At 45.6% G+C, this 288,358-nt stretch overlaps 4 protein-coding genes across 13 annotated transcripts in view; all 4 read right to left on the bottom strand.

The window, feature by feature from the left end:
• Positions 1-9,758, bottom strand: part of BTBD3 (BTB domain containing 3) — a 10,303-nt gene extending 545 nt beyond the window's left edge. Inside the window, exons 1-4 of the mRNA XM_068186301.1 lie at positions 8,938-9,758; positions 8,291-8,381; positions 7,675-7,793; positions 1-3,767 (exon numbers count right to left, since the gene is read on the bottom strand). The exon at positions 1-3,767 is cut by the window's left edge and continues 545 nt beyond it. Of these exons, the coding sequence (XP_068042402.1) occupies positions 2,735-3,767; positions 7,675-7,793; positions 8,291-8,381; positions 8,938-9,254 (1,560 nt within the window). The 5' untranslated portion in view covers positions 9,255-9,758 and the 3' untranslated portion in view covers positions 1-2,734. The remainder of the gene's footprint in view (positions 3,768-7,674; positions 7,794-8,290; positions 8,382-8,937) is intronic.
• Positions 9,759-75,440: 65,682 nt separating this feature from the next.
• On the bottom strand, positions 75,441-78,599 carry CENPA (centromere protein A). Its single transcript, XM_068182983.1, has 4 exons — positions 78,386-78,599; positions 77,474-77,565; positions 76,202-76,279; positions 75,441-75,582 (listed from the first exon to the last, which is right to left on the bottom strand). Exons 1-4 carry the CDS (start codon positions 78,453-78,455, stop codon positions 75,448-75,450), a joined length of 375 nt encoding a protein of 124 aa, XP_068039084.1. The 5' UTR covers positions 78,456-78,599; the 3' UTR covers positions 75,441-75,447.
• A 15,253-nt stretch (positions 78,600-93,852) lies between these two features.
• On the bottom strand, positions 93,853-160,074 carry RIN2 (Ras and Rab interactor 2). Of its 9 annotated transcripts, none has more exons than XM_068186292.1 (13): positions 157,243-160,074; positions 155,687-155,818; positions 133,912-134,006; positions 125,519-125,613; positions 118,622-118,814; positions 118,287-118,398; positions 116,313-116,385; positions 114,261-114,352; positions 110,037-111,161; positions 102,449-102,754; positions 99,453-99,584; positions 97,190-97,353; positions 93,853-94,283 (listed from the first exon to the last, which is right to left on the bottom strand). In XM_068186292.1, exons 3-13 carry the CDS (start codon positions 133,966-133,968, stop codon positions 93,966-93,968), a joined length of 2,667 nt encoding a protein of 888 aa, XP_068042393.1. In that variant the 5' UTR covers positions 133,969-134,006; positions 155,687-155,818; positions 157,243-160,074; the 3' UTR covers positions 93,853-93,965. The 9 variants fall into 9 exon arrangements, with proteins under 9 accessions (XP_068042393.1, XP_068042396.1, XP_068042394.1 ...); XM_068186295.1 differs by lacking the exon at positions 157,243-160,074 and adding an exon at positions 156,556-156,665 and having other exon boundaries at positions 155,687-155,813; XM_068186293.1 differs by lacking the exon at positions 157,243-160,074 and adding an exon at positions 156,556-156,661.
• Positions 160,075-164,666: 4,592 nt separating this feature from the next.
• On the bottom strand, positions 164,667-280,698 carry SLC24A3 (solute carrier family 24 member 3). 2 transcript variants are annotated; one of them, XM_068186299.1, is made up of 17 exons: positions 280,495-280,698; positions 262,577-262,714; positions 224,984-225,060; positions 217,226-217,300; positions 213,144-213,228; positions 211,219-211,322; positions 199,783-199,857; positions 195,463-195,488; positions 193,825-193,878; positions 192,119-192,264; positions 189,398-189,558; positions 188,566-188,833; positions 186,816-186,982; positions 185,895-186,009; positions 184,926-185,038; positions 175,723-175,788; positions 164,667-174,763 (listed from the first exon to the last, which is right to left on the bottom strand). In XM_068186299.1, exons 1-17 carry the CDS (start codon positions 280,631-280,633, stop codon positions 174,614-174,616), a joined length of 1,959 nt encoding a protein of 652 aa, XP_068042400.1. In that variant the 5' UTR covers positions 280,634-280,698; the 3' UTR covers positions 164,667-174,613. The 2 variants fall into 2 exon arrangements, with proteins under 2 accessions (XP_068042400.1, XP_068042401.1); XM_068186300.1 differs by having other exon boundaries at positions 192,131-192,264; positions 280,495-280,696.
• Between the last annotated feature and the right edge of the window lie 7,660 nt (positions 280,699-288,358).

The raw sequence follows: 288,358 nt of genomic DNA, 5'->3' as shown, positions 1-288,358 counted from the left end.
ACACCTACTGAAGTGCCCTGATGTCCCAAGGTGAGTGGCACAGGCCACTTTCTTACATCCCAGTACTTGTTAGCATCACAAAGTGCTCAGAAGCAAGTTATGCTGTGAGCATCAAAAGGTGTTTTGGGTGCCTTTGTTTAATCACCCACACTTGAAACCTTTCCCTGCACCAGCTCCCAAAACCCAGAATGGATTCAGAGGAATTAAGCTAGAGGTTGCTTTCATCCTACTTCGTCAAAAAGACAAAAGAATCAAATTAGAACAATAATTAAATAACAGCTCATTTTCTACATATTACAGCTACAGAGTATTCTGATCTCTGAACTTCTCTTCCAGCCAGCAAATGTAGCAGATATGTCACCTTTATTTGCAGATAAGTCAAAACAAACAATAAATTCAAGTGAGAACCCAAGACTAGGTAAACCAATGCAGTACTCTCTGACTTGTTCCACCAGCTGTGGCACATTTTTTTTACCAAACAAATTGGAATGCAGCTCCCTACCACAACCTGTCAATCTGCTTATCATTCTGAGTAATTACATCTGCATCAGCCACTTGTTGTACAAAAATTAAATCAGCTGATTAGCATCATTCTCTGCTTTGAAATGTATCTAAATAAATGGAACTGCTGCTCAGATGTTGGCTAAAGTAGATGACCGTTACCTCATCACAATCTCAGATTGCTTTCTACGATCTCTTCAGCAATCCTTTCTCCACTCCATGCCATTTACACTCTTGTCTATTTTCAGTTGTAGATCTAAATATAAGTAACTGCAGGTTTTTATAAATCTCTCCCTGGGAGTTTTCCACAGAGCATTCTGTTTAGATTTCACAAACAGTCTGGATTATGTACATCTGTTACAAAAACCAAAACATTTTTCTATGTATTTTGAGGGTATTTACATTTCAGAAAGAGAGCTGCTTACACACATGTATGTATGTATGTATACAAAACATTAAACGCTAAGATGGATGAAAGGCATAAATCCTGTGGAGTACTTTTTTACCTGGCTCTCTTTTTATTACCTAGAGAGAAGATCTGGGCTTTGACTACACTCCACTTTTCCTTACTGCAGATGGTATTTTGGACACTACAAAGATGTATTTTGGCACTTTCTGATGGCCGGGGGCCAGGATTCCAACCATCAAACAACACTTAGAGTAACAGTATTGAACTGGTAAAATAATATGAGAAAAACATTTTTATTACAGAACTGACAAGTGAATTTAAGGTTATGCTACATTAATGTGTTGATATACCACAACATTAATCTTCAGCAGGTCTAAAGAATCATTTGGTCCTCTCATTTTGTTAAAAGGTACACAACAAACAGAATCCATTTCAGAGGTGAGGCAAGATGCTTTACAATGGCCAGTGTAGCCTTTGAGGAACAACTGTCCCAGTGCAGTGATGAAGGATTTTCTCATGTTTCAATAATACCTGTAGTTCTTATTTATACTGGTTTCCTCCCCTCATACAAGGAGTATCCCTCATACTTTTGCAAAAATGATACTGACACATAACTTCCTGGGGGAAAAAACTCAGGCAAGGAAAAGGTTCTGGACCACATAATCCTCTGATTGATGTGTAGCCATAAGCAATTGCAAGAGCTCCAACAATAACCCATTCGCAGAGACTTCCTCCCTCTCACTGCTATTGGATGGTATACACTAAGTGTAATATGACCACAGTTGGGAATCTTCTGTCTTTGTCTAAATTTCAACTGGTAATAAAAAGAAAAAAAATCTCGTCTTAGAGAAAAAAATCCAAGTCAAGATTGATACATTCTTTTGTTCCTCTAAAATCTGCCTCTACCATGTTTAGGAAGAAGAAAAAACCCAAACAAAACAAACAAAAAATTATCCTGCATCACATGATTGATATAAATTCCCATTTATTTAGCAAGGGTTCAAATAAATGCCATTTAAAGAGCAGATCAACTCCAATGTAGCAAAACCTGGGTCATGGGAGTAGAGTTTCAAGAGCTGCATACACAATTTGAACACGTGCAAGTACTTCCTTGCCTTCAAGGTGGGATTCCTAGAAAATGAACTCCAAGGGTAACTTGCCAAGCCCACATCCCTTTCTCACTGTGAGCACGTCCATGCACTGGGGATAAGGCCAGTATGCCATGGAGCTTCCTGAAAGATGCTTCCTTCTTCCCATCTTCCCCTGGAGCCATGCCAAACAGCTGGCTACAGGAGAATCTCACAGGATGAAGGTTTTAACTTGTGCTTTTTCTGCTTATAACTGAAGGACTTCTTCCAGCCCCCATGGTCAAAAGCAGCTTGGTTTACTGGAATCTCTGAAGTCTGCAGAGCAGACAGCAGAGAGAGCTATAAAACAAGACTCTTCATTTTCTATCCCTACCTCCCCAATACAAGCAGAAAGCAGAAAATGGAGAAAGAAAAAACAGATCAATGAAGACACTGTTTAGTGAGATACAAGATCTGGTGATTCACCAGTGCATCAAAGAAAGGGTCAGCATCACCAGCAAACAGGCACCCCTCTTACAAAGCCTTTAAAACTGACTTGTTTCTAAGAGCTTCCAATTTAAATATTACACTTAATCACCAATGATGCTACAGGTATAGCAAACCAGGAACTTGCCCACAGCATTCAGTTACATATTCCCTGTACTGATCACATATCTACAGATAAAAGCTAAGAATCAGTAGGCCTGAACCAGACAGGTTCTTCATAGCAAAATGCCTTGTATCCACACACTCCCATTCAAGCGTAAAATATGAGTTCGGGAATTTGTCCTCCCTGTACCCCTGTGCCATTTGTGCTGTCCGAGGAACACTGAAACTGAACAGTCACCTTCCCACACTGAACTTCTGTCATTCCTTCTTGTCCAAAATAGCTGAGTTCATTACCATCCAGAATCACACTTGCTGTGTAAAAGGTGTCAGGCTCAATCTGCACTGGATACTCAAACCACACAGGAAAAGTGTTACTAGAACCATCTGAGAAGTATTTACTTAAGTTCTGGCCCAGGATAACTCCTTGTCGCTTCAGTTCAATCTTAGCACTGTACTCTGCCGACCCACAGCTGGAGCCGTAGAGCCCAAAGCCAGCAATAAACACTCTCTTATCAACAGCAAACTGGATGCTATCACAGCGGCCCCGGTAGCGCCACTGGTTGCTGCGATAAGCGCAGGACTGGAAGCGGTGGCAGCGCTGAGGGACGAGGCCTTTGCGGGGCTTGCTGACAAACTGCAGCTCCGGCTTTTTGGCAGCCGTGTACCAGAGGAAGATGTCGTTGGTTTCGTTGAGAGTCAGGATCCCGGACTGAGCAGCACCGTTGGCAAAGTCGTCGAGGGCCATGGTAGGGATGCGGATCAGGTAGAGAGCCTTGCCCAGCACCTTGCGCTTGTTCTCTATGGTGGCCGTCAGCTCTTGTCGCTGGCACTCCACTTCAGCCCAGTTCAGAGCTGCCTCAAAAACAACAATTTCTTTGGCATTCAGAGTCTCCCTTCGGAGAATGCTTTCAAGTGTCTGAAAATCAATGTCACAGAAGCCCTCAGACTTCAAAGCAAGCTCAGCTTGGGCATCAATCACTTCCCAGCAGCGCTGGGTCAGGTCAGGTTCCTCGAATAAGCAGCTCTGGGAGAGCAGCACACAGGCATTCTTTGCACTCAGACTTGTCTCGAGAAAGTTAACACAGGCACGGGCCAGGTGAGGGACAATGTACTTCTTGGCAGCATAAAGAGTGGCCAGGACAGTGTCTGCGGCCAAATCGATCTCATCACAATAGATGTACCTGAAATAAAGCACACAGGTGTAATGCTGCTGCTTAATGCAACACCAGTTTGTCAACAACAAACACATACAAAATCATAAAAAAAGAATATTTAAATGACTCCACAGTAAGATCAAGCAGTGCTTTGGGGAGTATTGATTAGGCCCAGAAAGAAAGCACCAAAAAAATTCAGCACTTATGTTAAGACCATGGAAGAGAACAGGTTTAAATCTAAAGTGAACCAAACTTTCCATTTGGAGTGCATGCTATGAGACAATTGTTTAAAAACTGTGGCCCCTGCAGCTCTGTGCTCCTTCCGTACAGGTCTTCGCTCCCAGGCAGGAGCTCCTGCAGGGCTGCCTCATCGGCTACCACAGGAGCCTGGAACATGTGTTATCAAGAGTCCTTGGACTGCATGTCCCCTGATGGTGAACTGTGGTTTACTGAGCTGTATGGACAAACACAGGAGCAAGTTTGCAGAAAGTAGCTAGGTAATCTAAGAAGAGAAATGCTATTCAAGTATATCAGGTGCTATCCATTTCTGTAACTACTGGATTGGGTTCTTTTCAGAGGTGGCTTTTTTGTTTGATTTTTTCAAAGGGTTACGAAACATATCGGAAATGGAAGATTTTCAGGATTTTAATGCTTACAACATCCTAACTCAACAAGCACAGCATTTTCACTCAGTCTCACTGCATAAGGATGAAAAAACCTTTATTGCTATGGCAGTGTGGTGGAAGAGATGAAGGTGAAATTCTATTTGTGTGACTAAACTGCTGGGATTCATTGCTCAGAGAAATGAAGCATTGTACAGTTTGTTCTTTTCAATATCTCATACTTCAGGGCTCCATTTGCAGCTGGTGAATGCAATGTGCTAAAATCATGCCAAATGCAATTTCACTCTTCACAGGGATAAGCAAGACTTGATGGTTATGGCTGATAAAATTGTCTTCCTCTAGAAAAGCTTAAGTTGTATGCAACCCTGTACTAATTAAAATTTTCTAGTTAGCAGCCTTCCCTACACAATGAGTTTTCTGCAGAACAGATGTGCCTATAAAGAGGAATTAGTGCCTACACTGATCTGATTATAGTTGTAAATAACTATTTGTATTTTTGCAGCTGTAAGATAGTATCCTCCATGCTGCACTTGGAAAACATGCACAGAGGAGATACTGCTCCAGCAATATAAAATCTAACAGGTTACAGAGAAAAAAGAAAACTTACATAGAGCCAAGCTTATTTTTAGTGTTTACTACTTGGTTTTAGCCTATTTGTGAAATCAAAGAACCCATCTGTATATCAATGGTTACAGGCTCAGCTCCTTTACTGCCCCAAAAAAATTCCATTTTCAATTAATTTGTTTTTATGATTCTCCTCATTGCTCTTCTACTCTTTCTTCCCTTCTATTATTTCTCTTTGCCTGCTAGTACAACAGAGAATGATGACATCTGTTTTAAATTTAAATAGTTCAAGAGTTGCTATTTTAATATTCCTGAAAATAAAGAACTAATATAACTGATGTACAGCAGACACAGCACAGATCAACTATCAGCAATATTCCACACCTCTTACTCTGTCAATGCACCTCAGCTCTGGTTTGCAATTACTGATATTTCGGTTTCACCCTGTTCTCAAACACAGGATTCTGTCAGTCCGCAGGGTTTGATGGTTTAGTAACACATTCAGCCTGGGATGAGATGAGATCACAGTTCTAACTTGAACAGTCAAGACTGAGATAAGATATAATACATTAATGCACCAATTCAGTTTGGCAGCTAGACTATACATTTAACCCTGTTTGTAAAACTGTAGAGAACACTCAAAGCAGTTTTACTGGGAGAATAACTAATGTCTACCCGTGATAGGATTTCCTATATTACACCTGGCAATAGCTTGTTTGTTGTCAGAATGCCCACTGTGTAATAAAACACAAAAAATATTTATGCTATCAGAATTCATTGGCCCAGGGGTAAACAAACCAAACTTCTTGAGCAAAGATGTCAAAACCAAAAAACCCAAGCAAAATATATTTTCTGACAAAGTTTATGATGCAGAAAGAAGCCTGTGAAGGAGAGGCTGCTTTGGCACAGCTAAAGTCTTTCTCTCTGTAGCAACATAGCCTTGCCATCCATGGCTCACAGCAGCTGCAGGAAACTCTCAGGGACGGTTTCCCAGAGTGAGAGGAGTGAAGAGGACAGTGGCTCCCCCTTAGCTCCACATGCAGTGGATCCTGTGATTAGGGGACGCTGCACTGCTGAGCAACATCCCTGTGCCTTCCCTGCACCACCATGGCCGCACCATCCCGGTGTTGCAGACACTGGGGCACTCTGCAGCCTCAGACACACTGCATCAGGGAAGGCAGCACTGGCAAGGTTACCTCAACAGCCACACAGACCACAAACTTTTTCTCTTCTTTACGGTTTTTTCAATAAAAACTGAGAAGGTGAAGAATCCCATGGTTCTGGCCATGCTCTCATAGATAGTTTCCTAAATTGTCATGGGCTAAATAATATGCCAAGACCTAGATGTCAGTGTTAATACTCTTTTCTAGGCTTGCTTGCTTTCTGCACACATTTCTTAATGATAAATTCTGAAAGCATTCAGTTTTTATACAGCACATCATGTTTAGCCACAGTGAAATAGATTTGCTGTTCAAAAAGAAAGAGGGGCTGGAAGAACCCAAGTATCTTGTATTTGTGATTTGTAAAATTCAGCATGAAAGTAAAGTGTAAGTCTGAGCTCTGCCACAAAATCAAAAAGGCCCAAAGCAAAGATCCATAACACATCTCCCCACCTAATGTCACATCTTAACTTTATATTCCATGTCTACAGAACATCTGTGGAGCTCTTCTGGCAATTACCAATATTTGCACAGAACATTCCTGATGTTGATGATAACCTCTAAGAACTCTATATGCAACTTTGAATGTTCATCTATGATGCCAGTGAAATGTTAAAAATGAAAAAGATACTCTTCTGTAATCACAAGTTAATCAAAACAATCTATGAAAAACAATAGATTACTAGCTAGTGATTATATCATTACTTGCAAGAAAGCCTGCAGCATATTAAAGGGATCACTATCAGATACTGATGTATTTTTTCTACAGGAAAGCAACAGCATTTATTTAAGCTGAACGAAAAAAACCAAAACTCAAAGCCATATCATTTCTGTGATAGGGCATTTCTCCTCAACAATCAGAGTTTATAGATACATTTAAGAACAATTCAGCAGGGAAGCTGCTGCACTATGCCCATTTAGGAAAGGAGAGCATTTCTTATGCAGTTTGCAAGAAGAAAAATAATGATCATGTAAATTGACTTGTTTTCCTTGTTAGATAAAACCCCCTATTCATGTAAACAGCCTTTTTATCACTTTTCAAACACATCAATATGACACATAAGGAAAAAATTATTTTTTAGAGGCTATACTGAATAACTTAGGGTCATTTTTCTAAGACAAGACCTGTGTACTGCAGGTTTATAAATGAGCTGTAATGATGTCAATCTACAAAACTATCAGTTTACTGGGTCTGAGGGGGCTTTATACATGCATTTTTAACTTTCCTCTATGCTTGCAAAGTTGAAGAGTTGGTTTGGGGTTTTTTGTTACAGCTGACAAATCTTTTTAGTAACTCCATTCCTTTGTGTAACATATAGTGACAAATCAGATCAATAGGCATTACAGTACACAATGCACCCAAAGATCCCCTGTCAAAGTCATTATTTACAACTGCCTACATTAGTCTAATATGTGTGTGCCTGGAAGTACGGGGGAGAGCAAAATTAGGGGAAAGGTTAAAACACAAAAAGAGGAATATTTCAAGCGACTCCTTTCTTTCTGTTTATATGCAACTTCAGCTATGACATTGGCAGCGTATGTATACATCAGAAAGGAACACGTATCCAGCAGATGAATGATGCTTACTTCAGCATGGCAAGAAAAGCAGCAGGCTCAACATCTGGTATACGGATTTCATCTTTGTCCTCGGCAAGCTCTCCATAAAACATTGCATGGAATACAGAGCTCCCAACAGCCAGGACATACTGTTGAGAAAGGGAAATCTTATTTCATGCTTTGAACTGAAAACACTGCCAACACAAACAATGTGGGAGAGCCACTCTGAGCATACTGGGCTGCACTGACAGGCTCTACAGACACGCTTCAATAAGAAATGAAGTCCAAGTGAAGAACAAGTTACACGTTTTCCTTGTATTTTACTCTCCTGGGCACAGATGCATTAGCTACTGGAAAACGCTCACCTCCCCACAGAAGTTAATTATTTCTAGGAAATCTCAAGAGCAGTATTAATCAACAGCACAAAGCAGTATTCCTAACTTTACTGCCTTAGCCCAACAAATGTGCTGTTCAACCAAAAACACAAAGAAAAGCCAGGGAGAGATTATCCCACTGCATGTGGCCTTTCCAAACACAGACTGCTGCCTGTCCCAGAAAAGCTGAGCCTCCCACGCTCTGTCCTGCTGTAACTGTGGGAGCTCTCTCTGGTCTCCCCACCCAAGCCGATCATGCAGCTGTTGCTTACTTTGTGTCCTGGCAGCCGCTGGGTCCCACCTGGTGGCCCGACCACAAAATGAACATCTGCCATCAAGTCATTGTTGAACATCACTGCATTTCTACAAACAGAGGTAGCATGTTAATTTGTGGCATCCAGGAACTCTCTCTGCATGTCTCAGACCCAAGAAATTTGATTTTTTAACAACTTCAAGTTGCTTGTTAGCAAAAAGAAGCAGGTCACACTTTGCTTCCAGCTACTTTACACATCATTGCACAAATATACCAGAGAAAATACTAAGGAGGTAAAAGTGTTTCTGATGTGTGCAGGTCAAATAAAATAAACCCCCAAACTTCTGAGAGCTTCCAAAGAAGTGGAAATCAAAGTCCAGAGCATTTATCACTGAAAATCCCCACTGAGGTCTAAAAGGAAATCTTTATGTGTATGCTGCAGCTTTCAGCAACATTTTTATTAACTCAGATGCTTTGGCTGGAAAAGAGATATTAAAATATTTTTCCATTACCAAAATTCTTATTTCACACACACACATACAGGGACAAAAAAGCCCAAACAAATAAAATATAACCATGTTTTCTTCAGCAAATAAATGCATTTGGGACATTTTACTACTTTTCACCTCTCCATTCAAACACCAAAAAAAAATGCCCTGAACTTACCTCTCTCTGATGGTTGGATAAAGTCCTTGCCAATTAGGTGCAGGAATAGTGTTGTTGTTATTGAGATTTTGCTGATGGTACTGCTGGACAGCAGTTGTATTAGTATTAGCTGGTTTCTTTCGGGGAAAAATATCAGCAGCCATCTTCTTCTTCTTTTTGGTCTTCAAGGTAATGATTTCATAGCAAACTGGAGGCAATTTGCTGTTGCTACTGCTACTTCCTTTCTTAGAGCTCTTCTTAGACCTGCTCTTGACCGTCTCTGGAAGCATCAAGAAGAAGGTGAGACATTTCATGTTCTTTCCTTTCTCATCTACCATCAGTATATCTGTGTGTAAAGACTGACAGCCTAACTAGCTAGGAACATTTAGGAATGTATGTGGAAGCTGTAACACCGAAAGCAGCAGAGCTGAGAGTCTGCTTCTTTTCCAGCAAGACAAGGTGACCTTTCCAGCACCCAGAGCAGGAAACTGAGTTTAAGTTTGATCCAGTACTTGAACCGTTAAATACATCCCCATCATTCCTGCCAGCTTTCTTTCGTTCCAGCTTTCCCCGTCAGGAATGGCCTGGCAGCGCTACAGCCCGGGCAGAGGGCAGGAGGAGCGCACGGTGGCAGTGCCAGGCTGCCGGCGAGCCCAAGTTGTGCGGGAAGGGCTGGGAGCGGAGCAGGACTGGCAGCCGTGCGGCCGGAGCTGGCAGCGCGGAGCCAATGGCTGCAGCCACCGAGCGCGATTGGGCTCGCACACAGTGACACCTATTGTAGCCTGCGCCGCTCCCACGTTAAAGCCACAGCAGCGCTCCCGCAGCTCCCACGCAGCCGGCGGCAAGGATGGAACCAATGGCACAGGCGGCTGCGTAAGTGCACGGCTGGCCGGGAGTGCGTGTTTCTGTGTGTGTGCGTGCTGTGTGTGTGAGCTCTCCTCGGTGCCGCTGCCGTTTTCACAGGCGAAGCAGTAAGAAGTTGAAATCAGGTAGAAAGATCTGAGTCTATTGCCGTGGGAGCTATTTCCACGGGCATTCGATATTAGCACAGCTTCCTTTGCCTCTAGCATTCCCACAAATCCCTCCTGTAAGAGCTGTTCAGCGAGTGTGAGACAGATACCAGAACCGAATTAAAGCAGTCAAGCAGCAGCACAGGCAGCGATGCAGCCAAACAATCCCTTTCAGCGCAGCTTCTACTCCAGTGTAACATGAACAGGGATGAGGTCACAGCTTCAGCTTTAACTCCTTCTGTTTCCAGATAACATAACAGCCTTTGACAGGGGTCCCAAATCACTAAGCAGTGCTAATTAAGCCAGCTTACACCAGACATGGCTGCACCATACCAGAAGAAAACTTCTAGATGTGTAATCAGATTGAAGCAAACCAGAGTGAATATTTTTAATCAGTATTTTAAAGCATTAAATGAAAGGGTCTGAATGATTTTGAGAGTCTCAGGCAAAAATCACTCCTTGAGATGCAAACAGTCCGATTTTATTCACAAATACTTTCTGAAATAAACAGGATATAAGCTATGCCAACCAAACCATTTAAATAGGAAATAAGTCTATTTGTTAGCCATTAGTTTACTCAGAACTTAAATTTATATCAGATTTCTTTAATAGCAGGTCAAGTGTATAGGAAAAACCACCAAGTAAGCATAGCCATTTAAAACAAAAGCAGGGAAATAAAAAATACTTGGTATGAAGTATCAACATATCATACCTTAAAATACTCAACACCTTAAAATACTGGGGAGCAGATAGTGAAAATATGATTTCATAATTACTTTCAGGTTTAAAGAAAAAACCCTCTGCTTTCAAAGCTAATTTAGTTACATTTTGCCTTAATTAGTTTTGCTGGACAAGAGTACAGCAGGGAAATTAAAGTGATAAAAGGTTGGTGAAGAAATCTTGCTGAAGCCCCTGACAAATCTGCCACTGACTCAAACAGAAATATTCCTCAGGCTATTCATTCAATCTCCATCCCAACTGCTTGAATCACAGCTGTGGCTGTGCAACACACTCTCAGAATGTCTTTAACCTGAGAATATGCTGGTATTTCAAAGATTACCAGGTCTCCTTGGGAGATGCTCCACACCACGCACTCACTGCACACCCCAGCCATCTGGAGGCTTAGCAGCAGTGGTTGGGGATGATGCCATTCCCAGACACATCTGTCCTCTCTGTCTGAAGGCACTGCTCATGGAAGGGGGAAACCGAGGGAGACGTGTCCATGTCTCAGCTGCTACATTTCACAATCCAACATCTTAGTGAAAAATCTCCTTGACTGCTGCTTTAAAGGAAGATGGTGGGTTATGCGTGAAAGGCAGAGACACGTTCCTAAATACATTGAGGGGAGGTTATGTAACTTACAAAGAAATTATTTCTAGCAACCTTTTCTTTCTCCTCCACACACTTTCTTTTTTATCTGCAATAGACTGATTAGAAAGGGAAACTAAAAACCTAAACCATATTGAACTGCAGAGAGGGAAAAGAAGGGGTAAAGGAGAAGAAACTCATCCCACAGATGGGATCTTCTAACTGCTCACAGATGAGTTTATAAAAGGAACACAGCAGGTATTCCCAGCACAGAATTTGAGTTTGTTGAGTTTGTGTAAGTTTTTTTTTCCTCTCCTTATGTAAATTTCCAGCCCTCCCAATTACAACAATAACCCTTTTGCCACTGCACAGGAAAACATTTCAAAAGGAAGAAATCTTTAAAAAACCTCTTAAAGACACAGAAAACCATAGACTCCAGAAAATCTGGTTCTCAGCACTGCAGTTGGCAGAAGGCAAAAGACAGCAGTGTTTGGGAGATTTGATTGTCATTCCACAAATCCATTTTATAGACTCCCAAAGTATATATAAATCAAGGTCTTGGCATATTTCTTCAAACCAATGACCAGGACAAATCCAAAGATTTTACACACACACACCACATAAGGTCACTGGGAGGCTACAGGAGATAAAGAGAATGAGGGACAGACTGACCAGTTAACTCCATGTGGGAAAGAAAGACTGTGAACGTGAATCCACAGAAATCCACCAACCTTTGAGTTCTGGAGAATACCACACAAGCACAGCGCTTTGTGCTTTCTGGGAAAGGAAAGGAGAGAGAAGCTGCAGCTGAAGCATGTTCTGCCTGAACTCAGAAGTCAGACAGAACCCATTAGACAAGAAGTATCTGCACAACAGGATAAAAAAAATCAAGCCCAGTAAATAAAAAGCCATCTTTGCCTGCTCTTAAGCCACCCAACAAAGGCCAGTCTACTCTAACTAGAAAATAGCACAGATTCCAGAACAAAATCTAAATAGATTTAGATTTTCATGAATTCCTATGAAAAACTACAAACCTCTTACAGGTTCATACCACCTTCCACTGCACTTTTTTTCCTGAGTAGTAAGTTACGATCACCTCAGGAACTAAGTATCATAAACTACTCATTAGATGGATGTGAAACAGGAAAAACAACCCCCAAAGAATTAGTGCTATTCTCTGTAGGTACAGAGTCTGTGGTAATTGGGAGTGGGACTGTGGCTGAACCTCATCCCCAGTGGGTACAGCTGTGAAAAGCAAGTGAACAGCATTGCCAGCAATGAGCCATGGAGTGCCCAGGTGCACTGAGCAACCACCAAAGGGAACAGAGGGCACACAGGTGCAGTGCATGAACACGAGGGGTACAAAAGGTTGGGCTAAAGAGCAAAAAGGGCAGATACTTACAGCTTTCTGCTGTGATAGGATGTTACTCTGTATGGGCAGATGCCTGAAGCCTTCTGCTGTGGTATGGTGTTACTCTGTATGGGTTGAAGCCTTCTGATACTATATGGTGATACTCTGTGTATTGTGGCCGTCTGGACTGCTGCATGTGCTGCGGCATATGCTGCGACAATTCTCACTATTCTTTCTATTTTGGCAGCAGCTTTCATTTCCTTTCATACAACGGTGTTTTGTTGTTTTACTATACAAATACTGATAATGAATTTAGAAATCAATACACTGGCAGTCAGTAAAAACAACCCATGAACTACTGCCTGGTGAAAGACCAGGCAAAATTGCCAGTTTAGATCAGTCTGTCTCCAATAAGAGGACCAAGGAAGGTCACCTTCTCTGACCCATAGATCTACCTGTTTCTGAAATCTTATTACAACGTGTTTCTAATCTTCTTCAGCAAGTCTCACTTTTCTTCATTAATTATATATTAAAAGAACTAAACTTGCTATACACAACCGAGAAAAAGGGAAATACAGTTCTTCAAAGGCACAATTATTTTTATTTTACAAGCAAAGTAGTCATATGAGAAATATTTCAAGTTAAAGTATATAGGAAATTCCATCTTAAATCTTTATGCTGGCCTAATGCATGTTCAAAATGCCAGAAGAATTAAGCAAAAGACTGTATTCCCAGTCTGAGATACTACACATCAAGTTACATGCCCCTTCCAAAACATTAGGAGCAGGTTACAAGCCCTTGGAAATCAGTTCCTGACTAAACATTGTGAACTGAAGCAGCAATTTTGCTGTTCAAACCCAAGTGTGTGCAACACACCTGCCATCCCAGCTTATTTATCCTTTAAGAACATAATATACCTGTGTGGCACAGGAGTCACAGTACAGCCCAGCTCTCGGCACAACTTTTAATTGCATGTTACTACTATAATTACACCTTTCTAAAGGTAACTTCCAATAAGGAAATCAGTTTAATTTCCAGACCTGATGGGAGTGTTCTTCCTTATATTTCATCAATTTCTCCTGCTGCAATAGCAGGGATACCAAAGAGTTTCTATCTTTTTTCTCCTTCTAATAAGCTGAGTTTTTGTACATCTCTCATTTACAGGCCTGTTCCTCATGTAGTAACATGAGCTACACAATTCTATAAAAAACAAGCTTTCATTAAAATTCACAATTGTTTATTATAACCACATCATGGATAAAGGAAAGAATTCTTAGTAAGCAATGAGGGAATGCATACATTTATTTTTCTGTAGAATTGCCAAATTCTACAGAAGTCAAACTTCTAACTTCTTTGGCAGTTACTACGCCTATGCAGTATTAGCATTGTTTAAATCCTGAATTTCCCCCTATGAGGAAACAAATTTCAGATGACACATCTTGACTAACCAAAATAAATACACAATGTTACTCTTCAACAAATCTACCTGTCTGTCCACTGCTAGCTTTCATTGAATTTAAGTTAACTTCAAGCACTCATTTTAAAATGGAATATACATGTTCAAAAAGTAACTAAACCAACAGAAAACCTCAATAAACCAAACCCACACGGCTGTGGTGCTTCTTCTGTTTGCCTCTCTATGAATTATTTAGTCACTTGGAAGAGTCATTCCCAATCACTATTCCAGCCCTTCTGTTTGTAAATACAAATTTGGAAAGGGCACTGATAGCCCTTACCCTTCATTTCCTCAAGTAAAAAAATGCATTGCAGTGGACAAAAACTTCCAATCTCTCTCCTAAGTTTCTTATTGGCAGCACTGGAAGAAACCAAGATGGCATCTACTTCTGTCAGCTGCATGGAAAATGATGTTAGTCAAGTTTTGTATAGAAAAAAAAAAATAAAAAGGCAACCAAAAGCAGGAAGAAAGATGGGCAAAATTGTAAAGACTTTCAAAGAAGCCAAAATAGATGCTAAAAAAATCAATTACATCCCAGAATAGCAAAGAGCTGTGAAAGAGTAGAATAGTATCAAAGTAGAATTGCATCTTGAACCAAGACTAGAAGCTTCAAAACAAAGTCAAAAATAGTTAAATACTATTTTTCTATAGAACTCATGCTACGCTAGCAACATACTTGTTACCAAATATTCTTAACTGCTTAGTGTTTATGAGGATTTAAATACTTTGCATAACATTATCCACTAAGATAGCTTTTACTTTTTCTTCCTAAATGCCCTTAATGCTTCAAAGAAAACAAAAGCAGAAAGTCCCAAGCAGCCTAGTCAAAAGGTAAACACCAACTTGGATAAAATAGAAACCTAAAGAATGAATATCCACAACTACTTTTTACTCCTGTAGTATTTCCTAGCATACAGCTGATACATGGTATTTGTTTTAGTCTCTCTATCAAAGCAGCCTTTCTATTAAATATTTTTAATATGTCCTTAAGCAATATCCATTTTGAGACAAAGCAATCACAACAAAACATATAACATTAATATCTACTCCTATGTTTACTTACAAATAAATGTGCACTTTCTTTGTATGGATTCCATGTCACTTTCCATGAGCCTGTTCCTGCCTCAACTGCAACATCTCCTATTCTCATTTTTTCCTGTTACCTTTCTTGCTTAGCTGCTTAAAGTCTGCAATTTAACTTCAGTGAGAGGTTGAACAACTTAATATTTATGTCCCAAACACTTTGGTATGCTGGGTCTTTTTCTTTTAAGTTAAAGGTTTTGTTCCCTGATGGACCAAAATAACATATGAGTGAGAAAAAAAAAGTTCAGAATTTTCTTGTATTGTCATTCTGATTTGAAGACCATGCCTGCTGCAGGAATGATAGTCCATATAAACCACAACTGTGTCAAGGAAGGCCTACATTTAGACAACCTGCAGTGAACAATATACTTGATCCCATTACAGTGAATTACCCCACAGACATTCTCTTCTGGGCATATGGTACAAAATAATGTCAAATGCTTCATTACAATATAAAATATATAATTGGACAAACCTGCTAAGAGATATTCCCCAATATCATAGTTTTGGAGCTGTAGGAAGAAAATAGAGCAAAATTTGCAATGCATTATATGTGCAGTAACTTGTTTATTGATAGTTCAAAGTAAAACAAAGAATTATAAATGAACTCTGTGAAGAGAAAACCTGCAACCACAAAATGATAATTCAATTCAAGGTTACAGGAAATAAACTGTTTTGCTACTAATTTAAAAGAGACAAGTTATGCATTTGTTTTTCATCATGGCTACTCAAGCTTGTCCACTTTATTTCACATACAGCTTTGCTCTTGACAGTCTGTGGGGTCAAAAAATAACTTCTTTCTTAGTGGCTTTATTTATTTATTTATAAACATGATATTGCAAACCTGAAAGCACTCAACCCTTTTCCTAAAGCAAAGGTCAGCTTTAATTCTACTGTGCCTCTTACCAAAACTGACTGACAAAGGAAAGCTCAGATAGCTCAGGAAATTGGTAATGAGATACAGTGGTTTGCATCTCTGGGTCACTAATTCTAAATTGACTAAGGTCAACAGTAATCAAAAGTCATTAGCATTTAATGATCTTTCAGTGCCCTGTGAGAAAGAAGCTAGTGATCTTAGCACACTTCAGAAAAACCACCACTACAATCAGCACTCACATGCTGCCTGCTTCAAGGCAGAGGTCGGATCAGATGACTACAGACAGAACTTCCAATCTTGCAGACAGATCTCACCTCTGTAGACAAACCTTTTACTAATTTTAACTTGGCTCACAAACCATTATTTTCAATGGTTAAACTAATACAGGAATAGTTAAATTAATACGGGTTCTCTAAAGGGCAGGCTGTAAGCTGCCTGCTTCTGCTCCTTCACATCAGCAGCTCCCAAATGTCTTTGTTCCCCTGCACACAGTAAGTCTGAAGAATGCAAATGCAAACAGGCCCTTCCTCAGAGAGGAAGGTTCTCACTTGTGAGAATCAGTGGCATCAGAAGTAACTACTCCATGAGTATCCACAGAGGAACTGCATCACAGTTAATTATGTTGGTGTATGGCTCAAGGACTACATTTTTCATGTGCAGGTAACCTACATTCACCACATCACACCATTGTGTTGAAGCTCCCAGTGGGACAGAAGGGAGGAGAGGATATTGCTATGGTGCACAACCACACCTGCTTTGTGGCCTGCACACTTCAGTCTCCTGGGACTGTCATGGCAACAGCACCTTCAACAAGGGTAAGGAAAACAGAGGGGACTTTTGGAAAGCTTAGGTAGGTGTTGTAATGTGTGGGTCTATAATGGAAAACCACATTGTGCCAATCCATAGTTTTACATCTAGGCAAGGTTAGGGAACATGTGGCTTAAAAACCCCACAGCAGATGAACAACCTGTGTGTTTACAGCAGCAGAGCATCACAGCTGGCAGCATTCAGTGTGTTAAATAGGAAAAGTCTGGTACAGCATCTTGTTCCCACTGCATTTGAAATTACAGAAAAGGAAAATCATGACAGTGAAAGAGGAACAGGTCAGTCCATTGGCAAACCAAAGAGAAATGCATTCTCAGCCACAGCAGCTCGCACTTCTCAAAAGTGAGAATTAAAACCAATGATTAACAACTCTAGCAGTAATTTTACAATTGTCTGCTAGCCCAAATTTTTAGGTATGAGAGGCTGATTGCTGCTAACCTGAGCCTAATCCAAATAGTTCAAGGAATGGAACAGGCATGACATCCATTAAACTGCACTGTCCTGAACTGCCACACATTAGAAGCTGTGTATCTTGTTACTTGCCCTTAACTGATTCCAGACTCTTCCAACACACACAGCCTCTGTTTGAATCCACAGGGAGATAAAGATGGTCCCAAATTTTTCTCCTATCCACTGCTTGCGAAAATCAGATTTTCCTTTGCTGCACATAATTCAGTCACACTTGCCTTCCTTAGTAGTCAGTTATGCTTCAGTACTTCCATCAGTTTCTCCTCTTTACAAGTGAATGGCAGCTACTGCACCATCATGAATCTTCAAGAAAAACACATACATACTCCTCAAATTCTGATTTCAGAATATATTTTTGTGCCTTAAGATGTATTTGTCTATCAATGTTAGGATATCTTAAATGTTCTTCTTCACAGTCACTCTGTGACACATCAGAACTGCAGTAGAGAAAAACTAAGGACAGGGCAAGTGATCAAACAGAACAGCATAATTAAGGAACTGTATAAGATAAACATAAATACCAATTTGTTTTATGTATTATGAACTTCTATATCGTATGAAAACCTTTACTTTTCCTGAGTATACATGGGGTAGTATCACTTTGGTCTCATAGAAGTGCAAAGGCAAAGAACTCTAAGGAATCCTCACACCTCTCAGACAAGCAAACATGCCCCCTGCCTGAAGGACTGCTTTCATTTCATACTCTCAGAAAACCCTTGCAACCGAGCCAAGACAGGACAGCTCTAATTCCAGAGAATGTACTTTTTAAAGAAAATTGCTCCTTTAAATTGCTTTGGATGTGAAGAGGAGAAAGTGTAGCTAGGGTGGTAATGGAGTGTAACCTCGTACATAAGTATCCCATCACAGAACGATATTACCAACAAGTCATTCAGCCTGGTACTGAAGTGGTACATGATCCTCTAGTGAAATATTTTTTCAGGATATCAGGTAATCTTAGGGTACAGGGCTGGACAAGGTGATGTCTCTAGATACCTTCCAAATCTGTTTGTTGCTGGTCTTCACCCCACACAGCCAGGACAGACACCAGATACTCACTGACTGCCAACCAGCTCCCCAGTGTTTTAAAATGCAAACACTTTCTAGATGTTGGACTGGCCTAGTTTTCACAGCAGCTTGCTGAGATATCAAACTCAGAGAGGGCAGCAGGATCAGAAAACAGATGAGCCAGGACCCAAAAATGGGAATTTTGCAAATTTGAATGCAGTGATGTCATACTTAAGCCTCCCCTCTCAGTTTCCTGACACACACATAAAAAGTGCTTTTGTAACCAAGGTATGGGATTGGAATTCAACCTAATGGCAGAAAACGCAACCTCTAACAACTTCCACCACAAAAAGCTTGTAATCTTATCCTTCCAAGATTCCCATCTCTTATATCCCTCTTTTGCCTCATCCATCAGCCCTCTGAGATAGAAACTACTGCTTTATCGCTGATTTAAGTGCCTCACAAAACAGAGCTTCCACACCAGCTTAGGTACCTGAACATTTGTAAAACGGAACAACAGCCAGCCAAGTCCGGAGAGTTACCAGAGACATTATCGCAGCAGAATCATTTTGAATTATCAGAGAAAGCTAATGCTGGGCATAAACAATATTCTGCTGCAAAACTTATTTGCACCAGTTTCTACAACAGGTGATCTAAATTTCTTCTGACAACATAACACATGGCCTATCATCATCAGACTTCTGTTTTAAGTGAGCCTACCCTAGGACAGCTGCTTTCATTGTAACTGTTTGGTAAATTTAGAAAAAAAAATTGCCCACAAACTCTAAGAAGCAAGTTGCCAAAAACATAAAAATTATTGTTGCTACTTGCATTTTCCCCCCCCGGCCTTAAAGGGTAAGCTAAATGAATCCCACCTTGCTTCTGGAAGGTGTTTCCTCTGGGGCAGAGCTGAGGATGACTGGCAGGGAAACACAAGGGAATCGATTGTGCAGTTAGCTTTAGTGTACTTACTGTGAGGGATTTAAAATGGAAAAAAAAAAAAGTAAGTACTACAGTTGACATTCAACTTTGGCAATCCTGCAGAACTTAGTTCAAATGATGGCCATAAGAGATTCGATTTGCAAAGCCAAACTACCCAGTAAACCCCAGATACTGTGACATCCTGCACATACCTTCTGTAGGAAATGGTGAAACCAGTTCTCTCCCACTAAAATAAAAGCTATTTAGAGCCTAACTCTGGCATAAAACTTTAAGAAATACCAAATAAAGTATTGTACACCTATAACCCAGCACCATCTCTCTACAAAAAACAATCAAAAAAAAAAAAACAGAGCACAGATTAAAATTTAACACACACATCACATGCTGAAAACAAAGTACTGTGAGGACTAACTACAAAGCAAAAAATCCACACCAGCACTTCTCAGATGAGACAGCCTGTTGAATTAGGCATGTTATTAACCACACTTTAGGAACACTTAGGTATCTTAACTTCAATCCAAACTTTTCCTGGAACTCACAACAACCCACTACTCTCTCCTGTTTTAAAATGCTTCAGCACTCAGGAAACACTACAACGAACTGAACTTATAATCGAAGTTCACAGGTGGCTTTCTCCAAACAAACAGGAAAATGGTGAATTGTAAAGGTGTGGGCCCTTAGGTGAAACTAGCCAATCTTCAGAGACAGACAGGTACATCAAGAAGTTCGGCCAACAGCGTGGGGAAGCGAGGAGGTATTTATGCCAAACCGGGTGCAACTATTAATTGTTCCTCCGGGAAGGTTACCGAATTAATGCTTAAAGTACTTCTTTTTACAAAAGAAGCTTTACTTTAAGCAGGAGAAAAGCCCCAAAGCCCAACTTTTGGGCTGCCTCCCGGTGGAGGCTCCAGCCTGGGCACAGCCGGGTCCCGGGGCTCCTCCCGAGCCTGCTCCACGGGGTCACCTCCGGCACCACCGCGAACCCACCCCGCCGCTACACAAAGGGGGACCGAGGGGACACCGACACCCGCCCGCGGACACGCACCGCGACTAGAACCAGGCAAAGGCCGTGCCCGGGGGGCCCTTTGTGCGAGAGAGCCAGGCGGCCGCTCTCCCCTCACCGACGGCCCGCGCTCCGCGGCGCTGCCGGCGCTCAGGTGCGGCCGCCCCGCCCCGCCCGCCCCGCCCCTCACGGCGGCGCCTCGGCGGGGCGCAGGGAGCCCATTCCCCGCCGGCGCCGCCGCGGGCCGGGAGGGGAGCGGGATCCGCCGCCGCGGGCCGGGAGGGGAGCGGGATCCGCCGCCGCGGGCCGGGAGGGGAGCGGGATCCGCCGCCGCATCCCGGAGGGGTGCGGGCGGCCCCGCGCGCCGGCCCCCACCCCGCACTGACCTGAGGGCGCTGCCGGGGCGGCGCGCGCGGCCCCTCCTCGCGCCGGCGCGCGCGCGCGGCCCCGCCCCGCGGGAGCGCGAGGAGCCCCGGCCCCGCCCCGGGCCCGCCCCGGCCCCGCCCCGCGGGAGCCCCGGCCCCGCCCCGGCCCCGCCCCGGCCCCGCCCCGGCCCCGCCCCGGGCCCGCCCCGGGCCCTGCGGGAGGGCGTTCCCCAACAAAGGGCGGCCCCGGGGCACCGCCGCCTCCCTTCTGAATGCCCTCGGATTGCGTCAGTGTGCTGCGCGTTCATTAACAAGTACGCGTATTAAAGCTTTTCCTCAAACTCGTTCACAGGCTCCAAAAACTGCTTAGCATAGCTCCTCCTCGGATGCGCCTTTTCAGAGGATGCGTATTTCTCGGCTGTGACTTTAGTCCGTTCTTGTTGTCACCTCCAGTTCGGGCTTTGGTCTGTATTCTCTATGCACAGTGGGTGCTGATGATTGGCGTGTCAGGAGCAGGGCTCTTCACCATGACTGTTACCCCAGCCAAGCAGGCATTTCAGCACAAGCACACTGTATCAGTTATTTCACTACTATGTCTGCGTGTAGTTAACAACAGAAATTAAAAACCCTGTCTCTTTATAAAGTAACATTATACATATAGCATCCATTTTAATATTTGCAAAAAGCCAATATTATAATACGTATTTGTAACATCTCAAAAAAAGTCAAATACTTTTATTTTAATTAAAAATTCTGTTAGTGCCTGAATTGAAGCATATTCACGCTGCACATATAAGTTGGGAGACAACTAACACCTTTCTTTAAAACAAAATAAATTAGAAGCGACCTTTTTTTAAAATTAGGAATCTCATGGAAGTTCAAGCATATTTATGGCTTATCGCAACCAACCTGTTTGAGGATTTGCCCTCTAAGAAAAAAAGTGATCTGTTTTTCTGTATATGCAGCAATACCTCTGAAGAAGAGAGCTCACTTAGACAGCAGCTTTGTTAGATTAAAAGTTATAAGGAAAAATGATTGGTAGTTGAAATCTTTGTTTGTTCATCCACTGTTATTCACAACCTCCAAGCAAAAAAAAAAAAACAACCAAACAACAAAAAACCAAAAACCCACAAACAAAAAAGCCCCCAAACAAACAGACAAAACCCAAACAAATAACCCCCAAACCCAACAGCTTAAAGGAGAAACTCCTCAGGTGGCTGTATCCACATTTCATCCCAGGGCAAAAAACAGGCAGCCAGAGGGAAGAAACACCCTTCCCCATCATGTTTATTTGTTTTTTTTCCAAATAAACTTAATCTTACAAGAAGAAATTAGTGCTATACATCCTTCCTTGCAGGAGCTGGTCCTATCCTGCTGCTCTTAGGGTGGTTAGGTTAAAAAAAAAACAACAAAAAAAAAAAAAAAAAAACACAAAAAAAACTAAACAAAAAAAAAAACAAACACGAAAAACCCAACCCCAAACACCAAAACATTTTCTTTTTGAGCTGCTGAAAAAATAATCAAGAGAGATGGAGCATTTTCAGGACCAGCGCCCAGGATTATCCAGGATTTATCATATAAATAAGGGATTTCTCATAATGCCAGTGTATGTAGACACGTGGGAAATTAAAATGCATTGCTAGCATTTATTTTTAAAAGCATAGCAAAAGGCGTTGCTTGAAGCTTTAGGGCAAGTTTGGTTGTTTTTTTTTTTTTATTATTTTCCCTCTGAAGAAACAATTATTTCTGGACTGCTGCTGTGTTCCAGCTTTAGTCTCCTGTGAACACTCATTGCCTATATTATATACACATTATTCTAGCAGATAACTTCACAATGTGAAATTAGGCATATCTGTGGATAATCAGCACTTTGCTTTTCCCATTTTAATATTTTAGCTATTAAAATAGAGAAGAAACCAAACAGCAACAATAATGACTGTACACACAAACACACTTTATAGCTGTTATGGATTTTACCAGCAAAGGACACACTTTAAACTGCAGTGTGTAAATGATCATTTAATTGGGTCTTGGGAAGCCAACAAAATAATCGTTGTGTGAAGTGAACTTAAACACACTGTGGGAAAACACTGCAATTTTCCATCCTTTTTGCAGGCTGAAGGTAAAAGGCCCTTTTGCAATGGGGGTAATTTAGATGGGCAGTTGTGGGGAGAAGCCTTTTCCTCCAGGTTAGAGGAGATTATTCTGCAGCCTGAATTCAAAATCCCATAGTAGGAAAACATATTCTGGCTTTAATTCCAGCACACACAGGAGTTAAAAGGTGAAGTTCTGGAACTAGATCGTCTTTAAGGTCCCTTCCAACTCAAGCCTTTCTGTGGTTCTATGATTTTTCTGCACATACATTTCTGATTGAGAGGCAGTTAGGGGGGCCAAACTGGGGACTCCACTCAGTAACATTTGTTTTGATTTTTTCGTGCTCCTCCTGCATTTCCCGCCCAGTCTTTTTTGGCTGTGCACACTGGCTTGGACCATGACTGCCTAGCTTCCCCTAAAGAGCCCCAGGCCCAGGTTTAATAGCAGTATCAACACGGAATTGCAGTCACCACCACCCTGTCTGGTTATCTGTCTGGGTTACACACACCTCACTGTATTTCTCAGGGATGCCTTTACTTCCAAGCACTGCAGTCTGCTGACAAGTTTCAGCTCAGCTCCAGAGCAAATGAACCGCCAGATAAGCCACACCTGGCCAGAGCTGCAGCACTGGGGCACCAAAACCATCTTCCAACAGAGGAGTTAAAGTGCCAAGCTCATGGTGCTGCTGAGTGTTTGATCTCTCCCTGTGCTCTCACCCTCAAGGGTGGCTGTGTATATAGAACCTTTATAAAACAGCTCATGAGGAAGGTGAGCCATAGCCCAAGAGCAGCTGCAGAGAAGGCCTTTGGAACACTCCTTCGTAGCTTTGGGGTCTTGCCTCATCCCAGCCCAGGTTTCTGAATAAGATCCAGCATTACCAATGGCAAACCAAGGGCCGCACTACCAGGGAAGGTAAAACTCAACTCTCCTCAACGTGTTGAGGAGAGCTGATCAAAGGATTTTAGCTTGTAAATGATCATTTAATTGGGTCTTGGGAATTGGGATAGGTTCTGCTCTGTGGTGTTGGTGAAAAAAAGCCAAGTATTTGCATTGAGTCACATTCAGACTCATCCGTTCTTGTGTCATGGGTCTATTTTCCAGGTATTGAGCAGTGCTTTCCAAATACTTACTAACTTGAAGATCCATTTAAATATTCATTTTCCAGTTGAACTTGCATGCTGGGTAGGTTCTTCTGAGTGCTCCAGGGTATAATTAGTTCCTCCAAAAGCTTCTTCCTACCAGACACTTTGCTAAAACCACATCTCCCCTCCTCCCCATCCTCAAGCTTCACTGAATTTCTGTGTACAGCCTCCCACAAAGGTTATCATCTTATGTTTAATAGTGGGGAAAAAGACAGCACACAAGATTTACTGCAAATGGAAGCCATTACTGGAGCAGTTATCAAATGAAAGAACAATACAATAATGTCTAGTCATAAAGATATGAAGAGCTGCCTGTCAAAGACAAACACCTGACTTGTAAAATTGGCCTGTACAGCTGCTGGAAGCTTTTCGCAGGCAGGATGAGATCCTTGCAGCATGTGGCTAAGCACCCAGGTGTTTTGCAGCTATATGGGCTAGCAACTGGGTACCCACACTGGGACCAGCTGGAGGGAGATGCCTTGACATTCCAAGGCCACAGGACATTTCTACGAAGCAGAGCCAGGGGGATCAGCTCATCACATTCCAAATATCCCCAATGGGGTTATAACATCCCCTGCATTGATTCAGGCATCGGATGCCTCTCAAAGCCAAATCTGTTATCTCCAGCTCCAGCTGTAGCACATTGAGGCTGCTGACCCCAATTTTTTGGTTAAATATTAACTAACTAATAGCAGATAGTGTTGACTTTTGTCTGCCCCTTGACCCATAAGGTCAGGTCACACAGGCTGTGAAAGTGCAGCTAGAAGACACTGATTTCCAGTCTAGTGTATGGAGACAGATTTTTCATCATCTTTCCCAGCCTTGCCCTTCTGCCAAGAGCTGGGGCAGAAACCCTTTCAGGCTTAACCAAATGGTCATTAACCTTTCCAAAATGAAAATATATGGACAAATTGGTACCAGTGCCCTATCAAGGACTGTCCAGCTTCTCTCACCACACACACTTAGCTCTTTCCCCATCCCCAAGAAAATCACTGACTTTCATTAACACAGACAGTTCTCACAAGGCCTTTTCCACCAGACATGGTTTCTGTATCAAGCTTCTAGACTCCATTACAAGAGCTTGTGCTTCTCCTGCAGCCTTTATAGCTGGAATATGTCACCCTTAGGCTCCCGGTACAACAGTCCAGGTGCTTTTTAACCTTTTCTCCTCTGTCTCAGGAGGGTCAATTATACCTGTGGCAGCCAGAGGTGCTGCCTCTGTATTTGGTGAGTGCAGTGCCAGTTCTTCTGGTTTCTGGATGTGAAAGTATTGACCACTGTGACTTGTAAAAGTTTCAGACATGGAACAAAGCCCGGCGGGAGCTGTCCCAGTGCTGGCTGCTAATAGAGATGGTCAGCTTAGCCTGACAACAGAGAAAACCCCATCACAGCCTTGCTAGTAATACTTGCTTTTAGACAGCATGAAGATTGATTCCTGCTGTCTTTAGCCAAAGCTAGAGAGCTTGAGAAAGAGCTGAAGTCCCTGTAGTAATTTCAGGAGCATCTGCACTTCTCAAACATGCCAGACTAAGGTGTTTGGTGAAAGTCAAAGGGTCCAAACCCCAAAAAAGCTGTTTTTCAGCATTGTCTTTTGGAGACAGAGTTCAAAGGTTGTCTCAGAGGGAGTCCCTATGTCCCCGGAGACTAAAAAGCATGGAGGAAACCTTCGTTTAACTGGAAACTTTGTCTCAGCCATCTGAAATACAGAGAGACACCATTGTCTGAATGATAGGTGAAAAAATTTCTGCTTCCATCAGTAAAAAATATAAATCAAAATATGAGACATGTTTTTGTTGTTGCCACGATTAAGGGACCACAATCTGTGGTCATGTTTTTTTTCCTTTCTAGCAGAGTTGTCCATCAAAAAGGGGAAGATGGGAACCTGAGATTTTCCAGATATGAGTGGGCTGCAGCACACCTGTGGTTTTCCCCCTGACCTTGGAAATATAGAGAATTAAAATATCTTCTCCAGTCGCTGATGAGTCGTGCCTCCCAAAATCTGTGGCTGTTCAAGCCTGCCTCAAGGTCCTCATAAATACTCTTTAATAACTGGGAGGGTCTCTGCAAGCAGCTGCTTGCAGGATGTGATGAAAGAGCTGCACAGGTTTCCCCAGTTTCTGGCTGGTCCAGCCCACAGAGGCTTAACTTGCTTCTGAGTTCTGATGATGAAATTAGCTGGTGCTTAATGGAAAAACTAGACAGGAAAATGATTATTGAAATTTACTGCAAAGCCCCAAGGCAAGATGAAGAGTAGTATGTAAAACTGTTTGAGGATATTAAACCAGCAATGGGGAAGGGCAGAGTGTTAATAGAAGTAGCCCTAATTATCCCAACTTACAATAGGTGCACCCTGTAAATTATTTCAAGCATCATTCAAGTGATTACAACAACTTTGACCCACCTCTTCTTAAATAGAGTGCTGTAATTATTAATACTCCTGTATTATCAGGAGCTGCTGGAAACAACAGATCAAGTCATTTATTGCAGAGCAAAAGACTTGTGCAGAACTCTCGCACTTGGTAAATTTGTGCACGTGGGTTATGGACCAAGCAGGAGGCGGAGGATATGCAAAAGGGTGCACACAGCCTCTACACAGCACGTGGGAGGGGGTATGGATGAATCTTAACATCCTGCAAAGTGACTTGAGATCATATGTGCCTGGTTTGTCCACCAGAGATATCCACTCACTCTTCCCCATCCATCCCTTTGCGTATTTTTTGATGACAGTGTATTAACGGGTGGGTAGTTCGACCTCAGCTCCATGGGGAGAGCTGATAGTTGTGATATTCACTGGCTTTGCCTCCTGCTGAGTAAGTGTGTATTTTTTAATCCCATCCTTTTGGTGTCTGGGGGAAGAGAACGGGCTCCCTGCTCCTTGATTCTGTGCAAGAGGGGATGGATTAGCCCTGAGTGAGGCATCTTGAGAATTGTGACCGTCTGGCTGTCATTAGTTTGACTTTATTTGATAAAAATGGACAAATGCAATAATTAGTAATTAGTAGAGCAAAAACTCCTAATTAAAAAAAAAAAGAGAAAAAAAGAAAATAAAAAATATTACAGTAATCGGGGATGGATTTTTAAATTTTTTTGCATGACTTGAAAAAACCCAATAATTAAAATCAAGGCAATTTTTATTCATAGAATCATGAATCATTTAGGTTGGAAAAGACCTTTATGATCATAAAGGCCAACTAACCTAAAATGGCCAAGCCCACCACTAAACCACATTCCCAAGCTCCACATCTACGTGTCTTTCAAATCCCTCCAGGGATGGTGACTCCACCACTCCCCTGAGTAGTGTCTTCCATGCTTAGAAACCCTTTTGGTGGTGAAGAAATGTTTCCTAATATACAATCTTATCCTCCCTTGGTACAACTTGAGGCCATGTCCTCTTGTCCTATCACTTGTTACCTGGGAAGAGGCAGACTCATTTTCAGGCAGTTGTAGAGCGATAAGGCCTCCCCTGGGCATCCTTTTCTCCAGGGGCTGAACACCCTCACCTCCTTCAGCTTCTCCTCACAAAATTTGTGCTCCAGACCCTCCACCAGCTTTGTTGCCCATCTCTGAACATGCTCTAGCATGTCTTCAATGTCTTTCTTGTTGGTATTTTTATTCTTGTATTGGTTACCTTGTCCTTGCACCACAGAGTTCTTCTATTAATATTATTTGTAGCAGTATCCTTGTACCCTAGAACAAGGTTAGTCTCATTTTGCAGCAAGCTGCTCTATGGTCCCTGAACCTGCTGACCCATCCTCCACTCTCTGCTCCCCTCTTCCCTCCTCCTGGTTTGGGAAGCCACGGGATGGCAAATGCTTTGAGTGTGATGGTCCTGCCATAGCACCACCAGTACATGGTGGACGGCGCTGCCACCAGCCCCTGCTTGGGGGGAAGAGGGACAACCACCTTTTTGTCCATTTCATAAGAAAATCCACAAAATTCCTTTTAAAAAGCCACGTAACAAAGAGGATTAATGAACCTGAAAATGAAACCCATTGGCTTATGGGGGCTTTTTTTCCTCCAGTCTCCTGTGGTTCAGCCAGTGAACCAAAACTCCCAATCATTTATGACTGAGTTACACCAGTACTCAAGAATTAAATGCAATTAAATATGTGTATGCAGCCCAAGAGCAAGGTAATTTCTCTGTGAGCTGTCTTGCTGTGCATTAAGAGTTGCTGCTGGTAGGCTTGTCACCGAGTTACATTATTTCCCCTGAGATCAAAACAAATCAACATTTCCCCACTTGGTGTTTTTGAAGACGATGTTTCAGTAACAGCTGAACAGCAGGGTCTGGGAAAAAAACAGGAATATAGACAGAATATTAAAGGAGGAAAAATTCAAGGACTATAAGAACTCACGGAGAAGAGATGAAACAAATTATTATTATTATTATTATTATTATTATTATTGTTTTAAGTTATTTGGTTTAAAATGATACCATGTGTGGTTTTTCATGGTCAGAATTTTAATACAACTACACCATTCCCTTGCAATTTATCAGCCCAAAGTAATTTGATAAAACCAGACCAGAATATGGCCAGGGAGATGGGAGAAAAGAAGAGCAGGAGATTCAGAAATGAGGGGACCAACCTCTAAACATGCCAGATTTCTTGTTCTGAAGGAAAAATCACAAGAAAAATATAACTGCGGGTTCTCAGATAAGATACCTTGCAGCGTATACAGTTCTTCCATTTAGGGACTAACCAGGACATTTTATTGCTGGTTTTTTTCTTTGATTATACACACTTCTCTAAGAGGTCAACATCTTAAGATATCATCTTTTTTTTACAATGTTCTGGGAGCACTTTTGCTGTGCTTTTCCTCTGTCAATCTTCAGCTTTCTTCTTCTGACAGTTGCTGGCTTCCCTAAATGAAGGACAGGCTTTTCTGCAGTGAAAGATGCTTTTTCCTTTAGGGAAAAAAAAAAAGTCAAAACACAGAACCAGCAGGGGGATATAATTGTACTCATCACCTGCAGACAGATACATTCCAATTTTTATTTGGTGTTTCAAGGATATGATAAAAAGTCTAATTTGCTTATCTGGTTTAATGGAAGAAATTGAGATGGTTTACTGCAGGTGCATGAGAAACTGTGGGAATAAGGATCCCCACAGACTCTGGTTGGACTGATACCCACAGGGGACATCCCTCCTCAGTCAGGACAGTCTCCCATCTCTTGCACTGCCTGGTACCCATAATCAGTGTGCTCCCAGGGTTTTACAGGTCTGGAAACCACTGAAGGAGATAGGGCAGGCTCTTTGCTAGGGCCCCCTCTCAGTTCTTAGGGTGATCATTGTTCACACCACGCAAATATCAGCTCTATTTTATCTCACTGGGAGCAGGACAGGTCTTGGGATGAACTTCAGCCTGGGGGTACTGTGGTAGCAACACAAGCCTAATTTATTACTTTATAATAAGTGTCTGTATGCATTATTTTTATTGTCCTTAATGCTCCTGTTTGCAAACCTCTTTGTCAGATTTGGTGTGACATGCAAATATCTTTTAATTTGATCAAATAAGCAATGAACCCCATCTGGCTCAGCTGGCTGGAGCACCCTCCAGCCAGAGCAGCTGTACTGCCATACACTTGCAGAGATTTTGGCCCACATTTTGCTATAGCTGAGCCCCAGACACCAAAAGCTAACATTGATTTTCAATTCTCCTAGTAACAAAAAATGGATTTTTTTTTTCCATGTAGGCAGGTGGAAGAATGTTACCACCAGAACAGCTTTTCTAAGCATGGAACTGGGATATTCAGCCTCTGGCAGCCTGCATGGTAAAGAGCATGGTCCCACAGAAATTTGGGAAAAAACCCCAAACTTACATTCAATAGAAATGTTTCCTCATATGTAGAAATGCCGTTTAATTGAATCTTGGACCTACCTGAGAAGAAATAAACTCTACCCTAGCTGAAACCAGGACGGACATAATTCCTCACAAATATTTTTCTGGCATGACAAGGCCTGCATTTCAAGCTATTTTCCCAGTATATATGCATAATGTAGTGTGTCTCACCTGGAATACATAGAAAATTAGTTACATGTCTTTCCATGTTTCTGTCAGAAGTATCTTAAAATTTTTTAAGCTTAAAGATGACTGAGATGCAGGACAATGGCAGAAAATGCCAGAGAGTATCAGTATGCACAAAAATATGTTTTTTATGATTTTATAAACAATTCAATTAAATTAAAACTCCCTCCTTAGCTCCCAGTGTCAGGCTATTTATAGGTTGTGGGCAAAGGAGAAGCTCCTCTGACAATCTTGTGTATCTCTTCGCTTTTCAAGACTTCTCCACAAATAGTCATCCTGGTGCATGTTGAAGCAGCCTATTTTTGGTAGACCCTTCTCACAGTAGGGTCTTATTAATTTATTTCAAAGAGTGCAATAAATAATAGTAACGAACACCACCAGCTAACATCTGCTGCACAGGACCCAGCCACCAGGTCCAAACTGCAGGTGCAGAATTGAGGTGAAAGGTGATAGAAGATGGTGGGAGCAGGGCAGAAAGCAGACCTGAGGGAAGTGCTGGAGCCTTGCCATTATAAGGAACCTCTGCCCATGGATGACGGCTCCAGCCAGCTGGGAGTGGCTTCCTTCCTGGACAGCAAATCTGCAGGTTAGGTATGAATTCAGCTAGAAAAATCTGTGACACTGGGAGTGACTCCCTCATGCCAAATTTGGCTAGAGGTCTCCCACTAGGTCACTGGTAAGGTTCTTCTCCTAAATTAGCTAGATCTGAAAAGGGCAAAGCCGTGCTCTGTACAGCTGCCAGTGTGGCAGTAGACAACATGTGCATCTCCAGGAAAGAATATTTTCATAATTATGATAAAACTGATACTGAGTTTATTCACATAATCAAAACATCTTTAATAATTCACTTCCCATCATTCCTGCACAGTATTCAGGCTATAAATAGCTGTGTTTTAGGTATCAAAGACATGCAGACCATCCTTCCCATAGTCTTCAGTGTGACAGAACTCCAGCAGGGATAGTGGCTGCTGGACATAAAGGGAATGTCAGTCATGCTTAATTTGTCATCAGTATCCGGCTGGATGGACCTGATACGTGGGGATCAGTACCAGGAGGGACCCTTTCATCCTGCAGTGAGGCATTTAGGGTGAAGACAGATAACTGGTGAAGTATTTCCTAGCTGGTCACCCAAGGACAAGGAGCATTTGAAAGGCAGCTAGAGATTTTCTTGGCCAAATATGCATTAGAAGGAATGAAGAAAAATAAATGTTCAGTGGAAACCTTTTCTAAAATAGTGATGTAGACTGCCTAATCTTTATAAATGCACTGGCTAAGAAAACTGATTTCCTCTAAGTGCTTGGTAATGGAAAAGTACCAGAGGTTTCAGATGAAGATCAGGTGAGTTCTGGTTCTGGGGAAGATTAACTCCACTAGAGCTGGGAGTTTTTAATGACACATCTCCCATTAAAGACAGCAGACACAGGGCTCAGTAGCGCTTTTGCCATCCCAGTTGTTTTGGATATGAGCCTGAGCATGCAACACAAATCCTGATATCCCTGGGACAACCCCTTATATATCCACAGCAAATGTACAGTCCTGTTGGCCAAGTCCTTTGTTAAAGAACTTGCTGCTGTGGAAGTTACCATAGGATCAAGGAATATCCTGAGCTGGAAGGGACCCACAAGGATTATCAAACCAACTCCTGTTTTGGCAAGAGTGAAAGGTGGCACCAAGGTGCTGCTGCTTCCCAGGTGATAGCTGTGGGTCTGGGACCAGTAGAAAATACAAAGCCTCATGGAGGGTCAAAGGCATGTGCTGATGGCAATGGTTGTGACAGCCAGATGTCCATAGTGCTGCCAAGCAAAACACAGCCACAACACTAAGTTATGCTCTTGGGCAGAGGACATCATAATGCAGAACACTGTGATTCCTGGAGGGCCCATGCTAGATCTCAGTGTTGTTCTCATGTATTGCTCACCCTTAGCCTTTGGGAGTGAAAAATAATAAGTGGATGCTCTGCAGGGCTTAAGCAGAATGCAGCTGCAGCAAACCAGTTTCTCCCAGTCCCTAGGAGCTGGGTGGTCTGAAAACACTGGAGTCACACACAGCATGCACAGCACCTGCTGGACAGTGTGTGCTGGCCAGATTCCTAAATACTCCTCTGTGCTTTTGGCTCTTAATTACTGGATTACTGGTGTTTTGAAGAAAACCACTGGATAAGATAAATATTAACCTGTTCTAAGGAAAAAAATATCACAATATAATTTGGGTAATGGCAGTATTCAGGAAGACTTCAGAGGTGCAGCCTCATGAGCTCCAAGATGGAGCAATTTCTTATGGAAAGAAGGAGCAACCTGACAGCGTGGGCTACATGCCGTTTATCCCCTTTAATGTGGACGTCCCGTTGCCACCTACCATCCAGGTCTCTCCCAAGATGCTGGGAATTGCCATGGGCGTGGAACAAGTGCTTGCCCTGTGCCTGATGAGTGTCCATCAGCAGCAGATTGATAGAAAGGAGAAATCTGCCAAGATCAGCAAACCGACTGGGACATCAGACCAGGCACCCACAGCCACTCTTTGAGGGGCACTTTGTACACAAACTAACAACTCTGCTACACTTCCGCACATCATTAGGCTAATGTGCTGTTTAAATAGAGTCATCAATCATTTTGTTATTAAACCCCTTTGTGTCTGGCAACAAATTGATGGGAAACGAAAGCATTAGTAGGTTGTTTGAGTATTATAAAACAGTACTTGTAAAGCTCCCACTGCTTCAATGGAAGGTGAAAAAGCACAGAGAAACTAATTTATTGTGCCAAAACAAGCCTCTGAAAGTGCTGTGACTTGAATTAACCCATTGAGTTGCCTTTTATTTGTACTGACATGCTCCAGACTTCCAAGCATGCATTTGGGTTGCATTTGCAGCTTTTTTTTCCTGCAAATGCTGAAACTTGCAAGTTAAAAAAAAAAAAAAACACTAAATAAAAAGGAAAGCTGAGAGTCTCACGAAACCAATAGTTCCAGTAGCTTGTACATTAAGAAGGATGAACTAACACTAGTCTCCTTATTTCAGAATTAAAACACTGTATTCTTGCTCAGAGCTTACTGAGTACTTAAAAAATTATATATTTCTGCTTTTGTTCTTGGGTATCTTTATTTCAGTAAGCAGTTGCAGGGAGCTACTCTAACAGTGCCCCACTTATTTCTGTACTGAAGATTTGCACTTAAACCACAAATAAAACTCTTCTGTCTCACAATCCATTGTTAAGTTTAACTTCCATATTATGGTCATGGGTTTTTCAAGGAAACCACAGTTTGTGCATCACATCCTGTATGAAACACATTTTGACTTTTCCCAGGAAGCGGTTAAAAATCCCATTTATTAGCCCTGTCAACAGCAGCTGTCGAAATACTATAGCCCAACTTGTTCATTCCCACAGCTGTAGCTCCTCAAGGAGAACAATGAAAGGTCAAAGGCAGTGGCTGCCCATTTTCCTGCACTGAGGTCTAAGTTGTTCCTCAAACCTTATCAACTACAATGGGAGAGCACAGTCCTTAGCAGCACAGATCAGGTGAAGACATCAGTTGCTCACTCTCCCTTCCAGCATAAAGGAAGTGTCTTTAAATGGCCTTAGATTGAGCTGCATTCAAAAAAAGGGAAGAAGAGATTTCAGAATCTTAGAATATTCTGAGTTGGAAGGGACATACAAACATCAGTGAGTCCAGCTCTTAAATGAATGGCCTGTACTCACAGCCTTGGAGTTAGCACCAGAGCTGGGGCCTCCCTGCCCAAGGATGCCAACACATAGATGCTCACTAAGATTCAGGAGCAGCACTTGGACTGTACAAGCACTTGGAAATCTCATGAGGGCTAACAGAAAGGTGAAACAGTTTAGTCTATGAACCTCTTGGGGCTGAGGGAAGAGAGCTCCACAGGCTTCAGTGCAGAATCATGAACTGGTTTGATTTGGAAGGAACCTGAAAGATCATCTGGTTCCAATCCTGCTGCCATGGCCAGGGACCCTTCCACTAGACCAGGTTGCTCAGATCCCAATCCAACCTGGCCTTGAGCACTTCCAGGGATAGGGATGAACCGCAAGGTAGGAAGAGACTCCTGCCTTCTCATGCCAAGAAAATTTTGAATATTCATCCTGTGTTTGACTCTGCTCCAAAAGCCAATGGAATCAGCTCTCTGACTATCAAGGGGCTCTTCTACTTACACAGCAGCTTGAATTATATAAATGTGGGAATATGGGAAGAAAAAGGCTTTTGAAGCTTGATTGTCTCACTCTAGCAGATGAGAAACTGCAGACTTGTCTCCTTCCTAAGCCCTGCCAAATTAATTCTCTTTTGCCTTCAGCTCCAATTCCGATGCAGACAGCATGGCCTGGCCCTCTGGCAGAATGCTTGGGGAGGATTAGGGCTGGTCACCTTGAAGTGGCACACTTCAGACAGTGGCCTTGCAGAGCAAACAGACCTTCATTTCACACCAAGAGGACAGCAGAGCAAATCGAAAAGCTCTGGGAAGCAATGCAGGCAGCATCAGTTTTCTGCCTGTCTACTGTATGCACTAAAGACAAAACAGCTCCCTAAACCTTGGCATGCTATAAAAGTGCCAAAAGCAGAAAAAAGAAGAGACAACTATTGCACTACTATCCATAACAATTTTATGTCTCAGAATCCTCTGTGTATGATTTTTTCTTTAATAAGTATTGGTATGCCAGAAAGTATCATAAAAGAGAGAGCATCAGGGATAATATAATGTTGGGGAGAGGAATGAGTAAGAGTGAGCAGGCCCTACGATCTGGAAAGAGAGCTGGTTCTCAGATATTTGAGGGTGGAAACCACTTTTATTTTAATTTTCTGATTGAAGCCAACAGCCCTAATTCTTCCTTCCTCACTAAGTAGACAAGTAACCATGACTAAGTCAATTTGGTTGGAGACTAACTAATGAAAGAGAAAAATCTCAAATTAACATTTCCACTTGTAACATTAATTTGGGGAAGAATTAAGGTGGCTTGGGTGCTTACTTTTGCATTTCTACATCTGTGAGTTTGTGGGCCCCACGTCGGGCAAATCCCTGAGGGCTCCCCTGGCAGGGGGAAACCCCCTTGAAGCAGTTCTTTGTTAGGAAAAGGAGACGCACAGGATTTTTTCAGTCTTCAGGTTCTTGTTTTATTGTTATCTTATCATGACTCCAGCACACTGTCTGCACCCAGACCTTGCATGAGGAAAACAGCACAAAATGGCTAACAACCTCGTGTTGCAAGGCCTTTTAAGTCTAATCTAAAACTAAACTATACAATTAAGGAGTGACACCTAGATTATTTCCCTTTCTAACCCAATAACTGACCCCTAAAGGCCCGCAATGCGGATTTTTCTGCTCAATTACAAGATACCACCAAAACCCAAGAAGAAGAAGGAAGAAGAAGAAAAAAGAAAGGAACTTGAGACAACACCCTGCATCCTCCATATTGCATCTATCTACAATATGCTAAAAATCCTGAAATCTAAATTTCTCACCCATGTGACACACTAAACTACTCTCTACAATCTATTTCACACTTTTGTTGTCTCTGGTTTACTTGGAGGCTTAAGAGGCCTTCTCCATGAATGAGGGTCAAAGCCAGTGTTCTCCTGGGAGTCAGAGCACACCAGGGCAGACAGGGGGATATCCCCCTTGCCCTGGGTTTCCACATCCATCTTAGCAACTTTGGGCTTGTCTTTAAAATGCAACTTAATTTAGGTTTGAATTCAACTTCCTCCATGTGTGTTTTCTTGGGGCTGGAGCATCCCTGTGGTGTACTTTACCCATAAGCTCAACCCTAATTCTCTCCATGTTGCTTTCTAGAGCTGTAAGCAAATAGATGGTGTTAATAATACATGCTCAGGCCGCACACTGTGCCCAACCTTGCCTCCTAACAGAGAACCCCTTACTTTATTGCAAATAAGTGTGCTAGCAAATTGATATATTTTCCCATTTATTTTTGTTTTTAGAGGAACGGGATTAGCGAAGGAAGCAGATGCACAAACATCACAGAAGCTACTGGTAAACAGGAGCACATGGGACATTGGCTGGTAAGATCTGCCACAAAGTCATCACTCACTTGTGTCCTCTGAAATATTAATCAGCTGCTGTGCTGGTAGTGCCATTGCTGCCTCCACACTGAGCTCATTCCTGCTCTATTCCTTGAGGAGGTGGCTGTTCCCGGATGGAGCAGCTCTATGATGTGGCACCCGGGGTGACTTCAAAGTAAATGTGAATTTATGAAGTTCTTTTTCTTGTGGAGTCTTTAGGCTCAAATATAATTAGCTAAAAGCCTTTTCTAATACCATCATTCTCCCGATGGGGTGCCTTTCTGGAAGATCAAGGTAAAACCTTGGCTGATAAAGGACTGAAGGTACAGCCAGAGTTAAGCATAGGGAAGGTGGTTGCTACAGCAAGCAACTAAACCACTCTGTCCTTCCCAGCTGTGCCCAGGCACTGCAGCCCCTGCCCCTCCTGCACTTCCACACTGAGGATTCTTCCACACTTTTCAAACATGGACCAGCTTCACAGTGAAGATACGTAGTTAACAGACCTGATTTTGAACCCATTCTGTGTGTGACACAAACAGGCATTAAATCCTCAATTCTGAAGGCACCAGCTCCATGACACCCTTGCTCTGCCACTCTGTGCTGGCTGTGCTTTGATGATTCAACACTACTGAAAGTCTCAAAGTAAAAAGGCAGGAATACACCACAGCTCTGCAGGCTGCTTTTAGCCTGACAGCTGAACTTCTGACACTCTGGCACTATTATTTTTGTCAACAATATGAAAGATGGTAATGTGAGAGCAGGGCGTGGAGCTGGTCTGCAAAGGACACTCTGATCACCTGCAGGGGACTTATCTCTGTAATGCAGTGAGTAAAACTTCTGGTACCTGTGCTTCTGTTAAAGGTAGATAAGAAAAAGTCCCCTTGGAGTAGGACTGCCAGCAACTAGAATGTGCAGCTATCTAGTTAGCCAAGCTCCTCTCAGTGGAATAGTATTTCTTCTCTACGGACCTCCTTTGTGCTCATTCCCTGCTCCCACACCTGCACCTCAACAGTATGGGCATCTCCAGGTGAAAAGAGCACAAGGGAGATCTGTAGCATTATGGGAAGAACTGACCTCCTGGAGGACTTGGGGCTCACATCTCACTGCAGACAGCATTTTGCCTTCTGAAGTCCAGAGCTTGCAGTGCTCACGGTGATGCTTGCCAGGCTGTGGTATTTCTTATGGCAGACAACTGGGTTGAAGCACCTGTGTGCTCTGCAAAATACAAATTGATATGATAATTCAGTAAAATTACACCTTGCATCCACTCAGCGCTATAAGGAACAAAAGCTCAAAAGCTGTTTGTCCAAAGAAGCTGGGACTGGGCCAGCTTACCCAATATTTATCAAAGCAGCAATTCTGGTGAACCCTGTGTAAATAAGGGGCCATTCCTCGCTGATAATCCAATAAAGGAATGTGTGCCAGACACCAGGGAGCCCCAAGCTCGGTGCTGTAAGCCCTCCTCATTATGGATCAGGTCCAGGAGTAATATATGAGAGTCCCCAGACTGTCTTCAGGGGTTCTTAGCAACTCACTGCTGAGATGAAAAAAAAAAAAAAGAAAGCTGAAAAAAAGATTCTCAAAAGGGTTTGAGAAACAAAAAAGCCCTGATTGTCTTACTGTGCAGTGGAAACCTACTGCAGCCAGTGAAATCTAGAGAAAGTTAATATTAAAATTAAAGTAGAAATATATTGCAAGATGTCTAGGAAACTCACAGAGACCTCCCAAAGAATACTGAAGTGAGAGGAAAAACTGAGATCCATATTTTTACGGTACCCATGAAAATGAATAGAAATCAGGGATCATCCCCCCACTCATCCCACCACAACCAGGGTTTTCAACACATCCAACATTACCCTGGGAGTCTCCAATAGCTCCAGCTAGTGATGGAAGATGCTGGGAGGACTTAAGAAATTACTCAATCTAACTAAATGCTTTAACAAGGGAGATGGTTTGGTTATAAAAATATTTCTGCCTGAGACTAGGAAGAGTTAATCCCCCAGTTCTGCACAACAGCACAGGATTTTTTAATTCTTTGCCTTTTTTTTTCCTTCCTTTGAATGGGTTTGTTTGTTTCCCCTTGGAGGCTGCAGTCTCACACAATAGGCAGATTTTTCAATTAAGCCATTTTTTTCCACTTTTAGTCTTCAATGGAGCCCAGGTGCCAATTATTTGCTGCTTGGTTTCTGCCTTCCTTTTCCTGCCTGTGGCTTAACCCCTTTCTCTCCTTCCTGCTTTTGGGGCTGTCATTGGACATGCAGGTGATGCTGATGCAGATGGCTGTCATGCAGATGGCTGATAAATAATTATCAAACAGCTTGGGAATGGTCTGTATCAGGTATCAGTGACATTAAAAAATGCAGTCTATGGCCCATCCACCAATGAATTTAGCAACAGGTGGATAGTAACTAATAATCTTTCCTTTGAAGCCCTCTTCACAGCATATTTATTTATAAAGTGAAAGCATTTGGTTTTTATGTTAAAAAAATACTACATATCAGCAACAGCCAGCTTAAGTGAGCATGTCCTGATTTATTTCAGGAAGACTGACAAAGACATCGTAATGGTTTTTCTTTGAAATCCCTCATGACCCCATCACATACTGGGAAGGCAGCTCAGTAAGTTTTAGCACACAGCTGCCATCCTGTGCTCGTGGAGAGCAACCTCTCTAGTTGTCCTGTCGGGATCTGCGGTATTTAAATGATCCCGAGATTGTCAAAAGTCTCTGTCTTTCAGCCCCGCTGCCACAGAAGGAGTCGTAATTCGTCTGTGCTGGTTTTCAAGGTTGTTTATTCTTTCTTATCTAAAATGTTTTCTCTCTGACCTGCAGCAGGTCTGTCTTGCAGGACAGTGTGCAGGGCTCTGCCCCTCAGCGGGATGTTACAAACATTATATACCAAAAACTACGTGTGCTATATTTACAATAATGTGCCAATACCTATCACCCATGTTGGACAGTGTGTCCCCAGCCTAAACCAACAGAAAAATGCCAACACCACAGTGAAACATGGAGGGCATGAAGAAGAAGAAAAAGGACAAGGCACACCCAGTTTCCTCCATCTTGCCCCCTTTGAACCCCTTATCTAGAATCCTAAAATTCTACTTTTGCACTTGTGCCACACTAATTACTACTTATATCAAACACTCAGAGCTTGTAATTCATCCTGTAAGATTGAAAACTCTTCCATGGACAGAGATCAGAGACAGTGTCTCTCGGGGCTCTGTACAGGGGGGTTCCTGACCCCCTGCCAGGGTCCCAGACCTTCCAGGGCAGCCACAGGGATGCCCCGGATTCCCACACTGTCCTAGCCTCTGGAAAGCAACAGAAGAAGGCTTTACACAGATCAGGGATTAAGCTAGACCCAGGTTCAGCTCAGCTCAGTCACCATGTCACTGTTAGAAGTCGTAAACCCTTCCTTCTCTCAGATTGATTGGGGTTGTCGCGCAGCCACTGTGCTGCTGTCAACGTGCTCCGCTGCAGCCTGACCTGACGTGGTGACCAGGTGCTTGGGGTTCTGCCTCATGTACTAAACATCAAACCAGAAGAGCAGATAAAACCCCTGCCCTGCCACACTCTGAGTCACTGCTATGAGAGGAGGGTGAAAGACCCGGCCAGTTTTAGCTCTGTAAAGAAGTTATAGCGCAGTGATGAGTGCCTGAATCACATCCCCTGCAGCCATCAGGCGAGTGAGGGCAGGGAAAAGGGCGGAGAAAGGGAGGTAAATAAAAAAAACAACAGAACCACCAAGACTGGAGGATGTGAGGATGAATCTAAAACTATACTCTCCAAGAGTTGAAAGAACACATTTTTAAGAACAAGACATCCAACCTGGGATGATGCACTTGCACTCGCACTCTTTCCAGATCCTCCTGGCACCATAACCCATTAAAAAAAACAAAAGAAAAGCCATCTGTGGAAATGGGATGCTCCTTTAAGCCTGGCAGAGACTTTCTCCAGCACCACAAACCACCTGTCCTGTGGCTCTCTTACAAAGAACCCCCAGAGATTTGGGGAAAGTGGGCATAAATATCAAACAAAACACAAAAAAAAGACTGAGTTACTAAGAGATCATACTTAGTGCAGCAGTGGTGGGGTGGGAGGGAAAAAATATAGCAGACAAATTTAACACCATTTAGGAGGGTTTATACACAATGTTTACATCCCAAACAGCATTTAGAAGTGATGATTTAGTGATTTATCATATCCCAGTTCACTCCTTCCCTGTCAAAATGATAAGCAGAACCAGCAGAGCTTCTCTGAACACACCGTTCACTACAAAGCACCACCAACAAACCCAGAACAGCTTCACCCTTGGCCAACACTGTCCCCCTGGGCCTTCTGAGAAGCTGGGATTTAGGAGAAGGCCTTGCAGGGGAACAGTGTTTCAAATGTCAAATGATTTAAAAATATATAAGGCTGTGAAAGCTGATGGGGCCTGAAAGAATTGAAGGAGAAGGTGTCTTAGCAGAGCATCTTTGACCAGTGAAGCCAGATAACCCTCAAAAATCATTAATGGAGGATCTGAGACTGAAGCCCAGCAGGAAATGCTGGCAACCTGAACTCCTGCCCCACACAAGAGGGTCCCCAGAGACCAAAAACTCCATGCAAAGCAGAGAGGATCTGACCACAACACCTCCCTTGGGCCAAACCTGCTCTTTATTTTTCATGAGCCACACAGAAACATGGTGTATTTATGATCACTTCTTTCACCAGACTTGGTTGAAATCAGCACTGGATCCCAAAACTGAAGGAGAAGCCCTGTGTAGACAATTCCTTCTTCAAGGTTCAGCTCCAGTACCAGGCTCAAGACCTGGCATGCATATGCATTTGGCAGGGAGTAGTAAATCAAGTGAAAGAACGTTTCAGGGTTTTTTTCAGCTGATTGTTTAGGAATTTACTCGGAATAGCCTTCCTCCCCAAGAGGGATTTCAATTCTACCCATGCACAAAGAGGAGAAAAAATTAATGCAGCGTTAAGACAGATCAGTGCTGAGAGCAGCATGCACAGGCTGAGCAGAAGGCCACCGAAGTTATGTGACACCCAAAACTAGGTATTAGCAATTTTTCAAGGACTAAGTTGTGAAGTGTCCAATGACAACCTTTCCCCTTGCAAATTGGCCCAGCAGACACAATTCCCCCTGAGACTCAACCATGTCACAGGACAGGTCTCCTCACCCCTTGGTGGGGGGACTGGAATGCTGCTGGTGCCATCAAGGGACACACTCACATCAGGTCCTCCTTGGGAGCTCTAAAGGACAGGAATTGTTTCTCTTTAAAGACACACTCTAAAGATTGTACTTTGTGAAATAAAACTTTAAAAACCCTCCAATAACTGTGGCGTCCTAAAAACAAGGTATATGCAGATGAGACCCTCTGGCTCTGCTTTCCATGCAGGTTTCAGGTTGGCTTTGCTTTCAGGATTCTGCCTGGTTCCAGGCATTACATAGCTGTAGTGATTAATTACAGCATGTTACAACTGAGATTTAAGCTTCTGTTGAATTTGTGGTTTTTATTTACCCATCCTGACCAACCTGTGCAATCCATACACTTGGGAGCCATCAGCAAAATGGTTCATAAAATATTAAGGGTACTGCTTCCCAATGACATGGGAGAGCTGTGGGAACTGAACTAGTACCAGGGTCTAATTAACTCAGGGTAAGGTTAGATCATTATGTTTCCAAGCAAAATAGGGGTGCACAATAGCATTGGTTCTTATGTGGCCAATGCTTTTTGGAAATAGGCTAACATATGTAGTCTTTTGGAAAACTATGAATCCAAATCCATGTGTGAATGTAATTTAATGTACAGTGCTTTATGCAATTATACCTACAGATGCCTAAGTGAGAATTTAAATTAGCATTAACTTGATAGCTTTTGCTGAAGGCAGACAAACGCAGACGGGTGCTGGGCAGATTTTCCTGTGAAGCTCTGCCGAACCCCATCAGTTCCTGAGGCACTGTTCCAAACGTAAACCCTGGGGATCTTTTAAGCAATTAGGCCCATTCTCTGCACAAGTGGATTCAGAAATGAGAACCCATCTCTGTACAAACCACATCTCCACTGTGAAAAGTATCACCATTTGGGCATCAGAGAGAATGATGCTCAAACACGAGCGCCCCATCTCTTGGGTTCATATAAGGGTAGTCTTTACCCAGAAATTCTTACAAATCCATATATACCCCTCTTCTGACCCTTTTTCTTCTGCCCAGAAGCCCTAAAGAAGACAAATTATCAAGTAACACATGGGCGAGGGTCAGTGTCTCATGGTTTTTCTGCATTGAACCACAACACATCTCTTGTCCTTAATGATCCTTGGATGGTCAGCATCCAAACCCCAGCAGGACTAAAGGACTCAATATGATGTCTCTTTTAAACACTGAGGTTTGCAGACAGAGTTTGTTGCAACTTCAAAGCTGCCCATACCCCAAAAGCAACCTTTACTCTGATCTCAACCAACCATGGAACTTTTCATCTACCCAAAGGAATTTCAGATTCCTCCAAACCAAATAATTAGTATATTCTTTTCTGGCTGTGGTGACTACAGAAGCCTGTCATGGCAGTGAGGTTTTCTCTTTGTCTCTAATGAGAATTAGGAGGGCTGGCTTCCTGATGAGCCAGATGTGTTGGCAGCAAACACACAGCATAAAAATGATTGAGAAGCAGCCTGATACCCTAATTTTATGAAAAAACAAAGCAATAGGACACATAATCAGCCATGACAGGGAAATTATCAGCTGGGGAGCGCACCATTTGTTTGGTGCAGAAGCAGTAGCAGACTTGGATCCTTCCCTCCCAGAAGCAGGTGCAGGTCAAGTGAACTGAGATATGCCAGGGCATTGCACCTTTTGGGCATTTCCCCAATGGGCAAAAGGCAGACTGACATCAGAGGACTGCATGTCACCTGTTAAACATCAGATTTCATCTTCCCCACTCTGCTGCAAGGAGACATCTGATGAGCTGACTCAATCCACAGCTGCATGTCACCTTGGTAATCTACTACTTGAAGCAGTTTCTCCCTTCAGCAACTCTTAGAATCAGAACGGGAAGGCTGATAGGTTTTTAAAACACCTGGGAAGCATTTCTGGACCTCTCATCTGCCTGAGGAATGGCATATCTCAGTGAGCACACACCACTTCTCCCATAATCCAGAGACCGAATTTTCCTCTTAGCATAGTTCAGGTTAAGAGGCACAATTGCTTTGTATGAAAAGCAGGTTGTAAAATATTTTAAAGGAGTGATATTAAGACAAGCCTTACAAGAGGGGACAGAGCATGTTCCCTCCTTTCTTGGGATCTCCTCTGGGATCATCTATAACTATAGAACATCCTGCAATTTGGGTGGCCCAGGCTGTAGCTCCTGGTTTTCAGTGGAGAAATTCAAGCAGCAATAGTGCAGCTACGTGTCCTTCAGCAAGACTCTCATCTCAAGGCAGCAAAGTTCATATCCCAAAACTCACCACAGTAAATTCTCAAGCTCACTAAAATGTTTCAAGCCTCTTCATTTCCCCCACTGTGAAGGAATAATATGACCTTGGAGAGCTGCTTTGTAGTTTGGTTTTCTTTTTTTGCTGAACAACAAAGGAACAGCTGTTCAGATTTTTTTTGTTGCTGTTGTCTTTCATTGCAGGAATGCGTGTACTGAATATTTAGGACACATTATCTGAAAATAAAACTACTGTTACTAAAGCAGCCCATGAGCAAACACATGATGCCTCCCACAGTGAGTTCCCAATTCCCATTATGGTGTTACCAGGAAGGTGGGATGGTGCTGTCTGGGCAGCATCAGGGAAGCAGGTGTTTGTTGCAGGAAGGTGCTGCAGTGGTCAGCTGGATGGAAATGCCTTTCTCAGGAGCACAGGAGTGACTCAACTTTCTTAATTCCGACACTGTGGGAGAAGACAAGCAACAGCTCCCTTCAGTGCTCCACCACAGCTCATACCAGTTTTCCTGAATATTTCATTTCTGTCATCATTAAACTACCAGACAGGAAGGTAATAACAGCAAAATGGACTTGCACCTTCTGCCCCTAATCCTGACCCAGTCTCATCCTAGGGCATGCTCTGATCCCTTTGGCATGCTTTGGAATAAACCTTTGGTGGAATACATAATACAAAGATCCTCCCTGTCTTTCCTCTGCCGAGCTATCTGTGGCACATGTGTGTGCATGGACATGAAATGACTGTTCTTGTGGCCTTACTCTGAGTGGCTTCTGAAGGAGATGCTTCAAAGAAGGTTGCAGCATTTCTACCACCCTGCCACGCTGCAACAATTGGTGCCTTATGTTGGGCACCAAATGTAGTAGCATGGGGTTAGATGGTGGATGCTGTTACCTATCTCTTATTTCCAAAAAGCATCTCCTGTGGAAAAGCTGTTTGGGTAAGCACTCAGGCAAGGCAGTCAAGTTACACACACCACACTCACCACAGCAAGCTCAGCAAAGAGAGGCAGAAGGGCCTTTTGTATGGTCAGTTCCAGTGAGGCTTATTTCAGCAGGCCAAAGGGAAACCAGAGACAAAAGACCAACCATGTGCTCTGCACAAGGCTTTTAAAGGGGGGACTACGGGGGCAGTACCAAGGGAAGAAGGGGCTGGCCATCGGGGTACCACAACCAATGAGGAAACAAGGAAAGGAGAAACCAGGGGAAGTTGGGACATATGGGGACAGGAACTGGGATGGATCAGTGTAATGCAAGACTCTGTGGGGAAGTCTTTTCCATCTGCCCAGGTGGAGAGAGACTCTATGAATAGTCTCTCCAGGGGAGGACTCTGGGGAAAACCCTGAGAGGAAAAGATCCTGAGGATTCCACACCAGACCTATTCAGGTGCCCACACAACTCATCCTGAGGAGCTGGATAGAAAACTTGGTGTGAAAGGCTCTTGATATCAGAACATTGTTGTTTGCTCATGTTCCTGCTGTTCTTCATGTCCCCACCAAAAGCCACCACCATGTGACAGGCTGTAGTTGCAGCTACAAAGTGTGTGGATTCTGTTGTGCGAGAAAAGCCCGGCAAGAACTTGCACAGGAAGAACATCTATACACTGAATTCTGACACAGCTAATGAATCAGGGCTCCAGAAAAAAAAAAGGGTCAAAAGACAATAATTTAGATTTTTAAAATCTAAAATTATATGTATAAAAGCAAACTTTCAAATACTGACAGCACCCAAAATGTACTTTGGATAATCACAACTGTTAAGGTTCTTATCTGGAGCTGCATAAAGCAAAGAGAAGCTGAAGATGACTAGAAAATAGAAATTAATTCCATGGAGTCCAGGGTCCCAGTGGTTTTACTGCATTCAGCAGCTGCTTATCAAGAACTGGATGGAACTAATTTTGAAACCTAGACTTAGAGGTATTCAAGATGAATTGCTCTTCACTTCCTACACTCTCATTTCTCAAAAGTTTTCATGGCTATTTAAATAAAAATATTAAACTGATCCTGATTGGAGTGACTGCTTAAGTCACTTGGGGGAATTAATTTTAAATAAATCCACTTCCATTTTGTTTATCTCAAAAATGTCTGCAGCAGTCAGAGAGAATTTACACTGCAGTTAATAAAGCTTTGAATGAAACCTCCTGCTATTCAAAACATGCCAGACTAGGGCATAATGGAGCATAGACCAAGATGAGGCCCCTGTGAAGACTACTAAAGGAAAGCCCTCTGATTTAGCTGTGTTTTCCCATTTTGTGGCATTCCCATTGTTAGGTCCATCAGCTGTGCTGCGTATAAGCAGAGCTTATGCACGTGGGCCTTAGGGAAGACGAAAGAAAAAAGCAGTTTTCAAGTGGTGGCATTGCTGGTGCTCTCCCTGAGGCAGCTCTGAGTACTGCTCCCCGTCCATGGGGACTGCTACTCACTGCTTTAGCACTGTGCTAAATGTCCCAGTGCACAACTAAACCCCAAAGTACCTGCCCCTGCAGTTAAACAGAGTGAGAACCCTGACAGCTGATTTGAGTCTGCTGTCTGTTCCAAGCACAAATACAGGCTGGGCAGAGGATGGATTGAGAGCAGCCCTGAGGAGAAGGGCTTGGGGTGTTGCTTGATGGAAGCCCAACGTGACCTGGAAGTGGGCACTGGGAGCCCAGAAAGCACCTCTGCCCTGGGCTGCATCCAGAGCCCTGTGGGCAGCAGGTGAGAGAGGGGATTCTGCCTCTCTGTCCCACTCAAGTGTGACCCAGCTGCAGTGCTGCCTGCGGATCTGGTGTCCCCAGCACAGGAAGGACATGGAGCTGTTGGAGTGAGCTCAGACAAGGCCACCCAAATGATTAGAGAGATGGAGCACCTCTGCTATGGGATAAAGCTGAGAGAGTTGGGGTTGTTCAGCCTGGAGAAGAGAAGGCTCAGGGGTGACCTGATTGTGACCTTCCAGTACCTACTAAAAGGACTTTTGACAAGGGCCTGGAGTGATAGCACAAGGGGGAATGGCTTTAAACTGGCAGAGGGCAGGGTCAGATTAGCTATTAGGATGAAATTCCTCCCTGTGAAGGTGGTGAGGCCCTGGCACAGGTTGCCCAGAGAAGCTGTGGCTGCCCCATCCCTGGAAGTTCAAGGCCAGATTGGATGGGGCACTGAGCAACCTGGTCTAGTGGAAGGTGTCCCTGCTTATGGCAGAGGGGTTGGAAATGGATGATCTTTAACTTCACCTCTGACCCAAGCCATTCTGTGCTAGCCTGGATGTACACCACTAATAATCAGGGAATGGCAGTCTGGAACTTTGAGGTAACAGGTGAAGTTTACCCAGACTGACACATGTAGGGCTTTGCTTTTTACTTGCACAGACTAGATTTTAGCAAGGTGATGGGTCCTCTCCCAGCCTATGTATTTTTCCTGACTATAATATTACAGAAAAATTTTTTTAAATTTTTTTTTAAATCAAGGTAGAAAGCTGAGGGTGTTTTACAAGGTGAGGGAAGGAGCATTTTGCTGCTGGTTTTAGAAGCTCACAAGCCTCACATGACCTTTGCCTCCTGGGAGCTGCCATGAGTTATCCAACCTGTCACCAGAGCTGGAGGCTGGAGCACAGCTCTGCCTCTGCCCCTGAGGAAAGGAGGCCTTGCATCTGTCTATGTGGCACAGAAAAGCTCAAAAATCCTTCAGGGAGGAAAAATAAAAGGAAAGAAAAAAAGGCAGAGGTAGAAATGTGCACAACAGACACTACGTGCGAGTAGGCTAAGAGGTCCCACTCCTCCTCCTTTGGAAAAGCTGTCCTCAAAAGGTGAAAAACATCTTTCCAGATTTATCTCACTCACTGAGCAGGAAAATATGCCCCTGGCCCAGCTTTATTTACCCAGGACATGCTATGGAGGGAGGTTTTAATCCAAACACAGTGCTGAAAATAGGATGGATGATTAAAATGCTGACATAGCACCCCATTTGTGTCTCTAAAGGTTGCGTGTAATTTTCTGCCTTTCTTAATTGCTCTGTCTATCCCTTTCTGCCTTTTCCAGTGCATTTGCTCTTCCTAATCTGGCCTCAGCTTTCTAAATATGGCTTTCTATTGATTCCAGACTTTCTATTCACTCCAGATGAGCATCTCTAAGGCTGAGAAATTGGTCAGCAATGCTTTGTCACTGATAATATTTTTTTTTCTTTCAGTTTTGACACATATACTATAAGCACAGGAAGGAAACCTAATCCCTGCTGCCTGGCAAGCAATGCTGGCACCTCTGGACTGATCCAAACAAACACACACGCATGAAGATATGGGTCCTGACAGCCTCCTGCTCAGTGCAGAGCTACACATCCTTAGAATAAAAGCCAGGCCACCTTTTAAGTCCTGTTTGGTCTACACTGGAGGCTCAGCTCCCCTGAACAGCAAGTATCAGTAAGACACTGCTGTGGATGTTATATTTTAGATCCTTGCTGATCCAATGATATAAGATATGATTGTCCACATCCATATCCCAGCTGCCTTCCCTTGGACCAGCTATCCTGCACTTTGTCTGATCAAATCCCTATGTCTTTTGTAAAACACCGTGTTGTGTGATTTCACAAACATAGGTCTTATTAGCTGCAGATGTCTTTTGCTCTTTCCAGCCAAGGTGCACCCTTGCCTCCAGGTCAAAGAATCATGGAATGGTTTGGGTTGGAAGGGACCTTGAAGGTATATCTTTGCTTTATCCAGCACTTCAACAGGCGAGAGGGCGGCTCATCTGCTTCAGAGCTGTTTGCTTTTCTCATACCTTTCACAACCAAAGCCCGAAGGGCAGGACCTCAGTAAGGAGCTATTTACAGAGAGACTTGGGAATTTATGCAGAGCTGTTTCATCACAAGTCAACAAACAAGGCCCTGATCAGCAGAAATTTGTTTAAGAGGCTGCTCTGGAAGGATGGAGAGCTCATAGCTGTAGCAAGGCAGGTCCTTACTCAAGCCAGATCCTTTCCAAAGGCTTTAAGAGCTGAAGCTGCTTGAACATTCATGTAGCCCTAACACCAGTCTCTAGCAAAGCCAAAAGCAGATCTGGGAAATAAATAAGACTGGAGTACACATAGCCAGGTTGCTTTCAAATACTCCTGCAGCCGCCAACTGTTGCTGTTTATGGAGAGCACAAAATGACATTTCTGAATCCTGTGCTAGAAAAAGCCAGGAGTGCAACTTCTTACCACCCTCAGCACATTTTCATAGAGACAAATGTAGGTTTTTTGTCCCCCTAGAGTGTCTGGAAAGGGATAAGCAAGATCTGGCCAGAGTGGTGGAAGCAGAAAACAGCTGTTAATTTATCAGGAATTGCAGACTCCAGGCATGCTGGGCTGAACTGATGTTTCAATGGAAATACTGCTTATAAACCCCCCCAAAATACATAACTGGTTGCTAGAGGCCAGCTTTGGTACAGCTTTCTCTGACAGACTGACACCCTGGAAAGACAACTGCCTGAATAAGCTTCATTTCTGTATTTGATGAGCATTTTGTGCACCAGCCAGCCAGCCAACTCCTTGCAGTTCACAGCACAGAAAACATATAGGTTTTGCATCTTCATTCATCATCATTACCATCATCACCATCATCATCCCCTCCCATCTTTGGTAATCTGGGGCTTTGCAGACGAAGCCAGCAGATTCCCTTTCTTTTGGCAACCATGGAAGAGCACCGTTATCCTAGATGGACTCTGAACCCTTCTTCCTCCCTCTCCTTGAAATGCCCCAGCAAAGGACACAGTCTCTGTGCCAGTAGGGCCAGCAGCAAACAAATCCCCTCAAAGGACATGGACACAAGCCCCAGGATGGAGCCCAGCAACTGGGCTGGCAAACCAGCAAATGCTGCTACCTCTGCATTAAAAGAGTGATTTTAGCTCTCACATTACAACATTATAAAAGACTTACTTTTTCATCTGAATAATTAAAGTATGTGAAGCACAGAAATTAACTGACAAACATCCAAATAAAACCTCTCAGCCAGAAGCCACGCTCAGGAGTAAGCATTTTCTTATGCAAACCTGCAGAGCCCAGTGCTCAGGAGCATCCACCTGGCATTGCTGTCAGGGGAGGTCACCTTCACAGCCCTAATATCAGACATCAGCAAGAGCTGGATGTGTTGAAAGGTGAAGAGCAGTGTCACAGCTTAGTGCAATGAGGGGATAAAGTTCTCATCATCTTTCATCAGGGAGGGCTTCACAATTGTCACTGCATGGCAGAGAATACCCTCAAGATGTGCTAACAGTTTTGACCCTCTGTGTGAAGCCCTTCCAAGCATCAAGTGAAGAGGGCTTGGGTTTTGTTCTTCTTTAATTGCAAGTTTAAATAAACATAATTTATCAGCTTTCTTTCAGTGTTGCACTGCTTTCTGTCATGGCACTGCCCAAGGAATTACTGCACTGCAAATATTTGCTGGGTTTGTTTTTACATAATTATTTAATCCCTCCACAGGGAAAAAAAAAAAAACCTCACTGTGGGTGCTGATCTAAAATTAAGTCGTTAGAGGAGCAGTTCAATGTATTTCCAAAAATCAAGGTCTTCTAGACTCAGCTTCATGTCAATTATGGAATCATTTCAGTCTTGTAGCAATGTGCATTCCCCTTCCTTTCTGGTTAAACCTAGAAAAAGGTTTTCCCCTTCCTCCCAAGCAGCAGGTTTATTTTTAAATTGGGTAAATAAGCACCCCTGAGCAATGGCCTTAGGGATTCATTGCCCCTGCTGACCTCTCATTGTGCATTTCAGCCCAGCATCCCTTTCCCTGGACAGTCCTAACTGGAAAATAGTTGTGCTCTGCAAAAAGCACTGGGAGACCTTGAATTAGCACACTGTGAAAGTTAGGATTAGGAGGCGGTCATTAACAATGACCTGAAAGCCTCTCATTTAATGGAGTGGTGAGAGATTATTTACACTGTGACATTAAACATCCTGATAACCAAATGTCTCATCAGCTCAAGATGTGCCCTTTAATTCCTGCTACCTTCCTAAAACCTCATGTCAAACCTGCATGGGCTCTGCTCACACCAAAAATGAATCCCTTCCCACTGCTGGAAGGCATTTTTTCCTGACTAGAGTTATGTATCTGGGTAATGAGGTGTAATAGAAAAGTGTTTAGGAGTCTCACATCAGTTTAGATGAATGGATTAGCACTTAAAGAGAACAGATTAATCTTTGCAAGACCCAAAACCATCCCCTGGCTTCTGCCAGAGAGACCTGCTGCACCTAAATTACTACCTCTAACTTGTATAAAACTAAAATGACTTAATTTATGGAACTAAAACAAAAATGGGGACGTGGTACAACTCAGACACAGACCTGTAGATCATCTCCACACAACCTTGGACCTTGTGATTAATTAGACATTGAGAACATGAGCTGTGTACAGGACACATTTCGGTGCCTTTCAGAAATACTGGAGCAGTTTTTGTGGCCAGGCATTGCCTGGGCAGGAGTGTCAGAGCATCCCCACTGCCTCCCTCCCCATCCACCAAGATGTGCCATACTGTCTCACTTGACCCTATGTTGAGCAATTTTATTTCTTAAATACATTATTAATTTCATTAACTTTGATGTCTGGGAGATGTATTTTTTTTTAAACCCCACCTAAAGCCAAGAGGGACTTAGAGAGAAGATAATCATTGCTTGTACAGAAAGACAAATAGGTCAAAGGGGATCATTCTGATACTCTTGTCTGATCTCTTGCCATCTCCCAGCAAGGTCTGAACAGTCTGCAGTAAATAAAGGCTAATCTTAAACTCCTAAGAACATGTGACCCTAAAATGAAAGGTCTTTGACAAGGGGTCACCTCTTCTGGTATGGATATGCCAGGAATGGAAGTCAATACCAGACAAAGAGGGTCTACATATTAGTACTATTAAAAAAAAAAAAAAAAAAAATTAGGCTTGAAAGGCCAATATTCAATATGCATCAAATTCATAGGTTCAAGTTTTTACATTATTTTAAGAAGTTAATCCCAGCTCCCAGCCACTACTGAATGGCTAGAAGAAGGCAAGAACACCGGGACCAAGGTCAGACTTCTCTGAGCAGCATGTTCCAGAGCCTCACCACCCTCACAGTGAAGAATTTCTTCCTAATATCCAATTTAAAATATTCCTTTGTCACTTTAAAGTCATTCCCCCTTGTCCTATAACTGCAGGTCCCTGTAAAACGTCCCTCTCCAGCTCTTCTGTAGTCCCTTTAGGTACTGGAAGGTGTTCTAAGTTCTCCCTGGTTCTTTCTCTTCTCCAGGCTGAACAGCTCCAGCTCTCTCATCCTGCCTTCATAGCAGAGGTGCTCCATCCCTCTGATCACCTTCATGACCCTGCTCTGGACCCACTCCAACGTGTCCACATCCTTCTTCTGCTGAGGACCCTAGAGCTGGATGCAGCACTGCAGATGGGATCTCACCAGAGCAGGGCAGAATCCCCTTCCTCGACCTGCTGCCCACACTGCGTTGGATGCAGCCAGGATAATTTATGCAGATTACTTTTCATTTTAAACCAACCCAAATATAGAAACCCCTATAATAAGTTGTATTATTAACTTCTCTTCAATAAGTTATTTGCTAAATCATATTGAGTGGCCATCCCCACACTAAGACAGATTGCTCCAGCCCTGACCCCGGAACATGCTTGTGGTAGAAATTGCAGATAATTCAATGATTCTTTGTCATGGCTCAGCTCAAGGCTACTCTTGAGCCCAGAGTTCAGTGCTATGAAATTGGCATCCCAATAAACCAGCCCTGTGATAGAACTAGTGTCCATTTGCTTTGGGCTGGAACCAATGCAATTATGGAACCAATGTTCATTAATCCCAGTGCCTCGGGATGGACTGGGGCTGGCTCACCTCAAAGGAGAGGTCACTGCTTTGTCAGCTTTGCTCCTCACATCTTCTCATTAAATTTCCATCTAGGTCCCAACATACTTGGCTTGCTAAGAAGCAAGGATATTTTTTTTTTTTCAGTTAGCTTAATGTTTGCCAAAGCAAACAGCCAGACTGAGAAGCACAGGGCTCAGGGACTAGGACAGATAGATCTGCATCCCCAGAGATTCAGCCAAGTGTCTGGGGGCTGACACAAGATGATATTTTTTAGGTCTGGTGAGTACTGACTGCTATTTTAGGGTTGAGTAAAGGAAGGAAGATATTGTACTTGGAGGTTTGACCAGACTAAAGCAAACTTGCCTCATTAGGTACTAAATCTTCTTACCCCTGAACCCTGAGCTAGAAATTCAGCTACAAACAGTGAGATAAAGGAAAAGAGTCTGAGAAGACAGCACAAAGAAACATTAGGAAAGATTCACTCCTGTTATGAGCACACAAGTGAGATAGCCCAGCAACTGATTTCTGGAAAGCAGCTGGCCAAGTTGGGATATCAACAGGCTGGAAATCTCATTTTCATCTTTTCAAGAAGATGCTAGCTCATCTCTCTGACCCAGCAAAGAAAGGTCATTTATAGGCCCTGTTCATTTCTGAGAGCTGGAGATGGCATTGACAGCTTTCTGCCATAACAAGGCTGTCCAGAAATGTCATTTTGAGAAGCAGTAGGCTTTATAATTAGTTAAGCTCTGTGATCCCCACTGGGGATCTCAAGGCAATGAAGATGTGCCAGTGATACTTTTTTTTCTGCCTCATGAGAACTGAGAAGTCAAAGAGGAGTGCTCTAGAAACTATTCAAGAAATCTATTTCAAGCCTAAATAAAAACTGTACTCTCCCTATGAAAGCATTAGATAAGTTTTTCATCCTCCTGAGAGGAGAAGCATAGGAGAAGGTGTCACATGGGAGAAGCTCAAGGCACATTGCCAGCAGCAGAGGGGGATGGTTGATACCTTAGATCATCACTTTTCTCTCATCAGCATATATGTTCAGCAGAGATGAAAAACCCATTTTGTGATGGCAATCCTTTGTCAAGCTCTCCCATGAAGAGAAAGGGCTATAACCAGCCTGCTTAGCACGGTGCCTGCTGTAAAGTGACCACAGGAGATAGCCCTGGGTGGGAGTTCCAATCAGCAAGCAGAGTAGCACACAAACCACATCATTCCCATTAACTTTTCCTTGCCCCTGGTTAAGATTCATCTTTTATTTTTCATCAACTGGATAAAACTGAGCCTTCAGAAATGCAATGTTCCACTGCATACATCCCATTACACTGTCACCAGAGGCAGAGGCAATCCCAGGAAGGCCAAGATTTAAGAAACAAACTGGAGAAGGCTCAGACTGGCTCCAAAAGTTGTTACTGGTCTTTTCACCCCAAGCTTTGTGGTCTTTTCTTTCTGCTCTACGCTGTTCTGTATCTCCTGCAGTTTGTCCCAGCTTGGGGTAATTTGGCGTTCATAAAACATCAACTTCACAATTTTGCTGCTGTGGCTGGCAGGTAAAAACATGCTTTGCTTTGCAGCTGTTCACTGTACATCTGCTAAAGCATTCCAAAGCCACAGGGGTAGGCAAAGTAGGAAGAAGTACTTTTCATCATTACTGCGGTGGGCCAAACGCACAGCAAGTGCAGATAAGCATGAGATCCTCCACCTTGTTACACAACCTGCTTTGCACTTTAGTCACTCAATTCAGCCAAAACCACAATAAACATGTTATTTTGGATTGCCCAGCAAATTGTCTACATGTAAACAATCAAACGGAGGGGTTTGGGATGTTTTTAAACCATAATGACCATTCAAGAAGGCTTCCAGCTATCCCTCTGTTCTGCACTCAGCCTGAACTAGACTTCACCAACACGCAGGGCAGCATATATGTATGAACCCTTCCCTTTTTTCAGGTAAATTGATGCAGACACAGGAATATTTGAGTCCCCATCCACACCCTCTCCCTGTTCCCACAGCCAGCCTCCTGGCAGGCATTCACTGCTGGCCCAGTGACATCACAGAGTTGGTTTATTAACACTCTTTTTTCACAAAAGAAGGTGCCCCAGGGTAGAGCTAGCACTGCACACCTATTTCCCGGAACTGAGGCTCTCTCCCCACACCCAATCAGCAGCATCACCTGGGCAAGACACCTGGAGGTGCTCCCCACAGCAGCACAAACCAAACTGATGCCATTTACAAACAAAATGGGCCCAGACCTTTGCAGAGAAAGAAGTTTAGCAGCAGGAACAACAGCTGCAAAATATTTTATGTTTAAACTAAGGCTGCCAGGAGGAAGGTGACTCATCTACACTTTCCTCCTCGGACCTCAGTGCTCATGACATCCTGCGTCAGCCATCAAACCAGCTCTGCTTTACTGCTGCAGAAACCTGTTTTTCATGCCCTTATTTCCTGCCCGATGGTTTCTTGTGTGGGAGGCAGCAGAAAGTATATGGCACAACATTCGTAGGACCTGCCTGATGAGAGATGATTTCATTTCTATTTGAACTGGGGAAATGGGGAGTTTATCCCTCTGGTTCAGCCTGGATGGTTTTGCTTCAGCTCACATTCCAAAATGACTGAAGAAAACAGCTCTAAGGCATTTCTAAATAAAAAGATGTTAGCAAATTAACAGTGGTTTTAAAGTCCTTGTATTTCTGAGAGGGTGAAACCTCTGTGTTAAACCCTCTGGGATCATCACTTTGGCTTCCTGTGTTTCTCAAGCTCTCAAAATAAAATTGACCCACCAAACTCCTATTTGTCTCAATCCTAATCCCTGCATCATCCTTCAGGTGTATTTTCTCACAATGAAATTGGAGTAGAAAATGCTTTAGGAAATGCTTTGCACCCCTTTCTTGCCCAAAGGCCCAGTCTGCTTTAATTAGGAATGTTCTTCAAGCACAAGGTTTGGATGCAGCCAGTGAGACTCACATTTCAGAAGGACCGTCAATGGTCTGATGAAGACATAGCAATTTCAAGCAGACTACTGGGACTCAGGAAGATATTTGAAATCTGTCAACATGCAGTTCTAGTAGTGGAAAATGAAATGCTGTTAGACAAGCCTGCTCCCCAAATCGGCTTTGCCTGGATCCACCTGCCCTGCAGCACAGCCTTCTCCCTTTCTCCTTTCTGCCCTCTGCTCAGGATCAACCCAAACCTGGGCTATTTCAATTCCTGTAAGACACAGTGCAGCTGATGAGCAGCAAATGCAGTCTTCCCAAAGTGGCTGCCGATGAGCTGGCTTGCACAGCTGCCCGTGCCATCACCAGCTTGAGCTGGTCTGGGCAGCACCATGGGAAGATCTTGCTCTGCTCGTGGGCTCAGTGATGACCCTGAGACTGGCTCAGCTGGTTGGAACATGGTGCTAAGGATACCAGGGTTGTGGCTTTGATCCTGTGTGGGCCATTTGATGATCCCTGGGAGTCCCTTCCAACTCCAGATATTCTGTGATTCTGTGATGGGATACTTCATACACAGCAGGAAGCTTTGGCTAAGAAGTCAGTGCTACCAAGGCCTGGAGGTACAGGTTCCTGCTGACAGATACCCAGGGTAAGCCTCTCTCTAACAGGATTAGCACACAGACATTTGTTTCCCTGGCCCAATTCAAAACCCCAGTGATGGGGGGTTAACAGCTGTCAGAGAGCTTCAGTCACTGCCAAAGAGCCACCATCCTTCAGGTCTCCCATTATGGTTCAATGCAGAACATCACAAATAAAAATCTCTCTTTGCTTCTCTCCAATCAGTTGTCCTGCAGGAGACAGAGAAGAGGAACCCTCTGAGCTCAAGAAGTTTTGCAGAAGATTTGTACACTAACAAAGTCCCTCCCTTTCTATTTCTGAAATTGGAGCTATCAAAGTCACACCAAATGTTGACTTTTGTTTGTCTTTTCTTCAGTTTGAATGATTTCTAACATTAATGAGTTCTTAAAATTGGTATGGTCGGAGAAGTCAATGGGTATGTCCCACCAGTAGACCATTCCCAGGAATTGTTGGTGAGCCCTTCTCATCCAATTGCCAGGGCACCAACCACCCCTGGATACTGTGATGAGGGTTTCAGGTCTTTGGGGTTTATTATAATGTATCCATTTCCAAAGGCTTTTCCCAAGACTTGCTCCTTCTGGTAGGCTCTGTCTCCTGCCTTTCCTGTTGATAACTAAATGACACAACACTCATGGATGTAATTACTGCTGAGAGTTCAATGCTTCCAGCAAGCGTGGTTAACACTGGACAAAAGGATGCTGCAGTTTTTAAGGAGAATCTGATAAAAAAGAAAGGCAGAACAACCTTCAATAGAGAGCCAATTGTTTTCTTTCAGGGAATAAGACTAAAAAATGGATTTTTTTTTCTGTGCTAATTATGACAAAGTCCATTCTTCACTGCCCTGAATGCTGGGGCTTAGGGAAAGAGCCAGTTTTATTTTTTTTAATGCAAAGAATATGGGTAGACAAAAAGGATTTTCTAAACTTGACTGCTGGGGTAGGTACACAGATACATAACAAAATGAGTGACAGATTTGCCCAGCACATTTCAAGCAGCAATATGGATATTTTCCCTGCTAATTGAATCATTAGCTAGTCCGCCCTCAAAGTTACAGGACTTGTGATAAAATTACTACTGTGATAATCAGTAATATGATCCTTTTCCAGCTCTGTAGAACAGTTCTCTTGCCCTCTTTCTGCCTCTGCTTTCCCATCTACAGAGGTGATAATTTCTTTTTTGTTTTTTTCTTTTCCTCTGAAAACAGGAGACTAACCTCAAGAAACACTTTTTTTTGGATGGAAAATAGTGCATCAGACAAACTATTTGTGGGTATTAAATAAGGGAAACTTCGAGACATAAGTGCTGTTTGTCTTCTTTTTCATCCAAAGGATAATGAATCCTCAGGTCCTTTTTTCAAGTTTATAAATAAGGTTTGGAAGTGCATTGAGCATGAGGGGAGTCATCATTCTAATGTTATTTTGCAGTGCCAAGACCACGCTGGTAAATTAAAGCCCCTTTTATCAGTCTAGGGGAGGGACCTGCCACTGAGTTATCTCCCATCCTCTTTGTGGGACAGATTACAGGGAGAAAAAGGCAGCCTGCCATTGAGGGATGGCTCTTGCTCTTTAAAATTGTGAGTGACCTATCACCAGGATTTCTTTTTTCCCATTTGCTCTGAATTTCACAGTAGCTTCTTAACCTCATTAGAAGACTGAAGGCCTGTCTTGGGACTGAGGTTGGTGGAAAATTGAACCAGACCCAAGGAATATTCAGTTCAAACAAATGGATCACAGAAAAGCTCACAGTACAATTAAACCTGAAGATAACTCAGTGGCTGTGAGGAAGCCAGCAGTGTTGCAATGATGCTGCCATTGCTGCAGGATGGATTTGGGAGCACTGAGAGAGCAGGAATTAATTTTTCCCCTTTTTGTCAGCATTAATTCTTCTCCTGGCGAACACCAGCCGTTGTCTTGATGCAAGGACACGTGAGCCATCCAGCAACATCAGCTGTCCCTCCCTGCCAAGGGCCTGAGGGAAGGAGCAGCAAGGAGCCCACACATCATGAGCAGAGCAGGGAGAGCAGGACAGCCAAAGCTCTCAGTGCTGATGGTGGCAGCTGAGCCAATTGTTCCTTTTTTGACATCTTATCTGCCTACTCTGCCCATGAAATGGTCCAGCAAGGTGCAAGCTGGCATCAACTCTGATTGCTCTGGAGCTGACTCCATCTAAGTTTTTCTCTGAGTTGCCCCAGGAGGAGCTCCAAAGCCAAACCTTACATATAGGCAGGCTTTACGTTTTTTTCCTTCCTGAAAATTCAGAGAGCAACAAGGCTGTGAGATTTTTCCTGTGGGTGGTCATTGAAACTTGGCCATGACCAACCTGCCCTTCTCACGCTGCACACAGATAGAGGAGTTTGCAGCACACTGCTCCCCACAGCCCATGCTGATCTTCAGAAACACGTTTGTGCTGAACTTTCCCAGGGGCTGAGCCCTGTCTGGGGGTCACCCGGTGCTGGTGTTGTGCCAAGTGCACTCCCTGGCCCAGATTTGGCCTGTGACAACTCAGTCTCAGATTGTGGCCAGACCATTATGGTGGAGGGATGAAGAGGCCTCAGCTGTTGGACACTGGCTGGGTCACGCTGCTTTCCCTCATACTGGCCTGCTGTAATTACTGGAGTTGTACTCTCAGGTTGAGGCAAAGGTTGTTGAAAATGTCAAACAGGCTAATTAATGCAGGTTTTCAGAAGGTTTGAGTGCTCATGAAATGCAGAGAACCACAGAATGGGGAAGGTTGGACGGGACCATGGTGGGTCATCTCCCAAGTGCACCCAGGAGTCACAGAGCTGGTTAAAAGGCTGCTTTCACCTGCTCAGTCCCTTTTTTGTGATGAAGCAATGGCAGGGAACAGTATGAGCTCAGCAGGGATGGGTGCTTGGCAGCCTCCGGAAGCAGGTCTGTCAGTGGTGACCATCTCCTCAGAGCACAATACATCCACAAAAAACCCACAGCAATGCACAGGGTGGCTGGGAAAGCAGAGACAGCTTGTTGTCAAAGCCTTTTTTGGTATCAATCAGGTGTGCCTAAATGGATAGAGAGCGGTGAGGGGATAAATGCAGAACAAGCCATTGAGACTATGAAGTCTGCACCAGCTCCTGCTCCTCAGCTCTTGCCAGCAGAAGTGTAGCTGTCCTCAGCTACTCTGAAGTGTAGACTCATGTCTACAGAATTTTTCCAGAATTCTCTTGTATTTCCCTTCCATCACCAGTAGCAATAGGCACAGATAAACCAGCAGAGCCCATGCCCTTGTTAACCACCTGATCTCAATGGAAATTTCCAGTTCCAACATCCTCTTTTTGGGTTCTTAGACAGCCTTGGTTTTACAAACCAAGGTCCTGCAAACTAGAAGCACCTATTTCTTGAAAAATGCCACCCAGCTTCACTTCTTAGCTCCCAGTCTCTTACTTGTTGGAGGTCACGCATTTGCCTCAGGTCTGCGTAGGCCATGTGAAGCATCCCAAGTCGTTCCCTTGCCAGGAGCCATGGCTGGGATGGGTGTGGGCCTCAGAGGTGCTGACACCCCTGCGGCAGGAGCTGGATCTGGCTGCCTGTGCCGTGCTGCTCCTAAAGCAGTGACGTGTTTCCATGCACTGCTGCTCCAAAGTTAAAAGCTTGTCATAACATGTCAGGTGGCAAGGCTGAAATGCAAGTCTGATGAGACAACTTTCAGTCCAGAGTAGACAGCCTGCTCCAGGTGCCAAAGAGAGGGAGAGTCAGCATCTGAGCTACTGGGAAAAGGGCTTTGTTTGCTTATGGCTGGTCTCTCCCCCTCCTCTTGCTGGAGGAATACACCAGAGAAAGGAACCAAGGAACCAGATGAGAATTTGGAGAAATGGTAGTTTTAAAAATTGTAACCATTCATTTTCTTGGAGCTGTAAAATATTTCCATGAGCTTCAGAGTTGGGTGAACAGCAGGATATGATTTCCATCCATCTCCCTAAAAAAAAAAAAATAGAAAAAGCAAAGAACACCTGAATTCCTCAGTACAGGAGAAAAAATAATTTTTCATGTGCTAGGCCAGAACATAGAGAAATTTGGGCATTTCCTACTGCCAAAATAATGTGGCACAAGCCCAAATCCCTTAGTATTTGGGAAAGGTGGAAGCAAATTATTAGTGCATGCTGGTTACAGAAACAACACTGGCACAGGTGTTGCCCAGAGAAGCTGTGGCTGCCCCATCCCTGGAAGTATTCAAGACCAGGCTGAATGGGGCTCTGAGCAACGTGGTCTAGTGGGAGGTCCATGTCCATGGCAGAGGATCAGAACAAGACGATCTTTAGGGTCCCTTCCAACCTAAACCATTCCATGATTCAATGATTCAATGAATACTGGGTTTAAATTTTTTAGGGTCTTTCATGGGATGGCCAATTGCATGAAAGAGGGCAAGGCAGCTAGCTATGGACATTACAAAAGATAAAGGTAAAAGATAAATGAAGAAGAATCCAGGTTGATGCACCTTTGCTGACACTTTCCCTTTCACAGCTTTTTTTTTCCCCTTCACTTGCCCTTCACAGCTTTTCTAGGGCAGTGCTCAGGTCCTGAGAGATGGGAAGATGCTGGTGTACATCAAGCCTGAGGTGGATGAGGGCCATGGCTGTCTTCTGTCAGACACTTTACCAGAGACCTTGGGTGACATGGGGCTTTCAGTTCTCTAAAGGGAAAAAAGAATAAATAAAGAAAACACTATCGTTTTAAATGCACTGCAAATCAAGAATTGCTTCAGCAGCACAACCCAAATATGTGCCCTCAATAGATTATTCCAGTTTCATACCTTTTAGACAACTTGTCGACATACCAGCACTAGCAAGGAAAAATCCTTCAAAAGCATTTTTTTCTATTTTTATCCTCTGAGTGTCCAACTCCTTTTGCTAAACTTCTACAGACTGGAGCTCAAATTACCATTTCTGACCAGGGCACAGACAAATGATGAATCATTTGTGAGTTATTCTTACTCTTCATCTTACGGAAGCACCAGCCAGCACAAAAGTTGCATGACCTAACCAAAGTAGACATTTCACTGAAAAGCACTTTCTATAGCCATATTGAAAAACTTCTATCTATTGAGGTGAAACCGTCAAGTTTCTGCCCTCGCTGGTGCAAAGTCACACGTTGTTTGAAGAGCATCCCACTGAATTTTCTAAAGATGTGTAAATGTGTCATCTGGACCACAGGAGATAAAGCAGGGTTAAAACACTGAGCAAAACTGAAGTTAACAAGCACAAGGCTCATAAACCTTGCAATAGAAGCTTGCAGAAACCTTTCAAGGCTCATCCAATAAAGCCCTATGGCACTTTGTTCTTCCCCCTCCTCTCAAATCTCCATCTGTCTCAGCCAGCATCAGCAGGAAATTTTGCATGGAAGCTTGCCAGATAAAATAGCTACTTCATCTGCCTTTCAACTGCCATTAGTTTTAGAGAGTTCTTCAAAAATATGTTCGAAATCTCTATTATTTTTTAGCTATGTCCTAAGTTAGAGATGGGCCAAGTCTTGTGTCTTTGTATCTGTCTCACAAAAAGATGATTCATGTGTGCTTTAATATCTTATGTGCAAATATTTCCAATCTGCATTCTGTCCTCCTCACTTCATCCTGTACTGAAAGCTGAAATTGCTCCTGCTTGTTGGAAATGCAAAAAAAGTTCTTTAATTTATTTAAATTTACCTCACTGCTGTCTGAATTGTCCTAAAACCTCCAGATACAGCTGTCTCACAAGGCTAAGTGGACTTGACCTTTAATCCTTGACTGGGCTTAGACTTCCATATCCCTGTTGAGTGGCTGACACAAACAGGAGTTTGTCACCACGAGCTGGGGTGACAATTGACCTCCTGATATCTTGTTTTACAAATAACTTCTTTGAGATCCCTTCCCACAGCATAGCACAGGTCATGTAATGTGCCCATAAATGCTTAAAAAAAATCCCTTTAATTTGACACCTGGTAGATTTATTTTCATGAGCATGGAGACCTCCTCAAACAAGGGCTGTCTGTGTGGATCAAGGTGCATTTTTTTATTGCCGAGTTTTTTAGGAGATGTGTGCATGTTCCTCTAGAATGTCTTTGGATTAAATTACAAGGATTGTGCTCTGTTATTGGAGTAGATCCCACCCAGAAGACTTCCAAAGTGAAAGAAACTTCATGTTCCTGTGGTGAAATGTCCGATTCTATTATTTGTTACCATCTGCTTCTCTTGGAAGGCTACCTGGGACATTCTCATAAATCATGGAAAGGTTTGGGTTGGAAGGCACCTTAAAGCTAATCCAGTTCCAACACCCTGCCGTAGGCAGGGACACCTTCCACTAGACCAGGTTGCTCAGAGCTCCTTCCAGCCAGGGCATGAACAATTCTAGGGGTGGAACATGCACAGCATCTCTAGGCAACCTATGCTAGTGCTTTTTATCAAGGCAAGGACACATAGAATTGCTGGAAATTTTCAGAGAAATGCAAGAAAATAAGATAAATCGTATTTGACGTTTACCAAACCTGACAGCATCTCCTTAAATTTGTAGAGCGAACATTTTCAGAGTAATGAATTTTATTTGGTCTTCTTTATTAATACAGCAGTGACTTTTCTTTCTGTATTTTTAATAGTCAGGAAATGTCATTTTTGATCTACACTTTAATAATGAGTGGAATATCGTTTCCAGTGAAAAGTGCCCAGAAGGGTACTTACGTGAGGCTGTTCTGCCTCGAGCATTAATGAAGTATGAGATGGTGCAGCAGACAGAGTTGTGTTATGTGTAATGATGCAAATTGAATGCACGTAATAGAATTATTTGTGGTGTAACACAACTGCTGCACAAACAGTGCCCCTGGCAGTAAATGTTGCCGTTATGATAGGAAGGCACTGTTAATGCCACTAAGCATTACAATCAATTCTCAATAACATCATATGAACCAAGCTAATAAATTGGGAATGATATGCCTCCTGCACATTTCTGCCTATGTGAGCCAAGATTTGTTTGATAATAGAGTATCAAATAATCCTGCTGGGAAAAAACAGTCAAAAAAAGCGGGAAGTTACCAAACCAAGAAGAATCCAAACATAGCACTGAAATTATGGATGTTCCACCCCTGGAACTGTTTGAGGCCAGGCTGGATGAGCCTCTGAGTGACCTGGTGTAGGGGAAGGTGTCCTTGTCTGTGGGGGTTGAAACTGGATGATTTTTTTAAGTCCCTCCCAAGGCAATCCAACCCATTCCCAGATTCTATGATGCTGCTTGCCCAGCTTGCCAGATGCACCTCTGTGAAACACAGGGCTCCCACCTGCATGAACAAGGGGTGCCCAGGCACCTCTGCCCAGACCAAAACATCCTGAGGGAGCCAAGAGGAGTTGCAGGCTGCTGATGCTTTGGTGGAAAGGTTCCCTCCAACCCCCCCAGCACGAGGCAGTGCAGCAGGTCTGGAAAAGGCTGTGAACCACATATCACTAGTCCAGAAAAAAAAGAGGAATTATCCTGAGAAGTTGCACAAGCTCCGAGATAAACCACTGCAGTTCTCCTGGGATAGACTGAGAGAAGGGATGGGGGCTAGCATAAACCTCATCATCTGCTAAAGGAGAAATTGGAGAAATCATTCAAACAAGGCAGGGATTAAACTGAGACTGAGTTCTGGTGAGACAGCTCAAGGACATTTAGGTTACAATGATGGAGAAGAGAAGAAGATTAAAACTCAGGGCTGAGGGAGTAATGCACAACAAATGCATTCAAATGAATCTCTTCCATCGAGGCCCTTCCAGGACTACCATCACCTCACAATGTTTAATACACTTACTCTGCTGGAAGGAAGGCAGCGCTGCTATTTCTGTCTTTCACCTGGGGAATGGAAACACGGGGAGATTAAATACCTTCCTCAAGGTGATCCAAAAGATCTGTTCCAGAAGAGGGGAGTTTCAGGTCTCGACATAGCCACAGGAGCATTCCTCCCACTTGCCTGTAAAGAGCAGGTACATATAGAGGACACATTTGCTCCTCAGGTGTTTCCTTCAGCTGGAAGTTGTGGGCTGCAGATCCCTGGACTGGGACTCAACACCAAAGAGCCTGTCAGTACCTTTCCCAGGCTCCTCTTCTCTGCTCGTTCACAGAATTCTGCTGAAGGCACCAGGAATTTTTTGGAGGACGCCAGGAGGCACAGGGTGAGGCTAACACATCCATGCTGGCATATTTGGCACTTCTTTCATGACTTCAGCAGGAGGTGGGAAGGGTAGAGCCGCCTGCATTACTTACAATGTTGAGACTCTGCCATGGGAGGGAAGGAAATACTGGGGGACCTGCCTGACCACTTGATTTGCAATGAACTTGACTCCATTTGAATTCCTTGCAGATGCATGGATCTTGTCACTGCAGAGCTGGATTCTCTTCTCTTGGCATCTGTGGTTGAAGGAAGCTTCTGGAGAGTCTCTTCCTTGTGTCTTCTGAGCTTCAGTTGACAAAATTTGTGAACAAACTCCTGTGGTTACTTAATTTTCATCTAACTGAATTTGCCCAGAGCTACTGGAAATTACTCTGCTACTCCTTCCACTGCTACCATACAGTCTGTTAGTACCCAAGAGTTTGTCATAGAAAAATCCTTCACTGATGGCAGACAAGGGGAAAAAAATCATTTTAGACTCATAGCTGTAGTGCAGCTTGTCCCCAGCACTCACACCATGTCCTAGCAGACGCCATCAGCTCTCCTGCCCTGCCAGCGAGGTGTGAAACAACAAATGAAGTGTCCAGGCAGCACAGACTGAAGCCAGCCAGGGGAATGGTCCAACAATTTCATCACAAGCCTCCCCCTCCTTCGTGCTGGGGCCACTCCTGTTTGTGGTTGCCCATTGGCCCAGCTCCAAGAAGGATGAGGAGTTGCTGCCAGAGCCAAAGAAGGCGTTTTCCAGGCAGAAGAGGGTACAGCATTGGCTGCAGAAGACAGCCTGGACCCAAGTCCTGGTGAGCAGGCGATTCCTGGGCCTGGTGCAGCAAAGGTCAGCTTCGTGCATTCAGAAAAGTGAGCCCTGCTCTCAGAGGATGCCTGCAGGCTCCTGCTTTCAAACAGGTGGCAGTGATAAAATGGGCTCTTTAGCCTCAGGGCCCCAGATCATGCAAGAGGTGAGGACAATTTTTATTTTCTATTTAATTGAAAAATAGAAACATCTGGAATAGCTCAGCATTTGTCATTTTGCAGCCTGCTGTCTGTGGCTTCCCACCCAACCTTTGCTCTCCAGAAGCACCTTCATCTGGCCCTGGAGCCCAGAGCCTGCTCTTCCTTCTGCTCCCACCCCTGTGCCCTGCCTGGGACCAATCCAGGTGCTTCATTTTCCTTAATGAAAAGCAAGTTGGATGCCTTTGGATGCTTTTCAAGGCCTTGCTGAGTCTATGCAGGATTTCTGGGAATGTGAGGGAGATGGAGAGCCAGGGCAGCTCACAGGACCTCCCCTGGACCCTCCTGCACATACCAGGAATGTGCAGGGATGCCACCCAATGCAAGCTGATGGGTGGCTTGGAAGAAAAAAAAAATGCTCCTGGGGAAAAAAAATCTTAGTTCTGCATGCACATCTTGGATTAGCACTGTCCCTGAGCATGGCAGCAATTTTTAGCCCACCTATATTTTGCCTGGGATTTCACAGACCTGTCCAGCTGCCAAAACACATTTTTGTTACCTCATTTGCAAAAGGTTTTTCATTCCTCTTTCTCTCTTCATCACACCACACTTTTCCTGAGTTCTGCCCCCAGACAGGCCAAGCCCTGGTTGTTTTCTCCACTGTGCAGTCAGCTTGCTTCCATGCCTGCTGTGAAATGTTCAACATGCCCACAAAGTCTCATCAAACACTCTCGAGTCCCCCCATATCTGCTGGGCATCTCAGGGGGCTGCAGGGCTGAGCCTTGACTGCAAGGAGCAAGTGGGGCAGCTCCTGTCCCTTCTCCTGGGAGTGTGTTTTAATAGAGAGCTACATCTTTTTACTGGATTTACTCTGGGCCAAATCCCAAACCATTCTATTCCAGAGAAGTGTTTCCATCTGCTACAAGAAGTGATGGATGGGGTCACATCCCTTTGTAAATGGAGCCATGGTGTCTGGGTAATCTTTGTCCCCATCCCTGCCTTGTGATGCTTCAGCATCTGCCACCCTGCATCCCACCCTCAGCTCCCAACCACCATGCCAGCATCATCCCACCACCCTATTTGTGCCATCTCTCATGCATGGGCACGGGGCTCCCGTAAATCCCCGGGCACAGGGATCCTGCAAATCCCCCTGCCCACCACAGCCAGTGCCAGCGGCCAAGGGAACGTGGTAGTAACTAACTGATGTGGGCATGGCTTACATGCTTAATTAGCTCTGCTTTTATTTGCTGCGTTCACAAGGCAGAATATTTTCACACAAAGCTCTATGCCTAGAGCCTGTTTGATTATCTACAGAAAGGGAAGCATTCAGCAGCACAAAGCTGAACCACCAGAAAGTCAATACGTATTAAAGGATTTGAAATGCTGTCTCCGTGCACCCCCCAACTAAACACACTTTACAAACAGCAGGAAATTCTGAATTCAGTGCTAGTTATTATTTTTTTTTCCCTTGCTGCATTGTCTCAAGGTCTTTGGGTGGGGGTTTTTTTTTTTGGTTTTGGTTTTGGTTTTTTGTTTTTTGGTTTTTTTTTTTTCACTGAAGGACAAATTAGTGATGCAGAGCCTGGAATTTTTCGTAGTCCAATTTATTTCCTCTATATCAAACTTTGTAAAAGGGCCAAAGTGGAGATATGAAATCCCTTTGGCAAGAATTCTGTCCACACACCAGCAGTCCCAGAGAATTATTCGGCTCAGAGAAACTAAGGTTAAAAGGTTGCTGTTTGCAGCAGCTCCCTAAAAACAGGAATAATAAAAACAGGATCCTGAATGGCAGAAAGCTTGTGTGGCATTTTGGGAAGGAACCTGGAGCAGCCGTGTGTGCCGGCGACATCTGTTGGCTGCATTACTGCTTACAGCGTGCAAGCTGCAGCCCATGGCATAACACGAGGGACAGTGCCAGCTTTAGGGAGCATTTCCCGGACAAACAGCAAGGCAGATGGCAGCAGGAATGGCCAAATAATCCAGCAAATTGCACAAAGTCACCCAGCCTCCAGAAGGGGAACTTGGTGTCTCTACCTGCGCCCACCATTCTGATACCCTCTAGAGCAGCCTGACAAATGTTACAGAAAAGGATGGATCATTCCCTTTTCTTTTCCCAAAGAACATCTTTTGGCCTCAGCAGCTAAGAAAATTAATTCCACCAAGGTTTTGGGAGCATTCAGGGTATTTGGCCACTACTTTTGTTCAATCATTTGAAGAACAAAGGGCTAAAAAATCCGCAGCAATTTACAATCTGAATTTCCAATTAAGGATTTGATGTGGGTTTATGCCTTGAAAGTGACAATATTTGTCTGGTCATTTGTTCAGTGCATTGTCTGCATGTGCAGTTACAGAAGAATTGGTTTAATTAAGGTTAATTGGTGCATAATTAGAGCAGCTGCCCACACGAAAGAATGGCTACAGACCAAGGGGAGAGTCCATTTCTATCCAGCTCCAAAGGACAAATGCTGTACAAGAGACATTACAGTTGAGTGGTAAAAACCTAAACTGCTTCAAATTGTAGCTCAAATTTTCATAAAACTACATGCCTGACTGCCTGGCAGGGCTCTCCCCAGGGCACAGAGCCCTGTCCCACTCAGTGGCACATTTCTCATGGTAGAAGGTGTTTATGCTAATGAATCCTTGCAGCTGGATACTCTCATTTCCCAGCACAGGGGAACCATGCAGGGTGCACCTCTGGGAAGCAAAACTGCAGGAAAAGGGTAGGAGGGGGGGATGCTTTGCAGAAGCTGTGATTTATTGCACTAGAAACTCAACTGAGATTGCTGGTCTGGCACAAACCCAGTGGGAGCAGCAGGTCAGCCTTTCTGTGATGCTCCCTGGTTATGCCACCAGCAGCGGAAGGAAAACTGTGCAGAAGTTCTGCCATTGGTGCCTTGTTCTGCAGCAGTCCACTGGGATGATCAGCACAGAGCACTTGCTATGTTGTGTTTAACTCTCCTTCCCGAAGTTACCCGATGCTTTAGTACTGAAAGCAAAGCCAAAAGAACGGTGCCCAGCTGTGAACTCACCTGCTGCCTCCATCCTGGCCCACTTTCAGCTCTCCAAGCCAAGGGCTCCCAGCTACCCCTGTCCAGGGCTGCTGGGAACAACGTCCCCCTCTCCTCTGGGGTGAAGGTCGCTGGGACAGGGGGTCCTGGGCCACCACGCAGCCTCTTACTCCAAATGCTGCCATGGACATACAGCCCTGGCAGCCTTTCCAGAGGGCAAACCTTGCTCCAGCAGTGTGTGAAGATTTCAAAATTATGAAGGAACGTGAGATGTGGTGAGTGGAAGCGTGTAAGACAGGAATGAATCTACTGGAAATGAGGAGAAGACCCCCACCAGACAGTAATTAAGGTCTGACCATTGTGGTCCTCTGCCGGACACAGTAAATTAGGGAGGGAGGGGGTGCCCTACAGGGGCAGCTGCTTTCTCTGACTTATTATTTCAGCACTGACAGTATCCTGCTGAGGGAAACACGATCCTACCTTTACTAAGCAAGGAATTGCAGGGATCTACCAAAAAGGCAATTGCCTCCTCTGCTCCCCTTGACCATAGAGTTTTCCCAAGAAAACTCTCCACTGCCCCTAGTAAAATACTACAGACTTTCCCATCCCCAGTGCATACAAATTTCTCCTCGTTACCACGATGAAAGGAGTAGCAGTGACTCTCCCAGCCAGATCAGCATCAACTTCCCCTCTGCCCTCATGCACAAGCTCCTCAGAAGACAGCAAAATGGTCAGCAAGACAAAATCAGAGAGAAGAAAACTGTTGTTCGCAGAATTCCCTCATCTGTCACCCTGTCCACAGCAGCTCCTGAGAGACAGGGAAGTGCTGTGGGGAACATTACTTGCAGCTGTGTCAGAACTACTGGAGGCAAGTTATGATTTTATCGATATTTGAGAAAAGACGGGGAAATGGCTGTACAGATTACAGAGAGCTGCAGATAAGCCCGCAGGCTGAGCAGCGATGTGGGCTGGAAATGAGGCTGATCCTCACAGCCCGACATTCCCATACCCCTCCCAGAAAATCATATTATCAAAGTGACTGCTGTCAAAACAGACTGATTTTTTGGGGAGGGAATCCTAAAAACACCAGAGCAATTTTTCAAGCACAGGCAGCTGAACTTTATGATATATGTAGCATTTCATTTTTTTTGCCCTCATTGGAAGATGTCCCTCTTTTCCACCTTGGCACTAAGGCACGATGGCTGCTCATCCCAGACCTGCCCCTCTGCCTGTGCAGCCACTGTGAAGGTTCAGGATCTTCTTTGAAGAAGAAATACTTAATTCTGGAATTTCAGGCCTGTGGGTTGGACTCTGTTGACCTTAACCTCTCGCTACTTGTTTTAGTGATGCAGCTGAGGGCACGATTAGGACATGAAAAGAGGTGTTTCAGCACTGAAGGCTCCACAACTAATTTTCTTGCTTCTACCACAGAGCACCATGGTGTATTCAATGGGATCCATCCTCTCTAATTTAGCTGTCTGGGAATCGGGTGTCCAGTCAGGATCACTCTGCAGTCCCTGGCAGACACAGAGACAACTTAAGGGCAATTCTTCTTTCCTAAGCTGAACATCCCAGCCCAGAAGGCACCCCTGTAACTGCTGTACATGGTACAGGTCCCACCCCAGCTGCTTCATCTGTCTGACTTCATGAGTCATGAGCCTATGGAAAGCTATACATCAAATAGACTTCCATATTAACCTCCTGAGGAAGATCTTGTCCAACAAAATTGAAAGGCAAAGCCAATTCCAGACCAGTCCAAAGGAGCAGTCAGCATTTACACATAAAAAGCCAATAAATTATGAATTAAAACTGAGCTAGGGAATTGAGGAAAGAATTATATGCCTGAGACAGGTTCGTGTTATACAGGTGGTTTCAGGTTGCTAAGCTGCAGAGAACAATTCAGGAAAAGTTTCCAAGGGACAAAGTAATGAAATCACAATGCCATAGAAATCCAAGTGCTCAGTACGTGCATGAACAGGAAGAACAGCTTTACTCAAGCTACAGGATCACAGCAAAAATGTAAATAAGTAAATATTCCTTCAGTATGTATGAGTGCATTAACAAACACTGTTATGTATTTTTAATAGCCATTTTTGTGTATTTAATCTTTGCACTGTGATTTTCCAGATAAACCCTCCCTGTTTTCACTCTAAGTAGTTCTCTTGACTGTGGAGTTGCAAAGTGTCAGAAAAACACCCTGAGAGTGGAACAGCCAGATCTGGGGTGCAGGAAATGTGGTTTGGCACAAGGCATGGAGAACATCAGGCTCTGCCATCCACCCTGCTCAGCCCATCACCTCACAGTCAACCAAACAGTCTGACAGTGCAAAGGATTTGTGATTTCCACAGTACTGCTGTAAGAAACTACTTCACACCTTGATAAGGGAGGGATGAGCTTATTTCTCTGCTGAGGACCAGGGCAATTCAAGAATGGCAACTTCCCAGGGACATGAAAAAGCCTTAGGTAAAGATGAAAAAAGTGAAAATAGTTGCTTCTTCAGTTTTCTACACAGGAGCCATATGACAAACTGGCAGAAGTCAGCACAGCTCCACTGATGAACTGGCTGGGGCCAAGAGTGAGCCCAAAAATAAGCAGAAGTCTTCTCTAACCATAACTTAAGGCAACAAAATGCTTTGTTTTTTTTTTAACTACAAAATACCTTAACCTGAGAAAGGAAGGGCAACTCAAGGGTGTTGCATGTAGGATGGGATCCTCATAGTAAGGTTGCCAGCAATTTCTCTATGGTTATTATTAATTTCAGAATTTAACACAGCTGTATTGATGATCTCCATCCCTAAAGGCCAGCCTACCTTTGCTATGACCCTGGGGGCTCATGAATGAGGCCATAGATTATTATCATCATCATCATGATCATCATCATCAGTGTTTTGGAAGGTAAGAGTAGCATATCTCTGTGAATAAAAGCTTTCCAAACATTTTTTTATTACCTCATTGTACCCAAAGGGACACAACTCCTCTTTGGTTCAAGAAGGCAACAATTATGTTGGGGTGAATGTCCTGGCTAAGAGATTGTGGAGATGATTTGAAGGAATAGGAATTTGCTGCCTCTAAATTCATGAAGACCTTCATGCAGGAGTAGGAGAAACATCCAGGTGGACCACTGTGTGGTATTCACATGCCCTCTGAACAGAGAGAGACAGCTTTCTCAGGATTTCTCCTGAGAGAAGCTCTGAGAAAAGCAAAGAGAATCAAAACAATTCTTGTCTCATTCGCTGCTCCCTGTTTGTGCCCATGTGGAATGTGGTATGGAGATTATTTACCCAAGGCGATTGCTTGATTGGATTCTGGTGATGGTGTTTTGGATTCATTGACCAATTGGATCCACAGCTGTGTCGGGACTCTCGGGAGAGAGTCACAGGTTTTCTAATTAGTTAGTTAGGGATAGTTCTTGTTAGTGTAATACAGTGTAATATAGTTATAGTATAATATAGTTTAATAAAGTAATTAATTAGCCTTCAGAGCTCATTCTTCCCAGGCGCTGGAGGTCGCTTTTACGATAAGTGGTGAACCCCGACGCTGGCTGTAGCCTAGGCTGAAGAACCAGGACCCTAATGGTTCGGGCAGAGTTCACAGCCAAGGCTGAACACGGGAGGATCTGCTGATCCCTCTCGGAAGGCGCGTCAGGAGACCCTTTGAGGAGTCATGGGATGAGAGATGCTGCTGGGACCCTCGCTAGGACCCCACGGAGCCCCACGCAGCCTGCTTGCAATCAGACCCCACCTGCTTTCCCCAGAGAGAGGAGATGCCCTTTCCCAGAACTGTTTCTGCAACTGTTCAATTCTCAGCCAACAGGGAAAAATCAGGTTTCCTCTCTCAGATCTTGTTTCTCTCTTCTATACTTTTCCCTCTTCAAATTCTCAAATGATTGTCTTTCCTTACACTCTGCTGAAGCAAGTAGGGTCCTAAGATGATCTTTCTCAGTCATAAGTTTATCCACTTGGATTCTCAGTTTTTCTCCCGTCTCCATCTCAGAAGCCAGTGGTGACTTTGATACCTTATTTTCTGTGTAAGTCTCATTTTTGGTGAGCCTTCTTAAATGTTTGCAGCCGCCAGCCCCCAGCTCATTGAGGATGGCAGAAGTTGTTTCTAAGATTCCAATTAACAAGATTAGTCTGTGGGGCCATAGTAATTATGGGTCTCTCAGGAGTTCCAACTCTCACATCAACATCTTTATCCTGCTTGTGGCAAGGGAGTGCAACTTTCCTTTTCCCCAGGCACTCCATTCCAGGCACTCCATTCTCCAGAATAGCAGTGGATGATTTATCACTTCCCGAGAAATTCCTTTCTGCAAGCCTTTTGCTCACACTGCATTCCATCATGCACTGGGACCCTGCTGCTCCCTTTTGAGCAGTCTACTTTGCTGCAATCTCCTGATTGTTGTTCTGTTTACTAATTGTTAAATGAAACCCATCCTTCTGCCATAGCTAATTAACCCTGAAGATCTCTCTCCCCATGTTAAGGGTCTTTTCCCTTGTCCTCCTCTCTGTGGGGTTGACACTTGCGTCAAGTGATCCTGAAATTCTGCCGCAGTATTTTGTCCAGCAAAACTCTAACCATGGGAGCCACATACTTGGATAACCAGTGAGGTAGGTGAGGGCTGTCCTGGAACATCTGTCATTCATCAGTTGCAAAAACGCTGCCTTCGGTACACTCTCTGTCCCATGATCTATGGTTGAGGTCTTGATCCTAAGCAAATCACTCCTCTCCTGCTCAATAGGTGGCACTCTGAGTTAAAGACCACAGTTTTCTCTGGTCATCCACCATTAAAAATACTTCTGGCCTCCAGAAGCCCTGGGCCTCTGCTTCAGACAAATGTTTCAATCACCCCCTGCCAGAGGCACTCTCCAAACATATCCAGTTTCTAATTACCATGTAAGTCTGCTATGCTTTTCCTGGAACTTTGCTATCTTGGCTGCTGTGTACCACACAGTTTTAGTAAGAGTGTGCAGACCCTGACTATCATAGAAGGTTTCATCTTTAATTTGGGGTTGTAATGTGATTTCCTCATCATCAGATGTACTGCAGCTTATAGGGTCGTTAGAGAGTGGGCTTTAGTCAAAGGAATTTTCTGTCCTGTCCACAATGAGTTGTTAACTTTCCTTGAAAGTTCAGTAACAAAAATATTCCCCACCAAGCTCAGCACCAGCCTGTCTGGGGAAAAAAGAGGCTTGAGGGGACCTCAAAACTGGAGGTATTCCAGCACTGGGTGGGTGGGGGCTGGGATTTTAGGGGGGATATTTGGCATCCCTGTGTTATAAATGAAAAATTATTCAGCCAAATTAAAAAAATAAAAAGAATTTATTTTAGCAATAGAGATCTAACTTAGCCAGCCACACGGAAAAGGACAGTGCCGAGCCCGGGATCGGCGCTGGGTGCAAGACACAGAGATCAGCCTCAGCAGAGGTTTCACTCTATGCCCCCACACCACCATCCTGGTACAAGCAATTTTTATAGGGAAAATTTTGCCTGAGGCCAGGATTTCGGCATTCAGTCCTCTGTTTCATTCAAAGTCCCATAAGTTGATGAGATTTCCTTCTCAGCGACAAGGCAGAAAAATTCGAAGTCTGTTGTCGTGGAAACTCTTGATGAAATTTACGGGAACAGAGTATTCACATGTATCGGCCCGGGGGGATGTTCCTGATGGTGATCAGCGCCTGGGTGTCTCCATATCGCGTCGGATAAGGCCCATCTCCTGGCGAGCCACATCTCCTTGCTTGTAAATCAGGTTTCAACACACACTTAGTTTTGCCTGAGAAGGGGGGGCTTCTAATGCCAAAGGATACATCCTAACAACTATTTAATATTATATATATATATATATATATATATATATATATATATATAAAATGCAAAAAAATGGCGCGAATTATACCTGTTACATATAACACTGAGGTTTGGGGGGGCTGAGAGAGTAGCCCAAGGACGGCAGGGATGGGCAGGTTTGAGGGGATTTGGGGTCCTAGGGTAGCTTTTGGGTTCTGAGGTTCAGGAGGGCTCTCCAGTGCATGAGGAAGGGGGGGATGGGGTCCCCGGGCAGGGCTGGGGTCCCAGGGCAGGGCTGGGGTCCCCGGGCAGGGCTGGGGTCCCCGGGCAGGGCTGGGGTCCCAGAGCAGGGCTGGGGTCCCAGGGCAGGGCTGGGGTCCCAGGGCAGGGCTGGGGTCCCAGAGCAGGGCTGGGGTCCCAGGGCAGGGCTGGGGTCCCAGAGCAGGGCTGGGGTCCCAGGGCAGGGCTGGGGTCCCAGGGCAGGGCTGGGGTCCCAGAGCAGGGCTGGGGTCCCAGGGCAGGGCTGGGGTCCCAGAGCAGGGCTGGGGTCCCAGGGCAGGGCCGGGGTCCCCGGGCAGGGCTGGGGTCCCAGAGCAGGGCTGGGGTCCCAGGGCAGGGCTGGGGTCCCAGAGCAGGGCTGGGGTCCCAGGGCAGGGCTGGGGTCCCCGGGCAGGGCTGGGGTCCCAGAGCAGGGCTGGGGTCCCCGGGCAGGGCTGGGGTCCCAGGGCAGGGCTGGGGTCCCCGGGCAGGGCTGGGGTCCCAGAGCAGGGCTGGGGTCCCAGGGCAGGGCTGGGGTCCCAGAGCAGGGCTGGGGTCCCCGGGCAGGGCTGGGGTCCCCGGGCAGGGCCGGGGTCCCCGGGCAGGGCCGGGGTCCCTCCCGCGCCCCGCCGGCACGGCCCTATGGCCGCAGCGCCCCCATGGCCGCAGCGCCCCCTGCCGGTGCAGCGGCCCCGCCCCTCGCCGCTCAGCAGCGCCCCGAGCGGCAGCAGCGGGAACAGCAGCGCGGGAGCGCCCCGCAGCCCCGCCCCCCAAGGGTGACACCAAGCCCTGCCCCACAGAGGGGATCCCGTCGAAGGCCCACCCCAGAGCCCCACCCTCACGGAGGCACTAAGCCCCGACTCCCACTGGCAGCCCTACCCACTTTCAAACCCCCTCTAAGCGCTGCCCCTAAAGTCCTGACCCCCGCTCAAAAAGCGAATCCCCTAAGCGACGCCCCCTAGGCGACTCCCCACCACCCCTATACATGGAACCCACTAAGCCCAAGACCTTCCTGGTCCCCATCCCAGGTGCCCATACACAAAACACTCTCAGAACCCCCCTCCCTCTGGGTTCTCCTCACCTCCAGAGTTGCCCCCTGGGGTGCCTCACCCTCAAATCCCCTCCATCCTCCCCAGCAACAGCACCTAGGGGTCACAAACATTTATTAACTTATTGTGGTGCAGCAGAACTGGGAGGGTCTCCAGTAAGGTGGTGGTCCTGGGTAAGTTTCCTTGGGACTGGCATGAGGGGGGGTTCCAGGAGGATCATGGGTAGGGCTTCTCAATAGCTTGACGGGTGCTGGACTAAGGAAGGGGACCTCCACCCTGGGATGGGCTCCTGAAGGGCTTGTTGGCAAACCTGAGTTGGGGCTCCAATAGGGGGGAGTCTATGGGGTGGGTCCACATGGGGGGGGGGGGGGGGAGGGGCTTGGGGAAGTGGATCCTAAATCAGATGGGGCATATCAGGATAGAGCCCCAGCTTGGGGGACACCATGAGGGGGTGTCTCAGCTTGATGGTACCATAGGAGGTCCCAGTAAAATTAGGGGTGTGAGATTGTCAGGAGAGAGCCCCAGGGTGGAGGTCCTGGCACAGGGGTCTGGGGGGCTGAGTGTGTGCAGGGGCTCAGGGGGGTCGCCATTCAGATGCCCCCGCCCTCGGTGCCTCGCAGGCGCCGGGCCAGCTGCAGGTCCTTGGGGAACAGGGTGACTCGGCGGGCGTGCAGCGAGCACAGGTACGCGTCTTCCAGCATCCGCACTAGGAAGGCCTCTGCTGCCTGTGTCCTAAAACTTGAGGGGGGGTCCGCAAAGCCCCCCAACATGCCCCAACCCCCACAGCTCCTCCCCTGGGCAGAGACCCCTCCCAAAACACACACCCAGGGGGCAGGGTTCCTCCACACCCACCCACAGGCGACTGGGGGGACTGAAACACCCCATGCCTGTAAATGTGTGAAGGGAGACCACCCAGTGACCCATCCCCAGTCCCCGACAGACCCTGGGAAGAAGAGACCACCCCCACCACCCAGAGGTCTCCCAAAAGCCCTCTCAACATCCATGGAACCCTGTCCAAGAAGCCATAGGACCCCCCCTGCCCCCAGCCAATGGAGACCCTCCTGGACTCCCCCTCAGCTCCCATCACACACACACCCAGCAAACCTCTCAGCCTCGTCCAAGCACTCAAAGAGACCTTCCTGGACCTCCCGAGCCCCCCGGTGACACCCCCAGCACCCACAGAACCCCCTCCCCCAACCCCCATGTCCCTTCTCAGCACCCATGAGATCCCCCTCAACCCCCTCCCCACCCCCCTAGTGCCCTGGATACTCCTGGAGGACCCATAGGACTCCTCCAGCCCCTGTGTGAACCCCCTCCACTACGCCTGAGCCCTCCAACCCCTACCTCCTGCAGTGCCAGCAGGGCCATGCGCTGCCAGCGGTAATCCACCCCGCGGGTGAAGAGCAGGCAGATCTCCCGCACCTGTAGCAGAGAAGGCGCGGGGAGGGGGGCACATGGGGGTATCGGGGTCACAGGGAGTGCGGGGACATTGGGACAACATGGAGGGGATATGGGGGCACTGGGGACATCCCAGGCAGGGGCCACCACCATGGCAACACCGTTGAGACATGGAGACACTGTCCTGGGGACATCCCAGGCACCTGGGGACACCCTTGTTGTCACCCTGGAGACACTTTGGGGACACCCCAGGGACAGGAACACCTGAGGATACACTGGGGAGGGTGGATGTGGGAACACCATGATGGGGACACCCTGCAGAGACCCCAGGTGGGACGCAGGGGGGAAGCACCACTCTAGGAACATCTTGGGAACACCTTCGGCCATGGGAACATGTGGAAACTTCCCTGGGGACACCCCGATGGGACAGGAGGGACAGTGCCAGTATGACGGGAGGGGCACAGGGAGCACCCAATCCATGCAGCCCCTGAAGGTGGCAGGACACAAGGACGTCTGGAACCACAGAAGGACTTTGAGGGATATGCAAGGATGTTGGGAGAGGACAGGCCCACTATGTCACAAGGATGAGGAGGACAAGGACATGGGGAGGGCTGGAACAGGGTTGAGTGGGGGCCCTGGGGGAAGGGGGTGGTCCTGAGGAGTCCCAAGGGGTGATCTGGGGTTCTGGGGGGTAACTGGGTGGGCCTGTAGGAGGTTGGAGGGTCCCAATGGGTTTTTGGGAGGGGTCCAAGGAGAGGTTGGAGAGTTCCAGGTTGGATTTCAGGGGGCCTAGGGTGGATTTGGAGTTGGATTTTAAGGGGTCCTGTGAATTGTTTGAAGGGTCTCAGTGGGTATTTGGGAGAGTCCTATGGGGAGCTGAAGGGTCCCAGAGTGGATTTGAAGGCTCTGGGGGAGGTTGCAGGGTCCGAAAGGGTTGATCTGGGGTGTTCTGGGATGGATTTGGAGATCCCAGGAGAGGGGATCCAGAGTGGTTTGGAAGATAACAGACAATGTTGGAGGTTCTGGGGTGAAATTGGGGGTTCCTGGAGGGGTTTGGGGGTCCCAAAGTAGATTTTATTGGTATCTGAAATGATCTGTGCCGTCCCAGGGGAGTTTGGGAGTCCATGGGGGCACTGGGGATGTTCCATGTGGGAAATCGGAGTGTCTGGGGATTTTAGGGCACAGGAGTGTTCATTTTGGGATGTGGGGGGTTCTTACCAGGCGGGAGAAGGGGCCAGGGCGCAGCAGCAGGCGGGTGCTGCTCTGGTACCTGCGGATCTCCTGCAATACCCGGTAACCTGGGCGGTGCCCTGCAGAAGCATTGGATGGGGGTCTGTTGGGGCTTTAGGGGATCTGTTTGGCCTGGGGGGCACAGATGGGGGGCTCTAGGGGCCCAAGGGGCAGGGGGAGGCTGTGGGGGTTATAAGGGACCTGTAAGGTCTGGGGGGACATTGCACGTATGAGGAATCTATAGGGAGCTACAGTGATGGCCGATATAGGGGAGTTACAGGGGACAGGGAGTATGGGGGGTTATGAGGAACAGGGTGTAGGGGGCTGTAGCAATGTATCTGAACAACCTGGGCCTCAGTGTGCACCAGCCATACCGCTTGTAACTGTTCTTAATCACAGTTTTCTCAGGGCACTGTGGAATTCATCAAGCTTATTAAGACATAAACTGTGCTAAAATAAGAACGAAGAAGTTGAGAAACCGCACACCAAGATCACAAGAAGTAGATAAGAGAGAACTGTAGAACACCTGCACAGTAACAAATCACAGACACTGAGAAATGGAGGCAGAGAACAAGGGAACAAGACAAAGGCACCAATCAGAAAGTGTGAACTTAGTAGTTTGTAGAATCTATAAAAGTGTGTGCAATGTATAGTATAAACGGCTTCTGCTTGATCACACTGGTGAGTCGTTCAGGAGTCCTGGTTTATCCGCAATAGGGAGCTATAGGGGAGAGGGAGTGTGGAGTGCCTATAGGTGATGGAAGGGGTATCTAGGGCACAGGCTGGGGGCGGAAGACAACAATGGGGGAGTCCACAGGAGTGCTCTGGAGGGGGGCCTAAAAGGGCTGTGGGAGGTCCATAGAGGGTGTCTATAAGGGGAGTGTCCCGCCCCTCACTCACTGCGTGCGCGGGGCGTTGGCGGGGCTGGGCGACCCACGCGCCGTCGGGGGCTGGGTTTGTGGCGGGTCATGGTGTGGTCGAGTCCACGCAGGGTCAGGGCTAGTCCAGGCGTCCGGCGGGGCTGGAGGACACCCGACGGCCGGGGAAGGGGGAGTCAGGGCGGACTTAGGTATCCGGGACCCCCCACGCCACTCCCGGGTCCCCCGAAGCCTCCCCTCCCTCTCCCCGCCAGTAACGTCACGCCCGGGAACCGCCGCGGCCGCGCCGTTCAAACCGCCTTCGGCAGCCGCGTTTTGTTCAAACCGCCTTCGGCAGCCGCGCCGTTCAAACCCCCTTCGGCAGCCGCGTTTTGTTCAAACCGCCTTCGGCAGCCGCGTTGTTCAAACCGCCTTCGGCAGCCGCGTTTTGTTCAAACCCCCTTCGGCAGCCGCGTTATCCAAACCTCAGTCGGTACTCGCGTTATTCAAACCTCAGTCGGTACCCGCGTTATCCAAACCTCAGTCGGTACCCGCGTTATCCAAACCTCAGTCGGTACCCGCGTTGTCCAAACCTCAGTCGGTACCCGCGTTATCCAAACCTCAGTCGGTAACCGCGTTATCCAAACCTCCTTGGGCGGCCGCGCTGTTCAAACCTCCCGCCGCCGCATCGCTTCTCGTGATGTCACTTCCCTCCGCGCGCCAATCGGGGCGCGCGGCCGCTCTGCGCCGCCGGACTCCGCGACTCGATGGTGCCGCAGCGGCCGTGGGCTCATTAGCATAAATCTGCATGACCCCGCCCCGGGCACCGCGCGCCTTGGTGCTCCCAGGGTAATAATCTCTGTTAACGTCCCAGCGTGATCCCAGTCACTCCTAGTGTGGTTCCCGCTGCTCCCGGTCATCTGCATGGTTCCAGTTATTCCCAGAATGATCCCAGTGTGATTCCAGTCCCCTGCAATATGATTCTAGTGCTTTCCAGTCACTCCCAGTGTGAGTCCAGTATGATCGCAACTGCTCCCAGTGTGATCCCTGCCACATCCCCAGTGGTCCCAGTCAATTCCTGTCCCTACTAGAATGATCCCACTATGATACCAGTTACTCCCAGTATGACACAGTTGCCCCCAGTGTGGTTCCAGACACTCCCAATATGAACCCAGCATTGGTCCAAGTTGTCCCCTCCTGTTTGATCCTAGTTGCCCCACTTCTGGTCCCAGTACCCCCAACATGGTTCCAGCATCTTCCATTTGCTCCCAGTGTGTTTTCAGTTGGCTCCCAACATGGTCCCAGTAGCTCCCTGTGCCTCCCGGTACCCAGTGGGGGTCAGTCAAGGATTACAACTGTCCACGAAAACCATTAGGAGAAGCAGACTGGGGCATTAGTGAACCCATGGTGGCCCAGGTGGGCTTTGGGGTCTCTTGAGGGCATTGCAAGACCTCCCAGTTTACCCCCAGTTTTCCCAGTGGGCCACCACACTCCTCATTTGACCCCATCAAGCCTCCCAGTTGCCCCTAGTGGGCCACCCAGGCCAGATGCTGAACAGGACCAGCCCCAGCACCGAGCCCTGGGGAGCCCCAGCAGTGCACAGCCCCAGCTGGCTGTGGCCCCATTCCCAGCCCTCCTTGGCCTGGCCACCAGCCAGGTGTTCCCAGCGAGAGGCACCTGTCCCAGCTGCGAGCTGCAGGTGCTCCAGGAAAAGCAGGGAGATGGAGGCAGTGCCAAAGGCTTTGCTGAGCTTCAGGCAGACACACCCACACATGTCCAACACCCACCGGGGCCACCTGGGCACAGCAGGAGATCGGGTGAGTTAGGCAATACCTGCCTTCCCCAAGCCCTGGCTGTTCCCGATGCCTGTTTCCTGTCTGTGCCATTGGCTCCCCCCAGGGAATCTGTTCCAGGGATGTCCCAGCAAAAAGACCTGGAGTTTGCTGGATCCTTCTGGCCCTGGTCTCAGTGGGTCCCAGTCATCTCCAGTATGGTACCAGTCATTCCCTGTATGATCCTAGTCACTCCCACTATGATAACAGTATGATCCCAGTGTGGTCCCAGTTGCTCCCATTTACCCCCAGTATGAATCCCCTTTCTCCCTGTCACTCTCCAGCATTTGTTCCCTGTATGATCCTAGTTACCCCAGTTGTGATCCCAGTTGCTCCCAGCATGGCCCCAGTAGCTCCTAGTCTCTCCCTGTGGCCAGTGGGGGTCAGTTGAGGGTTCCAGCTGTCCATAAAATCCATCTGGGGGAAAAGGACACTCAGGTGAGGTGGGGGGATATGGAGGGACATGGAGGCACTGTCCTGCTGTCACCAAAACTGTGGGAAAAACAAAAACTGTCCAACAACATTTCTAGTTTAAGAGAATTAAGATATTACTTTATTCTGGCCAGGATGTTGTTCTGGCCAGAATGTGCAACAGAGATAATTTCATCCACACACTGCCTGTATTGTGCAGAGAAAACCATTCAATCACACATGGTTCTTGACTATATTTTTCACATACGTACACAGTCAAAACCCAGAAAAACTCATTGGTTCAACATTCATTGGCCACAAGTTACACAGTTCGTTGTATCTGCTTTCCTACTGGTTATTGATCCCTTTGCCTCCAATGCTCATTAGGTCCTCATTCTTCGTTCTCTTACTCATCTTCTCTCAGACTAAGTGTCTCTGACACACCAGGAAGGATGTTTGGGTGCGGATGGCCACTTCTCTCTTGAGCATCCTCTGGCAACTCCCAGTCCATTGAGATGTCAAGCTTGTCACGCCTTGCCCAGGGAACAGAGTCTCTTGAAAAGGAACTTCCATTCCCTTCCCCCTGGGCAAAGACCCCTGACTAAAGTTAGTTAAAAATTTTAGGAGTTGCATCATTTCTAACACTGCCCTTCCCCACGGACACAGTACCCTCATTGCCACGCTGTGTCCCCATGTTCCCCCCTCATGTACACACATATCCTCAGGGTCCCTCATGTGTCTCTTATGTCCCACCTGTCTCCCCACGTATCCCACAATGTCCTCATGTCTCCTGTGTGTCCCCAGTGCTCCCCATGTGTCCCCCATATTCCCACCCCATCCTCCATACCCCAATGTTCGTGCCCTGTGGCAGGAGATGCCTGGACTCTTCCTGGCCAGCTGGGACATCACTCTAGCGGCACCGTGTTCCTCTGGGAGACAAAAAATAAAGAGGGGAAAGACTCTGAATACCGGGGGGGACCCCAACAGTGTGGCAAACAGGACAGGGCAAGAGCATCCTTCCTCCACTTAATTTTTGGAACCCTGCCACTGGGACAGAGGACATTATACCCCTTCATGGAATGAGTCCCCACCCAGGGACCTGGGCCCCTCTGTATGGGATTGAGATCCCCCCACAGTTAATGGCCTTGAGACCCTCACATGTAACTGATTTACCTTCCTGGAATTGAGACCTCCCCATGGGATTGGGATACACAACCCCTCCTCCCATGAGATTGAGGCACCCATCACTGGACTGGACAACCCCCTCCCCACAAGACTGAGACATCCCCCTGGAAGTGAGACATGCCCCCCAAGTGACTGAGCACAGAGCTCCATCATCAGCCCCTGCTCCCCCCTCACCAGTGACCCAGAGGGCCCCTCTGGAGCTCCTGGTGGCACTAAGGAAGGTGGTCACCAAGCCCACCGGTGTGGGCAGGGGGCCACCAGGAGGCCAAAGCACTATTTGGGGCAGCTTCAGGGCTGAGGTCCCAAAGAGAGACACCAGCTCTGGGAATCTGCTGACAGAGGAATGGAGAAAAATGCATTGGCAACGTCTATGGCAGCACCACTTTGCTGCCTTGGACTCCAGCTCATAGTGAAGTTCCAACACATCCAGCAAGGCAGCACTCAGCGATGGTGTGACTTCATTCAGGCCATGACAGTCCACTGTCAGTGTCCACTCTCCATGTGACTCAGGCAGGGGCCATGGGGGGCTATTGAGGGGTGAGCGAGTCTTGCTGAGCACGCCCAGCTCTCCAGTTCACGGATCAGCTCATGGACAGCGTCCTGAAGTCCCAGTTGGTGCCATGTTGCCAATGGGACACTGTTGCGCTGGCCATCAGTACCTGCTGTTCTTCAACCCTCAGAAGTCCCACAACAGAAGGGTCCTCTGAAAGACCAAGCAAGGGATTCAGCTGTCTTAATTCCTTCTTTCTTCACAGCAGCTCTCCCAAACACCAGTGGTGTCCTTTTGGGTCCTTGAAATACCTCTCCTGAGGTGATCTATGCCAAGGATACATGGAGCCTCTAGGCCAGCAACAATGGTGTTTTTCTGCCACTAATGCCCAGTCAGGAGCACTTCAGCTTCCAGTATAGTCCCTGTTGGGATCCCCCTGTCCTCCCAGAAACAGAGATGGATTCTGCCCCTGCATGATGGCATCAGGGTACATTGTCCACCCATGTTAATTAAGGCCTTGTGCTCCTGTGGCTCTGCTGTGCCAGGCCATGGATCCACACAGTCCAACAGACCCCACTGTCCTTTTCCCACACCTGGCTGGAGCCAGGGCCCCTCTAGCTCTGATCATGGTACTCGTTGCTCACTTCTTGTAAATATGACCTGGAAGTCCCTTCCAGAGGGTCAGTAGTAACATCAGCCCTTCAATTCTGCCTGAGGACTTGCCCAGTGGAAACTGAGTGGCATTCTTCCTTGAAGAGTTTTCTGTGGTGGTTAATTTTTCCTCTCAACTCACATACCTGTGCTGCCAAAGCAGAGGTGGGTTTTCCATCCCACTTCCGTATGTCTTCACCATGCTCAGGCAGGTAAAACTACAGGTTGCCTTGTGGTGTGCCCCTCTCTCTTGAGCAGGGGGCACTTGCTCCCTATAGACTCTGGTCTGTACTAGTGGGGCATGGAGCACTTCTTTCAGTTGCTGGAGGTCTTTTCCACAGACAAGATGCAGGCCCATAGGGTGAAAAAGATACTTTCTTCATATTGCCAGAGTTTGGTAACCAAATTATCCACTCTTTGTTCTCCTTTCCATGACATCACTGCCAATGAGTTGGTATATGGTGATGGCTTCCTCAGTAGGAACTTCCACCACATGGTTTTTGTACACTGAGCCTCACCTGGATCTACAGGGGACTGTAGGTCAGCACAATCCTGTGCTATGTGCCCCAGGATGATCCTGCCTGAGCAGGAAGGCTGGACCACATGACCCACTGGTCCCTTCCAACTAAACTGATTTTGTGATTCTGTGAAAGCAGGAGCAACTCGCAAGTGATGATGGCATACGGACAACTGGGGAAAGAAAGTTCTGCCAGTTACGGGGAGGAATGATAGCACAGGGAGCAGGACAGAGGGATAGAGAGAGGAGAGATGGCACAGGGATGAATGACAGCACAGTGTTACCGTATATTAGCTGGTTTGTGATAGGCAAACAAACCAGCCCCTGGTGTGACTGACAGGGGCCTCACCCAGGCACATCTCTCCCAAGGCTGCAGGCATTTCCCTGGCCAGGACCTGAAGGGGTGTAGAGCTCTGACATATGAAAGTATCCAGACCAGGTTTTTCAAATGCCCTATATAAGCAAGGGTATGGGAAATAAAAGCTCTCTGTTGCCACATGAACATCGGGGTGAGTGGACTTTTGTCTCCTGCCAACTTCCTCACCACCCCCGCCTGACACTCACAGGGGGTGTCAGGGAGTGGACAGGGAGCAGGACAGAGCAACAGAGAATAAAGCAGGAAGGGGCACATGAGATAACAGGGAGCAGGACAGAGCAACAGAGAATAAAGCAGGAAGAGGCACATGAGATAAACCAGGAGGAAGGCAGGGAGAAGGTTCCCCAGTGGACTCCATAAAATTACATCACAGAACTGATCTAATTGCCTTCCATGACAACACAGTTCTTGGATGGATGAGGGGAGTGAAGTGGGTCAGGGCTCCCTTGGCAGCCCTTCAGAAGGACTCCGAAGGTGGGAGAGATGGGCAGGGAGGAACCTCACCTTTCCTGCCACATCCCACAGGGCTGAGAGACACAAAAACCAGCTGAGAGCAATGCAACACTCACAGTTCTGTTTCCTTCAAACTCAAACCTGGAGAAAACTCCATCAGGGACACACATTAGATTTCAGCTCTGTCATGGGTTGGTGCTGGTGGAGTGTTAGTGCACCTATGAAAATATATTTTTCTTAAATGGCTGTTGTGAGATGTGACTAGAAATAGAGTAGAGCTGGTTTAAGTTTAGAAATAAAGAAAAAACTGTATTAACTTATACCAAAATTCTGTTTGCTCGTCCTAATCTAGGCTGCTACATCTGGGGCCTCGACAATCACACCCAGCCCCTGGTGGGAGGGGTAAAGAATTATTTTTTCCAACCTTTCAGGCTTGACACAGCAGTTCTTGAAAATGTCGAGTTCCCCTCTGGATGCCAAGGACAGCATAATGTTGTTCTTAGTTCTGCTTTGTCTTCTCTGCACAGTCTGCAACATGCTTAGAAACAAAACGCTACATAGTGTGATGAAGCGTGTACTTGAGGAAGAGGAAACGAGAAGCAAACCAACAGCGTCCATGTTCACACAGAATGCCACAGAGGAGAAAAGAATAAGAAAAATCCCCATGGCAGAACCTCATGGAAGAGGCCGTTTTGAGCGGCTCCACAGCACAGGAACCCAACGGGGAGGAAAAGCCCCAGAGATCCCGCACGAGGATGGGCTGCAAACGCAGATTGTGGGGATCTGAGGAGGAAAGATCCACTGTCCTGGTTTCAGGCAAATTTGGAAGAAAACCTCCAGGAGGAGCCCCCCCAGACAGCAAACCCCCATGGCCCCTCCCCCCACCTGGTTCAGGAAGAATTTATTTAGAGAGAAGTGGAAAAAAAAACCTATTTATTTAACAGACAGAAACACTCCCCAGCACAAAAACACCACCACCAGATGACAAAAACTCTTTCACCGCTCTGAAGAGATGACAAATTCAGAAACTCTCTCCTGGGAGTGGTCACCCAGTTATCGGTCTCCAGCGCTGGGGATGGCTGCTGCAGGTCACAAAATGCAGGCTCTCAGTGTTTTCCAGGTCCCAGACCGGAGCAGGTTATAATGGTATTCAGGAAAAGGAAAGAAAAAAAAGCAAGGGCAAAAGCAAATAGCAGGAGCAAGAGCAAAGCGAAAGCAAGCCAGCAAGCAAGCAAGCAAGCCCTATCCTCTCTCCTAGACACAGACTGTGGGGGGAGGTGAGCTGGCTGATAACAAGACAAAACAAACCTTCACTTTTTGGAGCCAGTCCTGAAGGCACAGAACATAACATCAAGCATAAACAGAACACACGACTGGGGAAACAAGCACCATAACATCAGACTAGGACACCCACCCCAGGCCGGGTAGGCAGCCGGTGATCAAGCCAGAGCTTGGGGCTGCTGGTCCATGAGCAGGTTCATGATGGGAAGAAGCCCCACAAGTGCTTGGAATGTGGGAAGAGCTTCAGGAGGAGCACTGACCTGATCAAGCACCAGAGGGTCCACAGCCAGGAGAGGCCCTATGAGTGTGGGGAGTGTGGAAAGACCTTCAGGCAGCGGGCTGCCCTGATCGGCCACCAAAAGATCCATACTGGGGAAAGACCCTACGAGTGTGATAAATGCAAGAAGAGGTTTCAGACCAGCTCCAATCTCCTCCTACACTATCGGATACATGTGGAGGAGAGGCCCTTCTGCTGCCCCAACTGCGGGAAGGGATTCAAGGACAAATCCACCCTCATGACCACCGGCACATCCATGCTGGGGAGAGTGTTACTTTTAGTCTAAATTTGTAAATGATGCTTGGAATACACTGTTAAATGATGAGATGCTATTTTAAAATATGGCATCTTAAGGGAAAAGGTCAGTTTTAGTGGTTTTGAGACAGTTGTTTCTGGGGGAAAAAAAAAGGCATCTAAGGTTTTTAGCCATACCATTTGGAAGATTGATTCAAAACGCAGATCCTTCATATAGGAAGAAGAGAGGACCATAAATGCCACCCATTTCAAAATGGAGTTCTATATGGTTCTGGTTGGGATTACCGGACATCATTTCTTGTCAAGTTGAGGGTCTGCACTTAACTCTCTTAATCTCTTCCTTCCCTGAAATTCATCTGCATTTGCTCCTTTACCCAGAGTGCCCCTTTATTAGTGGCGGTATACTCCATCTATGCACGAGACTATTCAACTAGGGTGTGTGTCTCATACTTTCTAGTTAAAATTGGCAGGAACGGAATGGATATTTACAGTTGCTTCTGTACAATAGTCTTCTTTGGACAAGTTTTCTTTCAACAATGTTCAAGCAGCAATAGCAAACAGGAAGTACAGCTTGCAGCAGGGAAAGACACTCCTCTGCTTTCTCCAATTTCCTGGAGTTAAGTATACACCAAAAGGCTTTTTTCATAGTACTACTACTGTCTTGAAGGAATACCTGATAGAATCCTACCTTTGATCAAATTACTAATGGGCTACTTTTCCACAAGGAAGAAAATTTGTCTTTTAATCATATGTTTTTTGTAAGTTGGAAAGATGAACTTGTGCACCAGTCATATGGAATGTACTCCTACTTCTTCATAAGTTTCACAACCATCTTTAGAAAATATACACTCCATGTAACTTAAAGAGAAGAACTCTAGGCATCTTCATTCTATTGATGTAATTTTTTTTCTACCATGCTGTTCTTTTTTGATATTCAACTAATTTTTACCAATAGAAATATTTTTCTATGACACCTATGGAAAAGACCAACTATGTTGGTTAATTTTGCAGCATCAGTCCATTGTTTCTAATGATTTCAACATGGTCCCAACCATATCTGACAGCTAGACAGCAGAGCTTAGCAACAGTGAAGGGGAATAACTTCTGAACAATTTCAGTCCATTTCCCAGGAAGGGCTTGCTTGCTGCCACTGCCAATTTTCCCATAGATATTGTCTGGTTAACAGATGCAGCAAAAGAGTCTTGTTGCACAAACCTTGGGGCAAGTTCTGTCTCACATTTACTAGTGAATGCAAAGAGGGTTAAAGTGCTGCTCCCAACCCTTCTGTGCACTTTCTGTACCAAGATGGGGGTGACCCCAGAAAGAAGTTTTTTATCTCTCTTCAGAACACAAGGCACATCATCACCTCATTCATCTTTTTCTTGGACTCCTAGCATCTAAAGACTAAGAGGTTCTCTTGCTTGCTAAAGCGTGTTCAGCAAAAAATCCTTGTCCCATCAGCAAATTTGAACACAACTACAATAGAGTCAATTCCAATGCTGGCAGGGCAATACCCTACCCCAGTAGTAACATGCCACTATTAGAAGACTGTGTAAAAATATTCCTGTATGAAGCAATCAGAGGGAAAAATAAAATTGGGAAGAACTGCATATGGCTCTGGAAAAAACTTCCTGCAACAGTCTTACAGCCATCATTTGCTGGTATCATTTTTAATTGTTGGGGTTCTTTTTAATTTGGTATAAGATAAAATATGACTGCATCTTGATGTTTTCTTAATAGAAGTACAACCATTTCTTAATATCACAGAAGTAAGCCATTTGAATATGTGCAAATGGCCTTTTGGAATACATATGCTATAGCACACTGTGAAAGTAATTAGCTAGAAATAGAAATTCAAAGGTTGAAAATTATTTGGAATCAAATAAGTCTAAGGTGATAGAAGAAGAAGAAAACAGCAGTTTTCTTCTGGTGAAAAAAATGGCAGCAATTGTACAGTGCAGGTCTATTATTTCACTTCCTGAAAAGCGGAGTAGGTTTGCTATTGCCAATGGTTTTCATTAGGAAGGAAGAGATTCCTTTGGAGAACAAAACTTCCAACTGACTTTACATCAATGTTATAATAATTAATTTCACCAATCATGAACAAAAATTCTCATCACTTGCTATGGAAATCATGATGGTCATGGAGACAAGGATGTCTAGGCCATGCCTCAGGAACATAAAAAAGCATTAGATTGCAGGTAAGACTGTGCTCCTGTAGGAGAGAGAAGAGATTGCAACAAAGACATTGTCCTTTAAGAGTCTTCAGGATTAACAGCAGACCCAAGTTAACACTGATCAAAATAGGAAGCAGTTCCCTCGTGAAAGTCAGCGTTCCAGTCAAAAGGAGGCAGGATTGATTCAATACTCACCAACCCATCTGGCCAGAGTTCTGTGCCCACCAAGGACACAGCAACCAGCAGGGAGCTTTCTCCCATTCTCCATCACAGGCTTCTTCCCTCCACACTCAGGGAACTGCAGCCACTCAGGGAACACCGACCTAGTCCTGGACTGGCAACAGGAGAGGCACAAGGATAATTTGGAAGTCGTTCTGACCTCAATGCCATCCAGATCTGGGAGAAAGCACCTCCCACAGATCCTGGAATTGTCTTCCCTGTCCCTTCCAGCTTCAGAAGGTTTCTGTGGCAGCCAGGATTATTGGTGTGGTTCAGAAGCTGCACCTGCCTAAAGCATTACCTCGAGAGTGTGGAGCTTCCCTTGTGCCTTTCATTTATTTATCCCAAATATTCTCCCCAATGCTCAGCAATCTAGAAAGAAAAAAAAAAGGGAAAATAAGGAAGACCAAATTATTCTGACATTAAGGAAGGCTGCTTATCCCAACACACTTCCAGGCGAAAAAACATTTCTGCCATTCTAACAAATGCACTAGATACTGTTCCAGGGCAACCCAGCATGACCCCTCCTCATTCCTCACTCACCTGCTCCTCTACCACAGCGTGGCTCTCTCTCCTAGGGACCTTGGGGTGCCCCAAATGACATCAGAGCCCCTGAGTGTCCACCCCCTCCCCCTCAGCCTCCTTTCCTCACCCCCAAAGAAGGCACAGAACGAGTCAAACTGCCCTGGACAGCAGCGTGGTGCTTTATTCAAGCCCTTTCTACCTGTACATCCTCCCCAAAAGGGGCTCTGCTGCAACAAGAATGGGGGGCAGCGCCCAGAAGTTCCTCCCCAGCCCCGCAGTCACAGGCAAGAGGCAGAAAGAGGGAGTGGCAGCAGAGAGGACCCAGGAAGAAAAGTAAGAACGGGGTGCAGAATGAAATTGAAAAAATTATTTTAAAAAATCCCCCACAAATAAACAAAAACAACAACAACAAAACCTGGGATGTGCAGCATGACAGTAAGGCATTAAAAAAAGAACAGGGACAAGGAACGGGACACAAGGATCCAGTAGAGAAAACAATGGCACAACGGGAGTAGCAGAGAGAATAAAAAAGGAACACGAGTGAGGGGAAAAAAAAAAAACAACAAGCCAACAAATCCACTTGATACTGCCTCAACTCGATAGTAACTATTTAAATACCGCATCAAGAATCCTAAGGACACGAGGCTTACAATTCTCAGAAACTACTCGGCTTGGCTACTTCAAGGACTTTCCCACCCAGGGAACCGAGCGCTCCCAGCTTGAAACAGCACATTTGCTATAAATGCCATAGGAAGTGCGCTTGGCTGCCGGCGCCAGAGCTGTTTCCACCCGCACACAGCACGGGGCTGCTCGGGTTGCCCTTCGGGCAGCAGCGCCAGGGGACGCAAGCGGGACCCCCAGCTCCCAGCTGGCCCAGCCCGGGCTCCAGGCAGCACTCAGCCAGAGCTGCGGGGAGCTGAAATGCTCCCTGGGAAGCCGTGCACGGCAAACCGTGCCCCCTCCACGCCCGCCGCACCTCTCACCTCCCGGCAAAGAGAGCAGCTGCCTCCTCCGGCTGGCTGCTCCTGGCTGCGGGCCGCTGCCGCCCTGCGGGCAGGAGGATGGCTCAGGCCGTTCGGCCGACTGCTCCTCCCCAATGCTCTTGTGTTTTCCTCCATTTCCCCAGGGCGAAGGGGGGCGGGGATGAAGAAGGGGGGATCGCGGCGGGCCGGGCCGGCACGGCGTGCGGTCCTCTCGTGGGAGGGGAGGAGAGGTAGAGGCGTCCCCGCCACTGCCCGCCCGCCCGGCTCCCAGCCGGCCCCGGCGACGCTGAGCCCACAGGCGATGTCCGCACAGCGGGGAACAGCGGGGATCACCGCGCTGGGGAGGCGTGGGTGCCGGGGCTGCGTGCGGGCAGCCGCTCAGGCGGAGCGGGGCGCTTGCTCGCCCTCCCGCCCTTTTCTGTCCCTCCCCAGGGCAAGGCGCATGCGCGGAATGCCGCCATCCTTGGAAGGTCAAGGGCGTGGCGCGAAGTGACTTCCGCCCTTCCTCGCCACCAGCTTTGGTACTGGCAGAAGCCACTTCCGGCTGAGCCGCCATCTTTGCTGTGGTACCCTCAAGGACCCCCCGCTCTTCACACAGGCGTCTGTCTGTCCAGTCGGCTGCCTCCACGCGGCCCCGACGCCCGTCCCGCGCCCTCAGCGCGAGAAAACGGTTGGCGGGGTCAGCGGTACCGGAGCCGGGCGGCGGCCGCGCGAGTAGCGGCAGAGAGCGGCGGCGACGCCTCTGCCGGGGCCCTGCCGCGGCCGCCATGTTGAGTATGGCTGGAGCCCGACGCGGCTCATGCAGGGTCCTGGAACGCGGTCGCTTCTGCCGTCTTGAAATGGCAGCTCTGTACCGACCGCGCCTCCGCCACCCGCCGAAACCGGCCCCGCCGCGGTCATTCTTGTCAGTCACCGCCCCGCACGGCAGCCGCTCCTTGCAGCGCCGTGGGCCCCGCTCAAGCCCGGCCGCGGCCCTTGGCACCCAACTCTCCTTCAGCGCTCCCCTCTCCTTACGGGCACTGCCCCGCTCGCCGCTCGCTCCTGCCCCTCGCCCGTCCCAAGCTCGGCAGGCGCTGTCCCCGCCGCTGTCCCCGCCGCTGTCCCCGCCGCTGTCCCGGGCAGAGGCAGTACCGTTCCCTGGCCACAAGGCGGTAGCACCGCCGCCTTGTCCAGGCCGGGGCTGCGACGCGCTTAGGGGCAGGCAGAGAACGGAGGCCAAAGCTGCCGGAGAGCCCCCTTCGTTCCCTTCAGACCCGCAGCAGTCCTTACGGTGTCAGGGCACTTGAGTGGTTCATTCCTAGGTGAAAACGTTATGGCATTGTTTCAAAATTACTACCCATCTCTAGTCAGAGTTTCCTACATTCCGCTATAAAACAGAGTGCAGAGAAACACGGTTTCTTTCCAAATAATTTGAGAGATAAATTCATATTCTTTGCCAATACCTATAAAAACTAAAAACTTGACACGTTTTAGTATTCTACACCCACCCCTCCCTGTGAATTTTCTGGCAGCTTTTGGTCCCTCTGGGGGAAGGCAACCCAGCATGACCCCTCCTCATTCCTCACTCACCTGCTCCTCTACCACAGCTTGGCTCTCTCTCCTAGGGACCTTGGGGTGCCCCAAATGACATCAGAGCCCCTGAGTGTCCACCCCCTCCCCCTCAGCCTCCTTTCCTCACCCCCAAAGAAGGCACAGAACGAGTCAAACTGCCCTGGACAGCAGCGTGGTGCTTTATTCAAGCCCTTTCTACCTCTACATCCTCCCCAAAAGGGGCTCTGCTGCAACAAGAATGGGGGGCAGCGCCCAGAAGTTCCTCCCCAGCCCCGCAGTCACAGGCAAGAGGCAGAAAGAGGGAGTGGCAGCAGAGAGGACCCAAGAAGAAAAGTAAGAACGGGGTGCGGAATGAAATTAAAAAACAACCAAAACAACGACAAAACCTGGGATGGGAAGCATGGCAGAGAGGGATTAAAAAGAATGGGGACAGGGAGTGGGACACAAGGATCCAGTAGAGAAACAATGTCACATGAGAGTACCAAAGAGCTGCCAAGAATAAAAAAGGCATACAAGTAAGGCAAAAAACCAAACAAACCACCAAAAAAACCAAACCGAAACAAAACCACCCCAAAAACCCTCAAAAGAAAACAAAACACCCCAAAAACCCCAAACTGGGATGGGCGGCGTTACAGAGTGGGATTAAAAATCAGCAGGGACAGGGAGTGGTACACAAAGCGTCCAGTGAGAAACAATGGTATGGAAAGCACCACAGAGCCACACAGAATAAAAGAGGAATGCAAGTGAGGCATGGAGAAGGGCAGAGAAAAAGACAGAGGGCCAAACACACAGTGAAGACAAAGGGATACAAAGAGGGAAACAAGGACAGAGAGAGGCAACGACCACAGCACCTGCTGGTGGGGGAAAGGCGGGCAAGGCGCAGCGCAAGAATGGAGAAAGAGAGGCATGGCCAGCAGGACAGAGGCTTAGCAAGAAAAGGGGACAGTGAGAGTGAAGGACTGGGCAGAAGATGCAGACAGGTAAAGGCAAAAGACTGTGAGAGGGACAAAGAAATACAGTCCCGGTGCAGGATAAAGGGAAAAAAAGAAGAAAGAGGGAAAGATAAAGATGCAGGCAGGGAGAGAGGGAGGGTGACAAAAAGTAGGACAGAACAGGGAGAGGGATTGAGCAAAATTTATTAAATAAATATTGAGTATTTATTTCTTAAAAGAAAAAGAAGAACAAGAGAGTGAAGTAGTGAAAGGGAACGAGAAGGGGAGCACACAGGACAAAGGAACACAAAAGACCGGACAAAGAGAAGAAAAAGGGATGATAGTTGGATATAAGGCTGAAAGAAAATCAGAAACAAACCCCAAGAGTTATTAGAGAGTGTGGCTGATGCACCACCAGCTCTAACAGAACAGGTTACTGTCACAGCTTGGCCTGGGACTCATTAGTTAACAACTGTCTTTTGGCAGAGCCATAAACCCCCCGAGAAAACATGAGGTGAAAGCTGAATGGATGATGTGCTCCAGCTCAGCTCGAATCCCAGCCCATGCCACCAGTGAACACCCTGATCTCCTTTCTCAGGGAGATTTCACCTTTATTGGTTCTCTTCCCCTCAGTGCTTGGAATGAATGTGATGAGAGGCTGTGTTTTGCACAGCACAACGAACAAAATGGTCTAATTTTCAGAAGACAATTGAGAACAGACAGCAAAACTGCCTCGAGGGTACAGAGGTTTCCTAAGAACACTCCTGGAACAGGTAAAGAAGAAAAAACACAAAGACTATCAATGCAAGACTCTAAAACCAGCAAGAGATTTATTCTTGTGTATTAAATGTTAAAAATCACATGCATACTTATAGAATATTTTAGTTAAAAAAATATTTCAAAAACCAACCCTGACAGTTTACCTGCAACTGCTATAAAATATCTATTTTATATATATATATATATATTTATATATATATATATATATATATAAATATATATATATATATAAACATGATGATTTTCTGTAATCAAAAAAATTAGACAAGGATGCAACCATCCAGGTAATGCTGAGTGAACTGATGCCCTGCATCGGACAGTCTTGTCAAACTCCTGCTGGTGGAACTGAGCTCACCCCGGCCAGTTCACAGATGCACAGATTCAAATGCAAATGGCAGCTGGGGAAACAAGGAGTGGAAGAAAGTTGTATTTTGCACACTACAGCCAAGACCTGTGAAAGGCCACAGTAGAATATGCTAAAAAAGAGCCCATGGTACAAGAAATTCAGCCTCACAGGCTGTGTCCTCAGACATGCTGGTGGATATATTCTGCATAACTGACCACACGCACAGTGCGCCTGGGTCCTGTAAGCAGTATCAGAAATGTCAACACGTGTTTTACCAGGCACTTAAGGTTTAAGACATGTTTTAGCTCCTAAGGAAGGCAGCCAACAAAGATGTTTGTAACAATTACCAAGGAACAGATATAAAAATGACAGGTTGCTGGCTTTAAGCAGCCGAGTAGTTGCTGTTCTGAAGAATGGCTCCATATGGGTCACTGTTAACGCGCTTGTAGACAAAGTGAAAGACCTGGGGCTGCGGACGGCTGTGCAACTCCGCCTTGATTTTCTGAGGGTAGGTATCCTCTGTCAGTTGTTGCCAGGTGTCATCAACAAAAAGAAACAGCCTGTATTCTTCTGGATTTGCCACTTTAAACTTCTCAGCACAAAGCTGACATACATCTTCAGTAGTGATATATGGCCTTACTAGCAAAGTCTTTCCCGTACAGCCGCTGGTAACTTCCTGGAATGCAACACGAAGGTAGTTCTGTGAACAAGAAAGTAGACATCAGGAACTTGAAAAACCCTTAGCCTCTGAAAACTGAAAAGCCAGCAACAAAAAGCAAACTTCTCCCTGCTCCAGCTGTGAAACACACCCTTGGTGATTCCCGGACATTATGGCCATCCCGTGAGCTACATCTGGTGACTAAGCCTGGCCTAACCCAGCTTCACAGGATAGCATTTCATTTTTTTACAGGGATTCAGAAAGAAAATTTACTCTGCACCATTCAAGTAAATGCACCTGATCTTGATGCAAAAGCTGGATCTCTTGTCCTGTAGAAACTGACATATGCCCACAACTCTGCTAACACAGACACATTCTAAATAGGCCCCACAGGGAAATGCAGTTTCATCTGCTCCCTGTTTGTTTTTGTCTTGGGGTGATTTTATGATACTACTGTATTCCCCTGTGGTCTGCTTTATGCCCAGAAATGGGTCCTGGAGCTTTAAGCTGGGTCCAGAGGAGTGGTGGGAGCTGGGGAAACTCTGGCACAGATTGTGTTCAGGCACTCGCTCCCCCGTGTGCTTGGCTTTGCGGTGTGGAGGGAGTTCCATTTCTGCTTTTGGCTAACTTGGTTTTAGTTAGCTGAGGCAAGAAGTTTTCCCAGGACTTCCGGTGGCTTCTGTGGCTTCCTCTGGAACTGCTCGGCTCAGCTTTGGTCCAACAGCCAGACCACTGGCAGGAGCTGGACGCTGCATCCTGGCTCTGGACCTCAGGGGAGGCCAGGCCAGCTGAAGAGAGAACTCTAAATCCACTAGCAGCGAGGAGCTTCAATACCTAACAGTTATTAATCTTCTCCCTGTCTGCCCTGTGGGCACTTTGTTAAACAAATGGTTTTTGTCACATTCATCCAAGAAATGCCTTTCATATTGGTGGGAAGGAAGTGGCAAAACCCATTTTCTTTAAAGAAAATGTTAATTCTAGAGCATTTTCTCCTAAAGTTGTCTCTAAACCAGAGACAGCTTTAAAAGAAAAAAATAGCTGGAATTAAAAATTAAAATGCAGTAAGACTGAAGGAGGTGGAAAAAATTACAACAAGAGTTGTTTATTGACTGAGCTGGCACCCATGGTTTTTATGCTGAATAAATTAAGCATGTGAAATCCCAATGGTAGAAGTTTACCTCTCACAGAAGCAAGCTGTTGAAAGCTAGGACTGAGAACCTTCCAATGACTTAAGTTCCAAAGAGCACTCTTGTCTAATCAAGTATTACTTGATACGACCAAGACTGAACACTAAAGCTCTGCAATAGATTTTAAAAATTGGGACTGAACCTGACTGAACAGAACGAAGCCTTTTTTTTTTACCTGGTTTGAAGAACTTGTAGAAAAAACCCAGTCCTAAATAGGGCAAAACATACTAGATTTAATTTTTAATCCAGCTACCACATACAAGACCTGCTTTGAAAAGCATGAGTTTTTAGATGGACAGGATTGCTGGAAGAAAAGGCTGATTTTTTTTTACAGATGCCCAGAAAGCTGTATTTCATTGTCATCACAGTCCTGGGGTTTTTGCTTTTCCATTCATTTAGGGAAGGTGGAAAGAGCCTCCAGGGCCCAAGAGCCAGCAAGGCTGTGAGACTGTAGCACAGAAATGCCATGACCACAGCACCCTGTTTCCCTGGGAGAAAGATGACTGGAGCTGCAGATATGTTCCATGCTGGTTGTAGGCAAGGTGCTCCATTTCAGGACTGCAAGACTCAGAGAGAGAAGAGAAAAAAATTGCCATTCTGAGTTGACAGCAAAACACTTGCATTTGTGCCAAGCACATCCAGTGGGTGGTGGGAACCACTAATTTGAGGCTCTCTTTTGAAAGAGACATCAGCAGGAGAAGCACTGGACACACTCTGTGACAGCTCTTCCCTGCCCCCTGCATTCAAGTGAACACTGAGCCTGGACCAAGTTCATCTGCAGAAAAAGAGAAGATGGTACTTCCAACAACATCCTGCAGAAAGGATCTTCTGTCATTTCCTCACCCAGCAGAAATAAAGGTGCTGGATGCTCCTATGGAAAGTGCAGAGTTTTGCCAGAAAGAACAAAGACTCCAGCTGCTGGAATCTGACACCTAAGTACAGGTCAGGAGAACAGAATGTGGATCCCAGGGAGATGGACAGGCTTTGGGACTGGAATTGCTCGTAATCGCTTCTCCTCTTCCTAACTGCAGACAGCTGAACTACAAGGAGTAAATCCTCTCTTCCCAATTCCAATACCCTTCCCTCTTTCAGCTCACAAACTGCTGCACCTTAACAGTCAGTCCAAAGCAGATGGAAGAGATGCAGGCCTGGTTTCAGAAGATGAAGTGATAACCACTGCTTTGTTATTCTCCAGTTGAAGGTACTGCCCTGCTCTAGAAGAGCAGTACAAAATACAGGGGACAAAAAAAGAAAAAAACAAAACACAAACAAATGTGAGGACATCCATATCACAGAACTCTGCTGCCTGCTTAAACTTCAAAACTTCGGGGAACATTTCTTCAAAACTGTTTGGGGAACATTTCTCCCACCTCTCCTCTCTGCTACCCGCTTTATGTCACCACTGGCTACTGGGCAGCTGGGCTGATTTATACCCCTGGAAATCTGGATTTGATCTTTAGAACAATAAAGCGTGCAAAAAAGCTGAATCTAAAATACAATGCAGTTTGTCTTTGCTTCACATAACTTAAAAGGGAAGGTAAGAAAGCTCTATTATTTAGTGTTTTCTTCAGACCATCATAATGAAACTGTCTAATAAAAAGTGAGTGTGACGATTTCAAAGAGGCAAATTTGCCAGCCGTAATCTCATCACTGTTTCACTCCACTTGTGGCACCAAGGGAATTTGCTATGAATGATACCTCTCAAATGGGTGCTTCCAGCAACACAATCATCCCATTTTCTATTTCAGCCCTAAGCTCTACCTGAAAATCATCAACTGAAGGTATTGTCCTGTTTGTTGTCCTCCTCTTGTGCCATTGCCGGAGAGTATCTCTGGCCTCTGAACTGAGCAGCTGGGCAGCTTGTTCTTCCTGGAAGTTCTTGATCAGTGAAAGTGCTCCATAAGCACTCGTCAAGTAATAGCCTCCTGTGAAGGACAGCAAGGGAAGAACTCAGAGTGGTCACAGTCACAAGTACAGGCAGTTTTCTTTGAGATATATATAAATACACACAGAGAGGCACCCAGCCACACACATAGCTAAAAAAGTTGCCAGAATATTTACACAGAAAAGGAAAACCCTCCCTGGCCTGCACAACACTGGAGGGTGTGTTCTCAGCTGCTCAGAGACATGCAGGGGTTGCATGTGCTGCATATTACACAGCGGAGCCTTCAGTCCACTCCTGCTGAGGAAAGCTGTTTCCTTAAATGACTGATAAAAGAATAAAATCTTTTAAACCTCCTCTTAGCTGCCCTGTCTCTGTAAAAGCTAGGAAAACTCTGTTAACTCCTTTACTCCTGAGTACTTACTCCTCCATTCTTGGAACACCAGCTTTATCTTAAACAACTTTCTAACTGTTTTGGTTTCTTCGCAGGCTTCAGAGGTGGATAAAATAAACATGGCTGTTGAAACAAATTAAAAAACAATCTAACACTGTTCATCAACTTAAAAGCAACCACCCTCAGTGGCAATAAAGCAACAACTGAGTGTGAGACTGAGTGTGTACTCTGGCATCATCCCAAAGAGTTGCCTTTATTTTCAAAACAACTACTGATCTATCACCTTCTTAGCATTCCCCAGAATGTCCAGCTAATTCCGGAGATGGTGTGTACAGTCCTGCACACTCCCCCTTTATTACATGAGTAGAGAACAAATTAAAGGCACAACAGAGTTGCCAATGTACAAAAGAAGCTGTGGATCACAAAGTAAAAGAGTCTCAACAGGAGGCAACAGTCTGCAGCAACCAGGAGAAACAAAAGACATGCTGTCTTTTCTTTTTAAAGTCAACTATTTGGGTGGGAGTGTTCAGCAAAGAGCACAGCCTATTCAGAGGCACTCAGAGATGCATTCGATGCCCACAGTAGTATTTTCTGTATTACTGCCAGCATTCCCTCTCAGCCTTTAGCTTTGCAACAAGATGAACACATAAAATTCATGCAAGACCCATTAGACAAATTGGACAATACATTACATTTGAAATGCACAACTCCAAGGCCCTATACATTTTTTTTCTGCACAGCAGAGCTGAACTAGTGCCTATGACAGGCCCAGCCAATAGACAGACTTTCTCTGCTGCATTCAAAACAAGACTTAATAGTCCAGTAAATCTTTCTACTATTCAAGCATGTTAATGATCTCCAGCTTCACATCAAGTATTTTCCATGCTAAGACTCCTAACAATGCACTCAAGGATGCTCTGTACACCAAGCAAGGAACAGACTAGTGCCAAATTGAAGGAATCGTGGCATGAATTCTCCCAGGCATAATGGCATGCAAGAGGATACAGCAATTTCAGAAAGCCAGGATATAGCACGAACAGGAAACACACACATATACCTAAACACACAGTTAAGCTTGGCTGCAAGAGCATTCAAACCTCCTCATAAACCTTTTAGATCCTGGGGCCTACCAGGGCCTTGCAGAAAACTTCTTCGTTAAACATACTACCACGGAAACAGCAAGGAGGCAGATTTCCTTGCCTGCAGCAGACTTTAGCCGTCATTCCAGAAATGCCTCAGGAAACATACCGCTAGAGCTCATAAAAATACTTTGTGAGAAGCAAATATTGGGAAGAAGCAAAGATCATTAAAAGGGGGCAATATTCTCAAAAGCACTTCCACAAAGGTGCAAAGAAGTCCCCCAGAAGTTTTCACAAAGCATGTAACCCAAGTCTTATTATGTGCCTCACAATTTGCTGAGTGCTGCTGCCCCATAAATCCTCTCTGGAAATTTTCAAGCACAAAAGGCTAAGGCCATTCGGCACCTGCACAGTGCACGCGTTTGCCTGCTGAGTCAAAACGGATTGGAAACAACATATTTGCTCACAAAGCAATATACAGCAGCAGATTTGCCAGCTGCTGGGGCTTGTGCTCTGCAAGCTACCCAGCAGAGGAAATGACGATGACAATTCTCCTGTTACACTATCAACATTGCTGTTATTAGGTCTCCCCTCAATAGGATTCCGACTCAAACAGAACACCCCCTCAACTAGTCCTTCAGGCAGTTCTAGTAAAAATAAATAGATTACCTTCTCCATGCAGCAAGGATGGATCCAACAACTCCATCATGTATTCGATTTCGGTATCCAGCTCCAGCATATCACACTGGGCTAGCACATAAGTCAACACAGGCAAGAAGTCATCAGCTCCATACAGCCTCCCTGGGTTGAAGGGAACACAGGCAGTGAGAGACAAACCACATTTTTTTACCAGTTCCCGTGTTTGAAAGGAAAACACTCTTTTATGTCTTCTCTTCCCAGCATGTCTGTATTACTCCAGAACCTCCTAAAGTCACCAGTGTGCAGCAAAGAGAACACCACCTGACACTCGCTGTACAGGAGACAAGCTCAGTCCTGTCCTTCAAACAAACACAAATCTTATGATGCACACCTTGAGGCATGCAAGGGAAATTTAGAGACTGGGCTCACCCTGGCACCAGCTCAACTGGTGAATTGCTGAAAAGGCTGCTATGCCAGTCTGGCTTGACCTTCACCTGCACTGCTACCATTGCCTAAGAGGTGATGAATAGGCATTTTCTTTATATATCCAGGGATTGCACGCACTTTCTGGAAGCATCCAGACATAAATACCAGTCTCTGAGTATGAATCCCACAGCAGAGAAGCCTGAATATAAAAGCCTATTAGATTTGACAAGAAAACTCAACTCATTTCCTTGACAGTCAATTGTCAAAAACACCAGAGAGGTGTTTTACAAACACCAGGTGCTGCACCTGAAGGGAGCCTACAAGAAAGATGGGGAGAGACTGTAAGGGCCTGGAGTGACAGTGATCCACAAAGACTGTGCTGCACCTAGGCCTGTCCTTGCTCTTGACACTTTTCCTGCATTTTGACTTTCTGTTCAGAAATCCAAATGTGGCCAAATCTCTGGGTCGGGCAAAACGGTGTTCACTGCAGAACGGATGTGATGGTCACTCAGAATTGCCCAGAGCAGGAACCAGCTTATGACTCTTATGAAACTCAGGTGACACCAGCTGAGGCACATGTTCTGCCTACCATACTTATCTGGCTGGAAGTATAGATACTCAAACAGCTGCTGGCTCAATGCCACGTTTAACAAACTTTACATGACAAAATAAGACAGCCCAATAAGCACTTGCCACATCTTAGCCCAAGTCTCCCAGTGCAGCACTTAACCAGCAGCAGCCTCTCAGTATTTTCCTTCTGCATGTTGGAAATACCTTACTCAATGCAATAATGTCACAGTACGGAGAGACGAGTTTACAGAACTTCAGGCTAAGATCCCTATATCCACTTCTAAAAGGCAGAATTTTGAAATGCAATAAGCTGGGCAGGAGCTCAGTCCTAAATCTCGTAAAAGTACCTGGGGGACTTTAATAGCCACGAGCTTTCACCATTCATTTCCAATCTCCAAAGAAAGTAGGTGTTTTGATCTGCACAAGACCCAGCTGTACATGCAGTGCTTCCTTAGAAAGAAAACTGCCAAGCACCTGCAGCAGCTTATACTCACTTAGGGGAAAAAAAATCTCCCACTACCACAGCTTTGCTACACCTTAGCTCATGATCTGTCATAGCAGTGTGCAAGAGAGAATGTCAGAGTTGCACCTATAAATTCATGCCATCCAGCACAGCATTTTGGACCACTGATTGCTCAACAGGTCTTGACTGGTCTGCAGTGCCATTTCAGTATTTAGGTTTCAAAGGTGCTTTTGGATTCTTGCTACAGAGCAGAAATACGTGTCACTTCTGTTCCAAAAGCATGACAGAAAGTGTCCAAATGAGAACATTCAGTGGCACAGCAAGGCAAAAATACTGGATTAGAGGCTACTTTTCTCCACCTGTTAAGATAAAACCATTGTAGTTGTCACAATGCACACATGCTATTGAATTACTACAGCTAAATATACAGTGTTACCTCTATTACAATTTGCAGAAAAACACTCTTTTAGAATCAGTGTTAAATTCAAGGCTCACAGGACAGCCTTTCTGCCAGGCAACTTCAAATGCCTAGAGTTAAGGAAAGCTACTCTTCCTCAATTGCTTCATATCTGTGGGATGCTCAGCCTGGAGTGAGGTAAAACAATACCCTGTTTTGCAAAGTTATCAGTGGTGAACTAAGAAGTGGTGTCATGCTGCTTTTGGTGTTGAATTATGCTAAACCTAGTCTGACTCATCAACCCCAAAGTTAAACAGTCTGACATTGATGTGGCAAATAGAGTAAAGTATCCTTATCTAAAACCACAGACACAGCTGGCATGGAGAAATCTGGCTGACAGTCAATCACTTTGTACTCTAAAAGTCCAGTCCTGCTTTCAAACAGCAGGATCTTCTAATATATCCCTTCTGGGTGGGAATGCCCCTCGCCGACACTCCTAGAGGCTGAGCAAAAGAGATTTGGCCCGGGGTCAGCCGTCGTTCTCAGTAAGTAACATCAATCTCTACTCAGTAATTGTTTTGGGTCTTTTTGCTAGCTTTAATATAATTTCTTTATTATAGTTCTTTTGATATAGTGCATTATACTATACTAGACTATACTAGTAGTTTTTACTTCTACACTGTGTAGTAAATAATTCAGATTAAGATCTTTTCAGTCCAATGATTTATCATAATAAATAATTCATTTTTATATGACTACATCTGGTTTGTCATCCTTAACCCTGTAGGACCAAGTTGTACAAAGGTTCAATCACACCTCTATAATTCCTTGGATTTAAAACCATTGACAAAATGGTTTTAAAACCGAATCCAGCTGCACCCACGCTCCTCTCTGAGAAGTTTAGAAAGCACCAGGGGTCTTCCTGCACCATGGGAGGGCTTCTCTAATTAACTTTGCCTGAAGCTCGCATTCCAACCATGACAACAACTCTGCAGCCAGATAGTTCAGAGACAGCAGGTCAGAAGCAGAGAGCAAGAATTCCTCTCAAAAGGGCAAGGAGAAGCTACAAGAGCTCCAGGAGTAGACCTGTCTGCAGAATGGGCTGATTCCTCTAAAAGACAACATCAGGTATGAAATATCAGTGAACCTGAACTACCAGAAGCACCATACCTGAGTTATTCTCCATAACAGTGTAAATCAATTTGCAAACTCTCAGCAGCAGCATGACTTTCTTTTCAGGTGAATACATCTTCCGCATAGTCATGAACTTGACTTTAATCTTTTCAACGTCCACGAAGTCTGGTGTTGGAACAAACACGCCCAGTTCCTGAGGATTCCTCTGCCGCACCAGCTGCAGGTTTTCCTTCAGTTGTTTCCAGGAACCATCTGTGGTATGAAACTCTTTCAACATCGCTTCAATGTGACTCTTCAACGGCTTCAGAATGCACTTATGCATGGCCTTCTCCAGCACAACATCTGCAACAGGAAAACACAAATCCAGCTGACTTCCCCCTCTAAAGCAGAGCCAGCATTAACACAACCATTCCCTAAAGAGACCCTCTAGAGCAAAATCTACTTTCTAAGGCCCATTTGTTCATTACACAAGCTAAGTTTCCAGATGTTTGTTAACATGAAAACAGAGGCAGAGCAGAATCTGTACTGAATTGTCATTTCTGGCAATGTGATTAAAAAAACCCACACCCACACAGACAGACTGGATAGTTTAAAAAAAAAAACCCAACAAAAAAAGCTGTGGGTCTATTAAAGTTTTCCTTTTGTTGGTCAGAAGTCTGCAAGTTTTATTTTACTTTAAGTTTAGACTTTAACTCCCAAACTTAATGTGAAACACAGTCAAAATCGTCATTTGTCTCCTTTGGCATAAAAGCCTGTCCTTTTTGCGTAGTTTCCATTGGAAACTATAACTCAACGAAGATTTCCTAAAACTTGGCTCAACTTTGTCAGGATCTTTATGAAGCTGGACAGACTACAGGCTTTAAACTATAAATGAAAACCAAGCTGTGTTTGTCCAGCTTCAGATTTCATCACACAAGCTTATATACAGCTTTGTCATCAAGTTCAAAGTTCTTTGGCAATTGCATGCACATAGCACAGTAACTGCTAACTTCAGGGGTTATTTTTAATTCTTGTTCTACTCCAGTTTTTCTTTAACCCTCATTCTCCATTTTCATAGTATGGACTGTGTCAACAGAGAAAGCTCTTTGCTCAACATTTTCTCTGCAAACTTGTACTTTAAAAGCTGATTTCCTTTCTCAGCATCCTTATGGCAACACAGCTTACATTAGTTATTACGTTACATCGATTATTTGTTCCGTGGTGGGAAACATGGTGGGGAATGCTCCTGTGCCATCCCTGCAGGAAAGTGGGGCAGGACCAGAGCCTAGAGCAGGCAGATGGACCAGAGGAGCACAAGGACTGAGAGCACACAGAGGAGAGACTGTGTCACTGCCAGGTCACCTGCTTACACAAATTAGCAGGGGACATTCTTGTTAGTAACAGCGACTCATTACAGTTTCATTAAACCTTATGCCTGTCCCAGGTTTTTTGCCTGTACTTCTGTGGGTTTTTTTTTTTTTTGGTTTTGTTTTTTTTTTTTTTTTTTACATCACATACTATTTCTAAGGCTTGGTATTTACACAGACAAACACACACTCTCCAAACAAGCATTATTCTGTTTTCTTGCTTTTTTCTTTCATTTATCATATTCTTGTGTCCAGCCCTTTTTCCTTTTAGGTCTCCCTCCCTCTCTTTCCCATATAAACACCCTTCACACACACTTCTCCTCCTATGGTGCCTTGAATTCATATGTAGCATTTTTTCTGTATTTGTCAGTAAAGGCATGATCAGCCTGAGACATGTTCTTGGTGCCCTCTCACAGCGGCCAGGGCTGGATCCATCTTCCCACCAGACCAGAGCCATCAATTAGCAAGGTTAGCAAGTGGCAACACTTCAAACAACTGATCTTTATCTATTGTACTTGGTAGAGACACACAATCAGTACTAAACCAGCCAGGTAAATAGAAGCATCACCCTTCTGCACAGAGACAGAAACTGCCTCTCCCTGCCATCAAAGCAATCCTCAGGGCTCATGGGGCAGAAATAATTGCAGAAACAATTTTCCACCAAGAAAAATGCACACGTCTCACCCACGGGTACGTTGGCTAGCTAAATTTCTATTCTTGAGTGTACAAATCATTCCTTGCTATCTTCACTGAAGACTATTTTTTTTTGGCAATTCCACTTTATTTCTGCTACCTGATTTTTTCAATAAGTAAAACACCAACTGCTATGCTTGTAAGAGGAGCACCTCTGCAGTGTGCATTCCAACCACCTGGTCTTGTTTATTAAAGCACTTGGTGCTGCTAAACATCATGCAAAGTGAGAGAGCTCTATCCCTGTGAAAGCTAAACTCCCACAGGCTTCCACTGGAAGTTTTGTAGATGAATATTGAACACAAGCCATCCTTCATGTCAATAAAAAGGGAGGAGCCTCGGGAAACTCGGTATGTTTCTGGATGTGATTGATCCTCTATAGGAATAGGAGACAGAAGCAGTGCCTCCCCAGATCCCACAGGAACTGGATGCTGCTGGGAAAGAAAATTCATCCCCAGATCCCCAGTCCTTGGCTGGGGCCAGGCTCGATGTCTGTAGGTGAGAAGTGGAAGGCTCAGGGTTTCTGCCCTCAGCCCTTTGAAAGGTAGTGCCACTTTCACAGATGAGCCATGCAGATTTTTACAGCTGTGCAAGATGGCAAGGAGGTTTCTTTCACATCTGCTATTTGTCACAGGATCCAAAAGCAGTGCCTGGAAATTGCTTAGAAATTTACTCATTCACATTCCTGTTTCTATGGAAACTTGAAATAATTTTTAAGCAGCACAGAGGAAGGGATCATGTAACTAGTGGCTGTGCTCAAAGCTCCACACAGGCACAACAAAACAAAGAAAAAACCGCAACAAACAAAAATCCTTCAAACCACACACAAAAACCCCTCAAAACAACACACAACTTTTTCTTCTCCTTTTCTTGGCACACACCTAAGAACCACTGAGTTCTGTCCTCAAATGAAAAAGTGGCAAAATCTAACAAGCTGGTGAGACTAACAGCAACAAGATTGATAAGGGCTGGACTGTTTTTTTAATGGTCAACAGTAATACCCATATGTATCCTAACAAGTACAAAGCTTACAAAAAATTATATTATTAAAGCCTGGTAGGACAGCACTTCTTGTGATCTGAGTCTTAGAACAATATTCAGTGTCACAGCACCTGTGAGCATGTTTGGGGCCAGACCACCCAGCCAGTGACCCTTTCTTCAGCATTGTTGCTTCTGGCTGCTTTCAGATAAAGGTGTTTTTGGGTAGGATCTCATCATAAACCAATTCTCCATCAGCAGCAGTCTTCATTGTTTGACTTCTAATGACCACAAAAAAAGCATATGAATGTTTCCCAGGCAAAACCATTATCTAAGCTGCAAACTGAGGACTTATTTTTTACCTTAACATCTCTGTATATTTTCAAGATCCAAATCAGCAACAAAAATTCTGTTTATTTCAGATGCATGTTTTCAAATATCCTCCCAGGATGCTTACCACTCCAAAACCAAAACAGATAGTCTTCAGACAATTTTTTTTAAAACTGAATATAATATGAGCTGAACACTGTGTATCGTTCCTGAAATGCTTATAATTAGCCTGTAGCCTCAAAATGGGAACTGGAAGTGCTTTGATAAATGAATTGTAAAGACCAGCCAGCTAGTTTCGTTGTAACTTGTGGAAACACATCTGTATCCTATGCTGACATGCTATTTTTGTTTTGCTGCCAACCACACAAGTCTGCATCTAGACAGGACAACATATTAGTCATTGCCAGTGTCCTTACACAGCCTCCTTACAACCCGCACTTCCTCAAGTTGTAGGCACGCTCTCACCTTTTCCAGGCTCTCTGTTTCCCTGCTACTTACCAGCTATTGTTGCTCCATTGACATGACCGTCAGATTCCAGTCCCTCAACTTACACTCAAGCCCTGTTTACCATGGCCAAACCATTCACCAGGGAAATCAGAGGTCAGTAGCAGACTGAGTGAGCCTGAGAACCACCACAAAAAGTCACAGTCCTGCACAGGTCACATTGCCTGGGAGCTGAAAGCAGAAAGTTGCTTTGGAATACCATAGCGTGATGACCAAGCATCCATTTCTTGGTGGGTGCAGACATGGCAATCTCATCCACAGGACCAAGAATTGAAAGTAAGACCTCACACAACCCACATTCCTTGATAATCAGCATAACCCTGAAAACAGGTCGGACAGGCAGTGGTGGCAGAGACCTAGGAACTAGGGGTGAAAGGTAAGCCTCCCCTCTTCTGACCTACATAAAAACACACCAAACAATCACACAGCTATCTGTGCTAGGTGTGCTCTGCTTTAAGCAGCTGTGAGTTACTTAAAACTCATGCTACAGCTGTGTGGTAAGTACATGTCTTCACCTGAAGTAGCAGGAAAGAAAAGAAGCAGGGAAAAAGTCACAAAGTAAATGCAAGGGATGGTCAGAAAAAGAACCTGGTCCCCTGCCTCTGCTCAGTACTTTTACCACTGCTTCCTACATGCCCTGTCCTATCACCCCTGCAGGGAAAGGAGGTGCACTGAGGGACGTGTTTGTAAGACTAAGCTCAAGATGAAAAGATGCAACAATGAAGGACAGGACAACAGAACAAATTTACAAGCTCCTAAAAGTAACAGTGAAAAAACCAGCTGGCATGAGTTTTTCAAGCAGAAATAGTGACATACCATTCTAGCTCCTTTAGGAGGATAACTGGATTAGTAAAGGGGATCTGGGGTGGGCTGCTGCTTAACCTTTTTAAGATCCATAGGTCTAATTCTGTGCACCTTCCATATAAACCAACAAGGGAAATACTGTCTTGCCTTACTAATCATTAGCAGCATGCACAGAATACTGCACTGAGAACCCAAGTATCCATGGCTGACTGTCAAACAAGACAGACACTGGAGAAGAGGTACCATGGAGGTCAGTCCTGGGCTTCAGTTAATTAGTATGTCCAGCTCTGTCTGCCTGCAACTCCTCTGTACAGACCCAAGGCCCTTCAACAAGGCATGGACTACCAGTAAGGAACCAACACATTCTCTCCAAGCTTCTTTAACATTCAGCATTTAAATATCCCTAACATATTAGAAACATCAAAACAAGTAATAGATGGTATTGTTTAGGGACGTTCCCACATGATCAGTTAGTACCTTACTGACAAGTGGTTTAAACCAGTAATTTCTTGGTTCAGGGCCAGATTCAGGCACTGAGACTGAAGTTGTTTAGATGTCAGATGTTAGATCCCACTTGGCAAAGTGACGGCATTCAACCTGACTCCGTTCTGTTCTAAGCCAGGAAAAGATGAAAAGACAAACAAAAACTCCCAAACATTTGCTGGTCAAGCAGCTCTGGACTATCAGGGTCTCCTCAGACCAGTCTGTGGATACAAACTGAGGTGTGGCTAACTTTTAAAAAAATAAATTATATTCATCCTTAAACAATAAAGAGCCATGTGCCTTACTATTGATTCTGTCCCAACATGGGGAGTCCCATTGCTTCAGGGAGGGTTAGTAGCCTACAGCACTAAGGTTACAAGGCATCTGTCAGGACTTGAAACCCTGAAGGATATTTTCCCAATGATTTTGCAGAAGCTTAACAATTTGATGGGACCCTAATCTGGGAAGCTTAAAAGATCTGCTGCAGAAGTCTTTTGCTTGCAAGAGTCCATGATGCAGTTCTAGAAGAAAAGCTACATGATCAAAAAGATCATTATGGAGATGTTGAAAGAAGCTCCAAACACTGAGGGCTTCACTAAGCCTGGGGCAGCTGTTCCAGCACCTACTGAAGTTGAGGAGACAAAAGAGGGTTACAGTGAATCCTGAATGACTCAGAAAGGAGGAGTATTATGCCAGAAGCACACATCCAGCACCAGGCTGACACATTGGAGGAAAAAGTTGCACCACGGAAGTGCGAACTGACGAGAGAGGATAAACGACTACTCATAAAGTTAAAATTTGGGCTGAAATTCCATATTGAAATAGTCAAGGAAAACTATGGACAACAGGCAGGGCTCTACTTCATAAAAAGCTCTCCATAGGGATGATCAAATTTTGCCATCACATAGTTATCTACTTAGATCAGCAACACCTGATGCTCCTGATCCACTGCAGTTGTTTGCTGGCTCAAGCCAAAGGCAGTAGATGATTCAAAAGCAAGTTCTTTCTTTGTTTAAACCAGCCCACTTTATAAATTAATTGTGTTTAGTCACATGATCAAAACCAGACTTTCTGTCGCTGAAGAAAACCAAGGCAGTTTTAGTTGTTATACTTCATAGCTTATGCTACTCCAAAGTCTGAAACATTTAATAGCAGACAACATTTTTTCCAGTCTTGGGAGACCCACGGTCTGACTAAATCACACCCTTGTGAAATGAAAAGTACATAACAAACTAGGTTTTCACAAAATTACAACCAAACTCGATCTGTATTGCTTTGTCAAATATCCAGCGCTCTACAGAAATGCAGGCAAAAATGCGCCTGCATCCTCTGCTTAATTTGGTGCTTTTTCTTCCATGTAACACCCACCGAACAGTCTTTATTATTATAGTGAGAATATTACATGTCTCTGAGTCTCAAAATTGGGGACACTTTTCATATTTTTGTATTTACTTTAGCAGTCCTTGGGACTTTTGCTTGACTTTGTGTAAATGAAGCTGAAGTTACATGAGAATACTTCGTCTTGGTCAAGGACAGACAGTATGTCAATATAAAATTATCCTCTAGTCCCAGGGAAGGAAGTATCTGCCAATTTTGCACTGAGCCAACTGTTGGGACACTGGGGTATGGAGAAAAACAAACAAATTAGGACTGAAGTGAGCTCACAAGGAAAGCATTCTGCCCTGAGGCGTGTTTACCTCTTAAATGTGGCTTACAGGCTCTTTTACAAATACTGCTCAGACTCTGCAAGAGAGGCAGCAAAATTTATGCAGCAACAATGATTTCACTTTTTTGGATACACAAATCTCTCTCTCCTGTTAAAACATATATTCTAACACATAGCTCATCCATAACCACTCACAAACACATCTAACAGAGAAGTACAGAAAACTAGAGATCAGCAGCCCCTTCTCTCTCCTGCACATATTTGTTTTCTAAAACTCTTACATATCTTTTTATTTAGTTTCAAGTGCAGGGATAGTACAGCTTTGCTCAAAGTGACTAAGAATGTCTGGAGGAATCTGATTTATTTCAAAATTAAGTTGTCATAAAATGTCTCCCTACTCTGAAATGCCATTGGTTTTGAAAAAATTCTAGTTCTACAGCTACAGTCCGTATGGTTAGATTTGGCAGTTTTAGACCAAACATTGTGAACTATGTCAGTCCAATTCAGAGAAAATACACGTGTGCCAGCAAATAAAGGACTCTCTATTGTCAACAGTAGAGCAGGTAAAAAAGTAATGATCACAGGTAAAAAGTCTACATTGCACCTATTTTAAGGATAACTTTTTATCAACAACTTTGTGGTGCAATCGTTCCAAACCGACAGTGTGATCTGGAGTGAGGAATGGAGAGTGAAGTTGTTTTAAGACTCAAATACTCTACTAGCCAAGTTAGCCCCACCTTTCTGAACTGGAAAAAGACTATCACTATAAACACAAATTACACATTTTCACCTTCCCCCTAAAACACAGGACAGTATTTCTTACCTATTTGGTCCTCAGGAATCAGTGATTCAATTGGGGGATCAAGTTCAGAGCTTTGGGACAAGTAGTTCTTGACCTGGGTCATGAACTGACGAATTGTTTGCAGCATATCAGTGCTCGAAACATGGCACTCCTTGTTTTCTTGGAGAAAGCTGACATAGTCCTGTACTAAGCATCCAAAATAGGTGCGTTTGTCCCGGGACATCTCTGCAATTTTCTTTATCATCCTCTTCTCAGGGGTCATGAAGGAACTGAAAACTCCACTGACTTTCCGTAGCTGAGATTTCACAATCTTGGGGAGAACAAACGAACTACTTCTTTTCTTCTTGGGCTTCAAAGAGGGGGCCATGCTCTCCTGGTCACTTTCCCCCTCAAAGTCCTCCAGGCTGCTGTTGGTGTCCCCCTCATAGCCAAAGAGCGGCATGCTCCGATCGAAGTCCAGAGAGTCAGATGAGGAGGTGGAAATGCTCATGTCGCTCAGTCTCTGCCGGCCTCTATTCCACGGGATGTGTGACTCAGAGATGGCAGCCGGGGTTTTTTTGGGAGCTGCTGGAGCCGGCTCGGGCAGGGTTTCATGTGGAACCGCAGCTGCCTCGGGCACGCACACAGAGTCAGGCCGGAGCGCTGCGGCAGTCCTGGAGGCACTGTCTGCCTCGGAGCACACAGCCTGCTTCTTCAGCCGAGGAGGCGGAATCGGGGTGGGCTTGTTCTGCAGCAAATCCAAGCCCCTCTCCTTCTTATGGCTGACTGTTTCTGGCATGCTCGACTGCTTTATAGTCCTGGAAATCCGTGGGCTCGTGAGGGTGCTATTAATAGCAGGAGGTGGTGGCCGGGGCGGGGGGGAGCGAGGCCTCGCTGTGCCATTCACGTCTGGAGTTCTCGGGCTCTGCCTTTTCAGACTTCCACTGACATCCTGGCTGTGCACTTTTAAGAAGAGAGGATTAATGAAACACAGCGCTCCGTTGGTCTGGCTGCACTCCAGCTCTGAAGGCGTTCTGGTTCGTATAGAATGCACTCCATTTATAAGGCAGAGCTGGCGTGAGTCTTTGTGAGCACTGTCCAAAGGCACAGGCCTACAGGGAGGTGAAGGATCCGGGGGTTTGCTGTTAGCCAGGGAGCTCCAAAAGTCTGAAAATCATCATTGCATTAACGTAAGAATGCAAAACACCATGCAGATGGATTTCAGAACATTCAACTCAACAACACCAGTTTAAAGTATCAAGAAATTTAGGCAAGATTTTATTATTTAAAAGGGGAAAAAAATCCAAGTGAACCTCTTAAAGTACCACTAGACATAACTGCATGCTACATTCCTGGGGCTGCTCTTACTCATTTATAAATACCATGACCAATGCATAGCTTCCAATCAGCCCACTAAGCTTAAAATTAAACTGAAAATCAAAGAAAGGAATGGAGACTGTAACAGAATACTTTTTACTGGCTTGAGACTGAAATGAACACAAACTTCTCACTAGCAATCTCACTCAGGAGAAATAAAGCAAGATTCTCAGCTGGTATTAATAAGCTCACTTCATTAAAGACAATAGTTAAGCTGATTTACATCAGCTAAATACCGCTTATGGAAACTCTACAAGTGTCTTGGTTCAGTTTCTTTTCATAGTGAACATATGAAACTATACATGAAAAGGCAGCTCTCACATTTTGCTGTGGTGGATGCACACATCACCTTTAGCAAGGCAGACCAAGCGTTCAAGTGTCTAATAGAGATACTGGCCTGCTGCCCTGCCTTTGCTGTGGGGACAGTTTGCCTGAGAATACAGACTGCAGTGACACATAAAGAGACCTCGTGTGCAGTCCCACACCAGCAGCATGGAAAACCTATGCTACACCAGCAAGTTGCAGCTGCAGTCTCTGCACTTATCCCAGACAAGTGTCAGCATGTTTGTGCAATCAAGTCACTGCTTAAGAGCATTAGTTCCTGAAGGTATGAAGACTGAAACCAGCTGTGCCCTTGAAGGCAGCAATCACGCTGAAATAAGGGCAGAATACCAGAGGAGGGAGTTTTAGCTAAAATTTGCCATCTTGACATAGTCTTTTTCCCATCGTGTGTTGAGATGGCTCACTGGAGGCAACTGAGCAATGATACCTGGGCCCAAGTGCACGAATGCCAAGCATCCACAACAGGTCCATGCCCAACAGCCGTGTCCTGCCTGCGGGGCAGAAGACAGGAAATAGCCCATGGTGACAGGCCACGGCCAGAGAATGTCTATAGGCACAGGCATGTTTCTCTGCATAGTTATGCCATGTTGTTTGTGTTCCCTGCTTCATGACTTCACATCCTGCCTGCAGATCTCTCAGTGCCTGTGCCTGGCATGTGGCTGCTGCAAACACACGTGATGTAAGCACTGCTGCAGGTGAAACACAAGGGAGACTGAGAGAGAATCAAGCAAATGTTCAACACATGAAACCTTGCAGGTTGGCAACAGCCTTGAAATCTTTACCAAAAGTTCCTCCTGATGTGGTTTGCTGGGTGTCATGTCTCACCTCCTTATCAACCAACGACATTGGGCTACGTGCAATTGACTTGTGTTGTGCAGCCTACTGCACAAGACAGCTCTGACAGGGGATACAGCCCTGTGGTCATACACCACGGGGTTTTGTGCTTACATGTTCCTCAAAGAAAACTCACACTTAACAGGAAGGGCTCTTGGGAGTTTTTAGGCCTCTCTTGAGTCCACAGCATTGAAAGGCTGACTTTCTGGTGTGCTTTTCTGCACATGGACACCTAAAACTCCACCAAAATCTCAACTTTGTTGCCTGCTTTTAGCTCATGGAAACCATGATATGGGGTATATCAGGTAATTGATCCCAAATACAGCAACCACACATACACTGATCCATAGGTCTCCTCTTCAGCTTTCAAATGTTGTAGCTACAGAAAAAAAACACACAATGCAGAGACTGTTCAAGAGCAATACTAATTCTGCAGCAAGTAGGCCACAGTGCTCCGGGGTACTGGTGACAAAGTGTGGTTAGCCTGGAGAACTTGATCAACATTACCATTATTGTCACCTCTGCAGAGACTCACCTCATGTTACTTTAAGGCTTCCATGTGTCACTGGGAGACTGACTTCATTACACTGTATCCCAGTCAAGACCTTTTACTTTCTTTTTCCCATCTAAACATTGACCTCAATAGTACTATATTTGCCTCTATTCCCATGATAACCCATAGTTTCACCTGATTACCTAAACTTGCAGACAAGCAGTGCAGAAGTAATTTCCACTCTAAAACAAACCCCTTTAATTGCATTGCTACTGCAGCAAACCAAAATGCAAAGCACTGCAATACATTTCTGGGTATGGTTTTATTGAAAAGTCCCACCAGACAGTTCAAGAGATCCTCATGCTAACATTGATTTAGAGAGGATCCTTTTCAAAATCAAAGATTATTAAAAAATCTACTGCAACAAAGGTTGCTGACAGTCAAACTTCCCCTCCTGAAGAAGGAAATTAAGCCACTCAGCCCTTCGCTCAATGTGGAGCTGTTTAATGATTTATCTGGGTGGTGCCAAAGTTTAAATCCCACCAGGCTTTGCATCCATCTCCTTAAGCTCAAGTTATGCTTTACAGTGAGCCTGTGTTTGGCTGAAGCAACCAAGCAATGCAAGGACATCCTTGCATTGTCTTCTAGTATTTTAAAAATTGCACCTAACCCCTGCCCATGGATACATTCTACACCATCATATATACACTCCTCATTTTCTAAATACGCCACTTCATTGAGGCACTGATCTCAAAATTGACCATTTTAAGTTTCCATGTCAATCTGAACAGAAGTGTTATTAACAGGGGATCTCAGTTCCCACACTCTCCTCACAATAAATTATAAAGCCAGTGCTTTATATAGCCTCACATAGCCAGTGCTATGTGAGCATGCAGACAACATTAGGTCTTGGAGCAGAAGCCACATCAACCTCTGTGTGGGGACTGTGAGATTTGCTTTGCCCAAGGGCTGCCCAGACAAGGAAGAGAAGAAGGAAGAAAGAAAGAGCACTACCAAAAATATCATAGAAGGCACAGAAGGAAGGAAGAGCACCACTCCTTGGCCAGAAGAAGGTCTGGCCTTCCCAAATAAGAGAAACCGCTTTTCTAAACAAAATTTGTATCATCACTAACCAATATGAACTATTTAGTGATACAGCCTATTTCTTCAATGTTACAGGTGTGCTACAGGCAAAGACATCTTTGTAGAGAACTACTTACTCAGTCCAAGCTGAGCAACCTCTTCAAGTTCAGCTTCTGTCTTTGCTGCAGCAATTGCATGAGGCAACTTCAGTGTGAATGGAAGGACATCCCTGTTTCCAAAGAGAAAAACCATTATGGTTTTCAGCAACATCCATACTTAGAAAATCTTTTTTTTTTTTTAAACACTGGCAATGTCTGATTTCTGATTTTCTTCTTCTTGAACTGTGTCAGGTAGCAAGATCCTTAAATACACAGCACAGTTAAACATTACACGACCAACCCCAGGGCTCCTTTACATTGCAGAGTGGTGTGAAGGGCAAATGACATTCAAGTGCACAAGACTTTCCCCAGGATCATTTCCACAGAGCCATCCAGTATTTTCTGCCTTTCCAACAGAAGTTTTTGCACCTGGTCTTCTACAAGCAGATCAGTGAGATGCAAACTTGCTACCTGCCCTTAACACTTCAAAAAAGCTTCTTACTTTCTGAATACACTGTTGACTGTTATTCCAATTTTTAGAATAAGAATTTTATTCTAACTAAATGTTGCTAAACAGCAACATCTGTAGTAGAAGTACCTGTAGAATTAAGACTAAATGAGAATCCTACACAACTGGTGTCAGTATGAATTTTGGTTTTAAGGTAGTGAACAAGCCAACCATCTGCTATAGCACAGACAGTGGGTCTTCATCACATAAATATTCTCTATGTTGTATGTTAGCTTCTTGAAAAAACAGGATCTCAGAATTCCACTCACACTCAAGCCAAGTATATGCACAAGACTGATACACTAGCTAAAAAGCATTTGAAAGGCACTTTACATGATACCACAGAAAATCCAGAGTCCAGATCACCACCACGGTTGCAATTCAAAAATAGGTAAATCCTCATAAAAACTGCTTGGGCACCTCCTGCAAGAAATTCCCTCTGGTTTTAGAAACTCTTCCTGGATTTCCTGTGATGTACCAAATGGTACTGTCTCCTTTTCACAATAGCTACCTATCTGCCTCCTTTAGTCTATACAAAGCAATATTGAACCTTCAGTGAAAGAAAATGGATAGATTAATGCAAGAAATCTCTGTTTGGTCAATGATCCTTTAGGTACTTAGAATTTACCAGAGCCTGGCAAGTGGGCAGGACTGAAAGGGTGACAAGATAAGGAATATCTCTTCATTAAACTACATTTAAACACATTTTCAGCTCATTTGTCTTCTGAGTTCTGACCAATTACCCATGTGGTATCAATGCTGCTTTTATTACATGCACTTGAACAGAGGCTGTAGCAAAGGGGTCTAAGATGTTTCTCTGCCACAAACAAAACCAACAAGCACAGCAGCCCAAGAGCATCCCACACCAGAAATCATCACATGGTCAGCATGAACTGGCAGCCTTGATGCAGTAAAAGGACTGAGACTATCACAGCTGCCTGTCCCCGCTTCCTTCAGAAAATGTGCACCTGGGCAGCTTGTATGTCTGTGTGTACATACAAGGCTCAAGCAACAGTCTGGAAATTTTCACCAGTAAACTGAACTCAAATTGAAAATAAAGGATAAAAACATCAGCTACTTTTTTTCTGCATACTACCTGGAAAACAAGTTTGGCAAGCATAAACTGCAAAGCTGACAAGGCCGTTTTCATTGTTCACCATTTAAACTGACACCTCCCAGTTGTCATATTCTACATATCCGACATTTTTCCATCATGCTCCAAAACTTTTTCTCACCAGCAATTCCAAGAAATGGACTTTGCAAGCTAGTCTATGATTGTTTTTAAATGAGCTACAGAACACTTAAGAAATTTCGCACCACAACATAACAGCTAAAGTAAAGTTCAGCTTGGCACTACCTCACAGCTGGCTGGGAAAAATCACATCAGCCTCCCAATAATCAGTATGAAGTAAGACAGAGACACCTGCTCCCAAGACTCATCTCTGATTTCTACCATTACCTTCTAAGGCTATCCATAAATATGCACAGATTGGCAATATAAATAGCATGCTGAACCAACTCCTCAAAACTCATTTTCTTGAGACAGTCTAGCAGATGTGACCTGGAACATAGCACCATCTTACCTGCTAATACAGTAGAAAGCAATGAGTCTGAACAAATCAGCAAAACTTATTCCAGACCCCTCCAAGGAAAACGCTGCAAAGAAAGTTACAAGAAGCAATCACATATTAATCCACTGTTTATTAAAACTGTTTAATAAAATATATCTTAGATTACAGCATAAAGTTAATAAGTTTTCACCATCAAACTAGCTACTATTTGATTAAGAGAAAACAACTCTGTAGAGAAGTACATATTTCTGCTGAAGGCATTTTCAAGAATATACTGATAATCTTGGCAGCTGGTCTACTTTTGCATTCCAGGGATATGGTCTAATTCCTGTAAAACAGATTAAGTGTGATGAGGCCTGCACAATGTTCTGCTAATAGACAACAAATCAATAACTGAGGCTTTGTTTGCCCAACGTACTAATATACCTAATTTTACATGTCTTATTTCCTCCTCTTGAGTTCTATTCTACTCACTTGTCTTCACCCTAGGTGTGTAGAACCTAAAGGGAGATAAATTTTCATTCACTCCAAGAAAACCTTTTAACCTGAAAACCCTTAAAAAACTCTGACAGTTATCACATGCCATTGCCTTGCACAAGGGAAGAGGAAGACACGAGCCGTGCCTTTCATTTTTCCCCACTTGATATCACTGTTTCTTATTGATACAAACACTTGTTCTCAGTAATAATGACGATTACCTCAGGCTCTCTATGATGCCAGTAGCAAATCTCACAGATCAAGCAGAAGAAGCTCCTAGAGTGAAACGATCCAGATCTTTTGCCTCTGGTCTAAAACCTCAGCTGTGACAAATGGCTAAAACCATCAGTAAATACTTCCCCCTTGTGGAAGAATTTTGCTCATAAAAGACAGTATATTTTCTAGATGGGAATTTATTAGTATAACAAGCCTATAAACACAGCCTTAGACCACACTTACATCAACTATTACTGACAACTTTCTCTTTGCCTTGCCTTGCTTGTAACTGGAACTAAAACCAGACACATAGAATTAACTTTTTGTTCCTGGGCGCAGGGGAGGGAGAGATAAAAAAGGAAAAACTCAAATAAAATTATGTCACTTTACAAATAGAAATAGAAGTTATGGGAATCCTCAAAATCAGAGGGATAGAAGTTAACTATAGACTCTCTGTTTCAGGGATGTTTAACTGAAATTGTTGCTAATTTTCTCCAGTTTTCTCTTTCTGGTTAAAATAAAATATTTGCTCCACTTGCAGTTTCATCATCACATACACTCACCAGCTGCAGCTTCCTTTTTTCATTCCTAAAGCTCAAATTTATTTTTCACACCCTCCATTCTAAAGATATGAGGGCATTATTGGTTCAAAACAATTTGGAGTGTTAACATTTGCTCATTTCTACTAAAAAAAGAAAGAACAAATATAGTTTGAATTAAAAAGAGAAATCACTGATCTTGCAACAGAAACAGTTCTAGCAGATTAAAATCCATTTAGCTATCACACACAAAAAAACCCAAACAACAAAAGAAACCCAACAACAAAACCCACCACAAACACAAAAAAACCCCAAGAACCCATCCCACATCTCAATTGCAGAGAGCTCATGACAAAGTTGCATTCAAGCACAGTCCCCTGAGTACAAGGAAATGCAAGGACATTTCATTAAAAGCAGACAGGATTATAGACTGTATTTCTACAAAAGACATAAAAGTTTCTAAGAGGATAACTACCCATAAAAATAAATGAATATTGGATTCATCAAGGTAAACAATGGAAACATTCCAGTTGCAGCAGTCTCAAGTGTTTTTAAACATCTGCCCTCCTCATGGCAGAATATAACTTGACCCACTCCCAGAGCCCATCTCAGCGAGCAGCTCAGGCAGTCCATGACATTATTTGCATGACTTTGGGTATCCTCTGCTGTGGGTTTCAGCAGTGCAAATGCTCCTGCATTATACAGGGAAAAAGTACCTAAGGAACAGCTGAAAAGTATGTAACTCACAACTTACTGTATGTACTTTCTTTTATGGCAAATTCTTTCAGGCAGGACCCGCAGTCACTGGACAGACGCAGAGAGATAACTTTCTTCTGCAGCTTTGCAGATTTCCTAACCAGAAATATCTGTTGTGGAGAAGGCAGAAGGACGTGGTATTAGCTTCATCACAGATGCCAGAATAAATACAGATCATATACAAAAAGGAACCACAACAACCTCAAGATGTCTGCTGTAAAACATACTGTAATTTTACTTGGCCATTACTGTATTGGACCAACACCTGGGTGTAAAATGGCAGCACAACATTTGGGAAAAGCATGTCCTTAAAGAAATCGAGATTCTTCTTACCCCAGGAGGCTGTGTCTGCAAAATTTCCATGGCTTCAGCATCATTCAGACCAAGCTGCAGCCACACAGGGTGAGTATGGAGGAGCTTGTCCAATATGCTTAGCTTGTTGGATAGGCTGTCATATCCAGAGTCCCGGGGGCAGCTTTTTACATCATTTTTCTCAGGAGAGACATTATCCATATCCATTATTAGACTGTGGAAAATTTAGGAAAAAAAAATAGACATGCTAATCACCTATGAACAATCACTTAGGTCAGTGAACAGAATTATCATGAAGCTCATGGCACTGCTGACAGTCTGGGCTAGTACTTCTCCTGCTGAGAATTCTTATATTTAGCATACACAAAAAAATCTCTTTAAAGGTTCTCAATTCAAAGCCAGCTTGAAGATAAGCCTTAGATTCTTCTGTGAGGTTGGAAAAATTCAGCCATCACTTCAGGTACACTTGTATGTGCAGATGTGATTGAGAGAACATTTCACTTGCCTTCTTTGCTGTGCTAATATATGGAAAAACTTCTCTTCAAGGATATTTATGCAATTCAGACACTTTTATTCCCAGATCGATTGCAAATGCTGCAACACACAGAAATCTTGCTCTCTCATGCCTGCCAGAAAAATCTGTTCAATACTCTGACAATGGAGCAACCCAATACCTATTGGTGATCACTGCACCAGACACAAGAACTTTGTCTGTTTGGAGGGATTATTTTCACAACTCAAGTCCATAAACCAGCATCACTTCACCTTTTGCCCTGACTACTGTCTCTGCTCCAGCAGCTCTGTTGACTTCACAGCTGCATATCCATCTTTGCTCCCCTCTGCTAAGAGGTCAGAGTGGGAGGAAGTGAGAAAGAGATGAGAAACCCAAGAAAGAAACAAGAAAAAAAAAAAGTTAAACCCCCAAGTAATCCTCCCTAAGGCACAGCTTCCTTAAAAAATATGTCATAAGTGGCAGTCACTTCTTATTGTACTCCTGCTAAGTTCTGTAAATATTTACATTTTTTTTCATTTTTGACATGAAAGGTCCTTACCTCACATTTTAATACTACACTTCCAGGATCAGAAACAAGTAAGGAATTGTATATTTATGCTCCAAATTCCTTTGGCTGTGGATTGATTGCTATGTGAGAAATAAAGGCTAAGCTAAGTGTGAATGTGGCACGGTAATGTAAGGTTAAAATTTATTTGGAGCAGGGCATCTAAAGTTACTGCTACATTCAGTAATGAAGTAGAGTTTTTGGAGGCTGTAGATTCTTGTTATTAAGAATCCAAATAAACAGAATACTTTGAAAACTCCTTTTGTTATGCAAAGCTTCACCATCATCCATATAATACAGAACACCCAGTACAAGTGCACGTGTGTTGCTGGCTCAAATTCCTCATTTTTGAGCTAGAAGTACATCCTGTGATTCTCCCCATGCTAGAAATCACTATGAAGCAGTTATTCTGGTAACAGCTTCCTGATGACAAAATTCAGGAACAGACAAAAAGCACCCTGCAAGCTCGACTGACTCCCTGAGACGTCAGGCAGAGGATGCGTTCCCCTTACAGACCTTTTCTGCAGCAGGAGAGGCCCTGGGCGGCAGAGGACAATGCAGCTCCACCTCCCCACTGCACACTGTGCAGCTCTTCTGAATTCTGTGCTTTGGACAGGACCTAAGCATCACTAACAGCATTCACCATCCTCATTATGGCAGCTACTGTACCCTCAGCAAATAGGTACAGAGTTCACATGCACAAGAGCATGTGAACATGCACAGGAGCATCACCGAATACTTTCAAAACAAACAAAAAACCTGTCCGCCCCCCTCAAAAAACTGCACACCAAAGAAAACAAGCCAAATCAAATTAAAACCCACCAACCAAACAACAGAAAAAACCAAACAAGCAAACTGCCCTCTTCTAGCTTTGTTCAGCAACTTGCAGAATCTCTGCAGAGGGCAAGCAAAGAAAGTAAATGGGGAAGAGAACTTTCACTGTATGATCAGATAAGAACAGACAAAATCATTTGACATTTCATTACCTGGATCAATTACCACTACCGGTGCTTGCCTCTTTATTTTTTCCTCTGTTTGCTTATTTATGATGTGATGTTTTTCAGATTTCCAAGGCATCTCAAATGCAGATGATTTCCCTCCCTGCCCACAAGCATCAGAAGTTTCTACTAACTGCCAGTACGCCTTCAAGGGACACAAAATACACAGAAACACATTGGGTGCAGGAGGGAAGTACTTTTTACATCAGTCATGACTGGGTCTGAAACTGCCTCAGTAGGAATACTGGGTTCCCTTTTAAACCAGTCTCAGCAGAGCCTAGTGTCACAATGGATGAATCTCCAAGAAGCCAAATCATGAACCACAAAAGTGTTTTCCTGAGCTGTACTTCCAGTAAATATTGCTCAGCAATTTCCCACTCACCCTCAGTGCCAGTTAGCTGCATTACAAACCACAGGGAGCTGTGGCAAAGTACAAGTTATACACCAATGCTGGCTGCAAGCTTAGACAGATACAAATAATTTCCACTCCCCTTGGTCAGGAGGTGAAAACTAAATATGCTGCAAGAGGGAACATATCCAAGAGGGAAAGGTTTTTTGCCTACTAAAGACAGCTACCTCACATTCAAAAGAAGGTGTGCGACTGGTATGAGCTAGAATGCCTGGCATTGCTTGCTACCACAAAACCACCTAAAGCTGGCAAGAGTTTGCACAGGCATGTGGGGTCACGATGTTCCTCTTTGGTATGACTGGCTTCGTGTTGTCCCACACCCCCTAGACCAGCATAAATTGGCAGACTAATTTGAACGGGGAGCTATAAGGTTTTTCGAACTGCCGGGTACTTACGTGCACAATCCCTCCCACATGCTGAGATCCAAGGAGGAAGCTCTCTGACTTACATACACGGGCACCTCCTTGGGGCAGCTGCTTGTGCTCCCTCAAGAAATAAACCAAAGATTATGAATATCTGATCATGACCAGAATTTCTACCATTCCTAAACACTAATGGTCCAAACAACACCAATGCAACTCAGATAAATCAGCACTAGAGTGTTAGTGTAATCGGTGGTGAGCTAAACAGGAATACGAAACACTTTAAAAAAATTATTTCCTATTCCCAAATAATAAAGAAGGAAACAGAGTGAAACACCCAACCTGGTAAACTCTGGAAAAAGCACACCTTGGAAAAAACACACCTGGCAAGCCACATACATATTACAAGAAGCCACTTCCCAAGGCCTGGGAGCAAATGCAGTAAAAAACTCCCCACTGGTCTGTTTTGACAGCCTATTTGTAGTGGTCTAGTATTGCTGAGCATCATATTCCTAGTTTGCTTTTTTATTCTTAAAATAATTTTAATTAATGATCTGGGCATTAGACATGAAGTCAAACTCTGACACATGAGAGTTCTTGAAACTCATTAAGAGTTAGACTAAAATGATTTTGGACTGGGATGTGTGTGTAACTACTTTGGAAACAATTGCATGGAAAGAATAACGATTTGAATTTATGAGCAATGGATTAACTCAAATGTGCTGAACAAGAATAAGAAGTTCTTGTAACCTAAATGCTAGCAAAATATGCTCACAAAATATGTATATTATGCAATAACTAAATTCCTCTCCTGGTTTTACTTTTGGGCTGGAGGATGTTTGCTTGGTTAGTTTGTGTTACTTGTTTGGGATTTTGAAAAAAACAAAAAGATTCCTGATAAAAGACAATCTGACCAGGTCACATTAAACTCAAAACTGAAACACAAATCAGCCTTAATGAATGGTCTGCTTTATTCCAGGTCTGCTACACAGTTCCTCTTCAGTGGGAAAGGTAGGTTTCAATACTACTCACTATGAACTAAAGAAAACACATGACTCATGCAGGTTTCCTTAGATTTGAGAAAACCCATAAATACGTGGGAAGTACAGAGAGGTAACTGCCAAGATAAACAATGCTGTGCTGCATCCTGATTAGACCTAGCTCACAGTAAAAAAGACCAAGAACAGGCTCAAGCTTTTCACCAAGATGATCCTTGGTCATGATGCGAACCTTGCTCCAGTCTCACAAAAGTTAACCACCTCACAGTTAACTCAGTTTGACCATCCACTGCAAAATGCCTGGATTTCTGTAAATCTAACAGCTCTTAATCACCCCAGCCCAGTCTATACAGTCATACTGAGCATCAGCTGGGAGGGGCAGAGAGCCACTGGTAACTTCCTCCTGTGTCCCTACAGCTAAAAGGACAAGAGAAGGCAGCTGGGAAGAAAGTTCCTGGATACTTGCCAACCTGTCAGCAATAACAGAAATGGTTCTCTATGCTGGACAGAAGATGGCTCTACTGAAGTGAGTAACCGCTGTGAAAAAGACAGCAGTGTGAGGGCTGTGCAGTGCAGGACATAAGGCAGGGAGCAAAGCTCTGCCCCTGTTCCTTCCACGGGAACAGAACAGGAAGGGAATAAGCTGCTGCAGCTGCCACCACCAGCAAAGCATCCCTGAACTATTCCACAGGCACCAAGTGCCCTGGGAAGCCTGGAGCTTTACAGCCTTCCCTCCAGAAGGACAGCAGGAAGCACTGGCCCCTCATGGATATTCACACAGATGTGCAGGGGGCCTGAGGCTTCCTAAAAGATCATCCAGGTGCCACCAGACCCGTCCCACATGCTCCTGGACTGCCACTGCATGCAGAAGCTCTTGTTACTCTTTCAAAGATCACTGGAATGGCATGAAAGAAATCTGTCCCACTAACTGCCTCCTCTGACAATTCTGCTCATTTGAATTATAGAGATAAATGTCTGCACTGGGAAAAACATGAGGCATCAAAAAAGTGGGATACTGAGACAGTCCCTCTTGGAACACATTTTGCAAGCTTTTTTTTTTTTTTTTGCCTGGCTTTTACATATTTACAAGCCAAAGTGAGCCCTTGAATGATTCTTGATATTACTTGGGCCATAGTGTATTAAAAGGAGAGATGAGCCCCAAATAAAGGAGTGTATAAGATGCAGAGTATAAATCTGAAAGTCACCACCTAACCACAAAAAAGCCCACACCACAATACTAAGGTTGCAGACACACGATTTCATGTCCTTATCTTTCTGAATTTAGCTGAGAGCTCTGCAATGCCTGTCTTTCCAGAACTGCTCTGGGTGTCTGAATACCTGCTAAGGTGGAAAAAGAGCAAGGAAAATGGACATTCCATTGAGCTCAAATATCCCTAGATGCAAATCTAAAGGTCACACCAACTTCTGAACAGCAGAATGCAATAAGAAAAGAAAATGTCATTAACTGCCAAGTTTTAAATTAACTACAAAGAAATAAAGTTATTACAGTAAACACGGTCTTGTGAAGTATCTAGTTTAAACAAGAACTCTGGAAAACTCTTGTTGAAATTACTATAATCTTGCTCTGTAGCACTATATTTTAAAAAAAGGTGTCAGTGCACAACTAAATTACTTAACTTACCGACTTTGATACATCTTCTTCCTTACATAGAAGCATGCAGTTCAGAATTTTATAGTCACAGTAGGTTTGACTTTAGCTCATTTATTCAGACTTCATATTTCACATTATCATCTTGAAGTGACAGAAAATAATTTTTTGATGGATATTATTATTTTTCATGGAAATTGCATTATTCACTTTTTAATGTTAAGTTTACTTTATCTTAAACCAAAATATGTTTTGCAGTCAAGATTAACAAATTAAGATTAAAAATTCATTACAAAAATCAATAAAAAGAAAACTCATGATCTGTAAAATGGGGAGGTTTAGTTGACTGTTTCTAGCTAAGTGCTTCCACCAAGATTTTAGAATCAGTAGACCTTAGCCTTTCATGCATATGATGTATTCAAAGATACAAGAAGCCTTTTCTTATCTCTGAAGTTAATTAGCTGAATTCACAAAATGAAGCAAGTATCCCTTTGGCCCCTCTAAAAGAACTGCGCTCTCAAAAGCTTTAAAATTTGAGTAATTGTTCAACCAGGGCCATAGCCAAGAACTTTAATTAGTTCAACTGTCTTACATTCTTTACTACTTGGGCAACAAAGCTGCTGCTTAATGTTTTTGAAAATAATCTACATATGCTTTGTAGTAAGTTCTAGCAGATTTCAATAGAATTAATAGGAAGAAAAAGAGTTAAAAATCTTGGATTTAATTCTAAAAACAATTTTCCACTTCATTAACTCATTGCTAAAAGAACAAACCCCACCAGCTCCAGAGCTGGCCAAGACCATGCAGTCAGATAAAACACAACACCTACCATTGGTTGCTTTCCTCTTGCAACAAATTTTTCAGGTAAGTACAAAAATGTGTTCTCTTGTTAACACAAGGACTAAAATATTGATTATCCTCCAGATGTTTAGCAGATGTAACTGTTCAAGAAAAGCCAAAATGCTGAGGTCCCTTTCTGCGCACTTAAAGGCACAATTTTATTTTTCTTATGTGCAAGTTACTCATACATAAATTAACTTAACCCACATATGCATCAGCTCATAGCAGTCAATATTTTACTTCCTAACCTGCGAGCATAAATAAGTCATGTTGTTGTATATTGAATCTTCAAAGAGCCACTCGAAGCAATGGACATTTTGTCTTTACAGCGTGAAAGCAAAGCTGTGCCACAGACAATGGTAATAATGGTAGTAGTTTCCTGCTTTAGACATTCATCAGTATCCAAAGCTTTTAACAAGGAAGTGAAGCTCAGCTGCAATTAGAAGATATTAAGGCAAATACTCCAAACAACTGAAACTCCTGCACAAAGGCAAATTCCTTGGATCAAGAGCAAGATTATCTACACCTCCTGTGCTGCCAGGGAGAAAAGTGCTAGGACATAAGCCACCCAAGAAGAAAGCACAGTGAAAACATTCCTGTTGTGGTAGACTCTCCAGAACCATGAAAATAAACATTTTAATCACCTTCGCCAATCAGCACATTCATCTTCCACTGTGAGATCTGTCTGTACCATCTCCTGTTTCAGTTCTCCGATTTCTGAGGCAATTGTATCAATGAGCTAGAAAGGGACAAAAATAGTATGACATCAAGTGAGTGGAAGAGGCATGGAAAAGAAGCCAGGGCAAGTTTAGTCACCAGAGATTACAAACTTTCTTTTTTTGTAAAATAGCATCCTCTTTGGACTTCCCCTTGCAAAGGAACAAGTAAGGGCTGGGGCCACGTATAAAGGTTCTCGGAGGAAGAGTAATTCCTGTTTTGTGCCAGTGCAAAACCTTCCAGTTTGGCTAGCCTTTTAATTTAAATGGATTAAATATGCAGCCTCTGTGCATTAAACAACATCTTACAATAATTAAATTATTTAGCTATTCATAGCATTTACCTTCTCAAAAAAAAAAAAAATTTGAAGAATTCCACATGCAAGAGTTTTATTTCAGAAGGGACCCTAAGCCAACATTACGATACCGTGGAGGACGAAAAGCAATGAAGCAAGAGGGGAGTGGGTGGCTGCTTTTCACAGTAGGTTTTGGACTCCACTTGAACACAACAATTCAATTAAAAAAGAATTGCCTTGCAACCCTTCTGCAGCTCAGGTAAAACACCAATCTAATTCTGGGTATAAGGGCAAAAACTCATTTTAAGGTAGGCAAGATTAGCACTAAGGTTGTACCCTGAGAAATGCAGAATTTGCTAGCCAGACTTTACATTTTGTTGAGCAGAAACCAACGATGAAATTTGCAAAGCCTGCTCTCTTGAACACTTCTTTTCAGCCAATGCATCAAGATTGCTTGTCATGCCACACCATGACAGCCTATAAACCCTAGCAGGGTTCCCTCTCTCCTGCCGGAAGGGAACCTAAGAAAAGGTTTGCAGTGATGCAGCGATCTCTACCACCACCCCTGCACATCAGAACTAACAAAAACTCTGGCATATGAAGCAAAAACAGCTTTGGGGTCCAAGTCTGAACAGTCTTCACAGCTGCCCTGAGCCTGAGCCCCATTCAGGGCAGGTAACTCAGTACAGCAGCATTTTCAAAGGATTGCAGGCATCATTTTCCTAAATTGTTACCCTGGATTTTTTCCTCCTCCTCAGGAATTCACACTCTCTGCTGAGCACCATTATTCCAATCAATTCAAAAGAAGTTTTAGTCTCTGCTTACAACTGGCCAACTCCAATAAATGTTGAACCTTATGTAAGAATGAATTACCATTACCAACACCCCAAGGGTTTTCCTTCTGTCCAAGTCATAGTTCCCAGTGTTGGAAATTATATGAAGTTTAACATTTTTTAATATAACTTTAGTCAGGGGTTTCTTTGCCTTTGCCCAGGGGGAAAGGAATTGAAGTTTCTTTTCAAAGGACTGTTCCACCACTCAAGGTCTGATGAGTTTAACATCTCAGCAGACAAAAAAGAAGATACACAAAAGGTAACAACCATTCCCCTAGCATGGTCCAAGACTCCTGGTCTGGGAAGAGATAGATAAGAGAATGAAGAATGAGAAACTAATTAACATTAAAGGCAAACCAATAACCAGTAGGAAACCAAATACTAAGACCTTGGGAGCACTGAACACGGAACCAATGAATTTCTCTGGGTTTTGACGAACGTGAAAAATCTAATAAAGACTTGTGTGATGGAATGATTTTCTCTGCACAACCAGGGCAATGTGTGGATGAACTGGTTTCTGTTGCATGTCCTGGCCAGAAAAACATCCTGGCAAGAATAAACTAATGCCTTAATTCTCTAGCACTAAAGACTGTTGTTGGAGAGTTTTTGTTTTTCCTGTAGTTTCAGTGACACCAGCCATATGCACCACTGACACTGCAAAGACACTCCACCTGCTGATTCCCAAACAACCCTGAGTCTCTGCAGCCAGATGTAAGCAATGCCTCCCTGACCATTGGAAGGGGCAACCCGAAGAACACAGGCTACCCTCAGCCAGAGTGGGGTGAATTTCTGCATTGCCAGCAAAGCACTCTTGCAAAGCTGCTTCAGCTGGCGATTGCATGAAAGCTGAGCTGCCCATGAATCAGCTCTGCACAAGGAGCTCCTCTTCATGAGCAGCATCACCACCATAAGACCAACTGTGGCCATAAAGAGCCATCAAAGTGGTGTGCCCTGTTCTCTGACACATCAACAGAGACTAAGTGTTTCAAAGGCCAATAATCTGCACAACATAGGAGCTTTTCAGCACCTCTCCCTATAAAGCATAGAGTATGAGCTCTCCACAGAAGCATCCATGTATTTTCAGCCACCTCCTCCATGCCTGCTTTGCTGTGTCACTACCTGGCTGGCAATTGAGTTAATTCTGTTAGAGGGCTTTGACCAGAGTTGTGATAAAACCCACCTCCCTCCCAGAAAACAAAATCTCAGGGAGCTACAGCAAAGAACTCTCATCCAAACTTTACTAACAGTGAAGTAATCTTAATGCTTTTGAATTTGTATGCCTGCCTTGAAGACAACTCTACAGAAATTATTCCTGAGAGGAACTCTTCCATGTTTAGCAACTTTCCTTCTTTTTCTGAAGAGGACTTAAACAAAATGGCACATTTCAAGCAGCCTTATGCTCACATTCTATTCTACAGGCTAAATTTCTTGGGTATGCTACATAGCCTCCATGACAAATCAGCCTTAGTCTCTGAAAAGTCAATACACTCTGGACAAGGAAACCAGGTCAAAGTGTGGCATCCAAACCCCAAACTGACCTGCGAAGTTCCCCAGGATGGAACACACCGCAACCCAACCAATACTTATCACCTACCACCATGTACTCCACTTGCACTAAAACACTGACCTCCAGGAAGAAGCCCCTCACTTTTTTCTAGAATAAACCACCAATATTTTTAGCAATTTCCAACTAATTTTCCTTAAATTCCCTTTAATGACAAAAAAATTGCTCTTCTATTGACTTAAGAGAAGAAAATCTTACGGAGTTGCACCATTTGTGTATCCTTGCAATTAACTGACACATACTGTTAACAACAGCATTTTTCTATCAAATAATATAAGGTGCAGTCATGATTTTATGACAGCATTTCCCAGTATTTAGGATCAATGAAACTTCTGGTGATTATACAGCACACGTGATGCACATGTGACTAGCATCATACAAAATGAGCTGATAACAACATGTTTCTACAAAATGCAGGAAGGATCCTGTTATGTGTAATAAGGTATAATTTGCGCCTATAAAGTGATATATGGGTAGGAGATTTTATATGATTAAAATATAGACACAAAGCAAGCGAGCCAGGGCAAGGGGGCTGCCTCATGTATGTTGAAACCATTGTCAATAAGGTTTCATTTACAAGTTAATACATGTGGCTCGCTCAGAGATGGGCCGTTTCTTGAGATAATCTAGGAACTCCCAGGTGATGACCGATGATCCTCCCGACAGCTACCCGAGATTGGGATCACTGGAACCTCCGAAAGACGCGTCTCAGTGCCGGGTTCCCATAACTCCATTGTCAATGTACATCGCTTCGTGGATCTTGGATTGTTCAGCGCAGAGAAAAGAGACTTTATGAATATGTGGGACTCTGAATGGGAAGAAAAGGCTGATCGCCGAAATCCTGGCCTCCAGCAAAATAAACTGTATAAAAACTGCTCACGCAGAACGGGTGGTGTGAAGCACAGGAGAGCCCCTGCTAGAGCAGTCGGACCTGTGTCTCACCCAGCAACGATCCCGGGCTCGGCACTGTCCTTTTCTTTGTGGCTGGCTCAGATAGAATTTGATCGCTTTAATAAAAATTGTTTTTTTCTTTTTAATTTGGCTGGGTCAATTTTTACCTACAACAATCCTGGGTATGTACTATTATTAGCTCCAGCCCCGAGGAAGCAAGCAGTAGCAGAAGGCTCTCACTTTTAGTGCAAGGCTAAGAATATTGGAATTCTTCAAAGAGACTTCTCTTTTTGCAACAAGTACAGTACCTCTTTGGCTGGAAATAATGGGAAAACTCACCCCTTTGATTCAACAGACTTGAAATCAACACAGTCAGAGGCAACTTCCAAAGGAAAATGCAACAGAAGTGGATGTATACTTTTGTCAGAGGCCTCTGTTAGTGTAAAACAGCATATATGAGCCCAAGAACTTAAACAGTAATCAGAAGAAATCTGTTGGGGACTGTTTAGGTCTGTGAAATAGATATTACCCTGCTATGCTATAGAAAGAGGAGGTTTACCTGAAAAATGCATTTGGAAATATGACATCTTCTCAGGTGGTTAATTAATCACTATTTCATAAAAAACAAAATTTAAATAAGATCTTATATAACATGATAAAATAACTATTTTTGTGTGCAACGATTTTTCCTTTGGAATTTACTTTTGATTGTCCTAGATTGCAAGGCAAGATGTATTCAATTGCCATCTGTTAGAGGTGTGGCAGTTGTCTTCTGTTAATTGGGCAGTTTTCTTTATCTCTTCCACAAACCAATCCTCCCCCCCACCCCTCCCCGGGAGACACCTGCTGTTAATGGGCTATTGAATGTCACTGCATGGCTGATGAAAGTTACAGCATCCCACTGTGAGATGCTCCGCCCAGAGGGAGGAGCCAAGCATTCCTAACTGGAAATAATCTGATCTTTTGGGACACTAGACAGCCTTTTCCAAGAGGAACACCTGGGTTTTTCCACTGGATCTTCTAAGGAAGACTACACCCTTCTACAGGATCGCTGCTCCGATAGAACCACATCTGCCACTCCAGGAGGACTGAAGCCATTCCAATTTGGACTGCTACCAACACCCTGACCAAAAGGGTGTCAGGTTGTATTCTGACTCTGTCAGTGGTTTTTCTTTGGTATTACTTCATGTATTTTGTTTTCTTTTTCCCTTTTCCTAATAAATTGTATTTCTGACTTGGAGTTTCTCACTGGTTTTGCTTTCAAACCAGAACACTGATAAAGAACTGTTCTGTAAATTCAAAAGACACTACAGTATAACCACTGTAAACCCAAATAATAATTATGACTCAGGCAACATGAATTCACACAGCAGCCCAGTACAGTACTGCCTAACCAAATCTATCCTAAACATTGGATTGCCAAATACCCATGTACTAACTGTTTACATTCCTAACATCCATGAACGAAATAATGAAACGCAAACATCTTAACTGACAGCATTTCCTTTCATAATGCACCACACTCTTCTTATTAGCAATTGATTCGGAGCTCAACAAGACTAAGCTCAGCTTTTGGGAGCTGGCAAGGGTGACAGCGAAACTCCTACATACAGGCCACAAACATGGCACCTCAGCACCCCAGCATTCCCTCACCATAACACAACATCTATTTTGCTTTGCATCATTCAGGATGTTTTACAAGCAGCAATAATCAGTATATTCACCAGAAGCAACTCACTCCCAAGCGGCTCCAGTCACATTTGTGAAGCTGCTGTATTGACACTCACATCACTGCTCTGCATCAGGGAAATAAAGCACATGCCCAGGACCAGATATAGACAGTGCCTCTCCCAGAAGCCCAGCATAACTACAGCTCTTATTACTCACTTGATGAGTTTCCTGTTCCCAAGAAGAAGACAGGTGGCTTTGATTTGATGTCTATTCCCAGACATTTTTAGAAAAAACTGCATGACAACTGAATTCCTGCTCTTTGTGTTGAAACAGAAATAAGCATGTACAGAGAATTAACCAAACAGCCATCATTCTGAGAAGGCACTAAAGAGTCAGCCAAGATGACCACTGCAGAATGTTTCCAAGACCTGAGATTTACAAGAACTCAAGAGGAAAAGGAAAGATGGGTGCTTCTAATCTGGCAAGGGGACACGGGGTGAAGACGAGATTAGAATCAGACTGGACAAATGAGCCTCAGCACTTACCACTCCTCCTTCCTGCCAGCATCTCATTTTTCATTCTTTCTGGAGACCTGCATCCTCTTTGGCATCACATCTTTTCCTTCCTGTTTTGATAAGCAGAACGTAGCAACCCTCACAGAGGGCCCTGTGTGATGAGGTGGCCAAGTGCCAGAGACGAGCCCATCTGAGAATGCTGCTTCTGAACTTGTGCAAGCCTCTGAATACAATCCAATATTTTGATACACATCTGCAGATTCTGGTGAGCTATGAATTCTCAGGGCCACTGACATTGTTCAGTATCTTATTTATCAGAAACTAAGTTTTACCTGATGCTTTATTTTGGAATAGGAAAGCTTTACTGCTGTAAAACCCCTGATGCCAGTTCAGTAAACACTGGAACATTTTGATGAGAAGGAAGATAACTCAGTAGAGAGGACATTTGTCAGAGACATATATTCAGCCCCTTGCCTTACCACAGACTCTCTCTGTAACCCCTGGCAAGCTATTCAGTCCCAGAATTATCCAAGACTAACCCCAGACTAACCCCATCATTGCCTCATTCTGACTACTTGCTGGCTCTGAGCATTCACCAATCACAAGGTGTAGAGTCCACAGAATTTAGCCTCTAAAACTACAGACTTCTGCTCTGTCTAAAATGGGGACAATACTGTTTTCCTTGTGTACTAACAGTCAAAAGAATGGCTGTGGAAAAAAACTAAGAGATGGTTAGAAGCTGTAGCAATGAAAACAACTTAAGAACCAGAAAAGATAAGATAAATTTGGAATTTCCCAACTGATATTTGTCAGCGATTTTTCTGGCAAATGTTGCTGAGAATGGTAAGATACTCCCTAAAGAAGATTTAAATGCCCCGAGAATCTGCATACCAACATGGTAAAGGTTTCTTAGGCAACTGCAAACTAACAAGCACAACGTGAGAGCCATGTGTATGTACAGGGGACAGTCTGTGCATGTGGGAGAACATACCGAAGAACAAATCAGCAGAGATAAAAGGCCGTATCTTGATTACTAGGTCTCCTAAACACAGATAGACAAAGCAAATTAAAATAATACAAACTCAAAAAATCTGATATGCCAAGTATTTTGCTTGCTCACCAGCTCAACTGTAGCAAACAAATGTAACTGTTGTCACAATTCTACTCACATGGCGGAGGGAGAAAAAAAAGGTAATTTCACTGTACACACACACTGCCAGGTGCACTACACATAGGCTGGGCACACTGACTGCCTGCAGCTTCCAATCCCACACTCTGTGCTCAGAACCATGGTCCAACAGTGCAACTTCGCAGGGATGGTGAGGGGTCTGGAAAAGTAGCTTGGAGGCATCTTTTTCCTTGCCAGCATGTCCTTAAGAAAATGTAGGACCTTAGTTTTCTAATTGACAATGCTTCTTGAAATTGCCCAGGCAGACTGCATTTCTAATAATTTAGAGTAACTGCAACCCCATCATCATGAACAAAACATCTCTTCTATCATCTATTTTCACATAAGAATTACATAAGGAGATCCTAAAGGACTGCAGAAAATGACTGGGTGCTTGCTTACAGTCCCATCTGACATCAGGAGTCCTTCAGCACACATGCAAGAGACAACCTAGAGATATTTCTTGGAACTGAGACAGTTCCTTGCTGTGATTTGAAAAATAGGGCTATTCTCCCTATTTGGCTGTGGAGTGCTATCAACAAGGCTGATGTTTGTACTCCTGAGTTATCAGAGTTAGCTGAAGTGTGTTGCAGAACTGAGAGGTGGTTTCCATCACTGGATGACCCTATTAACTGCTGGGCAAGACAAAAGGAAAACATGATGTCACTGTAGCGCTAATCATTTGTTTCCTAAAGATTTCCTCAAGGGAAACTTCTGCCCCAGAGAAAGAGAAGGAATGGAAACAGCAACACCCCAAGATGGCAGCATTAGCATCTTTCACTCGAAGAAGCTACAGCAAGTGATGAATATTCTATCACTTAATTCAGTGCTCAAAAGCATCTGTAAATTGTGATTGCTCCCTAAAGCAAAACCCTGCCCAGCAAAGACAGCCACTGTGGCCCTGGCACATAGTTAACAGGATTCAGTCATCTTTTGAAAATTGCACTGGTAACTCCTACTGCAGTCTGGCTTTTGGGGATGCCAGTTGTTCTCAAAATAAGCAAGGAAATCAAACCAATTTTCAATCCAGCAATGGAAATCATAAACCTGTACCACAACTTTAAGTGACACAAATCCAGTTTATGAAGGCGACAATAATTTTATGCCTGTGCATAATAAAGCTTATGTTCTCAGCATTAGCAGCAAAGAGGGCCATGACCTATTTTACACCAAATATTCTACTCCAGGTACAGAAAAAAATATACATGTGAAATAACTGGGGGGTAATCCAGCCACAAATATGCCTGTAAAAAGAAATGCTCAAGAAGTACTTCCTGATTACAGAAAAGGCTTACTATGTATCACAGAGGGTACTGCACATTCTGCTGCGCTCATTTCATATAAACCCACGTACTTTATGTTCTGTGTAAGTATCCCATTTACCTTAAAGAAACTTCCTCTTTTGTCCACACAACGGGTTCTCATTGTCAAAGACGACATCTTCCCTGAGAAGACTCCACTGTATGCCTTGATCTCCTAAAAGCAGACACATATTTGTAATGGTTAGTCCAGTCTGTAGGAAATTCCTCTGCAATTCTAAGCCACAGAAACAGTCACAACAAGCCTCCTGCCAAACCCTTTCCATCAACAACATCGTGCCATTTATTTCCTACCAGAGTCCTTACATATCCCCTCAGTCCATTATTTTTCCATAAACTGCTTCAAAAATACAGTGCTACTCAGAGTTCCGTATCTCTCCTTCTTTTCACAGCTGATCCTGTAGCTGTGACTAGATTTTAATGTGCTCATTAAAAAAGAATGCTAAAACATAATGATTGCTTTCTTTGTTTACTTGACCTCAGTCTGCAATAGAAACAGAACAAAATGTTAGATGTCATTACAATCCATTCTCAAATACTACAGTATTAGCAGGATTTACCAGGAGGGGAAAAGAAACAGTTTAAAATCACCCCCAAGGGAGAAAACACTCTACCATTAAAACCCAACAAACAACAACAAAAAGCCCAAACACCCCCCAAAAAATGCTGATTTCAGATTTCTAAAATGCAACTGAGTCATATTCAAGTCAGGAACTGAAGATGAATTTAGGAAGAAGCAGCATTTTCTGCTATCAGGTAAACTGAACGAACAGTTCAACACCCAGGACAATACACTAATGCATCCATCACGTATCTGAAAGCAGAGTTCCTCTAAAGTCACAACCAATTCACACCAGTAATTTGTGAATCAGCTTCTGAGCTAAGCAGGATTCAGTTCCATGGCTAAAAAGTTGTCCTAGGATTTTTACAGGCGAGCTGTAACTGTATTTAAGCAGCCTAACTCTTCTCCTTGCACACACATTTTCCAACCACATAGCAGGGAGTTATGCTGGAAGTTTCAGCTACCAAAAGGGGCAAATAATGCAATTGCAAAACATTACAGAGTAGAGATGGAGGCACAGCTTTGGATTTGATAGAAGCAGAAATTAAAATAATAAAAGGCTGTCAGCAGCAGTGAAAACCAAGTTTAGTGGTGTGGCTGCAGAGGGAGATGGAGTAGAACAAAGCAGCTGGGACAGAGAATGCTGACAGGTAAAACCCCAAATTTGACAAATACCCCACACCAAATACACGCATGCTTCTGTTTCCCTCTAATGTCTTATGAGAAAGAGTTGACATGGGTGAGGAAGACCAAGGCAGAAGGATGAGCTTAAATGAGAAAAAGGGTTAAACGAAAAACCCCGGCAAGCAAAAGTTCTTGAGAAAACAGAGAGGTACAAGCAGGAAAAAAGAAGCATTTTAGTTTTAACATGTAGCAGGAAGCCTGAAATAGTTTGCCTTGTTTCCAGAGGTCCTACCACAAGAGCACTAGAGTGGGTTACATTTTTCCACTTGCATTCTGGTTAAAAAGCAGCCATGCCAGGAAGCTCAGCAACCTGCTTGTTTCCCAGACTTTGGGTTTGCAGACTTTGAAGGCTGAAAGTACAATCTTGAATTCTGCACTGTCGTGAAAACCAAACACCAGGGGATGGGCAAGAGAAGACAAAAAAGAGGGCCGAGAAAAAACATTAAAAGTAAAAAATTCCAACTTTCTTCCTAAAACAGTATATTTAAAAGATACATTCTTGGTGAAGCTCTAAAGAATTGTGAACTGTGTTTCTTTACCTAGAAGTGTGCTTAAATAACTTGACTGCACTAATCCCATAAGAGATTATGTTCAGCAGGTGGTTTGGAAGGTGCTATCAAATGAGTTAAGCTCTGTCTCCTCATTTGTCACATACACAAGGGTACAGAGCAGGTGTTACCCTCTGGGGAGCATAAGAAATTATATTTAAAAAAGAAAATCTTCTTTAGATCAATTCTGGAAAGAAAATTTTCACCTGAGAGTGTTAAGGAGTTACATTAGAGGGTTATGAGCAACATCCTGCAGTTGTCTATACATCTCTAGTCTCAGTCATTAAGCACTTCATTTATAAACAACAACCCCTTCACAGGAAATCTCATGGGTTTTAATTTTTTTTTTTCAATTTAACCACAAGGATGTCTGCATGCAATCCTATTACCCAAACAAGACCATGCTGGGATTTTAACATTCTCCACTCAAATGTACAGAGGAAGGAAAACACACAAATACACAATTTTTGCCCTTCAGAGAGTGGTATGACTCCAGTCAGAAGAAAGCCTCAAAAAAAAAAAAAAAAAAAAAAAACCACTGCTTATTTCACTTGTAAGAGGTTCTGGAGCTCTAGACTTCTCCATAACTTCTATTAGTGTCACTATTTATGCAACATTACTGCTATCTGTAGGACCTTAACTCTGAGCCTCAGCTGGGCTCTTCTCAGCTCCACACAGCCAGTGAATCAATCCCCACCATCTTTCAAGGTTACAGTGTGATTTCAAACTAATCTAGGGTAACCTAAATAATTTTTCATGTTTGAGTGGGTTTTAGTATTTCTGACTAAAATCAGCACAATGGGAAACACTGCTGGGCTTCTTTGTGTTTGTTGGGAAGTGCTCTTTTGGTGCAGGTACTTCTTTTTCACCATCCAATAACACAAGAAGATACTAGGGCTTGCTGGTAAAATGGACGGCCAGGCTGGGTGCAACACCCCAAAATCCAGGGGCAAGCTCCTACCTCGGAGCTGAGAGGTATTTCCATATCATGCAGAAAAAATAAACCTACTGTCAGGAGGCTTCATTTCTCCACATAGCTGTACACATCTGATGCTTACTCAGATCCAAGACAGGCTGGAAAACCACTGCTCTGAAGGTGTCCTTGTTGAATTTGGACTGTATGAGGCTGTCAGAAACAAAAAATCTCCGTCCTCTGATTGGGAAGCTAGGTGGAGCAAGTCAGCAAAGCATGTCATCTCCTGCACCTACTGGAGAGAAGCCTTTTCTCCTCCTCCTGTGTTCCAGGAACCGAGGCAGGGAGCCCAGACAGATTCACTCAGACCCTGCCCAGGTGCTGCCTGCTCAGAAACCCACCTGGAAATGTCACCAGGCTGCAGGAGCCAGCTCACTTTGTAATTCACGCGGCCTTTTGCCCGGCCGTTTGGAGGGAAGCCTTCTCTGTCTCCCAGGGCTTTGTCCCAGCTCTCCGTGGGCAGCCGGTGCCAGACACTTCTTACCCACAGCACTGCCTTCCTACAGCTCCCCACATCCAGGACAGAGCTCCTGTGTGTGACCAACAAGACAGGGCAGGAGAAGGCATGATCTGTCTGCTTGGCAAATTTCCGTCAAGTCCAACGCTACTGCATGGATGTTCATGCCCATGCAAGCTGTATGTTTCAAAAACCCAGGTGCCTTTTTATCTTTCTTCCATTCCCTTCTCCTGCTGGTTCTCATTCACACGGGAATGCCAGAGCACCTTTCACGTGCCTTATGCAATCTGACTTCTGACTCCTTATCAAAACAGCTCCTATTTTACTCCCTCTACTGCAATTTTACTCGGATTTTTTGTATGTTCTTAACTATATTAGAGCCAATGACCACCTCACTGGACTTTTCAGGATCATTCCCTTTAATCCTCTCATTCCAATCCTGCTTTTACAAAGCAAAACATCTCATTTTCTTTAGCCGAAAGTCCTAGCAAAGACTGCCCACAATCCTCCCACAATCCCACCTCTTCTCTTTCCTAAGGAATCAAGGCTATCCAACTGCTCTAGCTTCCTGTTCCTTAGATCCTAACTAGGATTTTTGATCTTTTGGCCAACCTAACAAGACCTGAATGAGGACAGACTTTAACACAGACAAAAAAGATAGCAGGAAGAGACTTCAGTATGCCACCACTGAAGGAAGAGAGCTATCTGCAGCTTTCCTTTTGCTGGCTGACCCACAGAATTATCACTTTTTTTTTTTTCCTGTATTTTAAATGTAAGTTACTCCTCTGAAGAAACTCAGTCTGCCCTCTTTCATTCTCTACCTGTAAAGACCGTGCAATCACTGAGCACAGACTCTCACAGAAACTACCTCAGGTAAATTAAGAAACGGTTTTGCTGTTCTGCAGCCAAGAAAACACAGGAGAAAATATTAGTCCAGACCTTAAGTATAAGCTGACAGAGGTCAGCGGACGTCAGAGGCTAATGCTGGTTGCTACCTGTCAGTGCATTCCCTTGGCCAGCAGTGGGATACAGCTGGAATACAATCCCTACTGTCCCATAACAGAAAAGCATGGAAGCTAGGCAGATACAGATGTACTTGTAAAACCTATAGTGAATTAGTATCATATTACAATCAATTTTTAGAGCGATTTATAAACACATAGTATTAAAACAACTAAAATTAATTTGGTGAAACCATTTTCTGATGGGTTAAAGTAGAAACCAGAAGCAGGAAGGATAAATACATTTTGCTTAATTTAAAAAAGTAAAAAAACCACACCCTACTCAAATGCAACTCTACACTTGACAATATATCAAGAGATATACACAGTACTTCAAATTTTCAGCAAATGTAATCATCCTCATTCAGTTCATTTTCCTGTTCTCCTAGCGCATTTGCCAGTCCCAGGGAGCAGTCTATGTTCATCTCTACCTTACAAAGCTCTGGTTTGTCCAATTGCTCTGACCTTATCTGAATCTTGGCAAAATAAAACTTTTCCTTTTGAAAGTATTTCCTCTGAGAAGCTGAGTGCAAGCCTCCTTCCAGGAACATAGATACAACTGAGCACAGTATCACTTTGAAAATCTATCAAATAAGACCTTCAGTCTGCAAACTATCACTGGTGCCAGGATCTGGCAGATCTCTCAACTCAAATGTTGCATTGTGTTAACACAGCTGTATCCACAAGCAAAATGCGAGGGGATTATGTAAAAAGAAATTCTAATTTCCACCATTCTTCCGGCTGTAGAAAGGGTTTACAGTCTTTTTTTTTTATTCAAGTAATGCAAGGGCACATTACTTGTAGAAAACAAGTAAGACATACATCAAAAATGGCAAGTCACTCTTTACACACAGGTGGATTTTTGTATTTTGCCATTTTATTTAAAGAGTTTTAAAAACCTTGGAAATAGCAACAATTCCTTCACCCTCCTTTTCCTTCAAGAACTCTTTATACTTTTATCTTTGCTACCTAAACATAATGTGTTTGTGTGAGCTGCTCCCCCGAAGAAAGCCACCGGTATGATGTCAGTGAGTACTTCTCAGTCAGTATTTCTGCCCTCCATGTAAAAAAGATCTTACAAAGGTAGACATTCCCTACACAAGTAGGGAGAAGGGCCATGAGCGACTGTTTGCAATCCTTTTCAGGAAACAATACTGTCTTCATAAACAGCAAAGGAAACATAAATATGCAACACTCCGAACTTTTCAAAGGCAGTGAGGGGGGGTCACAGGTAAACTGTATCAATGCTGCTTATTTCACCTAACATAACAATGCTGTTAAATCACAGCCAGCTCTCCAAGGAGGACTCCACCATGCATTAGGCCATGAAGTACCAGCCAGTGCTTAAGAAACTGTCACCCGGACAGACTGATCTTCAGGGGCTGTGATCCAGTCTATGCATCAGTCACAGCATAATTATCAGAGTCAGCCTAAAGTGGGAACATCACTGCCAGACTTATGCACTGATCTTTCTACATCTGGTTTCAGCCAGTCATCATTCCTGCCTCAAACAATCTTTTGCCAGCAGGCTTATTTTTTCCCCTTGATTCCAGATCCTATTTGCTGGCAGCCTTTTATGAGACTAAAGGATAAATAGGAGTTATTACTTTGAACTTGTTTTAGTTCAGCACTCTCAGGAGAGGCTTTAAGTCCCATCAGATTTTGTGCAGATCCACTGTCTCACTCACAGCTGTCTACCCACTTCTTTTATCTATGAAGCCATAAATTCAGAAATGAAAGCATCTGAAAATCCCATCTGACAAGGGCACAAGAATCGTCCTGGCTCTGCTCCCATCAACATGAGCAGACATGGCATCACTCTTTCCAGCAGAAGCATACTGTTATGCAAACACTGAATGCCTCAGGAAAGCCAATCCTCAAGCTTTGTACGAGCACAGCATGTTGCAAAAGCACAGCACCCTACCAGGACAGTTCCGTTTGCTGCTAGCACTGTCCCTCTGTACCCCTTCCCAAGTTGCTTCTTCCTCTCTTCCACTAAACAACCTCTTCCTGCTTGCTCCCATGGCATACTTTCCACATTACTGAAAAGGAATAAAACCCCAAGTCATTTCCTCTGGCACAGCATATAGTCATGGAGGATACTACCAAATCTCTTATAAGAGAATGATTGTTTGTTGATACATTCATGTCTTGTTTTGCCTCTGGAAATGTCAGAGAAATATATTTAGGAAGAGAATGACTTTGATTTGGATAACCTTTCAGAACTTTTCTATTCTTCCCAAATTCCCTGGTCTACATACTTCACAAAAACTAGTGTTTCTTCCAGTATTTCTGTAATTTCCACTTACTATTCCTGCCAAAACCACTGAATAATAAAAATAACAGTCACAAGTGTTTTCAAACATCTTTTTAAAGTTTGACATAGAGCTGCACTTCCTGGGAGAAGCAAGAAAAAGTAATTGCTTGAATTACAGTATTAGCTTCACAGTCAAGAGAAACTCCAGAATTCACAGTGATACTTTAATGCAAAGGGACATGGGGTTCAGCACCTACATCTACATGGACATGCACAAGACAACCACCTGCTGGGCTTGACCATGGCTTATTTTAGGCACCTGGGAAAAGCATCTTCCCCCTGTACCATGAAAGCCAGATCAGGATGAGGGTTTCAGTACTCAACTCCTAGCTCTCACCTTTGGGCCCAACAGAGGCATCAAAACAAAGCTCTGTCTACTCCACTGCCAGAGGTGACAATCCTCCATGCAGCAAGGGGGAAGAAGAGACCTGACTTCTGATGTTTCAGAGAGCCTGAACACTTCTATCTACTCACGTATTTCCAAGATCATAGAATTGCAGAATGGCTTGGGTTGGAGATCTAAAAGAGTCTCTCATTCCAACCCCCCGCTGTGGGCAGGGACACCTTCCACTAGACCAGGTTGCACCACGCCCTGTCCAACCTGGCCTTGGACATTTCCAGGGATGGGGCAGCCACAGCTTCTCTGGGTACCTGTGCCAGGGGCCTCACCACGCTCACAGGGAAGAATTTCTTCCTAATAACCTAAACTTAGTCTCTGTCAGTTTGAAGCCACTCCACCTTATCCCACCTTAAAACATTTATTCTGTGTGGCAGAGTACTATGTTCATCAAAGCTTGTGCTCATTTTGCTCAATGCTTCCAGAAAAGCTTCAGCTGATTTCCAGTAAGAGCAATTCTCTTTTCAGAGCTAAGGAGCACAATTATTTTGATAAATTCTTCTTCACATAATTAATTGAAAAGGATTACATTTGTTCACCCAAAGCAACACACAAATGGGAAAAAACAGCAGACAGATCTAAAAGTTGTTTGACCTTAAAAGTAAATATGAGACATGGACTGAAAGACAGAAAAGTGATCTTAAAAGAACTGCAAAAGCTGTTATTTTTTTAAGCCCTACTTAAGGGCTACTTAAAAGCCCTACTTAAGGGCTTTTTTTAAGCTCTTTACTACTAAGAAAAAAAAAAAAGCAACTATTAAATAGATTGTATACCACGAACAATGACAAATATATCTTCTTTTAATTCTAATGCAATAGCATTTTATAGTCGTGTTTGTTGCATCACCAATATGCTTAATAGGTATCTCTTTGTAAGAAAATAACTCCTTATAACAGCAAGCAATGGTTTCATTATTCCCTATGAAACGTTTTGCAAAGTAAATTGCTGTTTAGAAGGCAGCCAATGCCAAAGAAATTGCATCCTGCATTTCACAGAATCAACAGAAAGATTTCCATTGATGGTCATAATTACTGGAATGAGTTCAGCACAGCACACTAAATGGTATGCAAGAAGAATCTGTAAGACCAGGAGCCCCTTAGGCTGTTATTCCAAGCTCCATATAAAAGCTTGTGCTGTGCACCTCAGCTTCAGCACAGGCAAAGGCATCGGGGCAATGATTAACCAGGGAACAAACACCCCTCTCTTTATTCTGGTGTTGATCTTATGCTCATCTTCGTGTGACACATTCAAAAGATAATATGAAAATGCCACTAATCTAATGGTTTAGCTATTAACTAAGGAATCAGATCATCACAAATGCACCATACTTGGCACCTTGTTTTTTGGATAGCTCCCAGTGACAGCAGCTGCTCATTTCCAGTACACAGGCTGTTCTTCCTCTGAGCCAAGTAAGCCAAGTTAAATATAGACTAGATTATTTCAGCCAAGTCCATGGTAAAGGCTAATATTTGAATTCCTTACTCAAAACTGTTAAGACGTAATCACCTGGGACAATTCTCAATTTAGCCCTTAGCATTAGTTAGGAATAATTTCACCCTTTCTTCTTTATTCACACTTTCAGCATATTACATGAAATAGTAAATTTTGTGGACCACAAAAACTCAGGCTTTATACCAAACGCTGTGTTTACAAGCGTCAAGGAGACAAACCTAAACAGTGTGGCATCACCTTTAAAATAGAAACATGTTTTGGGATTTCAGGAAGCATATGTGCCCTCTCTGGTCTATGCACAGTCCAGAAGTACCAAAGTTAAAGCACTCCTGTGATTTAAGAAATAGACCTCACATTTGGTGAGAACTTTGATGTGTAATTAGTTTTTGTTCCCCATGAAAACTGAGAACAGTACTGCCCTACATCAGAAGGTTTTCTCAAGGAGTGAACCACTCAGAAGTGACAATTCCAGACACTGCATTGATGGGGGTGACCCATAGGAACCCCTCACTGTCACCAGGGCATGTGCAGAGGAAAGAAAGGTGTGACCAGAGGAGTGGGACAAGGTCCCAAGCTCCTGATCAGCCTGCAGGGAGGGCTGGACTGGCTGAACTCTGCAAGCCCCTTCTAACCTCTGTTTTTTCCAAAGACGTCACAAAGCAGGAAGGGGAAGGAATGGGGAAGTGTGTGTTGGGGAGGTTGGGTATTATTTTTGGTGGGGTTTTGACTTTGTTTGTTTGCTTCTTTTGCAATACCAAGATATCAGAGGAAAAGCATTAATTTTTCTAACTCAGTTTCACATGGGGGGGAGATTTCCACTGCTCCAAAACCCATTTTTATGTTTCATCACAAAGGAATTACTAAATTTACATAACCCAAAAGGAAGCACTAAGTCAAAAAGCGTAATATCAGCTTAAATAATTAATAAATGAGACTTTTAACCTTGTATTTATTAGCAAATGACACATACCTGAGAACAAAAAACTGTGTGAGGAAACATCTAAACTTGGAGCAAACAAACTAATGTACTGTTGGAACTACACATCAACAGGAGGCATAAAAATTTGGATGTATGCTTTTTACAGGGACAACCTGACTAAACAAACCACAACTATTATTTATCTACCACTGGAAAATGTTTAAAAATACCCTAGACAGCTCACCTACAAAGTGATATGCAAATATTTATCCAAGTTTAAACAAATGAGGAAAAATTGCGGTGATGGAACCTGATTTTTTGCCCCCTAAAGCAAGTACACTAAGTGTTATAGGTCAGCTAGTATGAAGCCACTGAAATTCTTGAAAGGACCCATTTTCAAGCTGCCTGTTTAAGAACGCATCCTGAACTGCACCAGGTCAGCACCAAGTGACTAACCTGAGGGCACTCCAGCTGCAGGCATGGATTTGCTTTCTGTTCAATAACAATTTTATTTGCATGTCATTAGTTATATTTGCACTAGTGCTTTCTGACCAAGAGGTTAATGTAATCCAACAGACCATGAGGAAGATCACATGCAAGTTTTTGTGGTTGCACTGTTTATTTTAAACAGCTGGACATCAGACATGATGGACACTTTGCTTCTTTATTCACTAAGCACTCACTACTAATTTTTGAAGAATGCTGTCGATTGCTATAAGAAGCACTTTTTGTAGCACACTTCCAATGTGGTTCCACACCCTTGAGGGTGCACAAACACAGCAAATCATCAGGCTGAGTACCAAGTAGAAGATTTATTTCTCAATGAACAAAAGAAAATATTTTCACTGGAAAAACTTTAAAAGAACAGTGTTTATGTCTTGACCTATTTGTTTTGGTTTATGCACAGAAGAGACTAAGAAAAATCTTGCATTAGTTAAACCAAGGTCACTGCTCTCCACACAAGGATGATCCATGTAATAACACTCCTGCCTATAGCACAGTTTTCACTGTCCTAACCTAGATTGGATCCACTGGCAATGAACAGGTAAGCTGCTCACTGTAGAAAGCTTTCATGGTGACAGGCTTGGGAACTGGGTTAGCCCCACTAGGGACTTGACACCTTCTGCACCACCACAGCACAGCACTGCTAACCTGTATTACGTAGAGGGAAAGCCACCACTAGGCTCAGAATGCGTAATTTGTTCCTGAACCACCCTGGAACTATAACAGACTGGAAAAAGCAGACCGAGCTATGAATGTGTGCCAGCTCACTGCTGCACAAGTGTGCCAACACAGCAAGAGGACACACCCCAAGCACACGTTCTCACTGTCCTGTCAGCTGTGCCATATACACATCATGGGAGATGGAATGCCTAGACAAAATGTCTGCACTTATTTTGTGTTACTAGGAGGTTCAAAACCAAAACAAAACCACAAATCAAATCCTGCAGAGAAAAACTCTATTTGCACAGTCTACTTCTTGCCTGTTAGAGGATCTGGTTGGGGGCAGAGGGGAGGCATGAATAGGGCAATATAACAGTTCTTCATAACCAAGTCTGCAGATAGTATAATGCACAGCATTGCCTCTACCTGACCTATCTGGAAAAATCAGGAGGCCATTTTAAATTCTCAAAATAATTTAAAATACTTGTACATTCCTCATAAGGATCAGGTCTATAAGACTGGTTATAAAAAGTGTTCTATAAAATCCATGCACAACTTTGACCAACCGCGCTCTGAAATACTCTGTTTTCTTTTTTTTTTTTTTTTTTCATACAACTACTGAACTACTGCTTATCTGTGTGACTGGAGAAGTGGAGCGATTCGCCTTGGAGGTGTTTTCTTTTTGAGGGACAAGGGAGTTCCAAATATTCAAATATTTAGAATCTACAACTTTGTTTCCAAATATATGTTCACCAAACAAAAGAGAAAAGTCAACCATAATACATGACTCTGATAAACAGTCTTAAATGTTTCTTATTCTATCCTATTTCTTTATGGAAAAAAAAAATTAAATAGTGAAAACAAGGTTATGACACATAGCAATGAAACCCAGGAAATTCAAAACTGACAGCTGTTGAAATATCTGCCTCAAGTTAATTCCACTCCCCTTCCTGTTTTCTATACATGCACCATGGGACTGGCAATGTCAGCCTCAACCAAACTTCCTGGCTTGAGTCCCAACCTGTGTAGCTTCAAAGTCACGTAAGCATAGGTCACCCTTCCTGTCCTCATGGTGCTCTTCTTGATCTTCCTTCCAAGGATAATTGTTCCCTCAGACTTCTCCCTGCAACTCTTCCCTCTGATAATCCCATCACCTTCTGTCAACAGCTGACTTGTAAATTCATCAGCAGTGCAAAGGTTACTGCTGCTTTCCCAACCCTCTTCCCATCACTAGCACCATCCTCTTATTCTGCTGATCCTGAGCAGCTCCAGACTCCCCGGCCACAGGCCCTACACCCAGTCTGCAGCTCACTCTTGCAGCTGAACCCCTGGGGATGAAGCCTCATGGCTTTGCCAGCTTCCTTCCCTGAACCGGTGTAAGGTTTCCATCCACCAATCCAATCCTCCTGCTTTTCAGTTTTCACTGTTTTGTACTTTCTACTAAAGCTCCTCTTTTCTACCCCTTTTTCCCAAGTCACCTGCATAAGGATCCCAGACAGGCAGGATTTCATATTCATAGAATCATATAACAGTCTAGGTTGGAAGGGGCCCTAAATGTCATCTAGTTCCAACCCCCATGCCACGGGCAGGGATACCTTCCACTATAAGGTGGACACCATGCACATTCCACAACACCTTCACTTTATGCAGGTTTGAGTAGCCTTCTCATTCCTTCCCCTTCTTCTACCACATTTGTTTTTAAGAAGGTGGACCAAGATCATCACACCCTAGTAATTCCCTATCTGCTTCTTTCCTCCAATTCCTCAAAAGGCCACGACAGATAAAGGACAGCCTACAGACAAAGAGGGAGGAATTGATGCCACAGCATCAGCTGGCTCTACCAGTAAGGAGAACAGCTTAAAGTCTCTCCCAGGCTGTCCCTTCCAGACTAGGAGGAATGAAGGCCCTCCCTAGGTTTTGGGATGAGCACTTTTCCCTCCTCTAACTTCTTTTTGATCCCCCAGCTGAATGGTGGATATCATCAAAACCAAACTTTCCTTCCTTAGCAGCATCACCAGTCACATCAAAACCCATTTGATTAGAACTAAAAGTTTCTCCTTACTCAACTGGATTAATGAGTTCATAGAAGCTCTTAGCAGGGGAACTCCTGAAGAAAGAAGCGTGGGTGTCTAGTTCTTCTCTGTTAGCTTGCTTGTGTAAACAATTTGTTTTCTCTCTCCTGGGACACTCTGTTTTGAAATAAGCTTTTTAGAAGGCAATAAACCTCGTTTGTTGAAATGGTGAAACTGCGTCCAAGTACTGCCAAAAGCAGAGCATTCCAAACACATTGGTGACTCCACATATTTACTGTACTGTACGTTATGCACATAGATCAGACAGTCTGTTGGTGTCACTTCTTTTCTTTTGGATCTGAACCAAATGCAATCAAACCCAGAAAGTAAAGCAGCAGTGAGGTGACAGGCTGTTTCCTAGGGTTTAATTCTTGCTGACACATTGGTACCAAAAGATTCCCGTGACTGCCAGCAACAAACATTGGCAACCGTTGTGTATGGGGCGCTCAGACGAAGCGTAGTGAGATACACATTTACTTAGTCCTCTTAAAAATGAAAAATTGAATTGTTTAACAGCTACTAAATTCCACCACTCTCGTTCTGCAGATAATAAAGAGGAAGCTGCCAATAGGTGAAAATACTTCTTGGGTTACACAGTACAGTTTCAAGACTTAACACGGAATCAGTTTATTGCTTCTATATCTAGTGCCAGTTATTTTTATGCAGCTTCTTTGTATAAATTCAACAACTTCCAGGTCTATCAACCACTTTTAATATAAACACCAACAAGTCCATTTCTGTCTTCTGTACCTCAGCTATGAGGTATCCCCTGCACAAACACGAACCCATGTCCCTGAGGAGTCACAAATCTCTCCAGTAACTTGACCTGCTGTGACTGAGGTAGGGGAATTCAATCCAGCCCTAAAATTAATCTTTTTGTTCCCAGTCAGTCTGTCTTGTTCCAAAACCACAGCACCAAAGGGCAAATCGAGGAGAAAACAAACATCTTCTGCAGTTTGTGGACCATGACCTCAAGTGGCCAGGACTGCTGTCCTGCATCTCTTCCTACTTGCAAAGTTCTATTCCTGCCTACTGGAGAAGGTGACCATGAACAATGCCCAGCAAGGAACTGGCATCAGCTTCCCCCTCTGCTTTGTCCATCCTGCCAATGATGCCTTAGCCTAATTATTGTAAAATGCAGGCGAACCCAATGGGAAGAAATGATGATGTCCAACATCAGTTCAGAAGGCTGAATGATAACTATGCTCTAATACATTAATATACTATATAAAGGAAGACACTAAAACTACATACCTACTTTTCCAACTACCATATCTAACTAACAACTTGTGACCCTGTTTGCTAGAGTCCAGACACAGGTGGATCTGACTGGCCATCGGGCCCAAACAATCCTCACCAGAATCCATTCAAGCAATCACCCCAGGTAAACAATTCCCCAAACACATTCCACATAGGAAAAACAAGGAACAGGAATAGAAATTGTTTTCTCTTTCTATCTCTCTGTGCATCTCTATGAAAAATCCTGAGAGAGAGAGAAATGTGCTGCCCCACCTAAGCTTCCTACCACTGCTTCTGTGTACAGCAAACACTGGCTACCTTGTGCTACTAGCACTGTAGAATTCTGCAGCAGGAGTTACTTGTTTGAAACCTGCATGTTGAATGAACTTCTGGCAGTTTCTGCTTGTTAATCTCTTGATCAGAAATAGATTCCAAGCCCAGCAGCACCTTCAAACAACTGTCACGCCTCTTAGCACCTTCCCACACAAAAGCATCTCTGTCCAATCTCCTAAAACACACAGTAAATCCACACAGAAACACTGCACAACACATTTCACACCTAAACGCGAATTACACTATCATACTCAAGTCTGGAAAAGTAACAGCTCAATTTACCATTCTACGATGACCAAGGCTGTAATGTAAGAAACTCTCCCTAAGAAACTGTAATTTTTACAACTGCCCCAGACATTTACAGGCAGCCTTGGAAGATCTGACCTTTAAGTGATGACCATCCTATGTGCAGTTTGGAGTTAGCCTGCACTTACACACCACAGGCTCAGGGACTCAATGGCAAGGACTCTATGGTGCAGGTGCTCTGATGAAATGTATCTGTTAGAGAAACATCTAAGCCTTGCTGTGGTGAATGACTATTTGAAAGGCAGGGAAAAGACCACAGCCTAGAAAGGGGTGTAAATAGCCAAGCAAATAACCATGCTGCCTTCAGTTAAAAGCTGGCCAGCTTGAGACAAAAACCTTTCAACTGACAACCAGGTGTCTGTGCTAGCCACCAGACAGTGGATGAACAGAAGGAAAGGATTCCATAAAATGCTGAAAAGAGTCACCCTGCGGGCGTCATACACAATCAACTTTGCCAAAACTTTACACGAGCTAGTCTTCTTTGCAGTTTGTACATTCAGACTAAAAAGGTCAGAGACCATGTATACAACCTGTGAGTGACAAGGCCAGATGTTTTATCTTTGTCTAGATCTCTCCCAGTTTCCAGAGGTAAACATGGTCTGTTGGCCTGAATTAGTGCTACTTTAAGAAAATGCATCAACCAGGAAAAGCATGAACAGAGGAAAACTAATGGACCATTCATAGCTAAAATTAGATATATAGTGTGTAAACACTTTGCTGGATGGAAAGCTTACTGGCAAATGAGCTGAACTTACAATCTACCTTTCTTAAATTTCTTTTCATTCTAATGCACCACATTTCAGCAAAATGTTCCAAAGGAAGATTTCCATTTGCAAAATAAAGGCTGTCTTGCCATTCTGTTGGACCCAAGGGCATGCCCTGCCTCTACACAGGGCAAATGCCTGTAACCAGCATTACAGTCTGATCCCATGCAGCAAAGGAAATATTTCCATGGACAGAACTGTGCAGGGAACACAGCACCCATCCTCATGTGGGAACCGGAAGGCCCAGGAACAAAAACCCCAAGAGTCTTCTCACCATGACTGCTGCATTGCCTCCTAGCAACAGTTTTAACTAAACTGATGAACACAGGCCTTTGTGAAGCAAAAGGTGGTATGAAACAATGTCTTGATATTGAGACTACTTTCTTCAATTCACTGCTTCCAAGTTAGTCTCAATCCAGCAATCCTCAGCTAAACATACTTCCCAGCTAACTCCAAGGCCCAAGACTTTCTTAGTTTTACATTCTGTACTCTGGTGATGCAGCCAAAAGCCTGCCAGGAACATTATTAAGATTATATAAGCTAACATTCTTCTAGTCATGATTAGAATATTGATAGTAACTACTGAAAAACAACTCTGTATGTTCCCACCGTATGTTCTTAGAACACCGAAAACAATGAAAAGCAACACACTGAGCATCAGTGGAACTGCCACACTATTATGTATTCCTTGCCTTGAATAAACCTTAATTAAAAGGTTGAATTTAGACATAGCTCTCAGGGTATAGCTTCTCATACTAAAAAGGAGAGGAAAAAGCAGCTGCCTCCTCCAGCTCACTGTGGAGTAGTGAAAGCCATGGCTCTCTGTGACGCAGCAAACAGAAAGCCACCAGCAGCCCAGGAAGGCGCCCAGTGTGTCTGCCAAGAGAGTACACCACTCCAGCGAGGATCAAATCACACGGGATCCAGCTAAAACATTTCTCTGGCTCCCAGAGCTGTTGTAAACCACATGGAAATACACCGTAGCTATCATGGTGTATCACCATAAGTGATAGCTAACATATGCCCAGGCATTCATTAAATACCAAGGGATGAAAATATATTTTCCATATAAACATCAAAAAATGAACTATAACAAACCAAATACTTACTTTGACAGATCATCATCTTCTAGCAAAAACTTTGCAATAAAGGTAAACATGTAAAGAGAAATACCGCAAAACAGATGCTGAAAATATCTTTGTAGGGCTTCCTGCCAAAGTAGAGGAGCTATGCATCTATCAGTGCAACAAACATGAACCAAGAATTTTTATGGAACCACTAAATGGAAACTTTGAACTATCCAAAGGAAAGACAGCTGCTCGCTTGACGGTGAACTCATTTTTCCCTCTGCTAAAAATTCCAAGCACTACAGTTTGCAGAAGATATACTACATAAATGAAGAGCACCAACACAAGTGTAAGTGAGCCTTTCTACCTAACTTCTCAAATATAATTTCCTAAAGTTCCAGTTACTTAAAAGCAGTTTACAAAGACTTCACCAGCAATTCCCAGCTCTAACACACATTCAGAGAAACACTTCAGGATGAGTTTTACTGCACCTACTATTTAAGTCAATTAAGTTCAAGTCCCCAGCACATTTTCTACTTCCACCTCCCAAAACTGAATTCTCATAAACTTCCAAAATAACCATCATTTTAACAGCTGTATCTAGATAAATCTAGTAAAACCAATGTAAAAATTTAGGGATATGCTGTGGCACAGGTGCATACGCAACTTAAATAACCTAGAGCACCCTAAAGGTTCCCAGTCATGAATCCAGACAGTTGTGGCCCTTAGCAAACACACCACAAGAACCCTGCTTCCTTCTCTTAAGCTATTCAGTGTGTCCAAAGTCTGATTTTTATTCTTGTATTAACTACCAAGAATGCTGTAAGTACATTATTCTTTTTTAAATCCCCAGCTGTAGCTAAAATAGTTTATTACAACATTTACTGGGGGCCGAAATTCATAGCTGCCAATATCTAGCTGCTTTTCAAAAAAATTACAGTCTCAGCAAGTTATGCAGCATAAAGCATGCCAAGGCCCCAGCTGGCACAAGGATGCATGTTTATCTTTGTGAAGGTTATGGTTTTGGTTTGTGGCTGCATTAAAAAAAAAAAAAAATCAGTTAAAAAAGGTAGCTTCTTTGCAAAAGATGGTGAGCAGTCTCCCACACAAGCCAGATCCAAAACTGACAGCAGACATCCCCAGGCCTCAGTACAGGCCTTTTTTAATTCCCAAGTTAAAATTAACACAAGGCTCACTCACAGAACCAGCACAAAACTGGAGTACAGGGCAGCACCTTGCCACACTGGCTCAGGCACACAGGTTAGGCTGGAACACAACAGCTCGGAATTCCGTCCACCGCTCCAAACAAGAGAAACCCCCGTGCCCACTGCTCCACACAGCCCCATGCCACAGCATCTGGTTTTTGCACGGAGTGCCTGCAGGGCAGCAAGATAATAAAAGGTTACTTGTAAACAGCATTTCTCTGGGCACTGGCTCCCTGTGCTGCTCTGGCCACTCACTCAGATCTGCTTTCATCCATCCCCATGTGCTCCACAGCTCCAAGACCTCACCTGAACCAGGGAGCCAAGTCAACATTCCCCTCGCTTTCCACACATTCACTCTCAAACGCATTTAAAGACACGTCTTGGCATGTGCTCAAAAATCATCATCCATTAGGAGGAAATATTAAGCAAAGAATTTAGAGGAAGACAAGGCTACAGATCCACAGTCAAGTTAAGAACGGAATGTCAGCATATACAATACACATCAACCATGAAAGCAAAACCAGTAAGGTTCTGGGTTATTTTCACGTGTCAAACATGTATGTTTCAACAAAGTCAGCGCTGAAGAGCTCTGGAGTTAATTCCTGGAATGCACAGATTTCTACTTAGCAAATACAAAGTAGAAGCCAAAACCATCATTTTTGATACAAAAAAAAGCACAAAAGAACCATTTAAAAGTCAAAAAAGTATGTGGCTATTGTGGTCTTTTTCTTTTCCTATACAAGCCACTTGTGAGACCTTGTTTAGAGCACTGTATTTAGTTCTGGGCATCTGGCCAGATGACATTCACATTCTAGAGCTGGCGGAGTGAGGAAAAAGAATAGTTTTGGGGTTTTTTTGAGAGAAGTCCCTCAGAAAAGAGTTGTGTCTGCATCTAAGCATGTATATGTGAGACTGGGGAGGTGACTTAACATTTCTCACCAGAGTCAATCTGCAGTGCTCTGCCAGTTGTAAAGGAGCAACAGCAATTTGCAGCAAAAGATTTGTCCTTTTGTTTCTGAATACCATACTAAACGATCCAGTGCTTTCAGACTTTTCAAGACTCAAAGACAACACCTGCTTATGCCCAAAGCAGGGCTTTTACTCTTCAAAGACAAGTTACAGATAAGACATCTTCCAATAATATTCATTTATAAGGCTGTCTCAAAAACCCTGTTCCAAGATCAGGAGGAAAAATGTCATTTTCTCATCCTACCCTTGCATTATACACAGTGTTCCTCTCCAGACCAGAATCCTCCCTGGTGCAGCATCATTACTTATTTTCTCACACAACACCCAACACAAACAGGTGCACCAATGCCAAACAGTATAATGACTATTACATACTACAAAATACTGTTATTCCTGCCAGAGGATTGGTAGGACTCCAGGAACTTCCTTTTGCTATTTTCACTCTATCATGGTGAGATCTTCATACTCCTCTCCCATATTTATGCTGATAACAGAATCCTTACCAGCTCCAAAGGAAAAAGTACACCATTAACGCACTACAATTTTCAACTGAGCTAATTGTTTAGATCAAAATTTCAAAAAAACCAGAATGAACCTAATGACAGAACATGACTGCAGCTCAACGATTTCTTTTTTTAATTATGTGTAGTTTTGCTCTGCTCATCTCAAGGTATAAACATGGGCTTTAGCCATCCTGCAAAATTTTCAGTTTTACTTTAAAAAGTAAACAATGGGTTCTATATATGCAGGCTCATAAAATCTACATAAGGCAACTAAAAGTTACATAGATAAAGCCAAGCTCTTGGGCCTGATTCAGCATTCACAACAGCATAAATTCAGAAGCAACTCCCCTGAAGTCAATAAAGGATAAAACATACTGTCAACAGAGGAGAACTAGGCCCACCCTCCTTTGACGAAAGAATGATCCTCATCAAGAATGGACTTCATAAGCATGAGAGAACCTGGGAACTTATGCTACATTATTATGCTTTTTTTTTTTTTTGTCTGAAAACTTTAGGCAGCTGAAACAGGCAGCTACAAACACTTGCATGCAGAGACTCTTGCCCTGCCTGCTTGGACAGAGAGCAGCAGCATGCACTTTACCCACACTTTTCCCAACAGCACAACGCCCAAATGACAGAAGGACCTGTGCTTCTGCGCTGCACAAACCTCTGCCTCTGTCTTGCAAGTCACATCATCAGCTGAGACAGGAGATGCTTTTTGGGGCAGAATGCCCAGAATGGAGGCAGTAATGGACTGCTGTTGGTGTGCCTAGCAGGTCCTTCACCGCCTTTCATTTCTGCAGCAGCCTTGTAGAACAAGGAGGCAGAGAAATGACTGCATGTGTTTGCTTTAGTATACCTACAAAAAGGTCCTTGAAGTCAAATTAACACAGGCTGGGTTAAAGCACAGCATGTCTCCTCTGCCAGGTAAGGATCACACAGGGCCAGGACTAAAAGCAGGATCAGACCACGTACACACTTCAGACTCTACAGCCAAGAATGCGAAGCAGCAGCAGCTGCCCTTCCACAAACAAACCATGTCATGGTAGACAGCAGCTGAGAAAGAAAATGCCATGTCCCTGACAGCTCTTTCTACTTGTCCTGTTCTAGCTGCAAATACTCATTCAGGACTCCTGAATATGTATGGTAAGGTGAACCAGAGTACCTCAGCACTGGTGAACTGTAGGTGGTAGAGTACCAGGTACCAGTAATGTCCAGAGTAGTCCTACTCTGGATCACAAGCACCATAAATGCTAAGAAGCATCCATGACCACCTTTGTAGCTGCCAGTAATGTGCTCCATGAGAAGACATAGGATAACTGTATTGCATTAAGTGTCTTGATGTAGCATTTAATGTGTCAGGAGAAATTTCTTTTCAGTGTTCTGAAGTAAGACATGTATTAAATAACTAGAGCCTCATATCCATCCAATTCATACTAAAACGTCTCTGTTTTGCTACACAGTGATTCAATGTAACACAGGGTACTAAATATTCAGTTATACTTCCAACCCCTCTCCTGATAGCCATTACCGATTGAATGGTGACTCAAACAAAACAAAAAAGTAACTGGCATGCTTGACTCTGCCTAGCATTGTCTCCACAGCAACTCTTCACTGAGGAATTTTAGAGGGTTTTTTTGAGACACATCTTGAAAAATCTCCAATTGCATATTAGAGGTACGTAAAGCCTCTTACTCTTGAGATCTGTGGGGTATGCCAAATATTTATTACAGCCACAGGCAAGAGCTACACAACCACAGAGCCTGCAATACATTTGATCACAGAACCAGTTTTCTGTGTGCTGCTCCACCGATGTTTGAAGTCACCATGTCTGCAAGGTAAGAGCATGATTTTGCTGTTTATCTCCTTTCTCCTCCTGACACAGAGTCTCTTCATTATCCTACAGAAACAATAAACTGTGGCTGTGTTTTAGTGAGATGTTAGGAAAAGACCTGAGTCCATAACTACTTGATACAGTACTCCATCAATCCCCTGCTGCTGATGGGAGATGAATTACCTCACTTATGACTACGATGTGACACCCACATTGTTCTCGTACATAACAGCAGCTCTTGAACTGCTATAGTAACAGTGCTGCTCTTTTCTTTTCAAGGCAGTAGGTCCTTTCTGAAAAAAATTCAGTCACCCTACTGATCATTCAGTCTCTCAGTAGCCACTGCTTGAACTAGCTTTAAAAACAACTCAAAAATGTCCCAATAGTTAAGTAGTTAAGCGCTAGTCTTCTTCTATACCAAGAGCAATAGGAGCCACTCCTCCTGGTCCTGTCAGCCACACACCAGAACACCTGTCCAGCTGCCCACTCACCAAATGCCTCAGCAAGGTGGGAGGAGGGGACACTGGAGCAGAGTTTCACACAGACACCAGAACTACTTTCCTAGAGGTGGAGTGAGAGAAACTGAGCTGGCTGGGAGTGCAACAGGGTGACAGAGTGATCTACCACAGCTCACTCACAAGAGCTCCCCAAGACACTGTATCCAGCTGCACCAGCAGCAAGGGCTGCCAACAGACCCCTGGCCAGCACGGCCTCATTCCACTTCCTCTTGCTGATCCAATTAAATAATCAAGCCCTAAGGAATAAATTGGTATTTTTGGAGCTAAACGGATCTGAAACTAATGAACCTTAATATAGATCTGGACTGAGGAAAGTCAAGGGCTTGGTTGAATGGCTATACTGGCATACTTTTACCACAACAAAACACTGAATTACTCATGGAACCGGTGCAGACACAGCTGAATTGAACACAGAGTTGCTGTGGAGCAGCAGAGTCACAGCTGTTGAGCCCTTGCCTTTCCAAGCATTGCCCCATCAGCATTCCAGCCCCCGCCTAGCAAACACACACCTCCTCAGGTACCATCAACTCCACTCACCCAACCAGTTCCTCAGCTGTTACCCCAAGCTATCCTCTGAGGGAGAAAGGGCTCCGGCCAGCACTGTCCTGTTCAGCCCCGGGGCTTCTGCTGTCACGCAAATACCTGGTGGAAATTCTGTTCTGCTCACTCCTCATCAACTCAGCTGGGCTGGTAAAGGTGCATAATGATGTTCCTTATTTAACAGGGCTTAAGAGTTACACTTTGGGAAATCAGCAAATAAAACAAAGGAGAGGTGAGCAGCCTGAAAAGATGGGAAGACGAGCTCACAGAGGATAATACACCGTCTGCTTTTCTACATCTACCAAATCACACCTGCGTGATCTAAAATAAACTTTTGATATAATATTTACAAGGAAACATTTCAGGAGAGGACGCAGCCGGACATACCACGCATCCCCGCGTTTTACGCCCCAGGAGCCCACGTTTCAGCCAGCAAAAGGAGCAGATGCCCGGACTGAGGACTCCTCGTGGAGCAGGGGCTGGACTCCTGCCCACGGCGGGCACTGCCGCGGCAGCGCCAGGGCCGGGGCCGCGCTACGGGATCGCACCGCGCTGCGCTCCCCTCACGCGAGTCCAGGACACCCGAGGGGACACGGAGCCGGCGGGACGGACACCAGCAAAGTCCCCAGCCCGGGGCCCGCGGGGACCGGCCCGACCCGGCCGCCCTTGGCTGGGAAAGGGCAGAGTCCGGTGAAAGCAAGGCGAGAACAACGCTGCCCCCCGGCACCGGTGGCTGCCGGGGCTCGGCTGGGCCCGACCCTCCCGTTCCCGCGGCGCTTTCGCGGGGGCGGTTTCGATCGGGCCCCGCGAACAGCACGGACGGCCGCGACCCCCGCACGGCCCATCGCCCTTCCCTCACCTGACCTCATCTCGCTTCGCCTCACCTCGCCTCCCGCGCGTCGGCGGCAGCGCAGTCGGAGCCGCCCCAGCCGGCCGGGCCGGGCGGAGGAGCGGGGACGGGCCGGCTCTGCGCCGCCGCTCAGCTGCCCCCGGGCCCGGCCCCTGCGCATGCGCCTCTCCCGCGCCGCGCTCCGCCCCCGCCGAGCCGGGCAGAGCCGCTCTGGGCACCGGCGCCGCCCCGGCTACGGGCAGAGCCCCTCAGGATACTGGGGACAGCCCGGGCACCGGGCCGGGCAGGGCAAGCCCCTCAGGGCACCGGGGACACACCGGCACCTGCGTGTGGGGTGGGGTGGCCTCGCAGATGTCTCCAAGGCACCAGGACCCGTGCGATGGGCGCAGTTCTCCGACTTGGGCCAAAGAAACTGGTGAAGATCATTCGCAGCCTCGATGCTATTAGGCTGTGTATTTTCCACAGCTCATTCCAGGATGCGTTTCAGTGCAAGTTATCTCAATAACAAAACAATGAGAGCAACATTTCCCTTCCATTCTGGCAGCTGCCAGCAGTGCCCATTCAGAATGCCATGACCACAGTGAGGAGCAGCTGCCGTGTCAAGCCTAGTTGCAAACACGTTCATGCGCATTCACAGACACACCGCAGTGGCAAAATCTGCTTAAAGGGGGTGTAAACAACTCCAAAATCGAGAACGTTAAAATGAAAGGTGGATGCTTACCTAGCTTTGAGGAGGCAGGACAAAGGAATGCTGTCTCATGTCCAAGAGGATTTTTATATTAATCCATGGCTTCCATGAAAGCTCCCATTCATCTTCAGGCCCAAGAGCCCTGGTTGGCGCCGCTGAGCAGCTCCTGTTGCTGCCATGCAATTTGTAGCTGCTTTTTGAGAGAGGCGTGAACTCTGGCATGAGTTGGAGCAGTCCTGCTTGACAGTTGTGGCAGCAGTGCTCAGTTCTACAAGGTGTCTCCAGGGCCACTGGCAATGGCTCCACCTGCATGAATACCACACAGAACTGGGACATTAAAATGCATTTATTACGATCTATATTGTGACTGACTTTTCAGTCCAATGGGAGCTGCTGGTGTTTATTCAGGAGCCTAGAACACTGACATGCAGTCCAGCTTTGCAGTGCCTGGTTTGGTAGAGCCATCAGAGCCCTTGGCTACCCTTTTACAGAGAGAAGGGGAGACACTGCTGCTCCCCTCTCCCCGCCAAACATTTGACAGCAGTGAGGTGAACTGCCAGCCACAGAGGAAAACAAGACCAGAAAAGGCAACAAACAAGAGGCAGGTTAGGACATAGCCAGCCCCACCAAAGTGGAGCAGAACTGAGCTCTAAGGCCTGGAAAAAATTCACTGGAAAAGCCTCTGCCTTTGAAGAATTTGAGATATAGTGTGAAGTTTCATGGCTTGTGTTTCTTATTTATCCCTGAGATCCCTCCCCTCAATCCAGCTGTGAGATGGGCTTGGCATGGTTTCCTATGCATACAGTAAGCCTGCAGAACAGCAGGGGTTTTTTTGGGTTTTTTTTTTTTTTTTGCAAGCTCTGAACAGCTGGGCTGTATTTCCCATCATACCAGAGTGGGTCAGAGACCAGTTTGTAGGCAGAAGGATTTAAGGTGGGATGCCCCTGAGCGCCTGACTAGTCTGGACAAGACCGGCATACAGCGTTCCCCAAGCTGCTGCTTTGCTGTGTTATAAACCATGGAGAAGTGAGGGAAGCTTTCCCATAGAATTTGGGGTTGACTGGGCCAGGGCAGTATGTACTTCAGCTATAAAAATCATGTCCCAAGTTCAAAGGAAAAGCATGTTACCAGGATGGATCTCCAGTGTCCTGAGAAGATGCCACAGGGAAAGAACATAGACTTGCTTATCTACTGTCACTCGGTGGCAGCTGCAACAAGGAGCAGAAACTGTTAATTCCTTTGGCCAGCTTCCCTCATGGCAGCCAAGATTCCTGCATCAAGACACTTTCATCTTGCTCTGGCTCCTGCCCTAGATGCCTATCACACTGCTGTGAGCTGTGCAGGAGTGAGAAGAGAAACCGCAGCACAGGAAAAGACAGAGGAGTCGCTTGGATCTCTCTCCTGCGAGCTGAACTCATCGCTGCTGCACCACAGGAACAACTGTGCCATCTCCCAGCTGTGGAGGTGCAGCCACCCCAGCCCCCACAACCAGGTCGTGTCCACCAATGACTTCAGAGTGACCTTTTCTCACCTGAAAACATGATGTATGTTTCGTTTTACAGCATGTGATAGCTATTACTTCGGTGCATTACAAATCTGGCCCTTGGCAGCATTATGCATATTATACTTTCGGCTTCAAGCTGGATTTCTTGTTCTGATTTGCACTCAGCTGTTGCTTATAGCGAGAGAGGAGGGAGATGGGAACCAAACTGCATGAAGGAGGCACAGCAAAAACTGCTTTAAAGTAAAACAGACCGAGATGTTTTGTTTAGTTTTCCTGATTAGTTTTTCATACACTGTGAACATATCTAAGGGAACATAATTACACACATACAAAGAAAATAAGCCACTAAAAAACCCCACTAACCAACAAGTGAACAAAAGCCCACAGAACTGAGCCAACTAGTTTTTCTGCAAGCCTAGTTTTTTGTAGCTAGGCTAGTATTGGGATCCTCAGTTGTTATGTGCTCTGCTCTGTTGCCCTGCAATATACAGTGAGGCAGAATCTCTCCTTGTTCCACCTCTTCCCGTCCTCTCAGCCTTGTCCCATGAAGGTAGATCTGGCCAACAGCTTTCCAACACTCCCTCACATCAATACAGATCTCCATGGTGGGGTTCTGATGAGAGAGCTGACAACAGCTAAACTTCCTGACCAGCCAGGAAATGAAAAAGTGGAAAAGCTGCATAACTGTATTTCCAGCTCAGCAGCACTTACTTTTTACCTTCCCTCTCTTTTAATTTCAAGGCTTTTTTGACAACACTATTCAAACAAAATGTATACTTATACGGGGATGTGCAAACACTTGGACATCTCAGTTCCCAAAGAAGGTGTGCAACAGAAGCCCAAGTTTCTCAGAAAGCCTGTGCAGTATCAGAGCAACACAGAAACACCACACATGTCTCTGAGCACTGTGTAAGGAAGATGTGAGGGCCATGGCATCTGATCCATCTCCTCACCAGCAACCTCACTAGCTCAGGGAACAAGGGAGGTGCAATAATGAGCCTCCAGCTGCCAATGAAAGCTCATTCTAGTTGTGTATCTGCCAAAAGCTATTCCTTTCTCTATAGTCCAAGCCAAAGTAATGTGACAGTAGTTAGTAGTAGATGAAACCTCTGTCAAGGGAGATGATGACTGCCGGACACTAGCTGTGAATAATCCTCAGGAACTTGGGAATGATCTGAGCCATATTCTCATCCCACTGCTGAACATCTATCTTTTTTTTAGGTGGCACAGTGTGGGTAGGACAGGAGCAGTGGTAGGACCTGTGCTTGAGTAAGGACTTCCTCAGTGCACCTTAGTTCAGCATCCCTGATTCTGCCTCTGACCCACCACTGAAGGACAGCAACTTGAGTTGATCCAAGTTTGAATTTGGAAGTACCAGCTACTGAGTAAACCAGCCTCTGCCTTCACTATGGTGGATGGAGTCCTGACAAAAACCAGCATGCTCTCATCACCTTCAAAAAAACCAGGCTGATATTTCCAGTCTTTCTCTCACAGCTGTCTTAACTTGCAGGAAAGTAATGATTGTGATTCATCCTTTTATCTTTACACTGAAGAGGGAAAAAGACAGTGGTTGTAGCCTGGCTTTAAAATTGTTTTCTAAATAAAGTCATCTGTGCTCTAGATCTCCAGTTACAGTGAGTGACATACACCATACCAAGTTATGGGACAATAGATCATTAGGGAGAACTGTGACGAACCAATTATTTGTCACTTCAGCATCATGTTTTGACAGTGCACTGTTTAACTAGACCCTACAAAAATTTAATTACTAATTTTACTTTATGCTTCTTAATTAATACTGTCAATATCTAATCCTTTCCCAGACTTGGAGTGCCCTCAGACAATGCCGTTCTCAGGCAGCAGCAGGCATTTGCTTTATTACCTCTTGGCAGCCAAACCAGACCACTATGAACCTGGAGGAGAATCAGCCCTCCTCTATGCTCAGATAGCAACAGGAATGCCATTATTCCAGGGAAGGGGTAAGAATTCCTGCAGCTACATTAAAAGCTCTTGTGTTTATTAGTGAAAGTACTAACATTTCCCAGTATGCTTTCAAATTGTAGTCAAGTATTTTGCCTTCAGTTTGGAGCTGCTCGTAAAAACAACAAAGTCATATACAACCGGTAACTTGAGCATCATCAGCTGCAAATATAACTCTCACAGAGGTAAGCAGAAGCTGGCTGGTCTAGAACCTGGTGTGCAGCCTTGGGAGTTTGAAGAATGTCCTGTCTGCGAGCTAAAGCACTTGCTCTTCTCTAACGGGGAGCAAATTTGTGCACACAGAACAAAACCCATTGCAGAGACAAACAGTATTTATCTAAAGTGCCACTAAATATTGCTACTATTCCCTAGAAAGGCCAAGCATTATGAATTCAAGTGGCAGGAAGCAAGAGGAGATGGTACCTAAGATGTACTACCCATGAGTTCATTAATCATTACTGCCGCAGGCCTTCACAAAACCCAGCAGATTGTTACCTTGTATTTGGCACTTCATCTTCAGCCTGGAGAGAGCTGCATCAGCCAGGAGTGAGGACAGGCTGTGACCAGGCCAGGTCCTTGAGGTTCAGCTAACGCAGACCAGCACTCTAGAGGCAGCTTAATTCAAACAGAAGAGCCTCAGCAACACAGTAAATAGCTTTGAGTAAGGATGACAAGATCTGGCCTGTTAGGTTTAATATTTTAATCTACTGCCCAAGTGTACTGCCAGTGTACTGGCCCTAATCACAGCCACAGCAGATTCCTCGAGTAGCTGAAGATTAGAGAGACCATCAATAATCCCTGCTGAGCTGCACAGATGAAAGCTACCAAGAGGATTTAAGGGGGAAAAAAGGTATATCCAGAAATTCATTATGTTCCCATTGAGACAAAACAATCCACTAATATCTGACAACTGAGCACAGTCCAGGAAACTGGAAACGGATATTGAAAATGAGCAAATTTCAACAGGCCTAATGCAGATGTGATGAACTAGTTATAAATATTCAATCCAGGAAGCACTGTCACTAAGGATGGATAGCATTCCTGTTGGTAACTGTAAGGCTCTATGCCCTAGATGGCATTGCTCTGCAACATTAGAAAATACACTTCTAAAATCCAAGCTCTCCCTGCAGTCAGCACAAAAAGATTTCAGGCAGGACAAGTGTCGATTTAAGTTCACACACAAAGCAGAGTTCTCTTTTTAAAATGTTACTTGTTTGAGACATTTGCACTGCAGCTGATATATTAATTATGCCACTTTTTCTTTTCCCCAGTTATTTTTAAAATGCTCACTTGTAAAATCTTGTGTGCACAGTTTGAAGTAGTTTCACTGCACCTGCTCTCTCCAGGCTGTGGCATTCAATTGTTTTTGTTTATCCTGTGCTACTCTTCTCTAGTGATTTGCTTGGCACTGTAAAGAGAGTGCTGTTTGTTCCCCACAGCCAGAGGCTGAAGATCAGCCCCCTCCTCCTCTCTGAATGCTGCAGCCTGCTCAAGGCAGCTGGATGGGATGTGGGCAGATGCTCAGCTGTGCCCAGAGGGCTGATCACTGCTGCAGCAGGGAGGAAAACCATGCAAAACCAACATACCTGCAGCTCATCCCAAGTCCCATGTCTCCACACTGCTCTCCCCAAAGCATGGTCACACATTGCCTCTGCTTCAGCTTTCCAGCAAGCACAGTGTACTGGGAGCACCTGTGTGCATCCACCTCCCAGCACCAGGGATTGGGAGCTGCACTTCCAGGAGCTGTGCAGCCCAGCAGCAACCAGCAGGCTGCCCAGTTTTAGGCAGCAGAATTGATTTTGGCACTAAAAGCTCTTACAATTAAAGCCTTTGTTTTCCAGGGTGTGGTTAGCATGTCTAGGATGTCCGTGTCCTGGCACGCCTGTGCAAAGACAGGGAGAAGCCTCAGGTAGGAAGTCTCACCTGGAGCTGGGAGGTGTGCATGAGAGCTGGATGGAAATGCCCCAACCTTCCTGCAGTGTAAAACCCCATTGCTTTGGGATGCCAAGCAGCCCCATGACCTGCCCAGCATGCACACACTCTTTCTGTTGGAATAAACAGGTCAAAATCAAGTGGGCAGAGCCTGGAGGGAGATTTTTCATCTGCAATTTACGGAGGACATATCTCTTATCTCTGCAAGTGTTATTTCAAAGCAAATAACTTCTGGGGTGGCAAAGACACAAGTCAGGCCTCTGTAAAGCAAGCTAGAAGTGACCTCCAATGGGGAAAAAATCAGATTTGTTCTGATTTGCACTAGTTTTGCATATTTAAGGTAGTCATGTAGGAGAAGAGGGTTAGTTTTCTTTTAACCAGCTTGTACTTTTGCTCTGATGCTTTTTTTTTCTTTTTTTTTTTTTTGTTCTGCACTAAGAATTCACATCTCTGCTTAGTCAGGGTTTGTGATGGTTGAAGAATAACTGTAAAGGCAACACAGGAACAGCTTCTAAAGAAGCAGAAGTAAATACATGAATATGAATTCATGTTCATCCATATCTACTCCATTGAAAGCAATGATAGCTTGCCTTCACACTCTAATTTTCCTAATTTTAATGAAAGTGGTTAGAAATTCAAATACTCGCCTGATCTCTGAAAACCAATTTCTAACTTTCTGGGCTGTAAGCTACATAAAAATTTTCTGAAGTGAAGCATGCAAGGCAGAATCAAAAAAGATGCACATTTGGCATATCACCATGGCATGGGGTAGGAAGTGAGAGTATCTTCAGAGACCAACAGCCAACTGAACTGCACCAAAATCTGACAAGAAGCAAGATTATCTTTGAACCAGAAAACCAGTCATGGGGAAATAGCTAGAGAGATGGAGCATCCCTATGGATTCCAACATATGCTTTGGGTTGCAAGCACACAGAGATGGAAAGCAAACAATCACACCAATGGAAAAATATTTTCAAGACAACCGCTGGGCTGGCAATGATCAAAGACATTTTCTGCATTAACATCAAAGCTGCACCTCATCCCTGCGCTTGTGGACAGAGGTGTAGGGTCAGCATGTGTGCCTTTTCTGCACTGCAGGACTCTTCTGTACCTGGAATCAGCTGTGGATGTGTAAATAATCTGCCTAGGACACAGCAGTGCTTCTTGGAGACATGGCGTGTACTTCAGAAGGAAGAGATCCTTTTGTCAGCAAATGCTAGTAAAGGTGGTTAAGGTGAGGCAGCCAGACCCAATTGCCTTTTCATTCCAGGATCTCAAGTCCTTCCTTCAGGGAAAGTACAATGGGAGGGGGGGGCTGCTGAAATGTCCCATGGGATGAGGTAGGAGGAAGAAGCATCCTGTTACCAGGGCAGGCTGAGATGGTGGGGGGGGACAGGGAAGGAGGTGAGGGGAACTGCAGCTCCCTAGCTGGTGCAGAGTAGAAAAGCAGCACAAGTATTTCCCTCTCAAAGCAGGGGCTTCTGACCAGCCCTGCCGCACTCCAAGGGAAGCTGCCCGACCCCTCATTATTATTCCAAGCATTACTGAAAACATTACTCCGGGAACTGCTTCCGAGGGAGGACTGGCTCTCATCACCATGGCTTCAATGGCTGAGCAGGCTCGGGCTGGGTTCCTCCAGCCGGGAGAGTGACAATCAACACCTGCTTCCCTTTGCTAGAACAGATTTAACTAACGCCAGTGCAGTAATTTCAGATCCGTACTGTTGTAAAAGAGCAGAATTTGAGTCTTTATATAACAACACATAAAGTTCCCAGAGTGTTTGTTTCTGCACAGATTCCTACGTGTACTGGATGATTTCTAAAGGTGCACACACCTTTACAGCAAACACACATTCAGTGGCACAGGTAATACAAAGTATAAAAACTCTCTTTTCTTCTTCCTTCACTCCCTAATCCAGTGCTCAGGTCAATCAAGGGGTATAAAATACTCTCAAAATTAAGGCAAAAATTAATAAATCATTGGGATTGGAACCCAAAGGGGTGCTATAGTCCTATGTCCAAGCACACCCTGAAATGTTAAGTTAGTACAAAGAGAGGATATTTTTATTGATAAACGTTATATTGTCTTAGTGTAGATGTCTGACACATTATCAAATCAATTGACAAAACATTTAAAGTAATTCATTCTGATAAAACTTTTTGATATTTCATAGACAATAGTGCTGTGAATTTTGTTTATAGTATAACACATTAAAAACACAGAAATACAAGTTTCTAATTTCATAGGTTACCAGCAAACAGAGAAAAATGCATGCTTTCATTTTTGTTAGATTTGTAACTTACACAGGCAAGTGGAACAGCTATGCATAGAAGTCTACTCTACAGTAAGTTGTAAAACATACAGAAAGGCTGACCTTATAACACTTGTACAAGTATGACAAAACCATTGCAACTAATTTCAAAAGGTAACAAATGTTTTGTCTGTGGCTCCACCATTTTAACACTTTCAAGCTGACTTAATAGAAAGCTATTTTGAGTAGAATTATATTACTAGAAACCACTGCTTGTTTTGCTTTCTGGCTGGTTATAAATGAACATACATTTTATGTACATTTGCACTCAGTTCCACCTACATTTTCCTCATGATTAGAAGCATCACAGAATTGCCCAGCAATAAAGGACCCAGACAGTGTCATTTGATCACTAATCAAACAGAAAGTGCTCCTATGAGTCACTTTTATTGCTGTGCTTCCTGCAGCTTGGATGCTGTGACTGTATCACAAAGCAGAGACCTCACCACGCACAGGATTCAGAGACTGGTACAGTCTCTGCCCTCTGTTTTAGAGCAGGCCACAGCAGGGATCGAGTTCAGCAGCCTGAGACTTCAGCAACAGTACAAACCCCAATTTTCTACTCTAGCTCTGTGAAATGATCAGATCTTGAACAGCTGACAGCTGGGCCCTGAAATGATTTAAACACCTCCCGCCCCAGATGGAGTGCTGGCCCTAGGGCTGTCCCCACATGCCTTGGTGATGCCAGGCTGACTGAGGGTGCTGAGCTTGGCTACCTTTGGCTTGGCACCCATGTACACACATCAGTTTGGGTTTGGCTTGGAAAAAACACTGGAAGGGGCTAAAACTTGCACAGCATACTAGAAGATTAACATGTCTGTCTGCTCACCTTTTTGTTCTCTGGATTCCTGATTTACCTGAGTCTCAACTCCCATTGCCAGGCCTGTGCTGGAGTGCTTGGCAGAAGTGCCCCTTCCACTGCTTGTCACACATCTGTGTTTGGGCCCAGGAGAAGCTCCCACATGTCCCGCTGGCTGAAGCTCTGATGAATGCACCAGCAAGAGGAACACCCAAACCACTGCCAGACCTTGCCAGGAGGGTTCATATTGCACATGACTTTGATAGAGAGAAAAAAAAAAAACAAAAAAAACCCAAAAAAAAAAAAATCCCGAACTAATTCCCCAAACTGTTACAAACATCTTCCAAGTAGTGTTTCAGTCTTGAAAGCAAAGATTCAATGCAAGGATGAAGGTAACATTCCATGAGTAATCTCACACAATACTGCCTGCATAGTAGGGATTCTCAGCTTTACAAGGGGGGACAGTGAAGTCAATCACACTGCTCCTCAAGGGAACGCTAACTAAAATTCATCCCTAAATCTTCAATGTACTGCAAAGTTCACTGCACACCAGAGACCTCTCACGTACACAGACTGGCACACCTGTACAGCCAGTGTAAAAGTCAGAGACATTGGGCTGGGCATCTCCCTTCTCTCTCAGAAAGGGACAAAGTACTATTCAGCTTCCTGACCAAAGACCAAGGGTTGCAAAGATCAAGTAGCATCCAGGAAAATCTTCATGTAAATGTCACCCCTGTGAAACTTGCCAATATCTGAATTACAGACAACTTTTTGTGATGCCATACTATTTTTGCTTGCACTTGCTCTCCACTGGTGCTGCATGATTACAGATTCCCACTTTGTGTCCTCTGCTTCTGGCACCCATTAAAAAAATTACTTCAGAATGAAATTATTACACAAACATGCTTGTTTTGGCTTCTTTCAAAAACCTGTTGTGGTTCAATCTCTGTGCTCGCTCACTTCACCTATAAACAGTTCCATGATACAGAAGTGCATATTATGCTCAGAGGTCCTGAGTGCAGTGAGAAACATGAGAGAAAAACATTGTTTCTGAGAACCAAGGATGAAAAACTCAGCTGAGCTCTATGCTTGACAGAATATGGGAGCTCACTCTATGCAAAACTTGAACATTACTACAAACCTTCATGAAAGACTGAGGCTGTACTTCATATGAACAGGCTTTATCTTCCATTTTTTTTCTTTCCTGATCTAAAAATTGCCCTGTGTCTTTAAAAGATGGCAAAATAAAGTCCCCTCCAATACATTGTCTGTAAAAGGACTCCATTGTTGCTGTTGTATTTTCCCCCAGAAATCCTTACTGTATCCCCACTGATAGTGATGATGTGATAGATTCTTCTACACTGGAGATCTGCTGACCCCCCCTGAACCCAAACAAGTGTGGTGGAAATAGGGGAGCGTTGTGTTTGTGAGCAGTGGGACCATTTTTATTGCAGGCATTCAAGGTGGGAGGTCCTTGCCTGCTGTAAATGGGAACACCCTGTCATAAAGCTGGGACAATAAATGTCAGCTTCCACCAAGCATTAGCTGGCACATGACACCTGGTTTAGGGGGATCTTCACATTTAACCAGAGTCAGTCACTTACTTTTGAAAAGAATTGGGGCAAACAAGTCAAAGGAAGATTAATTCCTTAATGAGAAAGGGGAACAAAATAATAAAAAGTCTACTTGTGGGTAGCTTATGAAATGTGAATTTTGGTTATTGCAAAAGGTACCTCGTGACAGTGATATTACAAGTATTAAAAGTGCAAGGAGCATTTACTATTTACATATTTATACTCTTATAGATCACCAGCAGAAGCATCTTTGGATATCTCAGCATTTCTCAGCTTCTCTACTAATAAAAGTTACAAGAACCATTTGAGAAGGTCTCACTCCTTTTTGTGGCCACTTAAAAGGATAGAACAATGCTTTAAATAGCTTAGTCTGCTTGGCCCCCTATCCAGGGAAACCTGGCATTAGCTTTAGGAGGGGACCAAAATTAGGTTCCTAAATCTTCTGCCAGCATGGGGAAATGTTTTCTTGAACCAGGGGCTCAGCACTCTGTGTTTGATAAATAAATAAATAAAATGCACAACTACTGCAGTGCAGAATTTTCTGACCTCCTCAATGTATCACACATGCTCTTTTTTTTTTTTCCCCGAAGCTGACTTTATATTCAGCAATAGAACTGGAATTTCAAGTGACTAACAATAATTAGAAATATTACTCAATGTACACAGATGTATTACACAGATGCATGGCAACTGCCATGCACCACTCACAATACCTTGCTAAAACAAATAAAAACTTTGCTTGAGTTTATAAATAGGTATGTGTAAGACTGCCTTAAATACTCAATACACCTATAGCATCTTTAGCACTTGCCATGGTAAGAATTTACTCCTATGCAGAAACAGCTAGTTACCACAGGGCTTCAATTTAACAACAGTTAGCACATATACTTTACTAGGTAAAGTGTATATATATGTATAAATATGGTATTTTGCTTGAATACAAACCTATATTCATACATTAAAAAAAAAAAAAACCACTAAAAACCTGACAATGAATTATTTGAACCTGTGGCCAAGTCCCTCAGTAAAACTCCCATAGTATAATCTGGCTTCACAAAGTGTAAAAGGCCCAGGTCAGATCTAGAATCCCTTAATTAGATCAATTGCATTTACTGTATAATGAATGTCTTTGCACAGAGTGCAAAATTCCCTTGAGGGAGTCTCTGAAAAGACATGAGAAGTATTCCCATGTCCTGTGCAGTGCCCGATTATCCCAGTGGCTTGGGGCACATTCCAGGCAGGCAGTTGGTGCTGTTTGGAGTCAGGTGCTCGGAGGCTGGTGTGCCAAGCAAGGATCTCCTTGCATTTTCTCTGATCAGCTTACTGGATCAAAACCTGCACATTATTTGTGCTAGCCCAGTGCATTAATTCTGTGTTACAGAAAGCAGCATGTGGGCCAGCCATCAAAGCCAGAGGGATACAGCTTATGAGAAAGTGGAAGCAAAATTCTGAATCCTGGCAACACAAGGAGCAAGATAAAATAAGGAAGCAAAGTGGGTGGCTGCTGGGTGTACAGGGATGTCTGCCCACGGGAGAGATTTCACGGAGCTCTCCATCCAAAGTCCTCCTGTGACACAGCATCGGCCACTCAACACCCTCCTCTACACGTGCAAACTGAATGCAGCTCTTGTTCCCTCCCCTGCTCCAGCATTTATCAGCCAAAAGCAACCCTGACCAGAGCCAAGGAAAGACTTGGTCCTCAGGAGAACACATGCTCCTGCTCGGAAAAAGGAGCAAGTGTAATCCCAGGCTGGCAGCAGTAACTAGTAGCCAAGGGGCCTGTACCCCTGCAGCCCTCTCCTCTCCTGACAGGACAAAATGTTCAGCAGGAGGCATCGCTCCTCCAGGAGCCCAAGGTCTCATTTTGCTTGTCAGGCATGCCAATGGAAAACCTCAGCAACAAATGCTCAGCACCGGAGCGGATCTGTAACCAACTACAAACATCCTCACAGCGTCAGGCACACAGCGGTGTGTTTTTCCTCAGCTGGCAATAAAAATATTACGTTGAATTGCTGCCGTAAAATTATCACATTGACTTTTAGCACCATTCAAATCCTACCTGGCAGACAAAGATTACACTGACAAGATTTCTGTCAGGTTGTTCTGGTGTGGGGGGTTTCAAACTTGTTTTGCAAGTCTATTAGAAAAACAGAAACCTATCTAAAAAATAACAAAATAAAGTAATTTTTGCTACATAAATATGTTTTAAAATATGTTGCTTAAAACAATCTGCTTTTTTTTGGAAGCCCTCCTGAAATGAGGTGCTTCTACCCAAACTTGGATAACTTGGCCTAGATGTCAGACTGTTTCAGGCCAGCAAATAATCGATTACATAGCCAATTTACATCCCCAGGGCACAACGAAACAGACTGCCATTTCTTAGCCTATTGCTTTCCAAGAATAAACTGAACTTCTCCAAAAGGCAGGGATCAAGTCCTCACCAGAGTTTGATTCTGCAGATTCAGAGAGACAAGTGTAAACAGTTTGGGCAGAATTAGATGCTTTTTGGAACTGTGCTTCAGATTTGAGACCACTAAGTGGTAACAAGAGTATTCATGTAAATTCCCTTAAAGGTGCTTGGTCTTATTAATTAGTAGTAATTTATCTATTCAGGTAAGAAAATAAAAAGGCCACTCACCCAAAAAAAACCCCAAAAACCACAGTGTCCCCATCCTTTCCAGGACTCACTACTACAAACACATCATTGACCCTACAACAGTCACAGGGGTTCTGCCCCTGATTTCACAAAGGTCAGATTTCACTCAAGTCCCTGAATACTGAAAACTCTCTTCCTGAAACTAAGCCTTGTATTCTGCTTGGTACATCCATTCAGCACACTCAGACTCGGCAGCTCCTTAAATCTGAAGTAGCTGAGGTCTTTCAAATATTCAAATTTCCACTGCTTTCTTTAAAACCATTGCTTTAAACTGATTCAGTTAAAGTTGTACCAATCTAAAAGGGACATTCTTACCAGGATTTAAGTCTCTTTTAGACTAACTTGCGGTGGCTGCTGATGAAGCGACACTTTGAAAGTACAAGGCAGAATTAAATTCAGGTAAGCATGGTCCACCGAAATTGATTTTTAAAATATATTTTTAAACAAGTTTAAAGCTCCAGTGGTGTAACTTTGAAAGAGACAAACCTCACACTATTTCATCTCTGTGAACTTTAATTAAAAGGAATAGTGTTTCCAAAAAATCTTAATATAAGAAATATTTGTCAGTCAGCAGAAAGCTGTGGTTTTCTAAAAAGTTATTCAATAACACTGAATGTACATTTTATCTCACAAGTACCAATTGGAAAAGACATAAAAATCCCTGTTCTGACAGCAGGGTATTAAATGTTACCTTCAGGTCACTCCACCTACCTTGAACGTCGTTTTTTTCTAAAACATGACTGCCGATCTACCTGATTTGTTTTGTCAAGAAAAAAACCCAGTCCTGCACCTCGTTCTCCATGAGCACCACCATCACAAATCCAAAGCTAATCAATTTATTTCAGTGACACAGCTGAGCATAGAGATCTGGAAACTAAGCATGCAAGTGGCATCACAGCAAAACCAACAAATTATGCAAGTGAAAAATCTCCCATGCACACATTTCATATTGACGTTTCTATCACAGAAAAAGTCTACTAAAAACCACAGCACATGAAAAACAAAAATAAAAAAAAAAGGGGGAAAAAAAGGCAAGTAAAAAGTTCACCTTTGGTGCGACAAAAGCAGTTTTCCCAGCATGTCTTAAGACCATCTCTTATCATACCCTCTCCTGTCATTCTGCCTTTGAACCACTGTCAAAGGAAGGCCATCCATGTCAAGCAGACCTGAAGCCAGCCAAGGGTCACATATTTAAGTCAAAGTAAGAACTGCAGTGAAGCATCTCCATGGAGAAAAAAGGCTCTTTAATCTCCCTTTGAAATACTCATTGAAGATCGTCTGAAATTGCTAGGAATGGAAACAAAAACAGTTGACTGGTCCAAGAACCAGAGCAGCCTTGGATGCGAAGGTGACCCTTGCTTTCAGAAGATGAAAACTGCAAATCAATCACAGTCATGCTAAAAATACCCAACACAACCCAGCTTCCCTGGTGGCTCCCTGCAGCCCCTCAACCCTGAGCCTCAGAGCCCCTCAGCTCCCTCTTTCCACCCCCAAGCAGCCACTGCCAACCCCCGTGGCTGTGCCAGCCTGGCTGGCTCCTGAGGCCCTGCATCCAGTGACAGCTCATGGCTCATGCAGCCCCGGGCAAAGCAGAGCCTCTCACGGGGACACTGAAGCCAGGCACTGGCTATCCTCCAGAGTCTGACCTCGGGAAGGGAGAAACCCCCTGGCAGGAGAGAATTCCTGGGAGACTCAGTCCTCTGTAAGGCCCAGTAAAGCTCTGAGTATGCCCTGCATCGGAATAGAACTGTCCATGCCACTTTTGGAGACAGCATACAGGAAGGATGCCAAAAATTGCCGTTTTTTTGCTCTGGAGCCTTCTACACAGGCTGTGACTGTGCTAACAAGAATGAGAGGCGTGCTCTCTCCTGGCACACTCAGTCGGTCTGCTCTGTTCCAAACCAGGTCTGGACCTGACAATTTTGCTGCAAATCATCAGCACATCTGGCAGAAAGCATTGCTTTAGGACGTGCTTATTGAGGGATCTACGGCACAGGTAACAGCAGTTCAAGGTACCTTTTGTTTCTGCTTAGAACAAGCTGCTTGCAGAACATTCTGGCAACACACACAAGTATCAAAGCAAGGTATTTCAGGTTTTACACACAACACAAAACTACAACTACTACAGTATTTAATGCACACCAGTAGGAAAAGTTCCTAAGAAATACATGTGTAGTTCTTGTGCCATGGGATAGTTAATGGCTATTTCGCAGAAATAGATCCAACTGGCTCCATTGGAGCAGCAGTATAAATATTCAAAATAGAAGAAATAATAGGCCCTGATATGAAACTTCTTTTTTTCCTTCCCCTTATCAGCAAGGACACACTCTGCTTAGGAGCAACTGCATCTCGCTATGAAGTGAAGCTGCATGTTTGTGGGGTGGCTTTAGTGACACATGCCACATCATTACAAACATAATTTGATTTATAGAAGTATTTTAGGCATTTTGGCGATTGCTATTATTATTATTATTCATCTCATTAACAACAACAACAACAAAAGGAACAAAAACCCAGCAACAGGAAAGTACAGTGGGCTTCCTGACGCAAGAGGATGTCCCGCGGGCACAGGTATGAGAAGGCTGCTCAAACCTCAGCTGCAGAGCTCAACAAGCAGCAACACAATTGCTTTCCAGGATGAAAACTGGCGACGCAAGCATGTCATCCACTCTCTCTGCTGTCTGTCTCTGGACCCTTTCTTCTTGCCAGGGATCCACCGGCACACATTGTTCCCCGAGCGAGGCCAGTGGGACGTGGCTTTTTCCACAGGACTTCGCTGCCACACACAGTGCAAGAGCTGCCAGTGCCTCCACGTGTTTGGTGCAACAAACAAAGAAAACCAGCTGCTGTGCTGAAGGGAAACCACAGGGTATAAATATTTTCATTTACAACATTATGCCCAAAGAAAATCAGATTGAAAAAATCAATTCCGAAAGTGCAAATGAAAAAAAAATTGCTTTTTGTCTGTGAACAGAATGAGGCTCTCTTCTTTTTTCTTTTAAACTGGAGCATTTTCTTTTCCTGCTATAGCTTAGGGTTTGGTGTTTTGGGTATTTTCCTTTCTGTTACGTAGGGTTTGCTGTACCTTTACTATTATCTGCCACTGTTCGTACCATAGACAAAGACGTTCACCTAGCTGGTAGTCTCTTAATACATTTCACAGCAGAACATATACAAGAGGATCAGAAGTGATCAGTGCTTAAAGTAAATACAAGAGCCGCAGTGGCAAGAACGCACAGTATCAATACATACAAATGAAGCAGTGATGGTGTTTCTCAGGGGTGGAATCTGCCTGCATATTAATACAGAATTATACAAAATCTAGCAGGGATATTGGAACAATGAATAGCTAAACTTTCACAATAACTTAAAATCTGTGAGAGAGTCTGCATTGAAGATATTCCACATTTTAAAATGTGCCATCTCTGTCTGTGTCTTCCTCCCTCCCAAAAGGAGAGGTGATGAATCCACATGATCTGTTACCAGATAAGTTCAACTGCTTAAGATGAAAAATATCAGGCCAGGTCCAGTGTATACTTTAAAGAATGGCAAATTATAACTTCGGTAACCATGTCTGTGCAAAATATGCCTCTTTCCTCTTAAAGAAACCAGTGTCTGTAACTCACTTAGAAAAGTTTTCACATGTACTTATGTCCTTCTCAGAATGAATAAGACGTGAACTATTGAATCCCCCCAAAACAAGAAATCTGATGAAGCAGAGAAAGTTCTGACCTTCCATTTCCATGTGCAGACCATTAAAAACCAGGACACCTCCTTGGTAGCCCTTCTGGGCTGGCGATCAAACTATTGCTTGGAAATAACAAATACCCTTGTAATAAAACTCCGACATTCATAGTAAAATGGTAGCAGTGTTTACCCTTTGAACCCACATTTAGCTTGCATTCTTTAACAGACGTTTACAAGGTTAACTATTTATAGTAAAAAGTCATCAGTTTTTTCCTTGACAATCTTCTTTTATCCATTCTTATGCTGAGTACCTTGAATTGCATTTCCATTTTACACTGCCCTGTGGCCTTTGGATTGTTACAGGAGAGCCAGCACTCAGAGGAAGAAGATGCACGAGAAGACGTTGATCTCTGGCAAGTAAAAAAAAAGAACAAAAGCAACACCCCCACTCCCAAACAAACAAAAAAACCTGCAAACCCGAAACTAAAAGCTAAAACAAACAAAAACCATTCCCCACAACCAAAAAAAAAAAAATTCCCATGATTCTCCTTGAAAGTCAACCTCCATATGACGTATCCTCTCCTGCATTGCAGCAATAGTCTTAAGTCATAAATTAATTAGTCTTCCATCAAATAACTTAAAAAAAGAAGGAATTGTAGCAGACCAGTTTGACTGGCTTAACGCCAGTTAGCAGCCAGTTCATCTTGAGTCTCAGTCACACTGTTCAAAAACCGAGCAAGGAAATCACATGGATGTTGAAAAAAGCTCTTCACATCGATGAAGGATTGCTCCAGATTGTGGGGGCCAGGGAGAGGGCAAACCTAGACGGGGCCATGGGTCCTATGAACAGTGAACAGGATATAGGTCACGACTTGGAGGTGCACTGCATCCAGGAAATGCCAGCCGTGGCTTGTATTGCACAGGTAAGAAGGAAGCTCCTCCCGACAATCTGCCACCTGCGTTAGTGATCTCTGCACATTGGCAAGTTCACAAAAGTGAAAACATTGAATTCTGTCATGATGGAGAAACACAGGAAGATGCCGTAAAGGGAAAGGCACACACACCCTAGCTTCTTATCCAGTTTCCATTTGTTCATGTGGACACCAAAAACCTACAATAAACACAGAGTAAGCCACCACAGCAGGAACATTTTGAATAAAGTGGTAAATCCCCTCCTCAGCTACGGGAGCCAAAAGAGGACTGTCCCCTTACTGATGATGATTAGTTGGAAGCAATCACAAATTGCACCAAGTGAGCTGAAAACCACAGCTCAAGTAAATCAGAGCAGCAGTCACAAAAGCCACCCTGACTTAGATCACCTCCTTAGGTTTCGGCAGTGAATTTCATTTTGGCGAGAACAATCCCATTTAATTCAATCAGAAATTGATTTAAAGGCCAGGTTACTTTTTTTTTTTTTTTTAACTCGAAATGCTTTATGTTCTCCTCTGCATCCCAATCTAGAGCCACACAGTCTAAGACTGCTTGACTTTGCATAGTTTGCTCCCACCAAAGATTAACGTCTTGTGTGTGTGGGAATTGTGTTGGTATGCATTGCACAGGATTCCCCTCCCATCTCAAGATTTGGAAGATGTCACATCATTCCTCTTCTATAATTTCTGGGAAAGGTCAGGGAATACCAAATACTGATTTCAACAGAAACATTGTCAGGGACTGTTTTTTCTGGACTGTGTTGTATTTCAGAAGGAACCTAGAGAGGGGCAAGCAACCTGCTCAGCATTTTGTCTGCTGGTCTCACAGGACAATGGATCTCATCATGCATCAAGGGACCTGCTTCAGCTCTAGCATAGAAATCCCTAATGATGACTACTGGCTCTCCCAGGTTCCTCCCATGGAAAACACACAGGCAGGACTGTCATCCCATGGGAGTGACAGCTCCTGCAAAGAGCCGAATCAAGGCCTTGGGAACCTTTTCAAACATGGAGCACCCCTATCCCATAACAACAGACTTTGCAACCACTATTTCAGCTTGAGGTGAGAAAGGAGCAGGTGAAGAAAATGTCTATAAAAATCCCTCATTTGGAAAAGAAAAACAAAAGACTATATACATACTGTGACAAAAACTGATGCCAGCAGGAGACCAACAGAATATATAAGTCCTCTGCTGTTTAACCGAATCTGTAAAAGAAGGAAGTTTATCAAACCATCTCACAATTTCAAACAATATTCCTCTCTGCTTATATTTCCATAATCCTAAACTGATGAGCTGCTAAACAGTGGCTTGCAAGCTGTAAATGCCAAGTCAGACCATTACATCGCAGATAACTTTGCCTACTCCCTATTTTGCCAAAGGAGGAGTGTTATTAGAGGAGCGTCCTTAGGACCTGACAACATTTCACAGTGTTCCACTTCCACGTGAGCTTTGCCATCCCTTGTACTATTATATCATGACATTTTCTAATTCCCATATAAGTCCTGTAAGAACAAACAGGGAAAGGGAATTTTGCATTCAGTCACCAATTAATGCTTCACAGTGGGGGAAAAAAAAACAAGGACACACACAAGCACCAGATTTCTTCCCCACACTCTCACATTATTTCTTCCCTAATTTTACTCCTCTGGGTGAACGGAACAAGTCAGCAATCTCAAAACCACAGCCTCAGGTGCTGAAAAATTGTCTGTATCAATGCATCATGGCACACTAACATAGGCTGGACATGATTTAGCACTGAGGCAGATCAGCCAAGGAGACAATTTACTGCCTGCAGGGCTGTGTACCAGGCACCTCACAGGTTCTGGTGCAAGATGTCTTCATGGCAGAGCCCCAGTTACAGTCACTGTCCAAGAGAAGAACCGAGATGCAGGTCCACAAAGCTGGGAAGCCATTTAACTGCCACTTTTAGAGGCTTTGAGCATAACCTAAGGAAGTCGCCTGCATCTTTAAGGCCTAAATACTTTTTAAAATGTGATTTTTGTGAGACATAAACCTAATGTTACAAAGGAAGGCTACAGGAAGTAAAGCCATTTCTCCAATCCTGCTCCTCAGCTAGGATCACACTTATCCTTGGTTTCCCATCCTTCTCTTGGGGAACTTAAACATTATCCTTTTGGGCATTTTTATATGACCTCAAACAGCATCACCTGCAGCATCATGAGGGGAGCACTCAGTGGAGTCTCTCAAGGCACTTCTCCAGGAGCTACTACATGGAGGGGGCATCCTTCTAGGAAAGGTTGGCTTCTCAGTGCTCCCATCCTTCTAGTTAGATTATAAAGAATCCCATTTACAAGTGAAGTGGGTATTGCTAATGTTGTCAAGCAGCACTACAATTTTAAGAATGCAGGAATACAGATACACTTGTATCATTTTGCACCACAGCCAGGAAATCCTTTTCACCCTACTATTGCTCCTAAATCCAGAGTAATGATTTAGGTTCACTCCCCAGGGACCACAGAGGGGAGAGTCTGACCTGCAGAGTCAGAAAGGATGATCAGTCCTGACACTTGGGAACTCTCAGCCTGCACTGCACTCTGCACACCCAGGATCTTCTAAGCCAATCCGTCCTGCCCAAGCTTTGCTGCTCCCTTTACACATGTTAAAATACCAGCTCACACAAATGGCACACTTTCCTTCCCTGCTGATTATTGACACCATTAAAAAGGCTACAACCATGATGATCATTTTGTCTGAAAGGTACTGGAGGATTTCTTTAGGATGAATGTGCTGTAAGGGTATGGATGGACAGCAGGACCATAACATTCCTATAGCCATTACATGTTAAATACAATATTTTCATCAGATTGCTCAAAGCAATGGAGGATTTGGGTTGCTTCAGGGCATGAAGACTGATTTTGGGACTGTCGGCATAACTGAAGATGAAAAATGCCATGATCCCTCTGCTAATGTGAATTTCAGAGATGGACCAGCCCGCTCGGCTTCAGTCATTCCTGTGCATCCACTCCTCCTTTCTTGCTTCCACCCATCAGAATGGCCCACATGTAACAGTTAACCTGCATTTCCATTATTATAAAGTTCAAAAAAGCCCTACACTAACTCTGTGTACTAAAACACATATTTAAAGCCACCTCCCTGCTATATCCCAAAGGAACAGCAGCTGGCTAGGAAAGATATAATAAATTACAATAAATTCCTGTCTGGATTTTGGTCAGGAATTTTGTTTGACTAGTGAGAATATTTGTAACAACTGTCAGTATTAAATGTATCAATTGGAAAGGGATCTACAGGAAAAGAAAGCAATGAAGAAGATGGAATTATTTTACCATGGAAAATGTCTGAATTTAACCTAAAGTGCAAAAATTTAACCTTAACACTGCTTCTCAATTACAACTTCATGCTCCATAAAACCAGCACAGTATTCCAAAGACCTCTGTGTCTAATTTGCTGAGGACAGTGCTTTGAAAAAGAGATGTTTGCTGCTGCTTTCTTCAGACTATCTGCAAGGCTCTTCCTTGGAGGTTATTTAGGGGAATAAAAGATGCTATTAGGGATAATTCAAAAGCAGAAAATGTATGCTAATTATTTACAGCAGCTTTACCAATGTAAGAGCCACACATCATGCTGTTCCTGTGTGGGCCAAGCAAATGTGGCAACCCCTTCTGCAGCGTGAACAACAAGTTCCCCTCACAGGGTTACTGCACCAAAACACTGGAGTTTCACTCCAGGTTAACAGTTCTCAGCTTGGGTTTAACCAGCCACATTCCTGGCCTGGTATCTAGCCCAGGTCGCACTGCTGGGCAAAGCAGAGAGCTATTAATTAATCTAAATAACAAGAATGGTCCTGGCAGCCCTGCCACATTTTTTAACAGGCATGTATCTACTTCAGAAAGTCAGCCTACAGAACCATGGGTGGTTTTTATACAGTGCTGCTGAAGGGTTTTGAGAGAGTGAAATCTAAACAAAGCTGAATCCCCATGGTTCACGGATGCTTCCACTCTCCCCGTGTGCCAGAGGCTGCTGAGGTGAGCCTGGCCACTTGTGCCAGGTGAGCCATGCCTCATGCAGGCCCCTGTCCAAGCCCTGCAGTGCTCCCTGCAAGTCAGATCCATGGGAATGTTGGTGTGCACAGGGTAACCCCACAGCACTGCAAGTCCAGTTCATTTGGAGTTACACCAGGCACCCATCTATGGAATCCATCTCCCAGTCATCCCAAGGCAAATGTGCTCTGGGAACAGGCTCACATCAATGTCCACTTGTTCCAACTGGCCTTTTTTTATTTCCTATTTGCTTCTCAATTGTTTTATAGCCCTTTTCACATGTGGTTTCTGTCCTTTTCCGTCCCTTTTCTACCTGCTCCATGGCAGGGAGGTGCCATGCATACATCACCTCCTGAGCCTCAGTAGAAGCATCTGGAATTCTTCACATCTTTTCCAGTACTTTGAGCTCACCAGGAATATTTTTTTACTCAAACAGTTGCACTTTTTCTTCCAGAAATTCCAGCTGTAATGTGTATCTAGTTCAGCCAAATGAGCTTCCTGACAAACCCTTTCTTTTCCTGAATTTGACTCTGGACTACCCACTGCTGTTTCACAAATTTCCCATGAGTCTACATACAGCTCTGGAAATACAGATTTAACTGATTCCATTCCTATGGTAATCACCAGCCGACCCCATTTCTTATCATGACTTTTGACTATGAGCACAGAAGCCCAGAAGATTCTGAAATTTGAAACAAAAGCTTAAGAAAAATGTGGCCTTGATTGTCGCCCTGATTTCTTAGGATTTTCTAAAGCCTTCTGAATTTACATTCTTGTAGAGAACTTTCTCACGCAACTTTCTGTAAACAACCTATTGTTTTGCATTCTTTCATAGAGGCGGAGAAATTTGATAGACTGGTAGTTTGTCCAGTGTCGTTGGAGAGGTGGCACGTTCACCTTCCAATCCACTGGCACCTTTTGAGAACTATAAATGATTGGAGGCAGAAAAAATAAATTAGTCTCTTCATGGTGACCAAAGCTGTGGTGCGTCGTTTTTCCTTGTGTTCTCTGGTGACACTTGATCTGTCAAATTAGGGCAGAAATCAGTCAAGCAGCCCTCTCATAAGACAAGTGGCATTTCCTGTAAGAGGCAACAGAATACATTTCCTTGGGATATGTGAAAAGGTCCAAGTTCAGGGAAAACAAGGGCAGCAAAACATTCAAAACTCACAATAAGGGAGGAGATAATTTCAGGTTTTGACAAAGACCAGAAAAAGAGTCTCAGCTGGAGTCCTTTTAATTGCATAATGAAAAGTTCAGTCCCCTGTTCATTTAAGAATAGGAAATGCCTTGTCCCCAAGAGAAAACGGGCTGCAGAAGAATCACTCCCTCATACTGCATGGAGGGAAAATCAATATTCCCAAACTCCCCTTTGAGGACTGGCTTGTGTGTAGAGGCTGAAGCAAGGCAGAAGAATGCTGTTCTGCCTGATAATGCACAGAAGGTTTGCACATTGACAGCCTCCTCTGTCAGAGTTTGAGGGGGGCCACCTCCCGGCTGCTTGTGCGGCAAATGCAAAGAGGCTGCCACCAGCTCCAGCCATTCCCATGCTGCTGTGGTAACCAAGGCTGAAGCTAAACAGCAGAGGAAAAACAATGGAAATAAAAGTTATTCTATTCTTAAGTTCTTTTCTGGCAGCTGCTTAAAGGAAAACAAGGAGCCATTGCCAAAACCCACACTGGTTTTGCTTCAGGGCCTTAATATGACAGAAATTACCCCAGTAAGGAATTTCAGAAGGGCTATACTTTGTTTCCAGTCCTTCAGCTGAAAAAACTGCAGGTCTTCTGTATGTCTGGGTATCCTTCTCCTTCAGTGTCTCTGCCTGGCAGTGGAAATTCAGTCTAAATCCTGCATTCCCGAGGTCTTGCCATGAGACAGCAGTCTAAGCAAACTGGAACTTCAAACACTGATGCATTGCTGCATGCCTAAATGGAATTTCCTTCTTAAACCTGTTTTTAGACTCCTAAGAAAGTGTCCCTGTTTTGCTCTGTATCACAAATTTAATTGTGCAGTGGGTACTCACCTGGAGTGCTGCACATGGCTACTCAAGAGTATCATGCAGGAGCTATAGCTGGAGAGAACTCCTGTAATGCTAGGAGGATTGGCAGGGACACTTTTGCTCTACTACAGTATAGTCATCCCAATAATCTCTCTGCCACAAAGCCAGGGAGCCAGCTTTGTCCTAACATATCATTCACCCCAGTGCCTTGGAATTTAAACAGTGAAAATCAACTGGTCAGCAAGGAGCAAAGCAGTGAAACTTCCTATCTCCATGTGTGCTTTGCAAGCATTTGCTTCCCTCTGGATTCTCTGATGCCTAAATACGATTGCACTGGGATTATTCCTGCAGTACTCAAGCCGCTTGTTTGCGTGGAAGGAACATCAGGTCTCTCAGACTTCTAATGTACTGTCAAATTTTGCTGAAACTGCCTGAAGTTATCAGGCAAAGGAGCAAATTGGACTGACATAATTATACTCCCAAATGCTGACGTGATCAAATCAACCTGGCTCTTTAACCATAGGCTAAAATTCCTGTTCTCTAAAATACTGCTGGATGATGTCTAGTTTACATGCAAAAAAATATTCCAGAGGAAAGCAACTGGATAGAAGATAAGGAGCAAACATCCTTCCACTCTGCATACGCCAGGTGCACTGGGGAAGGATTCTTACTGGATTACAGAGTCAGCAACGTGTCCAGGACTCGATGCTGGAAGAGAGGAGAGAATGAATATTTCAAAGGACTCCCAAGGTCCAGAGGGATGCTGCTTTGCCTCCAAACGCCCTGCTGGCCTGCCAGATTAGCTGTGTACATAACAGAAGGCAAGAGCAGCTGCAAGAGGGTGGCCAAGTGAGCAGTGGAGATGGAAGTTCCAGTGGGAAGCAGAGGAAGGCAGAGTTAGTACCTAGACATTAATGAGTGTTCAGAAACAAGGACCCTTGAAGTAATAAACATATGGTTGGGTTAAAGACTTGGCATTGTAAAAACAGAAGGGATCTGATGTGGAAACTTTAATCCTGAATAGATCTGCCTTTTCATGGAAAAAGGGTCGGTGGCTTGGTCCAAGCCAGGAATTCTGGAACTGACACTTGAGCTGAAGGCAAAGGGTGAGGCACTTGCAGCGTAACCACATCCTAGGGGAAGATATTTCATTTAAAGCAGGAACACAGAAGGAAAACCTCCTTTTCTACACCAGGTGACAGATGCTTCCAAGATGCAGCCTGAGAATCATAAGATGGTTTTCCTCTCCCTTCTTGTAATAAGGATGGCAGAATAAAATAAATAAATAAACTGACAATGGGGCTGGGGAAGTGGCAGTCAGAAGAGAGGCACGCAATCAAAATGCGATTTAGCAACCCAGCACCAGGATGTGTCTCCAGGGATTCACAGCTTATTTCCAGTTCTGACATTCACCTACTGTGACTCCAGCAAGCCCATTTGTCTCTCTGACAGGTCCCCCTCTTGCTCTTTTCCTGACTCATTCTGTTAGATCACAAAGCTGCCTTTTCCCCACTCAGACACTATTCCATGGAGTAAGCTTGTTTAAACAACAAGTCCCGATTCCACGTGAAGCCACTTATAAAGACTGCTTTGAGGAGTTCCCTGTTGGAGGAGATATTACAGAGACACATCTGGGTCCTGCCAAACACCAAAGGAGCAGTACTAAATCCTGTACTATTAGCTCAGAAGTCACCTAGTACTTTTGACTCACAGTGATATTCAGTGGACAACCAGGCTGGCCTGAGCCCATGAGCCTCAGTGCAGTTAGCAGGGCCTGCTCATGCAAGCAGCCCAAGGCTCAGACTGACAGACCTCAGGAACTGGAGCTCCACGTCTGCTGCACCCTCTGACCTGGGTGCCAGGGATGATGGCAACACTCCTGGAATAACAACCAGCATCTTGGCACCGTCACCAAGGTACACCTGACCCAGCTAATGCCAGCCTTTGCTAGCAACATAGCTTAATTACCAATAACTGGGTGGCAAAAGTGGACTTGCTTTGTTTCAAAGTCCAATTACCCAAGAATTTGGAGAGAAATCCAGGAACAGCAAGTGAAAACTCCCTTTTGCTAATTGTGAGGTAGTTTCCAAGACTGCTTTTTCTAACCATGTACAATGGACATTTTGGGTATGCAAAACAGTAGTGATACTGTTATGCCTCCATGAAAGCTGGCTGCTTCTGTTCAGCCACTTGTTTTCATCCTTTTTCACAAAAATATAGATGAGCTACAGATAAATTGCTCATTAAAGAAAGGGATTTTATTCCTACAGCACTGCTTCCTTGTGGCACTCCCACATTCAAGAAGAGGGAAGATCTGAGGAACTAAAGGCTGGTCAGCCTGACCTTGATCCCTGGGAAGATGACGGAACACATGATCATGTGAACCACTTCTAAATACACAAAGGACAAGACATATTAATTTATGGAGGGGAAATCCCGCTGACCCTGCCTGACAGTCTTGTATGGTGAGGGGGACTTGCTGGGTGACATTGTTTATGTTGACTTTAGCAAGGCTTCTGGCATTCTCTCAAACATCCTCGGAGACAAGCAGAGGAGGAACGGCCTAGAAAAGTGGACAGTGGGATGGCCTGATAACCAGCCAAAGCACTGTGCTCCAAGCCCAGCTGGGGGCCAGTCACTAGGGCCTTACCCCAGGGGTCAGGACTGCTTAGTGTCTTTTTTAATGAACTGGATGATGGGGAGAGAGCAGGCTCAGCAAGTTCACAGCCCATAAAAAAACAGGGAAGGTGGCTCATGCTCTGGAGGGCTGTGCTGCCATACAGAGGGAGCTGGACAGGCTGTAAAAATGTGCAGGCAGCAAACTCATTAATATCCACAAAAGGAAATTAAAAGCCCTGCACTTGGGAAGGAATAACTACATATATCAGCATGGTGCTGACGAGCTGGAAAGCAGCTTGGCCAAGAAAGACCTGTTGATCCTGGTGGACACCAAGCTGAAGTCAACAATGTGCCAAAGTCAACCCCTGTGCCATCAATTGGTACCAGTAGGGAGAGAAAGATGATCCTTCTCTGCTCACATCTGAAGTGTTTGGTCCAGTTCTGTGCTCCTCAATACCAGGAAGATATGGACTTATTGGAGCAAGTCCAGTGAAGGACCACAAGGAAGATTTAAGGGATGCCAGCATCTGACATACAGAGAGGCTGAAAGAGCTGTGACTGTTCAACCTAGAGAAGATTCAGGGGGATCTCAGCCATGTGCATAAATACCTGAGGGCAGAACACAGAGAAGGTGCAGCCAGACTCTTCTGAGTGTCCATTGAAAGGACTCTTGTCCATTGAAAGGACAAGAGGAACCACACAATTTTAAATACATAAATCCCATTATAATATAAGAATGCTTTTGACTGTTGAGAGTGGTTAAAAAACAAAGCAGACTGCTGAGAGTGGCTGTGCAGACTCCATCCTTGGAGGTACTCAAGACCCAACAGGACAAGGTCCTAAGCATTCTGCTCTAGCTGATCCAACTTTGAGCAGAGGGCTGGGGACTAGACAATCTCCAGAGGAACTTGTCAAGCTCAGCAGTTCTGTCATTCTCCTGCCTTTTAACTTTGCATTCACTCAGTGACTGTAATCAACAGTCCTCTCTCTGCCCTACACTGCTGTCTGAGTGGTGTCCAGGTAACAGCAATAGCCACAGCGACTTCCCTCTAGAACTCTGTGGCATCTCCTGCTTTTACTTCTCAGAAGTAACCTTGCAGCAACTCTGGGGCAGAGGTTGGCTCTTTTATCACTTGGGAAGTAAAGGATAAGTTCATTGGTGTTTGGTAGTTTTGTCTTATACAGGAAAGCTCTGCAGAGTTTCCTGCTGATGGTCATGCTCTGAAACATCCAATTATTTAACAGTTTCCTTCACTTTGCAGTGTGTGAACAGTTTAGTAATGCCAACATTTTTCTTAGCGAAAGCCCTACAGATCTCATCTACATTCTATATTTCACCTGTGTGTTTATCCCCTCTGCTTTATAAAGATATTCTTGGAATACTTGATATATTCTTGGAATACAAGATATACTTGGAATATATTCAAGACTATGAAAATCCAGTGCAATCTAGTAAGGTTGCTCACTTCAGCACAGACTTCTGTCTTCAAGGAAGAAATGGAAGTACTTGTCCTCAAAAGGATGGGAAATGTCCAGTGACAATTAATTTCTACTTCTCCCATATCGTAACAGAGAAAATTACTTGTTTTTTTAAAAAAATCCATAGAATTTTGGACTTTTTTTCTTTTAGAAAGATCTGGCTTATTAAAAGTAAATAAATAAATAAATAATAAGTAACAATGATGTAAACAAATGTAGGACTTACGTATGATCCATAATTCACTGCTAGGGTCTGCAAAGCCCATGGAAGGCCGAGGCCAATTAAAATATCAAAAACATTGCTTCCGATGGAGTTGGACACGGCCATATCCCCCATACCTGCAGGAATGAAAACCACACACACTCAGACATATCTCAGAAAAGCCCTGCAGCTTTAATCTGAGGTAATCCAGGCAATTCCCCCCGATTAAGGCCAAGATTTATGGAAGATGCCCCTCACTCCCACCCCTCCCTTTGCCCCCCCATCATACAAGGACAGCAGACTTAAAGGGGCGTAATCCACCTTCCTGGATCATCTGAGAATTCTCCTCCACTAATCCTCTGCTGCTGAGGGAACTCGCTGTGCTGGCTGTGACCTGCCAGTTCTCTGGTGCCATATTCAGGGGGACTTTTGACCCTTTACTGTGACCACGACACATGAGCTTCTGTATTGCATTGACTGCAAAAGCTCTTTGAGTCATCTGTTCAGCAGCTGCTTATTTCAGTGATGAGCCACTGGTTTTGCTCCCATAAAGCAGTACCGGCTACTTGCTTTTCCTCTTAACACACCTGTTGCTCAGGCCACAAACATGGGGGAGCTGCTTTCCTTAAAAACAGTAGTATCTTCCAGTCCTTATGACTGAGAAGAAAAGCTGGAAAGTGACCTGAAAGATTCTTATGCCATTAAATAGTTCTATACCACTGATATTCAAATTAAGAAAATTACTGTGATTATTGACAAAGGCTTGAAGTTGACAATACTGCCAGAACTTGCTCCACACTTCTGTTGAGAACTTGTTAACTGCTTTCCAATAGCAGCACAATTTATTTCATTCTTTGCTCTTGTTTTAAATTCTAAGGCTTGAGGAAAGAGCTCTGTATATTCTCCTGTTGAGGAAACATCTGTGCTGCCTGAAGAGGAGGAGAATATCAGGACACACTTCCACAGCAGGATGCCATCCCTGGAAAGACCCACCTTGCCTGGCCACAATAAGGCTGGCCATGCAGTCTGGCACGCTGGTTCCTGCTGCCAAGAAAGTGATGCCCATGATCACGTCTGGAATTCCCAGAGTGTACCCAATGATTGTCACCTAAGGAGAGTATGAAATAAACTGTCAAGCTGTTTACAAGAATTAAGACCCGAGACCAATTTGGTCCAAATCTGCAAGATGCTGTGAGACAGAGGGTATCTCTCAGTGCAAACTCACACTTCCTTTAAACAGAGGCAGTGACAGGCTTTTTTGGTATATTCCTCAACTGGCAGGGGATAGCACTCACCTGCTGTGTACTCTCTCAGGCTAGTTGTTCCATACATTTCATCCACAGTTTTCCTGATACTAATCTGGAAAAGAGACTATATGGTTGCTCACTACCCTGGGTAACTGTCTCCTGATCTTGGATGAAGTTTGTAAACATTATTATATACAAATACTAGCTAAGCAGACACAAAACCACCCTATGTTTCTAGTTCTGCAGGAATTTGATTGAATGTCGTGCTGTTGTTCATGCTAAGTTCAAAGTGTTATCACTCACAAATCCATGTCTCTTGAGCTTGCTTGCTCCAAGAGAATGAAAAGTTGTTGTGGCCAGATTGTCACTCAGCACCCCTCACACTACCCTCCAGGACTAGGAGACGTTCCATTGCTGCAGCTGTAATTGTTGCCCAAGGTAAAGAATCTGGATGAAATGCCAGCCCTAAATCAAGCTCAAAGGCCACGGCTACTGGCCCCTAATTTTCTTCTCTGAGTGTGGACAGATCCAAAAGAAATAGAAGCAAACCTAAGGTTTCTCACCTGAAAATTCAGGTGTGTAGAACTTCCTAGGCATTTCTCTAGACTGCCAAACCCCCTCCTGCTGCTTCTCCCAGGCAGTGGTTTCTGGGTTAGTTGGTACGTACCATCCACACCATCATGTAAGAAAAAGCTGCAATCCACAGGGTAGAAGAAGCAAAGGTGACCATGAACCATTTTTCCAAGTGGGGTTTGTTACAGTTGGGCACTGTGAAGTACAGGACAAAACTCAAGGGCCATGTGAAGACCCACTTCAACATTTCTATCTTGCCAGCTGCCAAACAACAAAACAAAGGGAAACAATCACAAGACACGTCTGCTGTATTTCAGAATGCTATTATTTTGTTAACATGTGCAAACAAGATGTCAGGGACACCTCAGCCTGTTATGCCAACATGCCATTCAATGTTCAGAAGATAATGATGTAATGGCAGATAGGAGGTCAGAGACAGACCCTTGATGGGTATGAAGGCCCTCCCTGAGTGTTTAAATAATGGGTCAGACCATATGTGCTCCCCCTCCTCCCTAGTCAAATTCTTACAAAACCACATAAAATGCAAGTCCAAGAAAGAGATCTGATTCACCTTAAATCACCTAATGGGAAGGTACAGAAAAGATGGAGGCAGGCCCTTCACAAGGGAATTACAAAATTCCTTGCACAAGGGAATTACAAAAGCCAATGGACTCAACTTCCAATAAGGAAATTCAGAAGAGACAGTATATGAAGTACATTGTGCATTTTCTCTTTTTTTCTTACTGGGGTGGTCAAACATTGGAATAGATACCCAAAAGTCTGTGGGATGTCCATCCTTATAGATAATAAAATGTAACTGGACACAGGCTTGGAGAAGGACCTGCTCTGAGCAGGGGTTGGAACCAGAGATCTCGAGAGGTCTGTGCCAGCCTTTCACATACTATGCAAGTCCATAGGACATCTAAACTACTCTCTTTAAGGCTCAGGTCTTTTCCTCACTCAAACTACAGAAATGCTGTTTGAGTGAGACCTGAACAGGAGTTCCCAAAATTGTATCTTGCCTGCAAAGGTCAGGACCACTCCCTACAGTATTCCGGCTCATCTGCAACACAGCAAATCTTGCCAGCTATGGCAACTGTGACTCAAAGGCAGGACAGGGATACATTATGATCATCCCAGGACCAGAGCCCCGATGTGGTAAGAAGCACTAGGCTAAAAGGAGATCTCCATCCTGCAGGTGCAGTGTTCAGCAGCCTGAGGCACACATAGGCCCTCACGAGTCATGCAGCTGCTCTGACTTTCAAAGCCCTCCATACAGAGCGAGGAGCACTGTGGCAGTGACTAGTGAACAGCAGGAAAGCAGAGGCACTCAGGACCACCCTGTGTCTCTGCCTCACATCAGTATCACCAGTGCCTTGCCCACATTAGCACTGCACTGTCCAAGCAAGGTAAGAGCATGCCTCACCTCCCAGTAAAGGTATGTCCTAGCCATGGACATATCTGATCTTCACTCAGGCTCCTTGCCAGCAGCCCAGCTACCCTCAGCTTCCTCCACAGTCAGCAGAGATCCATCTCTCCAGGGGGTGAGCCATGTTTTGGGGGCAGAACCCACCCTGTGGAGATTGTTGTGTCTCCCCTGTTATTGCAACAGCAGCACAGTGCCAACACAGGAGCTGCAGCAGAGGTGTGCCCAACCCCAGGAGTCTGCACCCTGAGAGGTTCCTGCTGCTTCCCAGTTCCCCATCTCTTTTACATGTGGCCAGGAGCCTCACTGCAAAGTGAAAGCTGATGGAAGCTCTCAGAGACACTTCTACCTCTACATCCATCTGCAATGCTTTCCAGCATATCCAAACAAGCACCACACAAACGCACAAGCTTCTTACTGGGTAGGTCAAAAGGTGTGTATGGCCCTTCATGATCATCGTCGTCATCATCATCATCTTCTTCTTCCTCGTCGTTTTCGTTGTTCTCATTATCCTCATTCTCATTCCTAGCCTCAGCCACGTCCTCATCCCGCTGTGTGCCGTTCACGCCACGCTCAGCAGAATTGCTGGGACCTGTTCCATTCTCCACCACGTGCTTGATGGGTATTTTGATTGCTACTTCTGACTCACCGTTGGTGTAAGTCCTGCTGTTGATCAGCCTCTGTCTCTGTAAATAAAGGCAGTCTTGCTGAAAAGTAAGACTTTTTTTAATTTGAGGTTTTTATAAGCAAAAGGGAGGAACAGAGAAGGAGAGGTGTGTAGAATTCTTTAAAAATTTATCTTTAAAAGCGAAAAGAATGTTTTTCAACAGGTACAACATGATGCTTGCTTGCAGACCACTAAAAAAAATCTCACATGCACAGCTTTTACAAAAGAAGGTCCAGTGGCTGTGGAACTCACTTCAGGAGTACTCCAAGACCAGTGACATGCTAGGTGCAGTCTCGGGGTAGTACCATATTATTAACAAGATCTATGCAGAGGGCACCTCCTGTGAGCTACAGCTACATAGCTACGTTACGCAGTAACATAACTGCGTAACAACCGCTGCAAAAATCTCCAGGGGCACAGACAGCAAAGATGTTCAGTGAAGTCAGTGGCAGAAGGATAAAATTTGAGAGAGCGCTATCAGGGATCCAGAAGAAACACCAGAGTTGCATTTCAAGCTAAACACTGCTACAGGAAAATGCAAATTCAGAAGGAGAAAGACAGGTGGGGGAGATAAAAGACACACCTCATTGATTAACATGCGGCTGGCCATGGAGAGACGGGTTTTGGGAGGGAAATGGCTGGTTATCATGATCCGGAGCCCAGCCTCGGAAAATGAAAGCTGGTGTGGGTAGGCAGAGAGCAGCTCATCAACCATGATCACTGAGGCTTTACGGTGGAAATTTCCTGCAGCCAAGGAACAAAAACAAATTGAGGCATTCTTCCAGCAGTCTCTACCTCTGCTCTATATGGCTCTAAGAAGAATGAACCCATGGGTTCCAGAAGTTCTCTGTAAGAACCATTCCTTCAGCTACATCATTCAAAATAGGCCTCATCTGTCCTTAATTTCTGCCTTCTACACATCTTATATTCCTGTTTTTAAATAAATTGTCAACATAGTATGGCAACTCATGCTTCTTACAGAGAACTAAATCTGCTCTGCACAGTTCATCACAGGCCTGTGTTAAGCACACCACTGCTTCAACAGCAGCTATCCCATCAAGGCACTTACTTCCAGTTGCAACCTGCACTTCTATGAGGGTATTGTCCTCATCCACTGCTAACTGTGTTCCTTCAAGGTACCAACACAAATGAAAAGAATGTTCCTGCACCCTGGGCTTGCAGCTCATGGCTGGGAACTGCCACCAAATCCAGCAGCAACTGCATGTGCCAGAGCAATCCACAGTGTGGGAGCAAAGGGACAGGGAGACAGAGGTCGGTCCCTGGATTGTGCTCCACCTGGAGCACAGTGCCGATACCCACTGCCTCTACAGTTCATCCTTCCATCACCTGGATGACACCTTGGGCTGTAAATTCTGTGCCAGGACTGGGACTTGGCAGCAGGGAAACCTGAGGCCTTATCCAACACACTTCTGCACAGGTTTATTAAAACCAGTGTTAAACACTGGCAAATGTTTTGTGGCATTACCATTTTTAAATATCACTGTTAGTCTTATTGAAGACTTTCTCCTCGGCCTTTATGTTAATTTTTTTGCCTACTGAGGCTTCTATGGAATAGGGCAGATTATGTGAGCTCCTCTGTATTAAAAAAATAAAAATGCAAACCAACAACAAAAGCCAACCACACAGCTTTTCCTTGTGAGTTTTTCCAACTGGCACTTGTTGAATGGCACCTGGAAAAACTGCCAAACACAGAAATTTTTCTGTTTCAGACTTTTTGGTCCTCTGTTCAGGAAAGGTTTCAGAAAAGGCCTCAGAAGACAAACAGTGTCTGAAACTCCCAGGCACCCCATTGCAACAGGTGCTGTTGGTGGCCCTGTACCCCAGGCTGGACACAAAGCAGCACCACTTGCCTCTTCAGGCCTCCCATGGCCCAGTCCCAAGGAAATACAGGAACAATCTGCAAGAAGATGAAGCAATCCTTTCGTCTTCCTTCCTTGTGCAGTGTGAGTAACCACAAGTGTCCAAATCAAAAAGTAATCAGCAGAGTATGCAAAAAAACCCATTGTGGGAACATTTAAACCAAATCCCACACTCAGAACTAACCCTGAGGCCACTGGATAAAGTTGGATGTGCAAGGCCTGAGTTTGTGCTCACTGAGTTTTCCCAATCCAGCTTTCCTGGTACAGAAGTGCCAGCATAGTTCTGCTATGGAGAGCTCCAAGCGACAGAGAGCCGTCCCCAAAAAAAAACAGCTTCCCCAAATCAGAGTGCACAGCACTGCTGACAGCCTTCCCTCTGCAACAGGCCTGTAACTGAGAGCTGGCAGACTCGTTTGCTGCTGCAAATAAACCCCACTACAATTCATGCTTAACTGCTTATGTATACAGACTATGCCTCTCAAGCTCCATTTGCAGGAAAAGAGACCTATTTTTGGTTGGTTGGTTGGTTGGTTGGTTGGTTGGGGTATTTTGATAGACTAGCTAAACAAAAGAGGCAGCCCATCTGTGGTTAGAGACCAGGATTGATTTTGACAAGATGGAGCTTCTTCTCAGGCTAAGTCAGTGCCTCAGGAAAACAGGTGGCGTTATTCCTGAGAACAGATACATATACATCCCAAGCAGAGACTGCACATGCTTGTTGACTGTTTTAAAGACAAAATAAATCCACTGTGAATACAGTTTAGGACATCCTTGCAAATGCAGACATTGAACAACTGTTGCTGAACTATGGGATGGGGGAATTTTTTTAAGCAGAAGAAATACAACCATTTTTATACATGATCATGACTAAAGTCAAACTGGAACAGATTTCAGCCAGAGTTAAATACCCTTAAAGGCCACCTACATGGAAAAGTTGGGCATGGTAAAGCCAGCATGTGCAGTAAGAGCACAGTACCCAGACCCACACAGAGTCCTCACCCTTCCTTCACTGGCATAAGTGTTCAGTGGTCTAAGTAGGGCCTTTTTTCTTGCTCAGTTGATGTCCCTTTGGAGTGGAGTTAAATTTAATTGCACATGCTGTAAATGGGCAACTTCAGTGCAGAGTAACAGCACCCACAGGAGGAATTACAATGGTTGTAACAGGCTAGATAAGCAGCCCCCAGGATTGAAGGAGTCCTTGCAGCCAAGCAACCTGTCCAGCAGCAAGAATCAGCCACAAGAGGCCTCAGCCACCTCCAGTGGCATAGGCTGTGGTGGCTGGGATCACCACACTGTGTCCCCCATCTGGGAGAGGGGTTCCAAAAGGACCACCCACCCCCTCCTATTTTACAAAAGAGAAGCAGTTCCCACCGTGTGAGCAGGGAGAGAACACCCAGAATGATGCAAGTGACAGGGTGACTTACTGGAACAGTTACCTTTCTTTAGTAACACCACTGTGGCATCACAGTTGCTGTTGTCATCCATTTCTGTGTTACTTGCTAAACCATTCACCATATTTGCAGAGCTTTTTGTCTTCCTCTCAAAGAAGTGATGTATGGTTGAGTTGTACCTGCACAAACAAAACAAACTCAGGATGTACCTTTAATTCTTGACAGTCCTCTTTCCCTAGCCTTGTATCCTGTGCGATACAGCTAAGGGAAGGAAGTAAACTCCTCTGGTTTTGAGGATCCCAGAGCTCCATCCAAATTGTACATCACACAATCTCTCTATACCCAGAAGGCTATGAAAGATAGAAGCCATGGATCTCGAATGACATGCATGTTTATGTGTTATGTGTGATGAATACTCTACTCATGTATCATGAGTAATCTTTGCTTGTCATCATCCAACTGTATTTTTTTATCACACAATCACACCTGATCAGCATTATCTTACTGGGAGGACTCAACCCAGAAACACAACACCTTATGCTAAATTCATCTCAGCTTTGGCAGGGGTGGGGAATAATCCTTGCTTCTTGGAGCATCTGGGAGCTGACACAAATATGAGCCAAGGCTCTCCCCATGACACTGAGAGGCAAGGGCAGACCCCTATAAACACCTGGCAGAGGTCCCTAACTAGGCTGACAACCTTTCAAGCTATATCCAAACAGGTCTGAAAAGCCTGTTCACATTACAACATTGTTTCTAGGAAAAAAAAAAATGCACACATTACAACTGTCTTGCTGGTCAGTTAATTGTTCCAAGAGTAAAAAAGCTACCCTCCATGTCAAAATTTCTAATTAAGAGATGAATTCTGACTTGCGTTCCCTTCAGCCAGTCTGAGTGTTTTGCTGTTCTCACTGAGAACTGCTCTCACAATATTACTCTATTCATCATTTCAAAACAAATCTCTAGTCTTACTTGTGGAGACAAGACCACTGGTGTGTTTGGCAGCTGGAAGGTTTTGTTGAATGTTCCAGTTTTAATCTGGGTTTCCTTTCCACTGGCTTTTGAAAACAAGACAGGAGGAGGTGAACCAAATAGCAGAACAGACCAGTTTTACTAGCAAGAACTTGTGTGGAAGAAGTCACACAGGCCAGATGCTCAGAAAATCACTGCCTACAGTGCTGTAGTTTTATCACGATCTCCAAGCAAGCAAGAACTGCTGCAGAGCTTTGCACCCATGAAAAATAGACCGGAATCTCACTCCTGCTTATTTCCGAGTAGGGACGCTAAAGTGAAGTCAGAAGAGACTGTTTTGGTGGGACTTGAGGATGGATCCAGGTCTCTGCCACAGGTTTGCTGCATTAGCCTTGGTCAGTTCACAGAGGATGAGATCCGTAAAGCACCGGTTGGTTCACAGGATAGTTTAAGTTGGAAAAAACCTCCACAATCATTAAGTCCAATGTCAATTCAGCACTGCCAAGCCCACTGCTAAGCCATGTCCCTAAGCACCATATTTACATATCTTTTTAAACCCCTTCAGGGCTAGTGATTCCACCACTGGTCTGGGCAGCCTGTTCCTGCACCTGACAACCCTTTTGGTGAAGAAATTTTCCCTAATAGCCAAGCTAAACCGTCTCTGGCAGAACTGGAGGCTGTTTCTTCTCATTATTATAAGGGCTAGGTGAGGCAAGGGGAGCAAGGAGCCTTAGAATTTAGATAAGCTGAGGACACATTTGACTTACTTCATTATAAAGATGTAGATGACATACATCAGCACTAAGACTAAGGACTCCCACCTGGAAACAAGAGCAACACAAACACATCAGAGCAGGGCACGGCATCAGCAGCCCCTGTTCAGCCACTCCCCCGTCTGACATGCCACAAGTGTGCAGAAAGGCTTGACGCTCCTGGGCTGCCTTAACATTCCCCTATAAAAAAAGGATGCACAAAGAAATGGCTCACACATCCATGCATGATGTCTCCTTTGTTTTCTTGACTTCTGTGATTTTACTTGGCAAACTGGCCTGTCAGCTAAGAACAAGTGACAAAATCCAGGAGTTCAGTGAGCAAATTGCACACCCAAGGACCACCAGCACTTCCATAAGGACAATAACCATGGGATGTGGCCAAGGGAGGGGAGCAGCCACTCTGCTCTGCCTGCAGGAGTGTAGAGCAGGATGCTGGGCTTTGTAAAGCCAATTGTGCTGAGGCAAGCTGAGCAAGGGGCAGCTGCTCTGCCACTACTGCTGCTGCATGAGTGCAGAGAATGCAGCAGGCAGCAGTTCAAACTGCTGATTAGATACTGACAGGCTTTTTCTCTCTGCTGTTTCCGTACCAAACTAATGGAATAATGAAATTTGTATGAAAACAATTTACAATATAACTTTTAGAGCTTGTTTCTAGCTGATCTTTTTCACTGTCCAAAATGCTGTATTCTGCTTAGTTCCCCGTGGCAAACTGCTAGTCCTTATGGAAATCATCCATTATCAAACTACTGTATGCTAAACTCATGGAACATTTTCTCCACAAGGATCTTGAGATATTGCACTAACTATATCAATGTCTCATTCCCTGCTTCTGAGGATTCAACACTCAGCTTCTGTGTTATATGTTTGGTTTTTTTCTGAAGACCACAGTTAAATACAACTGGCCTTCAAGTGAATTTCAGTTAAAAAAAACACACACACACAAAAAATCAACAAAGAAAACCAGGCTATTGCCAAGAATGGTTTTTTGAAACCTGCCTCTGAAATGGGCAAGAGCCAGTGAGGGGAAACACCAGCCCAAGCAGCCTGACGCTCCCTAGTGCTTGTAATCCAAATGACACGGGAGTGACACCAAAGCCAACGCTGTCACCTCCACTGTCACCTCCAGATGTCACCACATCACCTCTGGGATGTGCCAGAGACAAAACCATGACACCAAAGCAACTGAAAAAGTATCTGCAGCCCTCCTAGACTACCATACCTACCGCACTGCACTTTAACACATTAATAGGGATATTTATTTTTTTATTATTATGTCTTTTAACTGGTCATTCGCTTAATTATGAAAAATCCAACTAAACACTTATTTATGACTGCTTGGGTGGCTCCTTCTCGCACATCCACAGCTCTGCTGAGCACACTGTCATCCCCAGACTGCTGCAGGGCATGCAGAGGGCACTGACCTGCCACTGTACCAGGAACAGTCTGATTCTCCTGGGCTTTTTTCTCTAGCTCAAAAAATTAGTTATTCTAGCCTGTCTTATGCTGATGTTTCTCACACAGCAGAAAAAGCTGCCCTGCAGAACTTTTTAGCTCTCTCCTTCTCATAAACACTAATTGTGGCAGCTTTTGTGGTATAACCAGAAAAAATGAAAAGAAAAGGGATTCACTTACCAGGAAACTCTTTCATCATAAATAAACTGTGGAGAAAAGATTTTAAAATAGCATGTTATACACAAAACCACAGTTGAAAACAGTGCATCACCTGAGGCAGGGGACAGAGTAAAACAAGCCAGGGCTCGTGACAATGGCATTAAGCTCGGGTGTATTTTGGCACCGTCCTCCTGCCCAGCCTTTGAACTTCTTAACCCTTAGTTTCGCTCACCTAGTCAAGGCTATCAGGTACAGGTACTCCTTTCCCAAATGCCACTGGATCCTTGTGCAGCAGTTAGAGGGAAAGCAGTGGTGAGCCAGAGACAGGGCTGCACCACTCTGACCCACCTGGCTGTCTAAGCGGACACGGCCTCCTCCCGGCTGGACGCCGAGTTACCCACTCGCGGATCCACAGCAAGCTCTGCAGCTGCTGCCACGTCCTGCTGGGCCCAGGGTGCTGTTCCCATCAGCTGAGGGTGACCACCACCCCAGCTGACTGTAGCCACTGACAGCCCGCTTGGCACACCTGCTGATGGACCGGCACTGTGGCTTCCCCTGCAGCGCTGCGCAGCCTCCTCAGGCCAGGAATGCACCTCCTCCCTGAGGGAAGGACCGGCGCCATGCTGAGGGGTGCGAGGGAAGGACCGGCGCCATGCTGAGGGGTGCGAGGGAAGGACCGGCGCCATGCTGAGGGGTGCGAGGGGAGGACCGGCGCCAGGCTGAGGGGTGCGAGGGAAGGACCGGCGCCATGCTGAGGGGTGCGAGGGAAGAACCGGCGCCATGCTGAGGGGTGCGAGGGAAGGACCGGCGCCAGGCTGAGGGGTGCGAGGGAAGGACCGGCGCCATGCTGAGGGGTGCGAGGGAAGGACCGGCGCCATGCTGAAGGGTGCGAGGGAAGGACCGGCGCCAGGCTGAGGGGTGCGAGGGAAGGACCGGCGCCAGGCTGAGGGGTGTCAAGGGAGAACTAGCACCACGGTGAGGGTTGTGAAGGAAGCAGCAGTACCATGGCAAGGGGTGAGGGAAGGGCCTGCACTGGCAGTGGCTGAAGGCTCACACTGGCAATGTCTGAAGGCTCACGGGGCAATGGCTGCCGTGCTCCGTGACCAGGCCCTTCCCCTTGCCGTGCTCTGCCAGCCCTGCTACTCCCGTGCCTCCAGTTCTCCTCCCACGGCAGCAGGATGGCTGCAGAGGGGACCTGCGGTGCCGGTGCCTCCACAGGAGGCTGGAGCTGGAATCGCATGCAGCCCTCGTGGCCTCAATGACAGGCTGCGGTCCATTTGGCCCTTCCAAAGCACCAGCAGGGAAATGCGTGCCTGCACCAGGGATTACAGATCCACGGCTGTGCCCCAGGGAAACAGGAGGGAAAAGGAACGAGGCCCTGAAAGCACAGTGAACACTTCCCCTTGGCCATACAGCCGTAAATAGCAACTCCTGTGTGACAGCAGGCATGAGGCAAGAGTTACACTGGTTACTGGAAGAAAACATGACCACAAAACGTTGTAAATTACAGTTCCCAGTCACCGTGATCTAATATGACAAGGCCTGTTTTAGCTTACAATGTTTTGGTGTGATGGCACATGATAGCGTGTCCATTGACTTCTGTGACTAAAAATAGCAAGGATCTCAATTTTGCCTATAATGACTCTGACCATGAGAGTTCACTCTCTCTCATCAAATGGCCTGGAACAGCAAACAGGTGAGTCTATACTGCTCTGTTTCTTACAACAGCATTGTACTTCCTTTTCTAGTGCAAATGGAGACAAAGTCATATTGATTTACCCAGCACAATATCAAGCTTTTTAAAGTTGCTATATCTCAGCATTGGAAAGAATATATTTATTTCCCCTTGGGTGTATTTACGATGAGTAAAGGTACCAGTGTAGTGCAACTTTTAACACAGCACCACAGGCTGTTGTTTAAAACACCATGAGAACAAACTGCTACAAAAAATATAATTCTTCAAGATTGATGACCCTATTCCAGCTGCAGAGAAGTCTCAATGCCCTCATATGGAAAAATTACCCCTGCATACAAAGCACTGAAGCATCTTCTAAAAGGAGCACACAAATCTGATGAAGGAGGAAGCACAGGCAGATTACACTATGCTCTGCACAGAGCTCGTGGCTCATCTCCCACCTAAGCCATGGGGGACTAAAGAGTCAGAGTCTGAAGGAACAATTGAGGTCCTGCCACCTCAATTTGATTCTGTCTTAAAAGGAAAGGAAAAATTAGAGACACTGGGGAGCTAGAGGTTCCTGGGTGAGTGAAGGCAAGGAGAAACTTCTTAAACTGAAGCAGTGTTTGACTCTGAAAGGAGAAATTCTTGTGTGCTAGCAACTGGGAAGCAATATTGCATACAAAAGGGTTGGTACATCACCTAGCGGGAAGCTAAAACCTTAAACTCTTAAAATGTTTTCCTCTCATCTTTCTCTGCTTTTCCCTAATAGGTGTCTAAATCATTTGCAATGATTGTTATGGAGTAATACTGAAACACCTGGGATGTGCTCCACCTCTCCCAAGCCAAATTAGCCAGGTAGTGCTGTAACACGGGAATAAAAATTCTGGCAATGCCTTCAAGCCTCCACTAATGCCTGGAGTGTCACCATCCTGCTATCCTGGCTGCCTGGAGGGTCTTGAACTCCACCACTGATGAGCAGAAGAGTGGGCATACAGCTGGAGAGAAGCTAACTCATGGCTTAGGGAAAAAATAACCGTGTCCTGGTATTACGGGGTACACTCCCAAAAGAAAAGGACTCCTGCAGTTCTGTAAATACAAAGAACAGCTTATACAGAAATAAAGTATAGGAGAAAAGTCTTAGGGGTAAAAGAGATGTCTGTTCTGCAAGCCACACAACTTTCTCATGACACAGGAATAGTAGGTAGGAATTTCAGGGGCGCACTGGACACAAAAGAGTAGAGAATTTTTCTCCACATGCTGATGTGCTGACAACCACAGGAATGAACCAGCCATGAAAAAAACCCTCCCTGCTTAAAGAATTTAAAACTGATGACAGAATCAACAGATTTTTAACTTGTCTGCCTCCATGCAATAAATGAAATGTGCAATCCAAGCACCAGGAAGCCAGATGCCAGGCAGATGCCCACATGTGTGCTTCCTATGGAGTGAACTAAGACAATGTCCGCTGGATGCCTTTAAGCTTGGGCAATGGAATTCACTACAATTAGTACGCGTGGCTCTGTTTGCTGTTTAGCAACACTTTTTGATATGAGGTTACTGTCAAGCTGCCAAAGCAAAACCAAAAATAAAAAGCTTTTTGTTTTGCAGCTCATTGCTAGTAATTACGTAGAAAAGTTATTTTTCACCAGGTACAAAATAGCTGGCCTTGCTGTACGAGGAATTAAAGTACAAACAGGTTGAGAAAGATCCCCTGTTTGGGATAACGCAGATAGAGGGCTTTGCAGCTACAGAGTATATCTGGAACACAGGCTTGTGCAGCAGGAAACAAACCAAAACCCACTGTTGAAACACACTAACCAAAGTAACCCAGACTGCAAGCAACCCTCTTCTGACTCTGAAGTCCCCTTCTTGCTGACATAGGGAAGTTAACCTCCCAAAGTCACTCTTCCTGTCTTTGGGAATCTAGGGTACTAGGCTAGGGTGGGGGAAAAAAAAGACATGCAATGGCTACCTGAAAAGTCAATTTTTATGTTTCCTGGCACTGTTTGGTATTGGTTGCAAAGGTAATGCTAAAATGACAGCAGTGTCTTTATTTAACTCTTGTGCCAACATTTTTTCATGAAATAGCCCAATTCTGAGAGATTTGGAGCATTTTCTGAGCTTGATGAAAATCGGGATAGGCACAGCATTAAGAACTGCTGAAACTGTAGTTTTTGTTTGAGGACTTGCTGTCTGCATGCACTTAACGTGCCCCTATTATGTGTGGAAAAACTAACCTGCACATTTTGTAGTAGCTGTTCAGGATCTCTCTCCTCTGGGCACAAGTGCTGCCTCCTTACAGGTTAGTGACCTGTATTTCAGGAAGTCATGAAGGCCACTGCCAGGAGAGCACTGACCCACCCACTGCAGGGCTGCCCGGGGGCTCAGAACGTGGGTTTAGCTCGGCACCCCATGTCTGCACTGGGCCACCACACCCTGCCCCAGCTATCCCTCTGGGGTCTCTGGACACTCCTCCATCTCCTGCCCTTGGGCCAAGCTTCCCAGCAGAACCAGGGAGACCACAAGCAGTTTTCCACAAGAAGAAATCCCCGCGTGTGCTTGAGCTGAGATCTCAGCTACACGACCGTTATGCCATGGCAGGTTCCCTTTAGAGGTGTCAGTAGACATGGGCTCCAACAGATGAAAAACCTTCAAAGACTTACCACGATAAGTGCAACAACAGATAGCGTGTAGTAGATTGAATCTCTCAAGAGACTCCATGACGACAGCGCAACAACCTGGGGAAACAGGCAAAGAGAGGGTGTCAGCTAGGCTCTCACCAGCACGACTGCCACACCAGCAGTGTGTGCCCAGGTTCCGCCTGTCACTCTGTGGGAGCTGTCCCCAAGCATGCTGTTAACTCGAGGAAGAGGCCTAAGACAGGAAACACTTTCTGTGGCTGCTGGGGGAACAGCTGCAAGGGAGACGGGAACCGTCACGTCAGAAGTACCTGCAGACTCAGCTGTCCCCCACGTCGGGCTGGGTGTCCCCACGCAGTCTGTGAGGGCTGCTGCTTTACAGGAAGGGAGGGGCTCAGGCTTTACCAGCACGACCACACTGATGAGCATTACTACAGCTCTGTGTGCATCTACACAGGTTTTGGGACAAACACTCAAGTCAACAGTCCAGCAAAGTGCTACGAACAAAACCCAGGAATTTGTATGCAATGGAGAATAAAAAGGAATCACTGTGCAGTTCATGTCACTTGACACTTTCCAAAGCCACAGAAATGAGGAAGAATTCTCACTGCAGGCTGCATGAGCCTGCAACTCAGATCTTAGAAGAAAATACCAGTGAACTACTTAATCTTTAATTTCATTAATAGTATTCAAAAGGACAGATTAAAAGTAGTCACGTGGAGGCAACATCTTCAATGATTCTATTTTTTTCAGCTCTAGGAAGTCCCCTCAGTAGAAGCTTCTCTTCAGACCTGTATTTCCCAGTTCTCGAGTGCACTTCAAACACTCTGGATCACATCCTTCAAAGGTGTAAAGCTGAAGAAGGAGGATGGGAGATGGTTCATTTACACTGATTGGATCTGAACATGTACATTAATTTTCTGACTGTACCCCCCAGTCATGCTTGTGCATGAATTCAGTCCTATGAACAGTAACATCATTTTCAGTTCTATTTCAGTGTCAGCAAAAATAGTTTTCCAAATTTCTCTTCATAATAACTCTTAAAATACTGGAATTTTCCAAAACTGCTAATGAAACAAATGCTGTAAAAAGATACTGACCATTATACCTGAAAAATCTCTACAATCTCTTAGTAACATGGTTTTCTAAAAAACTGATGTAATTTATGCCCAGTGTAAAGTCTCTTTATGCAACCATTTACATGTTAGAAACTCCTACATGAAGCAAAAAGCAGGCTTTTAAAGCCCTTGGTCAAACCAGATTTCTACCAGCTGACAATACATTTCAAGCCACACAGACATAGATGAATGGAGATGCTTTCTGATGGAAATTTCCAAATGTAGGAACATGGAGCTGGGTTCATAATTCTATTCAGAGATCCTCAGTTAAATCTCACATTTTACATCAGTGTGCCCCTTCATTCTGATTGAGCAAATTTTGCAAGAAAGTTTATAGAATGATTGGACATCATTCCACCCAGCTTTCAGGATGCTGCTTAAGGTCCTCTGCACTTGCTTCAGCATGGATGCATGCTGGTGGGTATTTTACAGCCGTAAACTTCAGCTCTGCACACAGAAGTCACATTTCTGAAGCAAAGGACAGCCCTCACAGGAAAAGGCTCTGTCTCATAACCTCTGTCCCTGGCCTAAGGGGTGTCACCACATCTGTGAAAGGAAGGTGCCTGGCTACAAGGAGTCAAGGTAGTCTTCCTCCTGTTCTTTGATATTCTACAATATCAAAGGATTTTGAAGGTGCAGGTTAATATTTTCCCAAGGACTTTTCTTCAGACACCTGAACAAGCACAGTAAGATCCAGATGCCTAAGTGCAGCTTTCTAGCAGGGACCCTCTGCACAGAACTGATAGACCAAGATCTTGTGGGAATCACAAGGACTCTTGTGCTGATTCCGGATCGGATTGTAGGAGAACGTGCTCATGCCTGGCACCTGTACAGGCTGCTCACATTTCACTGACAGCAGGGTGGGTCCCCCTGATGCAACAGCTGTTGAGCAGTTAAATCTCAGATGTCTTTAGGGCCCAAGTCACCTAGCTGAGGTTTCTCAACCATTTGATCCATGTGACACAGGGAAGCCACGCACATAAGGCAACTGTGCACCAAGGGTGAAAGGAGCTCATGAGCACTGAGAGCAATGGCAGTGCTCAGCCTGCTGGTCAGAACCACGTCCTGAGGCAGAACTACCGAGCTCCTGAAGGCCTAAATTGTGCCTTGCAGCCACCAATGACTCCACATAAATCTTAACATGCTGGAAACCACTGAAACTACAGATCAGCAAGGCAGAAAAGAAATCAGGGAAGCAATCAGCTTGGGTTAAAACATTATCAAATTTGAGTTTTAAATCAGCAATACTGTCATACTGTAATCCAGCAGGGAGCTGCTCCTGCGGGAGTTGAGCATAAGGAGGCATCTGTAGAGCCACTGATTGTCAGTGTGGTGACGTTTCCTCCTTTTGAAGTGAGTACCTGAAATCCAAACACCAAACCAGTGCCTCTTAGCTGTCCCTTGACCACTTAGTGGGGACTGAACCCAGTTCACCTGAGCTGAAAAGAAGAGTTCTGAAGTCAAGGCTTGAACGAGAGCATCCCCTGATGGCTCCACACAAGACACACTGAGCCTGCTCCCCTGCATGCTACAGCATCACTCCTAAGGGTGAACTTACCCATAATAGCTACCTGGTTTCTCACAGGTAAACTTTCACCCTGCAAAATCCTACATATAAAATGTACTACTCAGAATGCTTACTTCCCTTTTTTGATGGGCTGGAGAGCAGAAAGATCAAGATTTTCTCAGTTCTAGCTTGATTTCTGAGGTTTGTAACCACTAAAGCTGTGGCACTATGCAGCACACACCACCTCCTCCACTTAGCACACATGTGGAGATCAGCCACCAGAGGGAAAATCTCCCCTAAAATCAGACACTGGTGTCTGCTTCCTGTAGCACTGAGTGGCAATATGCCCCACGCCTCATCCTAGGACTTCACCTTTTATCCTCTGTAAAACTGACCCTTCTCTCTACTGCTCATCCAAATTGTTTCTCTGCTCTTAGGAGCATGCTCTTCTCCCATCCAGGAGATATCCATAACCAGAGGCCACCCAGCTGGCTGTTTTCCAGCGTGCTCTGCCCATGGCAGCAATGGGCCCGCGACAAAGCACATGTGGCAGAACAGGGCTGCTGCTCCCTCGGCAAGGATGTCTGTGTTCCGGCTGCAGGAGTCCAGAGGCAAGTGCACTCCTGAGTATTCTGGCTGCTAAACTTCCAGGGGAAGCATGTAATCACATCCATGTTCTTCAGGGATCTTCTCCACTCTAAATTGTTTTGAGGGTTTTCCTCATCGCATGGCCGGTTCTTTGCTTGACATTCTCAAGCGTTGATCAGCTACTAACACTGCTGGGAAATGCTAGGCTTTGGAAGCAATCTCCCTAATCTTGTTTCTCTGTTACCCTCTGGCACAGAAGGTCTAGATTTTGAGGTATTAAGAGCTAATAACCTAATTTGCTGATGTGGAGAGGCAGGAATGCTTGGGACTATGGTGTCAAAAGATTAAAGACAATCCCTGCAAGCGATTAGCCTTAAGAGTCTATGGAGGTTAATAGAGATGTGCCAGCAGTGAATCCACCACCGTCAAAAGGCATCCAGAAGCAGAGAATCTGGGTCAGTCCTCATGCTGCCCCTCTTTGATGTGGACTGCACAGAAGTGATTAGGGAAGCTCTTACACCACCCTAGCAGATGCAGGGATCTGGCTTTCGAGTGCTGGTCTGTGCCGCCTGAAAAGCTGCTGCTCACTGCGATCCCCGGCAAGCCCCTGGCCCACAGCAACTGGCCGGCAGCACGCTGTGTCAGCCCTCTGGGTGAGCTGCAGCCAGATGTGTGCTGGAACCTCCTCGCACGCTGCTCCTAGTTTGCAGGAGCTGCCCTCAGAGCTGAGCAGGCGCCTTCTGAAGCCTTTTGGGGTCCCCTTCAGAAAGGGCTGTGCTCCTGATACTACTGTTCTGCAAACCCTCAGTGCAATTTCAAGTCAGTCCCATGGTAACATAGCAGGATCTCATGCCAAAGCAAGAGAAACAACCAACTATTGGCCACTGTTACAGGAAGCAGTGAACTCAGGTGGAGGTCTGGGACAGATTTTCAAGGAATCAGGCTGGCCATAGTTTGTAGTTAATCCATGTCTTAAGCATTCAGAATTATACAAAAATAAAAAGGGCTCCACCTCAGGTATCAGGGCACAAGCTCTGCCTTTAAACTTTGCAGCTGATTATTTTGCTCAGCTCAGGTAATTCCAAGGACCTGGCCACCTGCCTGCTCATTCTCACTGGTCAAGGTATCAGTGAAGCGACACAGATTAATGGGAGAGTGCGACAGTGCCTTACTTGTACTCATCTTTACATTAAATTAGGCTGTAGATCCACCTGTGGCTGTCAGCAAGAAGCCATTGTGGAGCCTCTGCACCTTTCCTGGGAGAAACACACAAGACTTGATATGGTTTGGAGAGTGGTGGATTCCTGGTGGCACTTTTGACACATCCATAACTCAGACAGAAAATCAGACAAGCGGGTCCAACAGCATTCCAGAAGTGCCATCTCCCAGCACAGCAGGAATCCTGATCCCACATCCCCTCCTGGCACACTGAACCACTCTGCCACAGCAGACCTTTTAGACAGACTCCTGCATGGAAAACAATTGCCTTCCTGTGCAGAGCCCCAGGAAAGCCAGGCAGGCTTTCCAGCAGGCAGCCAGCATCAGACAGAGAGCCCTGTGCTGGGACTGACAGCACAGCAGGATGTCCTGGACTAAGTGGCACTCCTTCTATACCCCATAGTCATGTCCGAATATCCCAGGACACTACAGGTATCCAGCTCAGTCTCCAGACCATAATTTTGGCCAAAGACCCCAGGGTTTCATGATGCAGCATTCAGGCTTGCTTGAGGCTTTGACCAATACTAACCACAACTCCCAGCTTCAGCTAAGCACCAAATACAAGCACAGGTCAGGCCAAAGAAAAATCTAGGCCTAAACGTATCTATCTCTCTCAGGCAGTTAAAGCAGCCATGATCTAAGGGACCTGCTGTGAGGAAAGCCTCCTTCCAATTACCAGCCCCCCAATTTCACCTCTGGTTTGCCATTCTCTGCAGAGCTCAGTTGTCACTCTGGCTCCCAGTCCGTACACTGTGCACCAACTCCATCTATTCTCATTACTTCCCCAAGAATATTTGCTTTTTTAGGTCTCTCTTGATATTTTCATCACTGCTGCAGCAATCTGTCTATGTGACATTCTCAAAATGGAAACAGTGGACACTCTCCAAACCTCAGGACAAAGCCAGAAACATTTCCCTGCTCAACTGGTAGTTATAATCATCCATGAGTTATTTGGACCAGCATGTCTCTTTAGCTCAGATTCCCACAGTGCTGAGGAAGCAGGACCCCAAGGCCTCTGCTGGACCACAAGATCCATAGCAGAATTCAAGGATAGCTGTAGACAGGAAGGCGTGCATGGAGTAAACATCTCCCGGCCTCTTCAGACTGGCCGGTCCTTGCCAGAAGTAAAAAACAGATTTTATTATCTCCCTTACTTTCACACTATAAATGATTCGAGAAAACAGCCTACAAATGGTACAACCATAGTATTGATCTGTGTGTCAATTTTGACAGAAAAAACTTAACTGAAAATGGTGATGGTTTTTTGTAACAATTAGGCAGTAGCCTTTGTTTGATGCAGACAGGAATCCATTTGCAACTCTTCTGATTGCCTTGGGCAGCATCTCTGAATTAATGGTACCTCTCTATCCTGAAACTCCATCCACATCTCTCTGTCCTGGCTGCAGTCTCAGCACCTTACAGACCACGTGATGTTCCACAGTATCCTGTCATCATCCCCCTCTGCTTTCCCTGTACCTGGGCTTTCACACACCACAGCCATGGCAGCAGCTTTAGGTACCCAGCCATGGCAGCAGCTTTAGGTACCCAAGGACCACAGCCTTGCCTTCTGCACTACTTCAGTCTAACCTATTAGTCTGTCCCATGTCTGCAGCACAGCCCTGTCAGTGAAAGACCAGGCTCGTGGTCAGTATAAAACGCTGCCAGCACCAAACCCCAATGTGCCCTGGGCTGTGAGAGCTGTGAACAGTCCCACCAGCTGGCACTGAGTTCTCCTTAAACTACTTCCCCAGAGTTTTACATGTTTTCCGCTGATGTTCACAGACCAATGAAGAAAAAGCAACAGGATTTCAGCTCTCGCCTTTTAAAACTTCTCCACAGTCAAGGAGAAGAAAATAGAAAAGCTCATGAATGCAATCATAAAGCCAAAAGCCAGTAATGGCTGCAGTCTGAGTTGTGAGTGAAATTAAAGCTTAAAAGATTAAGAGGCATGCAAGCTGGGTGAATGGCAGAAGTGGGGTAGAACAGATTACAGAAGTCCCAGTTGCTTCATTAAAAAACATTCTACCAGGTTATTAAACCCTGTCTAGTGTCCTTGTCAACATGCCTGACACAGGCGTATTTTCCACTAACATAACCCATGGCAGCTGATAATTCCTAGAGGTGCCTCGGCTGGCACAAGGGTTCTGTGACCTGGACAAAGGAGAGCCTGCTGAATTTAGTTTAATTCCTGAGGCAAAAGAATCCCACTCGAAAAGAAGGAGGCAAGTCAGACAGTCACGGTCATCCTCTTCTGCTCCAGTATGTTGAGGAATGATGCCTTATCACCTACCAGACCCCTTGACAGAACCAATAACTGGAAGAGCATCTGTGGCACAAGCCAGCATTCCTGGTCCCCTGCTCCACCCAAAGAAGCCTGACTATTTCTGGGAAAGGTAAAATAGAGAAACTTGGACTCAACCAAAAAACAGAGTAGTTAAATACTAATTAACAAATCAAGCCATGCACTTTCAAAATTACATGGTAATGCTAGAGTGACTTGCAACTCATGGTTCTACTGCTCTCACATAAGCACTTCTCAGCCTCCTCTGCAACACTGCAAAACGCTGTGGGTCAGTGCTAGGAGGACAGGATGGTGAGGAGAGAGCAGCAGAGCTGTGAAAACAAGATGAATCTGGATGGGGGAATGTCCAAAACCGAACAAACTCTGCTTGTGCTGGCCTGAATGAGAGCTGAATTAAGCAAGGACTGCTTCCAAGAATGCCGCGTCCTTGCCGCTAAGGACAGTGAGAGGGCAGGGGAAGGAGGGGAGAGCTTGAAAAGCACAAACATGAGCGTGAGAGAAGACAGGACAGCACGACCAAGGCCTGGAGGGGACCCCAGGCTAAGGTCAAGCTCCCCATACACAGCTGGCTTGCAAACATGGAAAAAGCCTGATGCAATCCATCACAATGCAGACAGCGGCCTCCTCGCTGCTATCCAGCCTGTCTCCCTGTGAATGTTGCTGGACTACGGTCTGAAGGGCTGCATCTGTTGCCATTTCATTTTCCCTCAGTGTTCCCTTACCTCCTCGTTCCCCCTTTGCCAGAAGGAAGCAAAGCAGACACAGCAGCTGAAAAACAACAGTTGGGTTATGTGCCTTAGCAGTTGCCTACCTGCAAAGGAGACATGCTAGCGTCCAAAGTGTAGGGACATAGGAGGAAACAGCTGCAGACACGCCCAACCTGCATTGCACAGGCAAGTGGGGAATGAGAAGAGCTCCTAACATATTTCCATACACTGAAACCATCTACAGCTTAGAAGTTGCATCTACTGCCTGGATGAAATAAGAGGAATCCTCCTCTGGGTATGAGTACTATGCAGAATATTTCAACAGGCTGCAAGAAGAAAGCAGGAGGAGCTTCTAAGACTCACTGCCACAGCCACATGGGCAGCATTCACTATCCTCAGGGAAAACTTGAGCTCTCTCTCCAAACATGCCTTGGTCAAACACCTCAACACAGACCAGATGTGAAGTTCTTCCGCTTCTGCAGAGGCCCAGTTTAAGCTATATATGAAAGCTCTGATTTTCAGAGTGTGGATGCTAGTTTAGAAAATCCAGCCTTTAGGGGATGGTTCTTGTCTGGCTGTCAAACACATGGGCAGCCTGCATCCACTGCCGCTTTTTTAATTCCTCCAATCCAAAATCTCTGGAGGAGATGAAAACAGTGCAAAATACAATTTCCCTGGCTGCAGAGCAGACTCCTGTATCTCAAGAGGTGCCTCCGTGGCATGGCTAACATTAGCCAGGAGAAGTCAGGCCAAGGAGACAAAGAGCAGAGGAGTGGGGAGAGCAGAAGGGATCAAAACCACTGGAAGAAAGCTGGATGCTCAGAAAGCAGCTATGGGTGGATGCATGACTCAAGGGAGGAATCTGGTGAAAGCTTTTCTCTCAGGCCTCAAGAGCTGGAGGGGGAGTGACGAGAAGGAACACCATCACACTGGCAAGAGCAACCACTAAATGTCAGTAGATGTAGTTAAGTCACTTGCTTAGTTCCAGACAAGAACAGCCCTAGGGATGAGGGCAGGGCTCAGGACAGAGGCATTCTGTGTGGTGCCCTGTGGAAGGAAGCCGAAGTGAGAAGAAGAGAGGCTCATATGGCTCAAGGAGCTGAATGCTCCCAAGGAGAGCTGGGCTGTGTGGAGACTGACATGGCCACTCAAACCAAGGCTTTCCAGCAAGGAAAGCCCTGCGGAGCAGCAGGAGCAGCACCTGGAGCCAGGACCCACGAGCAAACCACAGAATGCTATGCACCAGGGGAAAGAGCAGGCTTGTGCCAGCTCTAATTGGCCCCTAAAAAGACAAGTTATTCTTTTTTATTTAATCTCTCTGTGCTTTGTTTCCCCATCTTTAAAGCATCCCTTCATCTCACAGAGGTTTGGGGAAGATTAATTAACTGCTCATCAACTGCTCAGATACAATAGCGCTGAGATCGACAGAAGTTCAAGAGGAAATTAATAATTCTGCCACTGGAACAGGGCTTGAATAGAGCCTGGTAAATAAGGCAGAAGGGCACAGAGTGAACAATAAGAGAAAACAAAATCCTGAATATCTGCTCACCAAGTGAGCAAAGTCCATTCTTTGTGCAGAGGGAGGCAGGGAGCCCATGGAGAACGCGGCAAGAGACCTCGTAATTAAAGCCTGGATAATAATGCATGCTCACTGGGGGGGAAATTAAGGGTGCACAGGGAACCCTCACACTGCTACGTTCTAACTTTTCAGTGTTTGACTTTCAACCTTCACAATGCTTGTTCTATGCCTTTTTTAGGTGTGCAGTGTCACACAGAGGCGTGGGCATGCTTCCCTTCTCCTGTTCCAGCAGTGGGATGCTTATCCTGAAAAGTGTGCACATACAGCCAGTAAAGGCTTGGAAGAATACACAATTAGGGCTGGTGCTCAAGCAAATGCATCCCAGCTTTTTGGGGCTGTGCATTTGTTTATTTTTCTAAACATAGTGCACATAACCAAAACCAGTCTTTTCTTAGGCCAAAGAAGAATACATCCAACACAGCACATACAAACTACAACCTAATTTTAAAAAAACCATAAAACATATCCTGGAGAGGGCTGGACAGTATTTTACAATTCAACTGTTTACCAGTCAAAAAAAGAAAAGAAAAAAAAAGAAAAAAAAAAAAAAAAAAAAAAAAGAAAAAAAAAAAAAAAAAAAAAAAAAAAAAAGAAGGCTTTTGGAAACGCAGCAGAAGACCCCTGCCCTGCAGGTCTGACCTCTGGGATTCCCAGCCCATGGGCAATACATCTGAAAATCTGAGGGCTCCAGTTGCTCAGTCCACAGGTCTGAGCTCAAAGAATAAATCCTGGAGCACAGCAAGTAGCTTTGACCAATAACGAGCCCCCAGGCTCACCTGGCAACTCACTACTGAGATCCAGGTTCCCAAGAGAACAGAAATCTCACCAACAACCAAATTTACCACCTATGTTAGTGCCTCTGTAGAGACACTGTTGACAATAAAACCAAATTCCTACTCATACTAACACAAACAAATGATGAACCACACCATGAAGAGGGAATGACTTTTTGGTGAAAGGCTGGGGGTGGGAAACAATGAAAAGTATAAATTGATCCAGAATTTTATCTAAAACATTGCAATTATTGCCACTAAAATTTCTTATTTGCTCACTAAAATCACAGTTCCACATGGTGATGTCAATCATTCCAGTGCTCACCCACCCTCTGAGGGTTAGACTGCAGCAAATAGAGGTTATGTGACTTGACAAAACCACACACAAATCATCAGCAGAGTCTCAAGGAAAACAAAGATGGGGCAAAGCAGTCAAAATCTCAACGCTTGGCTTGAAAGAAACTCACAGACTATGCTTAGGATGACTTGAACTTCTGAAAGTTACCACGGCTGAAAGGCTGAAGATGTTTTACAAGAGCATTTTGGCTGTAATTTATCCTTTTGAAACAACAATCTCCCACCTGTAAAAGGCCTCTCGAGAAGAATGACATTCTCTGTCAAGGCCCAAACTCTAGCAGGCCTTTTCCAAAGCTGTGGTTTGTAGCCATTTTTTAGCAGGTTTGAGGCATGCAATCAATACTGTGGAGAGTAAAAATCAGAATTGGCTGTTCTGCCATCATTAACTGCTAGACAGTTAATCACTTTCATTTGCATGAAAAAAAGCAGCAGGAAGGAGGAAGTCCTATTGATGACAGAATACCACCTCTGGGGAACAGAGCCTCATGCCCTGGGAAGGCTTTGGTCGTTAAAAATTTACCTCAATTAACTGGGTTTTCACAGTAAGAGTTATGCAGAACCACTGACACATTGAGCATCCCTAGCTGCCAGCTGCATGTTGCATGCAAATCAGGACACCTGTGGTTAAAAAGTACTGCTGTGACCTTATCCCGAGGCCTTCTCACACCGCAAATGTTCACCTTCAGCCTGCAGAAGTTCACTGCTTAATGAAAACAAAACTGGATCATACGGAAAAACCCATCTCTCTGCATGCTTTCCCAGACTGACCAAGGTCTCTTCTCCTCAGTTCTTCTTCCATTGCCCTGTGCTGGTAACATGACCCTGCTTCTCCTCTTTACAAATAAGTCTGCACAGTAACATGCCAAAGAACATTTATGAGATTGTAAAAATACTTGGCATGTTGGCAAGTGCGAAGGTAAATGCAGATTCAGGTATTTAATTAAACAGTCAATCATGTCTGCAATTCAGACAGCAGCTCAGATCTCACAGCTTAATTGCTTTAATTTCCGATGAATAGCTTGTGTTGTCACGACTGGTTTGACATGCTGGAGAACAGTCACAAACTACACGAGGAGCAAACAACCAACATTTATTCCTCTGCCCACCCACACACTTAGGGCAGCTCAAAATGCCTGAGCTGACCATTGCTGCTCTGTTTTCCAAAACGCGGGAGGAACAGCACAGGACCCTACTAAAAACAGCAAAGCCAGAGAAATTTGTGGCAAGGTGGTGAACCTGACAACTGATTTTGCGGTATAGCCAAGGCACAGGGTGAAGCAGGAACTATAAGGAATCATTAAATGCTCTTACCTGTCCTGCAAAAAGCCCACACACCCCAATAATACAGAGGATGTTGAATACAGCCGAGCCCACGATGGTTCCAACGCCTACGTCTCCTTTTGTGATAAAAACACCTGAAAAACAAGTTCAATAGAAGCTGTGTAAATGGGAAAGAGCTGAATTTTTTCACATAAAATTGCAGACCTCACACCCTACTAATGAATCTAAAGGCAGGTACTAGGCAAACTGCAGAGAGCTGTTTTCTGAGGGGACCTGAATGGATTGTGTGATGGAAACCAAGCACCTCAGGCACATCCAAGTTACTGCCCTGGTATTGTGACCCAACATTATGGCAATACACACCACAAAACACTGCAAGCTCATGGTAGCAGCTGGTGGGACACAAATCCACAGGAAACTGTCTCCCATAAGATATTCCCTGAGCAGTACTCTGCTCCTTCCCATATATCCATCCCAACTGGCTTCAGTAGGGATGAAGCTTCAGTAGAAGCTGGAGATGATTCAGAGCTGTCTGGCCACACCTACTCACAAGCCAAGTGATACCTCTCAGGATGAGTTATGGGGCTATGCTACAAGGTTTTTTCAGAGCTCTTCTGTCAAATTTGGTTAAAATTGGCCAATGAGGTTAATGGTGAGGGACATGAACAGACACATGCATCACGGTGCTGCATAAAATCCTTTCCTTAGAAAGTCAGCCTAAAAATAACACTCCATCTCCTGCTAGCTGTCAGTCTGTTTAAATTCACCACTTGGTTTTAAGGTTCCAACGATATTTATCTGGCCATAGGTAAACTTGCCAGTGCAGTTTACCCATTTTTTCCAACTTCATCCTTTCTCAGAAACACAGAAGCACTCACCTGCCAAGTGACACACGGCACCTGGTGGGTTACACCACAGCAGGAAAATGATCCTGATGACCATCAGGGCTTCTCTAAGTCACCTGGAGGAATCTGGTTTTATTTTAACCCTGGTACTGCACTACCCTTAACCGAAGGACAATTCCAACTTGGTCCAATTTACGTTCCCAAATGATAAGGCTTTGCTTGTGTAATCAGACCTCTGCAGAGCACACAGCTTTGCGTGAATTAACTCCTGCTCTGCATCTGGTAGCTGTGACTGAAAAACAAGTGTCTCCTAGAGAAAGTATCTGAGCTGAGAACTAATTCTGTTCAGGGATGGAGAGCCCTCTGTACCCTCCCAGCTGCTGCCCTGACGATCCCCCGCCAACAGAGATGTGTGTGAGTCAGACTGCAGGAACACTTCACCCTCGTAAGGTGGTTAGGTAGAACATCTCTCTGTAACACTGCCTGCCGTCCCCCTCCCCCACTGCTGTGAGGGCATCGAGAGTTTCCTGGGTTATGCACACTTAAGGATGGCTGAATCCCTTCATCACACTTCCCATAAGCAGAGAGCTGCTTTGGAAATGTGATGCTCTGACCAACCTGTTGCAGTAAGAAAGCATTTCAAATCCTCTTCTTCTCCCCACTCTGGCTTTTCCAGGGAAAAGCGGTGTTGGAAGACTAACCAGAGGGGAGGTGATGGCAGAGAGCCTGGCGCTGAGGACATGAAAAGTGTGCCAGGGTATCAAAGAGGGAAATCTGGGGGAAATCCTTTCCCAATGTGCCCTGGAGCTGGCGTGGCAGATGGGGCAGGAAAGTGGACAGGAGAGGATAATGCCATAGGTGAAGCCTGGCTAATGGGCAGCCACGGTAAAGTGCCCACTGGTCCTGGCTTGGCAGGGTCACATCCAGGCCCTGCTGTGAGGTAACGGTACTCCCAGAGTCACTTCACCTGGCGAGGACTCCCCACCATCAGTGCCATGTGTGCCCAGGAGGGAATACAACAAACCTTGCAGGCACACAGCAATCCCATTTCAGCTCTGAAAACAGCCAGGGAAATGTGCAGGTTTTGGGAAGCAGCAGCAGGCTCCTTACCTATGACAGATGTGAACAGCTCAGGAGCAGAGCTTCCTGCTGCCATGAAAGTTGCCCCAGCCACATCTTCGCTGAGATGCAAGCGCTGCAGAGAAACACAGTCATGATTACCACACTGAGGAGCTGAAGGAATTCCACTCCCAACGTTAAACTGCCTGCCGAGAGCGGGTACCTGTAAACTTTTGTGTAAACAAAGGTTAAGTATAGGGGAAAAGCCACCACAGGCACTGGCTACTGAAGTGAGCATCACCTGGCAGAGAGGGCAGGTTATGCTAGTGATACTTTTAGAGAGGAGGGAAAGATCACCACTCCAGCCAACAGGGAAGGCAGCCTCACCACTCATGGGTCTGTCTGGTCCACAACCCCAGCCACACACACCTTATCTTTGCCACTTTCGCCTGTAAAGGGCAGGGCTAGGGCTCAGGCTTCATTCACCTCCAGCCACCTTCTCTGGTACAGGTTATGCCTTGCTTTACCCTCTCCTTACCCTTTTTCTCCTGGACTACATTACTTACCTGTCCCTCAGCAGTATCCAGGGACTGTCCAGGGGCTTCTGGAAGGGAAAGGACCCACTGTTCTATGAAAACTTCATCAGCATATGCTGCTTCCAAAGACTTCCTTGGTTAATTACACCCTCTATGTTGTCTGCACTCCCAATGTTCCATCTGCACCAGTTCCCATGGACCCAGCACCCATCTGCATCTGCTCAGCAGATGCCACAAGGCACCTTCCCCTGTTGAAGAGAAGCAATAACCAGCTCCTGCCATACAGCCGCCGAGCTGTTACTACACCACGGCAAGAGCTGCCACTGTGGGAGCACAGGAAAGGCAGCCAGGAGCATGGGGAAGGCAGCTCAGGATGGTGGGAAGTGTTCCTGGCAGAGCTGGCTTTTGAGGCAGCTCCCCAGCCTGGCAGGACACAGGAAACCTCCCTCTGTCCCCATTCCCCTGCAGCACTTCAGAGCTCCTCTGCTGTTTCATCCTTGCCCAAGTACCTTTGCACAGAGACAAGAGAGCAGAAATCCTCATAAGCAGCCTTTTCTGAAGATTCCACAAAGGGTATTCCTTGCCCCTAAGGGAGGGTAACTCTATCCACTGCCCATACAGAGGTAACAACCCTTTGTACGTAAGTTATGGGGACAAGGGAAAAGGACAGGATGTGCCCTCACCAGGAGTGCCTTTGAAGCAGAAGACCACAGCATTGCTGGAGTGCTATAAAGCTTGTGGAACCGGATAAAATACAGCTCTATGGAAAACTATTTTAAACAGGATTAAAACTATCACGAAAGAAATTCACAGGACCAGAAGCAGATCCCCAAAGGCCAGGTTCTTCTGCAGGATGCTCTCTGAAACTATGGAGACATCCATCCTACAACAGCTGCTGGAACTCACGGTGCCTCTTGAAAGCAAAGCCACCAGCCAAGGAAACCAGCTGTGCTGACTTCTGGGGGGGGTGGTTTAATTCAAAGCTACAGTGCATGCCCCTGAGGACAGTTTCTAGAGAATTCACTGAAATGCACATGATGATTAAGCTGATACGACAGAGCAGAAAACAGCACTCTGTATAGACAGCAAAAATGTATTTGCAGACAAATGTTTGCCACTGATATAGTGTAAACTATCAGGAGTGGGGCAGCCAGGCAAAGTGTAAGCAGAAACTGCTTTCAAAAACAAAATCAGGGGTATTTTGTAAGTAAGTCTGAACTGACACAGAAAGTGAATGTCTGCCATAGCGAGTGTTCTGGAGCACATTCCCATGTCAACACACGTTTGGGAGCACAAATGGCTTGTTGGTTCAACTCAAAAACTGCTTCCCAAACTAGATGAAGCTAAGCCAGAAAAAGGACATTTGTTTTAGAATTAGAGCATTTAAACTGTGAGAAGATGTAGAACAACTACTGGCAGATATTCAAGGCCAAAAAAGCCTTCAGGCAGGAGGCCTGAATTCTCAGTGCATAAAATATATAAGACTATTTGAATGTCTCCAAACATCACCTATGGGGTGAGAAAAGACATTTCTGGGAGAGAATCAAGCAGGAGCAATAGAACAGTAAAAGTCTGATCCATTTATGTAACCCATGTTGATAATCCCCAATGCCACAGCACCTTTCTCCTGGACAGCAACTTCTCAATACAAGTACTCCAGATCTGGTGCTCAGTTGCTAAGCTTTCTCTGTTACACACAGTTGAGTAAAAATTGTTATTGTCATCTTATTGGTGGTGCTGGATAACAGAATGATTCAGAACCACTATGGCACATGAGGAATTGCTGTGTACCATTGAGAAGACAACAAATAACCAAAATGGCAAAGATCTAAACAAGAGAAAACTGCCTTCTAGGCACAGGGCGTGCAAACAGTGCAGTAAATTACACAGAGAGGATGTTTGCTTTTTAGACATCAGATGTCTGCACAAATCCAAGCATATCTGAGAATTTGTCAGAAGAACAAATGGCATTGTAGGGCTGGCACTTGTTAGACCAACTTCTGGAGAAGGTGGAGACACAGATCCTGCATGTGCAGGGAGTTAGTGACCATAAAAGAGCCCCTCGCTTGTGACAATGAAGTTTACCCCCAGTGAAGACACAAACTGGTAACACCACACACAGTGTTTCCTACTGTCATATGTAAATACAGTAAAGGATCAACTTTTCTACTGAGCAGTGCAGGAAACAGAGGCACAGGGAAGCGATGGAGCTTGTCCATGGCCAGTCAGAGCCCCTGGCAGAACTGCAACAGGAGCCAGTGCTCCACAGACCCAGGTCAGGCCTCTGGGCCATGAGTGGGGCTCAATTACTCACGGGCGGTAATTAACGAGGGCGCAGACAAGAGAAATAACAATCTCTCTCCATCTCGTGTCTCCCCGTGTCCCTCTGGATGGCTAGCTTGCCCTTGGGCATATTGACAGCACCCTAAAATACAAGCCTGTCCTGGACACTGCTCACACAGCTCAGGTTTTGTTCATCCACAGACACTTGAACTAGCTTCTAGAGCCACATTTCCCAGCAAGGTTCACTTGCCTGGGAGAGAGGAGATCAAAGAACTCAGCATGTCTACATTCCCCAGCATCTCCTATCCCCATGTCCACACCAATGTTCCCTCTCCTGAACCTTGCAATGAGGTTCCCCAGATTCAGCCCTAGAGGGTGCAGCAACTTTGCAGGACAGAAGCTCCTGCCTTATGTTGATACCTTTCAGTTACCTCTATACTTAAGCACCAAAAAGTGGAATTTCCTGGGGGCTTTTCTCCTTGATGCAAAAAAGGCCCACACAGCAGGGTGCTGAACTTCAAATATCAGGTTAGTTTAGAGACAGCTTACATCAGTGCTGTCAGCACAAATGACTCGTCCTGTCAGCTTCCACACCTCTCCCAGGGCCAGCACAGCCCATGCCCTGACGGGTGACACTTGTTCCCAAACACATGGACAGGTGTCTTCTACAAATGACACAGACCTCTCACTGCCAAGACCAACCATATTCTCCACACACAAAGATTTCACCGCGTGGAACTGAAAGCAGATACGGCTTGCAGTAATTTTGGGCACATGGTCTGTGTTCGCTCTGTGGCTGTCTGAGCTGACTTAGGCGAAAATGTACTCCTTGTCTTCTAAAATTTAGGCATCCTGACTGTACCAAAGAGAAATAGAGTCCATTGTAATTGCTGGAAGCATTCACAAGCTTCTTTACAGCTGACCTAGTTGTCCGTACTGCTTTACAACTTACACCCACACAATACAAGGTCTGACAGTCATGACTGTGAGGGCAGGGTACAAGATCCATGGTTTCTACTGGGGTAAATTACCAGAGGTTTTAATTTGTGTCACCTAAGGCTAGGGCCTGGTGTTTCTGCAGAGACATCTGCAAAGACACACAAACAAGAGGCAACAGCAACCACCATAGTGTGAATGCCTGGAGCATGTCTTCGAGGAAGAAAGAGCTGAGTCAATGCTCACACTTCATGTGAGCAACAAGACAAGCAGCACAGGCAACACTGCAGGACAACAATAAATACACCACACCACACCCCAAGGCACTCCAGAACTGCTGTGAAAGCAGCACAAGAGGAAGGAATATCTGACACTTACTTCACAGATCTTTTCCAGCGAAGGGACAAAGAAGTCATCGCAGACAATTGCCAACGCGTAGAACATGTATACAGCCTGCAATGGAGAAGAGAAAAGGCTGAGTCTAGAGACTGTCACACAGAACTGAACGGCAGCATCCCAACACATCTCAGCTTTGATCTGGTACAGACTTTTCAAGAAAATAAAATGCTCTTGCAAGCAGAATTCATAGAGCTGTCTGGGATTTAATTAAAAGATTGTGGAGTATTTATCCAAAAGTTCTTATAAACTATCAAAACCTGCCAACATTTTATCTTCTTTTTTTTCTTTTTATTCTCTGGACATTGCTAAGCCACACTGAAGTATTTTTGCCTTCCTTTTTTCCCCATTGGGCAGTGCAAGGTTTTTTTATCACTGTGTTCTGTGAAAATCTAAACCCTGGAGGAGTAATTTTTGAAATCTAGTGTTCTGAAAAAAGGAAAAGGAGCTTGTTTTTCTGGACTGAAGTGCCCTGCCATGTCACCTGGGTCCCAGTGGTAAATCTTGCTGAACTTCACATAGGAACAAACAAAACCAAGGGGGAATACGGGGCTCTAAATGACACTGAGCCAATCAGTTCTTCAATTTCATGCAAGAAGCATTTAATCTGGGTTTCTGTACTGTTAAACAGAATGTGCTGGGGCCTGATCTCTGCCCCAAGAGGCAAACAGCACAGTGTGGCTCACATCCACACAGCAATGCCCTGGAGGGCACCCTGGCCCATCCTGCCCACAGGGAAGGAGCTCACTCCTCACCTTGACACAAAGACTGCCACTGGATGGGAAAATGCCCATTGGCATAGGAGAAAAACAGGGGAAAAGCATGGCAGGCACCAGCAAAGTGTACCCCCACAGCCAGAATGAGTCTGCCTCCCAGCCCACTCTGGTTTTCTGGCATGGACATATCCAAGACTTGCTGCAAGGTTCAAAGACAGCTCCACCTTTTTGGTGACACCTACCAAGCACCAGCACAGAGTTACTTCTAGAAGCAGTGCAGCTCCAGTGACTAACTACAGCTGAGAGAAGTGGTCAATATTTGTAGAAAAACAGTGTGTTAATCCTAGGGAACAAGAGTTCCAAGCACATCACCAAGAGATCCCCTGGCTTTGCTTGTTGTTGAACTCCTGCAGAAGCTCAGGCAATGTGAAGAAACCAGAGTATTCTTTTCTGGAGAGAAAGCAGCAATAAAAATGGCCTCCAGGTTTTTCTGTTCTTGTTTTGATTTTCCAGGAACAGGTTTAAATCCCCAGCCCCACCAAAACCACAGATTCTAATTTGCCAGAATTATAACTTTGCTGCAAAAAAGCCAGTAATTACTGTACATCTCATCCATGAAAACTTTTGAAGCTCAAAAATAATTCAGGTGTATTTTTTTCATGATTAGAGATGGGAATTTCATCATAACAAATGATTTTGACACAATCTTGACACAGTAGGTGCTAGAATGTCACTCGGATAGTTTCTGTGCTTCTTTGTCCCTCATCATAAACATGAGTAAGTGTAACTTAGGCCTTTTGAAAATCTTACGCTGCAAAACAGCCCGAGGACCACAAAGAGTAAGCAAAATTCCAGGTCTCCAACTCTGTTGGGTGCAGCAAAGAACCTGATCTTGCAAAGGGAGCACCAGCTGCTGACACAATACCAACTGTATGAACAGAGATAAAAGGAAGATAGGAACAAGGATCAGAATGGGCTCCAGAGAGCAATGTGGCCAAATTCCTTTGAAATACAACAGATAGTGGGTGCCTAACTTCAGCCTAGATTTTTGATCTGCTAATCATATTAGTCTGCAGTGAGTCATGCCCTCGCTGTTCTGTCCAAACACAGTAATGCCTCTCAAGAAAGCTAATCTGTCCATCAGCACCATTCCTGTAAAGTGAACATGTCCTGTCCATTTGACACGATCCATGCCCATGGAGCTCTGCATGGCTGCTGGACTTCCTGCACCTCCAAGAGGCAGGCAAGGGAATGGGAGCCAAGGGGAGGCAGCCACCACAACAGCCCGTGCCCCAGAGCCCAGGCAGCGCACCCCAGATGCCTCCACATGTAGCACACACGCACTGCCCTGCACCACAGGTGTTCACAGATGATGCCAAGCTCCACAGGGCTCACCAGAGGCACCAGGGGCAAGGCACCCACCATTTTTTCAGTTTAGACAATTCCTTCTCTGGATTTTTATATGCACATTCAAATGACCCCAAGGGAGGGCTTGTGTCGCTTCCAGTGCATGCAAGACTGACAAAGCAACTCCACATCCCAGCATTAAAGTGGAATCTCATGGTGTTCAGGATTTTAGAGGGCACAACAACAACCTCCAAGGGTGACAAGGGAATTTTCTTTTGTCCACCCATGCTTTCTCATTAGTAGGATCAGGTACAAAACGAAAGGCAAAAAGGCACTGAAATGAGTAAGGAAAGTAAATGTGAAGGAACTGCCCCCCCAGGCTCTTGCTCATCCCCCCCAGGAGTGGGGACTGGTCCCCTGCTGCAGGAGCTGGAAGCACGAAGCCAAACCTCAGGATGAGCGCTGGCACCGGGCTGGCAGCACTGACCAGGCTAAGCCCATGTGACCTGTACACTCCAGCATTTACTTTAATGACCTCATTGCTGTCACGAATCTGGTTTTGCCTGTGAATCTTCCCTAAGTTCATTCAAGTGGCTTGGGTGCAATAAAGTGTAAAGCGTCAGAATCAAAGGAGCATCTGGCTAAACTCCAGCCTTGTTCACAGACTAAATCACTGTCAGTAAACACATGAGGATAGTAACTGTTACTTCCTTGGAAGTTCTTCGGGCTTTTTGATGGGGCTTGTTTGTTTGCTTTCTAAACAACCAAAACAAAGCAATGTTTAGAGTTTGGGCCAGCGGGAACACAAGCAGGAGGGGTCTTTTTTATGCAAGAGGGAGGAAGGCAGGAGCATCAGGGAGGCCAGTCTGCATGGCATATCCCATGAGGAGAGGGCCAACAGCACAGCTGACACTCAGCATGATGAGGTGGTATCATCTTCCATCATTTCACCATGGAGTCACATGGATTTTTCCTTCAGTACATGGCACCCTGTCTTCACAGGCACCATGGGAGCAGCAGCTCTGGAAAGAAGCAGGGTAGCATGGACTGAAGGCTGTTCCACCTGAAACTGCTACTGGGAATTAAGGAAGTGGTTGGGGGACATGGAATATGGCCTGTGCAATGGCAACAGAGTACAATGTGGAGGACTCGACACATAAATAAGGCTCAGCCCCAGCTTCATTCAGTTGTTTTAAGCTCTAAGTGATGATATGGGAGTCTTTAACCAGGCAGCACACTTTGAAAAACACACTCACTCCTCCTCCCGCAAAGGACATTAAAAAATTGGGAAAATGCGATGGCCCTGCATAAAAGGATTATAAATGCCAGATTAAGTACCACATTAGGACTGATTTTAAAATTATGATTCTAACAAAGATGCATTTTCTGCATCAAAGGTGATTAAGTTTCTTACTCAAAATACCTGTTCCACTGCACAGAACAGAAATGGTCATTTTTCATCTTGTCCAGCAGTCTTTTGAGCTTCCCATGACAGTCTTCACACTCGAACTCAAACTTGCTTCACTGAGCGAAAGAAGCTTTTCACAAGAGAGGATAATGCCATAGAAACAACAATCCCTACAGCCCTGCCTTCTTCCCAGGGGGCTGTGAAAGGCTGAGGTTGTTGGTGGCAGTAACAGCAGGGGGGCCTGCTGCTGCCCCACAGACCCCTGCCCCGGGGGACAGGACTAGCAAGGGGCTACCCCTGAAACCACGTTAACCAAGCACAGGGCTTTTCTCAGCTCTGACTGCATTACAAACCCACCTAAAACTCTATTGTTGGAGGGAAATCAAAAAACCCCAACCAAAGCAGGAAGCCACAGATCCCGGGTTGACTCCAGCCAGCAGCTTGTGTACCATGATGTGCCCAGCGGTGCTCCCACAGATGGCCAGGGCACCGGAGAAATCAATCCCCTAAGGAGACAGCCCTGTGCTGCAGAAACGAGATGTGCCTGGGTACTGATCCAATGCAGAAATAGACAGAGACAGGACCCGTCCAGGGTGACCGACATTTCCCGAGGGCCTCGCAGGAAGGAGGCAGGTGCCTGTTAGAGCTCCCATTCCCATGGCTACGGGAAGCAGTGGCAAGCCAGGAGTAGAAGGGATGGCTGAGCACAAACACTGCTCCTCCACTCTGCTCAGTGTGGAGGGCCCAGCTCTGCCCAGGGACAGGCTCAGCTCTGACCATGCACAGGCTCCTCATGCTGGCCACCCAACATATCCTGGCATTGCACTCCAGATCTGCTGGAGGAGGCTGGGAAAAGAGGAAGCAACACTGTGCTGTCAAAAACACCGGGTAATGCACAGACTCAAACCCCCCATTCTCACTGCCAGCCAAAACCTCGGGAATTTCTCAGCAAAGCCATTTCCCTCCTGTCTCGAGGGGGTAACTGGTGCCAGTGCCCTTGAGCATGGCAGGGCTGAAGATCCGCACGGGGATGTCAGCTGGAACAAAATGAAAACTAGGAAAAGGCTAAGGGAGCAACTACACAGCCTTTCCAGTACCCAAAGGGACTGCAGGAGAGCTGGAGAGGGACTTTGACAAGGGCTTGGAGTGACAGGACAAGGAGGAATGGCTTCATGCTGACAGAGGGCAGAGTAGATTGGGTATTAGGAAGAAATTCTGCCCTGTGAGGGTGCTGAGGCCCTGGCACAGGTTGCCCAGAGAAGCTGTGGCTGCCCCTGGGTGCCTGGAAGTGTCCAAGGCCAGGCTGGACGAAGCTTGGAGTAACCTGGGATAGTGGAAGGTTACTCCAAGGTTCAACTCCCCATAGCCGGGGAGTTGAAACTGGATAATGTGTAAGGCTCCTTCCAATCCAACCCTATGATTCTACAAACAATAATGTTAAGATTGCAAAAAGAAGCCCTTGGGTGCTGGGGAGCTCCCAGGCTGCAGGAACAGCACCAGACTTAAAATCCAGATCCTGGCCCCTACAAACTGAATATCCCAAACCAGTGACTTAGTGGGGAGTTACTCAGCAGCTCAGCCTCTTCTCAGAGGGGACGTGGAAATAATGAATGGCAGTGAAGCAGTCAGCTGCTGAGCTCTGAAAAAGTATCCAGGAGAAATTAAACACCATGACTCCAACCTTAATATGCCTTCAACGACCCACTTCACCTTCAAACCGAAGTATTTTCAGTTCAGACTTAAAACTATTGCTGACCTGTCTAGTTATTCCTAGATTTTTCAAGTGTTTAGGGATTAACTTTCATCTTTGTGAAGCATCAGATCATGTTTAGTAATTCACACAGCCCCACTGTGAAGATTTGGTGGGGTCTTTCTTCCCTTTTTATTAAACAATGGGGAGAAGATGCCCTGGAAAGCCTCTTGCTCTTCCCCAAGGTCCTAGTGATAGCTTTTGTCCTGTTCCTCTGGCTTCTGGTAAACTAGCTTTGCCTTGATGTCTTTCAGAATTAAACGTGAAAGTATGGGCAAATGGGCAGAGGACAGAGAACAACATTTTTACTGAAATGAATAGAAACTGTATAAGGGGAGGTTACTAACATGAGAAGCATGGTGAATTTTTTACTGAAATTAATAGAAACTGTTTAAGGGGAGGTTACTAACATGAGAAGCATGGTGATGATCTCTAATCATCACTGCATTGTTCTCCCTACCATTATAGAGCCCCTTTTACAGTCCAGTTTCCTCAAACCCACGAAGAAACCTTAGTGGAGGCAAAAAACCTCTGTGTCTGTATCCTCCTTCCCCCAGAAAAGTGCTTTTCTGCTTCTGCTCTGATTTCATCATACGTTTGTATTTCTGGGAGGTAAAAAACAGGACTGAAGGTTCATTACCCCAGTACACAGAGCACCCCTTCCAACTCAGACTAGAGGCAGGTTGCTAAATGCTGACAGTTTCCTGTTAGAGTTCTCTGAGTATCATTTTTTCTTTGACAAGGGGTTGTCTCCAGCTATCCCAGTACCAGAGAGGCTGAATCCAGCCAAGTCCTGCACCTCAGGGACCACAAGACAAAGAGTGGTCAGTAAATTTTCCTAAGTCCACAAAACTGCTATAGAGAGCACTGGAGCACCCGTGGAACAATGGATCGAGGGAGCTGCCTTGCTGTTTGCTAGCAGGGAAGAAACTGATTACATTTCTGCTGGGACAGTGGATGCTTTTCTAGTTCTCATTAAAATCAGATTTTTCTTTTTATTCTGAACTAGACAGTTCAGTCCTGTACCTTAATTTTGCTACATGTTAAAGGCACATTCAGCTAATTCAGAACTGAATTAATATATGAATTTTTAGGAGTATTCTTGTCAGTGATATAAAATCCAGCTCGGGTCCAGTGCTCAGTTTCCAAAACATTTCAAAGCTCAGTGTTCCCATGGAAACTTGAGATTTTTGAACTTGCCAGGCACGGTCAATAGCAACGTTACTCAACAAATTTCTGCAGCTATTTAGCCAAAATAAAAGCCTTACACAGAGGGCCCACATTAAAATACACAATACAATCTATTTTATACTCAAAAAGAAATCATGAATCACTTCTCACAGCTAATGGCGACTGCTCATTTAAGCTGACTAAAAATTGTTAAAAGCTTCTAAACATTCATTAGAAGTAGGTATTTTCTTGGCTGCTTAAGAATGCCTCTAACATAAATCATAGAGCTGATAAAGCAAACTTTCCAATCCATGTAATGCCACGGCTATTTCTATATCAATTATTCTATTCCATTGTCCTAGGGTGCTGCTATGATGCTTGTATCTCCAGTTGTGTGTTCTGTTTATGCTGGATATTATATTCAGTGCCTTCAAGAGAGTGAAGGCAGGGAGAAGAAGCAGCATGGAGTTATCAGCCTGCACTCTCTCCTCCACATTCTGCTGGAACACAGAACTCCACTGTGTTGTCTGGGCACGGATGGGGCAGCACAGCGTGCTCCTTTGCTTTTTAGTTTGTTTAGCTAGCTGAGGCAAGTTTTCCCTGGACTGGTTTTCTTTCCCTTTCCTTGGAACTATTCAAACCTGCTCCGGACTGGGACCCAGGGAGCAGCGGGAGCTTTCAATTTGTGACCTGCTCTGGGCAGCAGCCTTTCCCAGTGCAGGAGGGACTAACAGAGAGACCAGCCATAGGACAGACTTTCTGAATTTGTCATCTCTTCAGAGCAGCAAATGAGTTTTGTCATCTGGTATTGTTCATTTTTTGTGCTGGGGAGTGCTTTGACTGTTTAAATAAACAGCGTTTTTTCCCACTTCTCTCCAAATAATTTTTTCCTGAACCGGTTAGGGGGAGGGGCCATGTGGGTTGGCTTTCTGGGGGGCCCCCTTTTGGAGGTTTTCTCCCAAATTTGCCCTAAACCAGCACACCCATAACCTTCAGAGTGTTCCAGAGTTACTTCTAGCAGAACTCTTGTATCTTTTAGCTCTCTGACTTTTAGGTTTCATCTTAAAGACGCCAAACTCTCCCATTTTCAGAGACAGCTTTCTCTTTCTTATGGCCTGACATTCTAATGGTGTCTACAGAAAAAATGAAAACAGGAAGTGGATTTAAACCAACCTTCCACTCCTTTTTATCAGAAGATCCCAAGAACAAAAAAAAGATCACATCCCGACTTTACAGTCCATACAGGAGATGAAAATGCACTGAAGATAAAATAACTTCAATCAGAGCTCTTGAGCACACCAGGACCTGTCCATGCCAGTAGGAGAAGAAAGGAAAGTCACAACACTTACACAGAGGACGTGCAGGACGACAGCTCCATGTCTCCTGTCCTCGTTCGTGAAGATGTCATTGGGGAATTCATGGAGAGCTGCAAAAAGTGGGGAGGGGAGAAAGAAAGCTCAGATGTTTAATCAGCTCCTCACACCCACCCCACGTGCTGTTCAGTAACACAGCGAGAGGCTGCCCAACCCAGCCTTACAGCCACCTGCCAGAGGCTCTGCCTCACCTCCCTGTGGCTCAGCTTACCTTGTCCTCAGGCACCACATTCCCCAAAAGGGTACTGTGCCATTTCCTTCTGTGGCCAGCACCACCCTGTGACCCACACATGCCCAAGGGGGGACAGACACCCCCCTAGAGCACAGCATAGCTCCTTCCTTGAGGGAAGCAGTCAGAGCTGTCCAGAGCAGGTGCAATATCTCCTGGAGGAGCTGGCAGCTCTCTTCCCACTGCCCAACAGTCCATAGAACCATCGAGAGGAGCACATCACACACTTCACAGCCTTTGCTGCAAATGCACTGGTGCAAGTCACTGAAAGACAAATTCCCTCCATTTGCTCAAATGCCTTATAACTGCTCTGGATGTTAATTGGATTATAAAGCTCTTAAGAACAGCCTGCCAGTTAGGCTGCAGAGATGGTTTTGAGTTATAAATCAAAAAGCCAGTGTGAAGATGATGCTCTAGCATTCAAGTGCTTCTCAGTAATTCCAGATTTTGAAACAACAGCTTTCTTCTAATGGTCAGTTCTTCACATTCAGCCAGCAGCTGGAAAAAATCAAACTGCCTTTCACATCTTTAGCAGGCTTTTTCCGCCTTTCACATCTTTAGCATTAAAAAAGCTCTAGCAATAGGGACTTAATTAGCAATTGCACAGAAGATTAAATGGAAAAACAATCCGGCTCACTCTCCTGGTTTTGCTGCCTCTGAAGCAATAACTGAGCAAAAGGCAGCTGCATTTTAATTTTGTTCCTCGTGCAAGCAACAGCTCTACCAAGCACTGCATCAGAGGAGGAAACCACTCTTTTTTATATACAGTCTTTTACCCAAAGGCTCAGGTTATTACTGTTAATTGTATTCCTATGGATTGGTAAATTCTATAAGGAGTCCTAACAAACTAGCAGGAGCTACTGGAGCAGTATAGACAGCATCCTTAAAATATCCGTAACCGAGGAACACAGCAATACCCTTCTCCTTTAAGAGAACCAGCAATGCCTGTGACTTTTTATTACCAGTCAGAACTCACTCACCAGGAGCTGTGACTATTTCCAGGAGCTGAGACTACTTCCTTCTGAGGCAGAACTAGTCCTGCCAGGCTGCCTTCACCTCCCATCCCAGCACATCTGCTTTGGCACAGAGCTGCCAAAGGCTGACAGGAACACCCTTAGGTGTGCAGCCTAAGGAAGTAGTCAGGGAGGTACCAGCACAAGGACAGGAATGAGGAAAACCCCAACAAGCGACACAAAACACTATGAAAACTGAGAGACAATGGAAGTAAATCAGGTGGAAAGGATTCATCTTTCCTCAGCAAAACATCGTTATGTGAAAATCCAATGTTTCCCTCAAAGCTTTAAGAAACATGCCTGATGATTCCCCATTCCACAAGCGAAGAAAACATGGGGAGGTCTGCCTGCAGCAATATGCAAAATGGTTTGCTAATACACGTGTGTGAGCTTCCCCTCCTCCTGCAGCTGCCTCTGAGATTTTACATTCATTACAGACAGATGATAAAAATACAATCCCTTTATCAAGAGTCTCTGGGAGGTTCAAGGAGCCTGAAGCGCACCTAAGGTAAAGGCACATGGGGAAAAAACAGTACAAAAATAGCATAAGCTGTCTCTAGTGTCAGCAGCTGGGAATCCTGGCCCTCCTTCCTGCGCACAGCAGAAATGCCCAGTGCTCCCTCAGGTTCAGGTTCCCACCCCACACTGGCAGGAAATGCACCTGCTTTTCAGAGAAAATCCAAGATGTCCATCAGCACATCCTCCACAACATCGTCTGAACACAAACACATTTAGTGGGTTACACTTGGAAACATGCAATTATAAACTAATGTATGTAAATTTGAAATCTGCTGCATTTTTATTAGCTGCATCAGGTGCAGATGAGTACAGATAATAGGAGAGCTCTGCAAAACACAGGAGCTCCTTTCTAAGAAGAAATAAAGGGAGCTGCTGGAACACCACTCCAACAACAGCTGCCCTATTTAACGGATTATAAAAGCTCAGACAGTTTGTTATTTTGCTAAAAGAGTCTCCAACCTTTGTCAGAAAATAGGTGCAGATTTTGCCAGGTTTATTTTGATTGCACAGAAAAAAACCTAACCACCCTCCCAATGAACCTAAACTCAAAGAATGAAAGACTTCTGCCTAATAATCCACTCTGGTCCTGCAAACTTGGCAGGTATCAGCCTGGAGCAGCGGAAGGGCAGGATCTTCACAGAGCTTAGCACCTCCCCAGTTCCCTCCTGCATTGTGGGCATTAGGCACAATGCCGGGAGCAGCCCAGCCCCCAGCACATTCCCAGTGGGTTCCAACCCTTGGACATACACAACTCAACCTCAGTTTTCAGTTCCTGAGGGTCACATTCCCAGAAAACCGAGGGCTGAAGCCTGCAGCTCAACCCAACACTCCTTCTACCAGTTCTACCTTGCACTGGGGCAACTTGCAGAATGATGAATGATTATAAGGATTATTTGCATTCAGAAATAACTGGAATTAGATGGCCATTAGCAAGGTATGGATTGCCCTTGGAAAGGGACCTAAATATTACAGGAACAGATGAGCATTACATGTAAGAAGCTGTGCTTCTGCACTTGACTCCAGGTGTTCTGACAGGCAGTGGATGCTGTGCAGCACAGGGAGCCCACACCTTTTGGAGACACCATCAAAAGGGTATGGCCAGATTCAGAGGAAAAGTCTGGATTGACACCCGCCAAGCGAAAATTATTTTATTCATAATACAGTGAGCTGGAATTAATTCTTGTCCTGCTCTTCTCAATTAGTGTGCAATTCTGTAAAACTGGAACCCTATTCAGCCCTGGCCACAGGTGACTTACAGAAGGTTCTGCATTGGCTGGCACAACACAAACCTGTCTCTGCCCAGGCCAGGTGTGCAGGGAAGGTGCTGTTGTACCAGTCCTCAGGGGGTGGCACTTTTCACAACCCTCTTCCCAGATCCTCCTTTCCCTCTCATATTTTAATGTTCCCACCTCTCCAAAAGGATTACTTTTCAAAAATTCCAGCACTGCACTGGATCAATAGTTCCAAATGCTGTGACATCCAGTTAGTTTTTTAAGAAGTATTTATACTGCTAGCCAGTGTATCTACTCTGGGGACAAGAAAACCCTTGGGAAATCTCCCACAGCTTTAAGAGACGAAAGATGTTCAGCTTGGCCAATGAGTTACCAGCACAGAAAACTCACAGATTTACAGCCTTGGTTCATTTTCTCATGCTGTCCCCACACTTCTTTCTCTGCAAATTCTGCTGTTGTCACCTATGAGGGACAGATGTTAGTGGAGCAGACCTTGTGATGTGAACCCAGACAATGTCTTTTGCACCCATGCTGATAGCTTTTTACACAGGGAAACAAAAGTAAACTTTAAAGCAATTAGTTACCTTTCTCTCCATACACTCAGAATCATTGTTTTAAACTCAAGCCTGAGATTGCTGCTGGGTTCAGGGTAAACAACAATATCACATTCAGCACCTGCCTGCAGAGTGTTTCACCCAATTCCCCGACCTCCAGCAGCACCCCTGAACAGCACCAGCTCTGCCTCCCTGCTGTCTGTCCCTCACAGGGAGCAGGGACCAGCCAGGGTGAACCTGCAAGTGCAGGAGGTGAGAGGGCTCAGGAACTGCTGGATCTGTGCAGCATCAGAGTTCCCACTGCCTGGAGACCAGCTCGGGCACACACAGCCCAACACACCCTGCTCCCCGGGGAACAACGTTAAATCACATGGCACAGGCAAGGGACTGTGAAAATCTTTAGCTGCCTTTAAAATCCATGAGATCAGTCAAACTGTCTCTGAAGGGAAGGCAAGTACCTTTATATATATATTATAATGTTTTACTGCCTACTAAGTGAAAATGATGTTTGCATTGCAGTAGCATGAGCTAAAATGCAAAGAGAGCCAAACTATGGTGATACATCAATAATAAAACATTTTGCTAATGTTTCACTCCTGTCTCCACTTAACTGCTGCAAACCAGCAGCTGAAGCAGCATGGGGCACAGAGCCCACAGTAAATCGTGCAGCATGCCCAGAGGCACCATCCCACACTTTGCAGTGGCTTTTCCAGGCTCTGTGCCTGGCCCCTGGGAGCAGCCCCTGGGGGGACAGTCATCCAACAGAGGTAGAAGCAAGAGGCAGAGTGGTGGGAGCCCCCCTGCTGAAGCTACTGAGGCTGGCCAGGTACCTGTTCACAGGTGCCTCTTGGTGGGATGAGCCAGACAGAGTAGGTGTGGTGTGAATAGAATGGGAGAGGTCTGTGTTTCTATTGAGTAAGTTATGCATGGGCTGGGGGAAGAAAGGAGGGAGAAGATGGAGGAATATGAGATGGTGAACCCTGTGCACCACGGGGAATTCAGAACTGGCAGCTCATTTGCATGGGAAGTGAGAACACTACTCCCTGCTGCTCTGGAGGAAGCACTCAAGAGAAAACACATCCTGAAAACAGCTGGCAGAGCAGCTCCCAGGGCCCTCCACCCATGGAGCAGCCGACATTGCAGCTCCTGGGAAGCCCCACTGCTGCCTCGCAGCACCAATTCCAGGAAGGGCAGCTCTGGCCGGGCTTGTGGGATTGGGCTGCAGGGGTGTTTTACCTGGGTGTAACCGTGCACACAGCTAAAACACCCATGGTTCTGTGGGTGTCTCCAACAGCTGAGCAGCTTGTCATTCCATACGCATCTGGCTGACAATTCTCCAGAACTTCAGATGTTCAGAATTGCACAGAAATTGCAAAATGCATTTCCTTTGAAAGAAGCACGTGAAATGCCCAGCCCTGCACACTCCATACAGTGTGGTCCCCCTTTTCTCTATACTCTCCTGGCTGTGTGCTGGGTGACGCTGTGCCCCCAGACTCAAGTCCTGCTCCATCATGGGGCTTTTTCTCTATGCCAGCTGCACACACACTCTCTTGACGCTTTCCTCTGCTGCAGGAAGTACAGTCTTGAAGGAACAAACCCCTAAATATAAGCAGAGCCCTTGTGAAGTCAAAAAGGTTCTGCCTTGGCTTCAGTGCAAATGAGTTGCCTGCAAGGTCAGAGGTGCATCGAGATTCAAGGACAACAAGCATACATATATATCTCAGCATAAACAGGGGAGAAATCAGAAATAATAAATAATATGCAACAGCATATGGTTCAGAGAGAGTTTAAGTCAAATAACAGCAGCAAGTGACCTTTAAAGAGAAGGTTATACTTTCCTTTGTTCAGTACAAGAATTTCTGTCACAGCAAGAATCCAGCAATTGTTTCCCAGGATCTTTGAGCTTTTATATTCCTGTGTTTCACTTGACCATGCTATAGTTAAGCTGCTTATATATATATATATATATATATGTGTGTGTGTGTGTGTATGTATGTATGTATATGTATGCTTAAACTGACAGAGGGCAGGGGTACATTGGATACCGGGAAGAAATTCTTCCCTGTGAGGGTGGCCAGGCCCTGGAACAGGCTGCCCAGAGAAGCTGTGGCTGACCCATCCCTGCAAGTGTCCAAGGCCAGGTTAAATGGAGCTTGGAGCACCCTGAGATAGTGCAAGGTGTCCCTGTCCATGGCAGGGAGTGCCACTGTATGGGTTTTAACATCCCTTCCAACCCAAACCTTTCTGTGATTCTGTGGTAGATTTTGCTCTATCCCCGTCCCCCATCCTGAGCAGCAATTGCTCCCTGTGAGAGGCAGCACAGGGAGCTATCAGCAGAACTGCCAGTGGTACAGACCTAAGTACAGTTGGTGCTGGATCAAGATGTTACCCATGACAAATGCAATGCTTCTGCAAAGTGATCCATTATCAGCCACACACTCTGGTCAGAAATAGCTGGTACAAGGAAGGTTCTTAGCAAAACGAAACAAAAAGAACAAAAACCAAGCAAGAAAAGAACAAAACCCTGGGTGGCTCCTGTCCTTACACAAACTGCCAGAAATTCCTAATGCTTTACTGGCTTAATTACATCTATTCTGTAGTTCCCAGACTTCTTTTGATTTGGAATGGAATACAGTCCCTCTTTCATTAGCTTTATTTTGGGTAATAAATATTTATATTGTGTTCATATCCATGGGCAGGCTAACCAAAAAAGGCAACTTTACAAGAAGCACTTCTATAAAGCCACCTGGAAAGGAAGAGATGCTGCTGTCACCTCTCTTCTTTTCTCGGGGGGAAAAGGGAGTGACTTTTTAATCTCTCAGCATCCCAAGTACTGGATGCAGGGATGCCATGAATTCAAAGGAGGGGAGCAAATTTCCCTGTCTGCTTCAGTCTTAGCCCCATTATAGGTGTGGCTGGGAACCTGGACTGAAGCATTAAAAAAAAAAAAAAAACAAAAACAAAAACAAAAACCAAATAAAAAACAAACAAACAAAAAAAAATCCCCAACCTCCTGCAAAGAATCAAACTTTTGGATTTTGCCAGAAACATGTTTAAAGTTGTGGCTTAAACACGTGGTCCAGAAATAAAGGCAGCTTCAACGTGGGCCGGCCAAAGCCAGCCCTGCCTGGCAAGCAGCTGGGCAATGCCATTGCGAGCACCTGGGATGTGGCATAGGGACAGCACCTCGGGCCAGAGGAGGACGTGAGGGGGACAGAGACCCTAGAGTCACAGAACCCTTTAGGCTGGAAAAGCCCTTGCAGGTCACAGAGTCCAGGCCCCAGCCCAGCACTGCCCTCCTGCCAAAGCAGGCTCTGCTCCAGGCCACTCCAGCCCTCCCAGCCTGGAGGCTGCCATGGGCTCTGCCTCCCACAAGCCATCAGGACAGGGATTTACTGCCTGCAAATGAATTTCAACATTTGAACTGTCCAGGCTCATCTGTGGAGCAGCCCTAATATGCTTTAAGCTCCACTGAATGTATAAATGCTTAAAGCTATTACAATCTCTTTGTTATTTTACATTAGGCATCCCATTAACTACTTTCTTACTTTTATATAGTCAGTATTTACCATTATTTGGAGATTAGTTCTGGATAATGAGGACACATGGCCTGTCTCTTCTAGAGGCCAAGAGTTGGTAGAAAAGGCAGGGCAGCCCTGCCACGACAGGGAGCCCCTGTCCTGACACCCTGGGGAGTACAGGACAGGACCCAGAGCATGTTAGGATTTTCCATTTCAGCTTAAATGACACTCAGCGGATCTGGTGCCTTCCTCTCTCAGCCACAACAGAAGCAATTTTCCTTTCCCATTTCCATCCCAACACAAGGTGCTTAAAGTGCTCAGGCACTTAAATCTTATCAAAATTATATTTAGCAAATCAGAGAGAGTTTCATACTTCAGACATTCATCATTTTGCTCTTTGCATATAAAACCGGCAGGGAAAATTTCCATTCCAAGACTGCAAGGTTAAAATGCTACACCTACCTAAAGCATCTATAAAAGGAAATTAGAGCAATCCTTTGCTTTGACAGAGCAATGAAAGTACATAAGAAGGGAATTCCTGGGGGTGTAAACATTAGCATGGGAGGGATTTTCAGGTGACAAAGGAGCACGGCTCTCAGGATGATAGCCAGCCTTTTCCAAGGCATCCCAACATCTCTGGCTTCAGCTTGGCTTGGGATCAGCCCCAAGCCCAGCTCTTCTGGAAGAGAGCTGCAGTCAGCTCTCTGCCTGGCTGAAACCCACAGCACAGGGGACTACTCACTTGTGCCCTTTCAGCATCATCACATCTTCTCGAGCTCCTTTTTCAGTTCATTGGTATTTCTGAACACCACTCTGCTCCTCTAAGTGTACCTCAGACCCTCAGCTCACACCAACTGCACACCTGACAGGTTCCCCAGAGTTACCTGCTAATGGTCTGGGTATTATTTAATCCAATTTTTCAGCTACTGCACTGTGAAGTTCATCATGTCCAGGTTCAACTGGGAGGTTTCTCAGCCTATTTATTACCCTGCCACCAGCAATTCCCTTAGTCCAGGCTGAGACTTCAACAATTTTCTCAGTGTTACATGCATTCATCATGCACTTGGCAATGACCATCTCAGAGAAGACTGAGACACGTGCTGTCCCAAGAAACGGGATGAACCACGTTATTTCTAAAAAGAGTCTGGGCAACTGCACACCATTCTACTGAGAAGAGCCAGATGAGAACTGGGAATGGCTGTGGAAAGAAGAGGATGCAGCAAGCCAGATTTTCCATAGATGGGCACTATCGTAGCAGGAGTCCCTGCCAGGTAATAAGTAGCACTGACTCCATGATTCCAGAAGGCTGATCAATCGCTTTATTGTGCTATACTAAACTGTACTATTAAGAAACACTCATCGCTCTTGCAGACAGTCCGATACAGCCAGAGCAGAATGGTTAACTGAAATCCAAACACCATCACCAGTGGCCAATCAAGAAACCACCCTTTGGTAAACAAATCTCTGTACCACGTTCCACATGTGTACAACAACGGGTGCAACAAGTGAAGATAAGAATTGCTTCTCCTTCTTTTCTTTGAGCTTTCTCACAGCTTCCCAGGAAAATCCTGGGAGAGCTATCTCTGTCTCTGTTCAGAGGATATGTGATTACCACAGGGAACCACCACAGCCCTGTCTAAACAAACTAATTGCTTTCCAGCAATTAGCACTGACTAAGGACCTCCAATTGACTTTAATCTGCTGCAATGTGACTCCTGCAGTAAGGCTGTCACAAAACCCTTTGGAATCAGTAACCTCAGAGGGCTGAGGTCAGTGAAACTGGGGGTTCTGGCTCTCTAGCACAGCCCTGACAGAGTGCACACTTTCTATTCCCCACATCTCAGCCTCTGAACTGCACAGGAAGCTCGAGAGATTTTTGTCTCCTTTGTAATTATATATATAGTACCACTCTCCGTTCTTACTCTCGTTTTGTCCAGGAGAGCATCCCTGACCAGGGAGGAGGTCAGCACTGCTCAGGGGACCAAGCCAGAGAGCAAGCACCATCAGGGTCCAGATCTTTGGAAAACCCATACCCAGGCTTTGCTCTGTCCTGTGTCACATGGCAGAGTTGGGTCCTGCCCTTTCCTCTGGGGTCCCACTAACAGATTTCAGTTTTGCTTTCCTGTTTTCCTCCTAGCTTGTTCCTACATGGAAGAAAACATGGTTCAGTTTATTCTAGGACCGTGGGGAAAAGTGAACATGCAGCGCATGCAGATGAAGCAAAGTACACAGCAGGTCCCTCTGCAGTTATGCATTTTGCTTTATGGTGACAGGCAAGCTTAGAGCCCAATCTCCAGCATAAAAATCACATCAATCAATGTCAACATACTGTTCATACATCAGAAAGACAATACTGGCTTTAAATAGGTACTAGTGGTTGCAGAAGACAAGGCGTTTCCAGAACTCCATCTCTGAAGTGCCTTTCATCTCACCCAGAAACTGAAAGCCCCTAAATATAGGACTACTGTTAAAAATTCATGAACTTCAGCAGCTATTTATCAAAGTCATGGGAATAGGATATTTTCATGATGGTGAATGGCTTGACATTCATTACTAATAAGCAAATGTGCCTTTTATTACCATTTTAGAAGAGAACATTGCTACCGATACCCAAGGAACATTGCATTACCACTGGGCGTTAGAATTAGCTTTGCTACAATACACACATCATTCCTGCCATCTGGATGCCTCATGCTTATTAATTCCAAAATGACGATGGGCATGAGGCCAGTTCCGTGGACCTTGACCACACAAGGCTGCTGGGAAGGTCTGTCCCAAAGGTGGGACTCCTCTCCACGAGCTGTACCCCAGACCACACCTACAGTGGTGCCTCCTCCCTCCAGGCTCCTGAATGCTCTCAGCAGAGCCCGCTGGAGAGTCCCAGCTCCTCGGTGGCAGTGGCCACTGGACACAGGCAACACCTCCTGCTCATTGCAGGGCTGCAGGTGTGGCCACAATCCCCTGGCAGGTGACAGTGTTGACTGGGGCATCATTACTGGCAGCTCCATTCACACCCTACTCACAGCCTCCTACTGCAATCATTTGACCTTAAAGGATCAATCAGAATGCAGAAGAAGTGAAAGAATAGTTCCTCTCTGTGATTGTTTAAGTTTCACATGTCTTTTATATATGCAAACATTTATACACTTTCTATGTTGACATGGAAAAAGCATTCATTGTTGTCTGCCGGAAGAAAGGAGAAGCAAAGAGGAAGGAGGAATCCCCTCACCTCCCTCACATGAGAAGAGAAAGCTGGACACAAAACTGGTTTGATTTCAGTGGATCCCCAAGATCCTGAACAATCAGAGGGAGCTCCAAGGGCAGATGTAATTACATCTAAATCCCCACACAGGCAGGACTCTTTTACTTGTGGCTGGAGAAACGACCATCTGTTTTACAAAGGTACTACTAGGCTCTTTTTTAATTTTCTTTTTTATCCCAATTACAATCTTTTCCTCCCCTTCCTCCCTAAATGGAAGCACTGCGTTGGTAATATCCAGAATCTTAAAATAAGATTATGTTTTCAAATAAGAGAGTCTTTAAAGTCTTTAAATACCTTAAAACAGTGAACTAGTCTTTCAATCAATTCCGGAGGATACACTTACAACTTCATTACTCTGGAAGAGCCCACATTTACTGGGCAACAAATGAGAAGCATTTAGGGGAATTGCCTCCAGCCTCTCCTTTGATGAGCACCCCAGAATCTCATTCTGGTGCTCCTCGGGAGATTCAGACCTGCCAGAGGAGGAGGAAGGGTGTGGTCCTGGCTTCAGAGGTGCCACCAGCCAGCAGGAAGCTGAGGATGGAGGGGAGGGGGCATCTGGCAGGAAGGGAACCATGACACAACAATCTGTGAGGGCATTTAAACTATTTCTCCTCTTTCAACCCCTCCTAGCTCTGTTTTCTACAACAAAGTCCTGTGTCATCAAAAGGTCAGCTTGTCAGGGTGGTGCTGGTATTGCTGATGTTACAGCTACAGCTGGAGACAGAAAAAGAGCACCCCAGAGATGTTCTCCCATCAATGCCTTAATACCTTCCACTTTTACATCAAATATCATCCACCTCATCACCCTGCTCCCCCTCCTGCCGCCCTGCCTTCCAGGATGGAGAAACAAGAAGGCAGCATCCCTATACTCAAGGAAAGTCTCTTTGTGTGAAGGGCTGATACCCGAGGAAGCCAGGGACGACACACATTTTGCACAGCCTCCGCCTACTCTCGGCAGGGCTAGAACGGCAGAAGGGTCACATCATGGAGAAGAATCCCCCACTGCATGTTGCTTCTCACTGAGCAAATTCCAGAGATTGCTGAAGAAGCACATGCATAGACCAGGGCCATGAGCTCACATCCTTCTTTCTCTGACAGCTCTGGATGCACTCCTGGATGAGGGACCCAGCTCCACCCCACTGGGTCCAGGAAAGGCTCCCACACAGGGCATCGACCACGTCCAGCTGCTGGGCCCAAATATTTACTGTGTGCTGCTGCCTGAGCCCAGACTTACACGAAATCCATCAATCCCACCCCATCCCAACACACAGCTTACGAGGGCAGTTCCTTAAAACTGGGGCCGTTCCTTGTTGCCTGCTGCACAAACACCTGGGGAGGACAGTACTGATTTCTGTGATCCGTATGGAAACCTGCTCCTCAGCTATGACTAGGACCTTCCTGAGCCACAGGGAAAATGCAAATGCTTAAACTTTAGCCATTTCATATAGTAAATGAACACTCCAACTCCACTTCCTAACAATGCACATACATGCTGCAGTGGCACACAGCCCCTGAAAGCATTAATATAGGGAAAATCCACTTGCACAACACATGGCTTTTAGTTTTAATGGCTGCAAGGAGACAAAACATTTAAAGCAAAGCTAGAGAGCATGGCAAGCATCTCCTTGCGCTTCATCAGGCTACAGAAAAGCAGTGTACCACTGAAGATACAGAGCCAGAGACCTGGCAAAGGCACAGGCGGTAGGAACAGCCAGGCAGCCCAGCAAAGGACACAAACCAGCTCGGGATGTGAGCAGGGACACAGACAGGACACTCCAGGACCAGCCAGGCTGTGAGCAGGGACACAGAGGGGACACACCAGGACCAGCTGCAGAGAGCCAGCCAGGCTGTGAGCAGGGACACAGAGGGGACACACCAGGACCAGCTGCAGAGAGCCAGCCAGGCTGTGAGCAGGGACACAGAGGGGACACACCAGGACCAGCTGCAGAGAGCCAGCCAGGCTGTGAGCAGGGACACAGAGGGGACACACCAGGACCAGCTGCAGAGAGCCAGCCAGGCTGTGAGCAGGGACACAGAGGGGACACACCAGGACCAGCTGCAGAGAGCCAGCCAGGCTGTGAGCAGGGACACAGAGGGGACACACCAGGACCAGCTGCAGAGAGCCAGCCAGGCTGTGAGCAGGGACACAGAGGGGACACACCAGGACCAGCTGCAGAGAGCCAGCCAGGCTGTGAGCAGGGACACAGAGGGGACACACCAGGACCAGCTGCAGAGAGCCAGCCAGGCTGTGAGCTGCTCCCGGTGATTCACCCCGCCAGAAGGAGGCTTCCTTCAGCCACACAATGATCCAGGCTAATTTCCTCTGCTGACCTATACACTGCTGTGTCACACTCGGAGAACACAAGCCAGACACTTTCAAAGAGCTTTGGGGAGGTTTAGCCAGAAGGGCAATGGATTTCAGTGGCAATCACACAGCTAAATACCACGTTTCCCTTGGTGGCATAACCTTTGCATAACTGTTACACTTCTCTGCTGTCAATAATCTGCAAACAGCCTTAAAAAGGCTTCTCATCTCCCTTGCACAAACCATTTCAGGGGCACGCCTGCTAAGGGACCCTGTGCACCCCAATGCAGTCTCTGAGAACATTATTTGCAGGTGTCATTCCAGCCATGCAGAGGCCCAAAGCACAGCATCTCTCTCTGCCTGCTTACTGGTCAGAACCAGGGCGAGGATCCAGTGGAGATCCAGAGATGTGTGCACAGCAGCTGGAAGTCCTTTCAGCAGGGAAGCTCTGGGTTTTGGCAGAAGACCGAGGGCACAACACAACACCGCGCGCTGCCAAGCTTTGGGGCACGCGGCTGTGGCGCTTTGCTGCTGCGCAGACCTTGGGTAAGCAGGCACGAAACAGTGAATCCTGTGGCTGCAGTGGTCTGGGAAAAGGGGATTGCTGAGAGGCAGGCAAGGCATGCCTATGCATGCTAACAACCTGCTGGATGGCAGGGCCCTCCAGAGCGCCCCGGCGCCGTCCGAGGAGAAGCATTACTGGCAGAGCAGCCAGCAGCTCTTCCGTGCCCTGCCCTGCCCAGCCACACGCACATCAGGGGACTCTCCACAGCAGCACCTTTCTACTCACAGTTTCATACCCAAGGCTGTACACCCCTCTCAGCCCCACCAAGGGAAGCGGAGGACAAACCACAGCGAGCACAGCCATGATATCCCACACAGGAACAGAGTAGTAAACAAACAGGTCCTGACTCAGACAGGTTTTGTTGGTGAAGGAAAGAAAAGCTCTGTAACATTTTATCTTCATACTGCTGCTGGCATCTCTGTGGCTAAACTGGATTTCCTAAAGCACGGGGAGCAGCAGCAGACTTCACTGTCACACAGGTGAGATGCAGGGACATCTCAGAGAAAACAAGATGACAACACCACGGTGCTTGGCAATCTCCTGCTCTATTCTCCAAAACAGCCTGAGTTTTCAGACACTTTAAAAGCCAACAAGCTGGGACCACCATACATCCAATGCATTTGGCTTGCCAGGAAGCAGAGTGGATGCAGAGGGAAGGCAGAGGCAAGGAATCATGAGCAACAAGGCAGTTGTACCCCTCTCTATGTAGACTGAGGTGCCAGGGCACAAATCAGGCATGGCAGAAAACAGTGCATGCACCAGCACCTTCCAGTGCTGCCTCCTGTCAGCTCTGAGCCACTGCTAATTCCATCGGATGTCCCCCTGAGTTGACAGGCATCCCTTTTACTCTACAGCTAGGACACAAAACCTGGACAAAGGAGACATTCAAAATGCAGCTCATTTCCTTCCCCCCAGTTATCATTCCACATCAGTCAGACAGAAAAGATTATTACAGGGTAACAGGGTTGAGAAGAGAGTTGAGAGAAGGGGTATGGCAAACCAATCCCGTTGTTCTGCAGGAAGGGGCAGCACAGTTTGCTCCTGCTCCTGTGTGCAGGTTAAAGCACAGCAGCCCAGGACGGGGGGTCAGCTCATGTCTGGGGGGCTCTGCTCAAGTCCAGGCAGCCTCTGTAACCCCTGTGCAGAGCCACAGCCCTGCTGCCCTCAGCACAGCTCAAGCCTTTGCCCTTCCTGCAACTCAGGCAGCAAATGAAACAAACAAACAAACAAATATCTCTTTTTCCTTTCTGCCTCCTGACACTCTCTTTCCTCTTTCTCATAACTTTAGGATATCAATTCTACCACGAAGGTGCCTCTACTGATGCCTGGGCAAGGAGAGTGTCCCCTCCACCTCCCTCCTGCCCAGTGGTGCACAGCTGTCACTGCACACAGCATGGCAGGCTGAGAAAGGAAAACGCCCCAAATAACAGAGGCCATAACTCCTGACCCCCTCTCCTGTGCTCAGGGCTGCCCTCAGAAAGTTCACGTGGTGAGGAATACTCCTCATCCCAAACACACTACAAGTTGGGTTTGCAATGAAAGGTTTTGATAAAACTGGTATCTCCTGCTGCCAGGAGCCCCAGCCCTTCCAGCAGACAGGCTGTATGGCAAACACAATACGGAAAACCCCACAAATGGAATTGGATCCGTGCTGCTGTAATCCGGGATGAGCGCAGAACTACTCACACAGGGCCCTGGTAAAGAAATAATTACTGGAATTAGTTGGGGGCAGGATCCGCAGGAAAGCTTTTCTCTAGTCACCCAAGGCTACATTTTTTCAGGGCACATGGAAAGCCCTTGCACCTTCTCTCTAGATTCCTTCAGTATCAACTTTTGGAGATAACCACAAGGACCTCCAAACCAGGAACACCAGGAGCAGTATCACCCTTACCAAGGTGCAAACATCAACAACAACAAACTCTAAGAAGACTGTTGAAACAAACACAGCCCTAAATTGACAGCAAAACCCCAGAAACCCTTGAAACAGCCCCAGCACCATTGCTGGCCATCCCTGGGCTCTGGTGGAACCATGGCACAGTTGAACAGGAGGAGATCCATTACAGGAATGACAGCTGTCCTACAGGGTGGCACAGCCTTAAATCTGGCACCAACGCTCAATAACCAGCCACATGAAAGTGCTTCTTATGGCCTGGTCAAAAAGTGAAATATTGCACAGGTATTGCCAGGCACTAGGGATTGACAATACCTCTGCTACAGGCCCTGACAGAACAACCATAGCCACACTTCTAAGGAAGCTTTAGCAGAGCAAAATATCACCAAAGAGCAGCTGAATATTAATTAGTGAGACTGGAAGCCACAGATCTTCACCCAGGAAAATCCTCTGGGCTGTTTTGTGGAACATGACAAACACGGCCAGATACAGTATCTGTTTTATTTCCCTGTACTGTAAATTCCCAGCAGCAAACAGGACAGGAAAGCACTCCTGGATAGAGGAGCCTGCCAGCTCTGACCCTCCGGCCCATTCCTGAAGGAGGCATAGAGACTCCTGAGCTGGAAAATAGGAATGTTTCTGGGTCATGGACCCAAACATCCCCTTCCAACAGACAGCACAGCCAGAGGAAGCCACATCTCCCTGCCCTAGCTCTGGGTAACTCAGGCCCTGTCCTGTCAGCCCCAGGCACCCTCCAGGTCCCACTGTTCAAGCCTCAGAGAAACACCACATAATTGGGGTCAGACTAGGTGACCTTCAAAGCTCTCCTCCAACGCAAACGATGTCATGATTCTATGATAATTAACATAACAGAAACCTGCCGTGTAACAGCAGTCACCAGAGTGCCCATCTCTGCTGACCACCTGGACACAGAGCCCAGCAAGGAGACTGGGGTCACCAAACCAGGAGGATAACAGCCTGCTGCTGGCCAGGATTAGTGCATCCCTGCATTCCTCCACAAAACCAGCTCCAAAATTATGGATGGCTGTGCCCTGCACGAGGGCATGCAACAGTTGCTGGCAGCTGCAAATTTGGAATTGGGCAAGAAGCGACAAAGTCCTTGGATCACAAATACCCATTTGTTCCACTTCTAAGGCTCCTTTTCCATGAGATTTCCCAAAACTGCTGCAAAGAGCCAACTAATTCTCTCACGGCACAGGCATCACCCCTTTCACCCCACTGAGCAGCACAGAGGTGCAGGGCCGGGAAGTGACTTCTTGTGGCCAGAATTGCTGCTAGTAAAGTCCAGGGTAGAGAAGCAAAAAGGGCCTTTGCATGGTATCCACAGATGTTTAATTCAGCCGTGCAGTGAGATGTTCAGAGACCCTAGGCACACACTTGTGGAGGGTCCAGCTTTTTCTCCCTCCCGAGGGGCCAGGGGTGACCCTGGTCTCGGGGCAGTACAAAGATGAGGGCCAGTCAGGGAATAGGGAGGGAGTGGCTCAGGGACATAGGAACAGACATAGGAACAGGGCAAGGAGCCAATGGGGTCTTAACAGCTTTTTGAGGGAAGCTTCTTGTGTCACCCCAACTCAGGGGATGCCACCCAGGGTCTCCACCATGACTCATGAGATGGCAAGGCAGTGCCGAACCGAGGGACTGCCTTGCACACTCACAGACTGAAATATTCTCGATTCCACCAGGCTCAGCATCACACCAGAAACAACCCCACCCCTTCCAAACCCCAATAAAAACCCTTCAAGCCTGATTTTATGGGACTCAAACCACAAAGCTTTTATGGAAAACTAAATTATTTTCATTAAATGCCTCCCTCCTGCCTCCAAAAGCCCTGATTTTATTCAGGTCTCTGCTGAGTATTTCCCTATCGTAATTTGGCTCAGTCAGAGCAAACCAAAACCAAGGGAAGTTTTTCTGCTGACTGCTTTAATCCACCTGAAGCCCTAAACATACAGGGTTGGCTGATTTCTAGGACAATGGTGCAAGCTGGGAATAAGACAGCTTCAGAGGTCTGGACCCCTTGGAGGGGACCTGGACGTGGAATACAGCTCAGGCATTGAAGGACAGAGGATCTGACCCATCCCAGTGCTCGGTTATTCCGACTGAAACCTGGGATGTACACTGCAGCTTGCTGTCAATGCCATAATTTAGTGTTGAGACTGAGAGCAGCATGTGACCCCCCAGAATTACCCAAAGTCATCTCCATTTGTACAGAGTGACTGGATGGAAGGAAGCTCCCTGTCCAGTGTTAACCAAACCAGACCAAGAACATCCTGGTGCAAGGAGTTAGCCCCTGCCAGCGCTCTGGCACGTGCCAGGCAGGGAAGCACATTTTCCCTCTTCCCTTTCCATACCTGACTTTTCCCTGGCCCACTGTGCAGGTGTCTCCAGGTGTCTGGGACAGAGCCCCGGATCCCACACAGCAAACACTCTTCCCAAAGCACAGGCTGACACTGTGCCACAGCCATGAAAACAGGACATACTTTGTGTTTTTCCCACAGCAAGGCTCCAATGATTAGCGAAGCAGAATATTTTTGCCCCAGCCACGGGGAAAGAATTAATCTGTAAAGCAGCACACCCTTGGATGATGCCTGGGGAAGGCATTACCATCCCCACCTAATGCATTTTCTGATGAGTTTCCTGAAAGGCTTCCCGGCTCGTGGCAGGTCAGCCCTGAGCAGGGTAGCTTTTCCTGCACAGGACGAGGCTCTCTGGCACTCCGCCACAGCTGCCTGCTCTCCATCCAAGCACTGCAGAGGCCAAGTTTTCCTTTTTCAGCTGTACGATATATGCAGCTGGAGGTCTAATATGTGGACAGGATCCCCAGGGAGGGTTTGTGGTTGGCTGGGAACATTTCCTAAGGTGTTTTTGAAATCTCTTTTAACTCTGAGATTTTTCCCTCTTCCCCATTGTTCCCCTTATTGCTGCCAAGCTGAAACATAATGAGTTCATTTAAACTGGAAGTGGAAAAGTTTGCAAGGGATCTGTAAAGATTTAGCCATTCCCATGTCAGGGACAGTGGCAAGCAGGTCTGGCTGAAACGTCTCTAACAGCAGAAGAAAGAACCAACCAAACTCCCTAACACTGAAATGTCCATTTAAGCAGTATTTCAGCGCTTGTCAAGCTCCCTAATGAGGCTTTACCCGAGCTGACCTTCCATGATCTCCTTGGCACCAGGCCACAAAGGGAATCCCCAGACTCTTTGCTAGGGTCCCATCACTCAAAGCAAAAAAATCAGCAGTTCATAAACACTGGAGAAACACCAGGAATACAAAAGCACTCCCAAATCACACCTCTTTCTTGCCCTTTCCTGCCTACTGTGCAATTTAGAGTTCTACTTTTAAAGCCTGGCCACCCTCAACTGCCACAGGAGTGCACAGTCAGCAACAGTAATCTGCCTTTTGCTGTCATGTCACAGACATGACAGGGATTTGCTAATCAGCCACTCCTGCTCACTGCATTTTCCAGGTAAGACCTTTCCCCACCCAGAACAGGACATAAGGACAGAAAAAACACATGATTAACATCCTCACTACTCAGGAAAGAGTAAGGAGGCTTCACCTGAGAACCAACCGCGCTCTGCTGGGCCTGGCACGGAGAGCAGGATCAACTTGCACCTTTTATTAGTGAACAAAACAGACGTGCAAAAGGGTTCTCCCAGATGGCTGGTGGCAGATCTGGAATGATAAGCTTTAAAATTCCTGCTCTGCTCATTTGTTTTGGCTGCCAGTCTTACATCTGATGAGCCCTGTGTGACACAAAAAGCTGCCCCAGCTCCCTGCGATTTTAGAGATGGTTAACACTCATTATGTTGGTGTTACATTTCAGTACACTACAGAGCCCAAAAGGTTTAGATTTGTTTAAACCAAAAAGCTGAGATTAATTTAAAAAGCACATTAGTCTAACTCATGGGAGACAGGTCCTGTCAGTGCCTATCAGACTCCTCAATTTGGATGCAACTGCTGAAAAGCAACTAATTCTGCTGGAGCTGGGATAGTAAAACCAACCTCTGGCCCAGCCCACTGCAGAAACCCTCTATACCTCCTAAATATACCAATCCACACAGCTGCAGCACTTTCTCTGCGGGGCAAGATCCGAAAATAGCCAGATTCTGCATACAACGCCTTCTGAGCTGGCATCCAGCGGTGGCAAAGGTCAAGTGTGCTTTGTTTTGGCACTGCTCAAGCAAGCCTGCCCCTTTCCAGAGAGGGCAGCCAGACCAAAGATCCTATTTCCAACACCAGCCACAAAGTTTATGTTTCACCTCCATCCTTGGCAGCTGTTTGCAGTTTTTACTGTTTACCCTCATATTTATTCCAAAAACAATACAACGTGCTGAACACAAAGATATGTCAGGAGAACGCAGCACACAAAATAATATCAGCAGGCAGGTCACTGGAAGTTTAGTGGCTGGATGCCAATCAGATAATGATTTGCAAGCTGTTTCTCAACACGTGGGTGAGCACATGGGACCCTGGGCTGCAAGCAAAAGGCATGTTTTTCCTAGGAGATGAAGCTCTCTCAGCACACAAAGGTACCAGCCCACAGAGTGATGGAGTTACTTGAAGCTGTGCTCACCTTTTTGTCTCATGGCAGCTCATTAAACAGAAGAGAAATGCGTTCCCATCTGAATACTGAGCTCCCAGCGCTCTCTCCTGGTACCCCAGGAATGCCACTCAGCTTAGGAATGAAACACAGCAGAGCATCCACAGGGTCCTTCAGACCCCTCAGCTCCCGGGGCAGGGATTCCTCCACCCGAGGAAACTGCTCCGCTGGGGCTCCAGTCTGGCACTTCCATGAGCACCTCCCTGTAGTCCTGTAAAGCCTCTCTGCACAACGCTGGATTTGAGCTGGGATCTCACTGGTCCCAGTTTGGGGCTGGGCTGGTTTTCCCTCACAACCCTTTCTAGGAAGCTCTTCCACACTGCCCATCTTGTGGCTAGAAATTTCTTGTTTCCAGCCTGTGTTTATCCATTGCCCATTCCTATTCCCTGGTTTTGTGCCAATCCTGCCCACAAGTTTAGTGCTAATCCCTGGGTATACACAGATAGCACTTTATTTTTTTTTAATTACTGCACCAAATAAGACCAAGGTGTTGTTTTCTTGTTCTGAGCCTTCACAGTCCCCTGATTATCCCAGTATTTAACATTTACCTGCTCCAGCCTGAGTTCCTTCCTCAGTGAGCTGACACCATTGCAGCGAGCGGTCCTAACAAGCTCTCAGCAGAACTGTGGGCTGTGAACGCTTTCTGATCCCTGCTGGAAATGCTTCATGTGCCAGAGCTCAGGAACTGGCTGCCCTCTGTGCAGGAGCTGTGCTGTTGAGCTCCTCTCACAGCTATGGCTGTTGTGCTCATCCTCATGGCAACCTGGTTCTCCTCCATCCCAACTCACTGCTGTTTGCCTTCCAACCTCTGTACACAAACCACCGCCAAATACACGGAAAACAACCAATCCCAAAATCTGGATTAACTCATCTATTAAATTGTTTCCAAGCTGCCTGCTTCTGCAGGAGCATAAAACTTTAGGGCCACACAATTGGGCAGTGAAGATCCTACCTGAGGGATTGATTTACTCCCTTGGTGGTTTCCCAGGGAGCTTGGAAAAGGCATGGACTCACCCTATGCATCCTTTCCCTACTTCACACATCCATAAGACCTCAGAGTGCATTTTATCCAACAAGTTCCACTTCATAGTGACCCTCTCCCTGTGCTATGGAAAGAGGCCAGGGCAGTGGGATCGTTCTCCGGAACCACCCAAGCTCAGTGACAGTGACACAGGCCCAATAGCCAACATTGGGTGGGCATTCACTCCTTTTGGCCATCCACCATGGCTGATGTCTGCCTGGAGAACTGGCTCAGACCATACCTCACAGTCGAGCTGCCTCCTCTCTGATCCATGACCAACACAATGGTGAGGGCTGAAGAAGCAGCAGACACCAGACAACATTACTGAGGATGCCCAGGCTGCAATAAAATCCACCTGGCTCCTCACAAATTGCACAGGACACCAGCTAAGAGCTGGCACAGGATGACAAGGTAAAGTGGCTCCTAAAGGCCTGGCTTGGAAAGGTTATAACTGACCCCTGTCTTACTGAACATAACTATCCTCCTGTTCAACAAGGTATATGCAATTATTTCTGGCTACAATTACTGAATTGTAACATTTCTGACTTCTTTTAAAAAGCTGCCTGATTTTTCCTAGCCATAACCTTTTGCAGAAAAGAAAGGCTGCAGCCTTCTTACTACTTGCACAGGTAATTCTCTCACTGGAGGCAGTCGCAGGAATTTCTTGTTAGCAAACCAAAATTTTGTATGTGCACTCTAATGACATTAGTTAAGTAAAAAGGGAGGAGTTGATAATTTTTCCTTAAAATGACCGTCTGCAAAACACAATTGCAGGTAAAAGACAAACAGATTAGAAGATTAACTCTCCAGAGGCAGACAAATGCCATCTGGTCTATGAATCATATTCTAGGTATGACACTCTTCTGGCAGATGATACATCTTTTGACATACACAAATGTGTTTCGCTAAAATAAATAAACAAACAAATAAATAAAAATAATGCTTAAAAGCTGCCTTCCCTCAGGTAACACTGAATAAGCCCCTAAAGCTGCAACAGAACCCTTCATTCCTCAATCAGGGCTAAGGAGTGATGGTTTTAAGCTGAAGGAGGGTGAGTTTACATCAGGTATTAAAAAAACATTTTTTACAATGAGGAGGCTGAGGCCCTGGCACAGGTTTCCCAGAGAAGCTATGGCTGCCCCTGAATCCCTGGAAGGGTCCAAGGCCAGGCTGGATGGGGCTTGGGGGAACGTGGGACAGTGGAGGGTGTCCCTGTGGCAGGGAAATGAGATGAGTTTTAAGGCCCCTTCCCACCCAAAGAAGGCTGGGATTCTATTCTAAGCCCTGCCTGGCACTTGCTCCTGTGGCTTAGAGGCACATCTGGCCCTGAAACCCTGGCAAGCAGAAGAGCTTTGGGCCCTTCAGCTGGAAGAAAGACATCAGGAGGGGTCTTCATAGCATTTACTGCGGATTTCAGTCTTTCCCCTGCTTTCCATGCTGCACCTCCTCTCAGCAAGACAAGTCATTCCTTTCCAGCCCAGGCAATCTTTTTGTTCCAGGGAATCCTAGAACTAACTCGCCTTTCATTGCTGTAAATTGTTCCCATCAGGAATGCTGAGTCAGGAACCCTAAGTCTGGAGCAATTGTGCTGTGGTTAAAAACAAATCCATCATCTTTCAAGACTTTCCCTGTGTTATCTGCAGGGTTTACTGCCTCACTAGATGTTATTACATTATTTCCAAATTTCCCACAAGGCACTTCAGTCTTGAATGTCTCACAAAAACACTAAGTTACATTCAACAGAAAACCACAGAGTATTTTCGTCAAGCTCACATATAAGAAAAGTTATTGGGCAGAACGATGAACACAAATAGCTACTAGGAAATAATTACAGATACCTAGAAGCAAGACGAAGATTCTTCTTTTGCTCCAAGCAAAAAAACCTTGACTCAGCTACACAAACATTTATAAAGGTGGGTGTGAGTGTGAGCGGCTGTGCCCCAGCCCAGCCTAGCAGCTCCTGCTGCCTCAGCCCCTAAGGCTCCAGGGTTTGCAGAGCCTGCCCATGATGACTAGAAAACCACTGCTGCTGGCCACTTTTGGATTGGTGTGTTTGGGTTTTCTAAAAATTTAATTCAACTAAGACCCTGAATACCGATTAGATCTAAGCCCCAGCCTAACCCCTCCAATGTTATGTAATCCCTAAAATCCAAAAAGCCTTGAAAAGCTTAAATTTGACAGTGCCAGTGATATCATGCTGCTGAAAGGTTTCCATGGAAACCCCTCCTACCACTGCCATATGCCTGTGGCTCTCCATGCCCGAGCCCAGCATCCTCTGCACAATGCCCCCAGCACCACAGCTGGGGAGAACTGGGAGGAAATTACCGCAGCCCGCCGGGTGCACCTCAGCTCCTGTGCTGCCCACCCAGCCATGCAGCAGCAACAGCCAAGCCGGCTCTGTCGCCTGGGCGGGATAAAAGCCATCAGTGCCCAAGAGACCTCCCCACCAGACAGAACCCCTTAAAGGACCAGGCAATGCTTCTGAAAAGGGGACGCTGAGTCCTGGCTCCCTCCTCGTCCCTATTCCCAGCTCCCATCCCAGGCAGCAGCAGGGCCACGTGCCAGCTGCCCTGCAGGACAGCCTGGCAGCCTTCACTCAGTGCCGCCTCCAACAGCCAGAGGGTCAAACCCATTTTCATCACAAGCAAGTTAAAAAACAAAACCAGAAAAAACAACTGAACGTCAAAAAGTGTCCTGAATACTCGTGTTGGCAGAGAAGAGCTTAAAAAGGTTCCTCAAACCTGAAAGCAACTAAAAGAAGAAATCTACTGGCTTTAAAAAGCTCCTTTTCCCCCTCACTCCTCTTCACCAACCTTGCTATTCCTGCGTAAATGCAGCTGTAAGGCTTTGTGGTTTTTTCTAAGGAGTAAAGCATAATTTTCTGACATATGTCTGCCCGAACTCACCCTTGCCCAGCTGACAAACTAAAACAAATGCAACAAATTAAACTCTGGGTTAATTTAAGATGCAAGCAAAGGGACGGCCCTTATGACTTTATTTTTCCTCCAAGAAATTGAAAAACTCCCCCTGTTAAAGGGTTCTGCATGTTTAATCATCCTCTCCATCCAGGGCACTTCTGAAATGCCCTTATGTAAGGGTTATGAACCAATTCTGTGCGCTCAGAGACGTGCAGTGGCTCTGCCTGGGTTTGGTGCCCACATGCAGAGGTAAGAAAATGCTGGGAGAGTTCTGCTCAGCCCTGACACCAAACTGTGACTTTACTGCAGATCACACAAATTATGTCCAATGGAGCACAGGCGGCCGGAACTTCTCCTGCCTCCCTGAACACCAGATCCAGCTGAGCAGAAGAGCCAGACCCTTCCTTAGTGGGCTTACATGCAGCCTCTCATCCTGGTTTTCAAGGACAAATCCCTGGCAGGGGAGTAGGGGCATCCAAGATCTGTTTTGTCACACATTTACCCTCCAGAGCGATTTCCAGCAGGAGGTCAAGGAACCCAAGATAGATTTTTTAAGAATGCATCACATACACTTTGGCAAAACAGAGAATAGTCTCAAAAAAGCTTGAGGGAAGCATCAAGCTGCTGTTTCCTCATCTCCCATGAAATCCCTGCCAAAAAGCCTATAGCATAATGCAACAAAACCAAAGTACAACTGTAACATTTTTTTTTTAATTAAATTATGAGTCCAGATTTTTGAGCTTAACATGGATTCCCTTTTTTTGGCATTCACAACTTTAACAGTTATACACATGTTCCAGCTTAGTTACCCTCAAAACACTATCCAAACATTACTATTTCAGGGCATGCTGTGGGGCAAATGAACCCTTCTGGATTCGGGACTGGCTGCTTTGGACCACGTGCTTCCTGCCAACCAGACATGGTTTACTGGCGTCCCCCCCAAAGAACTGAACAACACCCTATCTTTTTCCCTCACACACAAAGCCCAGGGAGGTTTCGCTTTGCTTTCTCCCCCATGTTCTCTGCCAGGCTCAGTGCACCTCCACAGGTAGCTTTTATCATTATTCAGTGCAAGCAGAGGACAAGTGAAGCCACAGTCAGAGTCAGACACAGAACAGCCACAGCAGCCACCTCACACAGCCTGCCTGGAAAAGCAGTGAAATGGCCAAGCACCAGTAACAAGCACAACGGGGCGATTTTGGGCAGCCTCCCACATGTGCCAGGCAGCCCAAGGGAGTCTGCCCTGTGCAAGTGCTCTGCGGAGAGCCACACATGGCTCCTCTGCTGCCACCTCCTCCCCTGCCACTGACCACCCCAACCAGCAACCAGCGCGCCTCGGAGAGCTGCAAAACCTCCCTCTCCGTGAGCCCTTATTTATGGCTGCTGGCTGTGTGTTCCTGCAGCATTTCCAGGGAACAGGACACAGATCAGCCCTCATTCCAACAGCAATGATGTTCAGGAAGGTTTGCAACTTCTCTGTTTAATACCATCACGCCGAAGCAATGCTCATGGGTCTCACAGCTCAGTTTGCTTGTTGGTAGCTGCATTTCATTCAAATTCACGTTACAATTTCCTGCTGAGTCCTGAGGTAGCCAAGGACCTGCTCCCAGGGAAGTCACGTCCTGATGCCCCTTATTCTGAAACTGATGTTCTGAACTGTAAGGATGTATTTTCCCCCATATTGTTTGTTTTCTTCAAAGCTCCAACTCACTTACTCCATTTGTTCCTAAGACAGCTCAGCTCTCATAAACTATCATCTGGTGGCAAGTTTTTGCAGTCAGCAAGCAATAAAATTACCTCTGAGCCTCCTTCTATAGCAGTATGATTCCTATGGCATGCCTTATCCCAGACAAGGGCATGCTGCTTGGCCCGAGCTCTAATCAACATTCTTTCATTTACAAGCAAAAAGAAAAGAGAACAGCATAAAGAACCATGTATCTCTCAGAATGGTGTCTTATACAAGAACTCCCTCAAAAATACCATTTTGGAAATCATTCCACATGTCCCTTCTTTCTCTGGCCTCCATGAAGCCAGTACCTCCAACAACAGAGAAATCCCCAACTGCTATGAGTCCTCACAATCCAGTAGAGAGAGGGGTTTCTGTAGTCTCTGTGCATCAGCCACGGAGCCCAGCAATGAGCACAGGGCCTTGCAGGCAGAGGGGTCACCCACACAGAGGCAGAGGAAAGTCCATTTATTGTCCGGCTCTTCCTTTACAAGTGCCATTTCTAACACAAGGAAAGTTCTTTTGAATCTCTGGCTGAGCTATCCATACAGGCTTTTCACTGACTCCCACTTATTCTTCCTCTAAATATTCAGGCTGGTAAATAAATGTTTTGCCTTCCCGAGCTAATACATAATGTATAAATCAGCCCCAAACACAAAGAAACCTAAAAACAGTTCTCATAAAAAAGATCGAATTTTTTTCCATAAACAACAGCTGGCAAAGTATCTCACAAAAGGAAAAAAAAAATCTTTGCTGATACATTTAATTGCTTCAGAATTTAATGCTTCTCCAAACTTGTTTGCTGCAGCCGATGTTAGAAATGAAGTGTTTCAATCCAAAAACTGCAACTCCATCTCCCACTTCAGGACACACTGCCTGAGGAGAGCTGGAATGGCACAGGTTTCTCCTCAGCCGTTCCAGCCTTCCACAGGATCCTGGAGCTTGCTCCCAAATTCCTGAGGGGATGCTCTGGGCTGGAAAGAGGATGCATCACCTGTGGCACCATCACACAGACACCTTCACGCTGAAACGTGAAGATGAGGGTCTCAAGTATTTTCACCCCAAAATTAAAAAGCAGGTGAAACTGTTCTGTTTAAATTTTGAGTGAATAAAACAGTGTTACACAGAAGAGACGTTAAATGTTTAAAAAAAGAGAAAAATAAAGGCAACAGAGGAAAGTACTTACTCTGACTTTCCTGTAAATATTTTCACCCCCACAGAAGCAGTGCACAGAAACAGAGAAACAGTGCACAGCCACACCAGAGTGTGTGTTTGCCTGTGTCTGCACTCTGAGGGCCATCCCACTGTGCCTGCTGTTAAGCATGTCAATAAATAAAGATGGGTTTGCCCCGACAGCCTCACCTGAAGTTCCGTACAGAACCTCCCCGGCAGTTTCTGTTTACCCCAAAAATCAGACCTCATTTTTACAGGCCTGAGTGCCCCAGCCCTTGCTGATGTGCCACGCAGCTTGTCAGATGGGCAACACCACCCCAAACCATTCCTGAGCTTCCCACAGCCCGTCCCGCCCAGCAAGGGAATCTCTGCACACCAGAGAACCTCCCTTCTCTGTGATTTCCAGCACCTACAGAGCCACGGACACAGAGCACAAACCTGGCATGGCACACAGCCTGTCACCTTCCCAGCACCAAGCACAAGCCTCTAGTTTGTTTCAGTTTTCCATACACTAATCCCTCACAGCAATGTCCTTTGAGCAGTTCACTTACTTCTTTGAGTTTTACAGATAAAACACAAAGTATGTGTTTCTTCTGCTGGTCTTGTGAGAGTAGAAAAATAAGGCAGTAAATTAAACCTGGTCTGTCTGCAAACCTCCTCCCTCTGAAATTGGGCAACAGGCTCTGCTTTAACCGCACCAGCCCTCTGCTTGCCCAAGCTCCAGCAGGATTGGCAGCACCCCATTTGTGGGAGATGGAGAGGGCGCCAGCCCTGTCCCCCAGAGTGACACCCCAGCTTCACCTGCAGAAGCAGTGTCACCCGGGGAGGTTCTGTGCAATCACCATCCATGGGGCTGGCAAAAGGAGCGTAAGTAACAGGACTTTCTCTAGTTCCACTGGTTGCAGGCAAGTCTGCAGCTCCACTAGGAATGTGCCATGGATCTGCAAAATCAAAATAGGATGGGAAACTGACTGATAGCACACACCCTTAAAAGGCCATCCGATCCTGATTTGCAGGAGTCATGGAGAAATCTGCCAGGGGAAACATCAATCCTGTCTTCCGCTCCACAGTCCCTGGCTGGGCAGAGCACTCCGTTTGCTCTGCAGAGCAAACAAGACCGAGGCGCTCATACGCGTGCTCGAACACGGATGCACACATGCCTGCACATCAAGGTCTCCTCCAGCATCACTAAACACCACCAAGAGCTCCAAGGAAACTTGGAGCCACAGGTTATGGGTAACAACGAATCACATAACTCAGCTGTGGGCTGCTGGGTCCTCTTGGCTCCCTGTGTGCTCACCTACTTATTGATTTTGTTCTGAAGGCGGGTTAAATATCCCTGCAAGTCTTTCCCAGGAGACAGCGATTCAATCCAAACCATTCAGCACAGACGCAGTGGAGATAGGGCAGAAGACTTACTGGCTTTTAACAAAAGCTTCACTTGGAATTTATGGGGTTTTTTTTAAGGAAAAAGTGAGTTTGGAAAGACATGTCAAAAAGAGGAACCCAAGTGCAAGAAGAACATGACATTAATTCAAGCACAGAGGCTGCATGAACAGCTCAATTCCCTCACTCCCAGCTTCTCCCCAAGCACACGAGCGGTGGTGGCTCAGCGGAACTTTCCATCTCCCAGTCCAAGTATTTGTCAGCTCCTGCATCCTGATTAAATCTGTAATCCTGGTAACTGGGGATGGGGTAGAGGGCGAGGTTCAGCACTACCCACAGAAGCCTCACTCCCTAGGGATCCGACAATCTCACTCCAAGGCAAGGTTCATGGGATGAGATTCATCTGCACTCCCCCGTCCACTGCTCTCTGACCTGTCCTCTCCGGTCCCTTGCCCACCCCTCTGCTTTGGGGGCTGCCAGGGGTGGGGGCACAACGCAGCGACCAGAAAGGATGTGGCAGCACAGCTGGACAGTCTCACCAGGCCTGCCCTGCTCACCTGAATGGCTGCGGGTCACTTCACTGCCTGGCCTTGCAGCCACACATCTCTTGTAGGTCCATCAGTCCAGGGATGCCGGCAGTCACCACCAAATCTCCAGCTGTTGCTATGGCTACACAAAAGTCGCTGCATCCCTGCATGAAGCATCCTGCCTCACTGAGGGTCCTTGCAGCAACCAACTGCCCTGGAGGACATCCTTGAGATCCTGCTTGCTTCAAGAGTGGCTCTGGTGTCCTCTCACAGAAAATCCATGCCCCCTCCTTCCCTTTTCCTCAGCACACTGGCCTCCTCTCAAGAGGCAGCTTGAGAGGAGCACAAAGCTCAGCAATTCTTACTGCAGAGCACAAAGGTTCGCACAGGGTACAGGAAACACTCAGATTCCCAGGGAAAATGAAACGCAAGGAGCTACTTCATACAGAGATACCAGTTACTGACTTGTTAACTGGGAGATGCAAGAGCGCACTGGGGAAGTGTCACTCAGTCCACTGGCCCAATCCCAGTGGCAAACACATCTTACACTTTGCTTGCACTTTTCCCAGTGAACATGGCACTGGGTGTACATGGAGCCAGAAGGCAGTGTCAAACACACCCCACCAGCCTGAGCAGCCACCTCTCCCACTGCCAGGGCCCTTCTCCAGGCATGCTGACCTGCCCGTGGCACGCTGACACGGCCGCGTCTACCACGAGCACAGGCAGGGATCCCATCAGGCACTCGGCTTGCAGCCAGGTTTTACGGAGTAACAGGCATAGATAGCTCCTGTGGGCAGCAGCCTCCTCCCGAGGAAGCCATCCATGCAGTGAGAAGGCACAGGGCTCCCCCTGCCCCAGCCCACAGGATATGTGAACCCTGACTCTGCTGAGCTGTGCTGGAGTTCTGATGATGAATAATTAATTGCTGCTTTGTTTTCTGGTGAAATTCTATAGCAGTAATTATCTCTGTTTTAACATAAAATAATGATCACCTTCTCCTTTCCTCCTCTTCTACTGCCAGTTAAGAGATGGGAAGACAGCACCTCTGGCTCATGATTCCTCAGAGCCCTTCAGGACTGGAGGTGCAGAGGTGGGGAATCACCGGGAGGCTCTCCTGGGCCAGACAGCTTGCCAAGCTGCAGAAGGACAGAGCACTGCGGTGCTTGGGGGTCCTGGTTTAGGGCAAATTAGGGGGAAAACCTCCAGAAGGAGCCCCCCCCGCTGAAAGCAAACCCCCAAAGCCCCTCCCCCTACCTGGTTCGGGAAGAATTTCCTTGGAGACAAGTGGAAAAAACCTGTTTATTCAACAGGCAAAGCATTCCCCAGCACAAAAAAATGAACAACACCAGATGACAAAATTCTTTCACCGCTTTGAAGAAATGACAAATTCAGAAAGTCTCTCCTGGGAGTGGTCGCTCTGTTATTGGTCCCTCCGGCGCTGGGAATGGCTGCTGCACGCCACAAAGTGCAAGCTCCCGGTGTTCCCCAGGTCCCAGTCCAGAGCAGGTTCAAATGGTTCCAAGAAAAGGGAAAGAAAAACAGTCCAGGGAAAATTCAGACTGCCTAGCTAAACTACCTAACAAGCAAAAGCAAGAGCAAAAGCAGGAGCAAGAGCAAAAGCAAAAAGCAAAAGCAGCACTATGTACTGCGCCGTCTGTGTCCAGCAGACCATGAGGGGAGCAGGCTGATAACAAAACAAAACTTCGCTTTTCAGAGCCAGTCTTGAAGGCACAGAACATAATATCCAGTAAAAACAGAACAGAAAACTGGGGATACAAGCATCATAACGTCACCCTAGGCCTTGGTTACAAACACTCTGCTCAGGACTGCTCACTCTCTTTTATCCCACCCCTCTTTTTTCTATGCATATATATATAAAACCAAGGAAAGGGTTTATTCCTAAGTATTTCCCCCTCCAGCAGAGAGGCACAACCACAACTGTGCAAACAACGCATTTCTGGCAGATACTCATGCAGGCTCATGCCTATGGGGGACACTGCCAAGACCAGTGGTGAGGACAGAAAGCTGTGGCACTGCCTGGACACTACTTTCGGTCACTAGCAAAGGCACACAATGAGCTGGGGGGCAGCAGTTTTAAAGAAAAATCACTCACCTCTCCATTTTCTAACAGAAGCAGCAGGGAAATAACAAAGGACCTGCACATATGGGCAACCAATATCTAATCTGGGAATTCTTTTTAATGCAGTCCACAAAAAAAGGGCATTTTAATTAAATATTTTTCTTTTACCCACTGCTGCACACTAAATCAAACTGCTTCAGCATTAATATATGAAACTATTATTCTGTGCATGCGTAAGTGAATTTACACACGTGTCTGTATATAAAAACTACACAATTAAGCATTGCTTAAAATGCAGATTGCAGATGATAAAAACTCCATCTTGACCGTATCAAAACCTGACTTGGGACGTTTTATTTGATTCTTGGTCATTTAAATCTAGTGTAAATGCAATGAAGTCAATGAAGCCAATAATAATTTATATTCATGGAAAATCTGGACCTTTGATTTTTAACTACTAACTACCGGCAAGAACCAAAAAACAAGCAACAAAAATCCTGTTTGCAACGTGGGGCCAGATGTTATTTTTTGTCCTTTGCAGTAATTGCTCAAAAATACCAATTTTAAAACAGAACTCTAAGAAAGGTTTATCCTAGATCTTAGAGCTACATCAGCTTTCAGCCCTGAAACTTAAGTTAATGCTTGAGGCCCCTGCTTACACATTCATGTTTGATCTGTGAAATACTACAGACACACCAACATCTAAAGCATGTGCTGGTAAGTACTTGTTCTGATTTCCTTCATTATCAAGCTCACTCCCTTCTACCCTTCTAGCATCATAGAGAAACTTTAAAATAGCTTAGGAAAGACACTGTCATTCACGTGATCTGATCAGGAACCTCAAACTCTGTCCCAACAAAAACAAGTCACACATTTTACATGGCCTAGGATCAACAGCCACCGAGGCAAATTACTTCATTCCCAAATTTCTAGGTACTGCAAGTCTAAAATTTTTAACAACCAAAAATTTACAGGAGCACATCTTTTCCTGGGGAGAATCAGGACATTTTACAAAAATGCAGCAATATATTTTTAAATGCTAAGTGGACAACTTGCGTTTATCACACAAGGTGAATAATTCAGGTGTGAAAAAAACTATTCTGGTATCTGGCCAGTCTAGAACATCTACATCTGGTACACAATAACTGCAATGTTAGTGCAGCTGTGAGCAGCCATCTGCACCTCAGCAATGACCCAAGGCAGCCAGAGCCACCAAACAAGGGGACCACACCAACTCTTCCCAGTTGCCAGCCCAAAGCCCTCCACTGGTGCCTTCCAAAACCCTCCAGCTTTCCATGCCCAGCATGTGAAAATCCAAGTGTGTTTTCTTCCCAGAGAAAGGAGCAAATCTGACTTGACAATTTTTTTTTCACTGCCTCCTTAGAAATTCAGGTCACAGGTCACAGGGAAGACTTCTCAGATTACCAGAGTGATGCACAGCAGCAGCCTGGCATCCTCAAGTGTCACAGAAGTAAAACCCAATTCAGGGAGGTACAATGTGATTTTTATTCATGTCTGAAGTCATACTTAGTTGCTTAACACCTTTGAAATGCAAAGGCATTTAAAGATTTGGAAGCAAGGGTCTCCTTTCAGTATTTCAAGCCTCTCTGCTGCCTTTTCCACAGCATACAATAACCAAAGGAGTAACCCAAACTTGCTAAAAGGTCAAAGAAGCAAGCCTCATTCCTCCAGATACAAAGAACAAACAAAAAAGTAACAGAGGAAAAAAGCCAAAATAAATCCAAAAACAAGAAAATTTCTGGGTGTTTTAAAATTATTCCAGAGGGGAAAACATAATCATAAAAAAGGACACAGGAATTCCCCACTCCACCACTGGAGAGCTACCACGCAGATGGGGCTGCACTTCTGACAGACTCTCAAATCTCCTCCTCCTGTGCCTTTGGCAGCAGCAAGTGCACAGGTTCTGCTCTTTTTTACCTACAAGGATTATTCCTTTCTTCCTCCCCCCTTGCCATTATTTCTCAAGACTATAAACATGATTCTTGGGTAGCAACAGGCAATTAACCTTTGGCGTTCCTCACTCCCCGTGCAGCGTGACACACTGATCTTCCCCCAGAGCTCGGCGAGCCCTCTGCACAGCCAGCCCATGATAACACTGCATTTTCCACCAGGAACAACAATTACAACGGGAACAGGCTCATCACGAGCATCACCAATCGAGCAAACAAGTCTCAGTCTGACAGATCTACCCACACTACAGGTGCACATCCCAGCTGTGCTGCAGCACTGAAGGCTGAGCCAAGGTTCTTTTCCATCAGAACAAGCAGTTTAATTACATCTGTTTGATACATGGGTAGATATGTATTCTGGAAAAACTGACAGCAGCTTTTCAGGGAAGACACTGTGGAGCTCACCACTTCTCTTCAGTCTGCACACTGTAGGGACAAAGCTGGCTTTGGAACCTGGAGTTTGCTTTCTCCTTTTGTTTCACTGATGCAATAGAACACACCGAGCATGAACTGGGTAATACCACTGCCACCTCTTGATTTTAATCTCACAAGCTTTGTGTTATTTTCCTCCCTGAAACTATGGCTCTTGGAGCTGCATACATAATCACATGGGAGCACTGGCAAAAATTTAGCAAAAAGAACACCACTGGCCTCCTGTGTATGCCCTGTTTTACAGGGAACTGCGTGGTTTTGGTGATCAATTCAGAGTTTTCAAGTACCCAGCCAAAAGCAATTGTTCTGAGCTTCCCCTTTGGCACACTGTCCAGGTACAGCCCTGCTGTAAAACCAGGTCCTGCCTCAGAGCAATGATGCTCAACTACTTGCTCCCCTGCACAACAGCACAACTCAGCCACACTTGGGCTGTTGCCCCCTTAGATGGCTGAAAAATCCTAGAGAAAATACTTGTGACCACCTCTTATTGCTAAGAGATCCTACAATCCAGCAGTCCCACAAAAAAGCCCAGCCCAGAAGGCGAACCCCAAGCTCCGAGCAAGTCCAGAGCGCAGCACAGAAAAGGAAAAATATCCGCTGTGGTTTCTAGCAAAGGAAGCCATGGGCTCTGCAAGGAGACCTCCAAAGCCCTCAGCTGCCTTGCACATTCCTCTCAGCCAGAGGTGCAGCTGTTGGGACAAAGCCAAACCCAGTGTCTGGACACAACTCGGGCACCAGTGCCGGGCTCCCTGAGCTTCAGCTCCTTGGCGCCACAAGTCAGCACCAAATCTTAGCCCCTGGTCCCTACCAGGAGAACATCTCTCCTTCCTGGCTGCAGCAAGGGAGAACCCGGCTCCCTGCCAGCACAAGAACCCAGAAGACATAAGCATGTTTTTGGTTTTGTTTCTGAGGTTTTAATCCTAACATTCTGGTTTTCTGACCCTTTAGGTCTGAAGTTGACAAACAGAAGCAAAGTGTGGAAACAGAAGTTCAAGCAAATTTCTGTCAAATTCACCAAACTTATAGCTCAGTGAGAGAAGAACATCTTTTTTGCTATTCCTCAAGGATATTTTGTTACTAAACTTACAGCAATTTATTTTTCTAACATTCCCCCAAGTGAAAGCAAGGTTTGGCAACTTGCTAGGCAGGAACAAATTTTTACTTTTCATTTTGCTAGGATAAAATTAATTTTGCTTGAGGGAAGGCAACTTTCAATTGGATTGAGGCTCAAAGAGGAAAAGGAAAAAAAGGAAAACAAAACACAAAATCACTCTTCACACAGAATGCTGTATTTGCTTGGGAAGAAGGCCTTTCTAAACTCTGCAGTTCTCTGGACTTCATTCTGAGCATGGCAGCCCAGCAGAACTCACACCACATAAAGCCCACCACGTGCATAAACAAAAGAGAGAAAAGAGATCAGAATGCTCAGCTCCACTCGAGGGGGTCTGGGATTCTGGCCTTGGGTTTGTGGTTCAGTGCCAAAGGGGCTCTGAAGTAGTAAGTAGTCAGCAAGGGTTACCTGCTCCACAGCCAAGCACTACAAATTACACTACCATGAGCTATGACTCACCGGAGAAATATTGATAAAGGAGAAAGTTGCTTTTGAAATAAGATTAAGAAATGTAAAAAATAATTGCACAAAAACTTCTTTGGCTGTTTAAATTAAGCACTTTTACGCCTGAGGGTCTAAATGAATACAGGGAGAGATCTTTTTGTTCCTGCATCAACCAAGTATTTCCTGCTATTACTGATAATGACTTTAAAACAGCACACTTAAGCAGGGCTGTTACTTTATTTTCAGCCTTTCTGAGGTGGGAGTAGAAGCACTAAAGCAGGGGAGGAAGGAAGGCAATGACAGCTTGTCAGAGGAAGCATATGTCAGTCTGGTGAGGAGCTAACAAGGGCTGCCACCGAGACCTCGGCCACCCCCTCCAACCTGAACCTCTAGACATGTGACATCCCATCCTGACACAGCCCGAGAGCCTGTCACCTTCTGGCAGCTAATAAACCATGTCTGAAATAAGAGCAAGCTTTGGAGCAAGCTCCAGTGCAATTTGAGTTCTGAATGTGGTAGCACGGGGACCTGACCCAACATTAAACCAGCTTAATCCTTTTTCTTGGCTTCCAGTGGGTGAATCACATTTCTGAACAGAACTGCGTGAGTAAATGATATTTTGCCTGAACTGACACAAGTAATTCTCACTCTTTCCTCGTCATCTTTTGCATGAGCTAAAACTGTCAAACATGGCCCAGAATCACAAGTGTTTCATTTAAACAGTGTCACTGCTTCAGTGAATAAACTGTCCATTTTTTTTTTGTCCATCTCTAGTTCCACACACCTTCATGTGGATACCACAAGGACAAGGGGATGGGTAGGAGAGGCCAGAAGAGCATCTGCTGTCTGACAGTAGACACTGCCATGAGAAGCCACCAAGATCCAAGAGGGAGGGAACAGGCAGCTCTGACTGCAGGGCTGAACACTCAGAGGACAGGCAGCAAGAGACAAGAGGCTCCTTAGAAAAGATAGCAGGCTGCTCTGTGCCTCTGCTTCCACAGTCACTCAACACAACCACCATCAGCCACAGGACCAGGCCAGAGCCCATGATGGGCATTTCTCAGAAATAGGTCAAAAAACAAACAAACAAACCAACAAACAAACAAACAAATCCTAACAATGGTCTTTAGGCTGGAATCAGTCCATCTCACCACTTTAATATTTCTACAGTTTTTGTTGCAAAGGCAAAGCGAGCAAAACCCCTACTATGTGGAGCAGTTCTGATGATGAAATGATACTAGATAGGCCATTGGATAAACCACTAGGAAATGAAAGTAGCAGTTGGCAAATGTCATGGCAGGCATTCAAATGAGCCTGCAATCACCCAAGCAGCTAAAAAACACAGATCTTCCCTTCAGCATGCCAAGGTGTGTTTATTGCCAACATAGCACAGAAGCCAAGCACTGCAAAAAACCACAGCGCATTTCAACAGGAGGCATTTCACTTCCCTCCACCAGCAGATGAGGTAAAACTGCTTTCTTAAACAACCCACTTCTGCCGAGCTGCAAGGTGTTTATACAGGCTCGCTTGGGAAGTAATCAGGAAAAAACCCCTTTTCAGGCAGCCTTTCCCTCCTGATACCTGCTCAAGGGAAGGAGAAGCACCTGAAGGCCGACACACATGGTGCTGTGGGGATGCTAGGGAGGTTTGAGCTCTGCTGATTCCCAGGTCACAAGGGGCTCCCAGGGTTTGGTTATACAGCACTCATGCATCATGCTCAGCAGCACCACAAAGTGCCCCAGTTTCCCCGAGCAGCCCTTGGAGAAGGCAAAGGCAGCCGTGCTCGGTGAAACCCCAACTGCTGTGCCACCATCTGGGGCCTGATCCAGCACCAGCACAGCCAAGGGAAGGACTGTGCTGCCCTGGGGCCGTGGGACCGAGCTTTCCCTCAGCTCTGCCTAACAGCCACAGTTCCTGCTGTCAGGGCTGTGCCAGGATTTCAGCCACCCTACTCCTGACCACACTTTCAAACATGAAAGCACAGCTAACACCACTTTGCCCTCTTGTGCTGTAGAATCACAGGCAGCACCACTGTCATTCACAAAACGCTGATGTGCCCATGCCCTTCTGCCAGCTCTTTTACTCACTTGTTTGCTGAGCAGCAGAACTGAAGCATCCTGCAGGTCATCCTCAGCCCGCAGAGCTCAACAGGTAACTTTCACAGACACTGCATTTTAGGAGTGTCCCACTCCCAAATGCTTCTGACTGCCACCTGGCCTAACACTAACACAGTACTTAACCTCTCAACAGTACTTAACACTACTTAAAGTTAGTTGCATTTGCACTATGACAAATCCAAACAAAATCGACAAAACCACAGGCAGGACCTTAACTCTGTTACTGTCACTTCCTTTCTGCAGTACTTTGCATCAGTTTCTACTACGGAATGTCACATCATGACAGTTTCAAGAGGAAACAGTAATTTCACATATCTAAGTATTTCTGCATTTCTGCTTTCTCTCTTCTGAGAAAATACAGAGTACTCAGTAGTTATTGTTCTACTTTCTGAAAAAAAAAAAAGGGGGGCAAAAACCCACACATCACAAATAAAATCTCCCATGCTTCCTACAGACCACTCTATTTGGTGAGGGCAGCAGGAACAGCTGCAATGGTGAGACAGAAGGTGCTGAGCTACGGAGCACAGTGGGGGAAAATATTACTGCCAGTGCTGATGTGAAGCTGCGAGACTGGGTCTGCACTGTGCCAGAGTTATGCAAACAAGCAAAAATTGAGTAAGAAGAATTTTTGTACCAGTTTTTGCTGTCTAAAAAAGACCACAATCATCCATCTGTCCAGAAATGTTATTAAGGATTATGGCAGAGGAAAAATTATAGGCAGAAAAGTGCAGCCAGAACTGGATTTGTTAGAATTTCTCCTGGGGCACATAACCTACATTAGTCCTGAAGAACAGAGAAAAATCCTTCCCCTCTTCTCCCCAAAACTTGAGGAAATTATATCCAAGCTCTGCTGTGAAGAGCAGCGTTTATGGACTTAAAAATAAGTAAGTCTTGTCAGTACAGATGTGAGGAAGGCCTGAGGAGCTAGAGGCAACTTTCATTCCTACCTGGTTCAGTGCAGTTTCTGATGTAGAGCTGCCCCCCATCCTCTGGAAAGTCAGTCATGTTCTTCTCACGTGCTTGCAGGAGCTGTCGCCCGCTCCACTTGTCGCCATTTTCCACAGAATAGCTCAGGGCATCGTAACCTGAAGGAAAAGAGCAGTAATACATGAGGAAAGGCAACTCCTGATTCTGCTCCTGAACATCTTGAAGCAGACAAAACATTTGCATTTTAAAAATAGCACGGCCCCTTGGGTTTAAAAAGGCAGTGTTTCTAAGCCCACTGGAATGGGATGCAGCCAGCAGCTCCCCATCCCACGGGAGCCATGTGCATTCTTCCATAGTTTCTGAAGTCCATCCTAGGAGAGCATCTCTGTTTTCCCACCCAGCACCATCTGACTGAAGTCAGAACACACCTCTGACTCACTTCCACACCTCCACGCTTCCAGTAACAAGAAATATCCATGAACACAAGGGGCAGTACTTTGTCTCACTACCTTTGACTCAACCCTTGCTCTGCTTCCCCTTTGGCTTTTCCTTGGTGCTGCTAAGTGAAGCTCTGTTTTAGCAATGTCAACAAAGACAGCTGGCTGATTTCTACAATATTCCTGGCACAAGGCTGGTCAGCCCTGGACATGCCATGTCTGCCTAATCAGCTGGACAAACATGCTCATGTGTCAGTTCCACGCCTCCTATGCTGGTTCAGATTCAAGGGTGGAAGAAAAAACTCGTTTTTTTTTTTTTTTTTTTTAAGCCAGAAGATATCCACACACCAAATCAGCCCTCTTGCAATGGAGACCTTGCAGCCCTCCAGTAACAAACAGCATCTGAGAGGCATTTCCTCCCACCCATTCATCCCCTTCCCAACAAGGAGAACATGGGCTCTCTCAGACAGACTTCTGAATTATTCCCAGCTTTGTCCACTACTTTGGAAACAGATTGCAGGCAAAAAAGCAGTGGGATAGAGATTCAAATCTTGGGCCAATGTCTCAGAGGGTGATTAAGGACAAAGGAAAAGGTTCTCTGCAGGTCCCAACCCTAGTGTTAGGTTCCCTGGCACATTCAGTTGAGAGGGCTGTCCAGCCTGAGACTTGTCTGCCTTGCCCAGATCATGCTCTGCTCAGGCCACTCCATGTCACACTAGGAGGGTATGTTTGGGAAAGGGCTGCCTGGGAATCTGCATCCCAGGCCACCAGCAGTAACTGGGAGCAATGCTCTCAGGATACGCAGGAGTCATATGGGTGCATGTTTGGGGGAACAGCCACAGCTGCACGGGCAGCCTGAAAGCACCCCTGTTTTCTAAGCAAAAAAAAACCCATTTACCTTGGTAAACTAAATATCATCATTTGAAGCTTCAAGCACTTTGTCCTTTCAATGTTTTACAAATGTTAAGAGAATGGAATTTGCTTGTCAGTTTAGTCTGTAAGCACCAGTAAGATTAAGCTGATATAAGCGAGCTGCATTTCCAAGAAGGAGCACAGGCTGTAATGCAGCATCAGGGATCTCCTCTAACAACAAACACTTTGATAGCCTTAGCAAAGCAGTTTCAGTTCCACATACAAGCTGCTTTCAAAGCAGAGGAACTCTTTTCCAAGCTGGCAAGGCTTCTCTGTGTCACTGCATGGAGCAATGGTATGAGGGACGGAGGACACAGGGACTGCCACGGCCCCAGACCTCCGGCAGAACCTCTGCCTCTCTTGGATGGCAAACTCTTCCAAGCGAGGGGTAAAGAAGAAGAATGTCATTTAAGGTGACTTTGGAAGGGGAAAAGCTTATTTTGGCAATAGGATTGTTTATAAAGGCTACATCCAGCATTGACAAAAATCAGAGTAAATAGCGGTGGACCTGGTCCACGGCCGAGCTTGATGCGGTGACTGACACCAGGAAAAGCTGTCCTCTGGCACCTTCAGGTTTGAGCAGGGCCAGCTGTCCCACAGCAGAATTTGCACCCCACCACCCCCAACATCCTACCTAGGGCATCTCCATTCTAAAACACATTTCACTCAACAGAGCAATAGAAAATAGAAGTTAGAGATGAATCTTTTTCAGAGCTTTGGCCTTCCAAGGATTTTCCTGTGAAAACAGGGACACGTGGAGATTTTAACCTTGCTAACAAGGACACTCAGTGACACATAAGAGGGTCCCTGTGGTTTCCCCATGTGCTGGCACCAGTCTCCTTGTGGTGTGGTGGAGGCTGCTCAAGGCCTGCCCTGCTTTAGGTGCTGTCACGAGGCACAAGCACCAGGGATATCACCTCAGCCACAAAATTCCACAGCAGGGCTGCCAGGCTACTACCACCATGGCCAAACTCTTCTTCCCAAGGAAAAGCAGGAAAACTTAAAAAAAGAAAGTTAACAGTTTTCCTTCTCAACTGTAGTTATTCAGGATTGGATGATTTTTAATGGGAACCACAACAAAGAGTTTTTTTCATTTTCTCAGCAGAGGTAAAGACTGCTAAACATCCTGCCTCAGCTACAGTGCCATTTTGGGCAAGCAAGATGGAACACTTTTCTTATCAATGTTCTAGCTGCTAGCTTTATTATAAAGTATCACTGTGACATCCTCTAAAGCTCTGGTACAATTAAGAGTTTTTCCAAAGTTCTGTATCATAGTATATTTGAAAGTGAGAGAATTATATTTTCAAGCACTGAACATCGCAACAAGGTATTTTCCACAACTACAATTACCCAGCACCAGTTTTACATTACGCACTCCGAACCCAGGTTCTGGAGAGCTTTACTGGCGCTTCCTCCCGGAGATATTCCCATGGACAATAAGCACATGAGTCATTTTTCCCTGTCTTTGTGCCTGCTCTGCATTTCATAACAGAACTAAGACAATGCAGACGGTGCATTTTGAGTAGCTGCGTCTCTTTCCATAAGACAGGGAGTACACAAGTGTGTGCTTGCTGGGAGTTCCTGTCCCTGCTAGGCTGGGGTGGCAGCCTGCTGGGCACAGCCTCTCCAGCAACACTGCTCACCTGTTCCACTTATGAGCCATGAAAATGAGGTGGAGTGGAAAAAAGAACTGATCAGACAGCTCAGAACTCCTGGAAAAACTCCGTGTGTGACCCAGATCTCCACATGGGAGCTCAGGAGCTCCTTACGCTATTCCAGATGGCTCTGGCTGGAGTTTACAACTTTCAGTGCTGCAGAAACACAGCCAAACTCATCCTGGCTGCACTTCCCAGCATGAAGAACACCACCTTACAATGCCGAACAACATCCCCATCCTCCCCAACTGCACTCTGATCTCACAGGCGCATTTATTTTCAGCAGCAAGCAAGGCACAGGAACCCCATCAAGATGGAACAGCAGCAAGACCTCGGAGCAGACACTCAGCTCCTATAGGGCACAAAGCAGGCTGGTGTGGAGGTGGAGGTCCCACGGGACAGGGAGGCCTTTGCACAGCTGGTCCAAGCAGCCAAATGAGACAAGAGCACCCAAATCCAGAGCTGGAAGAGGAGAAGCAGCTCATCCACTGCAGTGGAGTGTTCGGCTCAACAATGCTGAGGTGAAGAAAGGCAACAAAGATGGAAGGTGCTCATGAGCAGCCAGCTGGAACAGGGAAGAGCTGATGGGCCAGGGGCTGGAGTAGGGAAGACCTGACAGGCAGGGCCTTTCTCTGGCAAAAAAAAAGCACTGCTGCCCAGGAGAGCTGGCAGGTATCCACAGCTCTCACTGACAATAAACTACTTTCTATGAAAACTGCTGGTCAGAGCCAAAAACAGCACAGCTTTTCTGAAATATGCTTGCCCTTCCTCCTCTCTCATCTGTCCCTTTTATCTATTGTTTTCATGGTGGAGCTTTGGGTTTTGGATGGTTGGTTTCACAACCAGCTGAATTATCTCCGTCTCCCTGAAATGTTCCTGCAGTTAATACAACAGGGAAATATTTCAAAGCAAGAAAAAAGCTGGAAGAAGCACGAGCTTCCTCATAAGCCAGTGCACAGGTGAAGAGCAGTAGTGTGGTGGCCTCAGGACAGAAGAGATGAGCCCTGATGGAAGCTCAATCAGCACACAGCTGAATGAGCTGCAACCCTACTCCACAGCTGCCCTCCCATGGCCGAATCCCTGTGGCTGCTGGCCCCAGACCCTCGGGGACATGTCCAGCCAGCCCCTGCACCATCAGACCTACTGCAGATAGCCACCACAGGATCTGAGCTTGTGATTACATAAACACATCATAAATGGATTAGCCCTTTGCCTAGGCTGATCTGGGAGATGCTTTTCTTCCAAAATCATCAGCAGCAAGGACCATAAATATAGCATCCTCAGGGAAAAAAAATTCCAAACAACAAAAGCCCCAGAAATCCCACACCTGGCTGTGACAAGCAGCCGGCTCCTTACACCTGATTTCAAAGCTGTATTTCCAGGCATCCTGACCTACATGGAAAGGGCAGGGAAAGCACACTGGCCATGCAGAAGGGCAGGGAAAGCACACTGCTGATAATACCTGTACTCACAAGTGAGGCACGGAGGCCAGAGCCAAGCTGCAGGCAGAAGCCAAGCAGGGCAGGGTCCCTGCACCAACAGCCCCTCACCACACACTCTCCCACGTATTTTCTATGTGAACACCAGCAGAAAAAAACCCACAGCCCCCACAAAACCTCAGGCACACCTACAGCTCCCACACACCTCCAAGGAGGCTCCCCAGCTCCCTCCTAGGAAGCAAAGAGCCCGCTGAGGGTCCCACAAAGCTTCTGCCCCTCCCAGCCCAGCACTTCTCTCCACAAAGCCCAGCTGGAGTAGGGAGGGCAGAGCACACTCCGAAGGTCCAACAACAGCTCCACAGTTCTCATGGCAACAGCAAAATGTGACTTTTGGTTTATTTTAACTCTGAAAAGCTGCCCAACCTCTAGAAGTGAAATTTCCACATGCATGCTGCTGGGGCCTGCCTCTGCTCCACCCTGAGAGCAAAGGAACTTCCAAGGACAGGCAGCGCTCAGCAGAAATGCACTCATTGCTCATCAAGCTCCAGGTGAAGTCCCTGCACCACCTCACACAGCGAAGCCCAGGGGATGGAAAAGTGTCCCCGCAAGAGATGAAGAGAGTCCCCAAGAAATCCTTGGCTCCTACATCCCAAAGAGTGCTGGATTAAGCTTAGTTAAGTGAAGATAAAATTCTGTCTTGTGTTCCCTACTGTGTTGTGCCAAAAAACTGTTACTGGATATGTGATTATTCCAAGCTTCCATGATTGTTCATTACCAGTTTGTGCAGAAACTTATGTTTTCTTTAGTATTCGTATCAGCTTGACCACTAAATTGACCATTCCGTTCTTTTTGATCTACGCCTAAGTGCAAAAGGAATGCTTCTGCACCTGGTAAAAAATACCACTTTTTACTTCTCCCTATCACAGCCTTGTGTGACTCGGCTCCTCTCAAAAGTAAACAGGGTTTTACTTCTCCTGACAATATTTTCATGCTTCTATAAATTCCCCATTTTTACCACGGACATACCTCTGTGACCCTGCCCAAATTCAGAAAATTCTCAAGGCAGCAGCTTCCCACTGGTCTGTACAACAGCACTAAGTACTGTGAGCCCGATTCCCTGCTCTGGTTTCTCGGGGATATCTCATTCCCTACTGCCACTCTCATCTCATCAGCATTTCACCTGGCACGAGTGGAAAGTCCGGGCACTGTTGACACGATCTCTGTGCCTCACAGCCGTGGACTGCCCAGCGTGATTTCCAGAGCTCACTGGCACAGCACGTCTCCCCTGACAGAGCTGCTGCCTGTTCCTTCTGCTTTTTGTCCCAAGGATGGGACAGTCTCTTAACACTGGCCAGAAAACTGCTTTTGCCTCCTCCTCTTATGGCTGTCATAGAGGAAAACTGCAGGAGTAGATGAAGTGCTATCCTTCACGTTAACGTGCTGCGGGCGTCAGCATTCCCCCCCTGCCCCAAATAAACAGAAAGGAAATTTTCAGAGGCAGAAAAGGGAGATGGAGAGCAAATTCCCCTTTCCAACACATCCCTGAGGCAACTCCTCTCCCTGACCGAACTCCTTCCCATGCACCTTGCCCTCATCCCTGCTCCCTGTGAGGGATGCCAGGGAATCCTAAAGCACATCCAGACCCCCTGCTCTCTCCCTTTCCCACACTTCACTAGAAAACCCCGCTCACAGAAGGTAGGATTCACAGCAGTAAGGGTGTGCTACAGGTGGCTGCACATCTGGGTCATCTCTATCAAAACCATCCATCACGATTTCCCTTCTTCATGGTAGACAGCGAGGAAAAAAAAGAGCAGCAATGAATTAATCTCCAGCTGACTTTCCATCACTAACAGAGCTACTTTTTATACCATTCCAAGATCCTGTGGCTGCCTGAACCTGGCAATCATGACCTTACAAGGCTGGAAAAGCAGTACTTGAGAGCCTCACTGTTAGCAGACTCTCGGAAACTCTCCGTGTTTCTCGGAAGGATTGGGTAACGTATTACACGAAGAGCTAACTCTCTGGAGAAGGCATTTATCTTTTTAAAAGCAGTGAAGAAACAAACTGTATTTCAAGCCCTTGTGACAGGGGCGAATACCTGGGGTTTGACTGGGGGGTTTGTGCTCGGGAGCTGAACTGTCACTGCTCCATCCCCGACACTTATGTATTTCTCTCCTAATTTTGGGCTGACACAGTGGGAGGAAAGACGGTTTTGGGTGAGATGAAATGTTTTAGTGGAATAAAATTTTTCATTTTGGTTTGCTCTCTTTTACACTTCGAGCTAGATAGAATTCCGCAGAATTAAATTTAGTCTGAAAATACCATAAAAATGTGCTGGGAAAAGAAACATAGCAGCTCTTCCACCAAAAAGAAAAAAAAAAAAAAAAAAAAAAAAAACCAGGCGAAACCATGACTTTATCCCAGTTAAACTGAAAAGTGACACCCTTGTAGCTTTGCCTGAACAATATCTGTCGGTGTCCAAGGCCAGGTTGGACACGGCTTGGAGCAACATGCTTTAGTGGAAGGAGCACTAAAAACAAGCCACCCCTCCCAGGAAAGAAAGGAAAGGGAAAAAGGACTGTTGTAAGCCCTGGCTCCCACTCTGGTATCTCTGATGATAGGGGAAACATCACAAAAGAGATTTTTTTCATGTTTTTCTCCACAAAAGATGATGAAATAACTGGATCTTGTGTAAAAGCAAACAAGCATGAGGGATAAAAAGACTATTTCTCCTGTCCTTTTGCCTTACATCTCCTTTCCCCTTGTGTTTCCCCGCAACACCACCACATGAATCTGTAATTTGTATTTGCTTAATTGCTGTTATTTACTGCTTCCACAGTGCTGGAAAGGCACTTGGGGAACGGAGACAAGTCTCAGCCCTAGACAAGACATTGGCTCTGGTATTTAACCCCACTGTTCGGTAACCAAGTCTGGGTTTGCTGCCTGAAAGCACTTCTAACATGAGGTGACACTCGGGAAAATTGACTGACAGCCAGCCCTCACCAGGCAGTGCAGAGCTGCAGCAGACAGAGTGAAAGGACAGGAATAAAATATAGTGGGACAGGAGTGTGGAGGAGCTGGGAATTGTGAATGAGCAGCTGGGGACAGAGGTGTGAACCCAGGCCAGGCGGAGAGAGAGCGCTGGTAATTCCCCTTTTCCTGCATCTGCTCAGAAAACCCCTGAGATTACTCTTGTCAGTACCAAGAACATGCTGAAGGGCAGCCTGTAACTGATGCTGTGCCTTCCTCCCCATGAAGCTGAGTTCCTGACACCAATACAACTTGGTTCCCAGGAATTAAAATGGGAGACCAAGGTGCTCCAGAAGTTGCAGGGTGCCTGTGGTCCTGTTCCCTGCCAGCAAATGGATCTGGTCTGGAGCTGCCACAAGTCAGCCACAGGCAAATGGGCTCTGAGAGCAGGAGAGAGCACCCACCAAGTGTCCTTGTGGAAAGCCTGGTTCCACACTCCTGTTATCACAAACAGTGCCCTCCACTGCACAGGGGTTACTACCCTCCTTCAGACCGATCTGTGTGTCCCCAAGCCAAGCTGAAAATCACCTTAGTGACAGAGAGTGTTTTCCCTCAGGTACCCACTTCATTAAATATTGAAAGAGCTATTACCTTTCGGGAATGCCAGTACACCGGCTGTGTCCATTATTTATAACATAATGTATTCATTATATATTTTTTCCCATGCTCCTATCTGCTGATCTCATAACAGGCCCTTATACAGAATTTTAAGCAATTAATCCTACCTTAATTACAAACAAATATATATATAAGCCTCAGGACATCTCTTTCTTATATTTATTAGGAGTAAGCAAACATATCTAGAAATAAATCTGGTAGTCAGGGAAGAGAGGTTCGTGGCCAAGCAGCCTGGGAATCACAGAACTGGAGCCAGGCACATTGCAGTTAAAATTGCCAGCTTGGGCTATCTGGAAAAAGTATCTTGTCCTGCCACAGATCCCTTCCACGACATCCATTTCCCTGCTGATGGATGTGGCTGTGAAGCCCAAGATCACTGAGCACATGGGTGCCAGCCCCAGCGCTGGCAGAGCCTCACGGGGCAGGGAGGTCCTGCTCATCCCACTCTGCTTTGTGCCTCCAGGTCCTTTTTCCCAGTCCCACAGAAGGGAATCAGTCCTGGGATCCCTTCAGCAAGAGGCAGCTGCTCAGCCTTGTGCCCCTCTGTTGCAGACCCTGAATTATAACAAAACTCCCGTCCTCTCTCCCATACCCAAACCAAGACAATGGTGACTGAAAAAACTTTTTAAAAAAGGGAGAGGGGAGGGGAGGGGAGAGGAAAAGAAAGAGAAAGAGAAAGAGAAAGAGAAAGAGAAAGAGAAAGAGAAAGAGAAAGAGAAAAAAGAAGTAAAGCCTCTGTGGACACATCCAGGAAGCTCTCATAAATCACCACAGATCAATACAGAGAACTATCAAAAACTATCCCTGGCTTCAGCAGATTTTGCACTTGCTTGTAGCTTGTAGAGGCTCCTTAGCAAATCCCTGAAACGCCCCTACAAGTAGATAACGTGGATGCAATCCCTGTCCAAACTGGTACCTACACTCTTACTTCCTCCATCTGGGGAATGTTCCCTACCCGCTGGAAAAGCCAGGCACAAAGGCAGCAGGTACCAGTCCCGAGCAGCACGGTAGCACCCCTGCCCTCCTCTGAGAAATGAAGCCAGCCTGGAATGCTACAAAGTCTTTTAAGGAAATAAATAATACTATAGAGGGGGAAAAAACCTTTTTGTTTTTAACCAGAGGTCCTGGAACAAAAGGATGGTACTCCACATCATACCAGAATCAAGTGTTTGAGGCTATCCTTTCTTTATAAGGCTTTAAGACAGGCAGACCCTCCAAGAAGCTCTTTATTCTTTATTTACCCTGAAGTGAGACACTGCAGACCCAGGTTTAATTCAGCGCTCTACTATTAGCCCGTGAGGTGACCTTGGACAAGTTGTTCTGTCCAGATTCTCAGCTGGTGTCAGCTGCCACTGTGCCACCACAGCCAATTTAAACAATTTGAGATGCCAGCCCCAGAGCCCTGGGTTCTCAGCCTCCCTCTCCCGAGCAGCTCTGCCACCTGCACGCAGCCCCACTCCTGAGGGGCACTCGAGGGACACTGAGTGTGGGGAAGAGAACTCATGCTTCCTTGGACAGTACATGGTTTTCATAAAATTAAACAAAAAGCCTGGTTTGGTTTTTGGGGATTTTTTAAAAATACCCTTATGATCAAAGCTTTTAAAATATTGCTGTGCTCTGGTGAGGCCCCACCTGGAGTTCAGCTCTGGGGCCACCAACACCAGAAGGATGGATGGACCTGTGGGAGCAAGTCCAGAGGAGGCCACAAAGATGCTCAGAGGGCTGGAGCCTTTCTGCTACGGAGACAGGCACCCCTGCAACCTCCCTTTGGATCATTTCTTCATTCAAGAGGCTTTTACATTACTCAGTTACTTTCTTGGACAACTCCTCCACTTCTGAACAAGCTTGATTTGCTGCCTCCTCTGATTTAGTGCAAGAACATGAAACTCAATTTGTTTTGCTCTGTCAACAGCCAGCAGCAAAGTTAACTAACTCGAGGGTGTTTTAAAGTGCTGCCTGCCTCTCCTGCCATGCCACTGGTGTCCCAGCTGGAGCACAGAGCCAGCAGCACCTTGCTGTGAGCACAGCTGATGGAACCTGCCGAACAAGCAAGCTGTGTATGGTGGCCGCTGGCTGGGACCGGTTGCCCCTGAAGTGAATTGCTGCACTGTCTCAGCACAGGCAACGCTCTTTTACAAGAGTTTCTTTCTGCCCCATCCTCTCAACAATATACAAATCAACTACAATGCAGAGGTGCACTGAGAATTGGAGGGTAGGTCTTGTCAGAGGAAAAAGGAATGCCCATGTAAGGCTCGTTTCTCCTCCTGCTTTATGTTACAGGATGTTCTGGCCATCTTAGGGAAAAAAAAACAGTTGAGTCTATCTCTGAATAAGGATGATTTTAATAGCAGACCCTTCAGTTGTTTGTAGCTCAGTTAGCATGTTTTTGGCTTGCATATCAAAAAGATTCTTTTCCTGGACTTCAGCAAGCTCTTTCCCAATCAAACCATTAAATCTGTTTGCAGTTCTCATTGGATAGGTGATGCCTGCTGCTGTGCGCTGCAATCCCTCAGCCACTAAGGGGACAGGCACACTTCCCAGGGCTAATCCACAGGGACACGGCAGAGCACTTGGGGAACGGAGCTTCACCTGGGTACCTGTTGCTCCCAAGCCTGGAGAACCCTGCAAATTCTCTCGTGCCTCAGTTTCCCTCCCTCACAGTCTGCAGACACGCTTGCTCACCCCATTTCCCCCGGCAGGACTGGAGGCTGAGGAATGGCCAGAGTGAGGAAGGGGTGGTGTAACCACCTGAACTGGACTCCAGCACTTCACACACTGCAAGTCAGGCCCTGATCCCCAGCCTGACTGCCAGTGGACACAAACCCAGCCCTGAACTGAAGCTCTGTGCACACAATCAGAGGAGCAGCGAGGTCAGGCCAGGCTGTGCATCCCTGCCACTTTACACGGCTGCTTGGCTAGCAGCTTGGCACAGTAATGTCCCAGAACAATCAAATTCATGCCTCCAAACCCCATCTGACACTCCTTTCTGCCCAGGAGGGTTTTTCTCCTACTAAAAGAAGGTATTTCCCCTTCCCAACATACACTCACAGAGGACCCGTGCCCTGGGCTTGCAGAGCTGAGCCCGAGGACAATGTGGGGCATGAGATAGAGCTGGAGACACACCCTGCTCCCCTCTCCTCCAGGCCATTCCCAGGTCCCAGCCAGGACCTGGGGACCATCTGCTTCCCACAGGCAAGGCTTATGGGCAGATGACATTCTATGTTAGCCAAAAGAGTCCATAAAAGGCAAATAAAGTCACAGCAAGTACTGTCTCACACAGCTTTCTCCCTGGACACCACATCTGGACTCCTCTTCAATGCCTCCCTTCTTCCAGAAGAACAAGGCCCAGGTCCTTTCCCTAGAGTCCTTGGTACAATGCTCCTAGTCCCAGGAATACAAAAAAGACCAACCCCACCCCACAAAAACAAAACATTAAACCTAAAAAGAAAAACAAAACAAAAACCCACAAACAAACAAACCAAAAAGAAAGACAGCAAGAAAAAAACAGCTTAAACATCTCCAGTTCACCTCAAACTTCAGTCTTTAATCTGGACTGGAGTCCAGCCCCTTCTGCTGGATGCAACATCCTATCCCACTCCCTTCCCTTCCTTTCCCTCTGACAATCATGCACACTGAAAAATCCTGTTATTTCCAGTCTTCTCAGCCTGCTTCTAAAGAAAAGTTTAACATCTAGAGATTATACCCACTTTATTTTTAAATCTGAGCATTAAGCTGAAATCCAGCCATTCAACAGTACAGACGCAGGGAATGCACCTATTTCCTGTCTCACACAGGTACAGCTGGTCCTCTGGTTTAGCTGTCTGCTGGCCAAAGTGATGGAGGCCTCAACACCCTCCCAAATTCCTGGGCACAGCAGGCTCATCCCATGGCCATCTCGTCGTCCCAGCAGCTCCACTGCTATGGATCCCAAGCTGACAAAATTCGGCCTCAGTCTCACCTGAGCATTCCTTTGCTGACTGCTGTGGAGACCTGACCTTCTGCAGGAGGTGATGCAAGAAAAGGGAACGTGAACCTTGCCATGAGACAAGACAGAGGGAACTGACCCCAAGGGATCTCCAGCTCACTGCAAACTTCCCATCCAGATGCCCTTGGCATTAAGTAACAAGGACAGGCTGCTCAGGGCTGCAGGAGTCTGACAATCCAGCAAGGATCCCACAGGGAGAAGAGACAGAACACCTGCATCCCTGTAGGGTCAGCCAAGAACCCATTCACAAGCTGCAAATTACACACATTTACCACTTTGTTTCCACAGGCTTTCCCTTTGATGCTGTGAGTAATGTGGAGCAGCCACAAGGCTCCACTCACCGTGCAGCCCTACTCTCCTGAGAGCATGTCTACAGGAAGGGATGATTACCGTGGAAGGACCTCAAACACACTGCCCACACCTGGGCATGCCTGACTGCTCCCGCCCAGAAAGCCACAGCAGCGGAAAAAAATTAGGATGAGGTTACCAGCGGCTTTTGGCATCGGTCTGACTTGGCTCCTGCTTTTAAAACCTAGAGCAGAACAAAGCTTTTCAACATCCCCAGTGCTCTCCAAAGCCCCAAGCCTAAAGACTGCTCTAGAGAAGGGCAAGGAAGGCAAGGCTAGAAAAAAGAGTAAAAACGTTAAACTCTCTAAATTTGTTTTAAAAAATGCACTGCTGTAGCTCAACTGCCTGGCTGTGGGCTGTGAAAGGCAGCTGGGAGAGAGAGCACAGCACATTACAGCTCCCACCACCAAGCTGCTGCACTGGATCCTAAGGTGCATCCCTCAGACCCTGCACTCCTGTGACCCTCATGTGGTTTTCATTCCAAAACACAAAATTCTGAAGTTTTCAGGTTCAGGTTTCACAAAACCTGGCTGTTTCCTTCAGCTTTTATTATTAGGGAAGGCTTTATGGAAACTAAATTTTCTATGCTCATCTACAGGAAATCCAGAAGGGGTAACTTAAACCACTCCAAAGGAACAGAAATCAGAAAAAACCTAATGATCCTCCAAGCTACCAGAAAGTTGTCATCAATTTAAAGAACAGAGACAAAACAGAGTAAAGTACCCTGAGACAGGCTAACACCTAGAAGCAGGTCATGTCCAGGGTGAGGGAAGTTTTCCAACTGTAGGGCTGGATGCTGATCTCCTAAATTACCCTGTCCCATATGAGCACAGATTTTTTTTTAATGTCTGTATCCTCCCAAGAGGATGCAGGCACAAATATCTGCCCCATGAATATATGACAGGTTCAGCCGAGTCTTTTGAGCATCTTTGACCAAAAACAGACAATGTGACCAGCCTGCCTTTTCTAATTATGGACTCTTGGAGATTAGCAGCAGGAAGGAAGTACTAGGAAAGGGCTGGGACAGAACCAACCAAGCATGCCCACCTCCTCATGAGCTCTGCTGCTCTGACCACAGCCACCACCCAAGGGCTCTCTGTTCGACCATGGCCTGTTAATGCCCCTCACCAGGTCATCTCAGTGTGCTGATTTGGCAATAAACCTCCTTTATTTATCCTGGACTAGTTTTCTGCTGGGTTAGCCTGCTGGAAAGGCTCAGCTAAGGGCCACCACCATGCCAGAGCCCAGGCAGGAGGCACCAATGAGGGCAGGAGAGGCCAAAAGCCATGGACAGGGCAGAATTGAGCCTGCACAGCTCCATCAGCACAGGCAGGTGTGCAGCACAAGCCTACCTCACCTTGACAGGCACCAAAGGAACATCAGCTGCTGAGTCCTTCTGCAACTCACCCTCTTCCAGCCTGGCATTTCTCTGCTGTTGAGCAGCTGGGGCAGCCAGCAGCCCTCTGCCCTCACGCCCCACTGGAGCCAGAGCTCCTGAGCATCCCGCATGTCGAGCATCCCGCACCATCATCCCGAGCACCACGACCCTGTCGTCCCAGGTGCTGTGCCAGCATCCACCTCAGGCACCCATCCTTGGCAAGCCAGCCAGCCTGGCATGCGGCCTGGCGCTCCAACAACACTTCAATGAAGTGGACTGCACACAGACCCTGAGATATGGGAGTTCTGAAGGCAGTTCAGCCACAGCCAGGTGTGCAAGCCCTACTCTGCTGGCACCTGAAGCTGATGCTGCCAGCCAAGTACGGTTCTGGTCAGGCCCCCTCACCCCTGCAAGCAGCACTGCCATGTCCCATCCCTGCTGCTCTCCGAGTTGCTTGACACAAGGGCTCATTCTCAGTCAGCTGTGGGTGCAGGACCTTGAACAAGTACTAAATAAATGAACAAGTCATTTCCTGCAAGGCCAAACACGCTCCCTGCCAAAGAGGTCACATACCACACTCTGGCCTGATGCTTCTCCCGAGTTTGTGAGGGTAAATTCCCATATCCAGGGGTCCAACGATTACAGCAATACATCTGGGCTAGGATTACTCACACTGAAGCTAGGATTACGCTCCGCTGAAGAAGTGAGGAAAACAACTGCTTTTGTGCTTTCATTGCATGACCTCTAAAGTTCGGTTTGGGTTTCTTGGTTCACACAAACCAAAACACTCAAATCAGGGAGTTTTCACTTTAACTCTCAGCTAGAGGACCAGGATCCGTCCCACCAAGGTTCTTCTGCATTATTTTGGCAGTAAGGAGATCTGTAAGGAAAAGCCCTTTGAGGCAAGGCCTGTGACAAAGTGGTCAGGAGCAAACAGCCTACGTGGCTCATTCCAGCCTTGCGAGCTCCTCCAACCAGCACAGGGGTGGAAGGCAGACGTGCCTGGGATCTTTGCTCCCCATCTTTCATCACACCACCCAGGATTGCTCAGAGGCTTTCTAAGAGTGCATTTTCATGACATGGATGCTTTCAACACACCACAGCCCACAAGGACCGGGCAAATACCAGTCCTGTGAAAACAGCCTGAGCTTTGTTTTTAGGGTAAGTCTCAGAGCCAGTCAAAATGCATCTGGCAAGCCCTGCTCCACCATTCTGAATACTTCACTCCCATCAAGTTAAAACAAGACTTAAAAGAAACCCAAATCTTCCACACTTGAATCATGCAAGCAACTCCATGTGCTTGGATGTGCCCATCCCCATGAGTAAGGGCTGCAGAATCAGACCTAGCTTCTCCTCACCATCCTGCCAAAGACATAGACACAAAGAAGAGAAAAATCCCACTGACTGATGCCCCTGCTATTTCTACAGCAAACTGGTAAAAGGCCTGACTCAGAAGCCTCCCTTGAAAAACCTGAATCATTACAATTTAGAAGACAGTCTCATATAATGAGGTCTCCACTCCTCCCTCTCTTTAGAATAGAGAATTCGAGTCAGACTGATGTGGGGATAAAGAAGGGGAAAAAAATAAACCAAACTTTACACTTTGTTCAACCCTTTCTGTACGGGTGGCAGTCGGGCAGCCAGCGGTTGGCAGCTGGATCTGGGGTCTGCAGGGCTGTGTTTGGTCTCAGTTACACCTCTCAGTTAACAGCATGACCTCCTCAATGCCAGAGCATAACCACAGACTTACACTGCCAGCAAGCGAGAAAGGGGCACCCCAGCCGTATGATCACTGCCCAGACAGTGTGAACTTGGATTTCTTCTTAGCACCATATCTATTTCCAAAAGCTTGACCCTTGTGGAATACAGAGATCATTGGAATGAGCCTCACAGAATACTATAGTATTTTAACTCTTTGTTATTACACATAATTTAGCATCAGGAGATCTCAAACTCACTTGACAAAGTAGCCTTATTTTCGAGACCCAGCCAAACTAGACATGGAGAGATTTGATTAAGGTCCTCAGAAAAGCAGGGGGAGCTACCAGAGCAGAAACCCAGAGCTCGTGCCCTGTCTCCTAGAGTTGCCTGCTCCAGATGGTTTATCAACTAGACTGCTGTGGTTACCTGCCTCTCCAGAAGGGCTCTCGCCTGTTTCCTGTGGAGACGTGCCAGCACACACACCTCACAAGGAGGCTCTGGCACCCAACACCCTCTGCACACACACACAGGTCTGCAGAGATCCCAAAAGCCTGGCTCCTCCGGATGCAGGCCATGGCTGACACAGTGCCTGAGGGGAAGGGGACTGACGAAGAAAAGCTGCTGCAGCACTCAAATCAAGCGTGCATCATGCAAAGAGGTGATTCAAGCCTAGGTTTCTGAGCTGGAACACGCCTCAACACCAACGCTCTCCAGGAGCAGCAGTCACTGCAGCACCCTGGGGAAGCCTGTGCCCAACCTCACGCTGCCATCGGTCCCTCTGGCATCAAGATGTTGGGAACTACATATGCCACATGCACTCCGAACAGCACACAGTGAAAACCACCCCAGAGCCTCCTGCCAGGGCAGCGGAGAGAGAGATGCCAGTCGACACAAAAGCACCACAGTCTAGTCAAAAGTTTATGTTGTGGATCCTAAACACTATGTTTTTATGTGGGAAAAATACTGAAACACACCTTTCCACCTCCTGAGCACAACACAAATGCTGGAGAGCATCAGGCTGTATCCGAGGCTTCCCTGAGAGCCTGCTCACTTTGGGCCTGTGCAGCACCAGTGGATGCAGTGGATGCTGTGGAAAATTTCCCCCTGTGACATGATTCTCCTCCCTGTCGCTCCTGGCTCTGCGTGGCAAACGCCATTCCTCACCTCTCAGATTAACTTTGAGCAAACTCTGATCACAACGTGAGACAGGCTCCCAAACTGAAGCAAAGCAGCCAGAGCCCTGACACAAGTCTGCTGCACCAGCTGGGTAACACTTTGGCAGCTCAGGCAGAGCACAAATGCACCTGTGGCACCAGCCTTTACAGCAGATGGAGCTCTTTCTGCATAGGCAGGGACCCCAAAACATAGGATGGGAAGGAGCACTGCACTTAAGAGAGAGGAGTGCACTTTTAAAATAAGTGTGAAAATCACCCTTGCCACATCATCTATCAATATTTTGTGTGGTAAAGGCAGCAGCATGCAACCAGTCTGCTCGGCCGGACACGGATCATCTTCCTGATGACAGGAAGGGGGAAGAGAGCACAGGTCTGGCCCCAGCACCACAGCCCTTCTCACCGGCAGCCTCTGAAATTTAGGTAAAGGAAGGATGGATATTGGTGTCACACATCTGCATCTTCCGTGCTGACAGACTTGAATATGCCTCAGTACATACATAAACTCCTGTTTACTTACAACAATGTTCATGTTTTTCCTGGCCTTATTTCTTGGAAGCAATCCACATTTACAAGAAAAAGCATAAGTTTTAGAAGATGTTAAAAAAAAAAAAAAAGACAATTTGATTAAATTATTAAATTGAGAGCATAAAAGCCCCGAATCTTAAAAACACATCCCAACATCGTTATACTCCACAAGAAACACTGCGTTCAAGCCGTAGCTGGTGTTTGTGCTCTTCTCTGAACATGAGAGCATTCCTTACACCATGCTGGACACCGTGAAACCCTTCAGACACGACTGTTTATTTAAAAAGCAAATTCGAGTCACGGAGACGTACGCTCTTCTTTTCTTAAAGGCAAATAAGCCTTGCCTAAATTCTGCTTACATTCACGGCTCCGCAAAGCAACAACGCAAACCGCTTCCGACCGCCCCCCGCGCAGCCGAAGCGCGGCGGGCAGGGACCCCCGGACGGCGGGCACCGTGGCAGCGCCGCGGCTCCGCAGAAGGGCTCCGGGCACGCCGTGCCCGCCGGGACCCCCGGGGCGGGCGGGCCCCGCTCCGCTCCGCCCCGCCGCGCGCCGAGCTCCGCCAAGTTTCGCGCAGCTCCCGCGGCCGCCTCCGGCGCGCAACGCCCCGGCTCGGGAGGGCCCCGGCGCGGAGCCCGTGAGGGAGCGCCGGCCGCCGCGGCCCCCGCGGCGCCGCCCTCCGCGGCCGGGCTCCGCTGGCCCGGCCGCTGCCCCCCGCCGCGGCCCCGCACTCACCGCCGCGCCCGGCCGTGCAGCCGGCCAGCAGCAGGGCCAGCGCGCACAGCGCGCACAGCGCGCAGCGCTGCCCTCGCAGCAGCTGCCCCTGCCGCCGCCGCGGCCGCCGCCGCTCCGCCGCCGTGCCCGGGGCGCCCATCGCGGCCGCTCCGCTGCGCTCCGACCGCTCCCCGCGCCGCACCGAGCCCCGCCGGGCGCCGCAGCGCCGCCTCCGCCCGCCCACCGCGGGCGGGACGGGGCGGGGGCCGCACGGCGACGGCGGGGTCTGCGGGGCTCGGCGCCTCCTCGGCCGGCACACGGAGCAAGGCGCGACGCCGGCAGGGCGCTCGCTGCCAGCTGCCTTCAGGTCCCTGGGCGAGAAGGGGGCTGGCTGGGCGTCGTCTTCGCTGAGCGTCGCTCCATCGCACCCATCGCACCCATCGCACCTCCCGTCTGGGGCGCTCGGGACCGCTCGGCATCATCGCCTGGGCTACGGCCTGTGCCGCCTAGGCAGTGTTGGACACCAGAAAAGGCCCAGCGCACCACTGACCCCTCACCAGAGATCCCGGGGACGGTGGGAGGCAGCCCTCGCTGCCACCCCTGCATCTTTCAGACAACCAGGAGGTTTCTCATTGTGGGTGGCTGGGGATTTATCCCCCTTTCTCACACTCTGCCCTGAACTTTTTGCTGGGTGAGCAGCCACCTGCCCCATCTGCCCTTTGGTCCAGTCCTATGTGAGCCCGCTTGCTTCCCATCGCTCCGCTGGGCACCCTGGCACCCTGGCTCACACACCTCTGGGGAGCTGTGCCACCTGCTCGGGCACAGGACAGCCCATGCACAGCCACTCCAGCCCTCCTCTGTTGGGGCTGCGGTGCTTGAGAAACCTGGGCCAGCCAGAACCGTTCTTCCCCCCTTTCTTGTAATGTCGTAATTGCTACTGGAACATGGACACAAACGCTTAGAGGCTGTGCTGAACCCAGAGTGTTGTGCGCACGTGAGGGAGCAGCTGCCTCTGCAGGGCCCACACACCATTATCCAGGAGGGGCCCTGGAGTTTCATGAGGGATCTACCTTCTTTGCCAGATAGCCACCTTCAGCTGAGATGAATAGGACAGCAGAATGGATACCTCTGTTCCCAAGGTACGACTATTTCTCAAGAGCTGCCATGGTACGATGGACACAGACTGAAATGAAAGTAAACAGCACTGTCAGTAGTTTTGGTCAGTTACCAACCTTTCTCAATAAAGACAGTCTCATTCTGCGGGCAGCACCCACCCTCTCCTGAAAGGGTTTCTGCCAGTTCTGAACTTGACCAGGATGTTGGTTTCCAACTCTACTCTTACACATTTACTGCTTATGCTCCTACACAACTTTAACAACGCTGTTGTCTCTGTTGGCCCGGGATAGGCAGAGCCAGCTCCCACCCAGACAGTAAATGGAGTTGAGAACTGGCCTATGATATAACTATGGAAGAAGTGTTTTGTTTTGGTTTGTTTTCTCTGGGTAGGATACACTCCCTTCCCCCTGGCAGGGCAGGTTTTATCCCTTGGTAAACAGCTCTGAAACGTGTAGCATTGTCAAACACTACAGCAAGTCACTCCAGCTAAGGAAAGAGATCCTGACAGTCCCACTGCTTTCACCGACTGATGCCATGGGAAAGCAGTCAATCCTCTGCAGGGTGAGAGGGGCCTGGGAGTGAAAGCTCCTGTTGCTGACATGACAGAGCACTGTGACAGTGCTCCCCAAATACTCCTTTTAAATTTAAATGTCACTTTGAAGTCTTGTCACTTCTTGAAAATGTGGCCCTGAGAGTCACTGCAAAATCATTACTCATGTCTCCATCATAAGCCTCCTCTGGTCCCATTGCAGGAATGCTTGTAAATACCAGGTGAGAGCTCACTGTCTTGAGAATGGAGACTGGGACTATCTGGGAAGCCTGTGAAGCTCAGGAACAAATTTCCCACTCAGAATCACTAGGTAATTTAGTGAATGCCTTACTAGTGTAGTGAGTACTAGCTCCTGAAGCATGTGCATTTCTGGGGAGCATAAGACAGGAGAATTCCCTCTTCTCTCCCACCAATAAACCGGTGTGTGGGTGGAACAAGCTTTGAGCGGCTCCGTCTGCTGGAAGAAACAGAAGGAAGGGAACCGTGGTGGAACCGTTACTCTTCTGAAAGAAACACTCTATATTTATCTTCTACAGGAATCTTCTGCATGAAAAAAAACTGCTAAAGTCCAGACGTGACTAGCATGCTGATGAGCGTTACAGGGTTTGCTTTGTGGCACCTCTGCCACTGTCTGCCACGCTTGCTGCCACGCAGAGCTTTCTCCGTGGAGGGCCATGGAGGCTCTGGAGGAGGTCCCCTTGCTCTGCAAGGGCCCTGGGAAGATTCCCACAGAGCTGGCTCTCAGAGGAGCAGGAAGATGCGCTTTTGTTCTTTCCACAGTGCAAAACCACATAAAACTGGGAGAAAACTGTGTAAATCACAGGATACAGATGTGCAGAGATGACAGCCAGATGTGCCTTAGCAGAGCTGAGGAGCAGTCGTGACTGTTGCAAGGAGAGCAAACAGCCCTCGCGTACTTGGCATTTTCCCCCGCAAGCCATGCCAAGTTCTGCGCTTCAGACCAAACAGAGATTTTTCTTCTGTTTGGACTGTAGATTATGCTCACAAAGAACTTTCAACTCTGGAGAAAAATATTTGGGATTCAAGTAGAGCACAATCGATGCACATTGGCCAGGCAGAATCCAACTGCCAGTGAGGGTGATCCCCAGCTGGCAGGCAGCACCCCAAGCCAGTTTGAAGGGTTGAAAGGAGCTGCACTTCAGAGTGGCCCTGGACTCTTGGCCAAACATGGACAGGGGCACCATGGAGCTGGGGCTGGGTAGTGCTGCTCAGCAGAGAGCACCTGCGTGGCAGAATCACCAAGTCTCACTGCTGCTGCATTCCACACACAGAGAACTGCTGCGGAGGCCCACCTGCGGCACGCCGGCTGGGTCTCAGAGGACAACGGGAGGGTTCCCTGCCTTGGGTTCCAGTCCCAGGCCCTACCTTTGCAGCACAGCTCCTGTACCCTCCCTGCCAGTGCCTGCCTACACAGAAAGCTGCGCCTTCACTTCAGGCATGTGCTGCTGGATGTGTTAGTTGCTTGTTCCTCCTCTCTGAGCGTTTCGGTGCCAGGGCTGTGACCGAGCACAGCTCCAGTTCCAGGTTAAAACAGCAGTGAGGGTGGCTTGGCATGGTTGCCTCTCCTGTGAGGTAAGAGGGGCTGGCTTAAACCAGCTGTTTAACCCACAAACCTAAGACACACACATGCATCCTCTGCAAGCCACAGAGAGGATGCAATTAAACGCACTGCTGATTGCCACTGCTCTCTCCTTCCTGCCTGTTCAGTGAGAAGAAAGCCTGCCCAAGTGCCCTGCTCCCAGGTAGAGCTACCCATCTGAATGAGCTGGGTACGGCAAATCCAGGCAGCCATGCCCTGAGGGAGGCCAGGGAGCGTGTGTACACAGGGATGTCATTGCTGGCTGGTGGCCGGCAGCTGAAGGAGCGATGCTTTTGGTCAGCTCCCAGCAGTGCCTCATGTGGTGATGACAAACCTCCTCCTCTCAGTCACACACCCGTACTCCAGGTTCAGGGTGGTTCAAAAGGCTGACCAGCTGATGCGATTTTAATGTAAAAATAGTTTACAGGAGTTTAGGCTACGCCTGTTCCCATTTTATTTATGAATATTTAAATAAGTTTGCATCTGCTTAGATAAAACAGCTTAAGGTCACAGCCTTGGATAAAGTTGGGTGTCCTCCTCCTGAAGGCTGGCAGCTCTTTCCTCTCTCTGAAAAGCTTGAAGAAAAGTATTTGTACTTACAGGCTTTGTGGTGAGCTCAGGGTTTCAGGGAGGTCTATTGTACGGGAGGGAGCAGAGGGGACACACTCTCCGTGTTTCAGCTCTCTGGGAAAACAAACTGGGCTGTGACAGAGCTGGTTTCTGGCTCTCCTTCTGCCAGAGGGTTCTGGGGTCCTTGGCAGTTAAAGGAAAGCAGCAGCATCCAGCTTCCTCACTCCTTTTCTGGTCTGTACCCTTTTCTAGACAGATTCATCTAAAGCTTTCCACGTCCTCTCTTCTTGACTCACAACTAAATACACATATGAGCAAACAGAATAAAGAAACTGTAGACACTATATGTGTATTTGTTCCTTTTGGAGGCTTGGAGGTATTTTCTCCTGCAGCCCTCTTTTTGGGTGCTGTTTTCTCTTACTGAGGCCAGTGGGGTGAGAGCCAGAGAGGCAGGATGGAGCAGGACAGCCCTCCCCTGTTGGAGCTGCTTGTCCCGGTAATTAACCCTCTGCTACTGCTGAATCTTTGGGAATATCTTGTGTTTCAGTGGTGAGGAGAAGCAATTACCAAATTGAGTATGCAGTGCATAAAAGCCAACTAGGGTTCTTTCTGGATGAAAGAGGCAATAAAAACGCTGATATTTATAGAAAAATATTTATTACTTCATGGGATATCAGGGCTTCCTGTGGTTTGAGGCTGTGCCTTGCATAGCTCATTGCTGAATGCCTCAGGATGACACTTTCCTTTTTTTCCTTCAGCAGCAGCCTGTTTGCTCTCAAATCAATGATCAGGTTTACAAACAGAGTGATTCTGTGTCCCCTTATGGGCCATCCTCCGGTGCTGCCCTCCCCTTCTTCGGGCACAGGGTGGCTGGTGGTGTGTGTATCTCTGTGTGAGTGTTTGTGTGTGTGTGTGTATGCGTGCGTGCGCATCCCGCCTTGGGAAAGTCTGGGGAATAACAACTGCTCCAGAGGAAAGAGCGGCTCTTCTACCTGCCTGATGGCACTGGAAAAAAAGCAACATTTAATAAAATTAAAGGGCAGACAATTCAAAACAAATGCAAATGAAACCCTATTATATGCAGTGAAATTGCCCTGGAGGACCCTTTGCCACAAGAAGATGTTTCTGAAGCAAAAAAAAAAAAATCAGAAATGCAGAAGAAGGATGGGTAACTGTGTAAATATTGGAAAATAGCAGTGTCAGAATGAATCCTAACATTGGTATATCCAGAGCTCACAGTTTACAGCTCATAAAAGTCTGAGAAAACAAAAAAAGACCATGAAATCTAATATAAATCTTGGATCATCACCAATGCTTCTGCCCCCCTTTACTGCTGGACCCCTCCCCAGTGGCCTGCCTGCGAGGGATGCTGTCCTCCAAAAAGCACCATCACACTGGGCTGCTCGTGGAGGATGCCACAGCAAGCACATGGGAGAGGCTTTGCCCCGCAAAAGGGACGCATCCAGCAAACCAGCACTTTGCTCCTGCCAGCCCACTGCTCCTCCTCGTGCCCTGAATGGCAGCCCTGCCTCCTTCCTGCGCTCTGGTCAGTTCCCCAGCTTGGGAATGTTGTTGGGCTTGCCAGGGGCATGCTCTGACCATCCCCAGGTCTTTCATAAGGACTGAACAACACGAGCCTGTGAGCAGCACTTCCCTCCAGGGTCTCCATATCCTCCTCTCCAGGCCTCAGCTCTGCAGAGGTGGCTGCCCTGGGGTGATTCCAGTGGCCTCTCCCAGGCCACTCTGTGTGACTTCCCTTCAGACAGCAGATAAATCTTCATCTCCTCCTTCCCCTCCACCCTCCCGGCAGTGTGTGTGGATTTAGAAAGGCTGGAAAGGGTGACTGCCAACAGGAGAGGAGCACATGGTCTGCAGGAGAGGTACAAGAGCCTCTGGCACCGGGGGCTGTTTGTTCCCTTCGCACTGGAAGGACCTGTACGCAGATCCCTGAGATTCCTGGGACTGTCTCTGGATCCCTATCTGAAACCAGCTCATCAGCACTTCACACATGAGCTGATGCAATCGGAGTGCAGGGCTACAGCTCCATGAGATAATTCACAATTACAAGGAGGAGAAATGCTGCTGCTTGGCTGAGTGAGCTGAACTTACTGGCCCAGCCGCAGTAGCTTAATTAAAGTCACTGGAAGGAAGCTGTGATCATCCTTCCTGTGAGCAGAGATACAGTTTATTGCTTACCATTTGTTTTCTTCATTTCCAGATATAGGAGAAGGTGGAGGAGTAGTTTATGAAGGAAGCTTTGTTGGCATCCTAAACTGTGAGTGAAACCTCCCTGGGTTGAGAGAAGACCGAGAGAGAGTTCATTGGGATGTTTCCCCCTGCCCAGCAGTAGCCCTCACTTCTCTGCCTATAAATGTGTTACATGACAGAATTTGTCACCAGTTCCCAGCAACAAAGCATGCTGCAGAGATTGGTTCTCATTTCCAGAAGAGGCAGTGACAGCATGCAAACAGGCCAGCTCCTGCTTGGATTCAGTTCCAGTCACAGATTTATCAGACAATGAATCTTGGAGCACACAGGTTGCTCCTGGAGACATCTAGTGAGGCATCAGCGTAATGCAAACCAGCACAGCCACCCAAAAATATCCCTGTGGGAAGAGAGAGCTGATGTGGGAGAGCTCTTGTACAGTACTGGTGAAGGAGCTCCATTGCTTCTGGTCACTGAGTCCTTCAGCACTCCAGACACAGCAAATACCAGGGTCTCACAGCCACTGTTTGGGCAGGTCATGGAGGAAAAAAAAGAAAGAAATAAGCTCCTTCCTGTCTCCTCAATGACACCTAATTTAGCCAAAATATATCCCCAGGTTCTGACACACAATGTGCTTCAGATGTCAGGAGGTGACAGTTTGGAACAACACTTTTTCACTTTCCGAAATGGTGTGGCCTGACCTACATAAAACTACACTTTGACATAAATTACCGTTTTGTTTAACTAGGTTGACACCAGTTCTAAGGCATAAATGTATCTGTAATTTAGCCAAATTTATTTCAAATCTTTATTGTAAAATTAAATTATATTTTCAAAGTCTCTCAGAAATTAATATCCAAGTGCAAAAGTTTTGCTCTGTTTTCAAGAGTTCATGTTACCAGCACGTTTTCAGCATGCAGCACAATCCTCTGGCACTTTTAGCCCCAGGGAAGAGGGCAGCAGCTCTGTGAGGAGCTGATAATCCCGGGCTGGCTCCCAGCCGGCCAACACCACCGTTCCCAATTCCCGACACGTTATCATGGCCAGCAGGAAACAGCCAGCACATCCAGCCCAAACAACAAGGTCCTCTGCCAGCCAGGGAAGTACGTGAGCCCCGGGCTTATTCCTCAAATCCCGTTTCATGTAACAGCTCTCACAAGCTGGGCTGTTCCGTCCGAGGAGCTGTGGCACTGACCTGCCCATGGCTGGCACTTGCCAGGAAGACCCTGATGAGAGGACATAGCCTCAAGTTCTCCCGGGGAGGTTTAGGGTGGGTATTAGGAAAACATCTCCGTGGAAAGGGCTGCCCAGCCCTGGCAGAAGCTGCCCTGGGCAGTGTCAGAGTCCCCATGCCTGGTGGGATTTAAAAGCCAAGTGGATGTGGCACCTGGGGATATGGGTTAGTGGTGGCCTTGACCATGGCTGGGGGAATGGTTGGACTTGATGTTCTTAGAGGGCTTTTCCTACCTAAGTGATTCCGTGTAAAGAAGCTGCGCTGGAAAAGCAGCACAGTCAATCCCTACTTCAAAGAGGGTTAATTTGGGTTAATTTGTGGTTAAATTAACTCCTAATTAAGCATCCAGGATCCCACTTGCTCGCAATATTAAACAAAATTTCTGCTTACCTGAAGGACAACACTTTCACTATCTCCCGTGTGAGCAACCCCACCAAGAAGAAAGGCAGCCACATCACTCACTTGTGCTCTCGTTTGTTTCAGTGACAAATCAGCCCCAGTTCTTCTGGGTGACCTGGAACAGCCTGCCATGCAAACACCACATATAAGAAGCTGACACTCATCAGGACACTGTATTTTGTAAAAAACAGAAAAAGAATTATTTTGAAGG

The sequence above is a fragment of the Anomalospiza imberbis genome, chromosome 3 (genome assembly GCF_031753505.1).
Source record: "Anomalospiza imberbis isolate Cuckoo-Finch-1a 21T00152 chromosome 3, ASM3175350v1, whole genome shotgun sequence".
Lineage (NCBI taxonomy): Eukaryota > Metazoa > Chordata > Aves > Passeriformes > Viduidae > Anomalospiza > Anomalospiza imberbis.
This window is presented reverse-complemented; position numbering and strand designations above follow the sequence as displayed.

Bases quoted from the DNA above. Each gene is read 5' to 3' on its own strand.
- CENPA (XM_068182983.1), bottom strand. From the start codon at position 78,455: ATGACCCGCCACAAACCCAGCCCCCGACGGCGCGTGGGTCGCCCAGCC. The intron at 77,566-78,385 runs GTGAGTGAGGGG...ATGCTTCTGCAG, and splicing joins GCCAACGCCCCGCGCACGCA to GGCACCGCCCAGGTTACCGG. The intron at 75,583-76,201 runs GTAGGGGTTGGA...TTTAGGACACAG, and splicing joins CCCTGCTGGCACTGCAGGAG to GCAGCAGAGGCCTTCCTAGT.
- RIN2 (XM_068186291.1), bottom strand. From the start codon at position 156,681: ATGCGCAGGGGCCGGGCCCGGGGGCAGCTGAGCGGCGGCGCAGAGCCG. The intron at 134,005-156,555 runs GTGAGGCGAAGC...GTCTGCTTTTAG, and splicing joins GCCGACGCGCGGGAGGCGAG to GAGATCAAGGCATACAGTGG. The intron at 125,614-133,911 runs GTAAATGGGATA...GTCCCTTTCTAG, and splicing joins AAAGAGGAAGTTTCTTTAAG to CTCATTGATACAATTGCCTC.
- SLC24A3 (XM_068186299.1), bottom strand. From the start codon at position 280,633: ATGGGCGCCCCGGGCACGGCGGCGGAGCGGCGGCGGCCGCGGCGGCGG. The intron at 225,061-262,576 runs GTAGGAATGAAA...CACTTTTTGCAG, and splicing joins CAGAAACTGCACTGAACCAG to CTCTCCATGAATTCCCCAAT. The intron at 211,323-213,143 runs GTAAGGAGCCTG...CTTGTTTTTCAG, and splicing joins GCTGTTCACATCTGTCATAG to GTGTTTTTATCACAAAAGGA.